The sequence below is a fragment of the Mustela erminea genome, chromosome 6 (genome assembly GCF_009829155.1).
Source record: "Mustela erminea isolate mMusErm1 chromosome 6, mMusErm1.Pri, whole genome shotgun sequence".
NCBI lineage: Eukaryota > Metazoa > Chordata > Mammalia > Carnivora > Mustelidae > Mustela > Mustela erminea.
This window is the reverse complement of record NC_045619.1, coordinates 116,222,152-116,448,163: the sequence shown is the minus strand read 5'-3', so window position 1 is coordinate 116,448,163 and position 226,012 is coordinate 116,222,152. Positions and strand designations below refer to the sequence as shown.

The following is a 226,012-nucleotide window of genomic DNA, read 5'->3' as shown; positions in this document are numbered from 1 at the left end:
CAGAAAGTACTTGAAGTTTCAAAAACCAAATCCATTTAGGTGGCTGGGTGGCATCACTGTCTTGGTGTTGAACCGTGACTGTAGCCAGCAAGGAGAGCAAATACCAGAACCCCAATACAACTACCTTACAGGGGAGAAAGGGGCACGGTTTCCAGCTCAGGCCATGCCCAAAGCCCCCGTCACCCAAAACGTCTGCCAGTGTCCCTGGGCCGTTTTCTCAGCTTTTGGCTGTGCTTAGCCCTTGTGTTGACTTCTGTGGCCTCCAGCAGCTCCAGAACTATCACCCTTCAGCTGAGCCCCCAGTGGAAGTCTCAGAGTGATGCTCCCTGGCTGGCCCCAAATCGGGTTTCCAGCCCTGCACTCTGGCCCCTCAAACCAGATAAAACCAGGACACTGATACCTAAAGTGCTATAATATAGTTCATTTGTCTATGGGGTTACTGTACTCAGTGTATCACTGTGTTCATCTCTGTATCCAGAAACGTTTTTGTGAGCAAAAATACAAGATCTAGGGGCATCTGGGTATCTCAGTGGGTTACGCTGCTGCCTTCAGCTCAGGTCATGATCCCAGGTGGGATCAAGGCCCACATCCGGCTCTGCTCAGCAGGGAGCCTGCTTCCTCCTCTCTCTCTGCCTGCCTCTCTATCTACTTGTGATCTCTCTCTGTGTGTGAAATAAGTAAAATGGAAATGCATCCCTTTAAAAAACCAAAAACAAAAAACAAGATCTAGTATACTTTCTAGTTAGTTCTCCAGTTTCATCCTTTGGTTAAAGGAGGAAAGGATGAAACTGGAGAACTAACTAGATTGAGTCTACTTTGTAAATATGGCAAAAATTAGGCCCCCAACTACTTGCTCTAATGGTAGTTTTCCCCTGTGCCCCTAACCCTTTAAAAAAAAAAAAAAAAATCCTTATTTTTAATGCTAGGCATCATGATTCTCTAGAGATCTTATTCCTTCTCCCTGAGCTCCCAAAGACCAAGTTCTATAATCTCCCTGGTAACTGCCTTCCTTCAAAAATCAAGAAACAGAAGGCATATGGAAAATACACAGACTCAGCGCACAGACCAGTCTCCAAACAGACCAGCTCTTCCGAAGCTACTCCCTGCAAAAACTGAGACACCTACTCTTAAATGTTGGTGGAAGAGAGATCTTTGTAACCCCTATCTGTCCTTTTTACCTTTTTCTCTTCCTAAGAGTGCAAATCACAAGACTGCTAAATCCTAGAACATACCCCTAATGCCCTTTATATTAACCTTTAAACATCCAACACTGTCCTTGGCAAGTTAGGTCAGCTTGAGAGCCAGCAGTCTGGATGTTTTCCATGGCTGGCACTGGTCATTTATCAGCATTTGGAAGTTCAAGTTCTCCCCCAAAAAAGCCCTATTTCCACCTTCTCTTAAAAAGAAAAAAAATCACCTATGACCACTGAATCCACATTTCTATGGTCACAAGGGTCTGAGGCCCTGAGGAGATGTCCTCCAGATGACCACTGTTCCTGGCCTGCAGCCTTGTGTCATCTGTCTCCCTGTAACTGGTTTTGTTACTGTAACTGTACTTTTGTTACTGTAACTGGCCTAAATAAGATGTACTTCCGCGCTTACTAAAAAAGTAAACAATGGGAACCCTTACTTCTGAAAAGGAGCCTTCAAAAATGAAATGTGATCTCTTTGTGGCTGAAAGACCACACCGTTTAAAAAATTATAAAGAACTCTGCTATTTCAGATAGAGGCTAGGACGACATCGGAGATCGTCCTGTTTTCCTATTCTTTCCAGTTAGTCGCATAACTGAGCACCTCTGAGTTGGTCCCTGTTTCCCAACAGTTTTAGGATTAAACACTAAACGGTAATGACGTTTGACTTCTTGCCACAGACTTCTCAGGATGGGTTTTGTATGATTATGATGAACCTATACAAATAATCTTAGAAATCATTTAATACCCGATTTTATTTTTCCAACACAACTGAAACAGTTTTATTAAATAAAGGTTTATTTTCTACTGTTTACACTCATGTTGCTGCTGTAAAGTACAACAACATACACAAATTCCTAGCATGAATTACTCATTGTTCACCCCCACTGAACTACAGACATTGCTTGAGAATTAGATCTTTGCTTTAGGGATTAAAAAAAAAAGAAGAATTGGGGCTTCGTATCTTGAAAGAATATTCTCAAGTGATGTGTTGGAATTCGAAGGCATAGCCAATACAGTAAAACAGCACCAACTGCTGTCACTGGGAAGAAAGGAATGAAAACCAGGAGTAATTACAAGCAGTTGTTTCTAGGAACAGCTGGAACTGAAGCTCAGCGTTGCCCATCTGGGCTGAGTGGCAGCTGTGAGAGGGGACGCGTCAGGCAGGGGACGGAGAGGGAGGGTGGGAACGTGGATACTAGGAGTTAAAAAAGTATAAAAAGTTAATTATATCTAAAATACAGATTAGATATAAATGTTCCAGAACTCATTAAATAAGCTCAAAAATACTGGAAAGTGGCAATTTGAACTACATTTATTTTTAAACAAGTGGGGGGAAAAGTGAGTGTTCTGAATGTTGTGTGCAAAACTGATCCACGTCACCATCTCACCGTCACAAGTGAACAGGGCAAGGCGGGTACATTGGTTTCCAGCATCACAGGCAACACTACAAGTACATTTTTGAACGAATAATGTAAACTTCAGTTTTAAGGCAGCTGGTACTAATGCTGCACACGGGCTGAGCTCGGCGCCCATCTCACAAATGGGCCGGTGAGCGCTTGAAAACAAACCGTGAGGGAAGAAAAGGGGAACCAGCATTATTTGACAAAAACAATGTGTCAAAATTATTTTCCCTTTCACACACACAGGAAGAAATACTGGAACATTTAGAAAAACAAAGCACCCATCCCACCGACTTCAGCCTGTTCCTTGACAAAAATTTCAAAATACTGATAAATAATAGTGACGGCAAGCAGGATGCCAGTGCCAGAGCCAATGGCCCCGAGGAAGTCAGCCAACACCGACAGGGCGCCGATGCACAGGCCACCAAACGCTGCCGCCGTGGGGATGTATCTGCAAGACAGAACGCTCAGTCAGTCAGTGCAGGGCAGAGGGCGCTGGGGCGTCCTCGTCACGCTACACCGGCAGGGGGCCATCTGCGGGGATGACGTGCATGTCCCACGTGCTGCTGACATACAGATGGAGACTATGACTCAGGGAAGGATGTGACCTGGATTTCCAGAAACCAGTCAATAGCCAAGAAAAGCAATACTTGATTTTTATGGCACAAGATTGGAATCCTCAACGTTGATTTAAGTATTAAAATATTCACTATTTTAGGGGCTCCTGGGTGGCTCAGTGGGTTAAAGCCTCTGCCTTCAGCTCAGGTCATGATCCCGGGGTTCTGGGATTGAGCCCCGCATAAGGCTCTCTGCTCGGCAGGGAGCTTGCTTCCCTCTCTCTCTCTCTGTCTGCCTCTCTGCCTACTTGTGATCTCTCTCTCTGTCAAATAAATAAATAAAATCTTTAAAAAAAAATTCACTATTTTAAATAGGTCGTCTTTAGCTCACTCTTGTAGAAGAAGACTAAATTTCAAAATGCTTTCTATGCATCACATTTACATGACAAGAGGCGAATGAATGACCCTCTTTACAGGAACTCAATCTTGGCTGCACATTAGAATCGCCTGAAGAACTCTTAAAAACAATGGGATTGTGTTTAAAATACTCTAAAGAATGGGGAAAAAAGACTGAGGGAGATGGTGGATAAACAGGAAAGGCAGACTGAGGCTAACCACTGAAGCTGGACACAAGTTGGGCACCTGGAGGTTCATTCTACTACTCTCTGCAACCTACATTCTAAATAAAAAGTTTACATAAAAATACAAGTGCCTTTCAACCAATGGTTCTGGAACAACTGGATATCCACATGCACAAAAAGAAATCTGGATCCCTATCTCACACTAAGCACAAAAAAAATTAGCTCGAGGCAATTCAAAGACCTTAATATAAGAGCCAAGATTCCTAATGGAAAACAAGAATAAATCTTTGTGACCTTGGGTTAGGCAATGGTTTCTTAAACCCTAAGAGCAGCACAAAGCAACCAAAAGAAACTCACCTTCATCAAAATTAATAATTTGTGCATCAAAGGACACCAAGAAAGTGAAAAGACAAAGAATGGCGAAAGATATTTATAAATCATAAACCTGAAAAGAGGCATATCCAAAATATTTTTTTAAGATTCTTACAGCGGCTCAGCCCCTGCTTTCGGCTCAGGTCATGATCTCAGGGTGCTGGGATCGAGCCCCGGGTCGGGCTCTCCACTCAGCAGGAAGCCTCCTTCTCCCTCTCTCTCTGCCTGCCTCTCTGCCTATTGTGATCTGTCAAATAAATAAATAAAATCTTAAAAAAAAAAAAAAGAATCTTACAACTCGGTAACAAAAAGACAACACAATTAAAAATGAGCAAAAGATCTGAAAAGATATTTCTCCAAACAAGATACACAAATAGCTAACTAAACGCATGAAAAGATATTCAATGTAATTACTCATCAGGGAAATGCAAATCAAAACCACAAAAAGCTACCACTTCATACCCACTAGGTGGCTATAATCGAAAAGCAAGAAGTCGTGCTTGCAAGGATGTGAACTGGAAGCCTCATCCAGGTGGGCACGCAGACCAGTATGGCCACACTGGAAAACAGCCTGCCAGTCAACATGTTAAACACAGAGTTGCCAGATGGCCCAACAATTCCATTCCTACAGGAATGAAAACATGTCCACAGAAACCATGTTCAAATACGTTCTTAAAAGCCTTATTCATAATGGTCAAAAACTGGAAACAACCAAAATCTGCATCAACTGATGAATGGACGAACAAATGCAGTATAGTATATCCATATAATGGAATATTGCTCACAAATAATGCCTGAACTCTGAAAACCCTACACTATGTGAAATGTCCAGAATAGGTAAATCCATTGAGATCAAAAGTAAAAAGTTGGCTCGGGGGTGGGGAATAAGCTCGGAATGGGAAATAACCAGTAGGTATAAGGTTTCTTTCCAGGTAATGAAAATGTTTTTGGTTTGTTTTTTATGTTTGTGGGGTTGGGTTGTTTTTTGTCTTTTGTTTTTTCATAATCTCTACACCCTATGTTGGGCTCAAACTCACAACTCTGAGATCAAGAGTTACATACTCCTCTGACTGAGCCAGCAAGGCACTCCAGTGACAAAAATGTCTTTTAAATTACATTGCAATGAGGACGCCTGGGTGGCTCACAGTTGGTTAAGCGGCTGCCTTTGGCTCAAGTCATGATCCCAGCATTCTGGGATCGAGTCCCACATTGGGCTCCTTGCTCAACAGGGAGCCTGCTTCTCCCTCTGCCTCTGCCTGCCACTCTGTCTGCCTGTGCTCACTCTTTCTAACAAATAAATAAATAAAATCTTCAAGATAAATAAATAAATAAAAATATATTACATTGTAATGATTACACACTTTGAATATACTAAAAAAACTTTGTGACAAATAAATAAAATCTTTAAGATAAATAAATAAATAAAAATATATTACATTGTAATGATTATACACTTTGAATATACTAAAAACAGAAACCATATACTAAACCATATACTTCAAATGAATAAATACATTTGTATGTGAATTATAACTCAATAAAGCTGGTATCAAAAAATAATGCACAGGATCCACCCTAGACCAAATAAATCTCAATTCCTAGAGATGGAATATCAGGACTTTTTAAAAGCTCCCAGGGGATTTTATGTGCAGCCAGACAATGAGGACCTCCCATCAAGAACATTTTAATACTGGGCTGAGCAGTGAAGGGAACACAATTTTAAAAAATAATTTAGATGTCAATTTTGATGGGGAACAATTTTAGAGAACAATTCAGTATTATGTTAAATTTTGGTTCTTCTGTGTGAAATAGAAGAAAAATGATTCATATGCAAACAGGATAACATCTGACAATAAATTAAAGATTGAAAAACCAAATACATGTGTATGTACACACATACACACATCAAGGATTAAATTTCATGACCTTACCTATTAAGCTCATGAACCATAGAGGTATCTCTGTGGCCCCTCATTACCATTTGCTGTTCTTTAAGCTGCTTAGCTACCTGCCAAGAGAAGAACAACTTTGAAAATCGAACTGTAAATATTTCAGTTTACTATCTACTAGGTGTAAAGTGCTTTCCACACACTAATAAATCAAATAAAGACCCTTAAGTAGGCACTGTCATACCATTCCCATTACATCTGAGGCTCAGTGGTGCACACCACCTATATCACCCACACATTAAACCAGTGTTTCTCAGTCTTCTATTTATCATCCCCCTAAAACAGAAATTAAATACTAAGGAGTAAGAATTTGTTGGGAAGGGTTAAGAATGTATGACTTAAAAGCTTAAATTATAAAAGTAATTAAGAGTGTTTCAATTACAACTTTGAAATTAAAAACGTTTATTTTCAAATACAACAAATACTTACATCTTTGGCTGAGGAACCAGACACCTCTATCCATGTCTTAGAAAAGAATGCACATGATCCCAACATGAAGATGATATAAACAACCACATGGACAGGATCCTCAAATATGGCGCCCATGGACTCAGGAGGAGAAAGATAGTAACAAAGCCCTCCTACTGGGTAAGAACGAGCAGGTCCTCCCCCACTGACATCCTACAGAACAAGAATAAAAAAGAAAGATGGTGAACCCAACTGGTCAAGATACATTTTTTATGACTTTTCAAACTCCTCAAAAATTACGGCAATGCTTTCAACTCAAAGCCCCTAGAGTTAACAATTCTATATAACTTAAAAGATTTACTTTTGTGACTAATATCTTCACTCCTTCAAAATTATATGGTGAGCATCTACTATATAAAAGACATTGTGGGGGCGCCTGGGTAGCTCAGACAGTTAAAGCTTCTGCCTTCGGCTCAGGCCACAATCCCAGGATCCTGGGATCGAGTCCCGCATCGGGCTCTGCCTGCTTCCCTCCCTCCCCCCAACCCGTCTCTCTGCCTACTTGTGATCTCTGTCTGTCAAACAAACAAACAAACAAACAAATAAATAAATAAATGACATTGTGAATATATTATTAATAGAAGAATGATCTTTTAAAAACCAACATTATAATACATTTACAAAAAAACCTTCCTTCTTTTCCTAAAGACAGGAATATGATGACATTTACATTCCATCTCTGATTACATGTAGAATCTGAAACTTTCTGCACTATACAAGAGTATGCAACATACACTTTCACTTCGAAATATTCTATGAAGAATAAAATCAAATGATCAATAATATTGACAGATGTGCTCGCTTCGGCAGCACATATACTAAAATAATATTGACAGATGACTAATAACTGCCTAAACTTTATACATTTTATAAGAAATGTATAAAGAAATAGTCCTTTAATATTTAAAATAGGATTTTTATCCAGACCAACATTTAAGAATTTTTATACGAACAGAACTGGGAACAGTGTTAAGTTTTCAGGCATAAGGGGTGGGAGAGCAATTTTTGCCTGCAATGATTAAAATGTCTGGTTCCTGAATATACATTTCAAGATGATTTCTTTACCGTGCCCCTAAAATCACTAATCCCCAATCAAAAGCACTGTTTATAGACATAATTCAATTTTTCAGTAATTCTCTCATTAAAAAGGAACTTAGTTAAGATCACAACACAATCTATACACAAACTACTCAATACATTTACTGCTATTAAATTATTACAGTCATAATTTCTGATGGATTATTAGCTCACAAAGGGAAGGACCACATCTTCCCTCATTACAGGTAATCACATTTCCATTACATGAGTGGAGAAAGAGTACTGTGGATAAACGAAATCCTACTTCCTTCAACTAACACTCAAGAGTTACTGTCTTACCCTGTTAACCTTAAAAAAAGAAAAAAAATGACCTTTATTGTAGAAGCAGAAAGATCTGTCACTGTAACTTACAATGTAACAGGAAGCATATGAAGATAAAGGCATAGAATAAGCACATTTCAGAAACAGTGACTATAAAAAATAACAATTGGTAAAATACAAGTTGTACAACTGCGTATTCTGAAGAAGAATAAAAGACCATGGTCTCTTTTAATTTTATAGTTTTAAAAGAGGAAAAAAATGCTCCTTTGTCATATGACAGAATTTAAACCAATTAAAATTCAATCCGACAATAACTCACACTTCAGTAACAACAGGGCTGGACTGCTTTGGAAGAAGCTATGATGACAGGATCTATAAAGGGAAGTCAGAAAGTCCTGGATTCTATTTCTAGTAACTCTGTGCTCTCTCCGGTCTAGTAATCACATGCCTCTCTCTAGCCCAGTTAATCACAACTAGTTTATTGCCACTCAGGCCATGAAGAATGGTGTTAAAACATCTTTCCAAAGAAATGATAAACTCTGCAACAAGTAAGTGAATCTGAAAAGTGAATCTGAAGCAACTGCTTCAATTATGGCTCATCTCTTTCAGTTACAAAATATAACCATGAAATGCAAATTACAATAAATATGAATGCTTAGAATAAATAACAAAATACTCACAGCCCACTGTCCTAGTAAATTTACTAAAAAGTTGCCACTAAATCGAACAGACAGCATCTGGGAAATAACATACAGGTTTGACACTAAGGCCGACTGGAGAATAATGGGAATGTTCGAGGTGTAGAAGAGCTTGATGGGATAGCTACTGTACTGTCCTCGATACCGGGCCGACTTGATGGGCAAGTCGACACGAAATCCCTAAAAAATGAAAATGAAGAGGAAGTAAGAGTTACTGCACATCTCAACTAAAGAACACAGATGACAGGCAGAACAATACAGTGGGGAATGTGAGAAGCAACACTAACATTTTCCCTGCTACACACACACACACACACACACACACACACACACACGCTGAAATGTAACTCTTGTTCTCTGCCATCACCACCGATATTTTGCACCTCAGTTGAAAGAACAGAATGATTTGCTTGACTAGACTCTGCAACACTGACTTGTCAGATACTGACATTTCAAATAGCATTCTTTTCTTTAAAAGCAAAATAAAAATCCACATCCCCCTGACTCCAGTGAAGTAAGTATACGTACCTGAAAATATATAACAACGGCAAACACAAAGACCGTAGCGATGAGGTTCATGAGATTGGGTAAATTCTGACGATAGAAAGCTTCCCTTAAAGCTCGGACCTTGTCTGTCCTGGTGGCCAGTAAATGAAAGAGCGCTATGACTGCACCCTCAAACTCGGTACCTGATAAATCAAGAGACAAATTCACTGTAGACTCTTTCTCCAGAGCTCTCCCTAAGATCAAACAAATAACCTTGAAACTCCAGTACATGGCAAAAATAGGAATCAAAATCATTCATCAATGTTTACTCTATAAATCAGCCATGTGTGGGGCTTCTAAAAATCTTTACATCATGGAGGCAAATGTATCTTTTTTAGCACCAATCTCAAGTTTTCTCAAGAGACTATTCTTGACGAAAACAGCTAAAGGAGAATAAGCCTAAGCAAATATTTAGGTCATAATGATTTGCCTCTCCTTTACTTTAGGGAAGAGAAAGGGAGGGGAGAAAGCGGCAGCAAAGCAGAATAAAGATGTCAGAATCAAAAGATCTATGTCACTCTATCGAGCTGGCTTTTAAGTTTATTTTACCAAGAATACTAATAAAGCCATCATTGCTCTTTTCTTAAGGCTGGGATCAGTTTAGCCGTTAACTGTTATGAAGCTTGGATGGCATCGAAGACAAATGGAGATGGGCAAGGGGAAAGACAGAATGAAGGATTTCAAAATTTAGTTGCTACTGAAAGCCAAGGAGAGTGGCAGCAAAAGTATTAGTGCTCCCTGATGATACAATAAATAATAGTGTTTTCATTTGAAAAATCTTAATCCACTACCTTTTCCTCCCCCTGGAAATGCGGAAATCGGTCAAATCAATGACTTCTGCGGCAATGGCTTAAATAACATTTTAAAAAGCTTGTTTGCAACCACTGAAATTTTCAACGAGCAGAGGCTAATATTTAGATATGATTCTTTCTGAAGTACTATTTCATACTCCACAAACTCTGCTGCTTAACTCTTGAGCAATTAGCACCAGATGTCCCCTGGGACAGCAAACCAGGATGTTTACAGGCACGTCCTGCTCCGTGATGGGTTACTTTCCAGCACACATCCAGCAAAACTCGTGCAGTTGCAGTCACTGTGCAATGTACCTCTGCCAGTGTTAATAGTAGTGGGACTAAAGGCCTTCCAGACAATGGTTTCACAGATGTTGGTGGCAATAAAGAGGGAAATACCAGACCCCAAGCCGTAACCCTTCTGTAGCAGCTCATCTAACAGCAGCACAATCAAACCAGCAACAAACAACTGTGGGGAAAGAAATGCAAGTAAGCTGAAGCAAGAATAAACTCAAGAAAGGGGAAAGTGAACACCATTGACTATTTTCAAAGTACAGGCATTTTTAATAGTAAAACCCAATTATTGCAATATCACTGTTACAACTCTCTGCATCTTTTTAAACCCCACTTTTGTCAGAAGTCATTTCTGCAAATCAGATGGGTGGAAGCATCGTTACATTATAAAGCAGACATTTCAACCTTTAAAGTATTTTATATAAACCATTTGAATAGTGTTTTGTACAATGTTTAAGTAAGGCCTATTAAAAGCACTCTAAAGCAAAAATGTTCAAACTTGTTCAATTTAGGACAGCAAAACACTGAAAACATTCCAAGTAGTTCCAAGGAAGTGAAAGACCAAATGAAATATGGTATAATAACAAGACACAATTGCAAACTGCCACTAAAGGAAAAGTGTGTAAACCATGCTGATACACTTTTAAGGTATTATGCATAATACTTGAGTAATTATATTACATATACAGTTACCATTGAACAACACAGGTCTGAACTACACAAGTCCACAAATACACAGGCTTGGTTTTTTTTAAATAAATACACTGCAGTACTATAAATGTATTTTCTCTTCCTTCTGATTTTCTTAATAACATCTTTTCTCTAGCTTACTACATAGTATAAATATGGTATATACATATAAAATGTGTGTTAATCAACCACCTATGCTATTGACAAGGCTACAGGTAAATAGTGGGCTGTTAGTAGTTAAGTTTTGAGGGAGTCTAAAGTTATATGTGGTTTACAACTGCATGAGCGGGGTCAGCACCCCAACCTTAACCATAGGTGTTAAGGCTCACCTATAATATATAGAGAGAATAACTCAAAAAGAGCACAAATTAATATGTATAGAGATTATAACAATGTCAAAAATGCACTCCATACATACAATGACAAAGACTGAATGTAAATTTAAAGACAAGGATTTGCCAGGTTCTTAAGCCCATCCTTTTTTTAAAAAATAAAAGCATAATAACTTTAGTTTATGTGAAATTGAAAATTCTTAATTTTCTCCTTGGAGAAGACATTTCTGTAAAAGCATACACCAATTAAAAATAATCCATAGCCTTGCAAGTGACCTCCACAGTCATGTCTTCCCTGCACTGCAGTAACCTGATCAAGAGGGAAAGAAAAGATGTTTCTAGGCCTCCAACCTCACACCTGTCCCCATTTTAGAAACCCCATCCTACGTAAGTGAGGAAATGCCACTTGCCTTCTGCCCAGCTCTGCAGCCTCCCACCCTCTTACTCAGTTTACCTGACATCCCCCATTACAAAAGGAGCAAACTACAGAACACCATTTTAAGCATGCTTACCTTCAGCAGTTTTTTTTTTCCCCCTTAACTGTCATTTCAGTGGTTGTACAGAGCCTAAACTGTCTATTACAGTCTTTTAGTTTGACTTTCAAAGGATTGGAAAAAGGGTGCAATTCTTCAAACTTCTAAGAATGCTCATGAATCCTTTACTGTTTGAAAACCAAGCTTAACACTTTGACAAGACTAAAGAGAAGTTAGGATTTAGTACTGAGATTTTAATTTGACCACAATTATGTAAAAAGTAATTAAATACTCCCAATTAGAGAACCAACCTTGTGCAGGGACTAACTGCTGTCCTCAAACTACCAGCCCACCAGAAAGTATGATCATGGGCTTCTGATTAAATGACCTTCCAGAGTCATAAAGTCACTCTGAAATACCTGTAATTCTCCAAACCGCATGTTCAGACCAATAACCATCGGACTACAGAGTGATTTATGTATGTCCTGTGAAAATCAAACTCATATTTTTCTAACCAGAGAAAGGAGAAGTCTAAATGAGAAATCATTTCCAAAATCTAAAGAATGAGATAAAAGACCATAAAAAGCATGTGAACTATACCTCTGAGGTGGGAGATGCTGAGAAACCAAGAAGCTAGAGCATCTCATTGACTACAATACTGACAGAGACTCAATGCTATGGGCACGTGCTTGTGCAATGTGTCACAGGTAGAAATCTCTAAATCAGGCATAAAAATAACTCTTTACATTTTAATTCTGCTTGTGCATGCACACACATGCACGCAATTGTACAACATGATACTTACCTTTCCTGCGTGCCATGCACACTGGTATTTTCTATTCTGTTATTTTAATCAAGATCCACTATTTAGATTTCAAATCTCACTAGTTGAAAGACATGACCACATGAAGGAAACAAGAATAAGGCAAGAAACACCTTACCTAACAACATGCAAACAGTTTTCACAACCTATGTTTCTGGGTGAAACACACTGATCCAATTATCTCTCTTTAGCACATCCATACATTCTCAATGTTAGCAATGCCTTTAAAGACACACTACCTACCTATCACCAAACACATTTCTCTATACATTAACACTGAAAGAATTAACCACAAGTATTTGTATGCCAGACTTTCTATTTTTAAAAAAGTATATATCCATTTATTTCATTCCTGGAATATAACTATTCCCTGACTTCTGATACTGGGGGGTAAAAATTAAAATAGCTTAACTCTGTTTTATCTCAAATTCAAATTTGTAACAACTACACAGGAGTCCATGCTTTAACCCAGAACTGGTCAGATGAAGTTCTTCAAGAATCCAAAATTATCCTTACTAAAATACTAGAAAAATTGTACTAGAGCATAATGTTCTAAGAGCTAGGTGCCAATTCCAAGTGTCTTTTAACACCTGGGGTTATTCTGGGGGTGCCTGGGTGGCTCAGTTGGTTAAGTGTCTGCCTCTGGCTCGCGTCATCATCCCAGGGTCCTGGTTTCATGATCTCACAGTCCTGGCGTCATGATCCCTGCTTGGCCGGGGTCTGCTCCGCCCTCTCCTTCTGCCCCTCCCCCTGCTTGTGCTCACGTTCTCTCTCCCTCCTTCCCTCTCACTCAAATAAATAAAGTCTTTAAAAAATAAAGATAAAAATTGGAGCTATTCTTTTTTTTTTTTAAAGATTTTATTTATTTATTTGACAGAGAGAAATCACAAGTAGACAGAGAGGCAGGCGAGAAGCAGGCTCCCTGCTGAGCAAAGAGCCCGACACGGGACTCGATCCCAGGACCCCGAGATCATGACCTGAGCCGAAGGCAGCGCTTAACCCACTGAGCCACCCAGGCGCCTAAAAATTGGAGCTATTCTGAACTACAAGTTGTATAAAGCAAAGGCTGTAAGGAAACAAAGTAGGACAACAACTGACGCATCAGTATCCTCAACAATGGCAAAAGCACACGGAGAGATCCTAAGCACCGAAACACATAAATCAGTTTTCAGAGGCTCCTCTTTCCCAAGCCACTGCAACACTGCTTCCTCTAATTCTCAAAGGTTATAAATTTGCCAATCAGTTTTTTTTTTAATGGAGAAATAAAGACCTTATGGGAACATACTAGAGCTCAGAAACCTACCAAAGACTGCTAACACATTAAAAATTCCTTACCTGGTCAAAAGACAAAATATTTCCATCCAGTTAGAAGAGCCCTCCCTGTTGTAATGACACCGATAACTACTTGAACAACCTAATTCTCTTTGTTCTAATCATATGCACAACAAGATCTTATTGTGCTTCTTATAAAGGTTTCTCATTAAAAAAATGGTCAACCATGCCAATCTGAAATGGTCCTATTTCTCAATGTATATATTAATAAGTTGGTATTTTAGTTTTATTTAATAATGTTTTTCTGAAATTAATGCTCTGACCATTAAAAAAAAAATGTTCCTAAGTGAATCCTAATTCCATAGATTGAGGCATTTCTAAAATAACCAGGACTCTAGATGTTGTGTTTATTAAAATTCTTTTCAAAATCCCATAAATAATTACTATGTAACTTAAGTACAATCCCTTAGTGGATAGCCTCTCTAAATGACTTCTAAGGACTGTACATTAGAGAAGTATCTTCTAACTTTGACAACTCTGAGACACTTATTACAGGGATAATTTTATAATGGTCTTTAAAAGTTCAATTCCAGGGGCACCTGGGTGGATCAGTGGGTTAAGCCTCTGCCTTCAACTCAGGTCATGATCTCAGGGTCCTGAGATTGAGCCCCGCATCAGGCTCTCTGCTCAGCAGGGAGCCTGCTTCCCCTTCTCTCTCTCTCTGCCTGCCTCTCTGCCTGCTTGTGATCCCTCTCTCTCTCTCTGTCAAAAAAATAAATAAAATCTTAAAAAAATATAAAAATAAAATAAATAAAAGTTCAATTCCAAAAAAAAAAAGTTCAATTCCAAAGGATCTACTTTAAAAATCCATGGAATATATGTATACAGGTTCATCAAGTTCACGTATTTTACTGGCTATAAGATATTATTTGTGATGCCATCATTTTATACACCACTAAGAAATAAAAAATATATCATCAATTAAACTATGACACAATAACTTATCACAAAGAATTTTTATTTTCTACTTATAAGAAAAGCTATTTTAAACCTAAACACAGATTTTATCATCTAACATGTTCTGTGTTTTACTACACACAGTGACTGTTCCATAACAAACCAGACACTCCTGCAGACATTTCAAACAGCAACTAATCTCAAAAACATGTTACACCAACAATGCACACAACCAATCAATGCAATGAACATGTGACTAGCTCCAACCAGCTGATACACATATGCACACAATGACTACTATCACAACTGCTGCCTGGCTGACAGCAAATGTGGGGCACCATCAGCTGTAAGAAAAAACACCCTGGGGGCGCCTGGGTGGCTCAGTTGCTTAAGTGTTTGACTTCAGCTCAGGTCATGTTGCTGGGGTCCTGGAATCGAGCCCTGCCTCAGCTCCCTGCTCAACGGGGAATCTGCTTCTGCTTCTCCCTCTCCTTCTGCCCCTCCCCCTGCTCCTGCTCTCTCTCACTCTCAAATAAATAAAAATCTTTAAAAAAAAATCCTGATTTCAAAGACATCAAAAAGTAAAAAATGTGCATCTAAAAATTGGTGAAATATAGTTGATCCATAATTCCTTATACTATGCAGCTATGAGGCTATTAAGATAAATTTTAATTTTTTATATCAACACAATTTATATGTCACTTCAATAATCAAAATCTTATAATTAAATAATTCAGAGGAGGAAAATTAATGTAGCAACCACTTAAAGAACTGTTAGAGAGGAAAAAAAGGGGTCAAACTGTTTTGTTACTTGCAGATGAAAAATTGGATTTCTTACCTGAATAATGATAAGGAGACAGATGCCAGCACCCATTTCAGCAGGATCCCCATACATGCCCGTCATGACATACACAATGGCTTGCCCAATGGTAATGATCATACCAAATACTGACAAAAATTGGGGGAAAAGGAGTACATGCTTACAACCAAAGACAAAAAAGACTAGGAAAGCATCTTTACCGCAAAATTCTTAAATTTGGAAAAGACTCTAATTGTATTAATAGCTCACGTTTCTGGGCTCCATTGAATAGAGCTCTATCTTTGGGTGTATCTCCAACTTCAATGATTTTGGCTCCAGCTAACAACTGCATAATCAAACCAGATGTTACAATTGGGGAGATACCCAATTCCATTAAAGTTCCTGTAAAGGAGAAGGAAAAAAAGTAAATCTTTCCTATACCCAATGAGGATTACAAGTGTTACAATCCTTAATTATGTCTATTAAAACACATGCTCAAATGTTAACAGGCAGATTTTCATTCTTTAAGCATTAATTTATTAACACATTCATTTACTTCATTTATTAACACAACCTTGCAACAACTCATTGAATCAAAATTACTATTCCAAAATAGGTAAATTTCTATAAATTCTAAACTTAAAATGTTAGAGAAATCCTTTGAAAGATATCTCCCAGAATATCTGTCCAAATCATTATTTTTAAAACCTACACTGAACATTTTATTTTAATGCAAAACAAGAAATACATACCAAGCCTGAGAATTAAATACCAAGTTAATAAAAAATGACATTTAAGACTATCTGTGACTCTTCTAATTCAAATTCTAAAAACACATGGAGAGTCATCTAAATTCCTGTTGTAGAACATTTAGTGGCATGAAAAATGTTCATGCCATAGTGGATAGCAAAATAAAAAATTTGGAAACTAGTATTACAGTTTGATTCCAGTTAATACTTGAGTGGAAAAATGGTTTTCTGTATTTTAGTCTGGTTGTCAAGATGTGGTTATTTTTACCCAGTGAGATCATTTTCTTCTTTATGCCTCTCTTGATTTTTTAAGTTTTTCTTTACAGAAAACATATACTGTACTTATAGTGAAAAATTAAAAAACCAAATATGCCAAGTGTATAAGTTAACATATAAAACGATTAATTCTATAGCATCAGGAATACATTTTCACTGGTCTTTCTATCATACCACAACCTTAAATCCTGGCTTTTATAAATGTTGAAAAGGTGCCCATAATATGAGAAAAGATTCCATTCTAGGATTCTTCACTTTTTGTCAAATACTTCAACAGTAAAAGGTAACATTTCTTATTGTTAAAACCAGTAGATACAGAAATAGGAAGGTAAACATTTTTATTAAATAAAATCACAAAAATTTATAACTTTCAAATGGATCTAGTCTGAGAATAAATATAGTCAAATTTTAATGACAATTTCATATAGGAAATATGGCACCCCAAATCAGTAGGGAAAGGATAAAGTAACCTTACCAAATGCCTGGCCATTTATAAAAAATCACACCTCTATTTCTTACCTCATGACTTACATCAAAATAAAGGCCCGATATATAGAAAATTTAACCATATGAGAAAAACAACAAAAATACTACAAGTGAGTATGCTTATCATCTTGGAAGAGAAAAAGCCTTTCTAAGCATGACAAAAAAATTGAGAACCCACAATGGAAAAGACACATGCTATGGTTGTATCTCTAAATACAACTACAAAAATTCCATGTGGTAAAACACTGCATAAAAGTTTAAAAAAAAAAAAAAGCTGCATAAAAGTTAAAAGAAAAATATTTGAGCACAAATGACAGAGTTCATATCTTTAATATACAAAGAGTTCTTACAAATCAATTAAAAATGAAGAAACGAATAGTAAACAAAATTTAAAAAGGAAAAAGAACACAATTTGGCTGCGCCCAATAACGTTCTTTCTCAGGAAATACTGACAGTACAGGAGGGGACCCCCACACCCAAATCTGAACTACATAACTCTGAAACTCTGAAACTCTAATCAAAGCTCACTGAGCCCGGTGTAAATCGTACAGTTTGGAATTTTGAGCTAAGAAGCAAAGAACCCAGGAATTTGGGGAGCTCAATCCCAAAGAAAAGGTTCCTGGGTCCCTGCTGCTGATCCAAAGCTGCCTTGGTTTTCTCTCCCAGCCCAGGCTTAGTTGTTCTACTCCCTCTATGGATTGCAAAAAATGATCAGTATCTTTCTAATAAATTCCATTTTTGTGTTTAAACTGGTCAGTAATTTTCTATTACTTACAACAAGTCCACTCAGAAAAAATTCAAATATTCAATAAAAATATAAGATGATGCTCAAGCTGACCAACATACAAATACAAAGTACCAATTTTTACCTGTCCAACTTCCAAAGACTAAAGGACTAATAATATCCACTGATGGAAGAAAAATGTCATTCTCATATACAACTGCTAAGTGTATAAAATAGTACAAATTTTTTGGAAGATAATTTAGCATTATTTATCAAAAATTTAGAAGTAAAACTTCTAGAAATTAATTTTATTAAAAAATGATAGGAGGTAGCATTACAGTTATGCATTCATGGTAGCACTGGTTAAAATGATACAAAATTGGGAAAAAAACTTAAATGTGTGACAGAAGAGGACACTAACGGCCTGGAATCATACTTGAAGTACCCTCCCTACTTTGTCTCTAAGCCCTTCATGATCTGGCTCTTGGACTCATCTGCATGTTCTGCCTCATTACTCCTTTCCTTATTTTCTTCTAGCCACACTGACCCCAAATCCTTCCCTGAACACATTAAGCACACACCCATCTCGGGGCCTGGGCACACACTATATATTCCCTACAGTGTTCCTCCCCCAGATCTTCACATGGCCTTCCTCGTGCGTCCTGTAGATCTCTGCGCAATGTCCCTCCCCTCACCCAAAATGTACTTCATGTAGAGGATACCTCCCCAAAAAGAATAATATAAACTCCATGATGATGGGGACATTGTCTTAATCTCTGCTCTAATCTCAGCACCTAGCACAAAAAAGACCTGAATGATTAAATAATTCATGGCAGAGCCATATAATGGAAGAGCATATGGCCCTTAACTGAAATAACTCATCCAAGAAATTGAGTAAACACACTAAGTAGAATAGTTACAAAATTTATCTTATTTTTTAGTATAGAAAAACCAGCAGAGTTGACCCTTGAACTACAGAAAGGATAGAGCCACTGACCCCGCCATATAGTCAAAAATCCACGTATAACTTTTGACTCCCCCAAACTAAAAACTTAACTATTAATAGCTTACTGCTGACCAGAAGCCTGACCAATAACCTCACAGTCAACTAACACATGTTTTTTATGTTATGTGAGTGTTATATACTTGTAAGTAAGCAAGCTAGAAAAGCAAATGTTATGAAAAATGTCCTAAGGAAGAGAAAATACATTTATAGCACTGCACTGTATTTATTTTTTTTTTAATCCATATATAAGTGGACCCACACAGTTCAAACCTGTATTGTTCAAGGGTCAAGTAAATATAAATTTGTATATGTGAATATATATGCAGAGAAAAAGTCTGTATATGTATTCACCAATCTATTATCTTCCCAGGAGTTACCCCTGAGAAGCAAGACTTTCATTTTCAGCTTTATATAAAACTGCATACAAATTTTGGTGCATTTTTTTTAAAATGATTAACCATTATTTCTATTTTAATCTAAAAAAATTACCAACAAAGCCCTCATGATCCAGTATCTACCTATCTCTTTAGCCACTGCTTTACATACAAGGGCTTTTAGATCAGGCTTCCCTCTCCCATCACTTCCTTCACATACTGAACTCCAATTCAAATGCTACCAGTATTGTCTCCTCTGACACTGCAGATCAGGGTCTTTCCGGCCCATGCGAAACGCAAGGACCAGACTTCAGAGGGTCATGAAGCTCAAAAAATTTTATGCAAAATCTGTGCGTGTGAGTATATATGAATTTTTCTTGGGAAAGTATACATAAATTTAATAGAGTTAGATTCAACTAATGAGTCATTGAACATTTTATCAAAAACTAATGATGTACTATACCTTTGCTAATTGAATTTAAATTAAATAAAGTAATACTGTACCAAAAAAAATTTAATTAGAGTCTCAAAGAAAATATGACCCATAAAAAGATGGAGGACCAAAGCTCCTGACAGCGCTATCACTCCATTCTCTGTTGTACATCTATACTCTGTACATACTTCTATTATTATAATATATACAGACTTCTTAAAGTATTTACGTGTTGGTCCCTTCTCCTAGGCAACGGGTTTCTTTTACCATACGCTCCCCACCCCTGTAGACATCAAAATAGTTGTTTCCACATTTTCACATCTACTTGATGTCAGTACTAATGCCCAGTATGGAGGCAAACAAACAAACAACAACAAAAAAAGAAGCACATACCTCTGTTAGATGCAAGAATAACTCTCATCCAGTAGAAGGGATCTGCAGAATCTGATGACATTATTCCAAACAGTGGTATCTATAATATTACATAAAACAGTTTTTAAAAATGCATTACATAAATTAAGTTGGAACTTAATTCACAACTCAATTATTTAATGTTTGCAATACTTAGAAGAAAAAAAAAACACTACTTCTCAAGTTCTGTAACAAACAAAACAAGTGAACCCTAAAAGGAAAGTTTCGGGTTTTTTTTTAAAGATTTTATTTACTTATTTTGACAGAGAGAGAGCACAAGTAGGCAGAGCAGCAGGCAGAGGGAGAAGGAGAAGCAGACTCTCCACTGAGCAGGGAGCCGGATGTAGGGCTTGATCCCAGGAGCCTGGGAATCATGACTTGAGCCAAAGGCAGTGGCTTAACCAACTGAGCCACCCTGGTGTCCTAAAAGGAAAGTTTTTTTTTAACAAAAATAAAAACAGAAATCACTACTTACACAAATCTACTAGTAAAAACACCTATCAGGATGAAGATTTGTTGCATAACAATGTGAATACACTTAACACTACTGAACTGTATGCTTAGAAATGACTAAGATGGGGGTGCCTGGGTGGCTCAGTGGGTTAAAGCCTCTGCCTTCAGCCCAGATCATGATCGCAGGGTCCTGAGATCGAACCCCAAATCGGGCTCTCTGCTCAGCAGGGAGCCTGCTTCCCCCGTCTCATCCTGCCTCTCTGCCTACTTGTGATCTCTCTCTTTCTCTCTGTCAAATAAATAAATAAAATCTTAAAAAAAAAAAAATGGCTAAGATGGTAAATTTTATTTTTTTTTACAATTAAAAAATACCCCTATCAGTAAATTATAGGATATATCCACCCAGTCATAGAATAATTTTGCTAAGCTATGGGTGCTAATGATAGCCACAGTCACAGTCCAATGTTAGACTCAAGGTTTTTTTATATATGTGTGTGTGTGAATATTATGCAGCCACTAAAAAGAAGCTTAAAGAAGCTTGTAACAGCATAAAGAAGTGCTTATGTTTTAATACCAAGTATGACACTATGGTTATCAAACTGGGGCAATTCTGCCCCCCAAAGGATATCTGACACTATCCAAAGACATTTTTGGGTGTTACAACTTGAAGGGAAATGCTGCTGCACCTCGTGGGTAGAGGTCAGGGTGCTGCTGAACATCCTACAATGACCCCACAATAAAGAATTAACCAGGCCTAAAATTCAGTGCCATTGTTGAGAAACCCTGCTATAAAAAGAAAGGTACAGAATTATATAAATGGAAGTCTGATACTGTAAAAATATGTGTAAAAGATAAAACTAAGTGTAAATATTTAAAATCCTGAAAAGTAATTATCTGTAGGTGGTAGGATTAAGGCTGACTTTTTCTTTATTCTTCTCAGCATTTATCAGATTTTTTTATAATAAGTACATACTACTTTTTCATCAGCAAAAAAAAAGAAAAAGAAAAAGAAACTCTTCACTTCAGAATGTTTCCTATTATATGACCGAAGTTCAGGATATAGCTCCTGGTCATACCTCTTCCCTTACCAAGCAGGGATCAGACACAAAGAAAAATACATTTCCAGTTTCAAAAACCTTCTTTACACAAAGCTGACTTTTTTTTTTTTTTAATTGCAAAAGATGCTGCCAACAATTCTGAACAATCCATATGATCAACCTCACCCTTTCTGGGCATCTGGATTTATTAGCTGGGTAGCAAAGCTGGTGAAGCAAGAAGCATGGATATTTTATGTCCCCTAATGCTGCAGATACTCTTCAGGTAATGTGAGAGACAGGGAGGAAGGAAGTTAGTGTATAAGAACCAATTAACACTACAGGACAGTCCACATCACAATCTTCCATAAGTGGGAGAGAGGTCAATCAGTCAAATTACTTTGCTTAATTGCACCTGATAGAGATGGCCATTACCTCCACAATTAGATGATTTGTGGGACAATGAACAAGAAAAAGTCAGCCAACCTGCCCTAAGTAATGGCATTCCCTCCTTTCCTGAAGACAACTGGATTATTAAACTCAATGTCTGATCTTATTCCTCTCAGTAAAATCAATAGCTATGGGTTTACGTACAACAATAGTTGAGCAGCAACTCCCCCATGCATAAGAAAACACACTTTTTTAAACATGTAAAATAGTAGAAGCTAACAAGAGTGAAAAAAGCTAACAAAAAGAGGGGTGCCCGGGTAGCTCAGTCAGTTGAGCATCTGACTCAATCTCACCTCAGGTCCTGAAATTAACTTAGGGTCGTGAAATCAAGTCCCACACTGAGTTCCATGCTGGATATGGAGACTACTTTAAAACTAAACAAAAAAACTAAGGAAAAAGAATAAAAAATCCATGAAGTAGCGTAAGAAGAAAAGGGATCATGAACTGAAGCACTGGCGGTCATGGGGGTGAGCAAAGTGCAGACAACTGAGAAGCAGAGAGCCCAGCATGAAGCTGCTCCAGCCATCACAATGGGAAGGCAACAAAATCCTCACAATTCCCACAACATTCCAAACCTGGAGAGGAGCAGGCTGCACAGATAGCCTCATCTTTTTGTCTTTGGTTAAAGGGACTAGAAACAGCAGCTGGGATGAAACAGAGAAGTGAGCAATGGGGCTTTCTTCTGGTGACAATTACAGGGTCACCATGAGTTGGGAATGAGGGAATGATCTGAGGTCAGGAATGGAACAGCCTGTTCAATCACCTGATGAGAACCACTCGGGAGAGGAGACAGCCATGCCCGCCTAGTAATTATTGCACTTATCACTGCTTATCTCACCTCTCACCATTCCCTCCAATTAAATAAAACTCGGTGAAACTGGAGACCCCAAGCCCCTTAACTGTGGCTAGAAGGGGAAAATAAACCTGTCTGGAATTCAATGGAAAGAGATTCAAGAAGTTACCAGCCCTGGGCAGAACTGCCTAAATATGAGAAAGACATAAAACACACTTTGGCAAGTATGCAATTATACTGCAGGAAAAAAAAATAAAGTAACATAAAATGCATAAATTAATTTATTGCATGAAACAGTCATGAGAAATATCACTTTCTGAGCAACACAGTTCCTACGGGTCTTGGGTTCTAACAGCCAAGCTTAAAATATTTACTACCGAGCCCTTCACAGAACAATGTTTGCTGACCCTTGGATTAGAAAATTCAATATTGTCAAGAAGGTAATTTTTTTCTAAATTTACCTATAAATTCAAAGCAATACAAATCATAATCCCAGCTATAGAAATTGACAAGGTGATTCTGAAATCTATACAGAAATATGAAAAACGTAGAATAATCAAAAACCATTGTGAAAAGAAAAAACAAAGTTGAAAGACTTTTACGACCTGATTACAGGACTTCATATAAAGCTACGGTAATCAAACAGTGTGACCATAACAATGGAATATACATGAATGGAAAAGAACAGAGTACAAAAATATATCCACACTTATACCGTTAACTGATTTTCAGCAAAGACGCCAAAGTAATTAAATGGAGAAAGAAGAGCATTTTCTGGCTATCCAAACAGAAAAAAATGAACCCAAACCTTACTTACACCATACACAAAAATTAACTTGGACTACATCACAGACCAAAATATAGAAGCCAAGACTATAAAATATTTAGAAGAATACAGGAAAAAATCTTCTCAACCTTAGAAGATAAGAAAACAAAAACCATGGGCGCCTGGGTGGCTCAGTGGGTTAAGCCGCTGCCTTCGGCTCAGGTCATGATCTCAGGGTCCTGGGATCGAGTCCCGCATCAGGCTCTCTGCTCAGGAGGGAGCCTGCTTCCCTCTCTCTCTCTCTCTGCCTGCCTCTCCATCTACTTGTGATTTCTCTCTGTCAAATAAATAAATAAAATCTTTAAAAAAAAAAAACCATGAACCATCAAAGAAAAAAGCCGCTAAACTTCCAAAGGAAGGATTTTTGCTCTTCACAAGATATTAAGAAAATGAAAAGGCAAGCCATATACTAGGAAAACATAGTCATAGTACATTTACCTGACAAAGGACCTGTATCCAGAAAATATTTTAAAAGGCATGTAATTCAGGGCACCTGGGTGGCTCAGTTAAGCATCTACCTTCAGCTCAGGTCATGATCTCAGGGTGCTAGGATCAAGCCCCACATCAGGCTCTCTGCTCAGCAGGGAGTCTGCTTCTCCTTCTCCCTCTGTTCCTCCCTCCCCGCCCCCACCCCCGCTTGTGCTCACCCTCTATCTCTCTCTAAAATTTTTAAAAATCTTTAAAAAATGCATATAATTCAATGAGACAATAATAAAAATTTTTAATGAGCAGAAGATTGGAAAAAGACACTTCACAGAAGATAAACAAATGCCCTATAAGTACATGAAAAAATTGCTCAATATCATTTACTAGGGAAATGCAAATTAAAACCACACCCATTAGAGTGACTAATACTAAAATGCTCAACAACAGGAAGGGCAGGCAAGGAAGGGGAGAAACTGGAACTCCTATACCTGCCTGATGAAAATAAAAAATGGGGCAATCACTTAGAAAAAAGTTTGACAATTTCTTATAAAGCTGAACATGTAATTACCATACAACCCACCAAGTCTACTCCTAGGTATTTACACAAGAGAAATGAAAACAAATATTCACAGGAAGTCTTGCCCAGGAATGGTCACAGCAACTTTATTATAGACAAAACTTGGAAACAACCCAAATGTCCAACAGCAAGTGAACAGATGAACAAATTTTGTACAGTCATCTAGTAGAACACTCCTCAGAAATAAGAAGGATGAATTACTGCTCTACCAAACACAGGGACAAATCTCAAAATACTCATGATAAAGTCAGAGCTAAGGAATGATACTGCATGATCCCACTTAGATGAAATTCTAAAAAAAACAAATCAAATTATAGGAACAGAAAGCAGATCAGTGCTTGCCTGACACTGGGGGTGAGTTGGAGACTGACTAAGAGATTACACAGAACTTTCTGGAGTGACAGAATGTTCTGTATCCCCTGAGGTAGCAGGTATGTGGGTGTCTACATTTGTCAAAACTCTTCAAAATGTACACTTAAAAAATAAGTGTATTTTACCATACATAAATTATACCTTTATAAATCTAATTTTTTTATGGAGGGAAGGGGAATTTCTAAGACGTTAAAAGTAGCTGGCAAAAATATGGATGATTATTCTTCTTTTCTCTCTACTTCTCCGTATTTAAAAAAAGTTGTCAGGCGCCTGGGTGGCTCAGTTGGTTAAGCCACTGCCTTTGGCTCAGGTCATGATCCCAGATTTCCAGATCGAGTCCCCAATCTGGCATGGGGCTCCCTGCTTAGCAGGGGGTCCGCTTCTTCCTCTGACCCTCCCTCCACTCAAACTTTCTCACTCTCCCTCTCTCTCAAATAAGTAAATAAAACCTTTAAAAAAAAAAAAAAGGCTCTCTCTCCCTGACCACTGAAAACAATTTTAAACTAAGTACAGCAGTAAAATATCTTTTTTTTTTTTAAGATTTTATTTATTTATTTGTCAGAGAGAGAGTGAGTGAGAGCAAGCACAGGCAGACAGAGTGGCAGGCAGAGTCAGAGGGAGAAGCAGGCTCCCTGCGGAGCAAGGAGCCCGATGTGGGACTCGATCCCATGACGCTGGGATGATGACCTGAGCTGAAGGCAGCTGCTCAACCAACTCAGCCACCCAGGCGTCCCAGCAGTAAAATATCTTGATGACCAAATTATTTCACTCTTCAAAAAAAAATACATTTGGCTTTTCCCCAGACTATGGACTTAATCTGCTCTACTGCTTCCTAATATAAATTTTTTTACTTCGTTTTATGTATTTTCAATAGCTCTTTAAAAAAAATTTTTTTTAAGATTTTATTTATTTATCTGACAGAGAGAAAAATCACAAGTAGTGCAGAGAGGCAGGCAGAGAGAGAGGAAGAAGCAGGCTCCCTGCTGAGCAGAAAGCCCCATGCAGGGCTCGACCCCAGGTCCCTGAGATCATGACCCTAGCCAAAGGCAGAGGCTTTAACCCACTGAGCCACCCAGGTGCCCCATCCTCAAAAAACTTGCACCTAAAGCATCTAGTTTAATCCTCTCAACAATCTTGTGACGGGAACAGGTCACATTTTACCCTCATTCTGTGAACTTAATCTCTGCAAAATACTAATAAAAAGGATCAATGAATTTTATCTATTTATAAATACAGGGTATCACTGGGGTTCTAGAATTTGACTTTTTGAGATTTTTAAATTAATACATGCTATTTAATCATTACATGATTAAAGGCCAACAAAATAGAAAAAAAATTTGCAACGTATATGTCGAACGTTTAATGCTTTTATATACAAAAATCTGTCTTTATACAAAAAAAAAACTCAAGAAAAAAATGGGTTAAGATCATTAACTGCACACTAAGAGAAAAAAAGAATAAAAATGTTCAAACCCACTAATTTAAAAAAAAAAAGAATACACAGTAGGACAAGATAACCATTTTCACCATCAACTCAGATTAAAAATAACAATGCTCAAAATATTTCAGGCTTTATTTTATCTATTTAATCTATTTTATCTATTTATATTTATCTATTATTTAAACTAAAATAAATTTTCTCAAATTATAGCCAATCAAAACCCTCCAACAACAGCATAGACATTTAATTAATATTTTGGTTTTGGTTACATACCTGACAACATACTAAGAAAATGAAGAGAGTTATGGCAGTCCATAGTACCTTCTCTCTAAACTGGATCTACAACAAAATAAGAATGATCAATCAAAACCAAGAAACCGCAAATACAAAGCAAAATTCCACATTAAAGCATAACATTCTGCATCATGACAGGCTCCAATTATTTACTATTAAAATACTCTCACCTAGTTAGTATCAGCTAAAGCAAACAGCTCAACTTTTTAAACATAACTTCTTTGCTTCTCCGAGAATTAAGTAAATTAAATACAGGCAGGCCTCAACACCCTGAACTACATTAACTGAAACCAAAAAGGATAAAAAGCAAGACATAGATCCAGTATGCGTGTACTTCAGTTAACACAGCATTGTGCGAAGCAGGGACTGCCCAGGATAATATTATATGAATATCTTATGGAATATGAAAAGCTAGAGCTTCTCGAGATGACTAACATGTAACTGAAACAACTATTTTTAAAACCACAAAGCAATTAAAAAAAAAAAAAGAAATACACTTCTAAATGGAACAGTAAGTTTAACAAAAGTTTCACACACCTATTTCTGTTAGTTTTGTGAGATATCGAAAGCACAGAAGAGGACTGTCAGGGAATTGGCCAGTTTGGGACTAACAGTATTACTGAATTTAAATACCTGTGTTCCAAAAGTGCACAAGGATTCAAGAATAATTTGATGCAGTCATATTATTTTCTGGGTGCATTTCTGTGATTCTTCTATGTATTGAATGACCAAGAAATGGGAGGCATATACTTGCACAACTGTACATCATTTAGGTAAAACAACTATACTCATCAAAAGTGACCCAGCAGACTGAGTCATTCATAGTGCAGTGGGTCCCTAGAGATAGAATATCTTATCTAACACATAGGCCAAAGAAACACTTGGTTTGGAAATATCCCAACTTAAAGAACAGACTTTTTTAAAAACAGAGGATAGCCCATCTAAACTGGTTTAAACTAGTGTTACTTACTTTCCGCCTCTTGCAAGGAAGAGCAGTTCTATTTCTCCAAGTATACCAGAAAAGGGTTGGGGATAGTTAATCAATCTTGCTAGTTCAGTAGAGTAAGTCATTTAGCTACCCTCTATATTACCAATATGTTATACTTACTTTCCTTTCAGGTTTCTGAATTTCTGGTAGAACTGCACAGAAAGGTTTGATAACTTCTAAAAATTTTACTGTAAAAAGAAAAAAAAGAATATCTCTGTTACAAAGTTTTTAAAAAGAGATGTACCTTTTTACAGAAACAAATACAAACATCCTCTAACTTTTAATGAAGATTCATCCCATTCCCACCTCCAAAATAATCACAGTACTCTCCATTTCAAATATATCAGGGAAGAGAAATAATTAAGGGACAAAAGTATCCAAAAGTTTTAAGGGTTTACTCCATAGAAGCAAATACAAATACCCTTGTGCCATGATTTTGCTTCCTCATGTTGGTATCCAGCCCTTTTATATATACAGAAAAGGAATACTTTCATAAGCATCACTACATCAAGAAAGAAAGGAAGAAAGAACAAGAGAATGCAGTCTACTACATTACCCACACGACAATGTACTATAGAAGAAAATAAGATGTATCAGAGGAAAAATGCAAGAGGAAATGTGCTGAAACTGCAGAAGTGACTTAATTTAGATTAAAAGATGCTGAAATGCATAAGTGAGAAAGATTATGGATTCACCTTCTACACAGAGAGTTTTGTGTGTTTTGTTTTGTTTTTTAAGTATACAATCTCTATTTCATTTCACTTACACCAACCTTCATTGCTTGGTTGCTCTCCCACATAACAATCTCAAAGTACTTGTGTATGGATGATAATCAGCCCAGAAAATGACCATGACATTTCATGAGAAAGCATGGCTTTTCCAGACAACTTATAACATATCAAAGTAAGATAAACCAAGGTTCTTTAAGGATAGACACTATATTCTGGCATAGCTTAAGTCAATTCCTGCCAAAGAACTGGAGAATGAAGATGATATTCTCTCAGTCTTTGCCAGCGTCTGTAATGTGCAGAAACACAAGAAGGCACTATTAGTTATGATCATCATCTTCTACAGAGACTGCAGTCTGTATCCTAACATCAAGAAATTGTTTTAAAACTGACCTAACTAATTACACTTTCATAGTGAGCTAAAAGCTGACTATATAATCTTCTCATGAAACTTCTCAAAACGATGGCAGTCACTGACATTTGACAGAACTCAGAAATTCCCAGAGGCAGATACTCGTTGCCCAAGTGCCATTTTGGACTATTTGGAAAATGTGAATTATAGAAGCTTTCTTCTCTAATGCAACACAAATGATCAACCACATCAGAAAACTTCCTAGACTCCTTTATCCCTCTTTCCTTCCCACCTCAATCCAAATCACCCTCCCAGATTTCTTGGCCTTGTCCCATCACTGGTGTTGGAGAGCTCCTGTTCAAGCAATGCTTCTGTCGGCCACTTGTCTATTCTTGCGTTGCAGAATGTCACCGATTAAAATGTAAATTCAAGGTCAGGGGTCTCCTCTATTTCCTTCCTAAATGTTCACTAGTTGGCCAGTGGATGCACCGCTCAGGTTTGCACTTAACCATTCATCCAACGAACATCGGCAACAGCTATATGCGTGAATGCATGGGCCGTTGAATGTTCAGGACATAACCCTCAAAGATCCCCATAATTCAAGGCCTTGTCCCTAAGGCTTATACAACCTCACACACAGTGAGTTTTCAGTCAACCCTAGAAAATAACTGAAATGAAAATTTTAGGGAAAACGCTATGCTGCCAATCGCACTTTCTTCCTCCCCTAAAATACATGGCATGCATCACTTTAAAAAAAAAAAAATCCAACGAGTCAGAGAGCTTTATTCATAACACTAACGCGCCAAGGAAGGGTGACTTGGAAATAAAAATGTGAGCTTCCTAAGCTCCTGAAAAATTAGAAGTGGTCCAGGTTTCGCTCGGTTCCCTAACTCCCCGCCCCCAAAACCAATGGCTTCCCCTCTCCGTCCTCCGCTCCCCGCCACCTAGCGAGCGCAAACCCCGGGCCTCCGGGCCCCGGGCCCCGCAGGCGGCTCGGGAAAGGCCGCACCGCCGAAGGAGCCTCGGAGGAGGCCCCCGGCCCGCGCCCTCCGCAGTGGCCCGGCGCGGCCCGCGCCTCTCCCTCTGGCCCCCGGGCTGGGCGACCCCGGCCGGGCGCCCGCCCCACCGCCCGCAGCCCGTGGAGGCCGGCAGCCCAGCGAGTGCTGCGCCGCCGCTACTCACTGCCCATGGCGGCGGCTGGGGCGGCCCGGCGGGGCACGGCGGCCTCGGCACTGCCTTCGCTCGGGTCCCACGGCTCGGGTATCGCCGCCCGCTGCCGACGAGCTCCTGGCCGGCCCCGCGCAGGCTCCGCCCCGCGCCACGTGACCCGCTCGCCCGCCCCGCCCGGCCCCGCCCCCCCCCGGCGAGCGCCCGGCAGTTGGCAGCCGGCGCGGCGGACGTCCGCGCGTTGCCATGGTCACCGCCAGCGCGCCAGTGGGCGTGCTCCAGCTCTGCAGCCGAGTTCAGGAGCCTTGGCAGGATTGCCGCGGCCAGGCTCTATCCTGTCTGAGCTCTTCTCTGAGCTCACTGTCAAGCAATACCCGTTTCCTCGACCTCCTAGTCCGGTCCAGGCCTCCCGGGTCAGGACCCGGCCAAAGCGGCCGCCCGAGGGTCGCGGGCCAGAGTTGCATCCCTGAATGTGACCCTAACAGCCCTTTTGTTTTGCTCCTGCCTTAACGGAACTTCGTGGAAGTTGTCAAAAATCTTGTGATAATCTGTCTATAATTAATAGCCTATGAACTCCCCACTATTACGTGTGCTCCTTCTTCAGCTTCTCTGATAGATGAAGATCCGCGTTTTGTCCCCCCTTATCCCTTCTTGGACAGCATGGCATAAGGGAAATCAGTCTTGGAAATCAGTCTTAGAAATCAGCCTGCAACCCGTACCCCTGAAGCAAATAATACATTGTATGTTAATCTAAAAAAAAAAAAGAAAGAAAGAAAGAAAGGAAAAAGAAATCAGCCTGCATTTTAATCTCTTCTTCTGAATGGCTTTGGGCAATTAACCTTTCTGAGGTACATCAGTAAGATAAGGATAATAGCCACGTACTACAGGTGTGAAAATTAGAGGACGAGACTGACACACAGAAGGCCCTCAAATGTATTCTCCTAAGTCAATTTTAAACCCCTACTGTAACTTCTGCTTTAACTTCTAATGAAACAAGATTATTTCAAAGTTCACTAATGACCCATAACCACCAAATCCAATGATCTGTCCTAAGACTTCATCTGCATCCAAGAAGAAAATCAGTGATTCATGTGTGTGTGAGAGAGACCGAGAAAAGTTGATTTTCTCCTTGACCAAACTCCAGCCAGGCTCCCGTGAGCCCTTTCTTCACTAAGCTTTACTCAATCCTATAAAGATTTAAACAGAGATTAACAGCTCCATCCTGAAAGTGACCCTAGCCCTCCCTTGAAGAATCTGCCTGTGAAAACTCAAAACTGCCGGAAGAATTTACCATTTGTTCCAACACCTGTAGATACTGCTTCTGTCTTCTAGCCTCTGTGAAAGGTAGGAGCCTAACTTTCATAAGCACCAGTTAACAAACCCAGAGTGGTGTCACATGGGCAAATCCCTCTTCCTTCAAGCTTTTTGTCATTTTTTCACTTCCTGACTCTGAGCCCCACCCACCTGCTCCTTGTTCTGTCGTTTTTGCTTTAGATTTCCAGTCCCCTCTGTACAAATCAAAGTTGAGTTCAGTTCATGCTGGACTCTTTTCTACTGCAATAATATACTGCTGATTAAAATCTGTCCTGACCACTTTACCTGGTGTGAGGCCTTATCTTTGAAAACACACACACACACACACACACACACACACACACACACAAGTAGGCTGGGCATGCACAGAACTCTGCTCCACTTGGGGTCATCTGGAACAGCTCCAAGACTGGAGACTTGAATGAGCAGAGGGATCTCTCACTCACAAGCCCAGCATTTGTGGTTGCCTGTCAGCTTCAACATCTCCACAGGGCCCCTTCATTTTGCCTGGGCTTCCTCAAAACATGGCCGCTGGGTACCAAGGGAATGTTCTTGTTAATGACCCAGCATCACTTTCAGTGCATTATATTGGTAGAGGCAGCCACAAATGCCTGTTCAATCTCAAGAGAGTGGGAAAACAGACTCTGCCTCTAGGTGAAGTTGTGGCAAGGTTCTGGAAGGGCAGGTGAAGCAAAATACTGCTCTGGCCACTTTGGGAAACACAAAGTTTGCCAGAGTTATAACCTCCCATCCTATGACTTCATTCTTATCTCACTCTACTCTGTATTAGTCATTTTTATACTTCTCTAAGCTCCCCTACTATCCATAAACTTCTAGATGGCAGAAACGTAATTTTTGTATCACCTATGGTGACTTGCAAATGGTTGGCTTACACACAGTTTTGGCCCTATACTGTGAGCTATTTTCACACATATAATATCCTTTCAATAAAGATGCACTAAAATGAAAGCCTAATTGACAGACGAAGAGTTGCCTCCACTTCTCTTTACTTCTTCTTTCTGGGACAGCTCCATGTTTCAAGTAAAAGAACCTGGGAATAAGCTCTGACATGTTAGGTAACTGCTGTGAATTATCCTTCCAACATTCTTCAGTCTTTCTACTACTACATGCTACCCAGGACTTGTCCTTGTGTGACTACAATATGCCAATTAATCTACATCTATCAGCAGTATCACTCTACCTTGACCTCCCACACTGTTTTAGCACACTCAACAAGAACATATCTCTCTATGTGTAAAATGCATTGTCATCTCAAATAGATAGTTAGTCCACTGAGGACAAATAGCAACCCATTTTCCATTTTACTCTCATGTATTTCTAATGTCCCGAACAACACCATATATGCAGTAACTGTCCAATAAACTACTGGGGAAATACTATCCTACTCTCAGAGGGTCATTTCTCACTTTTGTTCAATTATAGTTGATTCTCCACATGACTCAGAGAAGACACAGGGAAATAACACTAAAGGAACATACTTTTATTAAAAGTTTTCTAAGATTAACTGATTTTGCAAATGGCAATGGGGAAATAACAGTCTGCTTTAGACTGCTTTATCAGATTTAAATACAAGCATGACAATGAGTTACTACTCCCACTGAGTAATTTAGGAGTTGTTTATTTGAATTAATAGTAGGTTGTAAATATTGAGGATTTTAAAACATTTTGTCCAAATTTCCCCCAAATGTGATGGTTTTAACACAAAACTTAGAAGCTGAAGGTGAAAAGCAAATATCCAAGTATATCCACGGGAAATGGAGGTGAAGTTTTTGGAACCTCAAGATTCAAGTCTTGATTCTCATCTGTGACTTCCCTCCTGTGGAACCCCTAATTTCTTTAAACTGCATTTCCTCGCTTTTGTAAAATGGACACTATTTCTATTGTCAGTCAAGGAATTAAAAAAAAAAACTTCATAAGTAATACAGTTAGGCTAAAAGAAGTTACGCTTTAGAATATTTTCTAAATAATATGCATATACAAAAATGGAGCAAATGGTTCTTAAAGAAGAAAATTTTATTTTACTAAGAATATGTCACTTTAGACAAAATCAACATTTTTTTCATGGTTGTTAATTCTTCTCTTCAATGAATACCCAATTTGAGCTCTATTCTTCATTGAATATGAAATTAACATAGATATAAAGGGGATACAAATATCACATTATCAAATTTCCCAGGGGAATACAATAAAGGTGTTTTATTAATTTTGCTATGATATTTTTATCCCATACTTTATTATGAGAGTATTTGATTTGGTCCTTTCCTACAATGTAATTAAAAATGCTGACCTGTGTTGCAACAGTGCTTGAGAGTAAGAAGGTTAAGATACACAAGACACATTTTTTTAGAAGACAATTTCATGGCTCATGGTGGTGAAGACATAATAAGATACCAGAGAAATTAGAAGAAATCTAAACTTCTAAAAAACAAAACAAAACAAAAAAACCCTAGTTTTCCCTCTCATTTTGTGCTTCAAGCTTGGAATTTTTTTTTTTAAGATTTTATTTATTTATTTGACAGACAGAGATCACAAGTAGGCAGAGAGGCAGGCAGAGAGAGAGAGGGAAGCAGGCTCGCTGCTGAGCAGAGAGCCTGATGCGAGACTCGATCCCAGGACCCTGAGATCATGACCTGAGCCAAAGGCAGCAGCTTAACCCACTGAGCCACCCAGGCACCCCAAGCTTGGAATTTTTAACTCAAGAAACCAAGAGATCTAAAAAAAAATGACAGGCCTTTCATGTCTTTCTAGTTCAGTATACAACACGGATAACCGTTTTCATTAGATAGACTTTGTACCGATTTACATGCATGGCACCGAGTTACATGATTTATAAGGCTTGACATAGGAAGGAAGCATTAAGGTGCACAGGGCTTGAATATAGGTGCAAAGGGCTGTGAATATTACAGAAATATTAAATCAACAAACTAAGGCATACACTGAAGATGTGAATTGCAAATCTACTCCTGTGGCCCAAACAACCATGTTGATTGTGAAAGACTTTACCAGTTGCCAAAAAAGGGAGAGGCCATTCCAGTGCCCCAGCACTTCCTCCATTATTTCGAAGAAAAACTCTCATAGCACCAGAATGGAAGATGGCAGAGCCCCTGCAGCACCAAGTGACATTAAGCTACACAGCTTGCTGCTCTGTAGTTAAGCTTCCGTGAAGTTTCAGAGGTAATGCAATGGGCTGGTGATCTCCGTAAACCCCTAAGAACCTGGTGCTTGGAAGTTTTCAGCGTTAAAGTTAAAATGCTCCTTAAACACCACAAACGAACATCACTTCTTCATACCCTTTTAGCAGCAAAACTGACTAACCAGGAGCTGAAATCCCCGTATCAGACACCGAAAGCCAATCAAAAATATTAAGATATCACTGCAATAAGAATTTAGGGGGAAAAAAGATAAGATGATAAACAATTTCATTGTAGCTAAAACTCCTTAATAATACTGTGCAGAAAGATGATACATCCCGAGTCCTTTGTAATGGGATGGATATTTAAGGTCAGTGGGTGAAAACAGTTCTTCTGAAGAACATCCATCAGGACTAGCATAGCTTTGCTCCAGCATTTGGTGAAACACTTCTCACCGTGGCTGGAAAGCAGCCCCTGAGATCACATAAAATGAAAATACTGGTAGTCACAGGACTCTGAATAAAGAATGGCAAAATTAATGAAAGTGACACGCACCAAGCAAATTGAGAAGTCATGTCCAGGTGATCTGCAGGTAAATTCTGTAAATTCAAATTAAAGAGACTTTCCTGGGCATATATAGTTAATTGGAAAACATGGTCTGAAAAAGTCTGGGTAAGGCACTGGTTCTACAGCTCACTCAGATCTAACCAAAACAGAACACTGCTGTACCTTCAAGGATTAAGGTGACTCATCAGGTTCATGGATCGATGGATAATTCCCTTGGATACTCTGTGTATTCCAATTAAATGTTCCTCATCAATCCCAACGTCTTAGAGGAACACAGACTTTTCATGTTGCCTAATGGAAGAAGAGAGCAAAGGAGCCGGCTTTTCTTTTCATGCTTGTTTTCTTAAAAGGAAGTAACACTGTTTCAAAGGACACCATCAAGCAAAGGTCTTGGTGAGGACATCTTCATGCTGCTGCAGGTGAAGGGTGCCAATTCCTACAGCAGGGGCTGGCAAAGGGGGTCGACTCACAAGACGGAGCTATGATGAGAGCAGAAAAGAAATAAAATGACCTGCTGACCTGATCAGAGCCCGGCTTTATTCTCCCGAGGCAGGGCATGCCTTTCTTTTAGCTTGTTTAACCACAAATCACCTTTTATGGAAAAATAATGGGTCACCTAGAATAGACTGGAAGGAGATACAGGTCACAACTAAAAACTAAATCCCAGGCACCATCAGGGGAGATCAATTCTTGAATTGGTCGTATTCTTCAGTAACTATTAGTTGGTTTTAGCAGTAGAGTTTCCTAAATTAGAACAATGACAATGACTTGACCCCACAAACTAGTAACAAATGTGTGAAGTGAGTTCTAATTGAAGAAGAATAGGAAGAGGAACAGAAGCCCATTTGCTCTTCTCATTGTTCTTCCCTCCTGACAGTCTAAGCAGTAAGAACTTGGCCTTTGATGGACCCCAGCCATGTGGAAGAGCCGAGAACAAGCATTAGAGGGCATCTGTTCTCCATTACTGTAATACAAGCCCACTCATCACCCTGCTCCCCCAGGGCCTGGATTGTGACCTTTAGGACAAGACTAGGGGTAAGGTAGCTGACAGGTAAGGGCTTTTACTTTAAGTATAATCACTTTTTCTTACATCGTACTAGCACATACACATATATATATCTTGATAAACATTCAGCATTTCATTCCCCAAAAAAAAAAACAGTCTAAGTTAGGTTTTATAGTTTAGTTTCTCTTTAAAAGGACTGGACTGCTAATGGGGGATAAACCCATTTACTGGCACTCCAGGAGAAATAACACACATACATAAAACACTGTAAGAGGGAAAGCTATTACCTTGCAGGCCAGCTGCTTTTCAAACCTTGGAGAAACAAAGCACCATGGTCCCATGTTCTGAGGCTCCTCCTGACTCCAAATAAAATCTATAGGAGAAGAAAGTTCATTTCAATACTCCAGGTAAACCTACAGTAACACACACACACACACACACATTCTATATGTAGAATATATAAAAATATATATAGTTTTTATATATCAATATATATAGAATATATATATATAGAATGTGTGTATATATGTATACACACAGTGCATGTGTACATACATAGATACCTTATAGCCATATACACACACATATGTACATATACAGTGTGTATGTATGTATAGCTAGCTTTCTTCAAGTAAATTTATGCCTTTCCAATATGGCATGGTGTGGTTTGTTTTTTGTTTGTTTTGTTTTGTATTTTGGTAAATGATAGTCATGTATCAAGCACCTCACTCATGATACAGAACAATTCTATCAACCCCCAAAATTCCCTCATCTTGCCCTTTGAAGGCAACTCCTCCTATGGCACCAGCCTCTGGCAACCACTGAGGTTCTCTTCTCCCTATGGTTTTGCCTTTTCCAGAACATCAGATAAATGGAATTATACTATGGAAGCTTTGGTTCTGGCTGCCCTGAACTAGCAAAATCCCAAAGCCATAGTTTACTCTCTTTTATTGTTGAGTAGTATGATATTGCAAGGATGTACCTTACATCCTTGTTTATTTATCCACAGGTTCAAGGCCATCCTGGTGGTTTCCAGTTTGGGACAATTATGAATGAAGCTGTGGTAGACATTTTTCTGTGAACACACTGTCATTTCTCTTGGGCAAATACCTCCGAGTAGACTGGCAACTGTGTGTTGGAACTAACTATTTTCCAGGGTGGCTGTACCACTTTCCATTCCTCATCAGCTCTCGGTATCGCCAACTTACTGTTTTGTTTTCATTTTAGCTATTCTGACAGGGGTGCAGCCGTATCTCCTTTGGGTTTCATTTGCGTTTCCCTTATCACTAATTATGTCAAGCATCTTTTTTTTTTTTTAAAGATTATTTATTTATTTATATGACAGAGAGAGAGATCACAAGTAGGCAGAGAGGCAGGCAGAGAGAGAGAGGAGAAAGCAGGCTCCCCGCTGAGCAGAGAGCCCGATGCGGGGCTCGATCCCAGGACCCTGAGATCATGACCTGAGCCAAAGGCAGCGGCTTAACCCACTGAGCCACCCAGGCGCCCCTGTCAAGCATCATTTTAAGTAGTTATTTATCCTCCCATTCTTTCATTCAGATCTTTTGCCTAGCCAAAGGTCATGGAGATTTTCTCCTAGAAGTTTTAGAGTTTTATGTTTTACATTTAGATCTGTGATCCTGAGTTAATGTCCGTACCCAGTACATACAGATGTCTAATTACTGAAGCCCCACTTGTTGTAAAGACTTGCCTTTTACAGTTACATTTATCCTAAGCAATAGTATAGCACTGATTACTTCCAACGTGTCAAGAAACGACACATCTTAAAGTGAGAGAAGGAGGTGGGTTACTGAAAGGGACACCATAAAAGACAAGGAAACATTGGCTCTAGCAGTATTTTTTTTTCCCCATTTTTCCAAATTCCAAAAGATTCAATCCTTTAAGGACTCTCACTGCCCCAGAATCCCTTTCCACATGAGACGTTGGAATAGGTTTTAGGTATCTAAAACCCAAAGAACCCCACCAAGAATAATGCTGCACCTTTAACGTGTTTGTATTTGCTCATCTCTTGCTGTAACGAATCCAGTGGGAAAGGGCAGAGTTCCTCTAATCGGATGATGGCAAAGTCATGCTTCTTGGCCTCTAAGGATTCTCTTTGCTTCAGCAGGGCATAGAAATGTTTGCCACAGCAGAACACTAGCCTCTTGACCCTGTTGGGTAGAATGGGGTAGAGGAGAAACAGCTAAGAGAATTGTATCAAAAGAAAGAGGAGATTGCGTTGATGAAAATGCTTCATTATGGAAGCAGTGGGGGGCTCTGTAGTTGGGTTCAGTGACACACAGTGCCCTGTGGCCTTCCTCAGCAACACACGCCTCTGAAGCTCCACGTTCCATGCAAACTCTGACTCCCGCCCCATGGGGGCAGAGGACTTCTATCAGGATAGAGGAGATTTGGGTCCCTCTGGGTTCCCTAACGTGAACTAGTTTTCCCATTAATTAAAATTCTACTGCAGAGTATGAAAACAGAGATACACAGCAAATTACTTTTTGGGATCCACAGATGAATCGCCAATGACCGGCTTGAATGTTGTTCCTGGCGCCATTTCTTGAAGAGTTGACACAGCGGCCTAAGGAGGGTAAAAAGCCACACAACTATCAACCGAAGAAAGGAGCTGAAGATGCTTGCACTTTCAAGGGATCTTTACCAAGAAATAACATCAAACTTTCCTCCTCGGACTCATATATATAAACATATGCCCTAGTAAACACAGTATCTTTCAAAAAAATACCAATTGTGTGTATTTCAGAATAAAATTACTTTTTCCAGGTTATGTAAGATTGCCTTTTGTGCAATACTGAAACAAGACTTTTAGAATCAAAATTTCAGTTTGATCCCACTTTTTGTCTCAGTAAAAATACACTTTGGTTTGTTGGAATCAGAAATGACATTTGTGAACAAAAACAGCTAAACTAGGACAAGGATTTCTGTCTCTAGGATTTTGACTATAATTTATACGTGAAACCTAATGAGTCAGAACAAGAAGGAACAATACATTAATATTTCTGTGATGAAAAGAAATTTTATTAATGAACTCAATTTAAATAAGTACCTGTTGCAAAGAACTTAGCACATAGACAACCCTAGTTCACTGCCCTATAATCTATTCTCAAATGGGAATACATCTTGATTGGTCCACTGATGGGCAGCCATGCTGATGGGGAATATTGTAGTATACCCTAAAAAATTAATATTAACTAAGAGAATGAAATAAAAATATATACTTTATACATTATACATTATCTATATGTCTACATAATTTATGTTACCTATTATATATAGATATATATTTTATTATATATCATATATTTATTTTATTCTTATTTTTTACTTATTCTTATTGCTAAATAATGTATGATAGAAGCCATTTTTCTCCATCCTGAACCCTTGGTCAGCTCCCACTTCCTAGGGTAGGAATCCAAAGGAGCTGGAGGGGCGCCTGGCTAGCTCAGTTAGTGGAGCAAGTGACTCTTGATCTTGATCTTGGTGTCAGTTCAAGCCCCACATGGAGGTGTAGAACTCACTAAGGCAAAAAAAAAAAAAAAAAAAAAAAAGGAACTGGAATTCAGAGCTGGGTGGGAAATTTGGGTGGAATTTAGGTACCACATGTCAGACAAACTTCTTATAGCCCTGAGTCATATTTGTCATATGGCAAGTCATCTCTGAATACACCTTGGAAAGAAAGGGTGGACTTCTGTTCTGCTAGATCACTTGTACCAATAATCTAATTTTCAGGAAGAAATCAGACTTCAATAATGGTGGTACTCACTTTCAGTTAATAGAAGGACTGAGATGTTTAATGAAGATATTTAGCTACTTAATAGTTTTTCTCTTAAAAATCTATAGGATAGGGGCACCTGGGTGGCTCAGTGGGTTAAAGCCCCTGCCTTCGGCTCAGTCATGATCCCAGGTTCCTGGGATCCAGCCCCACATCATGCTCTCTGCTCCGCGGGGAGCCTGCTTCCCCCCTCCCCCCGCCTGCCCTCTGCCTACTTGTGATCTCATTCTCTCTCTGTCAAATAAGTAAATAAAAATAAAATCTTTTAAAAAATCTATAGGATAGCTGTTGAAAATATATATATATATATATATATGTATATATATATATATATATTTTTTTTTTTTTTTTTGAGAGAGAGAGTGTGTAAGCAGAGAGACGGAGGGAGAGAGAGAATCTTAAGCTCTCAGGGCTTCATCTCATGACCCTGAGATCTTGACCTAACTCAAAATTAAGAGTCAGACACCTACCCATCACAGCCACCCAGGTGCCCCTAGCTGTTGATATTTTCAAGGTTCCAGAGCAAGGCCTCACTTATTTGGTAAGTTATATATTAGACATGAGAGAGGAGTGGACTATTGGGGCCAGAATGTGAACTCTCTTTCTCATTAGAAACAGCAAAAAAATTCTCAATAGAATTTCTAATTGTTCACTCAATACTTAGTAATATACATATATTATACTTAATGTGATTACATGCCATTATAGTAATGATTGAGGGAGCATGTGACACCCTTAGGGGTATAATGAAAACTGGGTCAAGAATCCCAGACAAATATTTTTCTTAGAAATAAACTATAGTAATCTGCATTATGACTCGGCCCCTTTAACACTGCTGCTTCAAAACATCTGTGTCCAAATACCCCCATGAGAAACACGTGTTAAAGGGATGGTACTCATTATTCCTGAATGTCCTCTCATGCTGCGAGACCCAGGAAGCCATCTCACAATGTGCAAGGTTCTTCAAGGCACAGTCAGGGGAGCAAATGAGAATGAAGGGATCAAACACACAAACCATGCCATCGGTGTAAGAAGGGGAAGTACATTTCCACAGTACTGACCCCCGGGGTCAGCACCAGGGAGAGGCAGTGGAGGGGCACAGAGGGCGGAATTTGAGGCGGCACCCACTCTGGGCTCATGTGGATGCTGACCTCCACTAGAGGCAAATCACTCAACTGCTATCCTCAACACCCCTCAATTCCAAATATACATTCTCGAGCCTTCGTGAGAAGCACAGGATAGTCTTGAAGAGCCAAATCCTAAATGACTTCTTTTACCTCCTTTGCCTAGCATCCGAGTAAGTACCAAGGTTTTTTGAACCTTAATCCTAATTAAGACTCTCATATAAGACCAGAAAAAATGCTCGCAGATGGGATAAATAGATGCTTAGCAATATTTATTATCTTGAACTCTGCATATTTTTGTGATTTAAAAAATATATTGGGGGGGGGCGCCTGGGTAGCTCAGTCGGTTAAGCGTCTGACTCTTGATTTCGCCTCAGGTCATGACCTCAGGGTGGTGAGATGGAGCCTCTTGTCTGTACAGCTCTACAGTGAGCGTGGAGCCGACTTAGGATTCTCTCCCTTTCCCTCTGCTCTTCCCTCTCCAGCTCATGTGCAATCCCTTTCCCTCCCTTCCTCTCTCTCACACAAAAAAATAAAAATAAAAATAAATTTAAATTTAAAATAAAATAAAAAACATATTGTGTGCTTAACACCCAGTTCAGGTGAACCCAGACAAAATGTTCCTTTTCTTCTTTTCTAAAGATTTTATTTACTTATTTGAGAGAGAACAGGAGAGAGAGAAAATATATGTACCCCTTTAAATGTTATAGCAATAAGCTATATTGTTGTAATGTTTGAAACAGGAGTCTATCCACTGGTAAATCATTTAGCAGAAAAAAATCTCAGTAAGCCAATGAATATCACCACTGGTTTTCATCAAAATACTTGGCATTCCCAACTTGCTACTCTAATATAGTACATTAGACTTGGTTTTCTCTGGTTTTGCTTTCAATGGTTTGTGTTACGTACAGTCAACCTAGGTCAAGAAGCAGATGCTCTTCCTCCTGACATGTGGTCAGAAGGTCTCTAGTAGCATCATGCTGTCACCATGCCTACGTCATTCACCTACTTCCTCTCATTATGTACACATTTTATCATCTTGCTCCATCACAAGAAGGGTGAGTACATCACAACAAGGTATTTTTTAAAAAGACCATATTGGGGGCACCTGGGTGGCTCAGTGGGTTAAAGCCTCTGCCTTTGGCTTGGGTCATGATCCCAGGGTTCTGGGATTGAGTCCCACATCAGGCTGTCTGCTCTGCAGGGAGCCTGCTTCCTCCTCTCTCTCTCTGCCTGCCTCTCTGCCTACTTGTGATCTCTGTCTGTCAAATAAATAAATAAAATCTTTAAAAAATAAATAAATAAAAATAAAAAATAAATAAAAAATAAAAAAGACCATATTCACATAACTTCTTTTATAATATATAATCATAATTCTTATATTTTATTTAGTTCTTGTTAAGCTAATACTGTGTTTAATTTATAAATTAAAATTTATGATAGGTACGTGTGTATAGGAAAAGACATAGTGGGTACAGCGTTTAGTACTATCTGCAACCTCAGGCATCCGATGGGAGTCTTGGAATGTATTCCCCACAGATAAAAGAAGAATACTGGTACTGAAAACTACCTGCACTTTAAATAAACTTTTTCTAAAAAATTATTTCTGCTTGGGCGCCTGGGTGGCTCAGTGGGTTAAAGCCTCTGCCTTCGGCTCAGGTCGTGATCCCAGGGTCCTGGGATTGAGCCCCACATCGGGCTCTCTGCTCAGCAGGGAGCCTGCTTCCTCCTCTCTCTCTCTGCCTGCCTCTCTGCCTATTTGTGATCTCTCTCTGTCAAATAAAATAAATAAAATCTTCAAAAAAAAAATTATTTCTGCTCACAGTGAGATGGAGTGCTCCCTATAGTCCAAGTTATTCCAGAAAGTTTTTTTTTTTTTTTTAAAGAGAGAAAGCAGTTAGGTCAACTAAAACCAAAAAGACGTTTCTGTTTAAATATAATTAGACACAAGGGGATGTGTGGGTTTGCAGAGTGTAGGGGGCCAGGGTGGCAGGGCAGGAAACAGGTGAAACAGGTAAAGGGGATTAAGGAGTGAGTGCTCTTGTCGTGATGAGAACCAAGTGTGTATGGAAGTGTTGAAGCACCATATTATACACCTGAAACTTACATAACACTGCATGTTAACTGGAATTAAAATTTCAATTTGAAAAGCCAAAAAAAGGGGTGCCTGGGTGGTTCAGAGGTTAATCCTCTGCCTTCAGCTTGCGTTATGGTCTCATAAAATAAATAAAGGCCCTAAATAAATAAATAAGATACAGAAAATAGAAGCAAGTATGTACAAAAATGACAAAAGGACATTATAGACCAATACCCCTGATGAACATGGATGCAAAAATTCTCAACAAGATACTAGCTAATTGGATCCAACATTAAAACGATTATTCACCACGCCAAGGTATGATGTATTTCTAGGCTGCAGGGGCGGTGGTTCAATATCTGCAAATCAATCAATGTGATATTCTACATTAATGAAAGAAAGGATAAGAACTATACGATCTTCTCAATAGATGCAGAGAAAGCATTTGGCAAAATACAGCACCCTTTCTTGATTAAAAACTCTCAACAAAGTAGGAATAGAGGGAACATATCTCAAACATGATAAAGGCCATATAGGGAAGACCCGCAGCAAATATCATTCCCAACAGGGAAAACCTGAGAGCTTTTCCTCTAAGGTCAGGAATGCAACAGAGATGTCCACTCTCACCACTGTTATTGACATAGAACTAGAAGCCCCTGCCCAGCAATCAGACAACAAAAAGAAGTAAAAGGCATCTGAACTGGCAAAGAAGAATTCAAACTCTACTCTTCACAGATGACATGATACTCGATGTAGAAAACCCAGAAGATTCCACCAAAAAATTGCTACAGGAATTCAGCTAAGTCATAGTATATAAAATCAACACACAGAAGTCTGTTGCATTTCTATACACAAACAATGAAGCAGTAGAAAGAGAAATCAAGGAATCAGTCCCATTTACAATTGCACCAAAAACCATAAGATACCTAGGAATAAACCTAACCAAATAGGTAAAAGATTTGTACTCTCAAAACCATAGAACACTTATGAAAGAAATAGAGAAAGACACAAAGAAATGGGAAAACATTCCATGCTCATGGATTAGAAAAACAAATATTGCTAAAATGTCGACACTACCTGGGGTGCCTAGCTGGCTCAGTGAGTTAAGCATCTGCCTTTTGTTCAGGTCATGATTCCAGGGTCCTGGGATCAAGCCCCATGTTGGGCTCCCTGCTCAGCAGAGAGTCTGCTTCTCCCGTTCCTTCCCCCCACCCCCTGCCCAAGCTCTTGCTCTCTCTCACTCTCTCTGTGTCTGAAATAAAATCTTTTTTTAAAAAAATGTCTATACTATCCACAGCAATTTACACATTCAATGCAATCCTTATCAAAATACCACCAGCATTTTTCACAGAGCTAGAACAAACAATTCTGAAATTTGTATGGAACCAGAAAAGACCCCAAAAATCCAAAGTAATGTTGAAAAAGAATCAAAGCTGGGAGCTCACAATTCTGGACTTTAAGCTTTATTATGAAGCTATAATCAGCAAGACAGTATGGTACTGACACAAAAACAATAAACAGATCAATGGAACAGAATAGAGAACCAGAAATGAACCCTCAACTATATGGTCAACTCATCTTCGACAAAGCAGGAAAGAATATCCAATGGATGGGACGCCTGGGTGGCTGAGTCAGTTAAGTGTCTGCCTTTGGCTCAGGTCATGATCCCAGTGTCCTGGGACCGAGTCCCACACGGGGCTCCTTGCTCATCAAGGAGCCTGCTTCTATCTCTGCCTACCACTCCCCCTGCATGTGCTTTTTTTGTTTCTGACAAATACATTAAGAAAAAAAAAAAATATATATATATATATATATATATATCCAACAGAAAAAAGTCCCTTCAACAAACAGTGCTGGGAAAATTGGACAACAACAACATTCAGAAGAATGAAACTGGACCACTTTGTTACACCATACACAAAAATAAATTCAAAACAGATGAAAGACCTAAATGGTCTTTCAAAATCCTTTGACCTCAGAAGCAGCAAATTCTTACTAGACATGTCTCCAGAGGCAAGGGAAACAAAACCAAAAATAATTATTGGGACTTCATCAAGATAAAAAGGAAAGGAAACTATCAACAAAACTAAAAGGCAACTTACAGAAGTAGATTATCAGACAAATGACTAGTATCCAAAATCTATAAAGAGCTCATCAAACACAATGCCCAAAAAACAAAAAAAATCCAGTCAAGAAATGGGCAAAAGACATGAATAGACATTTCCCCAAAGAAGACATACAAATGGCCAACAAACACATGAAAACATGCTCAACGCCACTTATCATCAGGGAAACACAAATCAAAACCACAATGAGATACTACCTCACTCACCAGAATGGCTAAAATTAACCACTCAAGAAACAAGAGATGTTGGTGAGGATGTGGAAAAGGGGGAACCTTTTCCAGCTGTTGGTGGGAATGCAAACTGTGGAAAACAATTTCCTCAAAAAGTTAAAAACAGAACTACCCTCAGATCCAGCACTATTAGGGGTATTCATCAAAAAGATACAAAAATAGTGATTTGAAGGGGCACATCCACCCAAATGTTTATAGCAGTAATGTCTACAATAGCCAAACTGGGCAAAGAGCCCAGATGTCCATCGACCGATGAATGGATAAAGATGTGGTATATTTATACACAATGGAATGTTACTCAGCCATCAAAAATAATGAAATCTTGCCATTTGCAACAATGCGGACAGAACTAGAGGGTATTATGCTAAGTGAAACAAGTCAGTCAGAGAAAGACAAATACCATATGATTTCACTCATATGTGGAATTTAAGAATCAAAACAGATGGAACATAGGGGAAGGGAAGGAAAAATAAGATGAAAACAAGAGAGGAAGGCCAACCATAAGAGACTCTTAACTGTAGGAAACAAACTGAGGGTTGCCAGAGGAGAGATGGGTTGAGGGGCTGGAGTTACTGGGTGATGGGCACTAACGAGGGCACGTGATGTAATAAGCACTGGGTATTATACACAACTGATGAGTCACTGAATTCTACCCGAAAGTAATAATACACTTTATGTTAACGAGCTTAACTTTAAATAATTTTTTTTTTAATGACAAAAGGAGAAATGCTTACTAACTAGTTTTTTCTACTTACAGGGAACCTGAGTAACATCTTCGGAGAAGCAACGATGAGGGGTTTTCGGAAGTTCCGAACCATCTGTCTCCTGAGCAGGTGGAAATACTGTGCAGGGGTGGTCGGGTGTGTCACAAACATGTTTACCGTGTCTCCATCTACACCCTCTTCAACACTGTCACACATCTGAGGGAAAAAATGGAAGAAAGGAGCAAATGTTCAGATCATCTCATTCAATCACAAGGACCCAGGCTGTCCTAAGGGAAACATGTCTGTATCTGACAACTTCCAAACCATATCTTCTGCACAGGTGTGTACATATCCTATAATTTCTTTCCCAAAATGTACCTTTCTGTTTGCATCACACGTCATCTTTAATTTACCTGCCATTTATTTCTGTATCCTAATTTTTATAAAATCATTTTTCTGCATTTTCATCTACCAATATAACTATGCATCTATCTACTGTTCTGTCTATCTTTCTACTGACCTATCATCTAGTTGTGTATTTTATCGGCGCATATGCCAAAATGACTAATGATATTCCCATACTAAGTGGATGTGTACAGGTGTCTCCATTTACTCTGAAATGCATCAGAAGATAATACAGGTTTAGAGACAGAAGGATGATAATGAGTAGTTGTGATAAACCAGTACTGTAGAATAAAATATTAATGGTACACTCTAAGGGGCCGGCCTATGAACATTCACTGGAAAATCTTCTAACTTCTGTATGTTCGAAAATTTTCATAATAAAATATCCTAATATTTTCCTGCATATTCTGCCATATGCAGAAAAAGAAGTAGGTATTGCTCCTTACCAATGAATAACAATGGTTATTTCTGGGTGGTTATTTAAAATTTTTTTGGTGATCATGAATCATTTTATAAAAATACAATCATTACTTGAAAAAAAGTTTTTTAAGTAAAAATACAGATTCCTAGGCCTCACTCTGAAGAATCTGGTGTTGGTCCCTGTATCTCTGTTTACAAAATGCTCCCCAGGTGATTCTGACAGTCAGCCTGGTTTGGGAGACCCTGACCTCTGCCATACAAGAACCACTTTAATGGCTATACAACCATGATGCTGGTGTCCCCAGGCATCAGGCTGATAAGGAATATTGACATTGCATGAAATCTGTGTCATTCAAATCTTCCAAGTCCTCTCGTTTGAGGTGTGCGCGAAGTATCTACAGGACGCAACTCTATTTCAAACCATCTAGGAAGCAGGAAGCGTTTCTTGGAATCTAGAAGGCATGGGACACGTACCTGCAGGAAACGCTCTATGCGGCAAGAGGAATGGTCGGGTCCAGCCCCGTCGTACCCGTGGGGAAGGAGAATAACAATGCCACTCTGTAGGAGCCACTTGGCCTCCCCTGGAAAAGCACATGACAGGGAGTAAGACCTCTCTGAGGCAGGAACAGAATGGCCTGAGGTGACCTGGTAGTGCCACAAATTTAGTTTGCTGTCTGATCCCCTAAAATCATTTCCATTCTACGCACTTTCCAGCAGTGTTCCAGGCTTCGGAGGAAGATATCCATCCCGCTGGCTGAAACCCTACAGGACATGTTCACTGAACGGGCTCTAGCAGATGGAACACAAATTAAAAGGGGAATGACCCGGGTTCAAGGACAACATGTATCTCTGATTCCAGGTGGATGTTGCGTTTCCTCATGTACCACTTGCAACACGGGCCACTGTCCTTAGCCGAGGGAGCAGACATGCCAGGATGGCTTCTGTACATGTCAAAGTTCAGTCAGTTCCCTCAAGGCACTTTTCTTCCTTCTTTTTTTTTTTTTTTTTAAGAATTTATTTATTTATCTTTTGCAAGCGCACGCACGCATGAGACAGAGAGCACACAAGCAGGGGGAGCAGCAGGCAGAGGGAAAAGCAGAATCCCCACGGAGCAAGGAGCCTGACGTGGGGCTGGATCCCGGGACCTTGGGATCATGACCTGAGCTGAAGGCAAATGCTTAACCGAGTGAGACACCCAGGTGTCCCAGCACTTTTCTTCCTCACAACTATAAGGTTGCAGAGAAACAGCAAAGGGAGGCCTGAAGTGTGCAAATTCCAAGAGTGGTTCCCCCCAGAAAATGGGGTGATAGGAACTCACACTTGTACTTTACTATGTACCTTTGAATTTTGCAATAAGCAGGTTCTGCTTTTGTAAATGGTGATTAAATACAATAAAGATGCACAACTGCTAGCTTTCAGATACTTAAATAGCCCTGGGTTAGGGAAGTGGGTTTTCAAGGCTGCCATTTGCTCTGAGCACAAATCCTCCCTGTGTCACCACTGCCTGCTTTGTATTCATGTCACAGCTCCTCAACATGTCCCAAGCGCAGACCCAAAAGTCCATTGCCTAGGAGCTGGTGGGTACATGCCCTGCTCCTGACAGCCAAGCGCCGTCCCCTGGAGAAGTTGCTGCCTACGGTCTGAGAGGCCCTCAGCCCTCTGGCAGCTTTCATAACCATCCAATAGCTGCCAGGCCCCAGCAGAGGGCAAGGCAGCCTCCCAACTCTCCTGAGGAGCTGTGCTACAGCACCTCATAGGCAGCTATGCCCCTTTCCATTCATTTGTCCCCAAGGGCCTGGGGCCATGCCACACGCATATGCCAACACCAACCTCCAGAGATGAACGTGTCAAAAATAATCTGAGCACCATTGAAGAAATCACCAAACTGAGCCTCCCAGAGGGGCAGCAACTTGGGGCTTTCAATGCTCATTCCATATTCAAATCCCAGGACAGCCTCTTCTGACAACGGGCTGTTGCTGACCTAATACAAAGGAAGAGAAAAGAAACACTGTCATGCTAGGACGGGGGACACAAAAGTCAGTAAAGCACCATAAACCTCTCAAAAGGGAGGAGGGGCCCAGAGGGAACTTTCTTTCCACTCATCTCCCGTATCTTTGAGAAAGGAGATCTATTTCTCTCTGTGAATGACGCATTTGGGGAAAGATGGCATGAAGAGGGGAGGGAAAAGAATGGAATATGGGCATTAAAGATTTTCTTTAAGGATAAGGAAAATAAGGGGCGCCTGGGTAGCTCAGTCAGTTAAGCATCCAACTCTTGATTTCAGCTCAGGTCTTTAGTTCAGGCTCATGAGTTTGAGCCCCATTTAAAAAAAAAATAGTAATAATTTAAAAATTTTTTAAAAGGATAAGCAAAATTAACTTCTCAAATAACCTATTTTTATTACTGAGAGTAAAACTATGTCACACAAATATTTAAAAAGACATCACAAAACAAAGGAGGGGAAGTTACCAAAAGAAGGCCTACCTTTGGTTAGAATCCATTATTCTAACATCCTATCTGCACAATAAAGCAAAAGAACCATCATGACATGTTAAGATAAAAAAGAAAAACAGAATATAAAATTAGATCTCTGAGGAGGCAAAAAAGATAGGACAGTTAAAGGCAACATAATTCTACTCAGTCACAGGATAACGGGTAGATCTAGAGGGTACGATGCTAAGTGAAATAAGTCTCACAGAGTAAGATAAATACTGAATGATTTCGCTTATATGTGGAATCTAAAAAACAGGAGAAACGAGAAAACAAACAAAAGCAGAAAGAGACCCATAAACACAAGAGAACAAATTGGTGATTGACTGAGGGGAGTGGGGAGTGGGGAATGCGCAATGGGTGGGAGAGAGTGGAAAGCCCAGGCCTCCAGGGATGGAATGAATAAGTCACAGAGTGAAAGATACAGCACAGGGAGTATTGCCAATGATATTGGAAGAGCGTAAGGGGATAGATGGTAGCTACTCTTGTGAGCACCGCATAACATACAGACTTGTCACATACCTATACTAATACAACATTGTGTGTCAACAGTATTTCAACTAAAAAAATAAATAGAAATAAATGCAACATGATTCTCAACAGGGTTGGAGGAGGAGATGGTAGTCATGTTTTGACATTCATTTCCCGACGTGGATGGTCGTACTGCTATGGTGGCCGAGAAGGTCTTTGTTTGCAGGAAATACACATTCACAGCAGGAGGTGAGCAACCTGGTATTTCCAACTTCAAGTCTCAAATGTTTCAGAAGGAGAAAAAGTTCCTTTTGTATTGTACATCAAACTTTTTCATAATTTTGTCTTTGTTTGAAATTGTTTCTCAAAGATATTTGTAAGTCATGTATTTATAGAATAATAGTTGGCAATAAAAAGGAATGAGGTAGTGACACAGACTACCACATGGACGAACCCTGGAAACAGGACGCTAAGAGACAAGTCACAAAAGGCCACTTTATTGTAGGATTCTATTTATATGAAAAGTCCAGGGGCTCCTGGGTGGCTCAGTGGGTTAAGACCTCTGCCTTCAGCTCAGGTCATGATCCCAGGGTCCTGGGATCGAGCCCCGAATCGGGCTTTCTGGTCAGCAGGGAGCCTGCTTCCTCCTCTCTCTCTGCCTGCCTCTCTGCCTACTTGTGATCTCTGTCTGTCAAATAAATACATAAAATCTTTAAAAAGAAAAAAAAAAGTCCAAAATGGGCAAATCAATAGAGACAGAAAGTAGATACATGGTTGTCAGCGGCAGAGTGGAGGAAGGAATGGGGACACTCTCACGGGTGTGTGGGGTTTTGTTCTGGGGGTGCTGAAAACATCATGAACCTAGATAGTGGTGATGTTTGCACCACTCCGTGAATATACTAAAAACCACTGAATTGTATACATTAAAAGACTAAATTCAAAAAGCTTTATCTCAATAAATCTTTTATCAAAACAAAACAGAAACCTCTGGAGGAGCCTAGGAGGCTCAGTCAGTTAAGTGTCCAACTCTTGGTTTCAGCTCAGGTAATGATCTCAGGGTTGTGAGATCAAGCCCTGTGTTGGGCTCCACACTCTACAAGAAATCTGGTTGAGATTCTCTCTCTCCCTCTCTCTATGCCCCTCACGCTGAGAGGTAACACTCTTTCTCTCAAAAACACAAAAACAAAACATACAAACAAAAAAGACTCTGGGGGAAAAAAACTGTGACTACAAGTATAAAAATGTGTGATTTGTATGTTTAAGCACTCAGTGACAACACAGAAAAATAAAAATAGATGATTTATAAGCATGGTAGGATTATGTATAATAATATGTATAATAACCTTGTCTTTTCTGATTTCTCTTTTGATTTCAGTTATAAGCTATATGTTACACTAATTTTTAAAAGACAGCTACATTTCTCAGATTTATGAGTGCATTGTAAACGGGGTTTAGACTGACCACTTTACCCGTACCTTCTGTCTGTCCTCACCTTCTCATTTGTCTTCCTACTCAACGCTGACATACCCACCAATGTTCTAAATCCATTCTTCCTTTCTGCTTCTTCACTGGCTTTATCACCTAATGCCTGTTTTCTGAACCTCTCCTCACTGACTTTCCCTTCATAGCAGATAGAAATCAATACTCAAAAATGCAACAAGAAACAGTCCCCTGACCAGTGGTCTACAGCTGTAGCTTCCTTTCACCATCAAGCTTCTAGAAGAATTATCTAATCCACTTGTCTCCAGTTCTGTAACCCCTGTTGACTGCTCAGGCCAGTGCAATCTAGCTTCTGTTCTCACCGCTCCACAAAAAACAGATCTACGCGAGGTCAACCCTTGACCTTCCAGTTGCTAAATCCAACGGCCATGTTGTTCTTCCTCGTATCTGACTTCTCCCTCCTTCAGTTCATGACACAGCGACTCCCAGTTGTCTTCCCATCTTTCTGGGTGCTCTCCTGGGAAAAATGTCTCCCTCTGCCAGCACCTTAAAAACTGTTTTTCCCAGGACCCTATCCCCCAGTCCTCTTCCCATTCTGCTCTCTCCCAGGGAGATAATCCCACCCCTGCCCACCCCTATGGTTTCAAACATTTCTACACCCTGATGATGTCCAAATGTGTACCTCGAGACTAAATTCCTTTATTAGCTCCAGACATACACATCTAATTGCCTTTCTGTAATGGACAGCAACTTCTAGGTTCTTCAGCCACCTCAAAGGCAAATGTCCAAAACTGAATCCATCATCTTTCCTTACCAAACCCATGCCCTCTCTTTACTCTATATCTGGGTGAATGCCACCATCATATAGCAAATGTCTGAGTTAAGAAGCCAGGAGATAAGCAAGACTAGTTTTTCTTCTCCACTCTCTACATCTACAACTAAGTCCTATCGCTGTTCTCAAATCCATCTGCACCGCTTCTGCCCTAATTCAGGTCCCCGCGATTTCCTGCCTAGAACAACTGAGAACCCTCCTTAGAAACTGCCCTTACCTCAATAAAGCTAGGACAGAACTGCCCAAAATTCTCATCTACCTTCAGCTTCCAAAGTACCATCAGGAGGGCTCTGTCTGATATAAAAACCTGATCACCTGTTCAAAATTCCTCCAAGGTTTCCAGCTTCTATAACATTCCAAATCTTTCACGAGGTGCAGAGTCAGGCCAGGCTCCTCTTCCTTGCCCCTGTCCCCACTTTGCACCTGAACCTCCAGTCACATGATGCTATTTGGAGTCCCTGTCCTCTCACCTCACGGGTTTTGTGTGTACAGTTGTGCCCACCTGGAACGTTCTCCCTATGTGCTTCAGACTAGGCGACTCCTCAAGTCCTTCCAGCCCCAGCTCAAATCTGGCTTCCTCCCCCACGCTCTCCTGACTTCCCAAGTAGACTCACTACACCTTCACCTCTGCATTCAGCATACTTTATACACTTGTATTCACACATCTACCTTCATGTCTTGGATTTATTAATGGTTTTATCTATGCCCCAAAGCATCTGAGATGGGTACATAATATACAGTGTGATAGTGTAACTGTAAGTAGAGAGAAGGTAAAGAATGAGACACAGCACAGAGGGGACAGACAGCCTTGGTGGTCTACAGTCACCCAGGGTCCCATGGTCTCCACCCCTTCCTGGGAGCCCTTGCTGACCTGACCGGGAAAGGCCGAGCGGCCGAAGCACTTACAATGCATACACAGTAAAGACAAACCACTACTCAGTGAGCTGTAACCCCTCTCAGTACCACAAGCGAGCAGCAGTTCCTCCAGGGTTGGTCTTAGATAACTAATGAAATCTTTGGACAGCATCCTCATGAGAGATGCAAGGCATTTACTTGGGGCTTTCTAGATAGTAATATTCAAAATGAACTGATACTATATATCAAGGCACAATTCAATGAAGGACACTGGAGTGAGGGGCTACTTTACATTTCAGTGTCTGGATCCCCAATCTGACTTGATCCAGGGGTAGATTTCAGAATCATGTAAAGAAAAGATGAGTTTTGTGTCCTTTTAAGTAATGGTTCTGGCATCTTGCTTTTGACAAGTAAATTTGTTTAAATACTGAGTATCAGTAAGCTCCAGATTATACCCAAACAAATGCTAGAATAGGAAAAAAGATGACATGTCACTAAGCGTACCTTGAAGGATAATTTATTTTAATAAACATCATGTGGCCAGCACTATGCTAGCTGTTGGAGAGAAAATAAAAAGACCCAGCCCCTGCCTTTGACTCTATTGTGACCACCACATAGAAATATATGGTAACAGATATATTTGTCAAGCCTACTAAGCCTTAGAAATAAGGTAACCTTGAGAAAGCTGGGCCTTTTTTTTTTTTTTTTTTAAGTAAGCTCTATGCCCACTGTGGTGCTTGAACTCATAACCTGAAAATCAAGAGTTTCATGCTGTATGGACTGAGCCAACCAGGTGCTCCAGGGCTTTTTGTTGTTGTTGGCTTATTATCCACATCTTTGGGTTACTTTAATGAATTCAGCAACACACAGATTACGATGTCAATTTTCCTTCGTGTGTGTGTTTTTTTAAAGATTTTATTTCATTTATTTAACAGAGAAAGAGATGGTGAGAGAGGGAACACAAGCAGGGCGAGTGGGAGAGGCAGAAGCAGGCTTCCGACTGAGCAGAGAACCTGATAGGGGCTCGATCCCAGGACCCTGGGATCATGACCCAAGCCAAAGGCAGATGCTTAACAACTGAACCACCCAGGTGCCCCATGACATCAGTTTTGGATTAACAAAATGAACAACCATTTGACATTTATAGGACTACAGGTAAGTGCCTGGAGTGAAACAGCTCTGGTCTACTCACTAGTATGCTCCTTCCATCCCAAGTGTATAGACCTCTCTTCCCCACCCATTCAGAACCCTTTATTTCAAAAAGGATTAGACCCATGTTGTTGCAAATGGCAAGAATTCATTCTTTTTTATGGTTGAATAGTCTCTAGAGGGTATAATGGTTGGTGAAATAAGTCAGTCAGAGAAAGACAAATACCATATGACTTCACTCATGTGCGGAATCTAAGATCCGGATGAAATGAATGAAAAAAAAAGACACAAAAAACCAGACTCTTAGAGAATGAACTGGTCATTACCAGAGGGGAGGTGGACAGGTGGATGAGGAGATGGGGGAATGGAGGAATGGGGGAAATAAATGAAGGGATTAGGAGTACAGTTATCTAGATGAGCACTGGGTGATGTAGGAAGTATATCCAAAACTAATATAACAGCATGTTAATTATACTGGAATTTTAAAATAATTAAAAAAAAAAAAGGCTGAACTCAAAATAGCTAACATCTGTTTCTAATTGCTTTAAGAATCTTGTAACTATAATTATCGGCACCTGGGTTTTACCGCGGATTAATAAGACATCCTACCTCTAGAAACCCCTTTTGATCAGGATCCATATGGTTCAGAGGGATATAGGTATCATCAGTCTTCTGGCAAACAACCATTGCATGCCGCTGACTAAAAGTTCCACGGCCAACATCTTGCCCACTCAGACGGACATTGAAACCTTAAGAAAACGGGTGGGGAAAAAAGAAAAATCCAGACTCCCATGAATAACCTAAGAATTAACAAGACATGGTGACCCTGAATTCTTAACATATCAGCTCATCCTGAGAATTTTCTGTAGCAAAGAGATTATCCTGATTAAAATACACCTGTGCTATATTCAAAAGTCTGGGTAACGTGAGAATATTTAAGAATGGAGAGTTATCATTTGCTCTACAATCTTTAGAGGAAAATACCTTCCCAATTCATCCAGCACAGAGCCTTGTTTCCCAGCAAGAAATGCTCTGTCATTTATTCTCTGATGAAGGTTACCAACATGAGTTATACTAAGGTTAAATATTGCCAAGTAAGAAAAGTTTAGAGCCTCTCTAGTCAATGATAACGACAGGAAATAGCTCTAATTCAAAACCTCAGGGGTCACATATAACAAATGTCATACAAAGCACTCCCTACCAGCTGTGCAGCTAACCAGAGACTTCTTACCCTGAGCAAGTAATGAGCCCAAGGCAAGAGCTTCTGCCGTGGCCCAGTCTAACTTTGTTCCATCCATCACCTTCTCCAGCCTGGACTGCAAAAAATGGAAGGGCAAGAAAAAAAAAAAAACAAAAAAACACACTTTTAAGAGTCTACCTCCTTTTTCACACTGAGTCCAAAAAATGTAATGCAATAACAGTACGCATCAAAATCATAATATTAAGTAAAAGAGAAAGTGCAGAAGGAAACAGAACAGGATAGCAGTTCCAGATTTTTAAACAGGCAAAACGAGCAGGCACTCGAGTTAGTGGTTAACCTCTGCATAGAAGACAGGAGATGGAGCCAGGGAGGGCATGAGAGGGACCATCCTTCTAATATTCTAGTTCTTCAGCTGGATGGCAAGTACATAGATTGTTTTAAGAGTCTCAGCTCCTGGGGTGCCCAGGTGACTCAGTCAGTTAAGCCTCTGACTCTTGGATTTGGCTCAGGTCACGATCTCATGGGTTGTAAGATCAAGGGACTCCCCACTCAGCGGGAGTCTGCTAGGACATTATCTCCCTCTGCCCCTTCTGCCTCCACAACTCGAATTAGTAAGTCTTAAAAAGATAAAGTCTCTTTACGTGTAATAAAAAACCTAAAGATAAGTTAGCATTGTAACAATCATCCAGAGGACAGTGTCTCTGTTCAAGTTTAAGTAAAGGCAAAGGCCTTTAGTGCCTTGCTTCCCCCATTTCTGCATGGAGAGTCCCATGTTCTAGGATTCCCAAGGTGCAGGACAACTAAAACTTCAGTCTATATTTAACTTGAGACAATACATAAAACTGCGATGTGCATTAGTCTCTAAATGGTTGCCCTTGGGGTATGCATGTTGAATTTCTTCATTTTTATTTAATCTACCCCCTAAAATGAAAGTGTTTTTCTGTTCACTGGTCAGAAAAATCAAAGCTGGCATTCCTGTGCCGCTGTACTTGTGATAGCGGGCACGCTGTCCACGTGCATGTGATGTATCAACCATTTAATACATAAATAAATGGAGGGAAATGAGTAGTATTGACTCTCAATACCAAACTCCATTGACTCTCAGTACAAAACCACGTATGTGCACCGGAAGGGAAGAAGAAAGAAAAAAGAAGTGGACACATCAGAGCTCAGAGACTATCAGTACCAAAACATCTCTAGGCTCAGCTCCCAGAACCTAGCGACCCACCATCAGTAACACTAATTCAAAAAGATCAGATCCACACTGATTTCTCTGTGACTCGAGACAAACAATCAGTAACCTGAAACTGTCAGGCTCCCTACCTGCACGTAGGTCTTCAGCAGATGACTGTGCATCTGGAGCTCCTCGGGCACCTCCACTGACTTCCCGCCAATAAACCGCAGGAGGTCGAGGGCCACACCTGTGTTCCAGGTGCTAATGCAGGCTGGCGGCTGGACCAGACCCTTCCAGTGTGCCTGCAGGTTGGTGGCTGGGGGGCTGTAGTGTGCCATGTTGGTTAAATGGTCATTTAACTTCGAGTAGTAGGAGGCTTTGATTTCTGACACCTCTTCCCCAGTCATGAGTCCATTGGCAATCAGATGCTCTGCATAGGTGTCCGGGATGCTCTTTCGGGCTCTGTGCAGCAAACAAGGGAGAAAAGTCAATCTGATTTGCAACAGTGGAAGAGTGACAGACACAGCCATTGTCAAAGGTATCACAGAGCATCATCACTGTAAGGAGGCACGCAGGACATGTTCGGGAACTAGAGAGTGTGGGTGGTGGGACGACATGGTGAACATACTAGATGCCTCTGAATTGCAGAGTGATCCATTTTATGTTATGTAACTTTCACTCCAATATCTTGTTTTCTCTAGAGGAAATGAGGAGTAACAACCTCTTCCAAGTAAAAACAAAACTCTCCCAAGAAAAAACAAATCCATCTTTATAAGCTTTTTTCTATATTAAGGTAGAAATAATTAGTAGAGTTTTTCTATGAACATTCTGGACAGTTATTTACAAGACTGATCTACATTGTCTACACCCTTATTTCAAAAAGTATTGAACTCAAAGTCGCCAATATCCATTTTTGGTAGCTTTAATAACCCAATAACCATAATAACCAGTACCTTGGTTTTACAATAATAATAATGATACTCTATGTTCACATAATACTTTAAACTACAAAGTTTATTCACATACTTTATCATATCCAGTCCTGACAAAAGAGGTAGACCAGGCAGACCTTTTTTTTTAAATATGGCCCTGAGCCACATCATACCATTCAGGAGCTAAATTCCAGATTTGTTCTTCCAAGAGCAGTCTGCTACCTATGACCAGAATGACCTATAAAATGTCACTCAATTGGGGCGCCTGGGTGGCTCAGCGGATTAAACCACTGCCTTCGGCTCAGGTCATGATCTCAGGGTCCTGGAATCGAGTCCCACATCAGGCTCTCTGCTCAGTAGGGAGCCTGCTTCCCCCTCTCTCTCTGCCTACTTGTGATCTCTCTCTCTGTCAAATAAATAAATAAAATCTTTTTTTTTTAAAAAGTCACTCAATTTATTCCTCTGCTTTCATTTATACCTATGAGGAACTAAAGTGGGGAAGGGGCTCTGTTGTACTTTCTAGTATCAAAAAAGGAAATTCCAAAGTAACATGTTTCTCTCCGTCATATTAACCTTCTATCCCAGCACTGTCCAAAAGAAATGTAGCATGTCTATTGGGTATTTACCCCAAAAATACAAATGTAGTGATCCAAATGGGCACTTACACCCCAATGTTTATAGCAGCAATGTCCACAATAGCCAAACCATGGAAAGAACCCAGAGGTCCATTGACAGATGAATGGATAAAGAAGATGTGATACACACACACACACACACACACACACACACACACACAATGGAATATTATGCAGCCATCAAAACATGAAATCTTGCCATTTGCAATGATGTAGATGGAACTAGAGGGTATTATAGTAAGTGAAATAAGTCAAGCAGAGAAATATAATTATCACATGATATCACTGATATGCAGAATTTAAGAATCAAGGCAGAGTATCATAGGGGAAGACAGGAAACAATGAAACAAGACTAAACCAGAGAGGGAGACAAACCATAGAGACTCTTAATCTTAGGAAACAAACTGAGGGTTGCTGGAGGGAAGGTAGGTGGGGAGATGGGCTGACTGGGTGATGGACATCGGGGAGGGCATGTGTTGTGATAAGCACTGTGTATTGTGTAAGGCTGATGAATCAGACCTGTACTCTGAAACAAATAATACATTGTATGTTAATTTAAGAAAAATGTAGCATGAGGGGCACCTGGATGTCTCAGTGGGTTAAGCCTCTGCCTTCAGCTCAGGTCATGATCTCAGGGTCCTGGGACTGAGCTCTGCATTGGGCTCTCTGCTCAGCAGGAAGCCTGCTTCCCCCTCTCTCTCTGCCTGCCTCTCTGCCTGCTTGTGCTCTGTCAAATAAATAAATAAAATCTTTAAAAATAAATGTAGCATGAGCCAAAGTGTAATTAAAAATTTCTTAGCAGTCACATTAGAAAAGGTTAAAAAAACAGGTAGAATTAATTTTCATAACAAATTTATTTAACTCAATATGTGTAAAATATGGTCACTTTAATACTTTATCAACATAAAAATAAGTATTGAGATAGTTCACATTTTTCTTGACAGATGAAGTCTTTGGAACCCGGTGTGTATATCACACTTACAGCCCCTCTCCAGCAGGACCGGCCACATTTCAAGTGTTCAAAGCCACATACGATAGTGGCCTCCATACTGGACAGCACAGTTCCCAAGATTCCTTACAACTGTCATGTTACCTCTTGCCGAGGCACCAAGTGAATCACGGAGGACTGGTTTCTGGTCCTGTCAATGGCATACTGTGGGCTCTGCCCAAGTCTTCCTACTTGTTTCCCACCTGCCAAGTGGTGTTGGTAAATTGCCTTTGTTTATTCATCAAGCAAATGAGTAGAGTTTGAAGAACATGGGGACCTTTCCTGAGGCCCACAGAATGACCACCCCAGTTTGCTCAGGACTGTCCCAACTTTAGCACCGAAAGCTGTGTGCATCAGGCAACCCATGGAGCTGGTCACCCTACTTCAGAGCATCTAATAAAAATAATGTGAGCCCTATGGGGGCAAGGGGATCTTCCACAAAGGTTTATAAATGTACCTGATGATCTTGTACATGACCGGGTTGGTGAAGAAGGGCTCATCCAGCTCGTTGTGGCCCCACTGCCTATAGCATAACAAATCAACAATCACATCCTTCCGGAAATGGCGCTGGTATTCAAAAGCCAGTTGTGCAGCACGGACCACTTCCTCTGGGCTATCTCCATTGACGTGGATGATGGCGCAGCCCACAAGCTTTCCTGAGGCAGAGGAGACAGATGAAACCAGCCAGCTATCCCATACGACATTAGCCCACCTTCAACTCCTGTTGCCTGTGTGGGGAGGCAGCCCACATACTCAAGCCCAGCTTGGCTGGGTGGTTAAGAAGCCATACTTTGGAGCCTAGCTTAGAGGAAAGAGGTCATGTCCCAGCTCTGTGACTTACTCTGTGACCTCAGTAAAGTTATGAATCTCAGTCTTCTTACCTGTAGAACTGAGATAATAGCTCCTACCTCTTAGCAATGTTGGAAACATTACATGAGCTAACAAAGAGAAGTCCTACAATATGTTTCCGGTATCTCTATCAAACTAATCACAAAAAATTCACATAGATAGGGATCTCTGGCTGGCTCCATCACAGCAGCAAGGGACTCGATCGTGGGGTTATGAGTTCAAGCTTCACATCAGGTCTAGAGATTACTTAAAAATAAATGATCATTAAAAGAAAATTCACACAGATAGCCCCAAAAGGCATCCAGGCCGGGGTCTAGGTACAAAAATGAAAGAGTTCCTACCATCTTACAGTTTACTCTGTGAACTGGGTGATGGGTTTAAAAAAAAAAAAAAAGAAACCTTTCTCTTCATACTGCCTGATTTCTGGGATAAAAACGAGTCGACTTGGCTTCCTCACATCTGACTTCTAACCAAAACCACTTAGCCAAATTCACTGGTTGAACCTATTCTTCTTGACGAGAGCTTTGGGTACCCCAGGTCTGCATCCCCTAAAGACAAGTACCCTGGTGTTGTGCCAAATTCATTGATCCCTGGCTTTCACCACATCATTCAACTGGATTCTTGGACAATCTGAGATGGCAGCCTCTCAGTTCCGCTCTTGTCTTATTTCCCTGGATTCAAAGATCACACTCAGACTTTTCAAGGAATGTTAGTAACACTGTTGGTGACTACTGAGCCCATCTGATCCAAATTTAAAATGGGATAACCAGAGAGGCTCACTCTTCTAAGCCAACTAGATTTTTCTCTAGGGCTGCCTCCCTGTGTCACATACCGATGTCACTGCAGTATAAGGAAGATCTTCCTCTTTCTGCAGGAGTGGTGTAACCCAGCTGGTTATTGACAATCAGATGGACACTCCCACCTATTCTGAAATGTGGGAGACTAGACAACGTAAATGTTTCAGGAACAATCCCCTGACCACAGAAAGATGCATCACCGTGAACCTAAATCATGGAGGAGAAAATGAGAAAATGAACATAAGGGGTGTAGAAATTTATGTTTCCAATTTGGAATAAATTGTTTTCAAATAATAACAGGAATAAAAACAACAATGCTCTCTCTCACTGCTCCCCTGCCTTCCCAAAACTCTGCTGGTTCTGTACAGGATTTTCTAGAAGGGTTTGCCTGATCTCAAGCAGGTTTCAAAGCCCTTTTCCTCTTGTGACCACCACCGGCCAATCCATTCTATCCACCACCACATTATCACTCACACGCATCATTTCTAATATACCCATCAACATTCTAGAACAAACAACAGTACCACAGAAGGAAGGGCTATTGGAGGTACAGAAGGAAAGTCAGCCCAGCACAGTTTTCAGGAAGAAAGACTGCAAGACATGAGGAACGGTACACAGTTTTGAACCCTCTTTCTTCCCCAATCATCCTACATCTAAAGCAAGTCTGTGTGCACCTTGCATCTCCTGGTCCCCATTGGGTATACTGGCCACCCCTGGGAACATAAAGAAGGGTGATCTGACTGCAAAGACAGGAGGCCGGGGGGACAGTCTCTCACAAGTGAGTGGAAGGATGCTTTAAGGAACCAACAAAATACTACCACACAACATCTGAAATATGCTATTCTTCCAAACCATTTGAAGTCTGTTAGATCACAATATCACCACAAAACCTGATGAATGGAAAGCAATAGAGGAAAAGGGAAATCTCTTTTAGAAATGTTGAATGCAAATAATAAGGGAATTGTAGATCTTAGAAGATCTTAGAAGATATGAATTCTATTGACTTCAGGCTGAAAGGAGATTACCTGTCAAATCAACATGTTATACCCCTTAAATTTATGTAATGTTATTATCAAATATATTGCAGTAAAAAATAAATTAAACAAAAGGCTAATATCAAAATAATGGACTAAAGAATAAAATGATCTCAGATGCCCTAAGAACATGACCATTGCAATTCCAACAATAACAAAAGTAAAAGACCTAAATATGTGTGAAGGAAGAATACTTGGAAGTAGATTTTTTTTAAAGGACATTGAAAATGTCCTTAAGATAGTCACTTTTTTAATGTAAATAGAATATTCTGGCAAAGAAAGGAAGTACTGCTTTGCAGAAGTGACATTTCCAGGCTACACCTTCCCTTGGCTAGGGACTATATGGATGACCTCCATTTTGGAGTATCTATATCTAGTAACATACCCTTACATTATCTCCACAGCATTAACCCATTCAAGGTAGGGGGAGGAGGGGTTGCAGATAAAAAGAAAGTCACTACTGTCCTTTTTACAGATGAGTAAACCAAGGTTCACCAAGAGTGTATGTTTCACATTGGAGTAGACACTGGGCCTTCTATGGTACCTCTGGTTTTTTTTCTATGTATTTCTCCACCCCTCCAAGCCCTTCTCCTGGATCAAGGAACTTACTATGTACCATGATGTCATTTAATTCTCAGAACACTATGAAGAATGTAGTACACTCCCATTTAGCTATCAGATTCAAAGACCCTAAATAACAGAATTAAGCACACCAAGCCAGAAAGCAGCAAAGGCAGGATTTGATCTCAAGTCTTCTTGGTTCCACAGTCTTTGTCTTTTCTGTACCACGTTACAATGTAAGGTCCGACTCTTAGCCACCAGGTCCAAGGGCATCTGAACACTCCTCCTTGATGATGGAATTTCTGGGGGATATCGGTGTAAGTGGAGTTCAGTAAAGCAAGGAAGAGGGAGGATGTGTGCCTCTTCTGCTCCTTTCCAAAAATGTTACAGGAGAGGCATTGTTAAGAACATACCATCTGGGGGGTGACTAGGTGGCCCAGTCGGTTAAGCATCTGACTCTTGATTTCAGCTCAGGTCATGATCTCAGGGTTGTGGAATGAAGCCCTGCATCAGGCTCCATGCCCAGTGCTGAGGGCCCACGCTGCTTCAGATTTTCTCTCTCGCCTCCCTTTCTGTTCCTTCCTGCCCCCCACCTCTCTCTCCCTCTCTAAAAAAAAGAACATAACATCTGGTGTCAACCATTCTCAAATAAAAATTTCTCAGAAAAAGAACATAACATCTGCTCATAACTTGCATCGTTTTATCATGGTCTTTGGATTCTTGGCACTAAAGCACACATGTGCCATTTGCTAATTTTATTTTCTTCTTAAATCAGAAGAGAACCCATTCCACTATGCCCCATAAAGCTTTTTGGGAATAAGGGTCCATAAGTACTTACAAATGCTGGGTGAGGTGGGAGCTGCCCAGGCCAGGGGGTTAGACACATGACTGGGAGTTAGACACATGGCCATGGGTTAGACACATGACTGGGGGTTAGACACATGGCCAAGGGGTCAGAAACATGGCCAGGGGTTAGACACATGGCCAAGGGGTTAGAAACATGGCCAGGGGTTAGACACATGGCCAAGGGGTTAGAAACTTGGCCAGGGGTTAGACATACAGCCATCATAAAGGACAATCCACCTTCACCAGGTTCAGGACCCAGATAAAGAGAAGACAGGCAGAAAAAGTAGCATCCAGAATCTCACCTACCAGAATTTTATAGGCTCCAAATTTAGAGTTCTCAGAAGAAGTTAGAACTGTGTCCTTGAACAAGGCAAAACACGTACAGACACAGCAGGGCAAAATAATTTCGGAACACAAAGACAAAAGAGGGCAGTTAGTTGCTCAGCACTTTAAAGAGAACGGCACTTTCACCTCTTACTTTGGAAGTCCATGCAAAGACCTACTTCATGCACTGGGTAAACGTGAATGACAGAAATACTTTAGAGTATCATGAATTAAGTCAATTGACAGGTAAAGAAAATGATTAACAATGTAACATTTCCATTTCAAAATACCATACTGTAGTCAAATGCAATACTGCCTACCCCCAATTTACTTACTACAAGTTTCTGGCTCATGAAAATTAATATGAGATAATAAGATACAGTTGGTATTCATTTACGTAGCCAAATATTCTCCTGCCTTATAGTTTGTTTTTTTTTTAAGATTTTATCTATTTATAAGCAGAACCTGTTGATTCTTTTCAAAGTTTTTTTTTTTTTAAAGATTTTATTTATTTATAATCTTCTGCCTTATAGATTTACCTATGCTTGTGGGGTTTAAAGACTCAGTGACTAATGCCCAAAAGTAATTATTTCCCAGTAGTTAAAGGTTCATATTTAAATGAATACTCATAGGAAAAAAAATGTGACCCAGAGTCCAAATCTCTAGGCTGTCGGGTTACAAAAAACTGGTGGTTGGAGTGGATAAAGGAAGTAAGAGCCACACTAATGATCAGTACTGGTTGCCTTAGTGCCAAAGATCTTTATTTTATTTTATTAGTATTTTTTTTAAGCAGGCTCCACAGCCAGCATGTAGCCCAACGTAGGGCTTGAACTTAAAACCCTGAGATCAAGACCTGAGCTGGAAAAAAGACTCAGGTGCTTCACTGACTGAGCCACCTAGGTGCCCCAAGACCTTTACTGTGAAACAAGCAAGCCTTGTTAGATATACGGAGACCACGTAGTTTCCTAAAAGTAATAAAATATGTCCTCTGAAAAGCATCAGGGATACCACTCAATACTCCCTTAAATAACACACACAACTCAAGAAAGGAAAACACAAGACACACCATAAGAGACCCTTAAGTATAGGAAAGAAACTGAGGGCTGCTGGGGGGATGGGAGAACTGGGTGATGGACATTCAGGAGGGCATGAGATGTGATGAGCACTGGGTATTATACGAGACTGATGAATCACAGACCTATATCTCTGAAACCAATAATATATCATATATTAATTAAATGAATTTAAATTTTAAAAAATGTTTAAAGTGGTTCTTCAAAAAAAAAAAAAGAGTGAAACCTGAGTCTAAAGTCAGTTGCCTTGAGACTGGACCTCATATCTGCTATTAATTTTAAAAACAAGCCCTGAATCTTCTTTTCCCAAAATTTCATCTTTTCTCAATTTCATCTTGAATATCTACCATCTCCCTTTCCCTTCCTCCTGGTCTCCCCAGCCTCCTGCCTCACTTCGTGAAGCTACAAGTACCTGTAAGCAAATGACTTTGTCCCCAGGCTGAGCAGAACTATCTGGAGAGTAGTCCCCATCCTGTCTAGACTGCTGCCTTCCACGAGTCTTCCCCACAGCCACGGGGTTGACTGCTTCCAGGTGCGAGGGGTTAGGCAGCATGGTCACGTGGAGGGGATGGTGCGCGCCGAAATCCAGATCAACCGAGGAGGTCAAGTGAGACAGGACATCTCCAGTGGCTGAAACATTTTCTGGAAATTCACTTAAGCCTCTCATTTTACGGAACATCAGCTGTTATGAAAAAATAGACAAGAAAAAATGTCTTTTATCACAATGGAGACCAGAGAAGAGGTGGTTAGTTTAAATCATACAATTGAAAAAACTTTACACCGATGCTTGTGTAACTGTGATCACCATGCATTAAAAAAGAAAGGCACAAACTTCTAATTGCTCAAATGCCCAGAATTATTTGGAGATCTTCACCATCACATGAAATACCAACACTCTGAGAAGAGTCTAACATGACTATTAGACATGTAGATAGTAAAGTACTAAACTGCTAGTTATCTCTGCCTTGCAATATGCAAAATAATTTTCTTAAATACACCTGTTAGAATATATTCTCCGAAAGAACTTTCTATGAATCTTGTTAAAGGTAGACAGGAAAGGGCACCTGGGTGGCTCAGTCAGTTAAGCATCTGCTTTCAGCTTAGGTCACGATCCCAGAGTCCTGGGAGGGAGCCCCATGTCAGGCTCCCTGCTCAAATGGAGAGCCTGCTTCTCCCTCTCTCTCTGCCTCTGCTCCTCCCCACCATTCATGCTCTCTTTCTCTCTCTCTCTAATTAAATACATAAAATCTTTTTAAAAAGGGGGGGTACACAGGAAAATGACAGAACAGAACTTAATCCCATTTAGACACAGGATGGCATCCATGATTAGCTCAAGTCATGCCTAAAAAGTTCGACTGTCTAATTCTCAAAGGACTTCACTTCATTTTCCCAGTCTACCTCGAGATAAACATTACTATCCACTTGAAAAATGCACAAGCAAGAGAAATTTACTAATTTAAAGGTCTTTAGCTAGTAAGTAAGAAAAATCAGGTCTCAAACCAAGGTAGTTACCAAAAACAGCACGTTGTCCTCATTTACCCAAATGGTTTGAATGACCCCAAAGCTTCTTACTGACCAATGGACAAACAGGAGCACACATCCTTACACAGTATGGGTATATCCATGTTTCTCACAAATATGATCATTTGTAATTCAGCACTTTTCAGATGTGTTTTTGTCTGTGATGCTTTAAGAACACAATTTCTCATTTAGGGATTTCTGCCTGTGTTTCAGCACATGCCTCCATCTGTCAATCACTTTTTTTTTTTTTAAGATTTTATTTATTTATTTGACAGAGATCACAAGTAGGCAGGGAGGCAGGCAGGGAGAGAGGGGGGGAAGCAGGCTCCCTGCTGAGCAGAGAGCCTGAGTGGAGCTTGATCCCAGGACCCTGAGATCATGACCTGAGCTGAAGGCAGAGGCTTTAACCCACTGAGCCACCCAGGCGCCCCTGTCAATCACTTTACTCTGTTTAGTCTGCTTTTTCGAAAGTATTTGTCTTTTAAGAGCTGACTATCAATCTCTTAGCATCAGAAAAACTGAGGTATGAGTAGTAGTGGTAAAGCTTAGCCCCCATACTGTCACGTGTGCCTTCTAGTGGTTTAAGAGTAATGCATCCTTCCATAGGCTCTATTCACTCCATTAACTCTCACAGTCCCTTTAACACTTACAATTACTTTTAATCTCCTAGCCAAGATCAGTAGTGAGGTTTATCCACACACAGCAGCCACAATCTGGTTAAATTGCAAGTCACCCTGATGTTCTCGGACCTAAAATCTACAGCCCTAACTCTCCAGTCTTTTGAGAGACTAACAGAGCCGCTGAGTTGGACAGAACAGGAACACCAAGATCCAATTACCTATAAAACCTCTCAGGTGGCGGTCTCCAAGGATAACAATGTGTTATTAGTTTTATAGAGGGTGTTCAGTACAAATTCTGCACATCAGTGGAAAGTAAAATGGACTTCTTGGAAGGTAAAATTATAAGCAATCACACAGATCTTAATGTTTGTTTGAATAATTTCTATTACATTAGGAAAGCATGCTTCAAAGAACAGAAATTATCGGGCGCCTGGGTGGCTCAGTGGGTTAAGCCGCTGCCTTCGGCTCAGGTCATGATCTCAGGGTCCTGGGATCGAGGCCCGCATCGGGCTCTCTGCTCAGCAGGGAGCCTGCTTCCTCCTCTCTCTCTCTCTCTCTGCCTGCCTCTATGCCTACTTGTGATCTCTCTCTGTCAAATAAATAAATAAAATCTTTAAAAAAAAAAAAAAGAACAGAAATTATCTATTCATGTCATCCTTGAGAAAACAAACTAACCTTTACCTTCCCTGAGAAAGAAAGAATCCATGTAAGAAGACAAGGAAAACCAACTCAAATACCAGATCTATCCATCAACTCATTAAGCTATCCCCTGGGCCAATGGCGCAGAGCTTTACTGGGTTTCTAAGGAATGATTATTGTCGGCTCTATTCTGTTACAATCAGTTGTACACCACGAAAAGTATCTTACCTCCGGAGGGAACTGCAGAAGGCCTGTTAATAAATTAAGCCTCCCTCTGTGGGGCATGCCAATAATCACATCCGTGATCCCACTGTAGGCTGCCATTTTCAGCAACTCATGGAAAAAGCCCATCATGCTCTCCGCTCCTTCGCCCCCATACCGCTTCACTGTGGCAAACTTGGTGGCCAAAAAGTGGTCAAACTCCTGTGGAACATCATGTCAAACACATTTGTTGTGGGAAGAGAGCCAGCTACTCAGGTCCAAGTCAGACACGTTTCTGTGTGTTGTGGGGAGACCCTACGCTAGTTTAAGAAGGGGCAGCAGTGCCCCTTCATGACGTACTCCGGAGACAGACATGACTAGTTCAGGGCACAGCAGGAACGCCTGCCCAAGGACACCAGGCAGCAGTGGGAAGGCAGAGAAAATAAGATGAATGGTAGAATAACTTAGCCCCAGAGGAAGCCTCTTAGAATGTATTCTTCTGGGAAAAAGAAAAAAAAAAAAAAAAGAATGTGTTCTGAAGCAAGGGCTGGGCCTTTCATTCTGCCCCTCCCAGCCGCTGAGCTTTAGTAGAGGCCTCTACAGTACTCTTCTCTCAAGGCTGCAAACCACCCAACTATCCAAATTACTGGGAACAGTTTTCTTGTCTCTTGATATGCCAGAGCCTGATCCAAGCCCTGACAGATTCAATTTCATTAATTTGTACCAAGAGCTTTCGTGCATAGCTTTCTTTGATTGCTTGAGGTAATAAGGAGAGAAGAGCTTAAGGATTTTGCAGTCTTTTAGAGAGTGAATAGGCAAATATATAAAAAGTTTTTTGACTCTGAGGAGAACCAACAGCTCTGGTGTTTGGCAATCTAGCTTTTTCTACTTAGAATAAAGTAGCACATGTTATGCTGTCTGTTGTGTTGAGGCAATAGGATTAATGGGGTAAATAAATGCTTTAATTCCTTTCTTCAATATTTATGCATCTTTGTAGGAAATGAGCCATGCTATTCCATTGATATTCACTGGCACTTTTATACCTGGGATTCTAGCATTAGTTTTGACAGATGTTTTCGCTCTTCTGTGCTAAAGGTCTCTTTCTTCAGTTCCTCAAATCGCTTGGCAAACCAGTCTTTCTCCTCCTGGCTCTGAAGTTGGGAGGTTTCAATAGAAATTTGCCCACAGTAGATTTGGTTGAGATAGGCCAGTACTTCCTCAAGAGAGGCCTCCTCCTTCCCCATGTTTAATAATCCTACAAAATGGAACCAAAGGGATCATTTTAAAAAGCAATCAACCACGTAATTACAGAACATACAAAATATTTCAGTTCAGAGTATTTTGTTCGGATAACTCAGATCATCATCAATGGCTATCTAGATTTTTCTAAAGGCAAAACTAAAACTATGACCAAAGGCCATGAAGTAGTCATACTAGGAGAGGGAATATAAATCTTTGCTTTATGCTAAATTTTGATTGTATAACTCCAAACTAAAAATTGAAACCTGACATTCCTCTGCTTTATAGCTACAAATCAATGTCCTACCTTTATCTAAAATATCTTCCCAAATGTTCAAGTCTTATTAATATCTATAAAGTAGTGTCTATCATTGAGCAGCTGGTCTTAATATGAATTAATATTGATAGCAAGGCAATATTTTCAGGTCAAGGGAAATCTACCCAACTCTCAGTCAAAAAAAAGGGAAGGTTTGTAATATATCAATAGCTCAGCACAAATCAATTATCCATCATTTGCCTGAATCTACAACTTGAGTTTAACAAACCAACACTTACTTTTTTATTGCTTATGGTTTCTTACAATAAACTTTGATACCGACTGATCATTCAACTTACAGAAATTGTTTTGTGTTCCTTAGCTTCTCTGCTTCACATTTTAACCTATAAAATGGGAGCAGTCAAAGCACATCAGCGGGGAGTTGTTAAGATTAAATGAGATAGGAAATAACACAATGTCCACTGATGGGATAAACCAAATGTGATGCAGCCTTTCAATGGAGTACTATTTAGCCACATAAAGGAATGAAGTACTATGTTACAACATGGATGAAACTTGGAAACATTATGCTACAGGGAAAAAAGCCAGACACAAAAGGCCACATAGTGTGACTTTATTTATACAAAATGTCAAGAATAGGCAAGTCTATAGAAACAGAAAGTAGAGTAGTGGTTGCCAGGGGCTAGGGAGAGGGCAAAATGGGAAATAACTGCTAACTAGGCACAAAATTTCTTTTTGGGGTGATAAAAATGTTCTGGAACTATCTTGATGGTTGCACAACATTGTGGATGTACCAAGTGTTGTTGAATTGTATACTTTTAAATGGTTCAAGTGATGGGGCACTCGGTTGGCTCAGTGGGTAGAGCATGACTTTTGATCTCGGGGTTGTGAATTTGAGTCCCACGTTGACTGTAGAAATTACTCAAAATAAAATTTTTTTAAATGGTTAAAGTGGCAAAAGTTATGTGTACCTTACCCCAATAAAAATTTTTAAAAAACTAAAATCATTAAATGTGATAATGCAGAAAAGCATGCAGCTTAAAAAATGGCTTTGGGTTTCTCTCATTTTCTGCTCTTCTTATTAACTACATGTATTTCAAATATGCAGACCCATGTCTCTAAAAGAAGAGATATAAAAATATGTGGCTATAGATAAACATAGATTCATCCATCTGATGAGCGAGTTTGGAGAACCTACTATATACCAGAAGCCATATTGGCACTGAGTGTTCAAACATGGCTGAGAAATGGTCTTTTTCAGGGAGCCTGGCTAGCTTAGGCAGGAGAACATGCAACTCTTGATCTCAAGGGTGTGGGTTCAAGCCCCACAATGGGGCTGGAGCTTACTGAAGGAGGGGGAAAAAGGTTTTTTCCCTAAATGAAATTTAAGCCTTATAGAGGAAAAATTTATAAACAAGTAATGATAACACTATGTCATATCAACAAGTGGTTTTTCCTAGTAACAAGACTGTACCTTCTGTTAAGTAACTTCATATTTCTGGTTACTGCTGAATGGAGGGCTCAAGAATATTTTTTAGGGAGCTTTGTTCTGAAGTCAGATAAAGTTTTTTACCAGTTCTGGTAATTGTGCTATTGTTGAGAGTTGCTCAGAGTACTATGAGAGCACAGGTGAGGGAATACTGAACACTACCTTGGCAAGTTCTGGGCAGGTCTGCCTCACAGAGCAGGCAGTGCTTGCTGAATGCTTAAAAATGAACAGGAATGTTCTAGGTTGATGAGGTAGAGACCTACCGGAACTCCATGCAAAGTCATGGACATATGAGTAGACACAGTATCAGGGATCTGTTAGAAGACTCAGCAAGAATAAGACACTAAAACAGTTAGCTTTTCCACTCCTGAAGGGCCATTTATATTATGATAGGAGCATGGATTTTGTCTCAGAGACCCCCCAACTGAGAATTACCTAGCTGAGTCTAGTCAAATTCTAGAACTACATGGTAATGAAATTGTTGTGCCCGAAAAGTCACTACATTTTGGAGTGGTTTATTACCAGAACATTACTAACTGAATCATAGACCAGAATTTGACATTGGCCAAGATTAACTTTAAAAAAATGACATGAGAGTGTGCTACTCTCATTCTCGGGGTTGGGAGTTCGAGCCCCACATTGGGTGTAGAGATAACTTAAAAATAAAATCTTTAAAAATAATAGATAAAGCAATGACATGGATGGAACTAGAGGGTATTATATTAAGCAAAATAAGTCAATCAGAGAAAGACAATTATCATATGATCTCCCTGATATGTGGAATTTGAGAAACAAGGCAGAGGATCATGGGGGAAGAGAGGAAAAACTGAAATGGGACAAAACCAGAGAGGGAGACAAACCGTAAGAGACTTTTAATCTCGGGAAACAAAATGAAGGTTGCTGGAGTGGTGGGGGGTGGGAGGGATGGAGTGGGTAAGTGACACTGGGGAGGGTATGTGCTATGGTAAGTGCTATATAGTGTGTAAGACTGATGAATCACAGACCTGTGCCCTGAAACAAACAATATATCACATATTAATAAATATATATCTAATAATAATATAAATATAAATATAAAATATAAAATAAAATAAAAATATGACATGGCATGAGCCCAGGATCCTGACGGGTTATCCATTCCCAACTGGGCAAGGAAAAAGGCCAGAAAAAGTTCAGGCTACAGAAATGGAAGGTGACGTGGGTTGTCACCTCACCTCTGCCATTTTTTCACTACTGGCTACTTAAGTTCTCTGAGTGTCTCTTTTCCTAACCATAAAGTAAAGACGGCAGTAACTTCTTTAGAGAGGATGAGAATTAACTGACATAATGGATATAAAGTGTCTGGCACATAATGGGAGTCTGACTTTTTATTATTATTATTTCAGGGCTTGCAATTTTTTATTCATTTTTAAAGTAATTTGTTTTCTTTTCTGGAAAGAGCACTGACCATAAGATCTGTTTTCTTACCAAAGTTTTAAGTATACAATACAGTATTGTTAACTATAGGCCCTGTGTTGTATAGAAGATCTCCAGAACTTATTATTTTTCATAACTGAAACTTTATACCTTTTAACCCACACCTCCTCTCCCCAGACCCTGGGAACCATCATTCTACTAGGAGTCTATTTTATTTCGTTATTTTCCTTAAATATTGGAAGGCTTCATGAATTTGCATGCTCTCCTTGTGCAGGGACCCAGCTAATCCTCTCTGTATCATTACAATTTAAATATCTGCTGCTGAAGCTAGCACGAGTTTGACTATTTTAGATTCCTCATATAGTGGGATCATGTAGTATCTATCCTTCAATGACTTGTTTTATTCCACTTAGTATAATCCCCTCAAGGTTCATCAATGTTGTCACATTTCCTTCTTTTTAAGGAGGAATAATATTCCATTTTGTGCATATACTGCACTTTTTTTTTTTAAAGTTGTCTCTACACCCAACGTGGGGCTTGAACTCACATCTCCAAGAGAAGAGTTGTATGCTCTGCCACCTGAGCCAGCCAGGTGCTCCTCCACTGCATTTCTTTATTCATTCAGCCACTGATGGACATTTCGGTGGTTTCCATATTTTGGCTATTCTAATAATGCCACAATAAACATGAGAATACAGATAACTCTTCAAGATTCTGATTTCAAGTCCTCTGGATAAACACTCAGAAGTGGGATTATCGAATCATAGGGTAACTCTACTTTTAATTTTTCAAGGAACCTTTACATTGTTTTCCACAGTAGCTGTACCTACCTGCATTCCCACCAACAGTACCCAAGAGTTCTCCACATCCTTAAAAACACTTATTATTGTGTGTCTTTATTAAATAGCCATTCTAATAAGTATGAGCTGATACTATCTCATTGTGGTTTTGATTTGCATTTCCCTAATGATGACTGATGCTGAATACCTTCCCATCTACCTGTTGGCTACTTATATGTCTTCTTTGGTGAGTATGTTTTTAAACTCAGAGGAAATGAGCCCAATGGAAAGACTATTCTAGAACCTCCAGAGAGGTCCTCTTAGACAGGGCTTGAACATGCTCCTCACTGTCGACTGGAAGCCACAGCTCCAGGGGGTATGTGTATTCTCCAAGAACCAAGAAAGGAGCCCTCCCACCTGTTGGCAGTGAGTTGATACATGGACGTCTAGTGTCAATGGGCTTTACCTGTGGTATTAAAAGGTCCCTGAAGGGTCTGTACAAGAGCTTGGATCTCAGGCACATTCTCCTGCAAGGCTTGTCCACTGAAGAGGGGGTTGATTTTGGCAGCTTTATGACCATGTTCACAGTATACTGTCACCAATCTGGCAAGACCATGATCAACTGATTCAAGGGGGAAAGAAAACAGTACAAACAATTTAGGAAATCCCCACAAACCAGAAAAAAATCAGTTTTTTTCAAAGAAGTCCTTGCTGACTTAGACTTTTTAAATGTGTTGCTCCTACCATTACATCTCAGGATTAAAGACTACAGAATCCAGGAAAACACACTTATCTCCTTAAATTTATCTCGTGAGCGCTAAAGCCACTAGCGGAAAAGAGAGAGAACTGAGTGCACATATGTACAAACAACTATGCCTGTCTATAGATCATAAAAGGAAACACCCCACACTGAAAAGAATTGTTAAAATGCTGAAATTCTGGATAATTACAATTCTCTTACTTATTATTTGAGATTTTTAAGTATTTGGCATACGGCGCCCAGGTGGCTCAGTCATTAAGTGTCTGCCTTCAGCTTAGGTCATGATTCTGGGGGGTCCTGGGATCAAGCCCCACATCAGGCTCCCTGCCCGGTGGGAAGCCTGCTTCTCCCTCTCCCAAGTCCCCTGCTTGTATTCCCTCTTGCTTTTTTCTCTGTCAAATAAATAAATAAAAATCTTAAAAAAATTTTTTGACATAAAAAGGGACACCTGGGTGGCTCAGTCAGTTAAGCATCTGCCTTCGGCTCAGACAGTGATCTCAGGGTCCTGGGATGAGTACAGCATCAGGCTCTCTGCTCGGTGGAGAACCTGCTTCTTCCTCTCCCTCCACCTGCCATTCCCCCTGCTTGAGCACTCATGCTCTCTCACTCTCTCTCTTGTTCTCTCTCTGGCAAATAAATAAACAAAATCTTTAAAACTATATATTTTACATTAAAAAAAGACATGGAACTACAAAATCAATGTTACATTTCTCTATTTCTTTTTTTTTTTTAAGATTTTTTTATTTATTTATCAGAGAGAGAGGGGGGTAAAGAGCGAGCACAGGCAGACAGAATGGCAGGCAGAGGCAGAGGGAGAAGCAGGCTCCCTGCCGAGCAAGGAGCCCGATGTGGGACTCGATCCCAGGACGCTGGGATCATGACCTGAGCCGAAGGCAGCTGCTTAACCAACTGAGCCACCCAGGCGTCCCTCTTTCTCTATTTCTAAAAGGCTCTTGGTACAGTTATTTCATAGACTCATGAACTCTTACACTAGAAAAAGATCTTTAAAATTATTCTGTCACTCACATAATTAAAAAAAAAAAAAACCCTTTATAAAGCCCTAAATGAGTGGTTCCTTAGTCTCTGCTTGGAGGAGAGGCATTCTCTCTCAATGAATTCAATCGGTGATTTTCTATTGAGCCAAAAACTGCTTTTCTTCCCCTTTTCCACCCAAAAGTTCTTCCCAAATTTGAAGAAAAAAAAAAATCCTACATGCCCACACTCAGTTCACCTTCAGTTCATCAAGGCAGCCTTACAAACTGAGCACAAATCCCTAAAGACAAGCAGATCTACTCTTAAGGGCACACATTTTCTGAGCATTTTTTTCAGTTTGTGTTTTTCTTCTTAGAACCCAGAGAAAATTGTTAGCATATTTTGAAACATATTTTGAAACATCTAGTGACTATTTCATGAACCTTTATTGTCATGTAGTGAGCTACACACGTTGCTTGGGTTTGTAGTCAGAGAACTGCAAAATGTACCTCCTGCTATAGGCTCACAGGAAAGAACAGAGATGAAATGAACATGTAAAAGACATGTTTGCACTAAAACAACAGTTAGGAGGTTCCATACTATGTCTAATAAATTAGTAAAGGAATTAAACAATCCCAGAAGTGAATTGATTTCAGTCTGGAGGGTAGCCACATGAATTGCTGTAGGGCTCTACCCTGAACCCTACTGAAGTTCTCAATTGTTGTTACAACGTAGGAAACCTCCAGATCCATGGCTAAAATCCAGATAGACCATGTCTAAAGCATTGTTCCCATTGGCCACGCCTTAAAAACACATTCTTGGGGCACCTTGGTGGCTCTGTGCATTAAGCCTCTGCCTTCAGCTCAGGTCATGATCTCAAGGTTCTGGGATCGAGACCCACCTCGGGCTCTCTGCTCAGCAGGGAGCCTGCTTCCCCCTCTCTCTCTCTGCCTGCCTCTCTGCCTACTGTGATCTCTGTCAAATAAATAAATAAAATCTTAAAAAAAAAAAAATTCTTCCTCCCTGCCCGAGGAAAACAAAACAAAACACAACACAACACAACAAAAAAGCCCACATTCTTCCCTGGGCTTCTGTGGCATTGCAAGATCCCAGCTTTCCTCCCAGCTCACCGGCTACTCAACCTCAGTCATTTTGGGGGAGCTCCTTCTTTGCCCATCTCTATAATATTAGTGCTCTGCAAGTCTGCTCTGAGCAGGGTGATCTCCTGCACTTTCTGCAGCTTCTAGTAACGTACAAAAAAACTACATCTCTATCGGGACAAGTCCAGTAGTAAATATGTGGGGTTATCATCACCAGCCTCAAATCAGTAGCCGCGTTGAAAACATTCTCTTAGCGAACCTAGGTCACCTGCGGAGGTCAATGCTCCAATTTCTAACTGCTTGCCAGGCTTTTCATGCTACTCTACAGCTGGGGCGTGGTGTTGGCACAAGAACATGCAGACACTGCGTTTCTGGCAGAGCCAAAGAGATCCCCTCCCCTCCGCACCTCTACACTTATCCTACATCCACCCCCGCAATCTGTTTTCTCTCAAACCCTCCTACCATTGTTCTGGTTTCTTCTGGGGACCCAATCCCGTATGCCTTCCCTCTGCCTCCCAGATCTTTCCATTGTGACCTCTGGAATTCTGCTCCATGGATTAACAAACCTCTCTGCATTCTTACCCTCTTCTTTAAACATTCCTTATACCCCTGTCCTAACTGGAACCTGCTTACCTCCACCAGAGGACAGGGGGAGGTGAAGTTACTCATCCCACATCCACCCCTCAGGTATTGAAGGTGGGAGTCAAAGCCTCCTTGTGCCTCAAGGACAATATCCTATCCTTATTACATTCCCGAACTGTTAGGGTTCTAACTCTGCAAACCCCCAGTCCTTTGAGGGACACGCCATAGTATTTTCAACTAATCTCCATTTGCTAATAGCCATTACAAAACAATGTTATAGGAGAAGCTTAAGGGAAAAGTGTCAGTACATGTAGATAAAAAAGACTATAAACTATATATAGCATGAGCCTGCTCTTCATTAAAATGTGTACAGTACATAATGCATATTTCAGCATGTAGTCTATAGTCTATATAGCATAATATTAGTATCAATATATTTCACATATATGTATGTGTGTATACATATTTCATATATGTCAAGGAAATGGACCAAAAATTTAGGGATTATCCTATATTAAAATTTCTGATTTTTGGTTTTTCCTTATCATATTTGCTGAGTTTTCCACAATGAACATGTATAGAGCTCTTTAAATTGTACCCATTTAACTGACTTGTTGCCTCTTGTACTCTGAAAGCTTTTTTTTAAAAGGCTTTATTTATTTATTTTGACAGAGACAGAGAGAGAGAGAGCACAAGCAGGGGAGAGCAGCAGGCCCAGAGAGAAGGAGAAGTAGGTTCTCCGCTGAGCAGGGAGCTGGATGTGGGGCTTGATCCCAGGACCCTGAGACCATAACCAGAGCCGAAGGCAGACACTTAACTGACCAAGCCAGCCAGGCGCCCCTGAAAGCTTTTGATAAGCAGGTTTTCTCCAGCGCGCCTGGCACACCTGTCCCCACCCATGGACTTCATGCTTGTACGAATTGGTTCTATTTGTTCCTATGGCTGTTGCTTTGGGCAAAAGTAAAATATTAGGGGGAAAATCATAAAAATCTAGACAGACATTGTATTCAGATTACTTCCATAAGTGCTCTTAATTTTAAAGATTTGCAAATATAAAAACAAAAATAAACATACTTGTTAAAATACTTAAAACATCTCTCCTTTCTTTATCATACTCCTTGCATTAATAACCTTTTTTGAAATTAACTTACATGAAATTAACAGGTTCTAGCTTCAAATGCACTGGATAAAAGTGTTTCACCTGTATTATTTTTGTAGCAAATGAGAGCATGGCAACTGAATACATATATTTCTCATAAAAATAACTTCCTAGCACTGTACAAATAAACTAAGAGATTACTGTAAAAGAAATAAATGTCTTTATGTTAGGCAAAGAACTCAGTCCTCAGGATATCTATAGAAGTTCAGAAGAATGTAATTTGATGTTTAAATCCTCAAGAAGCCAGAGAGAAGAGGGAAAACAAGAGCACATATACACAACACCTCTTCAAAACGAAAGGGAAGATATTGAAGGCAGGTTTCTGGCTCAAGAGACTGGCACACAGTAGATGCTCAAAAAACATTTGTTATGAACTGAATGAAGTCCTAAGAGTCAGCATATCATAAAAGTCACAGAACCCTTGTGATGGAAGTTTTCCAGAGCTCTCAACCTAGAACTGCTGTGGATCCTTATTCCTTACTTCGAGGCCCTCTTTTCTGAGAACTGCATCCCCCCATTTCAGGAAGTGGGTTCCTGAGGCCAAGTCTACCTCATGCCTTTCGGTCTCCCTCCCAATTAACAGATTCCCAGGACACCATAGTTGGGTGGGTCCGATTTAATCTTTCCAGGATTTATGATTTGGGATTGGAAGATACGGGTGGTTCACAAGGCCTGTTTGTGCAAACAACATGGTTTATGCTGAATACTTGCTTTCCTTCTGGAAGTCTGGAATCTGGACACATGCAGAGGATGCTTACATGAACAGCTGCCAATAAAAACCCCAGGTGCCGAGTTTCTGATCAACTTCCAGGTTAGCTACGTCACACGTCTATCACTGTGTGGTCAAAGAGGAGTGCATTCTGCATCACCCCTCATCAGGGAGAGAGCATCAGAAAGCCTACACAAAGGCGCCTCCAGAAATGCCTTGTCCTGTGCTTTTTCCCATTATGATCCCACTGTGTATCCTTATTACATCACTGTGATAAATCTGAGCCGAGAGTAGAACTATTAGGCTGAATGCCCTAAGTCTTTCTGATGAATCTCTAAATGTGGGGGTGGTCTCAAGGACACCGGACACGCAATATGGGTGGCAAAGGAGCGAGTACATTAACAGGTGTGCCTTGTAGGCCCACCCACAGCCTTTGCCAATTATCCCAGAGTTAGTTCTGGTCTTCTTCCTCCCCTCCCCTAACAGAGTCTTGGTTACTTACTACACATACCCTTTGGTTCTGGGAGATACCCTTGTATCTTTCAAATAAAGTCCCCTCTTTGGGTTAGATGGCCACAGCTGGTTTCTGTTGATTGGGACCAAAAGAACCTTAGCTAACAGGGGTGTGAAAAAAAGAATAATGACAGGGATATCTACATCAATGACTTTATTCTCCCCATAAGCAAGCACAGTGGGGGCGCTAAAGAGTTTGATTTTCAGGAAGAAAGGGTTCATATTAACCATCATTAAATACACAGGCAGATAAACTAAACTTAGTCCTTAACCTTAAAGTCAGTAGAGTTCTTTCTCATCATCTGGTCATAAATAGCCTCCCCCAAAATATCTAGATCAGATCCAATAATCTTCTTCCACTCAAGGCAGCATATGCTTATAGCAAGTGGGAACGTTGGATAAAATGACTGAAGACTCCAAGAAAGAGAATTTCGTAACTGGAGTCCCTCTGAACCCCAGGAAAATGCGATGGCTGCCTCCCAGCTTCAGCTCAGGAACGTTGTAGATAACCACATTAAAACCATAAGTACCAGAATATTGTATTCTCTACAGCAAACTCAGACTAGGTCTGCAACTGAGTTCATTTTATACCATCCTCTCTCGTTCCATCTCAAACACAATATGTTTATTAGATAAATTTATTTTGCCATATATTTCGTTCTTAAAAGGAAATAAAAAACAGATTAAACAAAAAACCCTTGTTCTGGTCCTTTCTGTTTTTTTCCCAATCCTTTCCTAAAGTAAGGGTCACTGACTGATAGTAAATGGTAGTAAAAAATAACTTTAAAAAAAAGATTTTATTTATTTATTTGATAGAGAGTGTACACACATGTACATACAGGAGTGTGCACATGTGCGCACAGGTAGGGGGAGGGGCAGAGGAGGAAGAGAAGGAGACTCCTTACCTACCAGGGAAGTCTGATGTGGGGCTTAATCCCAGGACCCTGGGTTCATGACCTGAGGTGAAGGCAGATGCTTACCCGACTGAGCCACACAGGCACCCCGAGAATTAACTTTTGCTACACATTGTGTTCAGTGTTTCACACACAGCATCTTACCTAACTCTTACAACCCTGAAATAGGTATCCTTAGCTGCAGAAGAGTAAACTGAGGCTCAAAGAGGTTAAGTGACTTGCAGAATGTCACACAAAAAGTAGAATTCGAACCCAAGCATATTTGACTTCCACCCAGTCTTTTATCCATTACACTACAACAAAAAGTGAAAAGGGAAGTCCAGAGCCTATAGCGAGAGGGATGAGAGAACTGGACATCATTGAGACATTTAAAAAAAAAAAAAAAGTAAAAGAGCTAATGCCATTAGCCTTTTTTGGTCTGCATTTCTTACTCCAGAATTATGGAGAATTTTAAAACTCTCTAAGCAATAAGATTTTCTTCAACTGCTTTTCCCATAACTCCAGTAAAGGCTCCCATTATTTCTAATATGCAACATACTCACAACCTCACTCCAACTATTAAAGCTCAATGCCAAAGTCAGTAACCACTCAATGCTGTTTGGAATCCTAAGGCTCCCATCTTCTGCTTGTTCCTAAATTCCTCCATTTTTTGTAATCCAAACCTTCCATCATTAAATTTATACTCATGAATCAGCACTCTTCCATTTTCAACTGGGATTGTTGTTCAATAAATTCAAGCTTACCCAAACTGAGGTTTACAGAGGTTAAAGTACAAGCTGTTACTAAGAGCCAGATACAAAGAACACTCACCACAGGTCAAATTTTAACTGGTGAAACCACTGCCATCTAAGAGGTTACTAGAAGCAAATTCAATACCTCCTTAAAGCCTCCATGTAATAGAAGTTTTAGCAAATGATGCAGTCATCCTACGCAGGCACAGATTTTCAGCCAGGATAAATATTTGAAGAAAGAAGGCTGATGACAGAAGGGCAAAGAGGAAAAAGGAGGCACCCTAACTTTGGTCATGCCTCCTCCCATTTCACTACGTCACCTTTGACTTCAGGAGGGCCTTTCCCTTTGATTAAGTCTGTCAACACCAAAAAGTTGTGTACATGATCCACAACACCAACTCAATCCTTCCTCTCAACCAAGATGGTACCTTTTAAGACAACTGGCAGGCATTAAGCACTCCTGTTCTAATTCATAGAACTGACCATGAGCACACACTTAAATGGAACTTAAGAAAAAACACAGCAGGTCTTCATTGTGTTCATCAGCCAAAAAGAAATTATTACTTTTTCTAAAACATAGTAATATAATCTATTACTCAATGTATACAGTGCTTCCTTTCTTGATACTTGGTGTGATGGGGGTACATGCAAAATACAGATGCACTAAATATTACAAATACATTGCACATACAGAATCATATTTCCATTTCTCCATAGGATTATATCATTTAATAAGTATTCAGTGAACTGTGGAGCTGAGATAAGGTAAGACAAGGTCTTCACCAGGCAGGATCTTACAATGTGAGAGGATGGTCCCTACACAAATACACACGGTCATAAAATGTTCCGCAGAGTTCAAGAGGTCCCATACTGAGAGCTGAAGGAGCTCAGATTAGGACAGGCTGGAGTTGTCTAGACAGATGTTACAGAGGAGATGGGAATGGAGATGGTAAGAAGTGGAAAGGCATACAGGATAAGAGCTAGAACATGGGGACATTCATGTTGGAGAAAGGTAAGAAAGAAGGGAGAAGGGCACTGAGTATCTAGCAAAAGAATCTGTATTTTACTCTGAGAGGCAAAGTAGAGCCTTTGGACATCTGAGTTAAGAAAATGACTTGGGTGCCTGCGTGGCTCAGTCATTGGGTGTCTACCTTCGGCTCGGATCATGACCCCAGGGTCCTGGGGTCAAGCCCTGCATGGGGCTCCCCGCTCAATGGGAAGCCTGCTTCTCCTTCTCCCACTCCCCCTGCTGTGTTCCCTCTCTCATTGTGTCTCTCTCTAACAAATAAATAAATAAAGCCCTTTTAAAAAAAGAAAAGAAAATGACTCAATGAAACCAACGTTTCAGAAAGATTGGACTAAGCCAGACAGGAACTAGGCTATACATTTTAATACCAGTGAGGCCTACCAGTTTTATCTTTTTGAAGTCATGCATCTCTTTGAGAATTCAATGAAAGCTACAGGCTCTTTGCCTAAAAATAGACACACACAGAGTCATGCAAAGTCTACAGACCCTCTGAAATTTTTTCGTAGAGATCCACGGGCCTTGGATAAGATGACCTGAATTAACTATTTTTGTGCAGCAGATGAGAATTAAAGGCCTGGACTAGGATCCCAATAGTGAAAATAGAAAGAAGGCAAGGCTTTAGGAAACACAGTGCTCAAAATCTGATATTAAGTATGAGCTCAAAAAGTTGAAAGTGGGTTGCTTGCCCTGGATTTTTACAATTCGTGTGTAGCAGAGACTCCCACAATTCCCGACATCCATTTTCCCTTCTCTTTCATAGTAATACATAATCGAACATACAGCTTCCCAGAGCAAAGATATATGTCCCGGCCTCCAAGGCAGCCAGCTGGCCACGTAACTAAGTTCTGACAAGTGAGAAGGTAGGAGCAGCGATGGTTGCACCTTCTGGGTCTTGTCCTTAAAGGGAGAGGTGTTCCCTTTCCCTTCCCCCTTTCCTCCACCCTGCTGGCCAGACTCTGGATGCAATGGTTACCCATCCTGGACCAGAGTGGAGAGCATACCCACAGGATGATGAGGAAACAACACAGAAGGAGCCTAAATCGTCTAGGGCTTTGCAGAGCAAAACTATCATACCAGCTCGGACCTCTACTCATCTTACTTAAATCACTGTTATTCCAGGTCTCTGACATAGCCCCTGAACTTACCCTATCTAATATACAATCTGGTACCCAAGGTGGGTTGCTATCATAACAGAGCCCAAAATACACATGACATTGGCTTAGCAGTCTGGCAGTAGGTGCCAAGGACTAGATCTTTCAGACTAGAAAGCTAATGGGCACTGTGTTATGCTGTCTGAAAAAACACGTGGAAAACTGTCACCTGTGATATCCTGCAGGCAGACTTATGTCCACAGGGCTGTAGCTTAGTAGTGTGTGATCACTGTTTCTTTTCACTTTCAGGAAAGCCCTGGGAGAAAGATGAGGTCGAGCAGGATCAAACAAGAAGAGATGGAGGGAAATTCAGCTCTGCTAATGGGAGGACTCTATACCTGGAAGGCAGATCCTGGCAAGTTTGGAGAATTAGAAGCACTCAGAAAAGGTGGTTCAGGGTGGGGCAAGAGAAGTGGGGGCACCTGAGTGGCTCAGTCAGTTAACCGAGGGTCTGCCTTTGGTTCAGGTCACGATCCTGGGGTCTTTGGATGGAGCCCCATGTGGGGCTCCCTGCTAAGTGGGAAGTCTGCCTCTCCCTCGGCTCCTCCTCCCACCCCCCAACCCCTTGTTCTCTCTCTCTCTCTCAAATAAACAAATAAAAATCTTAAAAACAAAATAAAACAAAAAACCAGAAAGAAAGGAAAGCGAAGAAAAGTTGTTTCAGAAGAGGCTGCCTTAGCAGGAGGTAAAAAACAGACAAACCCTCCATCAAGTACCTTCTAGAAAGCATTTACTATGAGACAGTGGGAGCCAGCTAAGCCTACAAGGTCCAATAAAGGGTGTTGCCTTCCGCTACTATTTTTAGATGGTCTCAAGGTAAGCACCATTAAGTTTAGGGAGCTAAGTAGGTAGGGCACAGAAGCAGTAAATAAAAAACCAGAGGTTTCAGGCTTAAAAAATAGATCTAGATAAGATCTTTGACTGAAGGCAATTTGCTCATGGAATGACCACAGGCAGAAAGACTGCAGACCTATGACTGTTCTAAAAGAACTGTACTGTTGGGTACCTGAGTGGCTTATGAGCAACTGGCTCTTGATCCCTGCTCAGGTCATGATCTCAGGGTCCTGGGAGGAAATCCTGCATAGGCTCCTCCTCTCCCTCTGACCCTCCCCCCTCACATAAACAAATGAACTTAAAAAAAGAAAGAAAGAAAGAAAGAAAGAAAACTGTACTGCCAACAAATTCCGGTTCTGGTCATAAAAAACATCTGTAATTGATGACCCGCTAAAGCAATTCTCAGGCTGTGGAAGGTATGCAGCCCCCAAGGAGGGCACACCCCCCACGCCCATGTCGGAGACTTCCACAGAAGACAACTGGTGAAAGAGAGAAGGTGAAGCCAGGGGAATGTAGTGAACTTATTACACAGCCACATCCGAGAGCTTTTATCATTCCTCTCCAACAGGATTTGATAACTGGTTTGAATAGGGCCCTTTGTTGTTCCTCATTCTTTCCTTTTCCAGATGAGAGTTTTCTTTGTATACTGGATGTGTCAGTATGGGGTGTGTGGCAGTTCATAAAACTCCAGAGCAGAAGCCACCATCAGCCCGGACAGGGAGGGCTGTACATTCTCTGGAGATAAGGGACTTTGAGATGGATTCAAGGAAAGAACAGAGGAGAAAGGAGGTGGTAGTGCAGTGATTACTAAGTATTTTTCAATATTTTCTCCACAGAATTTTTAGTTGGTACTTGGCCAACCTGAATAAAAATTATGCTTTCCAGGAACGCCTGGGTGGCTCAGTCGGTTAAGTGCCTGTGTTCTCGCCGGTCATGATCCCATGGTTCTGCATGGGTTATCCTGCTCAGCAGGGAGACTGATTTTCCCTCTACCTGCTGCTCCCGTGCTTGCCTGCTTGGGTTTTTTTTTCTCTCTCTCTCTGACAAATAAATAAATTAAATCTAAAAACAACAACAAAATCGGGGAGAAGAAAAAAAAAGGATGCCTCAGAGGCTCAGTCAGTTAAGCATCTGCCTTTGGCTCAGGTCATGATCCCAGGATCCTGGGATCAAGTCCCACTTCAGACTCCTTGCTCAGTGGAGAGCCTGTTTCTCCCTCTGCCTGTTCTACCTGCTGCTCCCCTTAGTTGTGCTCACTCTCGCTCTCTCTGTCTCTGACAAATAATTTTTTTTTAAAAATTGTGCTTTCCAAAAAAAATTACGCTTTTCAGTCTCCTTTGCAGATACATGCTGACCAAGTTCTGGCCAGAGAGATGCTACTCCAAGTGACAGACCCAACTCTCCCCGGCCTTTCTCCTACCCAGCCTAGGAGGAGATAGTGATCTACAAACCGAGTCACTGCAAAATAATAGAGTAAGTTCTAAAACACAGAGAAGAAAAGCCTGTCAAAGATCTGCGTGCAATGGTAAGTTTGAAGAAAGTTACAGGGTGGCCTACTTGCCTTTCAGTTTTCAGAAATTCAAAGTAGTTAAAACATAAGAAGAATGAAATTATTGCCCTTAGCAACAAAATTCCTTAAGCTAGATCTTGTAACTGTGCAACAATTGTTTCCAGGCACTGATTTCACTCTTGCCTCCCAATACCACAAGAGGCCACCCTTGGCCTGCAGTTCTAACTCAATACCGACCTTTCAAAGGTCACCAAGCACCTCAAAGCACAGCAAATTCATGGGGGGGTGCAATTTGGTTATGAGGAGGGAGGGAAGGGATTGTGTATAAAATCAACCCCAGAGATATTTTTCAAACACCAGCCCAAAACTCCCAAGATAATTTGGGTAGTCTTCTAGTTAAAAACCACTGGCCCATGGGGCACCTGGGTGGCTCAGTCGGTTAAGCGTTTGCCTTCAGCTCAGGTCATGATCCCAGGATCCTGGGATTGAGCCCCACATTGGGCTCCCTGCTCAGCAGGAGCCCCTGCTTCTCCCTCTTCTCCCTGCTTTTGCTCTCTCTTGCTATCTCTGTCACTATCTGCCTGTCTCTCTCAAATAAATAAATAAAAATAAAATCTCAAAACAAAACAAAACAAAACAAAATAAACACTGGCCCAGGTTTTTCCAAGACAAGTTTTCAGTTGTCAGGCTGTTATTAAGAATCGAACAAAGGGGTGCCTGGCTGGCTCAGTCCATGAGGCACACAACTCTTAATCATGGGGTTGTAGGTTCGAGCTCTACGTTGCATGTGGAGATTACTTAAAAGTAAAATGCTAAAAAAAAAAAAAAAAGGAAAAAAAATCAGATAGAGACCCAATTATGAGAGAAAATCTTTAACAAGATCACAGTAATTGTGCACAGAGCACACACTAATATGATTTTAAATGAAGAAGAGATTGTAAAACATGTCCTACACATACATCCTTTGAGACTATAACAGTATTTGGCCATAGTTGGTTGTGGACCTTCTGCTAGAGAATCACCTGGGATGCCTGATTAAAAAATCTGTATTTTTGAACCAGATCTCAGACCACTGAGTTAGAACCCTGGGGTGGGAGGATACTTGGGAACTGGCTTTTTTTTTTTTTTTTTTTTTTTTTGGATTTATTTATTTATTTGAGAGCGAGCAAGCGAGCATGCCAGGGTAAGGGTAGAGGAAGTGGGACAGAAGCAGACTCTTTGCTGAACTTGGAGTTCCATGCAGGACTCCATCTCATGACCCTGAGTTCCTGACCTAAGTCAAAATCAAGAGTCAGATGCCAACTGACTGACCCACCCAGGCTCCGCAGGAACTGGCCTTTTAAAACTCAATTCAAAGTGATTTGAATACACATACACGTTTGAGAATAACTGACATATAAACTTCTTAACATTTGGGCACCTGGGTGGCTCAGTCAGTTGGGCGTCTGCCTTCGGCTCAGGTCATGACCCCAGATTCCCGGGATCAAGTCCCACCTCGGGCTCTCTCCTCCACGTAAAGCCTGCTTCTCCCTCTCCCCCTGCCTGCTGTTCTACCTGCTTGTGCTCTCTCTCTGTCAAATAAGTAAATAAAATCTTTTTTTTTAATTTTTAAAAAATAAAATTCTTGACATTTGATTTGCAAAGTGAAATAAGACAACAGTCTTATCCTCAAGGGATTAACAATCTAGTTGGCCAAATGCTTTCCCTGAAGAAATCTCACTGCATCCAAGAGACAGAAATCAGGTTCACTATAAATGTCCTCTGAGGTCAAGAGCAAAATATCAAGGTTCCAATGTAAATGTAAGATTCAAAGTTTAGGTACTTATATGATGAAGAGGATCTTCATTGTTAACCTGATAAGTGGACTGAAGATGCCAAATGATCTTCCTCAAATAATCAGTCTGTATTCATCTTCTACTCTGTGAGGATTAAATATAGACAACTTTGGGACACCTGGGTGGCTCACTCATGAGCTCATGGGTCATGGAGCCCCGGGTGACGGGTCACACTCAGGAGGAGATTGCTAGAAGATTCTCTCCCTCAGCTCCTCCCCTCACTCACCTCCGCCAGTGGTGTTCTCTCTCTCTCTCCAATAAATCAATATATTTAAAAAAATAAAAGACAATTTTTCAGCATAAACTAAATACTCAAAATAGGTCTCTTGCACATGAGCATGCAAAGATAGGTCTCGAGAACCGTTATTCACATCTCCTAATTCACTAAAACCACCAGCAACATACTTCTAAATTCAAAAAGGAGTTTAAAACTCTGAAATTAAAATAAGAGGCTACTTAGGTCAGGGAGACAGAAAACGAATACCATGCTGTGGTCCAGATCACCAACTAACTTGACCTCTTCAACCCTCGCTATACAGTTGTGATCCCCACACATTCTGCTCACACGAGCCTTAGAGATGGCTCTGGAAATGTCTCCTTGAGTAAACTCGAGCAGCTGGGAGATCTTGGAACTCTTGTATTCCTGCAACCCTGCCTTCGAAAAGAGCTAAGTTTCTAGAAGTTTACATCCAAGGAACAGAAAGGCCAAGACCTCACAAAACTAGTCAGAACACGAACTCTGGTAAGATCACCCAAGCGTGAATCCAATTACGAGTCCTCGACCTCAAGATTCCCCAGCTAGGAGGCTGGACAATGACCCTGACACCACCACCCACGCCTGCCTTCCTTGGCCTCCTCACCTCCCCTTACTCCCCACCCGCCCGAGCACACTTTGCAGACCCCAGAAGCCCGACCTCGCCCGCAACAGCACCCCACATCAGGCCTGTCGGGGAGGCCCCCTCTTTCCCCTGCATCTACGATCCCGGCCCTATCCCAGACCTGGAGGGCGCGCCAGGCCGCCCCGGGGCTCCCGGCTCTCGGGCTTCCTCGGCCGGTAGCCATAGACGCCCTTCTCCGTCTGGTAACCACGCCGGAGGAGGAGCGGAGGGGCTCGCCAGAAGCCTCGTCTTGCTGCTGCCACAGTGGCCGTGGCCATGTCCCGCCCGGACCCCTGAGTCGCAAGACGAGGGGCAGCAGCCGCCGGGAAAACCAAGGGTCGCCCCTGGGCCCCTGGAACCCTTGCAGTGGCCCAGCGGGAAGCGGGAGGCGGGAGCCCCACCCCGAGACAACGCCCCCGCGCCTGATTGGCCAGGGGCCGGCCCCTGGCAGCCAATCCAGGTCAGCAGCCGGCGGGGCGGAGCCTCGCCCGGGGATGCGGCGGGACTCCTGAGGTCCTGGAGGCTGAGCGAAGCAGGCAGTGCGGAGCCCAGCGTCATCGGCTTTCCCGTACAAAACTCGTCGTCTCTGTATGTTCTAAGGACTCCCGCCGAGAGTATTCACCCACCGCCCCTCTGCTGGAAGCCCCAGACCGCAGCCGTACAGACACGAAGGGGAAAATCAGCTACAGGATGAAAAAAAAAAAAAAAAAAAAAAAAAAAGTAGTGGGATGGGGACAAAGGGACGCAAGAAGGAAACGTCATATGAAGGAGCCAGAAAATCAGTATTGTTTCTTTTTTTCTTAAGAAACAATCTGGGAGAAAGTAGAAAATAGGAGAGGAGGAGCCTGTAAGGGGGGGATAAAATAAAAGTGAAAAGAAATTGGGCATGGAAGATTTCAGGTATCGTGGAGATACTGAGATTCTCCGTTGGTTTATCTCTGACAGAATTTCCCAAACTATTTTTTATTCTACGACTCTCCCTTAACTTTGCCAGTGGGGTGGGAGATGGAAGGGGGTCTGAATCCCTCCCTCGTCAGTCATCCCATCATTCCAGTCTGCCATGCAACAGTACCCCATACTCCTAAGAATGTTACACGTATGGGCCCAAGAGATAGCTTTCCACCTCACTCCCTCAAGCCCCACGCCCACAGAGCACTTTGCTAGGTTCCAAGGATTAGTAAGATACAGGGTCTGCCCTTAATCAGTTCCCAGTCCAGTTGCAGACTGAACTCAACACACAGTATGGAGAGATCCTTGGACAGAGAGGCATATGCCCTGCAAACATAGGCAATGGGGGTAGAGTACGAAGAGATGTATCAGGGGAACCTCCAAGTGGAAAGGACACTAGAACAGAATCTTCAGGGATGAAGTAGGTTATGATGATTATGATTTTTTTCTTTGTAATTTTAACACAAAAGAGTCCAGAACACGTTTGAAAGATGTTCCAAAATACTAAATCAAAAATACGGAAGGGAGGAATAAGCCAAGAGTATGAAGTCCCTGCAGAGATGGGAAGCCATGGGCTCCAAGCACTAGAAAGAAGAGATGCATCTTCCATTGTTTTAGGTGGAAATAAGAGAAGATTGGTGCAAAAGCAATCAGAGTTGTAGATGCAATGGTAAAATTTTGAGGGAATTTCTTCTGTGTGAAGTATGAGGCTATAATTTGCCCCCAAAAGAATTATCTGAGAAGGTGCTGGGGAGTGGGGAGGTGAGTCAGAGTTCAAAAGGTGGGGACAGTAGGAAACTGTCACTGAGGAAAGTAGTAAAATGTGAAAGATTGTCCTAAAGTTTTGCGTGCCACCCAGTTGAGGCTGGTGACCATGAATAGAGATACCAATTTCTGCTCTTTTGTGATTTTCTTCATTAGTGCTCAGCTGGCTTGGCAAAGAGAAGGTGGGAAGGATGATGACTGGATCCATTCATGGCTGTAATTTTTCCAGGCAGATGTGATATAATGGCCAAGACACAAAGACGTTCGAGATACTAGTTGGCAAACAATTAAAATTAAAAACAAACAAACAAAAAACATGGACTCTATGCTGGGGAAAAAAAGGCTAAAGATATATGAATGGGCTCAAAAAAGAAGGGAAGTGCCAGTGGGTTGTGAATTCCAATGAGGCTGAAGAATAGGTAAACTCGAGGTGCCTGAGAAGCTGAGCTAGAACAGAAGATCGTAGAAAGACAGTGGGGTATTTGAAGCGGCTCATTCTGCCATTGGTCCTGTCCCTGTGCTTTAATAAAAACACCTTTTTGTGCTGGAAAAGAAAGAAAGAAAGAAAGAAAGAAAGAAAGAAAGAAAGAAAGAAAATGGGGTGTTTGTTGTGATGATTGCAGAAGTGATGCAAATTTTGATAATGATAAGGAAAATTGGTTGGCGAAAGTGAAGTGATGAAGAATATTATCAGGTAATGTCTCAGGTAAGAACTGAGAGGTCAGATTTTTAGATGATGTGCCATAGAAACACTCATATCACCTTAGAAGTGCCAGGAATTAAAGTAGAGGAAGATTCTTAGCTACATGTTGAACCCTCTGGTGAAGGAAGAGGAACATCTAGAAAGTTGGCAGATGATGCTGTGGAAGGAGAAAAGGTGAGGCATATCCTTAATGCATGGATTCACATTGGCAGGGAAATGGGAAAAAATATAGTCAGCAACTGGGAATAAAGATGATACAGGTCCCATCCCTGGACCAGGTACAGTCTATCCAAAATAGCTCTCAAATCTGTCCACTCTCCATCTTTACCACCTAGTCCGGGCCATCAGCACCTCTCCCCAGGAGGACCACAGTAGATTCCCAAATGGTCTTCTGGTCTTGGGTCATTCCTTGCCTTGCCATACTTCTTCCACATTGAGTCAGACTTATTTCCTAAAATTAATATCTGATTCACAGGGCTGTTGTCTGAATTTGAATAAGAGCATTCAATCAAAAAAATACATAGCAGATCGCGGGAAAAGAACTATTATAATCATTACAATATTATTAACACTGTTTTAAAACTACAGTTTATGTAGTTTAATCATTTTATTATTCCTGGAAAACTTAAATGTTTTGTTCTCTTTTCTATCATTATCTTATTTCTAATAGGACATGGAAATAGATAGAGATGGTTCTATATATAGTTCTATATAGATTTCTAGAATTGAAATGTAATGCTGTGGTAATTGCACGAGTGCTGTGCTGGGTATCAGACTACCAGATTCTAATTCCACTTTTTCCATTGATTGGCTATGTGTCCTTGGGAGGACACCACCTCTCTATTTCCTCCTGGTCTACACATTCTTTAAATTTCATTCAAGTTCTAAATGGTTTTGATTCAAAATCTTAATGTAAAAAATAAGAGAATATGTGTTGGGCCACTAGAGGAGAAGGGAAGAGTATAGGCCTTATTTATTTATACAATGGAATGTTTTATAGAAATTAAAAAGGAATGAACTAGGTGTACGCATAGAACACAAGTAGTTTCCCAGTATATAAAGTGGAGAAGAGAAAATGACAGAAATGATATTCACACAAATTTTAAAAATACACCAAGTTAGTCTATGTGTTTTTAATGAATCTGTACATATATAGTAAAAGCGTAAATATATAATTAGGTAAGATGCATATCAATTTCAGTAAATTGTTTGGGGGGCATGGAGAGGAAAAGAATGGGCGGGGCAGGAGATTTTATGAGTTCTACAGTGCTATAGCTCTTCTGAAAATTCTGATACATATATTTCAAAATGTTTGTCTTTGTTAGTATTTCAAAAATATTTAAAAGTATTTGTCAAATTGTGGGTGATAAGAGTATGATTATTTGGTTTATGTGACATGTGACTCTTGATTTCAAGGTTGTAACCTTAAGCCCCACTTTGGGTGCTGAGAGTACTCAAAAATAAAATCTTTGGGCACCTGGATGGCTCATTTGGTTAAGCCACTGCCTTCAACTCAGGTCATGATCCCAGAGTCCTGGGATCAAGTCCCATATTAGGCTTCCCCTGCTCTGCAAGGAGCCTGCTTCTCCCTCTCCCTCTGCCTGCCACACCCCCTGCTTATGCTGACTCTCTCTCTGTCAAATAAATAAATAAAATCTTTAAAAACAAAGTAAAATAAAATAAAACCTTTAAAATAAAAATAAATGTTATATAAGTATTACATACATTGGGAAAAAAATAAAATAATATATTTTAAATTGTAAACATTTATAAAATATTTTAAAATTATAACTGAAAATTAGAAAGGTCTTCCCTGATGTCCTTCTTAAAATTGCAACTAACCGGGGAGCCTGGGTGGCCCAGTGGGTTAAAGCCTCTGCCTTCGGCTCAGGTCATGATCTTAGGGTCCTGGGATCGAGCCCCGCATCGGGCTCTCTGCTCAGCAGGAAGCTTGCTTCCTTCTCTCTCTCTGCCTGCCTCTCTGCATACTTGTGATCTCTCTCTGTCAAATAAATAAATAAAATATTTTTTAAAAATTGCAACTAACCTCCTCACCCTTCATACTTCTGCTCCCCCTTACTCTACTTTTCTTATTTTTTTTTATCATGACATGTATTATTTCCCAATGTACCGTAAAATCTGCTTATCATTTTTTCTCTTTCTCCTTTAACTAATATGTAAGCTCCATAAGGACAAAGATCTCTACAGGTTTTCCTCACAGATTTATCTTAAGTGCTTAGAAGAGTGCTTCGCACAAAATAGGTATCCCAGAAATATTTGCTCAGTGATTGTATGGATTTTAAAGGCTGACTGCTTGTGTTGAAATTCTTTTATATATTTATTTGTTTATTTGACAGAGAGAGAGAGAGAGATCCCAAGTAGGCAGAGAGGCAGGCAGTGGGGGAGAGGGTGAAGCAGGCTCTCTGCTAAATAGAGAGCCCTATCAAATGTGGGGCTCAATCCCAGGACCCTGAGAACATGACCTGAGCCAAAGGCAGAGGCTTAACCCACTGAGCCACCCGGGCGCCCCCGGTGTTGAAATTATAGTGCTACCACTTTCTAGCTGTGGGATCGTGGCCAAGTTATTTACATGCTCTTATTTGCATTCTCTATCTGTAAAATGGGACTTGTAATAGTACTTACCTAATCAGGTTGGTGTAACTACCTATCAAACACTTTAGAACAATGACTGGCATAATGTAAATACTCAATACATATTAGAAATAATAATTATTATAATTATAATTATAATTATTATATTGTTAATGTTATTACAAGGTCTTAATCATGATAAGTGACCCTCAACATGATTCCTGGGATGTGATGATCTTGAGCCTGCATGAGGCCTGATAAGTAAGTCCGTGTGTCAGGGTTCAAGACATTTAGCAATGACTCAGTATGAGAATGGGAATATTCTAGGTATCAACTGAAGGAGTTCAGAGTATGCCACCCCAAAATATGCCACTCTGGCACAAGGATCATTTTGAGCTGAAAGCAATTGAGAAGAAACAAATATAAGAAGGGCAAGATGATTCCTTTTTTTAAAAATTTTTTATTTTTTTTATAAACATATAATGTATTATTAGCCCCAGGGATACAGGTCTGTGAATAGCCAGGTTTATGCACTTCGCAGCACTCACCGTATCACATACCCTCCCCAATGCCCATAACCCAGCCACCCTTTCCCTACCCTCCTCCCCCCGGCAACCCTCGGTTTGTTTTGTGAGTTTAAGAGTCTCTTATGGTTTGTCTCCCTCCAGATCCCATCTTGTTTTATTTATTCTTTTCCAACCCTTCAAGTCCCCCATGTGCATCTCCACTTCCTCATGTCAGGGAGATCATATGATAGTTGTCTTTCTCTGACTGACTTATTTCGCTAAGCATAATACCCTCTAGTTCCATCCATGTTGTCGCAAATGGCAAGATTTCATTTCTTTTGATGGCTGCATAGTATTCCATTGTGTATATATACCACATCTTCTTTATCCATTCATCTGTTGATGGACATCTAGGTTCTTTCCATAGTTTGGCTATTGCTGCTATAAACATTCGGGTGCACGTGCCCCTTTGGATCACTACGTTTGTATCTTTAGGGTGAATACCCAGTAGTGCAATTGCTGAGTCATAAGGTAGCTCTATTTTCAACTTTTTGAGGAATCTCCATGCTGTTTTCCACAGTGGTTGCACCAGCTTGCATTCCCACTAACAGTGTAGGAGGGTTCCCCTTTCTCCGCATCCTCACCAGCATCCGTCATTTCCTGACTTGTTAATTTTAGCCATTCTGACTGGTGTAAGGTGGTATCTCATTGTGTTTGATTTGTATACATTGTTTGATTTGTATTTCCCTGATGCCGAGTGATGTGGAGCACTTTTTCATGTGTCTGTTGGCCATCTGGATGTCTTCTTTGCAGAAATGTCTGTTCATGTCCTCTTCCCATTTCTTGATTGGATTATTTGTTCTTTGGGTGTTGAGTTTGCTAAGTTCTTTATAGATTTTGGACACTAGCCCTTTATCTAATATGTCGATTGCAAATATCTTCTCCCATTCTGTCAGTTGTCTTTGGTTTTGTTTACTGTTTCCTTTGCTGTGCAAAAGCTTTTGGTCTTGATGAAGCCCCAATAGTTCACTGTTGCTCTTGCTTCCCTTGCTTTTAGCGATGTTCCTAGGAAGAGGTTGCTGCAGCTGAGGTCAAAGAGGTTGCTGCCTGTGTTCCCCCCAAGGATTTTGATGGATTCCTTTCTCACATTGAGGTCCTTCATCCATTTTGAGTTTATTTTGTGTGTGGTATAAGGAAAGGGTCCAATTTCATTTTTCTGCATGTGGCTGTCCAATTTTCCCAACACCATTTGTTGAAGAGGCTGTCTTTTTTGCATTGGACATTCTTTCCTGCTTTGTCAAAGATTAGTTGACCGTAGAGTTGAGGGTCTATTTCTGGGCTCTCTATTCTGTTCAATTGATCTATGTGTCTGTTTTTGTGCCAGAACCATACTGTCTTGATGATGACAGCTTTGTAATAGAGCTTGAAGTCCGGAATTGTGATGCCACCAACTTTGACTTACTTTTTCAATATTCCTTTGGCTATTCGAGGTCTTTTCTGGTTCTATAAAAATTTGGGGATTATTTGTTCCATTTCTTTGAAAAAGATGGATGGTATTTTGATAGGGATTACATTAAATGTGTAGACTGCTTTAGGTAGCATAGACATTTTCACAATATTTGTTCTTCCAATTCATGAGCATGGAACATTTTCCCTTTTCTTTGTGTCTTCCTCAATTTCTTTCTTGAGTACTTTATAGTTTTCTGAGTATAGATTCTTTGCCTCTTTGGTTAGGTATATTCCAAGGTATCTTATGGTTTGGGGTGCAATTGTAAATGGGATGGACTCCTTAATTTCTCTTTCTTCTGTCTTGTTGTTGGTGTAAAGAAATGCAACTGATTTCTGTGCATTGATTTTATATCCTGACACTTTACTGAATTCCTGTACAAGTTCTAGCAGACTTGGAGTGCAGTCTTTTGGGTTTTCCACATATAGTATCATATCATCAGGCAGGATGATTCTTAACCACTGGAGACAACTATAGACTCTAATCAGCCCAGAGAAGGCACCAGAGGAATCTACATAACAAACTCATTAAAACAAACTTTATCTTCCATTGGTGCCTCCATATATCTACCTTCTCACAATCTGCCACCCCTAAAAACCTAAACCCTGTTTCCTTTCTTTCATCTTTTCTGCAAATTCGTTGTTCTTTTGTTAAGATGCTATATAAGCCCAAGTTCTAACCACTGCTTTTGTGTTATTCATCACTGAATTTCTCCCCTGTGTGCATACAGGTAGTGCATATGTTGATAAACTCTGGTTTTTGCTTGTTAATCTGTACTTTGTCCATCTAATTTGCAGGACCCCAGGCAGAGAGTCTAGAAGGGTAGAGTGATAAAGTTTTTCTTTCTTTGTATGGCTAATTCTGTCTCATTAATAGAATGTTCAAATACGGGAATGGTCAATTCACCAGGCTAGAAACAGAACTATTTTATTTTATTTTATTTTATTTTATTTTATTTTATTTTATTTTTGAAAGAAAGAGAGCAAGTGTGGGGGAGGGGCAAGCAGGCTCCACATCTAGCCCAGAGTCAATGAGGGGCTTGATCTCACATTCTGAGACCACGAGCTGAGCTAAAATCTAGAGTCAGATGCTTAACCAACTAGGTCACTCAGGGCCCCAGGCCTATTTTATTTTTGAAGAAAGGTCTTTTCTTGAGTTCTTTGCCCTATTATTTGAAGCACTGTGCATGCTAGAATTTATACTTTTAAAGTAGACTAATTTCTTGCAGCAGCAACTTTCTGTTGAAAGGAATTCTCAAATTATCATGATAACAGGGCACATAAACACATTGTTCCTTTTTACATATACCCCAAAATGTATCTATTGCCAAAAGTAACAAATTTCATTTTCTTTCTTTACCCTGCCCACTTTTATTTGAGATGTTAAGAGTAAGGTACACATAACCAACTATTCTGACCCTGGAAACTGAGGAGCAAAAGGTGAAATTAAAAAAAAGGTAAAATTTACTCGAATGAATCCTTTAGCTTAAAAAATAACTCTTTTTTCTCTATTGCTATTACTTAATCTCATTTCTTCCCTGATTAATAGAAATTCCTTAAAAAATGACTACTTCTTAATATCTTTTTTCCTCTCTGGCTAGTAGCAAAGATCTTTTCTTTGTTCTCATGAGTTTCCCCCCTACATTGTGAAATATATATAACTTATAAAATATATTTATAGAGTATATGTATATAACATATAACATTAAAAATAATTTCAGTAATTATCGCACCTGCCTGGCTCAGTTGGTGGAGCATGTGACTCTTGGTCTTGGGGTTGTGAGTTCGAGCCCCATGTTGGGTGTAGAGATCCCTTAAAAATAAAATCTTTAAAAATAATAATAATAATTCTTATTATCATCATATTAGTTGTCTGTTGCTGTACAACTAATTACCCCATAATGTAGTAACTTGAAACAACAAGCATATTATCTCACAGTTTTTGTAGGTCAGTAATCCAGACAAAGCTTAGCTCAGTACCTGGGGCTCAACACCTCTCACAAAGTTGCATTCGGACTGCAGGTTGGGATTGTGTTTTCATCTGAAGGCTCATCTGGAGGGGAATCAACTTATATTTCACCCATGTGGTTGTTGGCAGGATTGAATTCCTCATTGGCTGTTGGCCAGAAGCATCCCTCAGTTCTTTGCTGTGTGGACCTTTCCAAAAAGAGTAGGTCAAAACATGGCAGTTGGCTGTGCTCGGGGAGAGAGGAAGAGAGAGAAAGTTCCAAGATTTTGTAAACTAGCATTAATACCAACACACCATCACTTCTGTTCTATACTCACTAGAATTAAGTCGCTAAACCCAGCCTATGTTCAAGGGAAGGGGATTACATGAGGGTGTGAAGAGCAGGAAGTGGGCATCCTTGAGTGCTGTCTTGGAGGCCATCTACCACAGCCTGTGACCACATGACCACTTCTAGAAATGTATGACTGAAGGGTGCACCATACTCATCATTTTGGCCTGTCACCCACGCATTGCCTCATGTAACTCTTTCACTGGCTACAACACTCTGTCTTGTTAGTCCTCTATCTTTTCTGTTTCTTTTCTGAATCGTTTTTCAGTCATTTTCCTTTTCCAACTTCTTTTGTTTTGTTTTGTTTTTAAAGATTTGTTTATTTATATGAGAGAAATAGTGCACATGAATGAGGGTAGGGGCAGAAGGAGAGGGAGAGAGATTCTCAAGCAGACTCCACACTGAGCATGGTGCCAGACACGGGGTTTGATCTTACAACCTAAGCCAAAACCAAGAGTCAAACACTTAACTGACTGAGCCACCCAAACACCCCCTTTTCCAACTTCTGACTTTCATCTCTACACTCTTGCAGAAAGTCTATCTGTCACCATTGAGACTTCCTGCCCAGCTCTCCCACCCGATATTTTGCAAAACCGCTAACTAATCTGCCAATTCCTCTCCTGAATTCCTGTAACACATAGAGGCAGTATCTTCAGTTGAACATTTTTTTCCTCTGCTTATCTTATCTCCCAAAATAAAATGTTTGAGTGGGGATAATGATTTTTTTTTAACTGTTCGCTTGTATATCTTGAGTGCTCTGTGAGAGTACTTCCAATTCTCTATAACTCAATGACTCCCATCTTCTACCTAACACAGTAGAAGAATGACATTGTTTTACTTTATTGGAAATCAGTTTGGCGTATATTCATCCAATGGAAAGTAGTAGGCATTTACTTACTGAATTAACACTTGAGAAGTGCCTACTATATGCATTGGGCTAGATGCTTTGGAATATAAAAGTGAAGAAGTTAGACACGGTTCCTACATTCAGGAGCTTACAATCTCAGATAGAAGTACAGTAATCACACAAATAATTCATTATAAGTATAAAAGAACCTTGAAGGATGGGTATAAGTGCTATGAAACTAAATAACTGAGGGGAATATTATCTAGTCTGGAAGATTATATAAACTGAAACTTTGAAAATGAAACAGGAATTGGGCAAAAAGAAGTGTCAAGGATGGATAACGCAAGGGCAACGTCAAGTTCTAACAAGCTCCTTATACTTTCCTACTGCTTAGTGAAATATATATATATGAAGATTTTATTTATTTGAGAGAGAGAGAGAGTGAGTGAGCATGAAAGGGGCGAGGGGCAGAGGGAGAAGCTGGCTCCCTGATGAGCAGAGGGCCTGATATGGGACTTGATCCTGGGACTCCAGGATCATGACCTGAGCCGAAGGCAGTTGCTTAACCAACTGAGCCACCCAGGTGCCCCAGTGAAGTATATTTTTAAAGTACCCTTTTAAAAAATCATATTCTCTACTTGTGTCATGGTGTTACTTTCACTTTCCTTCCTTTTACATCATTCCATCAGAGTCGTAACAACTGTCATGTCAATATATTGTCTTTAAAAAGTATTTGTGAACATGGCTCCTTCAGAAAACGTCTACAAGGTAAGCGACCCATCCACTGCCCCCTTCTTTGCTTTGCTTCTAGAGCAACTGAGTTGATATTGATGCCATTGACTGAGATAAGGAAGAGTGGAAGGGGAACAAATTTGGCAAAGTTCACTTGGGACATTTGAGTTTTACGTGGGATACTAAGTAGCTCTGTCAACTAGGCAGATGGATGCACCTATCAGAATTCAGAAGAAAAGCAGGGACTGAAAAAAACACATTTGACAGTTTTCAATGTACAGATGTTATTGAGAACCTGGATATGATGAGAAAGCTTAGGTTTAAAATTCTGAAGAACTCAAAAGTTTAAAGTTGGGATAAGAAGGAGGAGTCACCACAAAGAAAACAAGATACAATCAGAGAATTGTGAGGAAACAGGGCATTTGAAGGGACACATGTAGGCTCAAATTCTAGCTCTGCCCGTTATTAACTGTGTGACTGCATAGCTAGTATTGGTCACATTTGGTGGTGGAACACATCTCACTTTCCACCTGGAAATAGAGATAATTATGCCTATCTTAGAGAAAGCTAGTCTAAGCTCATGGCTAAATAACTTCCTCTAAACTGCCTGACTCCTAATCTTGGCTCTATCATTGACCAGCTGGGAGCGTGGGCAGGTTCCCTAATTTCTCTATCCCTCATTTTTCCCATTAGTGAAATGAGCTTAATAGTATTTATCACAATGGATTATTGTGAGGATTAAATAATTAGAGCATGTAAAATGTTTAGAACAATGCCTGACACATAGTTAGTAAGGTCAGCTGTATTATGATTGCACTGTTTAAAAATTTAAAAGAGAACAGTTGTAGAGAACTTGCAAAATAGTACAAAAAGATGATAGCTGTTATTATTAGTTTATCATCATGATCATTATTTTGAGAGAGAGAGTGCATGCGTGCAAGTGTAGAGGAAGGGGCAGAGGGAGAGAAAGAGAGAATCCTAAACAGGCTCCACACCCAGTATGGAGTCTAATGCAGAGCTCGATCCCACAACCCTGAGGTCATGACCTGAGCCAAAAATCAAGATTTGGACCCCTAACTGACAGAGATACTCAGGCACCCCTTGCTTATTATTATTATTATCAAACTGATAATGAATGTTGCATATGAAAAATTCAATCCAAAGTGTTTAGATGAGTCTTTCATGAAGATGTAAGAAAGAGGGAAAAACAAAATGGAATGGCTATTTATACAGCTTTTATGGGAGAAACTTAGGGAAGTATAATGTATACACAATATGTCTGCAGTATAAAATCTTCCCAAAGAAAAATAAGTTGGAAACTACACCCATTCTTTTACCCTTAGCAACTGACACAAGAAGTGAAGTGATGTCAGACTCTTTAGGCAATAACTTTTCCCCCCAGTTCTATTTCTCATTGTGACAATATCATCTGGGTTATGAAGGCAACCACTTCTCATTTGGATTCTTAAACACTTGGAAGGAATGACAAGAGGTGTTGCCAAAATTAAATTAAAATAATGAAGTTAGGGATCATAAAACCTAATCTACTGATTTTTAAAATAAAGCATCTGAGTCACAGGTTACAAGTGACTTGCCCTAGTTTCATTGTGTTACATGTACAGTAGCCAGGCTCCAAGCCCAGACACCCGGTGATTGATTTCCAGCCCTTCCTCTTCCCTTTGTGTTATCATGGGTATAGATTTAGCCATACACTGGTCTGACCCAGGCAGACATTTTTGTTTTATTATATGTACTGGTTGGCCTTGTTAGAACTAGATTATAAAATCATGTCTGTTCTTATTCTATATTCTGTGTAACTGTGTAAAAACGGTATCGATATTATTACATGTGTGGAACTCAGGTATATAAAGTGGGAAATCCAATAAAAATGGAATTCTAGGAATTTCCATTCTAGGAATGGAAAGAAATACTGCATATGAGCATGAGCATTGGAATCAGAAAGTCCAGACAAGAATGGAGATTCTATTTAGCAGCTATGTCATCCTGTGTACATTATCTAACTACACTACACCCTAGTTTTCCCATCTCTAAAAACAAGGAAAATAACCAAATAGGATCATTGGGTGGATTAATGTGTTAGGCACACTAAAAAAGAGGCATTTGTTTATTTCTCTCCATTTATCCATTGAATCACTCAGTATTAAAAACTTGAATTAGTTGGGGTGCCTGGGTGGCTCAGTGGGTTAAGCCCCTGCCTTTGGCTCAGGTCATGATCCCAGGGTCCTGGGATCAAGTCCCACATCGGGCTCTCTGCTCAGCGGGGAGCCTGCTTCCTCCTCTCTGCCTGCCTCTCTGCCTATTTGTGATCTCTGTCTGTCAAATAAATAAATAAAATCTTAAAAAAAAAACTTGAATTAGTTGTAATGCAAATCATGAAGAGGAGTATAGGGGCCTATATTTGGGCTGCTAAGCATTGGTACATTGCTTGGTAAATAAAAATGAAACTGCAGTCTATGATTGTTTGATCTAAAATAATGTGTTCTTTTCACTCTAGTTTAATCCTACATTCCTACCTCAGTACACAGATTTTTCTCCCTCTTCCACGAGAGCTTTTGTAGAAGAGGAAAGTTTTTCCTCTACTCTCTTAGGTGTTGTATCTGATGAATGTGAATTAAACTGACAGAAGACAGATTAAAGGAGGAAATGGCATACAACTTCAATGGATGTTTTTTATTTTTTCAAATATTTTATTTATTTATTTGATAGACAGAGATCACAAGTAGTCAGAGAGGCAGGCAGGGAGAGAGGAGGAAGCAGGCTCCCCACTGAGCAGAGAGCCCCATGCCGGGCTCGACCCCAGGACCCTGAGACCATGACCTGAGCTAAAGGCAGAGGCCTTAACCCACTGAGCCACCCAGGCGCCCCTCAATGGATGTTTTTAATTTTACATGCAAAGAGGCTACACAGAAAAGAAATGAAAACCTAAAGAAGTAGATTCAGGTGCTTACATCCCATTTAAAGGGTGATAAATTGTGGAAAAGTGACTGGACAAAGGGAGTTTGGACTTCCAGGGGCAGTAAGTTGTGGAAAGGTAAATATACGTGGAAATGAACAGGACAAATGACTTGTTTTAGTAAGGTTTGTTTGTCCAGACTCATCTTGGTGTCAACTTTCCATCTTCTTCATAGTCACAAATCTCTCAGAGAGAGGATCAACGGAAGTCCTCATTTCATAGAAGTTTATACTTTCAATCAGATAATGGAAAGTCTGAGAAGGCTTCTTTGTGCATCTGTGAATTCTGCCTTAATAACTGCCTTCAGCTCAAAATCCATATGCCAAAGTGGCATATTTTGGAGAAGAATATTCTAATCCCCTCATATTCATTCACTTAATAATTCTTTCTATCAAAATATTATTAAGTGTTGGGGCGCCTGGGTGGCTCAGTGGGTTAAGCCTCTGCCTTTGGCTCAGGTCATGATCCCAGGGTCCTGGGATCGAGTCCCACATCGGGCTCTCTGCTCAGCAGGGAGCCTGCTTCTTCCTCTCTCTCTGCCTGCCTCTCTGACTACTTGTGATCTCTGTCTGTCAAATAAATAAATAAAATCTTTTAAAAAAATTATTAAGTGTCTTCTACAGCTCCAGGACAGAAAGATTAATAATCTATAAATCATATCTTCAAGGAGCTCACAGTTTTAATGAGAAAACAAATAAAAATAAATCATTTCAATATAACATAATTAATGTTATAATAGAGATGTTCAGAGACTGCTATGGTAAGCCAGAGAGGGGCAGGGACCTAATCCAATAGATGTGGGGTGGTGGTGATAAAGAATGGGTTCCTTAGGGAAATAATCCTTGAGCTCCTAGTTAGGAAACATTCGTGGGAGAAAGGGCATTCTAGACGGAAGTGTAGTATGTGCACTAAGGGAAGAGGAAGTCCAGTCTATGCAGGTTACTGTTGTAACTAGAACTTAGACCTGTGGCGGAAGTAGCATGAAGTGAGACTAGACATATAAATAAGAGCTACGCATTATTAAGGGCTCCTGCTAAAGACTCAGAAGGTTACCCTGTAAATCAGTGGCTTCCAAAGTGGGTTGGCATAAAGAGGTATGTAAAATTATTTCCTTAGACACAAATACTGGAACTTCTATTTTTTCAGTTTTCATTGTTGTTGTTTTTTTAATTCTTACCTTTTCTATTTGGGGGAAGGTACTATTATGTATATATTTGTGTACACAATTTGTATCTAAGTAAATATACACAGATTATGAGGATGACCTCCACCCCTCCCCATATGATTGTATGATCAAGAAGGTTTGGGGACAATTGCCATCGAAGGGGGTTAAATGATCTAATACTCTCCAAGGTCCGTAGAGGGCAAGAGTAGAAGCAATTAGCAAGGAGAACTAGGAGATGGTTGTCAGCAGTGTGGGTTTGAGTTATGTGGCTATGAACTAAGGCTGTGGGGGTGGGGATATAGATGAGGACCAGGGCAAGATCTTTCTGAGATCTATCAGTTGCATTTGGACAAGGGATGAGGAGTGAGGACTACCTAAGTACTGGAGAGGAAATACCTTTCCTCTCCACTCTTACGTTCTTCATTTGGAAGTGTGTGAATTACACTAACAAAGGGCAGATCAGCAGGAGAGAGGGAACACTGTTTTTATTAATATTTACATGCATAAGAGTTCACAAAAAAGAAGCGAAACACGAAGAAGCAATTAGACTCAGTGTTTACACACCATTTTAACAAAGGAGAAGGGGCTGTGGTCTTTAATGACAACTAAGTATGGGAGTGACTTGGAAATACGTGGGGAAGTGAAGGAAGATCAGTCCCATCTGTGTATGCAAACCTTCCTGGGTGTTGACTGTCTATCACCAGAGATTTCTTCTTCCCGACACTGGGGTTGGGGTGGGGGAGCAGACACCTTCACAAAGGGAGATTCAGGCTCTGCTTTTAGGCAGATAAGGAGAGATTTAGAGAATTCTTCCTGCATCTGTTGATTCTCAGTTGCCTTCAGCCCAAAATAATCATTGTGCCAAAGTGCCATATTTTGGGGTGACATATCCTGATCCCCTTTAGGACCATTAACTGAAAGAAGAAAAATAAAAGAAGTAGGTGGAGTTGGAGACCAAGATGAAGTTCAATTTTGGACATTTTAGGTTTGAGGTTTATGCGGAGTATTTCATCACAGTTGTTCCACAGCAAAGTCTTAGAAATATGGGTTGGGAATTAAATTAAGACAATAAGACATAGGGTTACCTTTCTCACACTCCCTGCTCCAATATTGAGATTGGTTATTCTCCTGGACCAACTGACATGAAACCAGAACTAGAAATGTGATTTATGGGACGCCTGGGTGGCTCAGTTGGTTAAGCAGCTGCCTTCGGCTCAGGTCATGATCCCAGCATCCTGGGATCGAGTCCCACATCGGGCTCCTTGCTCCGCAGGGAGTCTGCTTCTCCCTCTGACTCTGCCTGCCTCTCTGTCTGCCTGTGCTCACTCTCGCTCGCTCTCTCTCTGACAAATAAATAAGTAAAATCTTTAAAAAAAAAATAAAAAGAAATGTGATTTATAAGCCTCTGCCTTTACGGGTTACAATAGCTGAGAAATCCCATCCTTTTCCCTCCTCCCCCTGCCAGCTTTATTGGGGTATAATTGAAAAATAAAATTGTAAAATAAAGTATACATTGTGGTGATTTGATTTTTTCCCCCTTTTTAATTTTCATTTTCTTATTTATTTATTTATTTAAAATTTTATTTATTTATTTGACGGAGAGAGATCACAAGTAGGCAGAGAGGCAGGCAGAGAGAGAGGAAGAAGCAGGCCCCCTGCTGAGCAGAGAGCCCGATGCGGGGCTCGATCCCAGCGCCCTGATATCATGACCTGAGCCGAAGGCAGAGGCTTAACCCACTGAGCCACCCAGGTGCCCCTAATTTTCATTTTCAAATTGTGTTCTTAGCACAGATTTCCGGTGCTTGGAGTAAAGATTTCAGGCACACTGGTATCATACCAGAGTTAAGGACTACTGAAGCACTATTTACTTGGACTGCAAAGCCATTTAGATGCTTGTATTTCCTATTTCCGAAATGGCTTAGTACCAGCTAACACAGAGCATACACTGTGAGCACTTTTTTGCTCACTTTTTTTTCACTGTGATTCTTTTTTTGAATCACCTCATTTACTGTTCACAAAGCCCTATGAAAAAGTACTGTTATTATCAAATTTTTAAAATATTTTATGTATGTATGTATGTATTTATATATTTATATATTTAAGGGATGGGTGGCATGCGAGCAGGAGTTGGAGCAGAGGGAGAGGGAGAGAGAGAATCCCAAGCTGACTCCAGGCCCAGCATTGAGTCAACATGGGGCTCAATCTCATGACCCTGAGATCACAACCTGAGCTGAAAGAGTCGGCTGCTTAACCAACTGAGTCACCCAGATGCCCCTATTATCAAGATTTTTTAAGAATTAAGAGCTGTGATCTACACTGGTTAAAGAAGTAGCCCACACTCAAATAGCCGGTGTATTTTGGAACTAGAATTTGAATTCACGTAGTCTGACTTCAGAGATGCATGCATCTTGCTTTCCATGGACCAGTTCTCTTTCATCCTCTTTCAAAAGCCTCAGCTCCTCTGGATTTGCTCATTCCATCTATAGTCCCAGTCTCTGCAGCTCTCCAGAACAACATTCTGATGTCCTCATTTGTCCCCTTTAATTCACTAAAGTTCTTGGCTTTGTTAAGAAGAAAAGCACGGGCCCCACATGGAGTTGCTCCCTTCAGCAAACCAAGACTTAATGCTAAACCTAATTGCTGTTTCAATCCCCACAGGAACGTAACCTTTAGCCAGTCAACATGGAATTTCCTGGTCAGTAGTAGAAAACATACTGATAAACGACTTCTTCTCCTCAGGCGGGTTAACTTGTCTAAAGCGATGAATTCTTTGCTAATAATTTCCTTTATTCCCCTCTTTGCTTTTTTTTTTTTTTTTTTGACAGAGAGAGCTCACAAGCAGGCAGAGAGGCAGGCAGAGAGAGAGAAGGAAGCAGGCTCCCCGCTGAGCAGAGAGCCCGATGTGGGGCTTGATCCCAGGACCCTGAAATCATGACCTGAGTTGAAGGCAGAGGCTTTAACCCACTGAGCCACCCAGGTGCCCCATCCCCTCTTTACTTTAAACACTGTCCCTTTTCTACAGCTTGATAAAGCTTTTTTCTGTTTGCTAGATGGGATGCTGCCTCATTCATGAATCATTTAACAAGGCCAATTAGATCTTCAAATTGACTCAGTTAAATTTTTGTTATTAAACAGCTCTTTCATCACCATTTTCTTGTCAATCTCTACTCCTGTCGATCCATTAACTTCAACCACACTCACACATATACCTCATTCCCCTTAACTTCCCTCCAAACCTAGCTGAGATTCCACGATCCTTCATGACTATCATCTTCTTGCACACACACAATCCCCCTACTTTTCACTTTCTTTGTCATCACTGTCATGGTGGGGGTGGGGAAGAAAGCCACAGCCTTGACTAAAACTAACTGTTCATCTCTTCTGGAGAAATTGGCATATGTAGGCTACATGGTTTTAAAATTCATGATCAGAAACACCAGGTAGTGTCAGCAGCAATCCTTAATATGTATCTCCATTGCTTTCATGCTCTTCAAGCTGTCTCTTTTCTATTTTCCCCCTCTTTTCAACCTCCCCCAATCTCTCCCTTACCCCACTCTTAGCTGATGACCTTGCTTCCAATTTCATGATCTAGGAGGAAGTCCTTTACAATCCCCCTTCCAAGTCTATAAACCTATCTGTCCATGCATTCATCTTTGTTTTCTCTCTTATGTCTTGTGGAAATGCCATTGCTTCTATCAAAAGCACTCTTTCTTCTCCTTCATCTTTTTTCCCCTTAAGATTTATAAATTTAGGGTGCCTGGATGGCTCAGTCAGTTAAGTGTCAGCCTTCAGCTCAGGTCGTGATCCTAGGGTCCTAGGATCAAGCCCTGCTCTGGGCTCCCTGCTCAGTGGGGAGTCTTCTTCTCCCTCTCTCTCTGCTTGTGCTCTCCCTTTCTCTCTTTCTCAAATAATTAAATCTTTAAAAAAAAAGATTTTATTATCTTTAAATCTTTATTATCTTTAAATAAAAAAAAGATTTTATTATCTTTAATAAAATCTTAGAGAGAGAGAGAGAGAGGGAGAGTGGAGGCTGGTGTGGGGGCAGGAACAGCAGGAGAGGAAGAGAATCTCAAGCACACTCCAAGCTCCCCATGGAGCCCAACACCTGGGCTCCATCTCACAATCCTGAGATCAGGACCTGAGCCGAAACCAAGAGTTGGATGCTTAACCGACTGAGCCATCCAGGCGCCCCTCAAAGGCACTCTTTCTGCTTGTACTTCAGATTCTATTCCTTCTCACCACCGCAAGGATTTTGCTCATTGTTATCTTTTTTCTTTCTCCCTGCATCATTAATATTTACCCCCCTACTGGATTATGCCCAGGAGTATACTTCCTCTATATCTCTCATTAAAAATACAAAAAGACGGGCGCCTGGGTGGCTCAGTGGGTTAAAGCCTCTGCCTTCGGCTCAGGTCATGATCCCAGGGTCCTGGGATCGAGCCCCACATTGGGCTCTCTGCTCAGTGGGGAGCCTGCTTTCCCCTCTCTCTGTCTCTGCCTGCCTCTCTGCCTACTTGTGATCTCTGTCTGTGAAATAAATAAATGAAATCTTTAAAAACAAAAACAACAAAAAAAAGATTTTTTAAACAAAATCTTTAAAAACAAACAAAACAAAAAAGATGATACAAAGAAAAAAAACAAAAAAGACACAAATCTAGCTTAAATTAGTCAAACTAGACATCAGCTTCTAAAAGATGGAGGTAGATTTATTTAAGATACAGCACACATTCAGCAGGGCACCAGGCAATTCATATCACATGAGCCCTGTTTTTTTTTTTTTAATTTAAGATCTATCCTGCCCTGAAATTATAATTGCTTTCTCTTGCCTTTGCTTTCTAATGTGAAGCAGCATTGTAACTGGGTTTTAAATGGAAAACAGTATCATGTAAATGATATGTATATCCGTTTTTTCATTCAGTGTAGTTCTGTCAACTGAAGCAGGCAAAGAGGAAAAGGCATTTTCTAGAATTTGCTCAAATAATGAAATATCTAGATAGACACTTAAAAACTAATTATAATGTAGTTACAGCAAAGAGTGAAGTTTGAATTATCAGAATGCAAAAATGATGACTTCTTCAGAGAAGTGTTATTTCTTCCAGTTAGACATTGCAAATGGTATCCTCACACCAGAAAGTGTTGGTGGCTTTTGACATTTTTCTTTGGAAGAAAGACAACGGGGAGCGTTTTCAGTCTATGAAAAAGGCTAGGCATTAAGGCAGTGGGATACATCAGAAAAAGCTTGGGTTTTTGGAGTTGGACTTGTGTGTAATAGTATGTTTACTAGTTTTGTGATATTGAATTAATCTGTGACTCAGTTTCTATAAAATGGGGATTGTAATACCTATAGGATTATGATGATTATTAATTAAATAACAAATTTAAAATAAGCAGGTCAATAAAAATGCTCTCCTTTTGATCCCTGTATTCACATGATTTCCTTTTAATACTTCATGAAAGGTAAAGACCGACTTGGATAGGCATATTTATTCATTAATAGCATAGAGGTAAATTTTCTTAAGGTAGGCAGAGAAAATGAGAAAAACTTTTCGAAAGAACAGCAGTGGCCATCTCCATTATGGTGGTTTGGGACAGTTCTCTTCTGTTATGTTGTTTTTTTGAAGTAGGACTTGAATTTTTAACGCAGGACTTGAATTCACAATAGTGAAATCTAGACCTGAGTTGATACCAATAACGAAATGTTTAACTGACTGAGCGACCCAGGTGCCTCCCTCCTACTCATTAATCAGTGGTATAGAATAGCAGCATATCTTTCCCTTTCACTACCCTTTAAATAATTGACCTATTAGCAATGTTTTGGAAAAAAAAAATCTAAGTACAGTAAACATCAACACTCAATTTGTGAAGGCGATTTGCCTGCTACTAATAACTTTAAAGCGAACCAGTGAATAGAGGTAAATGGGCAAAAGCTGAATGCAAATGAATCTAGATTCGGCTCATGTATTTGAGGTTGGTAGCCGCTCATTTTGCGGGCTTCTGTATTAGGTAAGGCGCCACATGTCAAGCAAGAATCAAGACCAGTTTTGCACCCTTGTTCCTTTGGCTCCCCACCAGTCAAAACCAACCAGTATGAACACCCAGTGAGATCATGTTAGCAGATTCAAGCACTGGTTTGATAAAAATCGGAGGCCAGATACAAAGAGGAGATATACAATTTAAGAGCAGTTAAGTTGTGTGGATAAACGAACACCCATTTAAAAAAGTTGACTTGGTTTCGCATTTGGAAGAAATGACAAGACCAGCCAATTTTTTAGACGAGTGATTACATTCAGTAACTCAGATCATTCCATTTTAATTTTTTAAAAATTGGCTTGCTAGGGCAGGGTACTTTCTAAGATAGGTTGAGAAAAACCGCTGTTCTTCACTCTGGGTTGTTTTTATGTCGAACACCCAAAATGTGCTTCTGGAAATTCCCCCACGGGACTTTCGCAGTCTTTCTAGGGCACTTTTAAATCTAGACCCATTCCCAACCAACTTTTACTTTTCCCACCAGCCATACTCTTTAGCTTCTCCGGTTTCCAACTTCCTAAATCTTCAACCTCACCCCTTAAATTAGTCCAATCAAACTTTCCCTTCTTAGACCTCTTCCTTACGTTCGCTCCAGGAAACTCCCCTGAGAATCACGTGGCCAAATTTGTCCTTAATGGCGCTCCGTAATTCTCCTACTGTTCCACCGCCCTTCCTTACCTCCTGTTAGCTCCGCCCCACCCCATTCTAGGCCGCCCCCCCTCCAAGTGCCTGCGCCTGCGCATCTACAATTCAGGCGCTTTCCCTTTCCTGGCGACCAATCCACTTCCTGCCTCCGGTCCTTGGAACACTCCTCCCCTCCGCTGGGGACCTCACTTGATATGCTGGTTGTGGCTGCCCTGTTCATTGCCTGCCTGAAAAACTGGCTCCTCTTCTCCGGTGGACAATTTGAACAAGTCTCTATCTGCATCGCACCTGTCTGAGCCTTTGCTCGCGATCCGCCACTTCGGGGTTAAACTAAGGGCATCGATCTGCCGGGGGCAGGGAGACCCGGACAGTTTTCGATCAGGCAAGCGTCCGAACAGCTTCCTTCTTTCCTCCTCCCTCCGCCCCGCCCCCACTCGCAGCCCGGCCGCGCTGGTGAGTGGCGGGCGGGAGGGCCGGCGGGCGGAGGGAGGAGGGGGAGCTGAGGGAAGGCGGGCCCTCGGCTGCGAGATAGGTGGGGGGAGGGGAGGGGAGAGCCCGAGCGCTGGAGTTGGTGCTGGGAAACCCGGGGCTAATGTTGACAACAGGCTCGAGGTGAGTCCCGGGGAACCTCCTTCCCCTCCGCTCCAACGATCGGGAGGAAGCGGGTCCGGGGGGCACCGGCCTGGACTCCTACTCCCTGAGGGACCCAAGAGGCGACTCCGCACCCCAGCGCTCCGGGGGCGGCGAGCAGTAGACGGACCGCAGCTCCGGCGTCGTCCTCCTCAGACCCCTCTCCCGGAGACTCCCATCAACGCGGGCGCCCCCGGCCCGGGGCAGACATGAGGGGCAGTCGAGGGGGTGTCTGCCCCACATGCCCGCGCTGGGCCTCGGGGCTGAAGGCGGGCAGCCTGCTGTGGCGGGGTGAAGGTGTTTGGGGGTGTGGAGTAGAGCGAGGGGAGGTTGGGGAAAGCTCTTCGGGAGCCGGGAGGGAAGCGAGGGCGAGGAAGTGGGGAGGGTGCGTTGAGTGGGAGGATGTGGAGTAGGGAGACCAGCATGAGAGTCTCGGTCTCGGGTGGTGAGGGAGTGTGGGGTGAGAAGTTAGGGTTGGGGCGAGGATGGTCAACGAAGGTGACCGTAGGTACTCGTAAGAAGGGGAGTTGTGGCGGGGAAGCGTGTGGGGTATGGGAATGTGCAGCAGGAGCAGGGGTTTGTGGGAGATGCGTGTGGAGGGGAAGGGGTTTCGGTGTTTGGGAAGGGTGGGCATGAGTTATTTGGTTTACTTCTTTTTAGTCCCATAGGCTGAGGGTTCTTTGCTTTGCCTTCGCCTTTATCCCAAAGCTCCTAGTATTTACTCTCGTTGGTACTTTTGAACTGAGGAGATCATCACAGGGTATTTGGTTGTCAGGTTGACCAGACAGAGTCAGCTTATGAGTTTGGGGTACACTGAGCCGGGCCATCAGCTCTCCTGCTCTTTTAGGATTTGTATGTAGTAATGCATCAGACCAAAGTAAAACGATCACTCACCCTTATCGTTTATCGTAGTTTTTAGGTGTTTATACAAATTGTACAACTCATCAAGAAAACCAGTTTTGAATTCTGGTGAAATTTATAAAAACTTTGAACGAGTCCTTGATATTAAGGACTTTTTATAAAGCCAGACACTGGGAGATAAAGCCCTTGTGCAGTTAGAGCTTAGGACATTTTGAATAACACAGAATTAAAAGGTGAAACAGCATTGTCTTTCTGTGGACTATTTTCAGAGCAGTCTGATTGTGATTTCATACATAGTCCATATGGTACTTTGCTAGAGGACTATCTCTAAAAGGGAAACACCCTTACTCTGCACTCTGTCCTCTGATACACTCCCTGGGTGCCTGTTTTGCTAATAAAGTAGTTCTACTTTCTTTTGGACATTCAGAGTATGTTTAGAAAACCAAATAAAATATACAGCCCAAAGGCCAGGGCACTACTTGGGGAGCTAGGAAGGTGGTTTTAAAACATGGCTTCCTTTTAAGGACTGGCTGTAATTGTATTAATTTGTAAGAACTAAAAAAGATTACTAATATTAATCTTGATTATTTTGAGATGAAATCTATTTATAATTTAAGTTTTTACTTGAAAAACATTTTGAAATAGTTTAGTTAAAATATTTGGGTGTTTATTAAAGCATGAATTATCAAAATAATTTAAAGAAATATTAGCATTTCACTAAACAGTTTGACAGTACAAATGCATATGGATCTAAATTATGTTGTTGGTATATTTTGTTTGGCTTTTAAAATCTTGAGTCAGGGTATATAGTGGAGAAGAGCACTGGACAGTGAGTCTTGACCCAGCCATTAAACTAGTGTGATTGGGCACGTCACGCCTCTGCTGCCATGTCTATGTAAAAATTGAGAATTGGAGTAAAGTCTGGTGGTCCTAATTCTAAAAAAAAAAAAAAATCTCATCCAATGAACTTTTCAGTGTTCTGTGTGAAAGAATGAACATTTATTGAATGCCTTCTTGATACTACCTTCCATGTTAGTAGATTAAGAATTCTGTAATAGAGGTAGAAGTACCTCCATTTTATCAATGAATAGACTGAGAAGTGAAGTTTCCCAGTTCCCATAGCTAGCAGGTTGCAGAGTTGGGATGCAAACTTTAAAAGTTTGACTTCAAAGCCTATACTGTTTTCACATGTTGCATTGCTAGTGTTTACATGGGTCTTTACATTTCTGTCACATTTTTTGTCCACTGAAATTTAGTTCAAAGTGTACTTTGGGTATGGATATGCTTTTAATACAAGGATGAAGTGATTTAAAGAAGTTATCAGTATGAAGATTTAAGGGTCATACTGAGAATCTTTTTTTTTATGTTCTAGAGCAGGATCAATTCATGAGTGCCTACTATAGTTTGATATAGTAGGCACTTAAACATTTACTTTTTTTTAAAGATTTTTTATTTATTTGACAGAGAAATCACAAGTAGGCAGAGAGGCAGGCGGTGGCGGGGGTGGGGGGGGGAACAGGCTCCTGAGATCATGAGCTGAAGGCAGGGGCTTAACCCACTGAGCCACCCAGGCGCCCCTAAACATTTATTGAATGAATAAATACTGTAGAGAATCACAAAAGTTTAGGAGACTCTGTAAAGCTAATACATGATCCTTTATGAATTTGTTAGATTCCAAGTGAATTTAATGTTTTTATAGAACTTAATATCTAAATTATCATCATAAATGAAATACTACTTGTAAATTTTTAGGCCATTCTTTTTATTTTCTGTAGTTCTTGTATCATTGAAGTATCGCTTGTTGATAAACTTCACTTTAGAAAATACCAGCTCTGTATATAAAGAGTATTATTTTTTTGGGGGCGTAATGACAAATATCCCTAAGTAAGATTGTATTGTTAACATTAGGAATTATCTTCTGTATGTTTTAGCTAGGGTCTAACAAAAGTTAAAAGTGTAAAAACTGCTTAGCCATTATCAGGGACTCTTTCAATTTCAGATGCATAATTCTATGATTTGTCAATATCTGTGATCAAGTCTTCCACCTCACAGTTTGGTACTCTCAAGGTTCTTAATAACTTTAGCTGAGAGTATGGGTTCCAATTCCAGCTCTGTCACCAGCTGTGGAGGCCTTGGTCAAGTTACTTGGTCAAGTCTCAGTTAACTCATTTATAAAATAGGGAAAATAATACCCACCTCATAAAGATTTTAGTATTAAATGAGATAATGTATGTAAGATGTTTACTGTGGGGTCAGTGAGTGGTAGCTATGAGTATTTTCTTTAAAGTTTGCTTGGTTTAGGGCATGGTTTTTTCACACTAAAGGTTATTTGAAGCTGCTACTCTTCCCAGGTGATACAAATGTTAAAGACTTTCTTGCCACACAAGTAAGTAATTATGCCATTTGGTGTTTTAATGATAGCTTCAACAGGATTAAGAGCTTTTTTTCTTGAGTTCCACCACTGAGGTTAACTGGGCGTCATTGTTAAAATAAAGGCACAGAAGTTAGAATGTAGGGGTGCCTGGGTGGCTCAGTCAGTTAAGTATCTGCCTTCAGCTCAGGTCATGATCCTCGAGTCCTGGGATCAGGCCCCACAAGAGCTCCCTGCTCAGCAGGGATCCTGCTTCTCCCTCTCCTCCCCATTCTTTCTCTCTCTCTCTCTCTTTCTTAAATAAGTAAATAAAATCTTAAAAAGAAAATAAATGCATAGAATGTGGACCTGGAGGAGAGTCAGAGTAAAGGAGAAAAAGGGAAAGAAAGAGGTGGTTGAGAGAAAATAGAGTGTTGCTTGTGCCTCCAAAAATTACTTAAAGGGCTTCTATTGGCCTGGGTTTTCTTTCTGTGATAACATCCTATTGGACTGCTGAAATAAATGTACTGTGTTTATAAAATATTTATTATTGCAAATGTTTTCTTTGCTAACCTAGTTTTTATTGCTGTAACTTAAAATCTGTGTTTGAAAATGATTAAGAGGGGCGCCTGGGTGGCTCAGTGGGTTAAGCCGCTGCCTTCGGCTCAGGTCATGATCTCAGGGTCCTGGGATCAAGTCCCGCATGGGGCTCTCTGCTCGGCGGGGAGCCTGCTTCTCTCTCTCTCTCTCTCTGCCAGCCTCTCTTATCTACCTGTGATCTCTCTCTGTCAAATAAATAAATAAAATCTTAAAAAAAAAAAGAAAATGATTAAGAATACTGTGTATATTTTTAGCTCTTAATAAAATTAGGAACTTTAAATAGTTTAATTCTGTATTAAATAGAAAGTATTTTGATTTTCTCATATACAATTTTCAGATGATATAGGACTTAAAACATGAAGCACTGTCCATGAAAGAAATTACATTAGAACACTAGTTCTAAGTAGAGAAATTTTTTAGGAAAGAAAAATGCTGAATTTTGCTGAGAATTACAGTTTTTTGTTCCCCAGTTTATTTCCATTTAACTGTATGGAACCTGTACTGTCTATCAGTGTTATCCAGTAGAACTTTCTGCGATAATTAAAATGTTGTGTTTCTGCACTGTCTGATGTGGTAGCTGCTAAGACGTGATGAAATTGAGTGCTTGAAATATGGGTAGTGACTGAAGAACAGCATTTCAAACTCTTAATTAATTTTCATGTAAGTAACCATGTGTAGCTAGTGCACTGTTTTTCAGCTGGTGGTGATTTTGTCCCCAGGCAACATTTGGCAATGTCTGGAGTAGTTTTTGGTTGTCAGAAGTGGGGAGATGACTGCTGGCACCTCCTTAGTAGAGAAGGCAGGGATGCTGCAAACATGTAGTGCACAAAATAGTGTCAATATCCTCCCTTCCCCCACCAAAACTCCCAAAGAATTAGCTTGCCTGAAATGGTAGTAGTGCCAAGCCTGAGAAATCCTGAGCTGGTGGCTACTGTATTGGCAGATGTAGACAGAATATACAGATTTTGTGAACACATTATCTTTATTTGTAGATTAATTTTGACTAGTACTAATGAAAAAATTAAAAGTCTAGTGTAATTTGGGATAGTTCATGGTTTCTGTATTCGAAAGTTTGATAAGTTAGAATGATAACGTGAAATCTGCCTTCTGTCGTCTATTTTGTCAGTTCATTTATAGGAGGCAAGAGCTTATGTTCCAACTTAAAAACTTCTATTCCATGTTGTGTGAAATATGTCACTAGCATCTCCTAATGGATGTGAAATGTTGGGATTAAAACTGATTGAAAATATTCTCAGATACTGAACTATTTAATTGAATGTTATGTTTTGTAGTTGCTAATGGTTGATTTTGGGCAGTGAGTATGTGGAGGTTGGTTATATTGTGCTCTATTCTAATGTGTTTCAGTTTTTCCTTAAAAAAAAGTAAAAAAATGGGGCGCCTGGGTGGTTCAGTGGGTTGACCCTCTGCCTTCAGCTCAGGTCATGATCTCAGGGTCCTGGGATCGAGCCCCACATTGGGCTCTCTGCTCGGTGGGGAGCTGCTTCCCCCCATCTCTCTCTGCCTGCCCCTCTGCCTACTTGTGATCTCTCTTGGTCAAAGAAATAAATAAAATCTTAAAAGAAAAAAAAGTTAAAAAATACTTAGATGAGGTGTAACTAATAATGATAGAATGTGAAGTGTGACCAAGAAATTATTTTATCACAGAACTAGTGTTCATTTTGCATATAATTTCATTATTATGTTCTGTTTAGAAAACAGTGTCACATTACTAAAAGTCACTGTATCTCCAATAGTACAAAGAATACTGACATTCTTTTACTCTTACAGATTGTTCTGGGTAACATAATGCCAGCTGAGCGTAAAAAGCCAGCAAGTATGGAAGAAAAAGAAACTTTACTAAACAACAAGGAAAAAGACTGCAGTGAAAGGCGGCCAGTGAGCAGCAGGGAGAAACCAAAAGATGAGATCAAGCTTACTGCCAAGAAGGAGGTTATTAAGGTCCCTGAAGATAAAAAGAAGAAAGTGGAAGAAGATAAGAGAAAAAAAGAAGACAAGGACCGAAAGAAAAAAGAAGAAGAAAAGGTAAAGGCAGAGGAAGAATTAAAGAAAAAAGAGGAAGAAGAAAAAAAGAAACATGAAGAGGAAGAGAAAAAGAAGCAAGAAGAGCAGGCAAAACGTCAGCAAGAAGAAGAAGCTGCCCAGTTGAAGTAAGAGCAGTTATTTTATTATTGCTATGAAGGAATGGGAAGATTGAAATAGTAGGAAAGCAGTGATTATTTGGAATCCCGACTTCTGGGTGCACTTCAACGAGAGTATCTTCCATTACTTGATCTGTTACTTTCAGTGACTAGAGGCATGCTTATGATGCTTTAATTATTTGTATTTTTTTAAAGATTTTATTTATTTATTTGACAGACAGAGATCACAAGCAGGCAGAGTGGCAGGCAGAGGGAGGGGGAAAGCAGACTCCCTGCTGAGCAGAGAGATCCATGTGGGGCTCCATCCCACAACCCTGAGATCATGACCTGAGCTGAAGGCAGAGGCTTAACCCACTGAGCCACCCAGGTGCCCCTAATTATTTGTATTAAATAATAGGAATTTTAACTTATTTTTTGTGGTGTGGGGTAATCTGGATTGTTTCTGACTTTTAAAAAAAAGTTTTTTTTCTGGTCCCTGTCTTATGTTGAAAATCTTCAGTTCTTAATGGGTCTTACTTGCTGAATTCTTAAAATGTGCCAGGCACTACAAAATATATCAGCACATATCCTAAAGGCAGCCATAATGATATCCTCGTTTGAAAGATTAATAAAATGAAGTTTGAGGAGGTAACAGTAACCAGTGGAGTTGCTGGGTTTTTTGAACCTCGGTGACTTTAAAAACTTGTCCCTAAAAAGAATTCCATAATGCTTCCCATTCTTATTTTCATCTAAATCTGTTTTTAGGGGCGCCTGGGTGGCTCAGTTGGTTGGATGACTGCCTTTGGCTCAGGTCATGATCCTGGAGTCCCGGGATCGAGTCCCACATGGGGCTTCCATCTCCACGGGGAGTCTGCTTTTCCCTCTGACCTTCTCCTTGCTCATGTTCTCTCTCACTGTCTCTCTCTCAAATAAATAAATAAAATAAAATAAAATAAAATCTCTTTTTAGGAACGCCTAGCTTAGTTGGTTAAGTGTCTGCCTTTGGCACAGGTCATGGTCCCAGGGTCCTGGGATCGAGCCCCATGCCTGGCTTCCTGCTCAGCAGGGTGTCTGCTTCTCCCTCTGCTTCTCCTCCTGTTCATGCTTGTTGTGCTCATGCACGTGTGTGCTCTTGCTCTCTCTCTCTCTGAAATAAAATCTTTTAAAAAAAATAATATCTATTTTTAACCTTATAAATCTATATAGATAGCATAATGACCTGGAGAAAAACAGTAGTTCTCAGGAAGACTACTAGGTTGTAGCATGAGTGACTACTGTTGAGTAGCATGGGCTTGTCCCCTTGTGTGTGCGCGCATGCACACACCTGTGAATTTTCATGGATCTCTAGAACAGCTCAACCACCTATTCTCCTACCAAAGTTCTTTAGCCCTTCTATTTTTAGTGAGGTACTGGAGCCTTATGTATGGAAGGCAGTAGTAGAGGCCAGTTTGGGAATATACAGAGCCATGATTCTTGAGAGTTTCTTGCTTATAATTTACTTAAAAAAAAATGAAGGAGCTGTGGACCCACACAGAATGAGGTGGGTACAAAATGAGATTGATGTAAATGTGAGTGTTAATACTGGATTTTAAGGCTCATGAAAAAAAGAACGTAATATATTTCACTGCTTATTTTAATTACATGTTAAAATTAAACTATTTTAGATTTGTGCTAAAAATGTATTCAAATTAATTATAAAATATTCAGAAGGATATTCAATTTCACTGTGACTTTTGCTCTTCCCTCTACCCTAGTATAGAAAGAGCAAAAAAAAAAAAAAAAAAACCCACAAAAAAAACCCCCCTCAAAAACCCCACAAACAAACGAATAAAGCGAAACCACCAGACTCCCAACTTCTTACTGGGAAAAATCCAGATATGCAAAAAACAGAGTAGAATAACGAACCGGTCCTCTCAACCCCCCCAACCATCTCTCTACCCAACATCAACAATTATCCCCTTTTTTCTTGGAGTACTTAAAAGCATTATTATTTCAGTGGTAAATATTTCATTTATGTATCTTAAAGTATTTCTGTTGCAGATGAAAATGGACTTAAGGCATATACTTAAGGCATATACATGATGAGTTATTCTTTCTTAAAGTGTGCTCTCACTGTTAATCCTTTATTTTGTGTGTAGCTGGGAGACTCTGAGAGATATTCATATGTCCTGTGTTTCCAGTGATGGATGCAACTTCTTGTTAACTTACTGTGGCTTTTAGTTGAAAAGTCATAGAAGGATAGCTCAGGGATGGTTATCTCTGAAAGGTACAAATCTGTTTTTTAGAAATTTATATTTTAAAGTTACATACTTTGGTATGTCAGTAGCCTCAAAGTCAGATTGTTTGTACCTTCCTGCTCAAGTTATTTTACTACTTTTGCAATTTAAACATGTTCCATTTTTTAAATTTTTTTTTTTTTTCAGGATAAACTGTTAGCCTTTTTTAAAATTAAAGGAGTTGTATCTTATAATTTTCTTCTGGTTCCTCTTCAGATTTTCTTAATTACACTTGAAATTTAAGACCCAAACTGAGAAAGGTAATTTATTAGAGGTTTGGTTTAGCCTGAAAAATATGGAAAAGTGGTACTTAACATATCAAAACATTTTTAATGCATTTTTAAATAAACATTGTTCTTTAAAATATTCTTAGTGGACATATTTCTTTTCCCCTATATTCCCAGTGCTTTTATCTGTTTTAGGTCTTATATCTTTCCCAGGCATATTATTTTGTATTTTTCATTTAGTGCATCATGTGTTTAATCCATTAATTTTTGTAGCTTTATTGAGGTAGAATTGACAAAAGTATTTTATCCATTTAGTTTGCCAGTTGACAGAATGATTTTGCTCTAGTTATTCATAATCATCCACTCTGCAACATTTGGTATTTTTAGTATACTGGGTTCTTACCATCCTAAGTCATTAATAATATGTCTTTAGAAGTTGGAAAAGGGATGCCTGGCTGGTTTAGCTGGTACAGTGTGCAACTTTTGATCTCAGGATTGTGAGTTTGAACCCCATCTGGATGCAGAGATTATTTAAAAACATAATCTTAAAGTAAGGGTACCTGGGTGGCTCAGTTGGTTAAGTGTCCGACTCTTATTCAGGTCTTGATTTCAGGGTTGTGAGTTGAAAAAAAAATGTTTAAAAAAGGTAGGAAAGGGCTTTTTGCGTGTTTCGTTTCTTTAGGATGCTGATCCTTATATGATTATGTTTTCATTGTCTTTCACTCTTAGGACATTTGTCAGTGATTTTTCAAAATATACAAGGTATTTTATTTATGTGTTTGTTTTTTATGTAGAGAGAAAGAGGAATCCCTTCAGCTTCATCAGGAAGCCTGGGAACGACATCAGTTAAGGAAGGAACTTCGTAGCAAAAACCAAAATGCTCCAGACAACCGACCAGAGGAAAATTTCTTTAGCCGACTAGACTCAAGTTTGAAGAAAAATACTGCTTTTGTCAAGAAACTAAAAACTATTACGGAACAACAGAGAGACTCCTTGTCTCATGATTTTAATGGCCTAAATTTAAGCAAATACATTGCAGAAGCTGTAGCTTCTATTGTGGAAGCAAAGCTAAAAATATCTGATGTGAACTGTGCTGTGCACTTGTGCTCTCTCTTTCACCAGCGTTATGCCGACTTCGCTCCATCACTTCTTCAGGTTTGGAAAAAACATTTTGAAGCGAGGAAAGAAGAGAAAACGCCTAACATTACCAAGTTAAGAACTGATTTGCGTTTCATTGCAGAATTGACAATAGTTGGGATTTTCACTGATAAGGAAGGTCTTTCCTTAATCTATGAACAGCTAAAAAATATTATTAATGCTGATCGGGAATCCCATACTCATGTTTCTGTGGTGATTAGTTTTTGTCGACATTGTGGAGATGATATAGCTGGACTTGTGCCACGGAAAGTGAAGAGTGCTGCAGAGAAGTTTAATTTGAGTTTTCCTCCTAGTGAGATAATTAGTCCAGAGAAACAACAACCTTTCCAGAATCTTTTAAAAGAATACTTTACATCTTTGACCAAACACCTGAAAAGGGACCACAGGGAGCTTCAGAATACTGAGAGACAAAACAGGTGATTTTCAAATATTTCTCAGAATTGAGAATTTATTTTGGAGCTCATACTTAAAAATTTCCAAAGTCTTCATTCATGCCACTGAAAGAACTTGTGGAAAGGGCTCATTGCAGGTGATTTTCTTACATTTCCAGGAGAATTTCAAAGTCCCAGTCTAAGTACTCATGTTAAAATGGGAGTGTGTGATAGATTTTATTTATAAATTTGAAAGAAACCTGGCACGTATATGGTGATTTTTACTTTGTGGATGTGTTTTCTTCCTGTGACTTAAAAAAAAAACTCCTTGATGTTGAGGGATAAATTTTCTTTTTCTGTTGCTTTAACTTAACCTGCTGTTATTTTTGTGTGTTTTGTTGTGCCCTCTCTATAATAGTTTTGCTTTCATTGTTTTGTATCCTTCTTATTGATATTACTGTTGATGCTACTACTTCTTAGAAGATGAGTCATTAGAGCAGAAATGAGAAAAAGTACAAGTTAGATGTGAAAAAAAATTTCTTAAATGCTGCTATGTAAAGTGCGTTTATAGTAGTCTTTCTCCTGGGAACATCCATTTAAAGTTTCAGGGAATAATGTGGAATAATGTATGTGCCTCTGGTAATTAGTGAAGATACCTGATTGAGCGGCCACCTTTGACTGCTGTGTAGCCTCTGTACCTGGAAGGCATCAACAAGTTAGAAGCTGATGTAGTTGGTGGGCAGTAGATCAGTTTTTCTGGAGGGTAGATTTGGAGGAGGGCTGAGGAGTACAGAAAGGAGATAACAGCAGTAACGTTTGGCTGAGTACTTTGCACCTATTTAAAGTGCATGGTTAAGAGTCTGAAATTGCTGTTTTTCTCAAAGTAGTATGGGAGGGTACACTTTTATTTCTGTAGCCCTGCAGTTGGGAAGGACGTGCTGGTTTATTCAGAAGGTGATTGACTTAACTAGAAGCGAAGACTGTAGCAGTACAGTTAGGTCTGCATCAAGGTAGGTCCACAGACCATATGACTAAACCGTGATGGTTGAGGGTCACTCAGGATGGGAGAGTTTAAGATGGCAATTGTGTTCCTCAGGGTTTCTTTTAAAAAAAGAAAAAAAAGATCTTTGTTTTGTGCTTTTGAATAGTGAGGTCTGTTTTAAACTTCGAATAGGCAACTTCAGGGTGTATTTATGTAGTCAGTAATGAGTTTAAAAAGAAAATGGTGGCCCTCTAATTCTCACATATTTAAGGTATCTTAATTACAGCTGACATAGTGTTTTGTCATTTTCTTAGTCCTTTTTTTCCCCCATATGTTCTACCTAATACCTCATGGCTGATTTTATAGTATGCTTTGATTACTTTTTATTGGCTACTTTAGGGATTTTGTGTGTGTGTTTACTTCTGATTGGCCTCAAGGGAGCTTAGAGGGTAGAGTCTACAATGATTTAATCCAATCACCTTACCAGTGCAGGAGTCCATTTTATAGATTATCTGACAGATAAAATATTCTTTCTTTGAAAGTGCCATTCCAGTGTTGGCACACCTACTTACTGGGAATTCAAGTGGTAATTTACCTTCCCATAAAACGGTTCCCTTTGATTTAACTTCTGGTAAATCTGGATTTTGATTTCTGGTACAATGAAATAAAGCTGCTTAAAATGGGGGTTCATGAACGGTTTACCTGTTTGCAATGAATTAAGTGTAGGAACAGACAAAGCATTAAGACATCTTTATAACAGTTTTCCATAGTTCTTATATTGTTACTGTATTTTATAAAAGCATCTGTAGTGATGAGGAAAAAAACTAATTCTTTTAACATAGGTAGTTTGAGAAACACTGATGTGGGACATGTCTCCTCTTTCATACCCATGATAATAGCTCAAATATTTGCAGACTGCTAGGATGTTTCTTTTTTCATCTTCTCAAGGCTAAACAACTCTTGTTCCTTCAGTTTGTTGCATGATTTCTACACGCCTATCCTTAGGACGTTCGTTTTGGATGCATTTTTTTCCTGCTGTAACCTCAGATTCCATTGCTTTTTATAGCTGCCTTGTCATTCTTTTGACTGTGAACTTGTATATACCTGAAGATTAATTTCTCAAATGAACTGCTGCCAGACCAGTTCTTCACCTTGAACTAGTGGAAATCATCTTTTAAACCTGAATGCATTTACCTCTTTCAACTTTATTTAGATGTTTTTGACATATTACTTTATCCTAATGATAATTTTGAATATTGATTATGTTATTATCTGCTGTATATATTATTATGTACTTACATGCTGGTCACATTCACCTTTGATAAGCAGACCTGTTCTTTTATATTATTCAAGTCGTCATGAAAATTTTGAACAGGATGTAGTGTTCAAGAGCATGATTTTGTGGCCTTTACCTAGAAATTTTTACTCATTTAAAGAGAACCGTTAACATGTGGTTATTAGGGGAGGTTATTTACCTAGTATAAGTTGACCTAGCATTGTAGCAGTCATTTTATCATGGGATACTGTCTACTTAGATGTAATAATTTGGGAGATGGGATTTTTTTTTTTTTTAAAGATTTTATTTATTTGACAGAGAGAGAGTGAGAGTACAAGCCAGGAGAGAGAAGAAGAGGGAGAAGCAGGTCCTCTGCTGAGCAGGGAGCCCAATGTGGGACTTGATCCTGGGACCCTGGCAAAATGACCTGAGCTGAAGGCAGCCGCTTAACTGACTGAGCCATTCAGGCACCCGGGGAGATGGGAAAGTCTTAATCACAGTATAGATAATAATTGGCATATGGCTTACTAAATAACTCATGCCTTAGGATAGCTTTAAATTGAGCAGCCTCTGTAGCGTAGATTTGAATACCTGACTGACCAAGAGAACATGAGGCATGGATTAGTGGAGTCCCTTGGCCTAGTATTAGTACATTACAGTGTACTGTTAAAATGACCTGTTTCCCAAGGTTTCCCCTTCCTGGTCATTACCCAGTAGGTGTTTTGAGGTTATTCTACCTCATGGGAACAGTTGTGGACAGTAAGGTTTCTTTTAGGCATGGTAATGCTGGAAATCTCAGTGCTGAGCTAGGGGATATTTAAGACTTATGCAGTTAAATTACTTTAAGCCTTTATTCAATATCTTAATAATGACAGTTAAAAAAATGCTTTCTATTTTCAGTCTGTGAGACCTAAATGCTTTGGGTCATTTTAATTAACTTGGGAGATGGCACTGTTCATAGAGGTTGTGAAGTCTTTGTCTATACTCATTAAAGTCTATACTTAAGAATTCTTTCAGCCAAATTTAAAAAATAGAATAATAAAATCTCTGGTATTTTCTAAGAGAAACTAATGAGTGACTGAAGACAGTGACTGGATAAGACCTGTTGAGCCTTAGCTGTTCTTTTCTTGTGTTATGTGGGCTGATAATACAGGTATTAGATAGCTAGTTCTGTTTCAAAGCCCCTATAAGCAAGTAATACAACTGACCCTAGGATTTGGTGAATTCTCATAAATTTGACCTTGTTAGCTTTTTGTACCTCAAAGAACTTTTAAAATACATTTTGATTTGGGAGTATAATTAATACTTACACATTTGAAAATATCTGGTAACATCTGCAGTTTAGAGTTAATAGCTTTACTTGGTTGGTTTTGCTTTTTATAATGTTCAGTGCTCTTACTTTATACTTAAAATGCTTTGTGCTATGAGATAATATCCTCATGGAGGTAATATGACCTACTATTTTTTGGCATTTAATAAAAATTGAAGAAATTATTTAATTTTATTAGATATAATTTAATTATATAACTGTTTCTTGCAGAAGTGAAATCATGAATTCATATATTAAGTCAGTTCTTGCTTGAATAATTTTGAAATGTCTTAATTCCTTTCTTTCTCCCTAACTGGTGGGAATGGTGGCAAAAGTTTCTTTTTTCAGTAGTGGTGAATAGGACCTTCATGATTACATGTTCAGACAGCACTAAGTGATTTGATTGAAAGCATAGGAGAAAGATAAGTAGAATGAAGGCTTTCCCCGTTGTTAATAAAATTGGAAATTTACTTCATTTATTGCAAATTCATGCAGTATTACTTTGCCAGTGTTAAAACTTAAAAACACATTAATGTAAAATTAAGTAGTGTTACTTTTACCTTCCACTTTCCTTCCAGGTAAGTAGTACCTTGCCTTTACAGGTGGAATGTTTGATAAATTGTATAGCATTTAAGCACTATTAAGATGTTCTTTCACTGTACTTAAGGCTCAATGAGGATTTAACAATTTTGTAAGTACTCTAAAATTGTTACATCTTTCCTGAAATTCTCATTCAATGGCTTTGACAGTTATTTAATAAATATTTGATTGAGGAGTTATGCTTATTATGCTGTAGTGTCTTTTCATACAGGATTTTAAGACACGCATAACCAAATTATTATTTTTTTTTTTTAATTTTATTTATTTATTTGACAGAGCAAGCACAAGCAGGTGGAGTAGCAGGCAGAGGAAGAGGGAGAAGCAGGCTCCCTGCTGAGCAAGGAGTCTGACATAGGGCTCCATCCCAGGACCCTGGGATCATGACCTGAGCCGAAGGCAGTTGCTTAACCAGCTGAGCCACCTAGGCGCCCCATAACCAAATTGTAAAATGAAACCAAAAGAAAATTTAATAGTCTTGAAAATTTGACTAATTGCTAAAGGAGACAAGTGAAACCTAGTCGTTTTTCATAGTCTGCTTTATGATTATTTTTTTCAAGATTTTGGCCATGTGTTCGGTGTTATTTTGCATGACTGTATTAGCTCAAAGCTAAAATGGATTTTCTGTGTTCTTGCCAAGATTTCTTTTCTTTTTTAATTTGGCTAATACAAGATCAAATAATAATTTGGCATTGAAGATCACTTTTTTCACAGTGGGCTGTGGCATTTTTTTTCTCATTAAAATACTGTTGTACATTGACAAAAGTGCATCACATGTTTGATTTTAAGTGACCTTCATAGTACCCTTGAAAGAAATACGTCTGTTTTGAAGGTGATCAGATCTAGGGATTAAAGAGCTTGCCCATTGTGATTTATATAGCAAGTGACAGATATAGTTCTTTCATACCTCTTCATACTGAACTTTTCACAATTTCCATATTACTCATCTTCATCTCCATTTAGTACTTGTACTTGATTTTAAAGTGTCTGGTAAACACAGTAGCCTCTTGGTACTTACCAAGTGAGATCCAAACAGAAGGACCCGAAGGAATATAAAATAAACACCCCAGTGTGAGAAGGCTTGCCGTTGATATATGCATTTGAGAGACATTCTGATTACAGTATAGGGTACCAAGTGGGTAATTTTAATTTGGGAGGCAGTAGAGTCTAATAGTTGTAAGCATGGACTCTGGAGCCAGTCTCCTTGGGTTCAAATCTTAGATCTGTTATTTACTCAGTTCTGTAATTCTTGGCAAGTTATCTCACATCTCTGTGCTTCAGTTTTCTCTTTGTAAAATGGAATAATAGCAGTCTACCTCGGAGATAAATGTGAGTGATGCAGTGAATTCACGTGTAAAAGCACTTTTAATAACAGTATCTGGCTCATTGTAAGTATAAATATGAGTTTTTATTTGTAGTATATTGCCTGCTTAATCCTTCAGAAAGACTTGATGAGAATTTCTCTTGTGCCTTTTGATGATTTTGAAAATGTGTATTTTTAAAACAATGCAAAACAACAGTAAACAGTATATAAAATAAAAGAGCAAAAGAGTGTCAAGCAATAAGAAAAATTTATAAAAGGAAAACAAAACAAAAATTATGTCTTTTAATAGAGTTTTTTTGAGGCATTTATGACTTTTCTTATGAGATAGAATGCTCCATTCAAGAATGGACTATTTGGTATTTTCTGTCAGCTTTACAGTGTTGAATTAGTAATATAAAAAACACTAGAAATCAAAGATTGATGTACCTTAGGATTGCTTCCAGATAGTGATAACTTATCATCGGGTGGAGGAGGTCTACTATCTTGTATTTTTATTATAATGAATAAGATTTGGAATTAATTTTGTTTTCATTGTTTTTTATATCTTTAAAATGCTCCCAGTAACTCCCTATTATAGTGATGTCATGAGAGAGAATGTACTCACTTGCAGTACATTTAACAGACGATGATTCAGTGAACTCTAGTTATAGCACGGATTGGCAAACTATGGCCCACAGGCCAGATAGACCCAACACTATTTTTTATACAGCTGGTGAGCTAAGAATAAGAATGGTTTTAACTTTTTTGGATGGTTAGAAAAAAATCAAAAGAGGAATATTTTGTGAAATACTAAAATTATATGAGTTCAAATTTCAGTGTCCATAGATAAAGTTTTATTGGAACATAGTCATGCTCATTTGTTTATGTATTATCCATGGCTGCTTTTGTGCCATATCAGCAGAGTTGAGTAGTTGCAACAAAGAATGTGAGGTCTGTAAAGCCTAAAGTATTTATATCTGGACACTTCGCAGAAATAGTTTGCTAACCTCTAAATTACGATCATCTCAAAAAGAATGGATTCTATTCAACTTTCTGAATATATGTCTTTCTGAAGAGATTGTAATTAAAATGGTATGTGATAAATCATGTATTCAGCTTGATTTTGCATAGTGATATAGTCCCATGGAATTCTCAAGAAAATTTGGTGAGATTTACACGAGAGAGTAGGTACTTTGGTCAAATGTGCTGCAAAATGTTTAGTTCCCTCATATAGGTCTTCTAAAAAAGTTAATCGAACTGATAATCTTTTCCAGGGGGTTTCATAAACATAAAAAACTGCCATGTATGGTACAGTCATTAAAAAATGTTTCATTTTAATTTGATGGGCACTTCTGAATGACTCTAGGGATTTTGAATGTTCAGGTACCTATGATGCATTTATTTCTCTGCTTGAAATGTATAGTCTTACTAGATGTGTGTTTAGTCTGATTCTTAGTAAATAAATAAATGCTCAAGGAAAATATGTAGGACTAGGTAAATTTTGTGTATGACAGAACTCTTCCAATGCCATTTCATTGATACCTTGTGCTGCTTGCTAAGCTTTTAGTGTAAGATATGGTTAGAAAATACATCTACCAAAACCTAAGCTTTTGTCCTGAGGACTGTTCTCGCTAGGTAGTGACCTAAGCTCATGTAAGTTAAGCAGTTAGGTTAAATAGTACTGTTAAAAAAATTTGATCATGGGATTGAGCTTTGGGGGAGTGTGGGAGTTACCTCTGGAGCTTCAGAATTTCTAATTTGTTTTAGGGTGATTGGAAAGGAACTGGAGTGTGTATAGAGGGAACTATCATAGAATTAAATCACTCACTGTTAATTGATCGAATGCGAAGTCACAGACAGATGTTTGAAAATGAGATTGATATTGGAGAAAGTATCAGTCTTTTTCGTTGTGATAAAATAGTCATCACTTTATTCCTGCTTATATATTATAAATGCTTGGTGAGTGTATAACCTAAAACTGCATGTATGTTCTTCAGATTACTAGAATGTCAAAACTTGTTAGAGAAAGTTCCAGGTTCTGTTATTTTGAGATGTTTTCCAATTTCTTTTCAAGTACTGAAATAATTTTGCATCTTAATTGTCAGTAGATGTTTTGAAATCTCTCAGGACTATTACTGTCACTCTGAACATAATCTTAACAGTTAATCTTACAGAATAAACTTAAGTTTTTATTGACTAACATTTTTTCTAATAGTACACTGCAGAACAGTTTAGAATAGCCTACTTTTGAGTATTAATTTAAACAATTTACTTAATTTTAGTGTCTTTTTTATCTTCAAAAATGATACAACTTCTAATTAAAAGTTCTAACAAGCTTCCTCATTCAGAGTAATTGTCATTGCTTTCATGAGTTCAGCATTTTTTATTGTTTTGGGTTTAGAATTCATTCATAAAACTTACTGAAAGAATTCTTTCCTGTAAAATTAGTTTGAAATAAGTGGTTAAAGAGAGAAACTCTGTTCTTGTTCATTGAATGATACTAATGTACTTTTAAATAGTAAGAAAATGCGTGAAAATTCTTCGTTTTGGATTCCTAATAGACTGGATTTGAAAACAGAAGATTGGATTTAATGAATAGTATCCTATGCATTGATCTGCCCTGTGCTTATAATGGGAGCTGATATTCCTAACTTAGAAAATGTTGGCTGGAATGTTACAGCCTTTAAACAAAAGTTTATGTGGGTAGAAATCGGGTAAGATAGGCAAATTTGGAAATTGTTCTAGGTAAGCTGGGATGAGTAAATTTAGGCATGGTTTTTCACTTTATTTTCTGTAACTCTTAATAAGATAACATCACCAAAAAACACCTCATTTTCTTCCTTGTTCATAAGAAAACTCAAATGACAAGTAATAAAAAACTTTTGTATATTTTGAAAATTTACATTTATAATTGGCTTTTTGAAACCTATATCGTATTTGCAGTAAGGTTTTACATTTCACGTTATTATGTATGTACTTAGTCATAAATAGATGCAGGTATAGACATCTCAGCTATCTGTTTATATAGTAAGATTTTTATTTCACTGTTTATTTTGAAAATTTTCAATAGTTCTATATTTATGATTATAGGTGGCTTATTAGTGATTTGTTTGTAGAGTGGAAGACTAGTTGTATTCTCTGTTCCTGAGATGGCCTGGCCTTGCTTAAGTGTGTTGCTTCATTAATATTCATTAAATGGATAAATAACCAGTACTTGTACAGTAAACTGAGAATTGGCTGTTTGGGAGGTGTGGGCTTTTTCAAAAAATCTTGATTCAGATCATTGTAAAAAAATTTAAGGATACTGATTTTATAACCTGTGGTTTTGAATAGTAACTATTTTAGGTATGTTAAGTATTTTTGATTAACTATCTGAAGGGAGTATTTTTAACAAAAGACTTTTAAAATAATTTTTAATTAGTGGCATTGTCAAATTTTACATTTCTGCAGGCATAGGTAATCACAATTGCCTTTGAAGAATTAATGTTGAAATTTAATTGCTTAGGTGAATTTGATTATACCAGTTTTAATTTTCAGATACATCTTGAAAATGTTAATAAAAATAAATTGAAGAAAACATGCAAAAAGCTTATGTGATAAAATTTTGTGGAACATTCCCAGTGTAACAATACATGATCGCATGTATTTTGATGAGATTATCAGATTATTTCATCATTTGTTTATAGGCGTATTCTCCATTCTAAAGGGGAGCTAAGTGAAGATAGACATAAACAGTATGAGGAATTTGCTATGTCATATCAGAAGCTGCTGGCAAATTCTCAATCCTTAGCAGACCTCTTGGATGAAAATATGCCAGATCTTCCTCAAGACAAACCAACACCAGAAGGTAAGATAGCCCTAAAAACATTGTGATTTTTCAGCAAGCACTATCACTTGTCTTTATTTTGTCAGGTGTATAGTATTGAAAATTTAAGTTTTAAACATGCCTTTAAGATGTTTTAAATGAAGAAGTACAGTATTAAGACCTAATAAGGACTTCGAAAAACTGCTATTTGAAACATTCCTATGAATGGAAAAGGCTTTGCACTCAGAGAACAATAATTAACTCATATGATTTTACGATGTAGTCCTTCGGGTTCTTTTATATTAGGTATCTTTGAATTATATCCAACAGGGGCCTCTTTTTTTTTTTTTTTTAAGATTTTATTTATTAGAGCAAGCACATTTCAGGGGGCAGGGAGGAAAAGAGCAGGAGGGAGAGGGAAAGAATCTAAGAATCTCAAGCAGACTCTGTGTGAGCGTGGAGCAGGTCACTGCGCTAGATCGCACAACCCGGACTGAGATCGTGACCTGAGCAAAAACTAAGAGTTGGACACTTAACCAGCTGAGCCACCCAGGTGCCTCCAACAGGGGCCTGTCTTAAACCATAGTTGGGGTTATAAAAGGATTCACTTTATTTTTCATAAGGTGGAATGGATTTTCGGGATTCTAATATTTTTTATATTTATTTTTTATCTATTTTTTTTGAATGATACAGTATCTTAAGTTGTTATTTAGAATTAAAAGTTACTTTACAGTTTTGTGAGATAAATTGTTTAACATTTTGTGAGATGAGTTTTCCATACTATTTCAAAGATGTTTTAAAGTTCCATTTTGATTGTCCTTAGGTTGGTAGGGCTCTTAATACATTAATCTGTCACATCAGATACTTTATATAATAATTATATTTACATTAGTAGGTGTGTTAATGTGTTACTAGCCTTCAAGCTATCTGGCAATCCTGTTCACTTAAAAAATTTTTAAGAGTAAAGTATTTGTAAGATAGCCTTCTATAATACCAAAAGATATTTTGTATTTTACATCTCCATAAGAAACACATAGTGTATAGTGTGAATGTGTTTATTTTATTAAATTTATATGTAATCATGTGTATAGTGCCTACTAATTTTTATATCCCTTCATCAGTGAACCTCAAAATTTTTGTTTTTTTTTAAAAAAGTTCCACTGTATAATTTGTGTTTATTTTAATCTGGTAGGCTTCTTGGAACTTTTCTGTATATTTATTGCATTTTAGAACCAAAATCTTTGATATTGTTTGGCATTGATTTGGTATTGATTTATTTCTACTGAAATTTAAGGTAGTTTTTCTTTTAATGTTAAATGACTTGAAAAGTATTTTTAGGCATTTTCCAGAGATAACAGCCAACACAAAATTCTGTCCTCATTTTAAAAGATATTTTAACCAGGTATAGAATTTTAGGGTGACATTGTTTTCTTTGAATACTTTTTTATATTTTTCCTCTGGCTGCTTTAAAATTTCTTAATTATGATGTGGCTAGGTATGGTTTTCTTTATGTTTCTTGTGCTTGGGTTTATTGGATTTCCTGAATCTTTTAGTTTATAATTTTCATCAAATTCGGAGAATCCTGACCCTTGTGTCTTAAAATATATTTTCTGTTACTCTTCCACCTGCTACAGAGATGTAATTATAACTATGTTAGGTGGTTTGAAGTTGTCCTTTTTATTCTCTAATACTTTATACTCTGTGTTTTGTATTGGATAGTTTCTATTGCTGTGTCTTCAAATTCACTAGTCTTATTTTACAGTGTCTGATATACTACTAATCTTTTTACAAAAGATTTTTTTTTAAAGATTTTTATTTATTTATTTGACAGACAAAGATCACAAGGAGGCAGAGAGGCAGGCAGAGAGAGAGAGGAGGAAGCAGGCTCCCTGCAGGGAGCCCGATTCGGGATTCGATCCCAGGACCCTGGGATCATGACCTGAGCCGAAGGCAGAGGCTTTAACCCACTGAGCCACCCAGGCGCCCTTTTTACAAAAGATTTATTTAAGAGGGAGAGAAAGCACAAATGGAAGGGGCAGAGGGGGAGAGGAAGAGAGAGTCTCAAGCAGACTCTGTGCTGATCACAACACTGAGATCATTCCCCGAGCTGAAACCAAGAGTCTGATGATCAACTGACTGTGCCACCCAGGTGCCCCATATTATTAATATTAGAGATGTAATTTTTATTTCTAGAAGCTTGTTATATTTTCCATGGTCTCAAACATGCTTAGTCTATCTCCTAGCTTATTGAGTGTATGAAATATAGTTAGAATATCTGTTTTAATGTCCTTATCTACTAATTTTATCTTATATGTCATTTCTGTGTTGGTTTTTAATTAAGTGATTTATCTTCTCTACAGTTCTTGTATTTTTCCTACATTTTGCCTTTTCATCGTGTTTAAATTGGATAACTGCTGGATAGTTTTGTATTCTTAGAAATATCATTGACCTTCATTCTGGGCACAGTTAAGCTACTTTGAAACAGTTTTACTCTTTTCATGTTGGCTTTGTTAGTTGGGATCAGAGCAGCCTTTAGTCTAGGGCTAATTTTCCCTATTACAGAAGCAATATCCTTCTGTGCTCTATTTGATTTCCCATGAATCTTCTATGAAGATTCATAGTAGTTATTTTCCCACTCTAAACAAGTTCCCTCAGACATAGGGGCTGATTAGTATTCTGCTGAACATTCAAAAGGAGACCTCTATTGATCTTCAAGGTCTCTCTCTGTGCTTTTCTTCTCTGTGGTACTCTGTCCTGCAGTATCTGGCCACGTGGGCTAGAGTCTGGCCACACTCTCAGCTTCTTTAGTTTTCATCTCACGGAGACTTCTGGGGTTTGCTTTACTTCTACCTAACTTGCTATAGCCTGGAAAATCTTATCAGGCATTAAGCTATAGGGGTTAATTGTAGGGCTCAGGTTTTTTGTTTCTTCTCTCTGGAAATCACTTTCCTGTGCTATCTTATATCCTGTTCAAAAGCTTATGTATGAATTGTCTGGTTGGGTTTTTTTAGTTGTTTTAGAACACTGGTACCTCATCTTGGTCTGAAGAGGCCTGAACTTTTAAGTGATCAGAATACAGGTTCCTGCCCTGCTGAAATGAGATTGTATTATATATACTGTTCTGCAACTACTCTCTTTTTTACATTTTATTTTTATTTTTTAAGTTTTTTAAAAATTCCAGTCAGTTAACATATAGTGTAATATTAGTTTCAGGTGTACAGTTACAGTGATTCAATACTTCCATAGGGTATATGTATTTTATGTTTAAATATATAAAGTTAAATACTCTTCCAGAGAAATTTACATGCTACTAGCTGTGTGAGAATGAGTTTTTCCTTAGGTTCTTACTGTATTGTAGTTCTTGACTTTTATCTTCTGAGTGAGGTTGAGCATCTCTTCTTTAAGTTCATTGGCTGTTTTATATATATGTTTGTTTCTCTGTGACATACTTGTTTGAATCCTTTACCCCTGCCTTTTCTTTTTCATCAAATATTTATCTATTTTTAATTAAAGTATAAAAGCACTTTGCATATTTAAGAAATTATTCTTTGTCATATGCATTGCAGATAGTTTCCTGAGATTATCGACTGCTTTTCAACTTCGTAGCATTATTTTGTTTCTCAGAAGTTGATTTTTTTGTAATTTATAGTTACTGTGCAAATGCATTTTTCATATATATAAAATATTCATGGATATTATAGAGTAAAAAGTGAAAGTCTCCTGTCTTATGCATTCTGTTTTCCAAGCTATCCATGGTTAACAGTTTAATATGCCTCTATCCACACTTTTTAGTACAAAATACTTATGTAAAATACATAATCAGATTTTGATACATAGCTTTCTTGTTAAGTTATATAGTATGTTATTTTGTATTAACTTTTCTATTTCAATAACATATTTTTGAGAAATTACTGAAATCAGATAAATATGCTTCATTCTTTTAGTGTCTCATTAATATTACAGAGTGTATAAATGCATTTTGTCAGCCCTTATTAGTAGATATTTAGATTCTGTTCAGTTTTGCTCTGTTACAAACAGTGCTATAGTGAATATCCTTGTAAATCTTACTTCACATTTCCTTTTATTTCTTTGGTATAGATTCCTGGAGGGAATCTTACAGGATCAAAGATTATACTTATCTTAAATATTGATAGATACTGGGGTGCCTGGGTGGTTCAGTCCCTGCCTTTAGATTAGGTCATGATTCCAGAGTCTGGTATTGAGCCCCATGTGAGCCCCGTGTCGGGCTCTGCACAGAGGGGAGCCTGATTCTCCATTTCCCTCTGCCTGCTGCTCACCTGCTTGTGCTCTTTATCTCCCTGTCAAATAAGTAAATAAAATGTTAAAAATAAAATAAAATAAATACTGATAGATACTGACAGATGACATCTCCTTAATGCTGTGTTAATTTATACTCTAGATAAGAGAGTGCTTATTTCCCTGTGGGCTTGTCAACATTTGCTCGTATCAGTCTTTTAAACATAATCTAATGTGTTGCAGTGAGAAATGTTAGTTTTATTTAACATTATCCTTTTTAGTATTGAGGTTAAGGTTCTTTTCATATGGTCTTTTACTTAACCTGTTCAGGGGCTTTATCCATTTTCTGTTGGGATTTTGGTCTTTGGTTGTAGGCCTTTTAAAGTTATGAATATTAATTTATTTGTATGAATATTGCCAGTATTGTCTTCTAGTTTGTCTTCGCTTTTGTTTGTATTTTTCATTGCACAAAAGTTATAAATTTATCAGTCTTTTATACTATATGGGTTTGATGCTCTTTGTTTAAATATATGTGCTGTAAGGCATATAAGGAGTGTGCTAGGGAGCCAGTGTTGTGTTGATTGTTGCACTTGGTCTTGTTTTTGCTATGAAATGAATCATTTTCTTACTTTTTTTTTTTTTTTAAAGATTTTATGTATTTGAGAGAGAGAGAAAGAGCATGAGAAGGGGGAGGGTCTGAGGGAGAAGCAGACTCCCTGCTAAGCAGGGAGTCTGATGTGGGACTCGATCCTGGGACTCCAGGACCATGACCTGAGCTGAAGGTAGTTGCTTAACCAGCTGAGCCCAGGCGTTCCTCTTATGGTTATTTTGAGAGAAGCACAGTGAGAATAGATAAATTCACGAGTGATCTCATGATCATGAAGTTGGATATTAATTTTTTTCTTCTGATTTTAAGAAGTTATAGTTGTATGTAAAAGGTAGACTCTGTGTGTGTGTGCGTGTGTGTGTACATGTGCAAATATTTGCGTGGTTTTCTACCATCTACTGAAATATCTTCTTATTTTTTCTTCTTTCCTTCTGTTCTTTTCCAGTTATTTATCACTTGACACTTTATAGCAGCCTGCCTTATACCACGGATTATACCAAAGAATCATACCAAAACTTAATTAGAAGCTTATGGTTTACTTCTGGGGCACCTGACTGGCACAACTGGCAGAGCATTGACTCTTTTTTTTTTTTTGAGAGAGAGGGAGAGAGAATGAGTATGTGTGCGCGTGCATGCGCACGCGCGCGCGCGCACACACACACACACACACACACACACACACGAGTGGGGCGAGGGCAGAGGCAGAGGGAGAAGCAGACTCCCCACTGAGCAGAGGAGCCTGACGCAGGGCTCAATCTCAGGAACCTGAGCTCAAGGCAGATGCTTAACACCCAGAGTTACCCAGGCACCCCAGAGAGCATGTGACTCTTTATTTCAGTGTTGTGACATTGAGCCCCACATTAGGTACAGGGATTGCTTAGAAAAAAATCTTAAATATTTTTTGGTTTACTTAGGAAGATAATTGTGTTATAAGTGGTACAGAGGGTTGGGAGTCATAAAAAAAATGCTTTATGGGAGATGTGAATATTTTAGGAATGGCCAGGCTTATGTATTTCTTATATAAGAGAAAAAGTGTCTTTCACATATGTTGTCCTCTACTCTGTCCTCATTTGATATTAAAGATGATTACATGAACAGTCCGGAGTATTTGTTGATTGAAGAAGCTTCTATTAATTGAAACACTCCGGATTCATCAGTTGTAAAATTGAAAATATCTTGTTACATGTTTTTGCATACTATACCTGAAATGGTTTTAATTTCCTCTGGCTTATTTTATTGTAGAGCATGGGCCTGGAATTGATATTTTTACACCTGGTAAGCCTGGAGAATATGACTTGGAAGGTGGTATATGGGAAGATGAAGATGCTCGGAATTTTTATGAGAACCTCATTGATTTGAAAGCTTTTGTTCCAGCCATCTTGTTTAAAGATAATGAGAAAAGTTGTCAGAATAAAGATTCCAACAAAGATGATTCCAAAGGTAAATTCTAGAGGATAAATTTTTACATTAAGTGCTATAAAAATTAATTTTAAATTAGTATTTGTAAAAATATATTTTTAGTTACTAGTTTTGCAGTATGAACATTGAGTCATTAGATTAAATAAATGACAGAATAACATGGAATAGAGCATGAAAGGGTGATAGATGACATAATTTCAACAGTACCAGAACATTTATGTTAATGTGAAATAATTTGAAAATGTTTGTTTATAATGTAATGAGTTCATGTGAGATCTTGGTAAGAGCTGAAATTCTCCCAGTTGGAGAATTTTCCTAGAAGTGTCAGTTCCGTGGTGCTCTTTACCTATTAAGACTCTTTCTAGGCCAGATAACCCTAGCTTTTTGTGAAGGAGAGTTAATTTAGAGAAATCACAAGCTTTGAGATCATTAAAATAGTGGAAGGTCCTGAATACTAGTCACACCATGTTTTCTAAACGGAATTCTGCCAGACTAGAGTTGGAAGGGAGATGGGAGGGAATGGTGGCAGGGATTTGTAGAGATAGCAGATAATTTTTTTTAAATGTACTTTTGTAATCCGATATATTTATCAGGGAACTCATGTAAAAAAATAATAGCTAGTAATTTTTATTTAATAATTACTTCATGCCAAACGTCATTTTAGTACTTTATAAGTAAAACATTGTTTAATTCTCTTAATAATCCTGTGAAGTGCAGCTACTGTTATTGTCCCTGTTTTCAGATGAGGAAACTGGCACGAAAGGGTTGAGTAACTACCCAGGTTTAAGTAACTTAACACAGCTAGTGAGAGGTGGATCTGAAATTTCAGCCTTGTTAATGAATGATTTGGGCCCTGAATTCCTGCGTTAACACTGCTTTTTGAGTTATGTTAAGATTAGTAATTTACATGCCTTACATTAGAAACTAGAAAGTAATATTCTTTGCTTTTGATGCAGTGATTATAACACACACTTCTAAAACAGTCCCTCATTCCTGTACCCATGAAACAATTTCTCTACATTCCTCCCTTCCTCTAACCCCTGGCAAATACCAATTTGCATTCTGTGTCTGTGGATTTATTTTTAGTGTGTCATATAATTGGAGTCACAAAAGTATGATCTCTTTGTCTTTTTCTTAGCATCATGTTTTGAAGGTATATTCACATTGTACTTTTGTCAGTACTCCATTCCTATTTATGGTTGAATTATATTTCATTTTGTGTGTGTATCACATCAGTGGACTTTCAGCTTTTTATTTTTTTAGTTGAAGTATAGTTGACATGTTATATTAGTTTCAGGTGTACAACATTGTGATTAGACAGTTCTGTATGTTGTATGGTACTCACCACTGTAAGTGTAGTTACCATCTGTCACCATGCAAAGCTATTATAATAACTACAGAATGGGAGAAGATACTTGCAAATGCTATTTCTGATAAGGGGTTAATATGCAAAATATATAAAGAACTCCTACAACTCAACACCAAAAAGCCACATAATTTGATTAAAACATGGGCAGAGGATCTGAATATACTTTTTTTGAAGAAGACATATAGATGGCCAATAGACCATGAAAAGATGTTCAACACCACTACTCACCAAGGAAATACAAATCAAAACCACAGTGAGATATCACCTCCCACCAGACCGAATCACTAGTATCAAAAAAGACAAAAAATCAGAGGTGTTGGTGAGAATGTGGAGAAAAAGGGATCTTCATTATTATTGGTGGGAACATAAATTGGTACTACAAATAGAAAACAGTATGGAATTTCCTCAAAAAATTAAAAGTAGAAATATCATACAATCCACTAATCCCACTATTGGGTATTTGGGTAATTTGAAAGGATATATGCACCCCTATGTTTATTGCAGCACCATTTACAATAGTCAGAATGTAGAAGCAAACTAAGTGCCTGTTGATAGATGTGAATGGATAAAAGGATATGGCATATATATATATAAAATGAAATGTTAGTCCTAAGAAAGAATTAAACCTTAGGCATTTGGTAACTCAGTCAGTTAAGTGTTTGCCTTCCTCTCAGGTCATGACCTCAAGGTCCTGGGATGGAGCCCTGCATCTGGACTCCCTGCTCAGCAGTAGGGTCTGCTTCTCCCTTTGCCCCTGCCTGCCCCACTCCCTTGCCCCGCCCCCAACTTGTGTTTTCTCGCTCACTCACAAATATATAAAATCTTAAAAAAAAATAGAATAAGATCTTACTATTTGCAACAACTTGGATGTTGTTAGATCGACCTAGAGAATATTATGCTAAGTAAAATAATTCTGACAAAGACAAATACCATATGATTTCACTTATATGTGGAATCTGAAAAACAAATGAAAAGAAAAAGAAAAAAACCCAGAAACATATTTATTAATACACCCAACAAACTGGCGGTTGCCAGAGGGGAGGGATGCAGAAGGATGGATGAAATAGGTGAAGGGGATTAAGAAATACAAACTTCTATGTTTAACTTTTAAACTCTCAAACTGTTTTACAGTGGCTGGACCATGTTAACATTCCTACATTTCTCTATATCCTTACCAACCCTTGTTGTTTTATGATTTTCTTTTTCCTACAGCTGTCTCCTAGTGGGTGTAAAGTTGGTATTGTAGTTTTGATTATGTTTTCCTAATGACTAGTGATGTTGCATATGTTTTCATATGGTTGGTGACCATTTGCATATCTCTTTTTAAGTCCTTTGTCTATTTTTTAACTAAGTCATCTTATTATTGTAAGAATTTTTAAAATATTCTGGATATTAGACCCTTATCAGATTTGCAGATGTTTTTCCCACTCCAAAGATTGTCTTTTTACTTTCTTGATAATGTCCTTTGACACACAAAAACTTTTTTTTTTAATATTAGACTTCATTTTTGGGGTGCCTGGGTGGCTCAGTGGATTAAGCCGCTGCCTTCAGCTAGGTCATGATCCCAGGATTCTGGGATCGAGCCCCACATCGGGCTCTCTGCTCTGCAGGGAGCCTGCTTCCTCCTCTCTCTCTGCCTGCCTCTCGCCAACTTGTGATCTCTGTCAAATAAATAAATAAAATAAGTCTTAAAAAAAAATATATTAGACTTCATTTTTTAGAGCTAAAGCTTTAGGTTCACAGCAAAATTAAGCTGAAAGTATACAGTTCCCATATCCCCCGTCCCTCCACACACACACAGCATCCCCCACTGTCAATATCCCAACCACAGTGGTGGATGTGTTACAGATAACGTATGTAGTAACACATCACCCAAACACCTAAAGTTTTTAACTGAAAGCTTTTTTTTAAAGGATCAGTTTTGTTTTCCTTTTTCATATATAACATATATTTAAAATGGGGGATAGGGTCGTGCTACATATTAATTGAAAGAAGAGTAATAAAACAATTTCGTTTTGTGACATTCTTCCTTAGAATCTAAGTTCTAAAGTATACTGAATGTGAAATGAAAAACAGGCTATTTTTTAAAGTTTTATTTTTATTTAAATTTAGTTAACATAATGTATTAATGGTTTCAGAGGTAGAGGTCAGCAATGCATCAGTCTTACATAATACCTGGTGCTCAGTATATTACATGTCCTCCTTAATGTCCATCCCCCAGTTACCCCACCCTCCACCCCACTTCCTTCCCCAACCCTTAGTGTTTCCTATGCGTAAGAGTCTCTTGTGGTTTGTCTCCCGCTCTGATTTCATCTTTTATTTTTTTCTTCTCTTCCCCTATGATCCCCTGTTTTGTTTCTTAAATTCCACAGTCAGTGAGATCATTTGATAGTTGTCTCTCTCTGATTGACTTATTTCGCTTAGCCTAACACCCTCTACTTCCATCTATGTTGTTGCAAATGACAAGATCTTTTTATTTTTTGATGGCTGAGTAGTATTCCAAAAATTAGGCTATTTTTGTGTACACGATAGTTGAGGTCATCCTATGGTAAGAATGCCATAGGATAGTGGAACCATAAAAATATGTGGGACTATATTGTGGTACCATAAAAATATAAAAACCTCTTGGTTAATCTCAAAGATGTTCTTACCTTAAGATAAATTTTACTTTATATTTTATGGAAAGTAATGTTGAAATATTTGAAATGTTTCAGGAAGTATAAGGAAAAAAATACATAAAATGCTCATTTCAGGTAACTACTGCTCAGTTTTGTCAGTTAAAGTTTCTCAGAAGGCATTTCCTCATATATGTACAACTGAAGCCCTGAGGAGTAGTTTCTAAAACATTAGTTACCTCAGTATTTCTTTCTGCCATGATAGGTTTTTCATAGCATCATTCAAGTTTGACTTACTTGAAGGGTTCTAATATTTGTTTTTCTTTGAGGTAGTGGGATTAAGGTATCAACCTCTCTTGTGAGATAATGAACTGAGGGACATGGACGAGACAAATATGAGCAAGCCTGTTGACTTACAGTCACATTAGTGGGGAGCAGCCTGGGTCTCAAAGAATTAGAATATGAAGGAAAGTAGGAGTGGGGCCATAGGAAAAGTACAAGAACTGTGGCAGTTGAGGCAGTGGGGCTGGGGGCACCTGGGTGGCTAAGTCAGTTAAGCTTCTGACTCTAGATTTCAGGTCATGATCTCAGGGTTGTGAGATTGAGCCCTGAGCATGCAGCTCCTTGCTCAAGTGGAGTCAGCTTGGGATTCTCTCTGTTCCTCTCTCTTGTCCACCCCCCCCCCCCGCCCCACCCCTGCCATATACCATGCACTCTCTCAAATCTTTAAAAAACAAAAACAAACAAACAAACGCGTGGTGTCAGTAACCATGGTTGGAGATCAGATAAAACTCTGTGGCAGAAATGGACCTTTGTGACAGACTTTTTGAAGCTTAACTTGAATTTTGACAAGAGATACTGGGGTGGACCTTCCAAGTAGAGAGAATGGCATGAAAAAAAAAAAAAAAACAAGACACAGCAGCTGGAAATTATCTAGTATATTTGGAGAGGAAATAAGGATCAAATAATTCATTCTGCCTTTTTAGAAGGTATAATAAATTTGGAGGGTAGTGAGAAATTCATTTGAACTATCTCACTACAGTCCATGAGTATCATTTATTTGAAGTTTAAATAACATAGATGCATAGATGTGATTGATACACAGCTTTTTGTTACTGTTTTGTTACTTTCTGTTAAAATGTTACTGTCAGTGATATAGGATAAATTAGAAATATGGTGTGGACCAGCAAGTAATATAAGAGATCAATCCTGTGAACAGTATTATGAAAGGAGAAGGGGGGTATGGTCTTATGTACAGAAATATACCCAAGAATGAATAAACCAAATTTGTAACTGACTAAGCAATTCAACTTATTAAAAGAAAGAAAATGCTATTTTATTTGGTAGAGGTATTCTGTGGATAAAAAATTATAGGACAGTTTCTACTAGTAACTGGTTTGAACTTTACCTTTCATTCTTACCAGTATGATAGAAATTAATCTTCCAATCTGCACCAGCCCTGGAATTACCTCAAACCACTAACTTAAATACCTCTGTGTCCTTATACCTTACCTTCTCAGGTACCCTCACTGCCCCTCTTCTGCCTCTTTTGAGACATCTAGTCCCTTGCTTGGCTTCCTCAGTTTTTAAAAAATTTTAAATTTGCATTTATTTATTATTTTTTTTGGCCTTCCAATAGTTTTCACCTGTCTTCGCTTACCTTCTTTTCTAGATTGCATGCTGCTATACATCTTTAATATTTCTTTTACACATTCTTTCTTCTTCTGTCTTTCATTCATACATGCCTGTCAAGTTCAGCCCTGGATGAACTCTGTCATCCGCCATATATTGATTTCTGTATCCAAACTGTTGAGTTCTCTTAGAGATGATCATTTAGATAGCTTGATAACTTGATAAATTCATGGTCACCAATCTCAACTAGGTTCTCAACACTGCATGGAAATTTGACAGCATCTCTGTCCTTAGTTCCCTCTCCCATACTCCGTAACACATTTTCATTCTCTCTCCAGTTTTCGTTCTGCTTCCCTCTTAGCAGAAGATGATGTGCAATATAGTACTTCATAGAGAAGATGGAGGCCTTCAGATATAATTCCCTCAATAGTGTACCCCTTCTAATTTATAAATCTGCCGGTCTTAGGGCTTATACAATGTTTCTTCCCTGGGTGATAAGGTGAAATTCTACAACTTCTGTATAAGGCCAGGTCATCTTCTTGCTCTGAATGTTGTTTCCTTCTTTATCCTGAACCCTGTTGCAGTCCATTATCCCTTTTTATCTCTTTGATACCGAATTCTCTGTCTCTCTTTCCCTCTCTCTACTGGATCCTTAATCTCAGTATTCAAACATATTCTCATCTTTAAAAAACAAAACAGATCAAAGCAAACTGTGAATACTCTGAAGCCTCCTGGGCCTCCTATCCTTTGTTGGCTACTATCCTGTCTCTTTTTTATGTAGTCCTTTTGAAACACGCAGATTGTTCACTGTCTTACTTCCTCATTAGTCTACTTCAGTCTGGCTCTAGCCTCACCTCTATGCCGAAACTGTTTTTTGCCAAAATTACCAGTCAGGTTCATGTTGCTGTATCTCATGGGCAGGTTCCAGTCTCTGTCTCATTTGATCTCTCAAACCATTCAACACAGTTTACTATTTCCTTTGTGGAGCATTTCCATTCCATGGCTTCTGTGGCACTAAACCTTCTTGTCTTCTCTACTTACCTTCAGTTTCCACTTTCATTGGACCTTTTAAATGTCAGTGTTTTTCAGGGTCCAATAGAAGAGGAAGGGGCAGTCACTGTAGTAATCAAGTCTGCTTATTTCAACCTTTTACGTGTATCTGAGATTGGTTTTGTTCTTACTGCTTTTATTCTAATCTAAGGCGCTGTCGTCTTTTAACCTGGGCCACTGTGTGATTCTTCCTCCCTGGCTGCCCTGGATTTGCTCTTGCTGCCTTCTGTACATTCTAAAAATTAATTTGACTCTCCTGTCTTTTTAATGGCTTTACATTTATTTGGAAGATAATGTATACTTGTTAACCTTGTCTCTTGGATGCTGCACAGTTTGGTGTAGGTCTTCCTCCAATATCTGATACCACATTACCCTTACTTTTTTCGCCTTTTTAGCATCTGCAGCAGGATAGTCCTATTACTTCATGGCCTTCCCTCGTCATGTTTTCTGCTTGTAATCCTTTCTTCACCATATTCCTCTGACTCACTTGTGTATATTAATTTAATTTCCTTGGATAGGTTATACATTTCTTGAGAGCAAGAGTCACATTTATGCTTTTTGTGAATGTTCAGTTTAGCATAGTTTTGAATACATAGTAGCTGGTAGTAAATGTTGGTTTTTTTGATAGCCAGACGTCAGAGAATACTGGGAAATGAGTATATGCTCCATATGGGCAGGGGTTTTTATCTCGTGCGAAGTGGTATCCTTGTTGTTTAGAACAGTAGCTAGCATGTAAGAATTTAAGTGTTAGTTGAATGGAAGGGTAAATGAATAAGAAAACTGTCTCCAATAGAGGTAGCAGAACCAATCCATATTAGAGTTTTGATTCTTCCAAATATGGGATGGGATCGTGTATCAGTAAAACATTTCTACTTTTACTGCAGAAATTATGAGATTAGAGACTCTTAAGAGAAGATGAGGCTGAGAAATATAATTTCAGTGGACACCCTAAGTCTACTACTCTTTAAAGCATAAAGTCTTGAACTCAGGCTTTTTTGTTTTTTTCATTTATGAAAAATTTCAAACACAAAAGTAAGGCTAATCCATTGAAAATTATGGCAATATTGTTGAAGTTGAGTTTACTTCCGCTTTCATTTTTATCCTTTCTGTTGAGCCTTATTACCAACTCCTGGCTATTTTTCTTGGTTTTGTTGCATTTTTTAATTTCCTCTTTGCCCTGACATCTGAATTACAGGGATGTTTTCCCAATTGGTCTTTTTGCATCTAGTCTTTCTGATTAATCTTGTGTATTGTTGCTAAGTCAGTTTTCACGTCACCTCACATTTAAATGTTATCTCCTGCTCATGACCCAACAAAGCTCATACTGTGTAAAAGAGAAAGTCTGAAGTTGTCATCATGGAGTTTGAGATCCACCTTAATCTGAGTCCACTTTATCTAATCAACTTTATTTTCCTCTCTTTACCACAGATCCTCATGCCATGTATGTCTCCATCCATCCATCCATCCATCTATCCATCTACCCACCCACCCATTCCTTTGGTTAATAGATGGCTTATAGAATCAAAGAAGTTATGGTCTTTGTTCTCAATGAGTATACTATATTTTATAAAATCTGAGAATATTAAATATATACTCAAGTTTATTGCCAGGTATATATGTAGATTCTAAGACAAATGATGCAGATTTTGTGAATTCTTACCTATTTTTGTGACAGGATTTCAATATGACTTTTAATTCAGAGATAACTGATTCTTTGTTTTCAAATAGAGACAAAAGAACCTAAAGATAATAAGGAAGTATCAAATCCTGATGATTTGGAACTCGAGTTGGAGAATCTAGAAATTAATGATGACACCTTGGAGTTAGAGGGTGGAGATGAAGCTGAGGATCTCACAAAGAAACTTCTTGATGAGCAAGGTAAGTTTTATTTTGCTAACAATTTAATTCTTGATTAATTTTTATACACAGAGCTCCTGCTTTACTCTTTAGTTCTCTATTTTCCTATTCTTTCCAGGCCATCACTTTTTTGGAATTTGATTTGGAATAGAAACATAATATGTCCCATGTAATGTGAATACATGCTTTAATGATCATCTAAATTCTCAGTATCTTAATAGATATTTCTTCTGCATCTAAGTTTGTCCTGAATTTACTTTAATTTATGGTATGATCTTTACAGTCTTAACATAAAAGTATTTGAAAGTTTTTCTAAAATGTTTGAGAGATAAAAAGACAACTAGTAGATCAGTTTGTTATAATTTTGTTTTTATAATTGAGTAATATTTTGTATTTAGTAAAAAAAAAGTTTTTTGTTAATTACTCCCTAAATACTTCCTATTAGTTTTTTTTTAATTAGTTAGGACTTTTTATTGAAGTACAGTATGTTATATTAGGGACAGGTGTACAATATGATGATTCAGTGATTCTGTACATTATCGGTGCTCATCATGATGTCTCCTCCTGATCCCCCTTATCTATTTTATCTGCCTGCCCAACTGCCTCCCCTTTGACAACCACCAATTCTCTGTATTTGAGAGTCTTTTATGTTTGTCTCTTTTTTCTTTGTTTGCTTGTTCTGTTTCTTAAATTCCACATATGAGTGAAATCCTACGTTATTTGTTTTTCTCTGACTTACTTCACTTTAGGTCCATCCATGTTGTTGCAAATGGCAATATCTCATTCTTTTTATGGCTATTAGTAATATTTAATATATACATATACACACATATATATATGTACCACATCTTTATCCATTTATTAGCTGGGATTTTTTTATTAGAAGGATACCTTTTGTCGGTATTGCTTACTTCTCTATTGTCTTCATTGTTTCCCACTGCAGATTTTTTTTTTAAGACTTTATTTATTTATTTATTTATTTATTTGACAGAGAGATAGAGTACAGGCAGGCAGAGTGGCAGGCAGAGGCAGAGAGAGAAGCAGGCTCCCTGCAGAGTAAGGTGCCCGATGTACTCGATCCCAGGGCGCTGGGATCATGACCTGAACCAAAGGCAGCCGGTTAACCGACTGAGCCACCCAGGCATCCCTACTGCAGGTTTTCTTTTCTCCATGTCATGAAGGGAGGGTGGGCATGGTTGGAAGCTGCCCTAGGCCCAGGTCCTATCAGGTCCTATCAGCTATTAACATCAAAGGACAAGAGAGTCTCTCTCAGTATCTATACACTAGGATTTGGCTAGTGGTTGCCTGTGGCTAAGAGGAAGGCAATATGCTGTGCTGTGGCTGTGCTCTTCCCTATCAGAATCCCATGGGTTGCCTTCAAAGGCAAACAAGTGATGGGAGGGCTGTTATTACTTGAAGACATGGGGGTGGGATGCTCAGCAGATAAAAATAACAAATTTACTATAAAACTATATGCAATTTATGTTTGAGTTTTTATGTCTAATGTAAAAGTTTGCCTTTTCATATTTGATACCTGAAAGCCTACCTGAAATCTTTAGGTTCTGATTCTAGATAATACCCAAATAATTAGGGTAATAGCTTCCATTTTTCATAAAAATGTTTTCATAAAAAGGCTTCCATTTTTTCAAAAAACTCCAGATTATCTATTTGCCAAATAACTTAAAATTGAATGTTTCTATTCTTGTCTGTATTGTCTCTTTCAATTTTTTTAACCTATTTAAAAAATAATTTTATATTAGAACAAGAGGATGAAGAAGCCAGCACTGGATCTCATCTCAAGCTCATAGTAGATGCTTTCCTCCAGCAGTTGCCCAACTGTGTCAACCGAGATCTGATAGACAAGGTATAATTGTCATGGTTTAACTTTATGCAAGCTCATAGACCTTGTGGGATAGCTCTAATTAGGAACGCCTGTGCGTTTTGGACAGTTTTTGCCATAGAATGAACTATGTTTTCAAGTGGACTCTTGGGAATTCAAGATAAACATAGAAAATTGGATCTAATTTGTAGATGTTGTCTCTTAGTGTGAAACTGTGTCTAGAATTGGCTTGATGCTTCTCCCCTTCATCTAGGGACCCCACAGTTTGAAAAATATGGTTTTAGACCCGAAATTCTTAAAGTATGCTTTGTCAGTTTCTGGAGTCTTCTGAGGCGCTTTCATGAGGTTTGTAAAGTTAAAACTCTTTTCATACCAAAACTAGGGTCCCCCCCACCACTAGCCTTGCCTTTTCATTGTTTTTGACATTTGAAAAAGCAACTGGCAATTTAGCATGAGTGGGTGAAAACTGTGCTAGTAGCCTTTGTATTCTTTGCTGCCATGATTTGCAATTAAAAATAGAGTGCTACTTTCACTTAAGACTCTCCTTGATGACTGTAAAAATTTATGATTTTATTTCATTTCGATCTTTGAATACACATCCTTTTAATCTGAAAAAAATGGGACTTTCATATAAGGCACTTCTGCTTTCTCAAGGTTTTCTTGGGAAAATAGTTGTGTGATTGAGTTTCGAGCTGAACTAGTTGCTTTTTTCATAGAATACCATTTTTACTTGAAAGAAGTGATGGACAGACTGTTTACTCAGACTTGGGTGTTTGGCAGACAGTTTTCCAACATGAACAAGATGATCTTGTCACTTCAAGGACAGCAACAAAGTATTTATTACCAATGAAGGAAAATTCTAAACAAAAGTTAGAATTTTGGGATACTTAGGTCTACCATGACAAGCTTGATACCTTCCCAATTGTTTTCTGAAGAGATTCATTGATGAGACTTTCCTGATGAGATTGGCAATTATATTAAATAATGTAATTTTAAATATATAAAATTATGTCTATGGAAGATCTGCATCACTCAGTGAACCATTGTTCTAAGTGACCACGAGACCGTGTTCACAGAATCTTGCTTGGCTGTTAAAGGTTCACTCAAAAGTGCAAGTTAGACCAGTGGATTTTAATGTAGCATGAAAAATTGATTTATATGGTTTTGGTTCCACATTGCAACTAACCGTTAGGAAACTACCACTTGTCAAGTTTTGGGGTAGTATCAGAGAATATCTACAATTATTGGAAAGTATACTAAAGTACACCTCCCTTTTCTAGCTATGTATATATGTGAAGTTGGATTTTCTTTATTTACTTCATCCTAAAAAAAAAAACACATCATGACAGACTGAATGTATAAGTAGATACAAAAATATAGCTGTTATCTAAAAAGGTACCACTTTTGGCACTAAATTATTTTCATCTTGAAAAGTATATAGTTTTTTCCAAAAACAAGTAACAACTAATAGATTTATTGGTATTTTTAAGTGAAATGATATTTTAAAAGTCTCTCAATTTTAATTTCTAATACAGTAAATGATGATAAATGTAACCCATAAACAAAGTTCTTTCAGGTAAAGGGCTTTCAAGACCCAAAGTTTGAAAACTTGCTTTAAGCCTTTTTTTTTTTTTTTTGGGTCAGAGTATAATATAATCATTTTTTCCCCATAATGGTCTGACAGTCTCCTGTGGAGAAGTTAAGTTATTTTTCAGCTTTGAACTCGTTTAGTCCTCCTTCAAATAATTTTAGATGTGTTTCACTAACTATTCATATAATCAAGTAGGCTTGAAACTGTTTCCAAATTGGCTTCTTGGAGTGATTAGGTCATTTACAGTTTTCAAAAACTTATTAGCAATTTTGAAATATGAATGAATATTTTCTCTGCCAAATTTTCATATATTTATTCATGTGACATAAACAGAGGATGATAGAGAGATACCTTGACACTCCTGCTTCATCCCCATACCCCATTTTGAGTTGTATCATGAAACTTGAAGGTGAGAAGGAACTCACCAGTTTTGTATATAGTAGCATTATTGTAATGCGTCTGCATTGGAAGTTATCCTCTAGCGCCCTGCTCAGTATTAAGAGTTATTGCCAGTAATGACTGTATAGTAAATTCTGAGTTAGCTCTCTGAGGGTCACGTGGGCCACTCCTCCCTATTGGACCCCAGTTTGTTCCTCTGGGGATTTTTCCTCTGGGGAGTTAGCGTCCTCATGAAAGGAATTTCCTCCATATACACTCACAGATGTCCAAGTGGCTTAAAGAGAAAAGTACCTGGGAAACAGAAAAATCCAAGAATTCTTTGAATTCAGTAATTATGTAACACTATAGAAACCAGAGTGGAGATTTGGGTAACTTCTGTGAGTAATGTCATTCATGGTGATGTTTGTTTATTATTTTTTATTAATGTTTATTTCTACATACATTTGATGATCATAAGAATTTATTTTTACTTAATAAAATAAGAAATGATTATTGAACTTCCATTGACCCAAAATGTTTTGAAACAAGTTTTCAGAATACTGCTTATTGAGTTGCCAGTCAGCAGTTGTTCCTCAGGCAGGTATATGCCGCTAGAGAGACTCTTTGCTTCCGTTTCTCCCAAAAGGACAGGACTGGTTAAATCTAAGAATAATATGCATATGAAACTTTTCTCTTTTTAATTTTCTGAAATTTAATAATTCTAACAATTTTATACTCATCTTGTCTTTTATTTATTCTGTATACTTAGAGTAGTAGAACCCCTACTGTGTGTTAGGCATTGGAATGCTTTAAGGACTCCTGATCTGTGGAGAGTTTTGAATATTGTAGGTTTTTTTCCCCCACCTAACTGGCCTTTGATTATTGTGCTAGGTGAAGTGATTATTGCTTTTTCTGTCTTTCTAAAATTTATTTAGGTAGAATATGCAAAATATTTACGTATTTTAAAGGACAGTGTTCTGAAGTAATCACTGAGATATATTTTATTTTTCGTGTTTTCAAATTTGTAGTGAAACATAAGCCAATATTGGCCTTTTAAAATGTTTCTTAATATTTTCAAAAATATTGATTTGAGAGTTTGTGTCTGTATGTGAACTTTTCCAGTGTTAACCTGTTTTATTTTCTGAGTACATGACTTTGGGGTTTCTATTTATTAGGTCCAGAATTTTTCAGTGTTGCAAATGGGTGAATTGATTGTAGGAAATTTATTTTATTTTCTCCTTTCTCTTTGTTATTTTATTTGCTATGAGAAGCTTTAATGTTATAAAATGTAAGCTTTAATAACGTTGATTATACTCTCTTTACAAGTAGAAGAAAATTCTAAATTGATTTTTCTGTCTTGACTAATTTTGATGTACAGTTTTGATCTTGGTGAATACTTGGAATGTGAGTTAGTGTCCCAGGTTTGAATCTAATCAGTGTTAGTTGTGCCATTTCCTCAAAAGATTTAACCAAATGGGAGATATTTCAGTGTGTTCTGTCAATAGTGAAGAGTAGAAATCCTTAATAGATCTGGAACTTGTGGATCCTTTATGTGCATCTGATAATCAAGAAACTAAGGATTGGGATTATTGATAAAATAATCATTATATTACATGTGAACCTATGGAAGGACAATATTTGAAATCCTCAGAAGTATATTTAAAGCTAGTTTATTCCTTTTAGAAGTGTGACTTCCTTATTTTTCTTAAACCAAATATACTGAAAATCTTTAACATTTTAAAATATATATGCCTATGTTTTAAAAATACCAATTACTCATATTTTTGCTTTCCTCTGGCTTCCTAGAACACATACCTCTCTCAGCTTTTCTTTTATGCTTAATTGTCAGACATAGTGATGAAATACTGAACACTTCTTTGTTCTTGCTGTATGGAATGGTAGATTGCTGCACTAGATAACAGGTGTGGGTATTTTTTGTAATCCTGTGATGTTTTTTCTTTAAATTGTTGAATCTGACTGTTGACGCTAAACTAAAACTTCTTAGTCAATGCTTAGGCACTTATTTTTACATGTTCCTGAGAATAATATATACCTTTCTCTCATTTCTAGTTTATCTCTGTTCTTTTTTGATTATCCTGATTAGTGGCAGTAATTTTCTTGGTTTTTGGTAACTTTTCTTGCTACTTTCTAATTCTGTCAGAATATTTTTCCAGTATTAATGGTGATTTACTTGACATCAGTGAGCTCAGAGGCATTAATTGCCATTTCATATAAATATTTGCCAAACAATTTGTGGCAGGTCTTCAGTCCACTCACTTGGGTTTCTGTTTGTAACGCTAGGTTGCAACTAAAAAGTTTATGAGACATGTATTTTGAGATCTAAAAAGAGAGAAGACTTTAAACTTCAGTGATCTTTTAGTTTGGCATATGCTTACAATGCTAGTGTTCTAAAAGTATTTTGAAATGCTTAGGAACAAGTAGAAGTCCTTTGTAGCATGCATGGTTTCTGCTTTCATTAGCTAAATTGAAAAAAAAAAATTTTTTTTTTTTTAGAAAAAAAATTTGCTTTTTCTCCTTTAGGCAGCAATGGATTTTTGCATGAACATGAATACAAAAGCGAATAGGAAGAAGTTGGTACGGGCACTCTTTATAGTTCCCAGACAAAGGTAGGTACTAAAAACCAAAAAGTAATTTGTTAGTGTTTTTATGCTGTAGTGATGATTGTAAGATAAATGTTTTTACTCAGCTCTCTCTTTAAAAACATCTCTTGTCAGCAGACATTATTATTTTTAGCATATTTTCTGGAACTTTTTTCTTGTTGATTTCTGTTCTTTTGTTCATTAGTTTTAGTGGAAATATTTTTTCTAATGCTAATCTATTATTTGAAGAGAAAATGTTTGAGAATAATAGCAACCTAAGAGTAGTAATAACTTAATCATTTCTAGAAGCAGTTGGTTTACATTTTTGCCTCTGCGAAGAAAAAAATAACAAAAGGTATATAAGTTTTTTGGAGAGTTTTTATTTTGTATAAGGATCAGACTAATTTAGTGTTTCTAATTTTTGCAGTTGTATTTAAATGAAAAGTTCCATGTTTTTGTAATTATGATAGTTTAGAATTGGAAGTTATATTCATGATTATGTTGCTAGTTATTCAAGCAGCATATTAGTTGCATAATGCTTTTAGAGAATAATAATGCTGTAAATTACACTAACTTAATGATCCTGAAATATGGAGGACCACTCAGTCTATTGACCTTACGAACGGAGGAGATGTTTTTCTGTTTATTCAACAGTGAGTAATTAAGTAATTTTGTTCACTGTTATGATGATTACATACCACATAGCTAATGTAGATACTTCCCTAGAAAGTAAGGGCTCTGAGGGATTTTCATTAGGTCCATTTGTTGGTAGAGGCCCATAATCTGTTGATAGAAGGTTTCTCAGTGAAACCAAATCGCTGCTTCTTTTTCTTTCATACTGGTTTTTGCCTCCTGCCAGCATCATTAGTATGAGCATTTGATTTTTCATCTTAGTGGGATAAGAGAGATGGAATGTATTAATAATAATAATTAAGCATTCTCTAGTTGAGAAAGTCATGTACATGAATATTTTTATAATATGCATTTGATTTCATCAAATCTAAGGTGCCATCAGTTATGAAGTGCACCATTATGTAAAACTAAGAAAAAATAGTGCCGTTATTGTTAAACCCTTAATTGTGAGACACATCCCACTTTCATGTATTTGTAAGTGGGAAAAAGAGTATGCCTCTCATTGATGAAAATTCAGATACTTTTTCCTCAGTATCTTGGACTGATTTTTTTCAAGTGGTTCTCTTCTTATAAAGTGGAAATTTATTTTCAGATTTCTTTCAACTCTATTTGAATGAAGAAATAGGTATTAACAATTATTTGAACTTAATATAACACAGAATAATCCAAAGTTAGCAAAATAAAAGTCTTTGTTTACAAAAGAAATCATGCAGTGATGTTTAAATAGTTTGCTTACAAAAGAGCATCCTGTCTCCCTTCATCCCTACTCTGTCCTGTTCCACCATACTCTTCCCCTCCTCAGGTGGCCCACCCCCTAAGAAGGCCCTCAAAAACTGCATATTATTATTTGGTCTTTGCTAGTTGTATCCTTTATAACTCACTTTATCTGCTTAGCTCATTAAATAGCTGCAAATTAGATGTACTTGGAATCTGCTAGAAATGTAGACTTAAAGGTAGTAGTAAGTGACAATTTCTGGTTTGAGAGGAGAGGGAAAAAGTAAAGAGACAAGTGTATAGTATGCTAGAGCCATGAGGAAGAGACCTATATGTAGTCTTATATACCTGAAATGTATAAATTCAGTCCTTTGGGTTTTTTTTTAATAATATACCTGAGTGATCAGAAAAGATTATGTTCTAAAATTTATTTATTAACTAATTCATTAAGAGTCTGCTATATTCTGTGCTAGATTAGTGTTAGAGATACACTAACAGGACAGATTAGGCTCTTGTATTCACAAAGCTTACAGTTTAGAAAAGAAAAGAAGAAAGACAAAGACAAAGTGCAGTTACCAAGAAGAATCAAAACAGCATGCTTTGAAGTATATAGCAAGTGGAACTGATTGATTTAGTCTGGGGAGTCTGAGAAGGCTGCCTGGAACAAGGGTCATTTAATGTGAGTCTTGAGAAAGGAATTAGCTAGGCAGGGATGGCTGGGGAAGGGGAGTGTAGAGAGAGCATTCTCGTGGAGGCAGCTGAGTGTGTGCAAAGAGCTAGAGATGGGAAAAGTGTTGCAAAAACTGCTTTCTTGTTTACCTGGATGTTGTCTTCTAGACTAAATAAGCTGCAGGGAGGAGGCCATGTTTACTTCTTTATCTCCAGCACTCAGTGTAATATCGGACAGGTAGAAGGTGATAAAATTACATACGATGGTATTTCATGCCTTATCTTATCTAGCCCCCTTTCAGCTTTAGACGGGAATTCTGTCCACTCTTCTCTTGCAAAATCCTGATCCTGATTTCTTCAATACCCTTCCCTCTTTCTGCTTCCAAGCCTATGTCTTCTAATCTGTATGGGATAATCTTTATTTTTTCCACTGAAAATTTCTGGCTCACCCTTTAAATCTTAGCCCAAGAGCTATCTTCTCTGAATAGCCATCTTCATTGCCATTATGTACATATAGATGCTCTTATAGCACTTTTAATATAACGTCTTTGTATGAAGAATCAGGTACATTTCCCAATATTGCTTTGCCACCTGTATCCTTACCAATCTGTATAAACTACAGGCTCTTTTAAAAGGGAGTTCTTCCCCAGTGTCCATAACCCATTGGGGAGTGTATGTGCTTTGGTGAGTGCTGTGAATTGTGTAAGACTGATGATTCCACAGATCTGTAATCCTGAAACAAATAATATATTATAAGTTAATAAAAAACAATAAAAAATAAAAGGGTAAGATGTGGAAGGGGGGAAAAAAGGGAGGTTTTGGGAGTTCTTGCAGCACCTGGCTGGCTCAGTGGTAGAGCGTGCAACCCTTGATCTTGGATTGTAAGTTTGAGTTCCACATTAGGTGCAGAGATTACTTAAAAAATAAAAAAGAGAGTTTTGGATCTTTTCATTTTTTATATTTTCAACACGTATAGTTCTGGTAAGTGCTGAAATATTCCATGGATTAATGTTGGTCATATGCAAATCTAAAATTTCATTTTAAAAAATAAGTGAGGCATTTATAGGCTCAAAACCCAGAAGTATCAAACACTGTGCTGAAAGGTATCCTTTCCATCCTTGTCTCCTTTTACCCAGTTTCCACTTTTCCATTTGGAAACCCCTGTCTTGATTCTTATATATCCTTCTAAGTTTCTTTTTCATGTACAAGAAAATGTAATTATAAATTCTTTTATTTCTTGTTTTTTATACAAGGACAGCTTACTGTACCTGTCATTCTGAACATTACTATTTTCATTAATAATACATCTTGGAGAGCTTTCATATCCATATATAAAGATTTCCCTTGTTCTTTTAAAGCTGCAGTGTTTCTAATTATGGATGTACTATATTTAACCATTTTGGACATTCCAGTCTGCCATTACAGACAACGCTGTGTTTGTACTTCCTTTTCTTTTTTCTCCTCTTAAGCATGTCAGCTAGAGGTGTATCCATTTTTGTTTTTCCTACCAAAAAACCAGCTTCCAAATTACAATTTTTTCTACTGTTTTACTATTTTTTTACTCACTATTTTTGGCTTTTGATCTTTACCAATTCCTTCTCTCTTGCTTTCCTTCATTCATTTTGTTACTTTTTTGGCATTTAACATATTGTCTTGAGAATGGTCTTAGCTGTATATTGTAGTTCTGACATGTGGTGATTTCTATTTTTGTTTTTTAGAAATTCTCCAATTTTAGTTTTAAGTTTCATTTTGTTCCCTAAGGAGGTATCTGAGAGGTTTGAAACTTCCAGATAGTGGGACTTTTTTTGTTCTGTTTTCTTGTCTGACTTGGTTAATAATTCATATTTTTACTACATTATGAATTAAAAAATACAGCCTAGACTTTCTGGATGTCTTTGAAATTTTCTTTATGGCCTATTATATAGTCAGTCTTCGTGAATATTCCACAAGCATTTTTTTTTTAAATTTATTTATTTTTTTAAGATTTTTAAATTTATTTTAGAGGGAGAGCATGTGGGGGCACAGTGGGGCAGGACAGAGGGGGAGAATCTTCAAGCAGGCTGCATACTGAGCTGGAAACCCAATGCTGGGCTTCATCTCATGACCCATGAGATCATGACCTGAGCCAAAACCAAGAGTTGGACACTTAATTGACTAAGCCACCCAGGTGGGGGATGCCCCTCCCCACCAAGCATTTTTTTTTAAAAAAGGTTATGTTCTTTGTTTTTATAGTACAGAGTTAAATGTATTGGTCAGGGAAGTTTACAGTATTAAATTAACTTTTATTAAGTTTGTTTATTTTCTTGACTTTTTTTTCTCTACCCAGGGGTTCTGGACTAAGGTGAATTAAAGACTGCTGTTGATGTGTGGTGTTTTCCTAATAACTGCTATGATTTCAGCTTTTTGAATGTTACTGTTGTTATTTAGTATGAAGATAAAACTTACACCTCACTGTGGACTGAGCCTTTTATCACTATAAAGTGTCATTCTTTGTCTTAATGCTTTTTTGGCCTGATACTACCTTATCTGGTATTAATTTCTTTTTCTCATATGCTTTTGACCTTCTATACTGACCTTCTATATTCAGTATTTCAGAATCACTTTATTTTAGTTGAGTCTCTCATATATTCTAGAATTGAATTTTACTTTGATGTATTTTCTGAAAAATATGTTTCTTATCATTAAGTTAGGCTATTTACATTTTTTTTTTATTAGATCATGAGCTGGAAGTGGAGGTGGAGGGGAGGAACAAAGGGAGAAGGGAGAGGGATAAGCTGACCCCTGGCTGAGCAGGGAGCCCAACGTGGGGTTTTAAGTATGGTTTGACTGATAGAGGGCAGTCTGTTCAGCAATGGAGTTTACAAGTAGCATTGACTATTAACTCTTTACTGGCATTTCCATATTTCATACACATTTCAGATGAGCTGAGTTTTAGAAAAATCTCTAATTTATGTAAGAACAGATGTCTCATCTGTCTACTTTTCTAGTGTAAATAGTACTCTCTGGTCTTCTCTAACGATTTCAGTGTTTAGCTAAAACTTGTCTTGTTTATGTTCCTGAGTGACTTGGAAAGGCAAGGACTGTTTACACATCTTTAAAATGGTGAATTAGAGTCTCGGACAAGGTTGATGCTTCCTGGTTAACTGTATATTTTTATTGATTGGGATAGCCTTTAATTTTGAAGGGCTTTTGTTTTTGTCCTTAACCCCGAGGCATCTTTCTACCTTACCTGCGCTATTTGGGTTGTCCTGAGGATTATAGCTTGGTCTCTAAGAGGCCAGAGTAAAAATAATAGTCAAGTACCATTAAGTCTTCTCTCATTCCATTTTTCATTCTCTTTTTTTCCTTATTTCTTCTCTTCCCTTCTCTCATAGGCTCACAAACCCATCTCCATCTTTTATTCATTTTATTCATTCCGTCTTGAATAAAAGAGGTGACTGATTGCCTTTAGGGGGAATGGGAGGAGGAGGGAACAAAGCAGGTTGGGTCTAGAGTGAGCCTGCTAGAATGTTCTCTTGGGTAGCCAGTTATTAGTGTATTAGGGGTAGCAGTTATTTGAGCCCTCTGGACTTGGGGACAAACTGGGACACTGGGAGAGAGGGCCAAGGAGATTCTTGACACGTTTTAGCTCTTGCTCTTATCTATCCCCACTGTCTGCTGTGTCCACATAGACTCTGTGGGACTCCTTTGATAAGGTGCATCTTTCTTTTTGGGTGGCATTTTCTCTCCCCCACCCTCCCCAAAGGACATGAATCCTTTTGAGCATCTGTGTGCCCAAGATTCTTTACTATGGCCAGGATTCCCTCCTTCATCCAGCCCATCCTGCCTGAGCTGACCAAATACTGTGCTTCCCAAATCAGAATAAACTGTTTGTTGTTTGAGTGCCTGTGGCTGTGAGGGCCCAAAGGTTTTATATATACAGTGGACTCTTGAACAACATGGGGGCTAGGGGCACCAACCTTCTGCACTAAATTAATGTATAACTCTGGACTCCCCCAGAACTTAACTAAGGGCCTACTGTTGACCAGAAGCCTTACTGCTAACATAAACTGTTGATTAACATGTATTTTGTGTGTTACATGTGTTATATACTATATTCTTAAAATTAAGTAAGGTAGAGGGAAAAAAAAAGGTTATTAAGAAAATCATAAGGGAGGGGCGCCTGGGTGGCTCAGTGGGTTAAAGCCTCTGCCTTTGGCTCAGGTTATGATCCCAGCGTCTTGGGATGGAGCCCTGCATCCGGCTCTCCGCTCAGCAGGGAGCCTGCTTCCTCCTACCGGCCTCTCTCTGCCTGCCTCTCTGCCTACTTGTGATCTCTCTCTCTCTCTCTCTCTCTCTCTTTCTCAAATTAAAAAAAAAAAAATCACAAGGGAGAGAAAAATAACATTTACAGTGTTGTACTGTATTTATTGGAGAAAAAAATCCGTATTTAAGTGGATGTGCACAGTTCAGTCTTGTGTTCAGGGGTCAACTGTATACAGGTTCCCCCACCACCCAAACGTAGAATGTTCCTATGAAATCTTTCTTAAATTGAAATGGTGTAAAGCAGTAATTACCATAAACTTATGTGGAAGTCTTTGAATGTACCCAGACCCTTCCAACCACCAAGAAGAAACCTCTCTTAGACTTTTCTGATAACTTGGGACACATCCTAGTAACAGAATCCAGAAATAAATCTAGCTAAGGCATGGATGCTCACAGACATAGTTGAAAGCTCTGGTGATTTGATGTCAATCTGTGGAGTGTAGTTCTTGGGGATGGAGCCACTCTGGCTGCTCCTGGTGTGCACCGCCTCTGCAGCTGCCTCACTGCAAAACCAACGCTGAACCTGATACTTGCTTTTCACCTTTTTGGTGCAAGTGAAAAATCCTCTCTGGATTTTTTCCAGGTAGCAAAACCAGTATAGTTGCAGGTCTTAAGCAAAAGCAGAGTGGTATAATGTGAACTTTTGAAATGCAAGGGATCCCTTTATGTTTGTAGAGTTAGTGTCTGGTAGACAATGACTGTCTTACCTAATCTGTATATTTTAGTTTAGGAAGCACTAAACTAGATAACTCTTAAGGTTCTTTATGGATCTTTTCTTAAAAAAAAAAAAAAAAAAAGCTTTATTGAGCTGTAATTCACATACTATACAATTCACACCTTTGAAGTGATATATTCAGTATTCTAAATATCTATCACTATGATCAAATATTAAAACATTTTTATCTTGCCCAAAGAAACCTTCTATTAGTAATCAATCCCATACTTTCTCTGTCCACCTTTTCTCCTGCCCTAAGAAACCACCAGCCTTGGGGTGCCTGGGTGGCTCAGTGGGTTAAGCCTTCGGCTCAGGTCATGATCCCAGGGTGCTGGGATTGAGCCCTGCATCAGGCTCTCTGCTCAGCAGGGAGCCTGCTTCCCTTAATCTCTCTGCCTGCCTCTCTGCCTACTTGTGATCTCTGTCTGTCAAATAAATAAATAAAATCTTAAAAAAAAAAAAAAAAAGAAAAACCACCAGCCTATGTTTAGTTGCTATGGGTTTGTCTATTCTGAGTGTTTCATATAAATAAAATACAGCATATGCCCTTTGTACCTAACTTCTTTTTACTTAGTATCGTGTTTTCAAAACTTATCCATGTTATAGCATGTATTAGAATTTCTTCCTTTTTAAGGCCAAATAATATTCCATGCAACATTTTGTTACTCATTTATCAGTTGAGGGACAATAGGATGGTTTCCATTTTTTAGCTACTAGGAGTAATGTTGACATGACTGCTTGTGTACAGGTTTTTGTGTGAGTATTGTTTTCATTTCTCTCGGTGTGTGTCTAGGAGTGAAATTGCTGTGTCCGTGGTAACTTTTTAAAATTTTCAGTAATTGCCAGACTTTTTCCACAGTGGCTGCACTATTTTACATTCCCATGAGCCATGTATGAGGGCTCCAATTTCTCAATATCCTCAAAACACTTGTTATTGTCCCTTTTTTGCTTATAGCCATCCTAGTCTGAAGTGGTATCTTTCTGTGATTTTTATTTCCATTTTCCTAATGGTTGATGGTTTTAAGCATGTTTTCATGTGCTTATTGGCATCTGTATGTCTTCTTTGGAGAAATGTCTGTTTAAATCATTTACCCCCTTTTTAAAATATGTTATTTATTACTGAGTTGTAGGAGATCTTTATGTGTTCTTTGTATGTGTGTCTTATCAAAATAATTTGCAAGTATCTTCTCCCCTTTTGTGATTTGTCTTTTTTTTTTTTTTTATTAAAGAGATCACAAGTAGGCTGAGAGGCAGGCAGAGAGAGAGAGGAGGAAGCAGGTTCCCCACTGAGCAGAGAGCCCGATATGGGGCTCGATCCCAGGACCCTGGGATCATGACCCGAGCCGAAGGCAGAGGCTTTAACCCACTGAGCCACCCAGGTGCCCCGTGATTTGTCTTTTCACTTTCTTGGTGTCATTTGTAGCATAAAAGTTTTAAAATTTAATGTCCATCTGTATAATATTTTTTAAACATGTACAGTTTTTAAAGGTTCAGTCTGAAACTGTTTTTACTGTTAGTGTGTTTTTCCTTCATTAAATAAATAGTTGGCCAAAAAAAATCTTAGAAGCCTGGCATTTTATCTTAGCCTATTGAAGGGCTCCATAGAAATGAAATCTACTAGAAATTCCCTTTGATGTTTCATACCATTTTATAGTTAATTTGTAATTTAACTTTAACACTTATAATTGAAATTTTGTACAAAGTATTCACATCTTAGGTATACCTATGTATCCACCACCTAGATCAAGTTAGAGATTGGGCTTAGTATCTCAGAAAGGCCCCCTCCCCTAAACTAACTTTGAGTGTAAAGTACCTAGAAACGGCTTACTTATTCATTGTTCTGGTACAGTCGAACCCAGTATTGGTTTTAATGACTTTGAAGTTGTATGAATTTCCAATTTTTTACAGATGGATGATCAGAATCTCTTTAGATTTAGATTAATATAAACAAACTTAAGAGAATGAAGTGTTTCCCCTGATTCTTTCAACAGCTTTTTCTTAGTCTTTGAAGCGTGTTAGCATGTTATACCACCTGATGGCACTGTTGCACTGGGAGTGGAACATTGTGAAAAAGTCTTTAGGGCATTTGGTTGTTGATTTCAGAGTAACTGACTCCAACCTTTTGTTACGTGTCATATGTTTTGAATCATCTGCTTCATTGTTTCAATGAAGAAAATCCTTTGTATTCTTTTAATTGAATGGTGTCGGTATTCTTTCACATTCCTCCTTTTTCTAGGCATTTTTGAACAAGGTAAAATTAATACCTTCCAATACTTAAATTCTTTAGATTTTAAAAAGAAAAAAAAAAAAGCTGGACATTTCTTTTAGAAAGCTGATTGATTATGACATAAAAACCTTTAAGAATTTCTTTTCTTTCCACTCAGTAACAAAATGTGTTTCTGCATTCTTTATTACTTATAGTTAATGACTGAATGTTTACTACCTTGATGATCATTAACTGCTAGTAAGATACTTAAATGTGTGATTTAAGAGACCTTAAAATGTAAGCAAGGTTTCATTGTTTAAGAAAAAAATGTTATTTTTCAAATGGTTCACTCATTAACTGTTGGTAAAAATAACGCTCACTCTGAAGACAAAAATTGTTTTCAGAGGGAGGATCTAAGTTTATTTTCTAGTTGAATTGCAGAAAAGTCTAAAAATACATACCTAGCTTAAATTTTAATATAAATTTTACTCTTTAGTTTCATTAAAATGTTTTATTTTGTGGTTAATACCTTTAATGTGGTTGGCATAGCATTTAGCACTCCATTCCCTTGCAGCTTTGCATGCATAAAGGGGTAGAACAGACAGAAAAGTATATTTAAGATGAATTAACATTAAAGAAATATGTAATTTATTACCTTATATACAACATGAGGGGTTTTATTTTGCGAAATAATGGATGAACAGTCAGGAAATTGAAGATTTAAATAGGGCAGGGTGACATTTACTTTCAGCCATCCTTTTAATTGTGATGGGTATAATGGAAAAGAAATTTTATTTATTTATTTATGCGTCTTATTTATTTATTTATTTGTTTATTTATTTATTTGACACAGAGAGAGAGAGAGAGGGAGGGAACACAAGCAGCGGGGAGATGGAGAGGCAGGCCTCCTGATGAGCAGGGAGCCTGATGTGGGACTCCATCCCAGGACCTGGGATTGTGACCTGAGTTGAAGGCAGACATTAATAACTAAGCCACCCAGGAGCCCCAAAAGAGGAATTTTAGAAAGTGTTAGCTTGAGAAGAACTTGGTGAGCTTTATATGAGTAGAGGATTCCGAGAAAATAGAATATCTAACTTCACTTTCATGTGGCCAGAACAAAACCCAGGATTTCTAACTATCTGGAAAAGCGTAAAAGAGTTAAGATCTTCCAGGGAATCCTTAAACTATTTTTTTAAGTCGCTTTGGAAGCTGAAAGCACTTACTTATTTGTTAGTTCACTGATAAGAACCTGAATGGATAGCACAGACTGGTTTCCTCTAGAAAGGTTAACTATCTCTTTCTTTTGGGACTAGGAAAAAGCTTTGATATAGATTGGGCTGATTTTGTAGAAGAATAAAATAATGTAATAAAGTATAAGTGACTTGTCCAGGAAAAGAAGAAAAAGGAAATGATACAGTTAGGTCAAAATTTTTGTGCTAAGTGGATATAATCTTAAATTGTATTGAAAAATACATTGAGAAAGACAACCAAAATTAAAATTAATTTTAAAAACTCAAGAGCTATTTCTTAAAATCCAAATAGGGAAGCATTTAGAAAATTTAAACAAAAAGAACATTTAAAAGTTTAAGAAATGAGCCCGATGATATGCTGGAAATATTTTTAAAAGCACTTGAAAGAATCACAGTGAAACTAAATTTTGGGGGGAAAACATACATTTCCAAATTATTTCAAGATAAAGTAGACCTGTGAAGTTATCAGTTAATTTTATCTTAAATAGAGTTAGACTGGATAGGTTTTTTTTTTAATATGTTCTTTTTTTTTTTTAAGATTTTATTTATTTATTTGCCAGAGAGAGAGAGAGCAGCAGAGGCAGAGGGAGAAGCAGGCTCCCTGCCAAGCAAGGAGCCCGATGTGGGACTCGATCCCAGGACGCTGGGATCATGACCTGAGCCGAAGGCAGCTGCTTAACCAACAGCCACACAGGCATCCCTGGATAGTTTTTTTGAGTTCTTTCAGTCTTTTATGGAAAAGTGATTTTTCTGCTGTGTTGTTTGTTCTAAAGCATAGAAAAGCAAACTTGCTGTTTCCTACTATGAATATGCAGAATCTAACAAAGAGCAAGGGTTTGAAGGATTGGCCAGTCTCACTTTTGAATGTCCATATAAAAATTCCAAGTAAAAAACTAGCAAATCCTATTTAATAGTATAATAAATAAAAATTCAGCAGGATCAGAGGATTAATTTTAGGATTAAAAAGATATTTTAAATAGGAAACCTATATATAAAATAAAATATATGATTATCCTATTAAGTACATAAAATATTTGATAAGCTAGCTTTGATAAAATGTAAAACTTGATGAAGTTTAATATTATTTTTATAAAAATCAGATGATCCTTCCTCAGAGTGGTGAAGAATATTTTTTACTAAAAGCTAACAGTAAACCTGGGGGAGCCTGGGTGGCTCAGTTGGTTAAGTGTCCAACTCTTGGTCTCGGCTCATTTCTCAATCTCAGAAGTTGTAAGTTCAAGCCCTGCATTGATCTCTGCACTGGGCGTGGAGTCTGCTTAAAAAAAGAAAATAATTAATAAATAAACCTAATTGTGAGATACCAGTAATATTTATTTATCTAACAACTGTTTACTGAGCACCCACTGTGTTGTTGGCACTGTGTTGAGTACTAGTTAACTGTTTCCCATGGAGTTTACTTATGTTCTGGTGGGGAAGGGTGACAAGGTAATAAATATAACAAGTAAGTAGATTATATAATATGAAGGTGAAAATGTTACTTTAAAAAAACAGTGCTGCGTAGAGGATTGGGGGCATGGGGCCTGGTGGATTTGTGGTTTCAGGGGAGTATTTGGAAGAAGTCTCATTGAGGAGATGAATTATTAGCCAAATAAGATTTGGCCTTTGTTAGGGTGTAAGTGTAGATATTTGGGGAAAGAGAAAAGCATCTTCCAGCTGAGAAAAGAGCCAGTGCGGAGGTTCTGAGGTGAGCTTCCCAGCCATGGGAGGGTTACCCAGGGCAGCTGAGACTAGAGGTTACAGAAGTACTATTTGAGAGAGTTAGAACCTGAGTCTCCTAACTCGGAGCACATTCCTCTTTGTTGTCTTATGACCTCAGCTCTTGTATTCACTTAATGTATTCTTCATTTTTCTGATTTGAAATTGTGGCAATTGTGGGTGGTAGAACCTAGGCATAGGTATAAGTAGTTTATTTGTATTTGGCGATTGGTTATGAACTGAAATAAAAAAGTATTTGTTGCTCAAGCGGGTTTGAAAAACAAATGAAAAACCAGATAATATATTCTAACAAAATGTATTATAATTATATTAAAATACAATATTCCAACCAAAGTTTAAAAATTTATAAAGTAAATTTGCTATTAGTGTGAATCTATCTGTTATGCAAGAAAGTTGAAGGTTCATTTGTCCTAGGCTTTTTAAGCTAATAGACATGAAGAAAATGGCTACTTATTTGTGAGAATATATCATGGGAACACTTCATTTTTATAATATCAAGGAGTAATGTGCCCCACATGTGCATATTTTCTGTATGACAGGAGCTTAACCTTCAGTTTATAAAACTTCTTAAATAATTCAAAGAAACATTTAAAGTAACATTTAACATTAAATATTTTGCGTTAGACCTTTATATAATGGATTGAACTTCTCATTGTTTCAGTAAAGAAAGGTGTGATGTCTTTAACAAAATTTACTGAGTCACTAATACAAAGCTACTATTTTCCTGACTTCTCAGCATCTGTTCCCTTATTTCTGAAATGGTAGTTAAAATATCCACCTTATGGGATGGTTATTAGGATCAACAAGTTCAATGAAGTATATTATTAGGTGCCTAGGACAGAGCCTGGCATGTAAGAACGAACTAAATGATAATTTTTAGAAGAAATTATAATGGTCAAAGAGGATTGCAAAGGTTTTTAGGCTCTTAGGTATGAATTTGAGCACTTCTCTCCACCTTTCAGATTAACCTCCATTCTTTCTTTCTTTGCTGTGTTTCTTCTTCCAGCTGAGCCTTAATCTGTCCATGCTTTGAATTTTGCAGATCTAATCTAAGCCTTGCATGGTGTGCGTATTTTTTCCTCTGATGATGAAACTGTTTTCATCCCTATTCTGTAGTGATGTATTCAGGGATAACCTGTAGGATTTTTGTGTTTCTGTTCTCCATGGCTGTGGGCTGCTTAGTTTTTTGAGCTTTTGTGTTGAATTTTTATAATTTTTAACTTCCTTTCTCACTGTTAGCTCCCTATGACTTGATGCGGTCACTGCAGCTGCTTTTGTTAATTCCTCACTGCTGCTAATCTGCAGCATCGGCTGAGTATTGCATCATTTGGAAATCGAATTCTATAAAATAATGGCTGTGGCAGGAATGGAAAGTAATTTTAGCTTGTGTATTCATTCTGATTAGTAGTGGCTGCCTAGAGTGCTGGGTTAAGCAGGACTCTGGGGCTGCATTCAGATTTGATGAGAAAGCGCTCTAATAATGAAAGGGGGTAGCAGCATGAATAACCACATATTTGCCAGTTATTGTCTAAAGTAAGAGAGGATAGGCACTGGGGGTGAATCTGAGTAGCTTCTGTAATGAATAAGATGCAGAAGTTAGTGTGTGGGTTTTGGATAATATTTTGACTTCTTAGATGCCATCTTGGTTATTGGTTACCCTTTCACTTTAGACATTAAAGTTTTCAAATAACTTAACCAGTGGATAAAAGAAGGAAATAGTTTAAAAGGATTCTGTTTTGCACTATGTAAGTGACCATTAGGTATGTTTACTTAGTAAAATTCAGGCCATGTCAAAACTTGATGTTTTCTGCACTTGGTATTTCATATATTATCAAAATTGTGTACTCAGTGAAATTGCACATGTGCAGTAAATGCACTGAAGAGCAAATGCCAGATTCTTAGTAAGCTTTCACAAAGCAGGTTGAATTTCCATATGCTTCATTATGATGGCAATAAATAGGCACATCTGTACGATTACTAGTTTTTATCATTTAATGTGTGAATATATCTGAGAAAGTTTAAATTTTAAGATTAATTACTTCTGGTATGTCTTTCCTTTTACATATATCACATGTAACTTTTGCAGGTTGGATTTGCTACCATTTTATGCAAGATTGGTTGCTACATTGCATCCCTGCATGTCTGATGTAGCAGAGGATCTTTGTTCCATGCTGAGGGGGGATTTCAGATTTCATGTATGTATTTAAGCATTTATTTTGTTATATATGTATACACACATATTTATATACTTATAAGTTGAGTGAGGATTCTTTAAGAATATAATTTTGTATTGGTAAGCATATTTCTGAAATTTGATAGTGGTTAAGAGTTCAGAATTAATGAGCTTCTGAGATTTTAAAATGTAATTTTCTCAACAAAGCTTGAAATTGATAAGTAGTATATTCCAGTCTGGAGATGAGCTGCTGCTGCTACCTTGTTTCCTACAGGTACTGCACTTTTTTGCTTTTGTAAACTAAGAACCATTCTCTAAGGTCAAGAGAGCCAGCAGGTCTCACTGGTGTTCCCAGAAGAAACAGGATTGGCTGTGCAAGTCAGGGCACAGTGCCTGGAGGATGCCCGTTGGGGTGTCGGGAGTCCAAATGTCTGGGGTACACGAGGTTGTATAATTTATCTGAGCAGTGAATGGTGTGATAGCCCATGTTTTTATTGATTCTTGCCTTAACAATCTTTATCTTGTATAGCGGTAAGTTCTTAAAGAGTACCCTGGTAAGTACCAGGGACCAGTTTCCAGACAGCTTCTCTCCCTTTCTGGTTCTAGGAGTCTTAAATTACCTGTTAGCTGTTCTCCAAATCCATACTACCCATTACCTTGTAAGGGTATATAAATAAAGCCTTGAAAGGAGTAAAATGGTTCCTTAAACATGACTGAAAGTGAATATTGTAGACTGAAAACGCATGAAATTCAAGTGGTTATATTAGCCAATGGGAAAAAATTGACAAACTTCGCTTAATAGCAAGTTGCTTGTGCTGCACATAAATGTTTGCTGTGCCCAGCATGCACTTTATTGCTCATTGTACAGAAATTGGTATTGCTGAGTGCTCAGAGAACAGAAATAATTCCTGAGAACAGGAATCTCACAACCTAGTTGTGAAGAAAAGGCATAAATACAAAAATGAGAGTGAAATAAACATTTAAACCCTGAGTATATTTGATATTATAAGAAATTGCATGTTTAATTGCCAAACGAATTGTTCAGGAGTAAGAACCTTGCGTTCAGAGAAGGAAAAAGTCTTCAGTGAAGAGTGGGATGACTTCTAAAGGCCTCTTGCCATAGGAGTTAGTTTATATGAGATTTGTGGTTAAGATTTTTCTGGGGCAGTTTTTGCTGAAGTGTGTTCTGGATTTTCATATGTAGTATTAAGCAAGCACCGGTTTCTGTGTTTTAAAGGCTGTTTGGAAACACTTGAGATCAAGAGAGTTAAATGATTTTGTTTTGTTCCCTTTTAAGAATTCCCAAAGCTTTAATAGGGTAATGTGCACTTTGAACCTCCTGGAAGGGGTCAAAGAACACACTTTGATAAATGCTGCCAGTTCAGGGATTGATGCATCAAGAGTTATGATATTCTTTTTGATTTATTTAATCCCATTATGCAAAACAAATTTTTCCTGGCAGACAGTATGACTCTATTTATATGAGTCACACATATACCCCTCAACCAAATCCAAAAACAACATACATGCTGGAGCAAGCATAATTAATGCTTTTGGTGAGAAATTTAAGATTAAGAATATTCTATTCATAAAAAAAAAAGAATATTCTATTCATGTATCTTTTGCTTCCCACCAAAATTGATAATTGAAATTGATAATTGGGGTGAGAGTTGTGGGACTTGGAAGTTTCGTTCCTGATGTAATGCTTAGTTACGACTCAGAGACTTAGCGGAATTCTAGGAGAATACTGTGGGAACCACTGCTTTCAGGGGAGAGAAGAGTAACTTGAAGTCACTTGATCAAATAACTTGATCATTTCTGCTTCCTCCAGGATCTATCTTTTCTAACCCTGACATCTGCAGACTTTGCCAGCAACTTGTTTTTTGTCTCTATATGTGCCTAAAGTTTCCCATCCTTAAGTGAAACTAAAATAATAGCAACAAGAAAATGTCTGCAACCTCACCCCCCGCCCTCTTTCATTTGCTTCTTGTTCGAGTTGTTTTAGAGTATACTTGTCTCTTCTGCTTCTGACATTTACCCTTTATTTCATCATAGCACCCTGGCAGAGACCACCAGCATCCTCTTAATCACTTTAAGTTAGTTGATGTCCCTACAGATTCTAAACTGCTGGACTGTTCTTTTTTTCTGCCCTTCTGTCTGCCCCACTTGCTAGCATTGTTAACGCTGGTCGAGTTACTTAAGTGGGAATAATACTGGTATCTTTTCAGATGGGATTGTTCTTATGTATTACACAAGATAATGGATAAAAAGTTCATCACGCAGTGCTCAGACATAGATATTATTACAATAATAATCATCCCTTCTCTCCCACCACACACTCCTGGTTCTTACTTGACTGCTTTTCTCAATATCTTGTATCAAGAGTAAAATATCTTCTACTTTTTTCCAGCTGAGTCTGTATTTTTGCATTCCCCAGACCTTCTTCTTCACCCTCCTTTTTGACAGAACACATTTTACCTGGGCTTTAGTTGACTTTTATTTCTCAGCAACCTCAAATACATGTCTCTTGCCAGAACCTCTCTCTTGATGCTTAGAAAGTTCTCATGTAGTTCTAGGTAAATATGTTTATAAAATAAACTCATGAATTCTCAAAAAAAAATCTTCAGCCTTCACTTCCTCATATCAACCTTCATTCTGTCTGTAAATTTGCAGTATTTTTTCTCTAGTCTCTAAGAGAAGTACTTCTACTTTTGCTCTTTGGACATTCCGGAGCCAGCTTTCACCAAATTCTGTTGGTACTGTCTTCTAAAATACTTCTCCAAATCTAGCATCTCCTCTTCATAGCTTGAATTATGAGAATAGTGTTTTACTTAGGCTTCCCTGTCTTTGTCGTCTAATTCCAGCATATTATCACAATCATACCCTTTGCTTAAGAATCTCACCTGAGGGGGGGAAAAAAAAAATCTCACCTGAGAACTAAAACTGGTTAACAGAACTATATGAAATCTCATCGAGTAGTCCAAGAAATTCTAGTTAAAACAACAATTAATCTACTAATTTGACCAACAGATTAGTAAAGATGATAGAAACCAGAAACCACATACACTTGAGGTCAGAATTTGGAGGAGGAATTAGGTAATATGTTTCAAGGTTCTTACAGGCGTTTATACATTGGACAACTTTGAGAATCTGTCCTAAGTAATCCTATATACCCAAAAAAGCTTTATTCATATCATGAATTGTGGGGAAAAAATGGAAAGTAAGCTAGAAGCTCAACAGTGAATTAAGAAAATGGTCAGGTAGTCGCAGTGCTGAAATGATATAGAGCCATCGAAAGTAATACTTACTAAAAAATTTTCATAACAAAAAGTGCTTCTTTTGGTGGAAAAAAAAAGCAAGCTGTAAAATCTTACACAGAATAAATTTATAGTTATGTTAAAATGCTTGGAACGTAAAGAAAGAAAAGAATTACATATCAATATGTTAGCAGTGGCTGTCTTGGATAGTGGGGCAGTAAGAAATATTTTTTTCCTTTCTAATTTTTCCATGCTCTCCAATTTTTCAGCAGAGCCTACTTTACAGCGAAGGGACAGCTTTTATTTAAATATAAGCATATCAGACTGACCTTTTTTTTTTTTTTTTAAAGATTTTATTTATTTATTTGACAGAGATCACAAGTAGGCAGAGAGGCAGGCAGAGAGAGAAAGAGGAGGAAGCAGGCTCCTTGCGGAGCAGAGAGCCGGATGTGGGACTCGATCCCAGGATCCTGAGATCATGACCTGAACCGAAGGCAGAGGTTTAACCCACTGAGCCACCCAGGTGCCCCTGACTGACATTTTTAAAATTAGCAGTCTTTCAGTTTTTTTAAATCAAATCTCTCTAGTGGTAAAATAAATTGACCACATATCCCAATTTGGCATACTTATATATTTGCAGTTGTATGAAATATTTTATATAAATTTATAAAATAAAAGTAAATTGAAAAGTGTGAGATCAGAACATAAATAGAAGTTCCAAGACTTTTGGGGCACCTGGGTGGCTCAGTGGGTTAAAGCCTGTGCCTTTGGCTCAGGTCATGATCTCAGGGTCCTGGGATTGAGCCCCGCATCAGGCTCTCTGCTTTGTGGGGAGCCTGCTTCCTCCTCTCTCTCTGCCTGCCTCTCTGCCTACTTGTGATCTCTGTCAAATAAATAAATAAAATATTTAAAAAAAAAAAAAGTTCCAAGACTTTTTTTCCGACACTCTAGTAGATCAAGAGTCTTACCTACCTTGCCCTGGAGATCAGTGGTCCACAGCACGAAATAAACTTTGAAGGCAAGTTTACTTGTTTATAGACTTAGTGCCTTCTTAGTGTCTAGTGTATAGTAGATTTTCCAAAAAATTAGAATGATTAAATGAATAAAGTTTATGTAGAACAAAATGAGCAAATTATAGAGGACAGTGTATCATGTCTATTTGGGTGAAGCTATAGAAGGACCAGTTTGGGGAGGAGGGTCTTCCTAGATAGGCCTCGGAAAGCCTTAATTTTTATATGTTGATGTATCCAAGAGTTTTTATTAATGCTTAGGAATTTAGTTATTCAGTTGATCTCAGTTTTAGCTGTCATTAATAAATGAGTTGTAAGCAACATTTTTGCTAAGTAAGATTATGTAAGTAAAATTCTGTAAGAGACATTGAACTAGAAATATATAGAAAAAATTTTTTAAAGTTTTTTTGAAGTTTATTTATTTGACGCAGAGAGAGGAGAGAGGGAACATAAGCAGGGGGAGTGGGAGAGGGAGAAGCAGGCTTCCTGCTGAGCAGGGAGCGTGATGTGGGGCTTGATCCCAGGACCCCCGGGATTGTGACCTGAGCTGAAGGCAGACACTGAACGACGGAGCCACCCAGGCGCCCCAATATATAGAAAATTTTACATTGTTAGTTTATTTACTTCCGCAGAAATGTTTGGACATACCTTTTTGATCATAAGGAGTCAACAAATGAGACTAGAAAATAATGAATAGTCAGAATAAGTCAGTCTTTTTTATAAGTTATAGCCTTTTAAAAAGCCTTCATTTTTTTCATCTGAAAATGAGGGACTGAGGTAGAATTGATTTTTCATAATTCATTTAAAAATTCTATAATTTTGTCATGTTACTTAGATTATACCTCCTTACCCTCAATAATCTCTGCCTGCCTCTCTGCCTACTTGTGATCTCTCTGTGTCAAATGAATAAATAAAATCTTTTAAAAAAAAAATAATATACTAAAGCTGAATCGTGAGAGGGTGTGGGGCTGAGAAGTATACAAACATGGTTTTAAAAATCTCTTTGGTGACTCTGCATGTACAAGCGCTTAGTAACTGCTGTGGAACATTATACAATTTTAGGTATTACTGAGCATTATAACTTTCAAAACAAGTAACATAGTGTACCATCTACAATTATTTTTGAGTTGCTTCCTTACACATTTTTTGTTTCCCTGTTTCTTCAGCTGTAGAAGAAAGACATGCTCAGCATGGGTTCTTTAGAAAATATACATAATTTAGAAAGAAGAGGGGAAGCCTCATAATTCCATCACTTTAAAGCAACCTTATTACTTTTTTTATTTTAAGATTTTTTATTATTATTATTTATTTGACAGAGATCACAAGTAGGCAGAGAGGCAGGCAGAGAGAAAGAGAGAGAGAGGAGGAAGAAGCAGGCTTCCTGCTGAGCGAAGAGCCCTATGTGGGGCCAGATCCCAGGACCCTGGGATTATGACCTGAGCCAAAGGCAGAAGCTCTAACCCACTGAGCCATCTAGGCGCCCCCAAAGCAAACCTATTAATCTTTTTGTATATTTTCTTTACCTTTTTTTCCTCTGTAGTTTTTTCTGGGTGGGGTGAATTTATAGTATATGATTTTCCATTCTTTGTTTCTCACTGAGAAGCATTTTGCCATCATTCAAAACATCTCATACCATTTTGAAGGGGGTATAATATTTTGTTCTGTAAACCAATTGCTTAGAAATCAAGTGAAGCATAGCTGCCGTTAATACCACAACTGCCTCTGTCATCATCACCATCCTTATTTTTATCTATATTTTACTAGGCGAGCCAGTGGGTGAGGAAATTTTTGTGAATTACCCAAGATTATGTACCCCCAGAATGGTGTAAAATGACTGAAAGGGGCTCAGATTTCTGACTATAAATTATTTGCTCTTTTTTGTCCCTGTGATAATCTATAAACATTAAGCATTTTCATTTATTTGTTCACTCCATAAACAGTTATTTCGTGTCTACATAATAGTGATGCAAATATACAAAGATGAATAAAATTAGTAGTAGCTAATATATATTGAATTCTTCCTAGCGCCAGGCACTGTTATATGTGCTTTACATGTATCAGTTGACTTAAGACAACAACTTTGAGGTAGGTTACTTTTATTAGTTCCATTTTAAAGATGAGGAGATCGAGGCAGAGTTTACGTAACAGCTAGTAAATGATAGAGCTGGGATTTAAACCCTGCAAGTCTGGTCCAGAATCCATACTCTTTAGTGTATCCTAAGAGTTCATAAAATAAGATAAATCAGGGGTGCCTGGGTGGCTCAGTGGGTTAAGCTAGTTAAGCCTTCAGCTCAGGTCATGATCTCAGGGTCCTGGGATCGAATCCTGCGTTGGGCTCTCTGCTCAGCAGGGAGCCTGTCCCCCAACCCCTGCCTGCCTCTCTGCCCACTTGTGATCTCTGTCTGTCAAATAAAATCTTAAAAAAAAAAAAAGGAAAAGAAAAAATGATAAATCAGTACGAGAAGCCTTTCATACGTAGTACTTAACAAACATTTATTTGTGAAAAGATCCTTATGAAAGCTGTGCTCTTTTCTGAATTGCTGAAACAGTCAAGATTTAAGTTCTATAAGTTGAATTCTGTGATTTTATTTTTAATCGATGCAGTTTTATTGATGCTTTAATAAATGCTTATAGTGAGCTTCTACTTTGCTCTGGTGTTTTAAATGAGTAAACTTAATTTTATTTAAAAATTATACCTGAAGAGCTAAAAAATCTTAACACCTATTTCTGCTTGCTATAGAAAGTAGGTCCTTGAAAATGAAGATGATAAATTCAATCCAAGTGTTAGCTCCTTGAGTATGTAGAAGTTTAGTATTTATATAAATGACTGTCATTAATCATCTAGCTGTTTGTGAGGTTAGGCCTTATTTTAAAACCCAGCACATATTAAGGTAGTGGAATTCTCAAGTAATAGGAAACTGGGATTTTAGTACTGATCTTTCATCAAGTCATCTGAGAGCTTTGTCTTGTTCTGTTGTTAAATTATTAAGTCAGATTATAACCTATTGTTCCTTTCTCAGAATGTTGTTACGTGGAACAAATAAGATAGGCTAGTAACCTGGAAAAGAAAACACTAAACTGGTTTTAGTGTTTGAACAACTGAATAAGACAGGAGAGGATTCTGAAAAAGTATATTATAACTAGTTCGAGACACCACCATGTTATTGTCACTGTTGTTCACATAAAAGATTTTTAGACTGTTTGCTGTTAGTCTGTTTGCTGATAAAATTGTAATCCATTTACATTTATCTTGACATACGTTTGCTTTGTACTATTATAATAGGATTTTGTTATGCTGAATATTTTTTGAAACATGCGTCTAAGTTAGAAGGCTTATATTTGCAAAGGGTTTGAAATTTGATATACAGCCATGACTGATGATAAAAAAAGAATAGTGATTATATCAAAAATTTCACTGTAATGAATTTATGATAGAAAATGCAAACTGTAGTTCATAAGTATGATACACTAAGCCTTGCTAATATTTTTGCTTAAGAAGCTCTTGGTACTTATTATTTTTAAAGCAGCATTTCGTTAAGTGTTTTCCTTATAATATTAGTGAGATGTTAACTCGTAGTTGCTAGCATCTCAAAAGGAGCTTTATGTTAAATAAATGAATTAAATTAGGTTAAATAGGCTTCTTTATTTGAGAACCTGTTTAAGCCCAATAAAGTGTATCATTTCCCAAAATTATTTGACCATGGAACTGTTTGCAAATCATATCCCAGCACTCGTGTTCCACAGAGCTTACTTTGCCTTAACTTAAAGTAATTTGAATAGCAAGAAATTTATGCAGATTTATTTAAAATATTTGGGGTGAATGCAATCTTATTAAAATTACATTTTTTATCAGAGATTTCAAAATGTTAATTTTCTAAGCTAATGTCTCTTTTCTTTTAATTTGTAGGTACGAAAAAAGGACCAGATCAATATTGAAACAAAGAACAAAACTGTTCGTTTTATTGGAGAATTAACTAAATTTAAGATGTTCACAAAAAATGATACATTACATTGTTTAAAGGTTAGTGCCGCATTGTTCGAGTTGTTTTTAGTAGACAAAGTTTTAGTTATAAATGCTGGAAAAAAATGAAATAAGTAAGGAATATTTGTTTAATATGGAGGACAAGAAAAGAGTAAAAAAGAACTTTAAATAGATGAGCAGAGCCAAAAATAAATAATAGTATGGTAGATAGAAATACAGCTATCACAGTAATTACATGAAATGTAATGGGACAAAATACAGGAAGTAAAAACTGAAGAATGTAAGACTTTATTAAAACAACACTGTAAAATAAATAAATAAATAAATAAATAAATAAATAAAACACTGTAGGCTGCCTTTAAGAAAGTTAAATATGAAGACCCGAAAGGCTAACATTAAAAGGTGGGGGGAGTATACTGTGGAAGAACTGACTAAAAATCACTTGGTCTGGGGCACCTGTATGGTGCAGTTGGTTGAGCATCCAACTTTTGGTTTTGCCTCAGGTGGTGATCTCGGGGTCATGGGATCGAGCCCCATGCTCAATACAAAGTCTGACATCCTCTCTCCCTGTCACTCATGCTCACTTGCTCTCTCACTCTCTATCTGAAATAAATAAATAAATCTTAAAAAAGAAAATACACCTGTTTTCATTATCATCAAGCAATTAAGGTACAAAGCATTTATTGTAAATAAAGAAGGACAATTCATAATGACAAAGAGCTAATTTTAGCAGGAAACTATTACCTTCCTGAATCAGTATGAATCCAGTAAGGGACCTTCAAAATATATAAAGCAAATGTCAACAAGGAAAGAAGTAAACAAATCCACGGTCATGGTGAGAGACTTTGAAACACCTTTCACTAACTGAAAGAAGAGGCAGACGAAATTAGTATGTGTATATAGAACTGAACAATACAGTTAACAACCTGGATCTAATGGACACTATACCCAGCAGCATCAGAACTTAAAATCTCTTCAGGTTCACGTGGGTCATTTACTGTAACTAACAACAAAAATCACAGCAAATTAGAAAAGACTAAAATTACTCGATTATGTTTTCTGTCCGCAACGGAATTAAGCTAGAAATTAGTAAGTAATTATATGTGGTAAAGCTGATGCAGCAGAGGTGGAATAATTCTAAAATTTGAATTGATCATGACAGACAATGACAAATTTTGTATCAAATTGATTTCCTTAGGTTGTTAGGTATGTTACACAAAGTGGGTCTCACGGATTCAAGTACATTTGGAAAACCCCAAGTTAAACAAATTTATCAAGTTTCTTCATTACTTGATTTCTTAAGAGTGTTTAAAATATTAATAGTCATTGTAAATATTTAAGGGGTTAAGTTTCCTAAATCTACTTGGAGCATCTCAGAAGACAGCAGAATACATTTAGGGATCTCTGGACAGCATTTCAAAAACGATTGTGAAGGATTTCTCAGTGCTGTATTTGAAGAGAATCATACCATGGAACAATTTAAACGTCAGTATATTTCTTTATAGTAATTATTACAGATAGATGGGAAGGGTATACATTTCTTTGACCTAGAAATTCCATTTCTATTTGTTTGCTTTAAGGAAATGATAAATGTACAAATTTATCTACAAGGACGTTTGTCCCACAGTTGTTTAAGTAGCAAGAAATCATAAACAATTTCAATATCCAGTAAGTAAGAATTACTTAGGTTTTAGTGTAGTTCATATTATGCAGTAATATGCCTCTTTTAAATCATGCCATAGAAGGATAAATAAGGACACAGCAAAATAGTCGTACTAGCTAAAAAACACCAAGTTATTAAATACTCTGATATGTTTGAATCTGTTTTGGTTTAGAAAATGTGCATAGAGAAAGATTAGGAGGATAAATACTGAAATGCTATGGTAATGTGTTACATTTCTAATTTCATACAGTGCGCCTGTTTTGGTCAGAATTTTACAAGGGAATGTCCCATAAACCAAAAACCACAAAGCGATTTAGAAAATGTTAGTTGTGTTGTGTATGTCACAGGTGTTTAAATAAATAGCATCTAATAGTCATTATATACAAAAGGCTTTGATACTAGTTTTCGTGTATTTATCTGAATGAAAAGACATTAAGTATATTGAAGATTTTATATAAAATTTTTGTGACTGAACACAAGATACTCATCAGTGAATCTTGTTAAGCCAAAGTAGACTAGCTTTTGTTTTTCACACTTGACATTTCTGAAGTTGTTATACACATAGATCTATATTTTCTTTAACAGGATTGAAGTGTTGTCTTTTGTGTTTTCTCATCATCATTGTTGTTACAGATGCTTCTATCAGACTTTTCCCATCACCATATTGAAATGGCATGTACTCTACTAGAAACCTGTGGAAGATTTCTTTTCAGATCACCAGAATCACACCTGAGGACCAGTGTACTTTTGGTAAGGGCTTGAGGATCCTAGCAAGAGCTTGAGGTTCTTGATTTACTTCAGGGGTTAGAAATACTGACCAGTGCCTATGTTCATGGTCTGCTATATAAAAAGAAACATTTCTGCCTAAACTAGAACCTCCCATATTTATGTGCTGTGGCCATTCCAGGAGAGTTGTAGGAATTTTCCTCACTTGTCTGCTAGTGAATTCACTGTATGGTAAAGGAGGATTAAGTTCAACCCCAAATACCTTTTGATAAATGATGCAAATGAGCAAGTACTGGTGATGCTGTTGTGTTAGAGCTGTTTTTTATGGATGTTCTTGAATGTTTAAAGAAGCTGTTGTTTGGGGCGCCTGGGTGGCTCAGTGGGTTAAGCCTCTGCCTTCAGCTCAGGTCATGATCTCAGGGTCCTGGGATCGAGCCCCGCATCGGGCTCTCTGCTCAGCAGGGAGCCTGCCTCCGCCTCTCTCTCTGCCTGCCTCTCTGCCTACTTGTGATTTCTGTCTGTCAAATAAATAAATTAAAAAAAAAAAAAAAACCTTTAAGAAGCTGTTGTTTATGTGCCATAAGCATATATATTGTAAGCTTAAAAATATAAAATTTAATTTAAAAATTAAAAACTATAAGCTTGAAAAATTAACTTGGGATAGAAGCTATTTTTTAAGCCACTTAGGATGCTGAAATGGCCATCAAGTTTATTAAGCAATTAAGTTCTTGTGCTTATGGATAATATCCATGCATTCCCTTGCAGACTCGGGAGGATGGGAAGTGTGATGGCAGAGGGAATATTGATGTTAGTGTTAAAAAGAGCTCAGGTTTAGGAATTCCTGGGCATAGACTGTCGTTACATTAGTGTTACTGTTACAAAAGTCTTGATTATATAATTTTCATTAGATAATTTAGTTTTTTTTAAATCCAGTTGTGAGCTTGAATACTCTCTGCCAATAATATTTAATATGAAGAAACAGAATTTATTTCTAATAAACAAAAATATTAATCTGGAGGCCATCAAATGGAATTGATTTCCAAATTTTCTGTAGGCTTGTATCACATTAGTGACTTAAACGTCATTCTAAGTTCAAATTTTTTTTTTTTTTAAAGATTTTATTTATTTAGTTGACAGACAAGAGATTACAAGCGGGCAGAGAGGCAGGCAGAGAGAGAGGAGGAAGCAGGCTCCCTGCTGAGCAGAGAGCCCGATGCGGGGCTCGATCTCAGGACTCTGAGATCATGACCCGCGCCGAAGGCAGCGGCTCAACCCACTGAGCCACCCAGGCGCCCCCCAAGTTCAAATTTTTATCCTAACAAGGAAAAAGCTCTTGTTCTTTTGGCTCAGGCTCTTAAGTTTAAAAGAGACTGTATATGTAAAAATGTGATAGAGCTAGCTTTTAAGGTCTTGTATTTATATACAATATTTGAATCCTCTATTTTTGCTAGGAAAAACATTTACTAGTCATGGTGGTATGGGTGATATTGGATTGGCTCAGTGGATCTTTTCCCCTCTTACAGCAAAAGCAACAAGCTTTTATCACTGGTTGACTAGATGTATGTTTGAATCAACACCTCTTGGGTTGATACTCAGAGCTGTGGACAAGTTAATAAACCTGGGGTGCTTTTAGTTTTCTTGTTCGTAGAGCTGTGTCAGAGCCTAAGGACTAACACCAAGTAGTCTTGGACTAATTTGTTCTAAAAGCATGATTTTGGTATATTAGTGTGCTAATACATTCTTAGAAATACCTAGTGATTGCGTTTTTTTGTGTTTTTTTTTTTTTTTCTTTTTTAGTCCTTTATCCTGAAGTTCTATCACTGAGAATAGAAATTTGGTTAGGAATAAAGATTAGAATGAAAGTATTTTGATTTAGACATTTTTATTTTAGGAGCAAATGATGAGAAAGAAACAAGCAATGCACCTCGATGCAAGATATGTTACAATGGTGGAGAATGCATATTACTACTGCAACCCACCTCCAGCTGAAAAAACAGTGAAAAAGAAACGTCCTCCTCTCCAGGAATATGTCCGGAAACTTTTGTACAAGGATCTCTCCAAAGTTACCACTGAGAAGGTAAATCCTGTTGAAATCATAAAGTAATAGTCAATTTGATATTTGTAGTAGTGCTAAGATGATATAATACTCAACAGAATTAATTATTTTTCATTCTAGTGATTGTAGTATTAAGAACAGTGCAGTTGGCTTGTAGCCTGTGTACTAAAATGTTTCGGTTCAAGACATATATTTCAATTTCTCCAGATCAGCTTGTTTATAAATTGCTTCAGTGTTCGACAAAGTACCGGTAAGGAATGTAAGCAGCTTGCATTATTCATATTCTGTAACTGGAGAAGTTGAAGTAGAGCTGTTAAGGTTTCAGCAGTGAAGTTTAGGAGAGTTAAGATTAGATCACAAGTTGAATTGTGACTTCTTCTAAACAAGTCATCCTAAAGTGAAAGTCATATGATGAACATAAGATACAGGACACATGTTTTGTTTTCCTTTTGTGACTCTTACTCTGAAGTAATTATTCTAATTTTAATTTTGGTACTGTTTATATTTGACATTACTACTTTGTCTCTGATATTATATAATGAATTTGACTTTTAATATTCTGCTTCAGTATAGGGGATCCTAACCTTGAGTGGGCTTTAGTAGGTCCTTGGCCCCCTGAAATTTCATAATTTTGGTCATTTTCCAGAAAAGGTTAAGAAATGCTGACCTGTTTTCATAACTATTGCAGTTACCTTGTTAGAAACTTCACTTTCAAGTAGGATATGTTGAACAGAACATTTCATGGTTAACTCTTGAAATTGAAACAACACATTGTATAGAACCTTTTTCCTCTTTAGGAAAAAAAAAAAGTGAAACAGATAAGCTGTTGTACAGAGAAAACCTGTGGGAGAAGAAAAGGTGTGCAGTAATACATGCATTATGCACGGGTAATGAGCAATGATCATGTGACTTTGGAAACTGGACTCAACTTTCAGAGAATCACAGATAGTAGTTGTTTCAAACAACAAGCAATTTGAAAGCTATTTTAGAATTAGCTATAAGTTTAAAAATATAGGTTGCTCTGTGGTTGAGACAACATTAATATTTCCACTGAAGCTGATTTGAGAACATATTAAGTGCTTGAAAGATGGATGGTGGCTACAGTGCCTGAATGGCTCAGTTGGTTAAGCATCTGCCTTCAGCTCAGGTCATGATCCCAGGGTTCTGGGATCAAGTCCCACGTTGTGCTCCCTGCTCAGTGGGGAGTCTGCTTCTCTTTCTCCCTCTGCCTCTCCCTGCTGCTGCTTCTCTTTCTCTCTCTCTCAAATAAATAAATAAAATCTTTAAAAAAAAAAAAAAAAGATGGGTGGTGGCTAGAGAGATGAAAAGAGTGCTTTGCAATCTGCTAATAGTATCCTTTTTTTAACTTTTTTTTTTTTTTTTCAGAATAAAAATGGGAGGAACTTGATTATAGGTAGAGCTCTGCTCACCATCTCATTACCAGTAGAGTTTTTGAAATAGTAATGGCTGACTTTTCTGTCATACTTATAACGAGTCAGACAGTTCTATGTGCCTCACATAATTTAACTTTGTCTAATCCTTAACAATAGACTGTGGAGTAAGTGCTGTTACTATCCCTCTTTACACTTGAGGAAACAGGATGCTGTATAATGTTAGTTTTGTATAATGTTGTATCCTCCATATCAAGTGATCTTTTAACCCACTGATCTTGGGTTTATTTATTCACTAGAAATTTTTGATTTACAAAAAGTACCTGAGATTATTTACATTAGTGATATGCAAAAGAAAATATTATTTTTTGTAAACCTTGGGTATGTGTTTGTAGTGACTGGTATTATGGGTATATACTATTAGCCTGATTGAAGATCTGGAAGCTCTAGGAAATTTAGGGGCATCATGAAGAGATATAGGGCAAACGTGAATAAATTTTGCCAATAATTAAAAGTATTTCACTTTTCCTGTCTCTAAAGCTAAGAAGCTGGTAGAGGATCTCTAAAGTATTTTTTATTTCAAAAGTTAAATGACTGCAGAATCAAAATACTTATATTATTGGGTATATTAGAGTATTATGTACTTATCTTAGTAATTGAAACAAAATTCTCTCCGTGTAGGTTTTGAGACAGATGCGAAAGTTGCCCTGGCAGGACCAAGAAGTGAAAGACTATGTTATTTGTTGTATGATAAATATCTGGAATGTGAAATATAATAGTATTCATTGTGTAGCCAACCTCTTAGCAGGCCTGGTCCTCTACCAAGAAGATGTTGGAATCCATGTTGTGGACGGAGTTTTAGAAGATATTCGATTAGGAATGGAGGTAATAAGGACTTTCCTTGAAGTCATCAAATTGGAGTTTGTGGAGAATGTAAACAACTTTTAAATCCAATTATTAAAAAGAGTAATTTGGAAACCTTTCTTTCCCTTGTGATGTCAATTTAGTGTTTCTTTAAAATTAGTGTGGTCTCAGATTTCCTAGTCATCCTTCAGGCTAGTGCCGGAGAGTTTTTTGCTTCTTTTTCTCAAGTTCAGTTAGGCTTATTTTGGAAGAGTATGATAGATTTTAATTATTTCTAGGGCACTAGAACTTAGGCTATAGGAATCTATAAATCTCTTAATTAGGTGAATTGGTAATCTTTTGGCAAGAATTTCTATATACTGTTTCCTCTTTCTGTTGGCTCGTCATTTCCTTAATTCATGGATTACAGAAAAATAAGTTATGGGGGGACTGATAGGGAGAATTACATCTTGACTGTATCATCAACTTAGTTAATGATAATACTAAATTTAAATATTTAACTTGTTCTTTTTAGTAAAACATTTTAAAGATAGCCATTTCTTAAAAAGGATATGCAGAAGTGATCACTTAACTAGAAAATAAGGAAAGGACCCGTTTTTTTTCCCCTCTGTTTAGTGTTCTTTCAGTAATTGGTATTATCAAGTGACAGAGGAGAATTTTACCTCTTGTCAACACATTACTGTTCTTTAATGGAAATCTGTGTTTTTTTTCCCTTTAGGTTAACCAGCCTAAATTTAATCAGAGACGTATCAGCAGTGCCAAGTTCTTAGGGGAACTTTATAATTATCGAATGGTGGAATCAGCTGTCATTTTTAGAACTCTTTATTCTTTTACTTCATTTGGTGTTAACCCAGATGGCTCTCCAAGTTCGCTAGATCCTCCTGAACACCTTTTCAGAATTAGACTAGTGTGCACTATTTTGGATACCTGTGGCCAGTACTTTGACAGAGGTTCCAGTAAACGAAAACTTGATTGCTTCCTTGTATACTTTCAGGTATGTAAACTAAATATTCAGTTTGGCATCATTTAATGAGTTGGTTGTGTTACAGAAATATTAGAGAAGAAACACAGCATTCATATATCACATATAAGATGTGTTCATCATTAGATTAGATTTTTTTTCTTCCTGCAAGGATGTTTTAGAGATTAAACATATATGATGAAAAGAATTCTACTATATAAACATACTATTTGCATTGTTGCTTTTATGATTAACAATGATCATTGGGGAACTATTTTGGTATGGTTTATAAATTTGGTATGATTTATGTATTATTATTTTAGTATGATAATTTATGACTTTATATGTCTGATAACATTTTCAACTCATCTGTGTTCTGATTTTACATTAAAATTCTTGTTTCTAAATGATTTCATTTTTTTCTATCATTTTTGGGAAAATATGCTCTTCTCAACACAGGAAAAAGTATTTGTTCATTCATGGTAAATTCTTGGGTTGTGCTTCTCTCTCTATCCTAATATCAGTTAATTACATAAACTTAAAATTTAGACTAAGTATAATATAAATTAAATTCAGAAACAAGTATGGAGACAGTTCTACAACTTTTATAATGTTGGTGTTCCAAAAGTTAACTTAGATTTAGGTTTAACTGCTCACTATTGAATTTTCCAGGTGTTACTAAAATAAAATACCAAAAGCACCATTCAGTTATATATGATCATTCTAATGTATATAATCTCTTGTTAGTATTTTCTTCACTTATTTTGTTGAAGAAAATACATTTAAAATTACGACTTTTGAAGTATCAGAAATATATCCACATAGTGGCTGCTGTTAAATGAGGGCAAATGCTCTGGGGGAAGAGCAGATAACTTTGTTCTGTCACCGTACCTATGCAGTAGAGGACAACTTGTTACTCGCTTGTTTTCTGACTTGATAAGAAGAAAATGGGGAGGGAAATTCTACAGATTTGAGAGTCAGATTGCCGGTAATATGCAAGGACTATCATACGTTGGAGACTGTATCGAAACCAAAAGTTTGTGGCAAAATGTCACTTGTAACTCTCAGCATCAAAAGTAAACTCTCTTTCAGAAGAGTGTCCTTATTTGCATTCACTTATTTTGAAATAAGTGAAATCCCAGACTGAGAGAAAAAAGCCACTCAGAACTATCCAGGAGCAGAAGGAGACAAAAGTAGTTTTTGAGTAACAAGCAGAAATGTGTAGCAGGATATATACCTAGGGAGTTGGGAGTAAGGAGTGAGTAAGGCCTGGGGGATGAGGGCAGTGTGTTCTAGGTCAGAAAATGTACATGTACAGTTAAGTATGGGAAGGCCAGATGGAAGGGACCTTCGCAGTGGTGCTTCTAAACTTTAATGTATATATGTGCCACCTGGAGATACTGTTAAATGCAGATTGTGATTCATTTGGTCTAGGGTGGGGGCCCAAGAGTTGGCATTTCTGACAAGGTCCCAGTTGAAGTCCACATGTCAGTAGCAAGGACCTAGAACAAATTGGAGAGGAGAAAGCACCCAGAAGGATACCCTTTTATATATAAGCAAATTCTTGGGTTGTGCTTTTTAGTTAAATTTACAGATAACAAAGTAGAAAATAGAATGAAGGAATCAGGCTAGGAGAAGCGAGGGAAGATCTCTGAACAGCACCATGTATGACACAGTAGCTGTCCAATAAATGCTTGTGGATTAATAGTTTTTATATATTTCAAAAACTGTATCTTCAGATACTTTTTTTTTGTATCTTCCGATACTTTAATTGACTTGCTTAAAAATCAAAGCAAGTAGCATAGAGAAAATAATAAAAACGTATCAAAACTGTGGTTTGAATTTGGTTTTATTGTTTTGTAAAATAAATATTTAAACCCTGTTTGGGGTTTGGGAGTGGGATTTCTGTTTCAGTACCTAGAAATTTATTTGATATTTTATTTACGATTTTTCCTTGTGTTTAAAAAGGATTTTTGACAGTTGTAATAAAAAAAAAATTAAAATCACCAAATGGCTTAGAAAGTGGATTAGGGTTATTACTGTTGACCATTAAAAATGGTAGGTGTTTTGTATAACTCTTTAGCTTAGTTATTTTAACTAGGTAATATCACAATATAGATTATTATTTTAAAATATTTTTGTTCTTTAATTTCCTATAGCTAAACTTATTTTTCATTTGTTATCAGCGTTATGTTTGGTGGAAGAAAAGTTTGGAGGTTTGGACAAAAGACCATCCATTTCCTATTGACATAGATTACATGATCAGTGATACACTAGAACTGCTAAGACCAAAGATCAAACTCTGTAACTCTCTGGAAGAATCCATCAGGCAGGTACACGACTTGGAACGAGAATTCTTAATCAAACTAGGTAAGCAGTTAATTACAGAGAGAAAACGAAGATGATGTTTGGCAGATTGTTTCTAGAATTTGCTTTATATTGTTGTCAGTGTTTGCTTTTATATACTTTCTGTTTTCACTGTTGAGTGTTGTATAATAGTGTAGGTAAGACCTGGGTGACATACTTCTTGATTTCATTAAATAATCCCAATTTGGAGGAGAATAGTCATGTAAGGAAGGGATAGTGATGGAAAAACACTTCCTGTCAGCCTCTCTTAATTAGTGGAATTTTTACTGCTAATAGAAAACACCTTTGATGAAAGCATTTCTTACGTATACAGTATATATTTTAAACAAGCATTATCTTCTAACATAGTGCAGGCAGACACTGTAGGGGGAGTATCAGAAGTTTTGGAACGACCTTGTGGAATTTCAGACCTTACTTGGGAGAGTAATCTCTATTTCTTAGGACTAGAGAAAATGTGAGAACTATGCGCTATAGGACGATTGATCTGTTTACTTTCTCAACATTCTTCTGAGACTGTTCTTGAAGAAGAATTAGCTCTTGAACAGCTCCCACAAGGGACTAGGAGCTGACTAACTTTATCAGTGGAAATAACTGGAATGAGATGCAGCCTTACCAATCCGTTTTGCTTGCTAATAGTTCTTACCATGTTAGCATGTTTTATTGTAGCCATTTCAGAGTGACACATTTTTAGGCTTTAAGCTAATGTTTTATTTCCTGCCAGCACTTGGTACCTATATGTCTGTCATTAGGGGATCCTTAAGCTTCACCATTTATGCTAACTGCATAAATTTACTATGTTGCATATCTAAAGTACTTCCTTTCATGGGAGAAGTATTTGTGACTTTTTTCCTCTAAAACTATTTTTTTCATATTATATCCAGCATTTTAATTTCTTTCTCTAAGGGTCCATCCTCTGGAGAATATGATTGCTGTTATCTATTTGAGCAGTATTTTTAAAGATGCTACTGATTGTACAGCTGTTCACTTTTCTACCACTCCACCCAGAAGGGCATATGTGATTCCTTTGTTCTTTGAACTTTGTCCCCAGTTAACTACCCTTTTTTCCCTTTTCAGATTTCCAGTTGTATAAAATGATCATTTCAGGCAGAGTACTCACTTCTCTTGATTATTTCATTTACTTCAAATGCTTTTAAAGAATTTTTTATTTTAAAGATTTTATTTATTTATTTGAGAGAGAGCACGAGAAGGTGGGGGAGGGCCGAAGGAGAGGGAGAAGCAAAGTCCCTGCTGAGCAGAGAGCCCAACACAGGGCTCAGTCCCAGGACCCTGAGATTATGACCTGAGATTAAGGGCAGAGGCTTAACAGACTGAGCCACCCAGGCGCCCCTACTTCAGATGCTTTAATATAGTTAAGTCTTAGCCTTGTTTCCCAAAAACTTGTACAGATGGTACATTCTGTGTAGTGGGCATCGGGTAATACTAGTTTGACACCTGGTTTAGTAGCAGTAAAGGGTATGGTATACTTTATCTTTTTTATAGAGCAAAGGGTTAAGTTAAAGGACCTCAGGCTTCTTTTGAGGGGTCTGTTCTTGTTTAGAATATGGGAAGGAAAACACAGGCCACCATTTGTGGATCAAACTCTAAAGATGATGGCTACTAGAATCAGTATGCTCTCAAGTTGTCCCATTTTCCTCCTGTTTTAGAATCTAAGTATCAGGAAGAAGATGTACAGGAACAGTTTATATTACTCTATTTCCATATCTTGCCTTTGGTAGTTTTTTTTGTTTGTTTTCAAGCACTTTGTAAATTCATTATTATTTTAACTTCGTAATAGCCCAGTGTTAAAGAGCTACAACGTTCCTTTTTCTTTTGAAAGTCATTTTTATATTATTCAAAGTAGAACTTGTTTGGAGCACCTGGGTGGCTCCGTCATTTAAATGGCTGACTCCATTTTGGCTCAGGTCATACTCTCAGGGTTGTGGGATTGTGCCTCACATCAGGCTCTGCACTCAGCACAGAGTCTGCTTGAGGATTCCCTCTTTCTCCCTCTGCCCCTCCACTCACTTTCTCTTTCTCTAAAATAAATAAATACATCTTAAAAAAAAAAAGTAGTACTTGTTTGTGGCAAAAAATGAGAAAAATACCAAGAAAACAAAAATCATGCTCCATGCACAAGAATAATCACGTGTTGACATTTTTTGGTATATGTTTTCGTCCTTTAAAATTTTTTTTGTGTTTGCAGTTTTATAACTAGATTTTTTTTTACCTAATATATTATGAAATTTCTTCCTGATATGAAATATTTTTCTAATTCTTAATTGGCTGTATTCCTTTGTATGAATATGCCATAATTTATTTATTTATTGCTTGGCACTTAGGTTATTTCCAGTTTTACATTACTATAAATAACATTTTTCTGTGATATTTATGTGTATCTTGGTGTTCTCAGTATAGACTTAGAATTACTGGCTAAAACATTCTCTGTAAATTTAAGAACAAAACCAAAATGGTCATAGGCAATATAATTTAATCTTGTTTTGGAACTTCTAGATTGTATCATCATATAAGGAACAGAAATGAGGGAAATGGAAGTGAAAAAGAAAGAAGCCACATGAATAAATTATAAAGCCAACAGTGTATTTCACAAATTAGTAAAAAAAATCAGTAGAACAGAACAAAAGGCCTAAATAAAAAATAATTTATATATAATGAACTAGGAATATTAAAAATAGGATAAGGGCAGCAGGTCAGCATTTTGGAGGAAAATTGATACAGAGCCACAACCTATCAAACTGCAGATGGATTATGGAGTTAAATATTTTTAGGGACACCTGGGTGGCTCAGTTAAGCATCTGCCTTTGACTCAGGTCATGGTCCTGGGATTGAGGTCCCGCTCCTTGCTTAGCAGGGAGCCTGCTTCTCCCTCTACCTGCTGCTCCCCCTGCTTGTGCGTGCTCTCTTCTCTTTCACTCTCTGACAGAATCTTTTTTTTTGTAAACTATTAATTTTTAAAAATAAATCTGATTATCAAATATTTAAAGAGGCATTAATTTTCTCAAATTTTAAAACAGTAGAAGAAAGCATATACATGACAACAGATTGGGGTGTTTAAAGCTTTTATACAGTACAAAAATAAAATCAAAGTGAAAATAGTCTCCATGCCAGGTTAGTTTCACTTTACAAAAAGAGCAAAGGCAAATTGGTAATAGATAAATGAACATGATAGATAAATGAACATGACATAATCACATGGTGGGGGGGCGATTGGTGTTTTTATTGAGTACTGTCTGATGCCAGAGTGACACAGGAAGGTAATGTTAGTTATATTTGACAAATCAAAACACTGGGTTAACCTGCCAAGCCAGAATTCAAAGACTGCTCTCTCTGACATATTAAGTATGGGAGGAAATGCTTAACATCTCTCGTAAGCAGAAAAATAAAATTTAAAGCAGTCTGAATGGAAATATTATTACTCTCTTTTATGAGCAGTAGAACTGAGGCACCAAGAAGCATTTTATTGTTTGTATTTTGTTAACTCGATATCCTGTGGGTGTACATTTTTACTCCATTGTTTAAGATTGTGTTCTAGGGATCAACAGCTAGATAGTTATTATACTGTTTAGCAAATGCAAAATATATTTATAAATTGTTTTTTAAAATATCCTGCAATGCAAATGAAAATGTGTTAGAAATAGTATGTATTTTCCTTACAAATTAGAAGTATGACTGTCAAAACAAAGCAACTTCTACATTATAGTTCTTCCCACTATGCATGTTTTAGGTGGATAGAAGAAAGGTGTAAGGACAGCTCATGCTATGTGAGTTTACCAGCACTGTGATATTTTTTACTCAGAAAGTTTAGATTTAGACAGTTGTGACTAAATTTTTTGGCTTTGATAGCTTAAATAACAGTCTAATATTCTGCTCTTAAAGTACCTATATATAAATAAGTAAATAAATAAAATGTTTCTGTATAAAATCTGTATTTGTGTTTGAAAACTAATAAGTGACAGAAATTTTAAGTTAATGGATTCTCATTCTGAAGCAACAACTTCTTTTCTCAGTATTTTAAAATATTAAAACTTCAGTTACCTACCTTAATCACCTTGTACTTTCGTGTTTTTGTTACTTCTTGGTTAATTTCTTAAACTTAAGACACTGGAATAATTTTTTACTCCTATTGGATAGGTTATTCAAATTCTTTGGACTTCAGTATTCCTCATAAAATGAAAGAGTTAAATCATTATATGATTGCTAAAGTTTCTTTCTGCTCTAATCATCTAAGAGTCTGAATAAATAATTATTTACTAAACACCTAGTATGTATTTATCAATATATGGCCTGTGATAAGTTTTGGATATATAAAACAATTCTTTGTCTTCAAGGGCCTTATAATCTGATATAACGGTTATGAAATCTTTAGGAAAAAAAAAATGTTGTAATGGTGTATCCTTAAATGTAAAGTGCTATGAGATATTCAAGTGCTTTAGGAGCAAGTAGGAAGAGTAATAGGTTGAGGTACTCATTGAATTTATGCAGAAAGTATAAAATTTAGACTGAACTTACGGAATGTACAGGAAGGACTTGAAAGTGTACTTTGAAGGATATTCTCTATTGAGAAGAGTATCAGATGAGCAGGAGTCCAAGATGGTATGCTTTGTGACAGAGAGCCCCAGCTATCAGAGAAGGCTCAGGAGAGAGCAGCAGAAAGTCAGATCAGATGAGGCATCTTGGAGTAGAGTGGTTTGGAATTCAGATGTTAATTAAGAATTGACTAGGTCTTGAGCTGTGGAAGCAAATTCAAGCTAGGGTTCTCTGAGGAGGAGAATGCCAATACTGAAGAAAAAAATTAAGCCCTTTGGTGATATAACTTTGCCTCCTTCCCTCAATCTTAATGTGTAGACATTCAAGTTGATAGCCAAATGATTTCTCTATGAAGGCAACTTAATTTTATATCTTTGATGTTGGAGGTATTCTAAAATGTCACGTGATAAAAAGTGTGGCTGAGGCTTCATCTTACATGGTTAAGGCTGCATTTTATATGCGGGTATGTTTTGTGTTCTTCTGAGATGGAGATAAACAAGCTGAAAGAAAAAAATATGTATGTGTTTATGCATATAGATATACATATATATAATGTGTTAATGCTTTTTTGTTGAAATGAAGGTCTCTGTAGTTTGTAAAATGTTTCTCAAATAATTTTAAATTGTATTCTTACTATTCTGAGAAAATGGCTGTTAAATTATCTCACTTAAAAATTAAGTGGTATAATATTGAAAATTTACTCCTTTTTATGTTTTTTATTCCACTTTCTCCTCATTTCAAGGCCTAGTAAATGACAAAGATTCAAAAGATTCCATGACAGAAGGAGAAAATCTTGAAGAGGATGAAGAAGAAGAAGAAGGAGGAGCTGAAACAGAAGAACAATCTGGAAATGAAAGTGAAGTAAATGAACCAGAAGAAGAGGTGATGACTTTTGTTTATAGGCAATAGGTACATCTGTACAAGAGTATCTTGATTATTTGAGCCAAAGTTTTCTTTAATTTGTAAAATAAGATCTCCTCCTTAGTTTTATTATAGGAACTGTAACTAGTAGTATATGTCTGTTATAAAACCCCTGGAATTAAGGTGGGGTTTTTTTGTTTTTTTTTTTTTTAAGTAAGAAAATCATAGTATTGACCAGAAGATCATAAGACATTTTTTAATAGGAACATTTTTTTGGAGTAGATTTTGCACTAATTAGATAAACAGAATCTAATAAATTAAACATCCTTAGTAGGTGTGTTATTGAAAAGTGACTCATTTTCCTGTATTTCTCATCTGAAGAGTTGGGATGTATTTTTTCTTTTTAAAAAGTAAACTATAACTTTGAAAGTTGTATAATTTTTCACCATTGTTTGCTTTTCCATTTGCAGTTGTAAATATCATACATGATACATGTGTGTTTGCTAAGTAGAAAAACACAGTGTTCAGTTGGCATTGCATGAGCTTTGTCTTCTTCTCAAGACCACCCTTTCTCATGGCTGCTCTCCAAGTATAGGGAAAACATTTTATTTTATTTTTTAAGAGATTTTATTTATTTGAGAGAGTGAGAGCATGAAAGGGAAGAAGGTCAGAGGGAGAAGCAGACTCCCTATGGAGCTGGGAGCCCCATGTGGGACTCCATCCCCGGACTCCAGGACCACTGCCTGAGCCGAAGGCAGTAGATAACCAACTGAGCCCCCCAGATGCTCAGGGACAACATTTTAAAGAGAGAAAATAGGTTGATTCTTGAGAGCAGTGTGAGATATTCTACAACTTAAGCTGAGAAAGGGCTACAGTGTACTCTTCAGAAAAATTTTGCTCTTTTATTCTTCTTGGTCCTTAGCTTGGTCCTTGGCTCCATATGACCTTTCAGAGTTATTCCTAGCACCAAATAGCCAGAATATTTCCCCCTGAATATCAGCTGTGTAAATTAAAGATAACAGTAAAGGTGAAGTAAATGTTCTGCTAAAATTCTAATTTTCTTTAGTATAGCATTTATATAATTTAGCAGTAAGTGTAAGATTTAATTTATCGTTATAGTAGTAATAGTATTTATATTACTATTTCTCATACCATGCTGTGAGGTAGGTGAGAAGATAAGACACAGATAGTTTAATATGCCCAAGATCTCACTAAGTGCTGAGCCAGTATTTGAATTCAGACAGTGTGACTTGTGCTCTGCTGCCCCTCCTGCTTTCCTTAGCCAGCTTTTGTGGTCCATTCACTTCCAGAGTGCACAGATTATTATGTATAATAGGCATTAGGATGTGGAATTCTTGATCAGCATTTCAGTTTCAAAAGGTAATCTATTTTATTTTGCCTGAGTAATGTAAAAATAAAGGGTAAGGAGGAAAAGTTTATGCGTTTAATTTAGCTTAATTTTTGAATAGGAAATATTTTCTAAGTGTTAAGAAATGATTACTTTTTTCAAGCAAATTTACCATCTCTTGCAAATTTGATTTTGAATTACAGACTTATGTTTAAAAAAGTTAATACATTTTGGGGCACCTGGGTGGTTCATTCCGTTGAGTGTCTGCCTGTGGCCCAGGTCATGGTCGTAGGGTGCTGTGATCAAGCCCCACGTTGGTCTCCCTGCTCAGCAGAGAGCCTGCTTCTCCCTCTCCCTCTGCCCCTCCCTCTGTCCCAGCTCATGCTCTCTCTCTCTCTCACTTGCTTTCTCTTCACAAAAAAAAAAAGTTAATACATTTGAAAAAAGTAAATGCATTTCTTACATTCCCAGAATATTTCCATTTTAGAAGCGCTAAAAATCTCTATCTGTATAATAAATTATAATACAGTCTTTGGATTTTTGGAACTAATTGTTATGTATACTGAAAAGGTTGTGACACATTTAAATAATTCATTTTTTTCCCTAGGTGATATTTCTCATTCACATTATTTCTCAGCATAATGAGAAGAAGCTGGATTTAGTGTAGTCTTTTTTTTAAACTTACAGAACTGAGTGAGACTGAATTTTGTTGTTGGGAATGGAAGAATACACAGATATGGTGCAACTGTGTGCTTTTTTGTGTGTGTCCTTGTGCAGAATCACTCAGGTTATTTCCAGTCTTCTGTTTGAAAAGGAAATTTGGCTGATAGAAGAGGAGGTGGGGACATTGACAGGAGAGGGCGGGAGGAGTGTGGGGATCAGAATGTCTACCTCCTCTGCTTAATAAGCAAGAGTGTCCTTGGGCAGGTCAATTAACTTACCCAAGCGTTGTTTTTGTCCTGTATAAAAATGGGGACATGAAAGCTTATCCTGCCTCCTTCAGAATTTTATAAAGCAAACAATGAGGTATGTCCGCACACCTTCCAAGCCGAGGTGCTTTATACACTGTAGTGCTTTATAAATTTTGGTGTTCTTGATTTCAACTGCTAACCATGTTAAATTTGAACTACTTATTGACTTTCAGAGTTAGATGGGTATTAAAGAACTACTGTGAGAAATTCAGTCTCAAAATAGTCAGGGAGGAGAAATATATAAAAGGTTCAGGAAGCTCATTCCTTCTGCAGTGCAAGGAAGAATTTCTACAAAGGATCTTTGTGTTACTAGATCAGTGGAAGATCGTGAGATGGGTTTTCAGCTACTGGTATGCATTAGTTTTCAGCTAATGCCAGCTGACTTTTCTCTGAGTTGTAGGCAGACTACATAAAAGGCTGGAACTTGAGAATAATGAACAATTATACAGAAATTTTTAAATCTTAAAGCATTTAAAATAGAGATCCTTTTCAAAATGTTTTAATCTTCTAATGTTAAATAATTTCAGGAGGGTTCTGATAATGATGATGATGAAGGTGAGGAGGAAGAGGAAGAGAATACCGATTACCTTACAGACTCCAATAAAGAAAATGAAACTGATGAAGAAAATACTGTATGTATGGCTGAAAATTGGCTTTTGAAATCATGCCACATTCTCTTTATTATTTCAGTTTTAGCCACTCAAATTGTGTTTCTTGTGATTATTGAAAAATACCTTTGGAAAATCATTTTCAGTTTGTTTTCCTAAATACTTTACTACATTAACACTTTTTTTTTTTTTTAACATGAAGTAATGTTACATACTTTACTCACTCATTCTTTGAGTTATGTTGAACCAACTTATCAATACAAAAGACTCTGCCATCCAAAACATGATCTTAAAATTTGTGGTCTGGTTTCTTATTTTGTTTTAATAAGGAGGTAATGATTAAGGGAGGTGGACTTAAGCATGTACCTTGTGTGGAAGATGAGGACTTCATTCAAGCTCTGGATAAAATGATGCTGGAAAATCTTCAGGTATGAATGGTTCCTCTACCCCAGAGTGTCTTCTTACTACAGAATAGTGCGGCATGTTCCGTTCTGGTTGACACAAGGATCTCCACATCTAAACAAACATTTGCCTGCGCGGCAGCTGCTTCCTCACGTATACAGCTTGCACTTGCCAGTGCTTCTCGCATCCCACATCCCAATTTGAACATTTTTTTGAGATACACTGGGGGAAATGTAGTAAATATTACACTTAGAGTAATTTCATCGTACCAGTCACTGCCTTTTCTCTCTGAAGTCCTCTGTTTCTGAGACCTCTTTACTTAGAGTTTGCTTGGGATTCAAACCTTGTTAAAGATAAATATTTGGGGAAATTTAATATACCAAATTCTTAAGTTTGATTTAAAATTTGAATAACTTGTTTGTAAATATGTAGAGGAATATTGGTCATTTGGTGTTAGAAGAAATGTTTAACATATTCTTGACGTTAATACACTGGACTTATAAAAAGCTCCATTTCCCAGTAATTTAGATTAATTATGTTTTTCTATAATTAGAGGTCACATCCTGTGGACTGTTTCCTTCCACCCTCTTTATGGCTGTTGTTAAATCTGTTAGTGATTTGAGGAGAGTCCTTCTTCTGGAATAGGGTATGCGGGCCCCATGCTGTAGGCTCATTGGAAAACAGGAAGGGAGGAAGTGAAAATACTAGATACAGAGACAGGTGGCCCTAGAGGAGTTTTACTAGAAAGGGAGGAGAAATGGGTGACTAGAGGTAAAAGGGTTATTTTTGAGATGGAAGATTTTGTAGTCTTTCTGTGCTGAGGGAGTAATCCTTAGGGAAGAAATACTGGATTTTACTTTTGTGGATGCTACCAAGTCCAAAAGCTCTGATAAAGTAAAAATTAGTGCTATAGGTTTTTAGTCCAGTTTGTTTCTTCCTATGTTGTTAAAGCTTCTTCATATATCTAGAAATATGAAGTCTTAAATTTATCTCATTTAGGAGTACAAGTCATCAGATGATCATACTCCCTTTGAAGAGACAGATAATAAACAGTTTATTTCTTTTAAAAAAAAAAAGATTTTTATTTATTGATTTGAGAGAGAGAGATTGCACACAAGCAGGGGAGAGAGGCAGAGGGAGAAGCAGACTCCCCGCTGAATTGGGACCTGATGTGGGGCTCAATCCCAGGACCTGGAGATCATGACCTGAGCTAAAGGCAGATGCCACCCAGGCACTGCAACAATTTATTTCTTTAAAAACTTTTCCAGGGGCGCCTTGGTGGCTCAGTGGGTTAGGGCCTCTGAGGCCTTTGGCTCGGGTCATGATCTCAGGGTCCTGGGATTGAAGCCCGCATTGGGCTCTCTGCTCAGCAGGGAGTCTCCTTCCTCCTCTCTCTCTGCCTGCCTCTCTGCCTACTTGTGATCTCTCTCTGTCAAATAAATAAGTAAAATCTTAAAAAAAAAAAAAAAAAAGCTTTTTCTGTCTTACATAACTCTCCTATCTTACATAAGTCAGTAGCTGTTTACTCTGTTGTTCATTTGTTTAAGTATTTATTGAGTATGTCTGTGTGCCTAGCACTATGCAGTGGGCTTTTAGAAGGTAGTAAATAAAAACAGACCTAGTTCCTGCCCGCAGAGACTAAGTTTTATGTGGGAAGATACATGTTTTAAAAACTAAACAAATACATAATTTCAAATTGTGCCCAGTGCTGAGGAACTGAAAGAACAGAATGGCTTTTGTTGAGATAGGATAATCAAAGATCATGAATTTTAGACAAGACAGGCAGAAATGGAGCCATCCAGGTGAAAAATTGGGAGAATATGGGGACAATGTGTCAGAGGTCCTGAGGCAGAAGATGATGTGTAATGTTTGAAAAACTAAAAGGAAGCCAGTATTCCCAGAGTGTAGTCGGGTCTGTGGGGAGGGTGGCCTGGTATGTGAATGGATATTTATGATGGGTTTTCTTTGGATGGCACAGTCGTGTATGAACCATAGGTTCATATGAAGGTTTAGGCTGGGATAAGAGGAAAGGCAAGGAGAGTGTCAGGAAGACTGATTAGAAGGCTGGTGATCCTGGTGACAGATGATCATCTGTCTAGAATAGTGTCAGGGCACAGGGAATGAAGTCTGGATTCAAAAGCTGTTTAGGAAGAAGAATGAACCAGATTTATTTGGCACTTGATTAGATAGCGGTGGGGTCAAGGAGTCCAGGATAGCACAGGCTTTTTAGCTTAGGCCACTGGCTAGTTATCTGTGGTTGGAAATAAGGAGAAAGTGAGCAAGAGTTCCATTTGGCTATGAAGTTTGAGAAGCCTGTGAAATGCCAAAATGGAATTGTCAGATATCAGAAGAGAAACATAAGTGGAGTAGTTGTTAGAGCATACTTAAAGATGGAGCAATAAATGAATCACCCACATATAAAGTTTGGAGAGAGGGGGTGCTTGGGTGGCTGACAGTTCAGTGTCCAATTCTTGATCTCAGTTCAGGTCTTGATCCCAGGGTCATGAGTTTGAGCCCCACACTGGACTCCACATTGGGCATGGAATCTACTTTATTATTTATTTATTTATTTGTTTGTTTATTTTTAAAGATTTTATTTATTTATTTGACACAGAGAGACCACAAGTAGGCAGAGAGGGAGGCAGGGAAGCAGGCTCCCTGCTGAACAGAGAGCCTGATGTGGAGCTCGATCCCAGGATCCTGGGATCATGATCTGAGCCTAAAGGAGAGGCTTTAACCCACTAAGCCACCCAGGCGCCCCTGGAACGTACTTAAAAAAAAAAAAAGGTTTGGAGAGAGAGGAGGAGGAGATTCCAGGTTGAGTCCTGAGGAGCCCCTAACATTTAGAAATAGAAAAGCTGATGGAGTCAAGATACAGTCTTTTGATAGGATCCAGTAATCATCGGTTATTGGGAGTTCATGAAGAAGCAAGCTAGAAGGATGGGAGGATGTGATCAGAGAGGAGGGAAGTTTGAATTTACATTTATGCGTATGTGTTTAGCCTACTGGAGAAAATTTAATCCCAAATTAAGCGCTAATTTTCAAACACTGTCAAATACCCAAAGCAAACAGCCACAGGGAGTTTTTTTTCTTTTGATAAAGTTGTCACAGGAAGACACAGTAGCGTAAAAGATACTGATTCTCCATGAATCAGGTCCTTAGATTTTGTGTAATCATAATTCTGTCCCACTGGAAAGATTGGCAGGGGATGGGAATGATGGATTGGGGGAGGAGGTAGTTGGAGAAGAACAGGGAGATAGAGGCAGAATGAAATTAACAAAATTCTTTTTTTAAAAAAAATATTTTATCTGGGGCGCCTGGGTGGCTCAGTGGGTTAAAAATATTTTATCTATTTGAGAGAGAGTTTTTTTTTTAAGATTTTATTTATTAGAAAGGGCTTGTTTTTAAGATTTAACAAAATTACTCTTAAATGTATCTGTAAGAATAAAATAGCTAGGAAACTTCTGGAAAGTAGGGGAAGATACTCTATAAGAAAATAAAACATTTTAAAGACAAAATAATTGGCACAGCAGTAAATAGATTAATGAAATAAGAGAGTCTAAAATAGACCTAAAACATGGCAGCTTAGACTGTAAAGATAACATTGCAAATCATTTGAGGGAACTGGATTATTCAGTGAATGGTCAATAAAAATAAAACTGAATTTCTATTTTATTTCCACAACAGAATTAATTGCAAAGTTGTCAGGAATCTCAAAAAATGTTCAGACTATTGAGTACTGCATTAAGACTTCACATTTCTTCTTCATACAGTGCTGTCAGATACAGTTAATATTGCCATGCCGCAGTTAAGGCCATAAGCCTTGTAAGTTGTGTAGTCTGTTCTCAGTCACCTTGCTATTTTGCTTTCCATCACAGAATGCCATAAGAAATGACAAACCGGGCGGGAGGTGGGGGAATGGTGGGGTGCGTGGCGGGTGTGTGTGTGTGTGTGTGTGTGTGTATGGTCTATATAACGCAGGGTTAATAGCTGTACTATAGCAGCAGATCCTGCAAGCCAATGAGAAAAAAAAAAAAAAAAAGAATGACCCAGGGTCTTTTTTTGATTGAAAAAATAATTGAAACCGTGCTAAAGCTCACGATAATCAAAAGATAAGCAAATTAAGGGTACCTGGGTGGCTCAGTTGGTTAAGCATCTGCCTTCGGCTCAGGTCATGATCCCACGGTCCTGCGGTTGAGCCCCACATCGGGCTCCCAGCCCAGCGGAGAGTCTGCTTCTCCCTCTCCACCTACCTGTTGCCTCCTCTGCTTGTGCTCGCTCTCTCACAAATAAATAAATAAAATCTTTAAAAATATATATATAATTAAATTAGGATGAGCCCTTTTTATCAGATCACCAGATACTAAGATTTAAAAAGTAATAATACCCATTGTGGCTAAGTGTTGGTAAACATCTGTATTTGGAATGTGTATATCAGTCCAGCCTTTTTAGAGAGAAATTTAGTAAACCTATCAAATGGGGATGCCATTTGATATAAAAATTTACCCTTACTAATTGTCTCTCAAATGTGTGAAGTTAAATCTGCAACGATGTCATATTGTAATAGAACAAGAGTCTAGGAGCCCCTGGATGGCTCAGTCGGTTAAGTGGCTGCCTTTGGCTCAGGTCATGATCTCAGGGTTCTGGTATCAGGCCCTGTGTCTGTAGGTTGAGCTTCCTGCTCAGCTGGGAGTGTGCTTCTCCTTCTCCCTCTTCCCCAGCTTGTGTGCATGCTTGCTTGCTCTTAAATAAATAAAATCTTTAAAGACAAAAAAATAAAGGAAAAAAGTCTAGACTGTCAGTACAGGACCAATTACATAAATACGGGCATAGCCATGTAATTAGCTCTATATATACTCAACTAGAAAGATGCCCATGGAATCAAAAAGAAGAAAAACGCGTATAGAACAGTATGCACATTTGCACCTTGTAAATTTTTATGTTTGTATTAGCATTTTCAAGAAAAATCTGAAAGAACATGCCCCATTGATACTTGTTTTGGCACTTTGGAGCAGGTAGAGGTGGTCAATCAAGGGAGAGGTTTGTATGGATGGACACATTAGCTGATTCATTTCTGTATTTAAATAATTTACAAAGAGAATATGTTAATTTTATAATTAGAAAATGGTTAATTTATAAATCAAGGGTGATCTAACCTGATCCTTTCAAGTTTTAAGTAAAAAGTCTTTGTAAATCTTACAAACCTGGGAGAACTTCAAATTCTAACAAAGTGGAACTTAGAAATAACAAAATTTTACACCTTATTACCATTTTATTTTATTTGAAATCTCTCGGAAATAAGGAGCCTATATCAAAAGAGCATTTAAATTATAGTAAAGCAAATTCAAAACCTTCATGGCCTTTTCAGCAATCCCTGCTTAGCTTTGAAGAATCATGTTCAGTTCTTTCCTCATTTGTGCTCCTTTCACAAATACGGAAAATTGTGTGCCGGTCCCTAAATGCACCATGTTTCATGTATTTGCTTTGCACCTATTCTTCCCCTTCTTAAATTCCTTCCAAATCCCCCAGACTGCTCTGCTACCGTCTACTTATAAGAAATCATATGAAGCCTTAAAGATATTTTCAAGTGTCCCATTTTTATTGTCTTCTATGAAATCTCAGCATCCACCCACTCCCAACTGAGCTTATATATAGCCACTCTACACCCAACACAGGTTATATATGACTTGGATGAATTGTAATTAATTGATTTCTCTCTCTTAACAAGTTATGAGCTCTCTGAGGATAGAGACTATATTTTTAGTATTAGTACCTCAAAGCGTAATGCACAGTAAGTCTTCAGTGAAGGTTTGTTTAAATAATTGGTTGATGAAACTGCTGTAAATGTTAAAAACTTGGATGTTAACAAACATAAAGCTAATCTGAACATTAATAGATTTCATTCATTCTTTTTTTTTTTTTTTTTAAAGATTTTATTTATTTATTTGTGAGAGAGAGAGAGAGTGAGAGCGAGCACAGGCAGACAGAGTGGAAGGCAGAGTCAGAGGGAGAAGCAGGCTCCCTGCGGAGCAAGGAGCCCGATGTGGGACTCGATCCCAGGACGCTGGGATCATGACCTGAGCCGAAGGCAGCTGCTTAACCAACTGAGCCACCCAGGCGTCCCTAGATTTCATTCATTCTTAAACATTAATTGAGCACCTGCTAGAGGACACCAGGAAAAGGGTGTCCAGTGCTGAACCCCACCAGTCTCCTAGAGGATTCTCACACAGGAGCAGGCACTTGTGACACATGGTAATTATGTAGGAAGATGTGTGCTTTGGCTGTGCATTTCAGGAGCAGGTAAAGTTAGGAGAACCTACAGCATTGTGTGTTTTGGCCTCAGGGGAGGCTACAGTGATAAACGGGAACTGGTCACAGAGGTCTGCCAAGCCGGCTGTAAGAGCAGGGGCACGGGAGGGGCCAACTCTGTTTCGGTTACCTTTCAGAAAGATTACTTTGGCTCCAGTGATTGGTGTGTTTTAGGAACTGTGGCACTGAATGAATTGTTCACAATTATATTTACATATATCCATGTGTACCTTGGAGTACTTATATTTTTTTATTTCTGTCTTTAAGCAACGAAGTGGAGAATCTGTTAAAGTGCACCAACTAGATGTTGCTATTCCCTTGCATCTCAAAAGCCAGCTGAGGAAAGGGCCTCCACTCGGTGGTGGGGAGGGAGAGGCAGAGTCTGCAGACACAATGCCGTTTGTCATGTTAACAAGAAAAGGCAATAAACAGCAGGTAAGAAACTGTCCTCTGTGCATTCACAATTGATTGTTAGTTACGGAGTTTAACTAATAACTGTTTTGTAGGTTCTAAGTTATCTTTTGCCTATGAGGGGAGAGTTGGAAACATTTAAAGTATTCAGAGGTAGAAATAATTTTATTTTTTATATGTGTGGAAGACACATCTGACTTCTAGTGAATGGATATGTTTTAAAAGAAAGGACATTTATTTATTTATTTATTTATTTAAGATTTTTATTTATTTGACAGAAATCACAAGTAGGCAGAGAGGCAGGCAGAGGGAGAGGGAGGAGTAAGCAGGCTCCCCGCTGAGCAGAGAGCCCTATGTGGGACTCGATCCCAGGACCCTGAGATCATGACCTGAACCGAACGCAGCGGCTTAACCCTTGAGCCACCCAGGCGCCCATAAAAGAAAGGACATTTAAATCTTAAATTCATATATATTTGTTAGAATATATAAATACTTTGACTTTCAGGAGAAAGGTTTCATAAGTAAGCTCGGTGGGAAAGGAAAGGAGGATGATGACAGATACAGCTCAAGAAAATGTTCAGTTATTAAGATTTGTCTTGAAGGGGCGCCTGGGTGGTTCAGTGGGTTAAAGCCTCTGCCTTCAGCTCAGGTCATGATCCCAGCCAGGGTCCTTGGATGGAGCCCCTGCATCGGCTCTCTGCTCAGCAGGGAGCCTGCTTCCTCTTTCTCTGCCTGTCTCTCTGCCTACTTGTGATCTCTGTCAAATAAATAAATTAAATCTTAAAAAAAAAAAAAGATTTCTCTTGAAAATCATTGTTTTCTGACCTCTAATCCTTCTCCATTCTCCTTATACTGCTTCCTCCTCCTTTCCATTATCTTATTGACAGTCCTCAGAATAATTTCCCTGACTGCTAAACTATTACTTAAGGGATTCGTACACAGATTCATTGTTCATCCGTCAAATATTTATTGGTTATTGAGCATTTGCTAGATGCCAAATACCAAGTACTGAGACTTTGGTGATCTATAAGATAAAATCACTGCCCTCGTAAGTTCACATCCTGCCAAGGTTGATAGACAAATGTATTTGCAAAGAGTGCAGTGTGCTATGAAGAAAAAAAAGCTCAGCTCTCAGATACAACTCTAGGATATATCACCCATTACCAGTTCTGTAAAAATTTTCTCACATTTTAACCTTTCTGAAATCAAGTTGTCTCCTAGCATTGATTGTATCTTGTGATTATTGGCAGCATTTTTTCCTGTTTTAGTGGTGTGTAAAATAATGGAGCATCTTAAAATTAGGGAACATTATGTTCTATGAAATATGGTAGCTACCAGAACTTACTATAGATAAGTCTATAATATAGACTTATAATTATGGACTCTGTAATAAGTCTGTTATAGATAAGTCTAATAACCTGGCTTCTGTATTCATTCAAACAGTCATGTAACAGGTAATTTGTTGTTCACTCTGTATGTACCAGGCACTGTCCCAGGTGCAGAATATACAGCAATCACCAGAGTCCCTCCTCTGGGCAGGAGGGGGTGGGGGCATGGGGCAGGGCTGTGGGGGGGTTGAGGAGAGGGGAATTTTCATTCCAGTGCTGGGAGGCAGACAGTGAAGAAACACACAAGGTGAGGTTGAGGGAAATCCTGTGAAGGAAAATAAAGCAAGATAGAGGCTAGAGAGAGACAGGTGGGGAGAGGGGGAGGGAGCCTACTGTGCTGAAGTGGGTGGTCTGCAAGATCTCTAATGAGATGTCATCTGTGATGGAAGGGATAGTCTATTCCCTCCTCACCAGTACAGCCATCAAGAGATGGTGCTCAAATTAATTTTTTATCTTTGCTTTTGTCGGGTAATCTTATGTATTCAGGGGATCAGAGTTGTCCAGTATTTTGCTGTACTGCAAGTAAATCTTCCAGTATACAAAACTTGAGATACAAAACTTATACAATTAGAACCCTGGAAAGGAGGGCCAGAGAAGGCTTCACATCATGTTTTATGTCAGCAGTTAACTTTGGCTCAGGCTCAGAGCACTGCTGTGTCTTCCAAACACTGCCTTCATAATTCTTTTCCAGTCATGGCCTTTCCTCCCTCCTGGCCTCTGGGGTTGTTGTGCATTTAGGGGAGCTCTGCCTTCACCCACCCTCAGGCCAGGTTTGAACTCTGGCAATTCCCCCCTACCCCATCCTCTACTCAGTCCCTAGAAAAATAAGGGTTTTTTCTAATCAAGACCCTAAATTTGGTGTTGAATCAAGATCTTTGCAAAACTGCTCTCAGAGCACCTGAAACTGCTAGTTCATCATGGTTCCTAGGATTCTCAAAGCCCAGAGTGTCTGCTTTTCTTTCCTAGGGACTACTACGTTCTCTGAGGCTCACTATTCTATTTCAGTCATTACATTTTAGGTCTGCTTCATTCTCTGTTTTCTTTAAAAGCTCTTAGCTCCTCCCCTACCCCATACCAGATTTTCTGGGTCCAAAAGAGAGGGGTTTTTTGTTTTTATTTTTGTTTTTTTTTCTGTGAAGGGCAGTACTTGGCGACTTCAGTTAGATGTGCCTTGGTTCCCATTCCAGTGCAGCTGCTGAACATTTGTATTACTGGCATACTTCTTGAAACATTTTTCTTAATCTTTTTTCTTTTTTTAAAGATTTATTTATTTGAGTGAGAGTATGAGCTGAGGGGTGGGGGCAGAGGGATAAGCAGACTCCCCATTGAGTGGGGAGCCCTACCACATGGGGCTCGATCCCAGTGTCCTGAGATCATGACCAGAGCTGAAGTCAGATGCCTAATCGACTGAGCCACCCAGGTGGCCAAACCATTTTTCTTATCTAAAAGGGGGCTTAGGAACATCTTTTTGTGAAGATCAAATTGCACAAAATTTAAATAATCCATTTCCTTCATTTGTGCCTCCCTTTTTTGAGGCACATGTGGAAATTCCTTTTAACTTCGTCAATTCATAGATACCATTTGACCTTTTTAGGACATGCAGGCATAAATTAAACCACAGCTAAGAAACTTCTGAGCTTTGAAAAATAAATTCTTTTCAGCAGTCCTAAATTCTAAATAGTATCAATGGAAGTAAAACTTGTTTATTTTTTAGAAGGAATATTTTTGGTTTAAAGTAGATAGATTATATACTGTATAACCCATATAACTTTATACAAAATGAGGACTGAAAATTTTTATTTCTTAAAATGTGAAATTTTAATTTTTAAGGAAACATTTTTATTGAACTTTACTAAAAATATATTAGCAAGATGAAGTGAGAGCTCAGAGTACTTGGTTAATAAGTAAATTTTCAACTCATAAACTTTATTTGGAATTTTGGAAAATGTTCAGTTTTAGGAACATTATTTGAAGAAACATCACTGGTATTTTGTGGTCTGAAAAAGAAAGTTACTTTGTTCTGATTTTTATTTCTTTATTTAACTTTTGGGTGTTGGCCCTTCTTGTGTAACGGTTTTTCTAGAAATGTGAAGTGTTTTGCTTTATAGGAATCTTTAGTTCTTAAGTGAATGATCTCTTTGTGTACCAGATTTCTGCTGAGAAATAACTTTCTTCTGTAGTCATTAGGAAAATAAAAGTAGGTACTGATGAAATGAGTAGTTGAAAAGAAAAAAGGATAATGCTATTCATAATTTATTTTTCTAGATTTAAATATTTATAAATTAGAATAGTGAATTGAAATAAGATGTTTTGGCTATTAAAATAGAAGTTTTAATAGAACCATTATATAATGTTTTAAAGAACTTTTTTGACTGCTCTAAACAAATGTACAGTATATTTTTTATATATAATATTTGTAAACAAACCATTTTTTTGCAGTTAATATTTATAAGGAGTCATCATTTGTTTTATATATCTTTTGACTATAGCAATTGATACTTGGGATTATGTGTGTATATTTCAGTTTCAGCTGCAGTTATGAAATAGCTTTAAAATACAGCCTAAGTTACCTTTATTGCAATTATTGCATTCCAGAAAATGTAGTTTAAAAGACTTTTGTCTTTTTGTCATCTAATTTGCTATAAAGTAGTAACTTTCTTTTAAAAATGTTTTGGCAGCTTTACAGTAAAGTCAGTTGGTGATGGTGGCATCAGGAAATTGGTCTCTTGTGCTCTCTGTATTTATTACTCTCTCATATTTTTTTTAAGGACTTCAGAACATTTTCTTTTGTAGAACTTATCTCAAGTCAGTCTTTTTTTTTTTTTTTAAAGATTTTATTTATTTATCAGAGAGAGGAGGAAAGAGCGAGCACAGGCAGACAGAATGGCAGGCAGAGGCAGAGGGAGAAGCAGGCTCCCTGCCGAGCAAGGAGCCCGATGTGGGACTCGATCCCAGGACGCTGGGATCATGACCTGAGCCAAAGGCAGCTGCTTAACCAACTGAGCCACCCAGGCGTCCCTCAAGTCAGTCTTATAAATGAATAGAAGCTTATATTTTTCATATTTTTAATCAAATCATTATGAAATTTCTTTTATAATGTTTTATTAGTGTGGTAAGTACCATCATTATTCATATCTTTAGTACTGAATTGTGAAGGACAGTTTAAATGTTATTATCAGAAACCCAGAAAGGGAGAGAAAACGGCCACCCTGTTTTCTCTCGTAGTGTTTTAATGTGGTAACAGATAGAAGCATCTTTGAATTGCAGTTTGTGATTTCAGGAAATTATCTGTCTGCCTTTCTTATTGGGCCGCTTTGCCCTGAGTATTTTGTGAAACAGTAGTATGTCACTGTGTTTACATATATCTACACATGTTTAAAACCAGTTTGTAAAGCTATTAAGGAAAAGCAGCTAGCTGAATAAGTAAGAGAATTGTAATATTAGAGTCTGTAATTTACTTTGAGAAACTCAGATTTTCACTTTTTTTTTTTTTAAGATTTTATTTATTTATTTGACAGAGATCATAAGTAGGCAGAGGCAGGCAGAGAGAGAGGGGAGGAAGCAGGCTCCCTGCTGAGCAGAGAACCCTATGCGGGGCTCCATCCCAGAACTCTGGGATCATGACCCAAGCTGAAGGCAGAGGCTTTAACCCACTGAGCCACCCAGGTGTCCCTCACCTTTCTTTATCCTTATCTCAAATAAGGCATTTTACTTGATACTAGGAACAAAGAGTTACTTAAAATTTAGTTGTGATTCTTGAAACCTAATAGGTATCTTATATTTCACTGCGACAGTACTCAGCATTGCCCAGATTTCTTACTTATAATAAAAATAAGAAAGTAATTGTGGTGATAACAGTAATACCTAAAACATACTGAATTCTTACTTTATTTCAGACATTGTTCTTTTATTTGTAAGTATATCTTTAAAACTAATGTATTAATTTACATAACTCTGTCTTTATTGATTTATACTGGCAGGTTAAATTTTATTTAGAGTATTTGTATCTCTGATATATCTGCTAACCAGATTTCACAATTGTTAAGAGAAGATTGGAAAATTGCTTTAAGTCATCATTCTGGAAATTGTCCTCATTCTTGTGGTCTTCCTGGAATTTGACATATCTGCTTCTGCTGTCATAATAATTTGGCCCACCTCTGTTTGCAGTGTCTGGATTGTTTTGTTGTTGTTATTTTGTTTTTGTTTTTTTTTACACTTTATTTTTTTAAGGTTATATTTATTTGAGAGAGAGAATGAGCAAGTGAGAGAGAGAGAGAGGACACAAGCAGGGGGAAAGAGTCAAGAAGACTCATCGCTGAGCAGGAAGCCTGATGCTGGGCTCTATCCCAGGATCCTGGGATTATGACCTGGACCAAAGGCAGACGCTTAACCAACTGAACCTCCCAGGAGCCCCTGTAGTGTGTTTTAATCAGCTTTTCTCTACCAGTAGTTTATAGTACCTGGATTTGGGAATGTAGGTGAAACAGAATGCTTTCTTCATGCATAGTGCTGGAAATTTAAAATTTCATTTTGAATTAATGCAACATCTCAGTAATTCTGCTTAGGAAGAGTAAATTTATTATGAGGTTTTTGTTTCACCCATTAAATAACATGTAAAGAGTCTGGCAGAAAGGTTATTTTGAGCTGAACTTTTTCATTAACTTATTTTTTGTTCATCTTCTTGATTTGTGAAAAATAAAAGATTTATTAGCAGGAATGATGACCATTTTATTTTAACTTTGTTTCAGTTGTTTTTGTTAGTGGAAATAAGACACAGTTGGGGCAAGTCCCATCTGATGCAGACACATTCCTGATGTAGACTACTACACAGGCCTCAGGACAGTAGACAGAAGTAGTTAAGGTCTTCAGTTTCTACTTGGTGGTTGTCAATGTCATTCTGCTAAGAAAGTGATGTTTTTAGTTGACTTTTGATTTTATTTTTCTGCAGTTTTGGTTTCAGCTGTATAGTGACTAATGAGGGTGACTATTATTCTGAACTTTGTTATTTTGATGCATTATTAATAGGTAATATTTATGGAGAACCTACTGTGTCCTAGGCACTGTACATATTTATCTTATTTAATTCTTATAGCACCCTAAAAGATAGTCTTGATATCATTTTATAGCTGAGAGAAAGAGTGTTCTTAAGTGATTTGCCGAATTGTACTAATATATAGTAGGCCTGAGCTGTGAACCTCATCTGTTTGACCACAGAAATCCATGGTCTTTGCAGCACTGCCTGGCAAGTGTATATTTCATGAAAGCACTGATTGTAATGTGGAACCGAAAGGAAGTTTGGGGGAGGAGCAGGAAAAACACAGAGTCATAATTGTGGATGAAGGAGAAAATGGACTCTCGTCAGACCATAAACAGTCCACAGCTAGCCGTTTTTAAAGGAGATGTAGAGGATGTGTAAATGCTTTTTCTTTTAATTGAAGTATAGTTGACAAGAGGAAGTACTTTTTAAAATGCTATGTTCAGGATCATAAGAACAAGGAAGGGTAATCCCACCATTTGTGGGAGGTTTGGGGCCAGGCAGGCGGGGGCGGGAACGAACCAACCATTCATTCACTTTTGCTTTTATCAACAAGAAAGATTTCATCCTGGCAGTTGGTAAGTTGAAGATCAGGTAAAATTAGATAGTGTCGAAAGGGATAATTTATGTACTTAAATGAGTCCCAGTCTTTAGTTAAAAACCAATTATATCCTCAAAGACTGAAATAACTTCTATAAGTAATTGTAGAGCAGTTGTCGTTAAACTTAGAAAGTCGTTCATATTGAGGTAGTAGTCGAAAGTTCCTAATGGGCAAATAATTTCCTTGTTCAAAGAGCAAGGGAAAAATACATTCTGAAAACTGTACAATCCAGTAAACTTATTATCACCTTTTAGCAGAATTCTAGATTGAATTTTGAAACAGATGATTTTAGTTATGAGGAAAATAAAAATTAAAACCAAAGTAAAAATGCCATTATATACTCACTAGAATGGCTAAAATTAAAAAGATAGGCCATCCCAAGTATTGGCAAGGGTGTGGAGGAACCAGAACTCTCTTACACTGCTAGTGGAATGTAAAGTGGTACAAATACCTCAGAGAATATTTTTGTAGTTTCTTAAAAAGTAAAACACACCACAGGGTGCCTAGGTGGCTCAGTTGGTAAAGCATTTGACTCTTGATTTCAGGGTCATGAGTTCAAGCCCCACTTTGGGTATAGAGCTTACTTGAAAAAAATTAGAAAATACACCAGCTAGTCCCAGCTTTTCTTTACAAGCATTTTGTATTTAAGAAAACTGGAGACCTGTGTCCACACAAACATTTGTAAATGTGTTTGTAATAACCCAAAATAGGAAGCTCAGGTGCTGTCAACAAGTAGGCAGATAAGCAGATTACAGTATGTTCCTATAAAGAAGTACTGCTCTTCGATAAAAAGGAACAAACTATTCATGCATGCAGCAACATGGATGCATCTCAGAATCATTGTGGGAATTAAAAGAGGCTGGACAAAATGAAATACATGTTGTATGATTCAACTTACATAAAATTTAGGAAGTTCAAACTAATCAGTAGTGACAGAAATAGCAGTTGCCTGGGGTTGGGGTAGAGGAAAAGATGGGTTACAGAGGGACAGAGGAGTCTTTGGAGGTAATGGACATGCTCATTATCTTGATTGCAGTGAGGTTTTCTTGATTGAATGTGTATGTGTTTTTTTCTTTAAAAGATGGTTTTGAACTCATAAAATAGAAAGGGGTAGTTTCAGAAAGTCTGACCTTGACCACTAAGAGCACATTAAGTCAAACTAATCTCATTGGGAAGAATGGGTAAAGTCTGCTAGGCTGGTAGCCAAATGGACTACCTTAAATATATTTGTATTTTGAAATAGGAGATACTTGGTTATCTACTGTGATAAAAATGAAATGCAGTCAGTTGGGTTTGTAGATGTTTCTTTATATTTTTCATCTTTATATTTCACCTTTATATTTATATCACCACCCACTTTATATTTTTCACCTTAGTGTATCTGGCCTGGTGCATTTAGTGTTCTGGGTATTATATTTTAAGAGGAATGTTAACTGACTAAAGTGCGTTATATAAAAGTGAGTATCCAGAGAGGATATATGAGATAATATGAAGAACCAGATTGTCTGATCAGATTCACATGAGTCAGAGACTTAAACAGTGTTAAGCTTTACTAATTCAAGGATATAAACATTCAAAATGGCATAGACCCAGCAGAGAGAGGATCTTGAGCACAGGTCTTTATGTCATTTCTTTCCTCATCAGGCATGCCATTGATCCAGAGTATTTGAGAAGTTCTCTTAACTAAGGTGTGCACATTATCCACAGCAGAGAGAATTTCCTTTTTGTGTTCAGATAGTTATGTAACTTACTCAACAATTTCCAGGGAGCTCTTAAACTCCTAGCTTCTGTCTAGGTTTGTATACGTTGCAGAATCCTAACCAGAGACATCCTGCTAAAAACAAAGACATTTCATAGATAAGGACTCTCCTGTAACAGAGAAATAGATCTTACAGGGTAGTTTCTTAACTCTTCCTGTTGTCTATCTTTAGAAGTAAGAAGGTGTGTCAATACTAAAGATGGTGTAGATTTGTTTGGGGTATGGTCCAGGAGGCTGGAACTGGTTCCAGAGGATAGAAATAAAAAGGATGCAGGTTATAGCTTGCATAAAAAGCCTTTTTGACAATTACCCACACATAATAAGGTCTTTTTGATGGAAGCTGATACCCTGTTGCTAGATGAGTGTTTCTAAACAATGCAGGCAAGAGGAGCTTCTACTTTTCTTGAGATTGAATTTGATAGTCTTCTACTTCCTAGCCAACCTGAGTGGGTTTGTCTCTAGAAGATTAAGACTATTAATCTGTTTTATGTTCTTGGATGATACTGTCTTTATTGACTTAGAGGAAAGACATTATTTTTTCTAAATTTGTTTAATTCTACTTAGCATTTTATTTGAGATCATTTTTCTTTGATTTTCTCAAGCCATTTGTTTTTCTTTGTTATTTTTTCTCAGTTTAAGATCCTTAATGTACCCATGTCTTCCCAACTTGCTGCAAATCACTGGAACCAGCAACAGGCAGAACAAGAAGAAAGGATGAGAATGAAAAAGCTCACTTTAGATATCAATGAGCGGCAAGAGCAAGAAGATTATCAAGGTAAATAATCCTTTATAGGACAGAAGGAAAAGTTTTATGCTTTTTGGGCTTTTTAAATATAGAATATCAGGGGTTTTTTTACACTCTCCTCTTTGTAAATATTAAGCTTTGTAAATATTTGTCATCTTTTAAATATTAAGCTTAAGAAATTGCTTTTATATTCCATTCTGTCTTCACTTACTTGCAAAATAACAATGTCATTTTCAGCATATTCTGCCAGCCCCATAATTCGGGTTAGATTCTGTACTCTTTAGAGCTATGTTTGCAACTGAGATGATAATCACTTTTTAATTGCCTCATGTTGCCAGTCATCTGTGAGCAATTAATTCAGTACATATTTATTATCTCATTTGTCTGGGAATCCTATCTCGAGGACCCCATGCTTCTTCAGATTTGAAGGTATACTCAAATTAAGATTCTGGTTTTGTGCAGATGTACCCAACACTATTCAACTAACTGGAACCTCATGTATAGAATCCACGAACCTCATTAGCCAGCCTCTTGGCATTTCTCTGGCACCCAGATTTTAGAGCCATAACATGACTGTTTATTATATAGCACTATATTGACAGACAGCTTTCTGTGCAAGAGAGATTGTTTTCTATCTTCGAATCGTTCTAGAATCTCTTCTGGTAGATGATACCCAACGTTTTTAACAGTCAGTAGTAATGGCTAACATTCAGCAGAAGTGCCTACTACGGGCTGGGCACTGACTTTTGTACTTTCACAAAGCACATAAGCCTCACCACAATTCCATGAGATAAGTGCTTATTATTACCTGCATTGACATTTAGGGAAATGAACCGGAAGTCTCATAGCTAGTAAGTACCAGAGCTGGGATTTGAATCAATATTGTCTGGCTCCAGATGCTATGTTTGTAGCTATTGAACTAGACTGCTTCTCATACTGCTTTACTGCCTCACACTTACATAGTGGCCAGATTGACAGTATGGGGAATATTGGATAGTAAATGCTTAAGAGAGTGTCGCCTCTCTGGGTGTGCTCTTTCAGAACTTCTTAATCATTGTAGTCTGTGTAATGGTTATTTTTCTTTAATCACCTACCTGACAGAACTAAAAAACTTGATCTCCCTAGGGTTTTATTTGCTTCATAGAGGGGAGTGCATTTACCACAGTTGACCACTTTTTCTGTTTTACTCCTGTGTACAGAAATGCTGCAGTCTCTTGCCCAGCGCCCAGCTCCAGCAAACACCAATCGGGAGCGGCGGCCTCGTTACCAACATCCAAAGGGAGCACCTAATGCGGATCTAATCTTTAAGACTGGTGGGAGGTAAGACGGTCTCTCTTTTTTTCCCTCCTTTAGTTACTTGTTTTTCATGATGTCTGTATGAATAAATTAGATAGTTTTGGATTATACTTAATGATAGAGGCCTAATTTTTAGCAAAATAGAAAAGTCTTTGAGTTGTAGATATTTGAGGAAAGAAAACATTTATGAAATAATTACAGTTCTTTGGTTTTTTAATTTCAGCCACATTGATCTTGGCTTTCACTCTGTGAGTGGACTTTTTTGGATTCTTTAATTTTCACTTCTGCATTCACAGAGATGGCTAGTTTATAGATGAGTTTGAGAGGAATCACACTTTTCTGTTAGGATTTTTTAGGCCAGTGTTGGATCGTATTAACAAAAACTCAAAACCTATTTCCTAGACTTTTAAGCCTGCAGGTTGTTTGTTTTGAGGTATTTGTTTGTTTGTTTTTAATTATAGAATGTTCTGCCGGGATCCATGCCAGTTCTGCTTAAACTTGAGTTGCTTAAAGTGAAATAATTACAATTACATAAGGAATTTCACATAGAAGATTGCCAATAAGACCTTATTCATCTTCTTTTAAGGGAGAAAATTTAAGTTTTTCTGGGATCTGATCTAAGGACCCATACCATTAACTCAGTTTTCTGTGTTATGGTCCTGTTATAATCAAAGATAACATTGGCCATGCTGCTCTTACTGATCTCCTTCAGGGTATTGGTGTTTTAGCCTAAGGACAGATGATAGGCCCAGGATGTCACCTTGCTGTCGGGGGCAGGCAAGGTGGGTATGGGAGGGAGTGTGCTAGGGATAGGGAGCAGAATAGTTCATTACTGTGACAGCAGTGCTGGGGAAGTGTAAGTCTCTGTCTTGTACACACTCTATGTTTGTGTGTACCTGATACATTTCTCTTTGACCTATATGCTGAGACAGCTCTAGTCAGATTATGGGTTAGCACTTTGGTTTGTCATGACAGTTTTGGGGTCTGTTTTTAACATCTAGTGAGTGTAATGTTTTTAGAAATCCAAGCTAGGACTGATGTACAAATCCATCTAATGAGGTGCAAGATATTAGGTTATTTTTAATTATCCAAGCTTCATTAAAGTCCTTTAGTAAAACCTTTTATTGCCACTAAAACGTAGAAGCTAGGTAGTTTTAACAAGCCATGAAAATTTTCGTTTTCTGCGTTTTACATTTTCTTACAGAGCTTTGAATATATATCAGTGTTCTTGATACTGCCTGTTTCTCTTGTCTCCTGGTTGGCAAACAGATCTATTAGAATATTTTTATCTTGATGTTTTCCACCAACTTCACCTTTACGTATTATAGCTTCACATCTCTGAATGGCAAGATTTCTATTAATACCTAATCCCTTCTTGAATCACGTAATGCAAGTATAGTGCATTTTCCTAGTTTTTCCCAATTTTTAAATGTTTGGGTAGATTTAAGAATCAGTAACTATGACATTTGATACATATTTGATACTTGCGGTACGATTTGCCCCCCTCAGCTTTCACTCGTTCTGCACTTACCATGGGTTTAGTCCTACACTATGGCAAATTAAGAAGTACAAAAAGACAGTCTTTATGCTTAAGCTTATAGTCCAGTGGGAGAACTAAGTGTAGGTATTTGAAAGAGCTGATTTTGTCAAGTCATTTAATTATTTAAACAGTCATTAAGTTTATTAAGTACCAGGCATTTCTTAAGCAATAGGAAAAAAAAATACGGGAAAACAGATGTGTAAATTTATATATGCTGATAGATGTGTAATAGATGAACACAAAGGTATGCCTTTTAGCTACCAGTTATTCAGTTGTTTATCAGAATTCTCTTTGTTAAACTTGTGTTTTTGTTCCCTCCCTCCAGCCCCTACTTAACCAAACTTGGAAGGATTGGCCATGTGCTCTTTCTTCCTCACCTCTCACTGGTCTGGCTGACTATAGTCTACTGCCCCCTCACCCCAGCCCCCAGCCACCTCCCAGTGTTTCATCCTGTTTCTTTCAGGCTGCCTCAGCAGCACTCAGCGCGTGGGCCCTCTTTTTCTTGACATACTGTCTTCCCTGGGCTTACGTAGCTGTCCAGTCCTCTGGTCTGTCTTTTCCCTCCTTGACTGCTTCTACCTGTCTCCTGATTCCTTTATGGGCTGCCTGGAGACGCTCATGTCACTCAGGGTCACTCCTAGACCCTCCGCTCTTATCCCTGTACTCTCTGTGGGAGGTGTCCTTCCCTCCTGTGGCAAAGTTTCCATCCATAGCTATGGCTCAGGTCATAGGTTTTAGTTTCTGACTGTAGGTCTACCTGTCTTCTAAACAACCACCTAGGAGGTGTGTCCCTTGCCCTCAGGTCTCTCTCCTCTGTTTTCTGGCTCAGCGAGCAGAGGCAGTGCTAGGCCACTTGTCCACACTAGAAAAGGAAGTTTAAGTTTGGACTATTCTCCATATCTAATTAATTAACAGTTCCTTTGATTCTACTACTGAATACGTCTCACACTTGCCTATTTTATTCTACCTCTGCTGCAGACTCCCTAGATCAGGCTACTGTCACCACTTCTTCTTCTTCTTCTCCTTCTCCTTCTCCTTCTCCTCCTTCTCCTTCTTCTTCTTTTGATTTATTTATTTATTTGACAGAGAGACATCACAGGAAGGCAGAGAGAGAGGAGGAAGCAGGCTCCCCGCTGAGCAGAGAGCCCGATGAGGGACTCGATCTCAGGACCCTGAGATCATGACCTGAGCTGAAGGCAGAGGCTTAACCCTCTGAGCCACCCAGGCGCCCCAGCTGCTATCATTTTTTATTGGATTGCTGCCAGCAGCCCCCTGATTACTTCTCAGTCTCCAATATCAACCCCTTCTAATTCATTCTCTTTGCTGTACTCACTTTGTTCTTTCTAAATTTGCCCATCTGCTGTCTGAGTAGGTGAACTCTTCTACTTAAAACCTTTGGTGGCTCCTCATGGCTTGTAGGATAAAGTCCAAACTCCTAAACTTATTAACAAAGGCCCTGCATTATTGGGGGGGGGCGTTTGTACTTACCTTATTGACTTTTTCTCTTCCTCTACTCCCAACCAAGCTGGCCTTTTAAGTCCTTCTAGTTATGTTTTCTGTTTGGAACTTTCTCGTGTTTTCCTCTGGAAATCTCCTGTTCTTCCTTCACATCTTATTACCTGATAGTCTCAAGTCTGACGTAAGTTGGTGCATATATGCTGCCCTATATTTCCACAGACTTTGTCCTGTGTAATCACCTACTAACTTGTCTTTATATTCCCCATGAGACTGAAGATTGAGGACAGAAGTGAAGCCTTACCTTGTTTTCTGTTATAAATCCTCCATGGCTCTTGGGCCTAGCACATAGTAGATGCTCAGTTAATATTTGTTGACTGGACAGAGAAATGTGGAAAAATCTGTATTTAGTCATTTAATAAACTTTCCCCCTAAGCTCTGTCCCCTAGCCCTTTCCTCATTTCCTGATTTTGTGAAAGTCCAATTCTTGAGTTACCATCTCTTCCTGTTTTAAAATCTCTTCTTAAAGTCATAACTCAATAAAAAATGCTAACTTATCCATCATTCTTAAAAATGGCTTTCTGTAAAATATTACGGTGGTCTTATAATACACTGGTCTTATAATAAAGGCACAAGTGAGCATGGGAGAAGAGCAAGCAGTCATGCAAACATAAGCTTTTGACCAAATATTCTTTGCCATTTTTTTAAACATAAATTTTAAGTGAAGAAATGTAGTCATTTGAAGGAACATAACTGGTGGGGTGGAGTCTCCTGGTGGCTTGGCACCTCTTTATTTATTTTCTATTTTTAACACTGGGCCAGACAGTAGAAAGATGTGTATCTAGAGCAGTGGTTCATCAGATCCCTTAGGAAGAATGTGCTGTGAGATGAATTCCTAAACAGAGGAGGGGGAAGAGAACTTGAGTCAGGTCTGAGAAACTGTTTTCAACTTGTCTCTTAACTTGGCTACCATTTATTTAAAAAAAAATTAGTTATTAGTATTGTCCATGTTATATGGCAGATAAGGAGAAATTCAGTTGGACACTGGTTATTAAAGCAGATTTTGATAGGTTCCCAGGCATTAATTATAATGATTTAAAATTTTTCTAATCAAAAGTGATCCTTAAAATAGGCTTGAATTAAAATTGCAGCCCTTCTCACTGGGCAGTGATACCCTAACAAAGGATAGGCATTTGCTTATAATGCATTAAAATTGTAATAACGTTCTAGTAAAACAGTTAACCAGTGCAGAAAAGGTTGTTTTCCACTCTGCCAGTGTTGAAAATACTGTGAAACTTCACATCTTCGGCAAGTATTAGTGCCGATACAGTTTTGTGCTAAAATTTATATGAATTAGACCAGTGCTCCTTAAACTTTAAAATACATATACATATAATTATATATATATGGTTTTATTTTTTGTTTTTTGTGTTTTTTTAGAGAGCGTACCCACATGAGCAGGGGTGGGGGGTGAGAGAGAGAATCCCAAGTGGGTTCCACATCCAGCATGGAGCCCAGTGCAGGGCTGGTCTCATGGCTCTGAGATCCTGACCTGAGCCAAAATCAAAAGTCAGTCACTCTGCCAACTGAGCCACCCAGGTGCCCCTAAATATGTATTTTGATTTTCGTGGCTTTTATTAAACTGCTAGTTTTCACTCATTTCTAACATCTCTCAGGTGATGTCAAAGCTGCTGAAATACAAATGACACTCTAAATAGAGTGTTATACTTTAGGACTTCTTTTAATCTATCTTAAAGATATGTGCTTTTGTTTAAGATTTTATTTATTGGCGAGAGAGAGCAAGCAAGTGAGTACAAGCAGGGTGAGTCAAGCCCAGAGGGAGAAGCAGACTTCCCACTGAGCAGGGAGCCCGGTGTGGGACTCCGTCCCAGGACCCTGGGATCATGACCTGAGCTGAACACAGATGCTTAACCAATTAAGTGGCTCCAGCACCCTAAGAGGTGCATTTTTTATTAGAAATTTTCTTATGTCCCTATTATAAAATTAAATAAATGATACTTTTGTTTTAAAATAGAGTCCCTTATTGAATAGTTTAATCTAAAAAGTATATTTTATTTTTTGAGCTCTTAAATTTTTAAATCTCTCAAAATGATTGTTTGCCTGTAAAGCAGTCAAATGACAATCTATACTATATTCAGGGATATATTTATCTTATCAAAGACTGGGCATTTTGGGGGGCACCTAGGTGGCTCAGTGGGTTAAGCCTCTGCCTTGGGCTTAGGTCATGATAGGGGCCTTGGGATCGAGCCCCGCATCTGGCCCTCTGCTCAGCAGGGAGCCTGCTTCCCTTCCTCCCTCTCTGCCTGCCTCTCTGCCTACTTGTCTCTCTCTGTCAAATAAATAAATAAAGTCTTAAAAAAAAAAAAAAAAAGACTGGACATTTTTCCCCATCATTTATTGTATTTATTTAAAATATTCTATTTTAGACCATTTGACTTGACTTCAGGAGAGACACTGTCTCAGGGAGTACTTGTTCCATTCAGTTTAGTCCTGTAACAGATACATTGAGCTGAAGATACACTTCGTCATATTCACATCTTATTCTTTGAAATCTGTTTCTTGCTCATATAAGCTTCTCTGTGAGCAATGAACTGTTAGTGCTGCCAGAGGACGCAGCGCCCGCTTGGTGATGGCGGCCAACTCCTCATCTTGGTGCCAGGCGTCTGCAGGCTTGCCTCCTCCTGACACCTGGCGGGGGGGAGTCTGTTCAGGGCTCTCCCTCAGCTCCCTCAGCACTGCTGATCCCTGCACCTCCATCTTCACCTGGCATTCCCCCTCTGAGTGCTTCTGTATCCAAATTTCCCCTCCTTAGAAAGTCACACTGGATTATGGGCCTGTCCTACTCCAGTGTGGTCTCATCTTAACTAATTATATCTGCACTGACCCTTTGCAAATCAGGTTGCATCCTGAGGTCCTGGCATTAGACTTCAACATGCGGGTTTGGGGGGTGGGGTGGACACAGTTCAACTATTATACAAACTCTAAGCACTCAGCACCTTAGAAGGTAGTTACAGGCAAGATTCCAGGACCACCTGTCTGATCTCCATCAGAATTGCTCGTTTAAGTACCCCTCTGCTCCTGTTGTTTCTGAGTCCAGTAGGAGTTTGTGTGCTCTTTAAGAAGCACCAATTTGCCTGGGACACCTCAGGAAACAGCAGTTGGTGGTGTTGAGGGGGCCTTTTCTTGCCAGAAGTTTGCCCTCAGCGCTAGTTCTTTTTAACATTGCCCTGTTTGTGCCTCCAGGAGACGTTGATCCAGCAGCACGTGTCATTTCATTAGGTCCTGTATCTGATGTTGTGGATAGTGGAGTCCTCCAGCAATTGAATGAGAGCAGTGGACACATCTCAGCATGTCGGTCTAGAGAGTTGCGAATCCAAACCTGGGACAGGCTGGGGCCGTGAGGCGGGAACAGCAGCCTCTGCCAACACCGGAACAAGCCGAAGCTTCCAGATAAGGCGTAAAGGCCTTTTGTAATGGAAATCACGTGAGGGTTAATCTTCTCTTGTGAATGGCGGTCAAGAAATGAGATGGTTTACTTGACTACTGAGCAGTTACACCAAGAAGAGCGTCAACGAGATGACTGAGCCAGAGAAGAAACGGTTGTGATGGTAATGGTATGGGGGAAATGAACTTGAGTTTTAAATTTGATTTGAGTTACAGTGTCTCTGAATTGAACATCCCATGTTGGAAGAAGATACATTTGGGGGCTCCAGGACTGCAGTAGAAAAGTATAGAGCAAGCAGTAAAACCTTCTAGTAAAAACTTACATGCAGGACAACAAAATGATGAAAGATAACCAAATACCAGATAATCCACCAGGAAGGCTTTTGTTTAGGAATTTGTTTCAAAAGGAACAAGGGATGAGGGAGAAAAATCAGTTTTATCCATCAGAGTCAGTAATACAAAATTGCCTACTAGGGTAAAAGAGAAATGTGAAGACTTCTACTACACAAAGAGCAGGAGTTCAGATGGCTTAGAGGAATCTGACACCAGCCCAAGAACAGGGAGAGTTGAGCCCATTGTAAGTATCATAGAAAACAAACAGCGTACCAGTCAGCATGTCACAGAAAATGGACGAAGGACAACAAGGAAAGGGGATCAGAAGATTTTGTTGACCTTCATGGGTTTACAGCCTCTGTCTTTAAAGAAAGTATGGAAACAGTAGAGCTTTTATTTTGCGTTTGTTTTTGTTTTGTTTTGTTTTGTCCCCCCCCACACACTAAATAGAAATGAGGGTTCTTAGTCTGTTTCTGGCAATCTGTTAATTTATTAGGATAGTTGTCTTTCGTTTGCTTTCCGATAGGCATAGTAAATTTAGTTAAAGAGCACATCTGTATGCTACAACTTGATTACATCTTTTTTTTCTAGCTATTTTGCATTTTTTTCTTTTACCATGTTTCAGTTTCTGCATGTAGAATTAAATAAGAACAAAACTTGTAAAGTTGTAACATTTCACATGGAAATGCTGCCCGATCTTCACCAGCTTCAGAAATCTGACCTTTGCCGATGCTGCAATAAAGTGTTGTAATTTAGATTTGCCATGGTTGTGTTTTATTTGGTTTGGGTTTCGGAGATTTTATTAAATGGGTAGGTCTTTGTCTTCAGAGGTCATCCTTGTTCTTTCTGAAATAGTCTCAGAGATGGTTTCTTGGGCATATCTGTGGTAGTGCTACTCTCCCTCTAGCATTCTGGGTTTGCGTGGTTTTCCTGGGCACCTGAGTTACCTCACCTGAGGGTCTGTACACAGATTAGCCAGCCCATGGAAACCAGTAGAATAAGCATTTTTAGAATGGGCTTAAAGCGGGTTAGGTGGAAAAGGTTGACTGGTCTGGCCTAGCGTGAGGCAGCATTTCTGGTTTTACCCATGTATGTGCAACAGGATTGACAGACGCCTCTGTGCAACTCAGAAAGGAACCACTCTTCTCAGTTTCTTTCCAGGTGTTCATTTCAAGGCAGCCTGACACAATCCAGAAGACATGATTGTGATCGATATTTCTAAAATGCATCTGAGGGTCATTAGAATTTGAAAAGAAACAAACTTTTAATTAAAAAAGGAAGTTTCAAAACTCTATTAATCACATTTTTCCCACCCTCACTGCCATCTTTGTCATGGTTTGGTATGCCGTTACTTGTGATCCTAGGTTGGGGAGAATGGTTTACAATTGTTATTATTTTTACATTATTTCTGAGTTTTAAATTGTTAGAGGAAGCCAGAGATAATTCAAATGTTATCATACACAAGGCAAAGAATATCTGGAAATCAGCTGTGATAATTCACCTTCAATCTTCCATCTGGAAAGGATAAGGTCACTAGAAGGTGTCCCATGTTTTGGGAACTGTAAAGAAAGTGGACCAAATAAGGTAGAGTGCAACATTGGTACTTGACTCAGCTTACTGGAACTGGAACCAGATAGATTACTGGTGACCAAAAGATCAGTGCTATGTAAGATAGGTTATGTGTTAACCATTAATAAGCTTGCGTCTATTAAAAATAAAAAAGGGGGAGAGCCTCCTGACTTTTGGGAAACATTATGATTCTCATAACTTTGTCAGTCTTCAGGGCCTCTTTTTCCTCTTATGGTCCATTAAAGGTAAGCAGATGTTAACAAATCTGATTAAGGCTTTGAACCCTTGATTCCTTTTGGGAACTAATGAGCCAAAAAGGCCTCTGGGCAGCCTAAAGTTCCCTCCTCAGATGAGTCCCTGGGGTTCGCTGTGGGAGTCGCCCATACCTCGAATGTTCTCCATAGAGTCATCACCAACATGCCCATGTAAACCTCAGCCAGGAAGAAGGAAGAACAGTAGTAGCACATACCAGGAAGAGTGGAGGAGGAGCAAGACCAGAAAGCTAACAACCACATGAGCAAGACACAGACACACAAAAGATAAGAGAACGTGGTGCAGAGCCGGGCTGTGTGGGGTGGTGGTAGTCAAGGAGTGTGTGGGATGTTAGTACTGGAAGAAATAGTCTACAGATGGTAAATCGTCCTGGAAAGTGTGGCCATTTTACCCCACTTAATACGATGAGGTCAGTCATTGGTGATACCAGATTTTTTGTAAGCAAAATTTTTATAGGAAGGAAATGGGTCCAGAGTGGTGAGGCCAATGACAAAGAGAGGTAAACCTCAGATTTCCTAATAGTCTCCCACTGTAGTATATAATAATCTTGATAATACTCATCATGGAAAACCTGACATTTAAAAAATATACAAAAACCTCATAAAAGGCAGAGGTGGAACATTTTGTGCTTCCTTCTGAAATGATTTTAAGGTTTTTACATTTATGGATGATCTTCTGCTCTCCAGAAGCCCAGTGTGCTATGTTGTCACAAATGAAAGATACCCAATTTGAATTTGCTTAAACCCATGGGAGACTAAGGATCCTAATGTTTAAGCCAACATGGGAGTATTATTGGGCTTTGGAAGTAACGAAATGCAGTCCAGATTCACACTGTGCTTTCTGCTCCTCCGCTTTGTTCTTCCTCAACTGTCCCAAGTCTCCTCAGGCTGCCCTCACAGAGTACCACAGACTGGGCAGCTTAAACAGCATTTCTCACAGTTGTGGAGCTTGGAAGCCCAGGGTCAAGGTGCTAGCGTAGTCAGGTTCTGGTGAGGCCTCTCTCCCTAGCTTGCAGCTGGTGGCCTTCTCACGGTGTCCTCACTCTTTGTCCCTCTCTGCATCCTCCATTTCCTCCTCTTGTAAGGACACCACTCCTATCACATTAGGGCCCCACCCGAGGACCTCATTTAACCTTAGGTACCTCCTTTAGAGGCCCCTTCCAGGTTACAGTTGCCCTGGGGATTGGGAGTTCAACATAAGAAATTTGGGGGGCAAGATTCAGTTCATAGCAGTCACTGTAAACTTGGCTGCCAACATATCCTGAGTCTTCTCTCTAGTTACAGAGATGACCTGATGGTCTGCGGCCGCATCTGCATGTTACTCAACCCGCAGGCTGTGTTTGGTGCAGGTGTCTGACCTTGGGCTAGTGAGCTATGCTCAAGGGGAAGGCCCTGCAGTACCATGGCTGTCCTTGCAGGGGCCTTACCAATTATCCAGGGAAGGGCCAATTCCTGTACTCGCTTTTCCAAAATTGGGTTTCTCTCAGATTTTATTTATTTATTTTAAGATTTTATTTATTTATTTGACAGATCACAAGCAGGCAGAGATGCAGGCAGAGAGAGGAGGAAGCAGGCTCCCCACTGAGCAGAGAGCCTGATGTGGGGCTGAATCCCAGGACCCTGGGATCATGACCCAAGCCGAAGGCAGAGGCTTAACCCACTGAGCCACCCAGGTGCCCTCTCTCAGATTTTAAATGTGAGGTTTCCCGCACTGCTCTCTCTCAAAGTTTGGTTTTTAAAGAACCCCAAGTGTTTTTATCTATACAACCTCTTGTTATAGCATCCCTTTTACTTTGTGTGGCTGCATCGAGGTGTAGCTGTCCACCTCGCCATCTGATGCTTGTCCTTATTCTTGTTTCGAATGAAAATAAAATGAAGGTGGGATCCATTTAAAACAAATTTTAAAATACCTAACATCCTATAGTAAAATCACATTTTTTACATTTATTGAAAAAAGTTTTTTCCTTAACCTTTGGAAATCCGAAGGACACTCAGCTACCTGTTATCTCAACAGATAAGCTTTCTGGAGGAATAACTTAGAAGATTGTTGGATTATTACTCAAATGTTTGTTTCCTTGGAAGTCATTCTAATTTTCTAGTTTTTGAGGAAAGTATTTCAAATTCTGTAGAGTGCGTATGTGTGTGTACAAATACTCATATTTTTATGTCATTCTAGTTCTATGAACTGTTTGCTTTGTGATCTAAGAGGTAAATTTTTATAATCTAAGAGCTGGGTTTAATGTGTCTCCCCACCAAGAGTTGTGTGCATCTGTATACACTTGCCATTAGGGGATGCTTGGGTCTGGAACATATTTTCAGTAACACCAAAGGCAAGAAATGCCTGCTATGTTCAGAGGGGCAGTGAAGGCTCAAGGCTGACCCCTGATCACTCACTCGTTAGTTGTAGATTGAGCACCATCTCTGACACTTCCTACCTATACGACCTTAGGTAGTTACTAACCCCTAGACCTCAGTTTTCTCATCTGTAAAATGGGGTAACTTTTTAGAGTTGAATGAGGAAATAATGGGATAATGGACATGAGGGTCTTAACACAGTGGCTACAGTGTAGTTAGTGCTCAATAAAGGTTAACTAGTAGGAGTGGTGACAGTAGTTGTAGTAACCGTGGCTTCTATGTGCCACATGCAGTGTCAGTGGCAAAGTTGACTGACACACTCTTAGCGCTCGAAGAACTCCTAAATTCTTTGGTGTTCAGACAGTAAATATGAAGTTCAGACATGGGTGAACTTCACACGCATGACCTCCAACAAACTATATACATTATCACCCACAAACAGATGTCCCCCAAAAGCAGTGGGAATGCCACCCTTCAAGTGACTCCAGCCTGGACTAAGCCCTCTTTCCTTGCCAAGTAGAAAAATAACATCCCATCTCCCCAGAGAATATTGGCCACGTAAATTCAGTCATAAACCTTTTACTTTCTCATTGATTTTTTTCCCTATCTCTAACTTCCTCAGTAGCAGAGGGTTACTGGTCAACTTGACTATTAAGGAAAACTACGTGGTGGTCCTACTTCATCCGACTCCAAAAGTAGGGTAGCTTCTGAGTCCTCCTAACATTCCTGAACGAGATAGAACTGGTTATTGGGTCAGGCCATGCCCATTGTTTTCCCAAAGTATATCGTGGATGAGGTCAGACCAAATGCCCGGGTGCTCTTTGGAAGAGATGGGTTCCTTGAAACTCCACGGGCTGGCCGTGTCTTCCAGCAGGCAGGATGGGCCAGGAAAATACTTGAGAGTCATGTTGAGATGCAGGTGGTGTTTTTGCTGGGCTTCTTTGTGAGGGCGTTGACAAAGAATGAGAAGTGAAGGGGACAAAACAGGAAGCAGCTTTGAAATGATAAAGTGGAGTTGTTCCTTGGTTTAACCAGTTTGACTCCCCGCTTATGTGTGTAGCACCAGGCCATGTGGGGCTTGGCCTTTGAGCCAGTGAGTCCACGCTTGCTACGACTTCTTTGTGCACAGGGGCCATTGATGAAGCCTTGAGAATATGAGGAATTATAAGGAATGGCCCAAATGCTTCAGAAATGTATAACCTTGATCAAAGCTGCACTCAGAATGTGTACCCTTCCACATCAATGCAGGACCAACTACTGCACGGCCCCCCTTCCATGACCTTGGTGTGGCAGAGTTATGCTGGACAGCGCCAGCTGGAATTTCGGTCCTGCCCCTTGTTGGGTAAGTGTCATAACCTAAGCCTCATTTAACTCATTGGGACAATGAGAAATGATAAATTTTCCAAGTTGGTTTTGAAAATTGAATATGAAGTGTTTAATCAACACTTGGTATGTGCTAGGCAGGGGTGCGGGGATGCACAAGGCAAAATCCCGCTTCTACAGAGCTTACCATCTAGGAGGGAGAGACGTAATAAAAAAAAAAAAATTAGGGGCGCCTGGGTGGCTCGGTGGGTTAAAGCCTCTGCCTTCGGCTCAGGTCATGATCTCAGGGTCCTGGGATCGAGCCCCACGTCGGGCTCTCTGCTTAGCAGGTAGCCTGCTTCCTCCCTCTCTCTCTGCCTGCCTCTCTGCCTGCTTGTGATCTCTCTTTCTGTGAGATGAATAAATAAAATATTAAAAAAAAAAATTAAGGGTCAAAGAAGCCTCGAGGGATGGCTCCTGTGGTGTGTCTCCCAGGCCTCCTTGGCTGAAGGCCTTGTTCCAGGAGTGCTGCTGGCTGGCGGCCTTCACTCCTTCTAGAATTGCTGGGCTATAGGTGTTGCTAGGCGTGCCCTGGGGCTGTCCACACATGGAGACTGGTCAGTGCAGGAGTATGAAGGCCCAGCCATCCTCAGCCCGGGTCAGGGTAACTCCAGGGCCTTTCCAACTCCCCATGGGTGTGTTGTTGGGCTTGCGTCCAAGCTCACTTGCCCTTCTACCCATGCATTCTGCTCACGCTTCCACAGAGGTTGATCCCAAGAGCCCTTCCTGATAAACATTCTGTCTCTGAACTCCTCCTCAGAGTCTGTTTTCCTGAGACTACACTGTAATGCAGGTACTGTGCTGGCTAGGGCACTGTGGTCAGCTGGCTCCTTGAGACTGGGCCTGTAGAGAAGGGGTGCTCCCTGCAAGGAAAGTGGGCTCAGCCAAGATGTGAATGACAAGGACCAGCCCTTGGAGTTGGGGGACACACATTCCACAGGAGACTAGAGAAAAAGCAAAGAGCGTGGCACATAGAGGGACTCAGGGAAAAGCCAACAGGAGGCAGGGCCCATACCGGAGAGGATTTGTAAGCCAGAGTGAGAAATTTGGATTTCCTTTTAGGTGTGACAACACTGATTTGCTCTGATTTTCATGGGTCACTCACTGCTGAGTTGAGCGTAAGAAACATGTAAGGCAGGAGCCCAGAGGAGAGGATGAGAGACAATGGGGGTGATGGTGGCAAGAAGGATCAGATTTCAGACCTATTTCCTGAGGGCCAGCTGGTGGGTTCTGTGGAGGAGGGTGGGGGAAAGAACCTGAGCAGTTGGGTGATGGGGTGCTGCAAGAGACAGTGTCCAGGGGGTGTCATTCCTGGGAAAGGGAGCTACATAGAGGCTCCTGCTTCCTCTGCTCGCCTGCTCTGCAGGGCCTGGCCCCACACCTTGTGTTTTCGCAGGCTACCAGTGAAAATGGCTACTGCCAGATGCACCTGGTTTCTGGAGACTTCCTAGTCTGTGGGTGGGTGGGCAAAGGTCTAGACCAGAGAGCTGAGATCACGTAGCCCTGGAAAAGGGAAAGGAGGCACCAGGGGCCTCTTCTCCAGAACTGCTCCACATAAAACTTTAAGAGCTCAGGCTCTCCTTGTCCTCTGGGACTTGTGGGCCCCGGTGCTGGGCCCGAGGCTTGGTGAGTGAGGGAAGGCTCCCTGCAGGGCTGTGCAAACCTGTGAGAACAGGGCTGACTGCAAACTGATCTCTGTCTCTCTGTTCTGTGTGACCTGGATTTTCCTTTCCTTTTAATTTGACTTTTGTTTGTTTGCTTTGCATTGTCTCTGAGCGACTCAGGAGACATAACAGGCAGCCGGGCTGGCGGTGTCGTTGCACACCTGGGTCGGGCCAGAGGTCCTCCAGCCGCAGCCTGCAGGTGTCCCTCTCTGAGGCCAGTGCTCAGCAGCAGAGCCCTGGGCTTCCGAAAGGTTTGGGCACCAGGCAAACCACACCTACCTGGAGCCTTTGTCCTCTCTCTCCGCCTCCCCTACCCACTGCAGTAGGAACCAGGGGAAGGTGCCATTGGACCAGCAGGCACAGCCCTCGTGGGAGAAAGGCTTCTGCTTACTCAGAGCCTGTCAGGAGAGAGGTGGAAGGTGAAAAAGAAGACATGTGGCTGGCAGAAGTGTTTAGGTTTCTGGTGCCAGTCCTATGTGACTCTGCCCCCTCCCTAGTCAACCAGTGCTTCTGTCTTTTCAGTTCCCGCTGGCTCCAGCTGGAGAACAAATGTGGAGATCAAATGCACGAGAGGCGGTCAACCCCCTCGCATTACTGGGGACAAAATCTAAAATATGCACAGGATCCCTAATTCCATTTGACTTTTTAAACTTTTTAGCTGGAAATAATCATAAACCCTTGAGAGGTTGCAAAAAACAGTACAGGGTCCTGCAAACACTTCATCCAGCGGTGGCTTCTTAGATGACAATAGTATGGTATCAAAACCAGGAAACAGACATTAGGTAAATACTGATAGACTACATACTGTCCAGTTCTCACTGGTTTTTATATATGCATTCATATAGGTGGTTCTGTACAATGTGATTCCATGTATAGATTCATGTAACCCCTCCACAATCAAGACACAGTTCCATCGCCACAAAGGAACTCATGAGCTAGCCCTTGTCGCTGGGTAGAGTTTGAAGGCCCAACATCTACCATCACTTGTGTCCAAGGGCAGGAGAAGATGGATGTCCCAGGATGAGCAAGGAGAGCACATCTGCCCTTCCTCCACTTCTGTTCTATTCAGGCTCTCAGTGAATTGGATGATGCCCACTGACACTGGGAAGGGCGATAGTCTTTACTCAGTTGTCCGATTCAATGACTAATGTCTTCCAGAAACACTCTTCTACACAGGCCTAGAAACGTTTGCTGGTGATCTGGGCATCTCTAAGCCCAGTCAAGTTGACATATACAACTAACCATCATGCCTAGAAACTACTAATCTGGCTTCATCTCTATTGTTTTGCCATTTTGAAAATGTTATGTATACTGTGGACCTGTTTCCCTCGAAATCCATCGAAGTTGGTGCATGTGTCAATAGTTTATTTCTTTTTTATTGCCGAGCAGTATCCTGTTGTGTGGGTGTACCAGAGTTTGTCTAACGATTTACCCACTGAAGGACATTTAGACTATTCTCATTTGGGGGCTGTTCTAGATAAAACTGCTATGAATATTTGTGTGCAAGTTCTTTTTCTGCTATGGCAAAATATTTGCACAAAATTTACCATTTTAACCACTTTTAAGTGTAAAGCTTCCTATATGTTGAGGTTTTTGTGTGAATCTAAGTTTTCATTTCTCTGATTTAGATGTTCGAGAATGCACTTGTAGATCCTGTGGTAAATGCATGTTTGAGTTCATAAGAAATGAGTGATGGTACCAGGAATGTATGAGAGCTCGAATTTCTCCATGTCGTTGCCAGCATCTGGTCCCAACCACTGTTCTTTATTTTAGCTACTATTATAGGTATGGAGTGCTATCGCCTTAGTTCTAATTTGTACTTCCCCAGAAGCTAATGATGTTAAATATCTTTCTATGTGTCCATTTGCTAATCATTTCTCTTCTTTGGTGAAATGTCTATTCATGCCTTTGGCCTTTCTAATTTGATTATAGGCAGGCTTGCATTGGTGTTTTTACTGCATTTGTGTATTTGAGTTTTGAGAATTTTTTCTATAGATTCTGGATACCAAGCCCATTACATAGTTTTCAAATATTTTTCCCAAACTGTAGCTTGTCTTTCATCTTCCTAATGGAGTTTTCTTGTCTGCTAAAGTTTTTAATTTTGATGAAGTTCAACTTACCTTTTTCCCCCATAAATTATTTCATGCCCAAGAACTCCAATCTTTGCCCAGCCCTAGTTCTCAAAGATTTTCTGCCACCCTTCCCTCCTAAAATAGCTTTATGGTTTTTACATTTTACATTTAAGTCTGTAATCCATTTTGAGTTTATTTTGGTATAAGATGTGAGATTTAGGGCAAGGATTTTTTTGCTTAAGGATGTTCTGTTACATCTTACAATGAAGAGGCTATCATTCTTCCATTGGATTGCTTTTGCATCTTTGTCAGAAAAAACCAAAAACAAAACAAAAAGCAACCACAGAACATACTGTGTGGGTCTGTTTTGGTTTCCTTTTTTTTGTTCCTTTGATCTCTGTGTCTCTCCCTCTGTGAATACCACACTGTCCCAATTATGATAGCTCTCTAGTAAGCTTCCATATCAGGTAGAATGGTTCCTCCCATTTGATTTTGTCAAGATTGTTTTAGCTCATCTAGTTCCTTTGTCTTTCCATACAAATGTTAGAGTAAGCTTATCTATGTCTATAAAATATTTTGCCGAGATTTTGATAAGAATTGCATAATGATTTTTTAGCTATTGTGAAGGAATTATTTTCTTAACTTCATTTTCAGATTGTTCATTGCTCATATCTAAATGCAGTCAATTTTTTTTTTACATTGGTCTTGTACCTTGTGACATTTTCTGACCCTTTAATTAGCTCTAGTGGTTGTTTTGTGAATTCCTTAGGATTTTCATCATACAGGATTATGTCATTCTGCAAAAACAATTTTATTTGTTGC

The 226,012-nt window shown here is 38.6% G+C and overlaps 3 protein-coding genes and 1 non-coding gene across 10 annotated transcripts; 1 reads left to right on the top strand and 3 right to left on the bottom strand.

Moving 5' to 3' along the window:
* Positions 1-1,974: 1,974 nt before the first annotated feature.
* Positions 1,975-30,070, bottom strand: SEC61A2 (SEC61 translocon subunit alpha 2). Of its 2 annotated transcripts, none has more exons than XM_032349402.1 (12): positions 29,931-30,069; positions 27,789-27,856; positions 26,660-26,725; positions 19,997-20,075; positions 15,826-15,957; positions 15,595-15,704; positions 10,231-10,384; positions 9,107-9,267; positions 8,561-8,758; positions 6,483-6,674; positions 6,036-6,112; positions 1,975-3,045 (listed from the first exon to the last, which is right to left on the bottom strand). In XM_032349402.1, the coding sequence occupies exons 1-12, from the start codon at positions 29,935-29,937 to the stop codon at positions 2,859-2,861; spliced, it is 1,431 nt and encodes a 476-aa protein (XP_032205293.1). In that variant the 5' UTR covers positions 29,938-30,069; the 3' UTR covers positions 1,975-2,858. The 2 variants fall into 2 exon arrangements, with proteins under 2 accessions (XP_032205293.1, XP_032205294.1); XM_032349403.1 differs by lacking the exon at positions 1,975-3,045 and adding an exon at positions 4,313-4,351 and having other exon boundaries at positions 29,931-30,070.
* Positions 27,801-87,744, bottom strand: DHTKD1 (dehydrogenase E1 and transketolase domain containing 1). 4 transcript variants are annotated; one of them, XR_004287125.1, is made up of 18 exons: positions 87,462-87,744; positions 73,132-73,287; positions 68,509-68,720; positions 67,493-67,687; positions 64,897-65,166; positions 60,682-60,853; positions 59,458-59,656; positions 56,595-56,907; positions 55,302-55,386; positions 54,680-54,819; positions 48,664-48,814; positions 47,308-47,414; positions 46,060-46,224; positions 38,456-38,538; positions 37,953-38,122; positions 36,242-36,327; positions 35,111-35,427; positions 27,801-27,856 (listed from the first exon to the last, which is right to left on the bottom strand). XR_004287125.1 is itself a non-coding variant. In XM_032349398.1 (17 exons), the coding sequence occupies exons 1-17, from the start codon at positions 87,616-87,618 to the stop codon at positions 35,326-35,328; spliced, it is 2,763 nt and encodes a 920-aa protein (XP_032205289.1). In that variant the 5' UTR covers positions 87,619-87,744; the 3' UTR covers positions 33,857-35,325. The 4 variants fall into 4 exon arrangements, 3 of the variants coding, with proteins under 3 accessions (XP_032205289.1, XP_032205292.1, XP_032205291.1); XM_032349398.1 differs by lacking the exon at positions 27,801-27,856 and having other exon boundaries at positions 33,857-35,427; XM_032349401.1 differs by lacking the exons at positions 27,801-27,856; positions 87,462-87,744 and adding an exon at positions 77,997-78,123 and having other exon boundaries at positions 33,857-35,427.
* LOC116594595 lies at positions 72,116-72,218 on the bottom strand. Its single transcript, XR_004287307.1, has one exon. It is a non-coding gene; the product is annotated as a U6 spliceosomal RNA (small nuclear RNA).
* A 21,776-nt stretch (positions 87,745-109,520) lies between the features above and the next one.
* UPF2 (UPF2 regulator of nonsense mediated mRNA decay) lies at positions 109,521-216,653 on the top strand. 3 transcript variants are annotated; one of them, XM_032349395.1, is made up of 23 exons: positions 109,521-109,659; positions 115,277-115,656; positions 118,924-119,703; positions 128,812-128,972; positions 135,037-135,234; positions 143,608-143,757; positions 145,497-145,600; positions 150,087-150,172; positions 154,488-154,502; positions 164,461-164,569; positions 172,722-172,835; positions 175,093-175,209; positions 177,077-177,262; positions 179,314-179,517; positions 180,215-180,490; positions 182,644-182,827; positions 188,112-188,251; positions 191,077-191,181; positions 191,487-191,585; positions 198,136-198,303; positions 207,696-207,837; positions 209,007-209,127; positions 215,363-216,653. In XM_032349395.1, the coding sequence occupies exons 2-23, from the start codon at positions 115,295-115,297 to the stop codon at positions 215,370-215,372; spliced, it is 3,831 nt and encodes a 1,276-aa protein (XP_032205286.1). In that variant the 5' UTR covers positions 109,521-109,659; positions 115,277-115,294; the 3' UTR covers positions 215,373-216,653. The 3 variants fall into 3 exon arrangements, with proteins under 3 accessions (XP_032205286.1, XP_032205287.1, XP_032205288.1); XM_032349396.1 differs by lacking the exon at positions 154,488-154,502; XM_032349397.1 differs by lacking the exons at positions 154,488-154,502; positions 215,363-216,653 and having other exon boundaries at positions 209,007-209,131.
* The last annotated feature ends 9,359 nt before the right edge of the window (positions 216,654-226,012 follow it).

What these genes read in the sequence shown, in the direction of transcription:
- SEC61A2 (XM_032349402.1), bottom strand. An exon ending in TATTCTTGCATCTAACAGAG is followed by an intron (nt 15,958 to 19,996) that starts GTATGTGCTTCT and finishes TCTCCTTTACAG; the next exon opens with GAACTTTAATGGAATTGGGT. An exon ending in ATGGTTCATGAGCTTAATAG is followed by an intron (nt 3,046 to 6,035) that starts GTAAGGTCATGA and finishes TCTGTCTTGCAG; the next exon opens with ATACATCCCCACGGCGGCAG.
- DHTKD1 (XM_032349398.1), bottom strand. Translation starts at nt 87,618, where the DNA reads ATGGCCACGGCCACTGTGGCAGCAGCAAGACGAGGCTTCTGGCGAGCC. An exon ending in CTTATACTGCAGTGACATCG is followed by an intron (nt 59,657 to 60,681) that starts GTATGTGACACA and finishes CCTCTGCCTCAG; the next exon opens with GAAAGCTTGTGGGCTGCGCC. An exon ending in CAAATACAAACACGTTAAAG is followed by an intron (nt 36,328 to 37,952) that starts GTGCAGCATTAT and finishes CTTCTCCTATAG; the next exon opens with ATTTTATTTGGAGTCAGGAG.
- UPF2 (XM_032349395.1), top strand. Translation starts at nt 115,295, where the DNA reads ATGCCAGCTGAGCGTAAAAAGCCAGCAAGTATGGAAGAAAAAGAAACT. An exon ending in GAAACTTCTTGATGAGCAAG is followed by an intron (nt 143,758 to 145,496) that starts GTAAGTTTTATT and finishes ATTTTATATTAG; the next exon opens with AACAAGAGGATGAAGAAGCC. An exon ending in GCTTCCTTGTATACTTTCAG is followed by an intron (nt 180,491 to 182,643) that starts GTATGTAAACTA and finishes ATTTGTTATCAG; the next exon opens with CGTTATGTTTGGTGGAAGAA.